This window comes from Nomascus leucogenys, chromosome 11, assembly GCF_006542625.1.
Source record: "Nomascus leucogenys isolate Asia chromosome 11, Asia_NLE_v1, whole genome shotgun sequence".
Classification (NCBI taxonomy): Eukaryota; Metazoa; Chordata; class Mammalia; order Primates; family Hylobatidae; genus Nomascus; species Nomascus leucogenys.
The window spans coordinates 62,148,450-62,436,807 of NC_044391.1; the positions used below are offsets into that span (position 1 = coordinate 62,148,450).

General features: G+C 37.2%; 1 protein-coding gene across 1 annotated transcript; it reads left to right on the top strand.

Annotated features, from left to right (window-relative positions):
* Positions 1–60,013: 60,013 nt before the first annotated feature.
* On the top strand, positions 60,014–198,553 carry PDZRN4 (PDZ domain containing ring finger 4). Its single transcript, XM_003252298.2, has 8 exons — positions 60,014–60,340; positions 129,340–129,596; positions 132,712–132,814; positions 175,525–175,623; positions 178,530–178,592; positions 187,207–187,308; positions 191,442–191,558; positions 196,328–198,553. The coding sequence occupies exons 1-8, from the start codon at positions 60,272–60,274 to the stop codon at positions 197,852–197,854; spliced, it is 2,337 nt and encodes a 778-aa protein (XP_003252346.1). The 5' UTR covers positions 60,014–60,271; the 3' UTR covers positions 197,855–198,553.
* The last annotated feature ends 89,805 nt before the right edge of the window (positions 198,554–288,358 follow it).

Here is a 288,358-nt window from a genome sequence, read left to right on the forward strand (position 1 = left end):
AGCCTGGTCAACAGAGTGAGACTCCATCTCAAAAAAAAAAAAAATTATAGTTTTCAGTATACAGATTGTTCACCTCTTTAATTAAATTTATTCCTAAGTATTATTGATTTGAGTCTATTGTAAATGGTATTTTCTTAATTTCTTTTTCAGAAAGTTCATTGTTAGTATACAGAACTCTATTAATTTTCTATGTTGTTTTGCATCTTGCAACTTTAATGAATTCATTTGTTCATCCTCTCTGTTTTTTTGGTGGAATCTTTAGGGTTTTCTACATATAAGATCATATTACATGCAAATAGAGATAATATAACTTCTTCCTTTTCAATTTGGATGCCATGTATTTCTTCTTCTTGCTTGATGCTATCACTAGAATTTCCAGTACTATATTGAATAGGAGTGATGAGAGTGGGAATGCTTGTCACTTTCCTGATCTTAAAAGAAAAGATTTCAGATTTTCATTGCTAAAGATGATGTTAGCTGTGGACTTATCATCTATGACCATCATTATGTTGATGTACATTCATTCTATACCAATTTGTTGAGGGTTTTTATCAAGAAAGAATGTGGAATTATGCTATATGCTTTTTGGGCATCTATTGAAATTATCATTATAGATTTTCATTCTTCTTCCTGTTAATATGATGGCTTGTATTTATTGACTTGTTTATGCTGAACCATCCTGCATTCCAGGGATAAATCAAAGCTGATCATGGTGTATGAGCCTTTTAATGTGCAATTAAACTAAATTTGCTATATTTTGAGAATTTTTGCATCTATGTTCATCAGAGATATTGGCTGGTAATTTTCTTTTCTTGTATTGTCTTTATCCAGTTTTCATATCAGGGTAATAATGGGCTCATAAAATGAGTTTGGAAGTCCTCCTTCCCTCTTCAATTTTTTTTCTTTTTTTTTTTTGAGACAGAGTTTTGCTCTTATCACCTAGACTGGAGTACAGTGGCATGATCTTGGCTCACTGCAACCTCTGCCTCCCAGGTTCAAGCAATTCTCTTGCCTCAGCCTCCCAAGTAGCTGGGATTACAGGTGCATGCCACCATGCCTGGCTAATTTTTCTATTTTTAGTAGAGATGGGGTCTCACCATGTTGGCCAAGCTGTTCTTGAACTCCTGACCTCAGGTGATCTTCCCGCCTCAGCCTCCCAAAGTGCTGGGATTACAGGAGTGAGCCACAGAGCCCAGCCTCCCTCTTCAATTTTTTGGAGAAGCTTAAGAAGAATTGGCATTAATTATTATTTAAATGTTTGGTAGAATTCATCAGTGAATACTGGGGATACGGGGACTCTCAAGGAATAAATTATTTGGCAAAGTTCACATGTGTAGTAATCTATAGTCTATCTGTTTTTCAAAGGTGCTATATGGTTTGGGCTTTTCTTTCTTGGGAGGCTTTTGATTACCAATTAAATTTCTTTATTCATCATTGTGTCTTTTTTATGATTCAGTTTTCATAGGTTATATGTTTCCAGGAATTTATTCATTTTTTAGATTGTCTAATTTGTTGATACATGTTCATGGTAGATTTTGATGATTCTTTGTATTTCTGTAATATCAGTTATAATATCTCCTCTTTCATTTACAATTGTATTTATTTGAGTCTTATCTCTCTCTTTCTTTTCTCTTTCTTTTTTTTTTTTTGGTTTGTCTAGGTAAAGTTTCATCGATTTTGTTTAGCTTTTCAGAAAGCCATCCCTTCATTTTGTTGACCTTTTCAATTGTTTTTCTATTCTCTATTTCATTTATTTAATAAATAATACTTCATTTTTTTATTTTAGATATTTCCGTTTTTCATGTGGGCATTTATAGCTTTAAACTTTTCTTTTAGAACATTTTTGCTGCATTCCATAAATGTCATTTTTTCCCCATTTTTGTTCATATCACAATTTTTTATTTCTTTTGATTTTTTATTTAAATATCTCCTGTTTAGGAGTGTGCTGTTTAATATCCATATAGTTGAGAATTTTTCAGTTGTCTTTTATTATTGATTTCCTATTTCATACCGTTTTGGCTCAAAAAGTACTTGATTTTTTTTAATCTTCTTGCAATTATTAAGAGATGTTTTGGGATCTAACATACGATCTTTCCTATGGAATATTTTTTGTGTATTTGAGAAGAACATGTATTTTGCTTCTGTTGCATGAAATGTTTTGTTTATATCTGTTAGGTTAGTTTGGTCTATAGGGTTGTTAAAAGCCACTGTTTCCTTATTGATTTTCATCTGATGATCTATTCCTTGTTTCCTACTATTAAAATTTCCTACCATTATAAAATTGCTATTTATGTCTCCTTTGAATTCTGTTAGTATTTGCTTGATATATTTACATGTTCCAATGTTGGATGCATATGTATTTCAATTGTTATATCTTCTTGATGAATTCACCTCTTTAATATTATATATTTACCTTCTTTGTCTCTTATGACCATTTTTCACTTCCAGTCTATCTTCTCTGATATAAGTTTAGCCACCCCTGCTCTCTTTTGATTTTCATTGCATGGAATATCTTTTTTTATTCCATCACTTTTGGACTATTTGTGTCCTTAAATCTAAAATGAGTCTTTTGTGGGCATCAAGGTTCCTGGATTTTGTTTTTTAATCCATTTAGCCACTCTGTCTTTTGATTTGAGAATTTAATTCATTTACATTGAGAGTAATAGATAAGGCCTTGATATTGCCATTTTGTTGATTGTTTTCTGACTGTTGTTAGTTTCCTTGTTCCTTTCTTCCTCTTTTGTTGTCTTCTATTGTGACTTGATAACTTTTTTGTGGCAGCATACTTTGATTCCTTTCTCTTAATCCTTTCTGTATTTACTACAGATTTCCTTTATGGTTAACATATGGTTTAAATAAAATATTTTATAGTTATAACATCCTACTTAAGCTGTAAAAACTTAACTTTGGTCATGTAGAGAACTCCATAGTTTTACTTATTTCCCCCTTGTCATTTTAAATTGTTGCTGTTACAGCTTACATTTGTTTTATTTTGTGTGTTCAATAACAAATTATTATAATTATCATTATTTTTAATACATTTGTTTTTTACCTTTTATACCAAAGTTGAAAGTGATTTATGCATCACCATTACAGTATTAAAGAATTCTAAATCTAACTCTATATTTACCTTATCTGGTGAGTGTTACATATTCATATGTTTTTACATTGTAATTAATGTTTTCATTTCAGCTTGAAGTAATCCATGTGGCATTTCTTGTAAGACAATTCTAGTAGTGATGAACTTCCTCAGCTTTTGTTCATTTAGAAAAAGGCTTTATATCTGTCTTCATTTCTATAGAATAGCTTTGCTATGTATAGTATGGTTGACTGGAAGATTTTTTTTCTTTCAATATTTTAAACATATCACCCCACTGTCTGCTGAGGTTTCTGCTGAGAAATACTCTAATAGTTTAATTGAGGCTCCATTCTATGTGATGTAACTTTTCTCTTGTGCTTTCAAAATTCTCTCTTTGTCTTTCACTTTTGGCAAATTTATTACAATGTGTTTCAGTATAAACCTTTTTGGATTAAACCTATGTAGGACTATTTAGGTCTCATGAATCTGGATGTCCATTTCTCACCCCAAATTTAGAGAATTTTCAGCTGTTATTTCTTTAAATAGACTTTCTGCACTTTCTGCAACTTTCTCTCTCTCTCTCTCTCTCTCTCTCTCTGTCTCTCTCTATTTCTCTCTCTCTTTCCCCTCTGATTTCCATAATATGTAGTTTTGCTTGATGGTGTGCCATAAATCTTGTAGATTTTCTTCACTCACTTCTTTTTGTTATTCTTTCTTTTTGCTCTTCTTCCTGGATAATTTCAAACAACCTGTCTTCAAGTTCACTGATTCTTTATTCCACTGGAGCGTGCTATCACGGGTCTCTATTCAAAATTTCAGTTTAGTCATTGTGTTCTTCAGCCCTTAATTTTTTTCTCTCTATAGTTTTAAAATATTTATCTTTCTTTGTTGAACTTACAGTTTTGTTCATTTATTGTTTTTCTAACATTGCTTAATTTCCATGTTTCCTTGTAGTTCACTGAACTTCATTTAAAGGGTTTTTCTTGATTCTTTTTTAGTTCATACATCTCCGTTTCTTTAGGGTCAGTTATTGGAGCTTTATTAATTTACTTAGTGGTATAATGTTTCCTTGATCCCTGCATTGGTATGTGTACATTTGAGGAAATGGCCACCTCTTCCAGCCCTTAGACATTTACTTTAACAGGGAAAGCCCTTCTCTAGTCAGTTCAACCTGGGCTTCTGGGTGGGCCAACTGGTAGCATTTATGGGCACGTAGGGTTAGCTGTCAAAGTCTCTTGTTTGGTAGGGCCACTGTCCATGCTCTCAGTTTAGGTTTGACCACTGGCTGACTCCATAGTCAGGCAGGGCTGCTGGATCAACTCTGCATTCAGGCTTGGCTCCACAATCACCTTTGGTCAGATGGGGTCACAGGCTATACTCCCTGCCCACGTGGTGCTGCTAGTTGGACTCAGCAATTGGATTGAGCTTCAGAATGGGCTCCATTATCATGCCTAGTTAGCTGGGGCCCCAGGATGTGCTCCCCAGCCAAGTAGTGCTGCTGGCTTCTTGCTACATTTTCAGGAATGGGCTGCAGTTCGGGCTCTATGATTGGTCAGAGCCTCAGACTGTGCTTTACAATTGGGTGAGACCACAGGCTCTGCCCTGTGTTTGGGTATGGTCACTGACTAGTTTCCCTGTCTGTGCATGTCCACTGGCTGACCAAGGTAAGTGATTGCAAATTTAGGAAATTGAAGTTCATCAAGCTTCTCTGGAGTATAAGTTCTTTCATTCATCCCCTCATTAGTTGATTTATCAATATTTATTAAAGGCAAGTTCATATTCTTGCCACAATCTTGACTCTTAGGAATTACCTTGCAAAGTAGGCTTAGCCCTTATACAGAAGAGGGCCCTAGGACTCTCAGGGAATAAGTTACTTGGAAAAGTTTACATATGTACTAATCAGCAATCTCTCTGCTTTTCCAAGGTGCACCTTTTCCATTACACTATTCAGCAGCTTTGTGGAAGGCTGGGTAAAGACATGGAAGGACTTAGGTGTAAATGCACTGATCTTTTTTCATTCATGTAATGTGTTTCTACAACTATTCTTTTTAATTTATATCTCCATTTATAGCTGTATAGCACAAGAAAGTGTTAAGAAAGGGCTAATACTAAAGAATACACAAAAGTACTTAGGTTATTTGCTAACAAATGCATTATACTGATATAGAATAAAGCTGGTCTTTTTTTGCCAGTTTTCATTTTGCAGACAAAAATAAAATGATTCATAACCTTTTCATATGTTTTTTTCTCATTGGGGTTTTCCCTAGAAAGGTAGTAAATGAACACAATGTATTTATTTAAGTGCAGCATAAGTGAATTCCATTTTTATGATATTATGATTTTGTAATGCATTGAGCCTCAGATATGACTGTTCAACACCTGATTATGCCTCTAGGTCCTCAGATGTGTGAGGTCAATGAAATAGGACCTTTTGTGCCTTTTTGCTCTTTAGAGCACTGAATGAGGACTTTGGCACCTAATTTGGAAATTTGGAGCACACCATTTCATTAGTTTTTGCCATGTAGATGCTCCAGAAATTTGCCTCCCTTCTGCCAGGGAAATGACGCCAGCAAAGCTGTTCTGTGGAGGCACTCTGAGAGAAAGAAGGCAGAAAATCTGAAAAGAAATATGAAAAGCAATGTAATGTGCTGAGCATTTTAAAGTTGTCGATAGAAATAAATACTTTCATATATTTATGGTAAAAGCACCAACTTAAATAAAAATGTATGTTTTAGAATACATTCATAAGCACCAAGTCATACTGAGTTTTCATGATTAGCAAAGATAAATGTTTCAAAGAACTTCAGAGCCCAGAAGGATCTGAGTAAACTCCTTCTCCTGCAGAATCAGTTCAAAAACCCCTCCTTTGTATGGCTTTCTCTTTTAACATGGATTCATAACTCTGTTATTAACATTTGCTATTACTTTGTATGTTTGTATTATAATACTTACTGTACCATATTATAGATGTTTCCCCATGTTTTAATTTTGCCAAAACATAATGAGATATTTGTAGCTGATTTACATTGGTGCAAGTTTTAGAAGACTAATGCAGACACCAAAATATTACTTTATTTATCAAAAAGTATTGGGGATATATGGGAAAACCTTTTCATGTAATGGAGTAGTCAATTTCTTGTCTTCACAGTACCTCCTTGGAGGCTCCTGTAATAATCAGTTCATCATGATAAAGGAGGAATGCGAATTTTAACGTGGTAATATCAGTTTCACTATGGAGGTTTGTTTTGTGCTTTTTTTTTTTTTTTTGAGACGGAGTCTGTCTGTCGCCCAGGCTGGAGTGCAATGGCGCGATCTCAGCTCACTGCAACCTTTGCCTCCCGAGTTCAAGCGATTCTATGGAGATTAATTTTTTATGATTTTTTTTGAGACAGGGCCTCACTCCCATCACCCAGGCTGCTAATTCATTTACTAAATAACAATGAAAAGTCATTTGAATAATGTTTTTGCAAAAAGTAATCAGTTTATAAATCTTTTTCCATTCACTCTGGAGACTTTTACAGGTTATTTCTTCCAGGCTACAGAAAAACGTGGTAGACATTTCTGTACCACTCACAGTATAAACAGTGCTAGTGATACCCTCCTTACTCAGTGTTTTTCTTCTCTTTAACAACACTAGATTTAACACAGACAGAAACTTTCTTTTAGGGGTTTCCTGTTTTTCGACTCAATATAGATGGAATTAATACTGTCTTCAAAGAGAATTCAATAGTGCTGGGTTATTTTAAGTTGTTACAGTCAGGTACTTTTCCAATAGTGTAGAATTTATCTTGGAGAGACCCAGATGTCCTCTGCTCTTGGAATGGGTTACTTCGTAGGACAGCACATCCTAGCTACTGTGAGTATACTATAATTGTTGACTCTCTCTTATTTCTTGGCTTGTGAGGCCCTTTGCTTAGCTCTCAAAAGGTTGTATGGTGTAAGGCAAAAAGGACGGGCTCTGCCAAAGTCATCATATGTGGACTGGAATCGTGCATCTCCTATTAACTCAACTCTGTGCCCTGGGCGAGACTTAATTTCACTCAGGAAAAGGGAAATAATAATACTAGAAGTAATAGCAATGCTCAACTCCAGGGGCTTTAAGATTAAAGGTGGTGTATGCTAAACACTTAGAATCCTGCCTGGTACTTGGCAGGAATTCAGTATGTGAAGGCTTTCCTCTTACTACCACTTACAGATAAGATACACCTGATTGCATTAGAAAGCACCATGATGAATCCTACATTCATCAATTTACTCATTCATTCAATAACCACTTAGCACCTACTTGATGCCAAGTATGATTTACAACACTGATCCCCTACAGCATTTAAAAAATGGGAAGTATTTCTAGTGGGGAGAGACAGACCATGAACAAAATGTGTAAGGAAATAATACTCTATAGTAGAATATGGTAAGTACCTTAAGGAAAAACAAAGCAAGCTTCAAGTGACAGGAAATTCTGGGAAGGAGTTGCACAATTAAAAAGGAAGATCTGATAACAAGGCAACACTTGAGCCAAAGAATGAAGGAGGCAATGGACATGGGCTTGCAAATGTCACAGGGGAAAGGTATTCCAGACAGAAGGAACAGCCAAAGCGAAGTAAAGTGGGTGTGCCATTAGCCTATTTGAAGGCCAATGTTCTAGAACAGAGTGAACAAGGAAAACACAGTAGAAAGTAAGGTTGAAGAAAAGGGAAGATTCAAATAAACATCATCAGAAACAACAAAGGGGATATTACCACTGGCCCCACAGAATATAAACAACCATCAGGGAATATTATAAACACCTCTATGCACATAAACTAGAAAATATAGAAGAAATTAGTAAATTCCTGGGCACATACACCCTTCCAAGACTGAACAAGGAAGAAACTGAATCGCTGAACAGAGCAATGATGAGCTCTGAAATTGAGTTAGTAATAAATAGCCCACCAACAAAAAAAAGCCCAGGACCAGATGGATTCATAGCTGATTCTACCAGAGTACAAAGGAGAGTTGGTACCATCCCTGCTATTCCAAAACATTGAGGAGGAAGAGCTCCTCCCTAACTCATTCTGTGAGGCTAGCATCATCCTGATACCAAAACCTGGCAGAGATGCAACAAAAAAAGAAAACTTCAGGCTAATAACCTTGATGAACATACATACAAAAATCCTCAACAAAATACTGGCCAACCAAATCAAGCTGCACACCAAAAAGCTCATCTACCACAATCAATTAGGCTTTATCCCAGGGATGCAAGGTTTGTTCAACATACACAAATCAGTAAATGTGACTCCTCACATAAACAGAACTAAAGACAAAACTGCATGATTGCCTCAATAGGTGCAGAAAAGTCTTCAATAAAATTCAATATCCATTCATATTAGAAATTCTCAATAAACTAGGTATTCAGGAAATATACCTCAAAATAATAAGAGCCATCCATGACAAACCCAAACCAACATCATACTGAATGGGCAAAAGCAAGAAGCATTCCCCTTGAAAACCAACACACGACAAAGATGTTCTCCCTCACTACTCCTACTCAACATAGTACTGGAAGTCCTCACTAGGGCAATCAGGCAAGAGAAAGAAATAAATTGCATTTAAATACGAAGAAGAGAAGTCAAACTTTGGCACAAATTGAATAAAATACCTAGGAATACAGATAACTAGGGAGGTGAAAGATCTCTACAGTGAGAACTACAAACCACTGCTCAAAGAAATAGAGATGACACAAACAAATTGAAAAACATTCCATGCTCATGGATAGGAAGAATCAATATTGTTATAATGGCCACACTTCCCAGAGCAATTTATAAGTTCAATGCTATGCCTATGAAACTACCATTTGCATTCTTTATAGAACTAGGAAAAACTATTTTAAAATTCATATGGAATCAAAAAAGAGCCTGAATAGCCAAGGGCAATCCTAAGCAAAAAGAACAAAGCTGGAGGCATCACAGTACCCAACTTGAAACTATACCACAGGGCTACAGTAACCAAAACAGTATGGTACTGGAACAAAAAGTGACACGTAGACCAATGGAACAAAATAGAGAACCCAGAATTAAGACTGCACACCTACAACTATCTGATCTTCAACAAACCTGACAAAAACAAGCAATGGGGAAAGGATTCCCTATTCAATAAGTGATGCTGGGATAACTGGCTAGCCATACGCAGAAGATTGAAACTGGACTCCTTCTGTACAACATTTACAAAAATTAACTCAAGACAGATTAAAGACTTAAATTTAAAACCCCAAACTATAAAAATCCTGGAAGACAACCTAGGTAATACCATTCAGACATAGGCATGAGCAATGATTTTATGACGAAGACACCAAAAACAATGGCAATAAAAGCAAAAATTCACAAATAGGATCTAATTAAACTGAAGAGCTTCTGCACAGCAAAATGAACTATCGACAGAGTAAATAACCTAAAGAATGGGAGAATATTTTTGCAAACAATTCCTCTAACAAAGGCTTACTGTCAAGCATCTATAAGGAACTTAAACAAATTTACAAGAAACAAACAACCCCATTAAAAAGAGTGCATAGGCCGGGTGCAGTGGCCTGTAATCCCAGCACTTTGGGAGACCGAGGCGGGTGGATTGCCTGAGCTCAGGAGTTTGCAACCAGCCTGGGCAACATGGTGAAACCTCATCTTTACTAACATACAAAAAATTAGCCAGGCGTGGCCACGTGTGCCTGTAGTCCCAGCTACTCAGGAGACTGAGGCAGGAGTATTGCTTGAACCCTGAACCCAGGAGGCGAAGGTTGCAGGAAGCTGAGATTGCACCACTGCACTCCAGCCTGGGTGACAGAGCAAGACTCCATCAAAAAAAAAAAAAAAAAAGTGGGCATAGGCCATGAATAGACACTTTTCAAAGGAAGACATACAGCAGCCAACAATCATATGAAAAAAAGCACATCACTGATGATTAGAGAAATACAAATCAAAACCACAATGAGCTACCATCTCACAACAGTCAGAATGGCTATCATTAAAAAGTCAAAAAATAACAGATGCTGGTGAGGTTGTGGAGAAAAAGGAACACTTATACACTGTTGGTGTTAGTGTAAATTAGTTAAATCATTGTGGAAGACAGTGTGATGGTTCCTCAAGACCTAAAGACAGAAATACCATTTGACCTGGCAATCCCATTACTGGATATATTCCCAAAGGAATATAATTAACTCTATTATAAAGACACATGCATATGTTCCTTGCAACACTATCCACAATAGCAAAAACATGGAACAAACTAAATTGCCTATCCATGTTAGACTGGATAAAGAAAATATGGCACATATACACCACGGAATATTATGCAGCCATAAAAAATGAGATAATGTCCTTTGCAGGGATATGGGTGGAGCTAGAGGACATTACCATTAGCAAACTAACACAAAAACAGAAAACCAAATACCACATGTAATGATGAGAACACGTGGATCAATAGAGGGAACAACACACACTGGGGCCTATCAGAGCGTGGAGGGTGGTTAGAATGAGAGGATCAGGAAATTAACTAATGGATACTAGGCTTAATACTTCGGTGATGAAATAATCTTACAGGTTTACTTATGTAACAAACTACACATGTAGCCCTGAGCTTAAAATAAAAGATTAAAAAAAAAAAAAAGGAAAGTTGGAGGAATCGCAAGAGCCTAATTTTGAAGCGTTTTGTAGGCCACTGTGACGACTTTGGCTTTTACTGTAATTGAAATGAAAGCTACTGGAGGATTTTGAGCAAACCTCTTGTGATATCTGCTTTACCTTTTTCTAATTTGATTGCTGTTTTGAGAATAGACTGTAAGGAACCAAAAGTGGAAGCAAGCATACGTTTCAGAAACTACTGGAGTAGTATAGGTGAGAAACTGTCAGGTGGTAAAGAATGGAGATGGTGAGAAATGTTCAGAAACGGCGTAATTTGGAAGACAGATTCAGAAGGATTGGATCTTGAGTAGGTGAGAGAAAAAAGTATCTATAAAGTTTTTGATTAAAGCAATTAAAAGGATGGAGCTTCCATTCACTGAGTTTATGGTATCTTTGGCAGTTACCTTCAAATATGAGGTATCTTTTTTGAGTATATGTCTTATTTTTAAAGCTATTGTAAGTTTTTAAGAGTAAGGACAGTGTACTATGTCTTCTTCATGTATACTCGTGGTACTTTTCTCTCTGGATGGTAATAAACAAATATCAATGACTAACTGGCTTGCCAGTGACACTGATGAAACTTGTCATAAAGTTGGCTGTGATGGCTGAGATAATTTCACATGTCATAGGCAGAGATGGTTATGGTTGGATTGTTAAATGTCTCTGGAGGTACTTAAGATTATAAGAAAAAGTAGGAGAAAATAAATGTTAGTTCAAACTAAGAATTTTGACTCTTTTTAAAATGCTTAGATCTAAAATGCAGTATACTCGAAAGGCCCAGGAGAAGATATAAAAAATACTGTAAATGAGAATATTAATATGTTCCTAAGCGAAGCAACATCTAATTATAGTTAGTAAATTTAAATTAATATTTAAAATACTAAAAACACATCCTGTTTTATCACCAAAATCTTTTAAAGGCATTCTCTAGGCTTTTAAATGAAGCCCTAATTTGGAACAAAAGATAATCTGCAAATATAAGCAAGTAGAGCATGCCAGTCCAGAATTTATAAATGAAAGGGAATTTAGAAAGTAGCTAGTTAATGGCTGAGGGAGATTTAAATCCATATTTACTTGTTCCTGGACCAGTCATCTACTATACCATGTTTATCTTGACTTTAATTAGTCTTTCTTAATTTTCACGAGATTTAGAGATTATCTAGTGCAGTCTACTCTGCAATCTGTCACTCCCTCAGCAATGTAGATATAATATTAGAAATGAAGTGATTGACTATCCCTATAGCATCATGTGGCCCCAGGTTTCCATACATTATTCCCTGTTTATGGACTATGACTTGTCAATTCTTAACCCTCCAGCTCTCCTTTGCTATTGCCCTTCGTGCTGGGCACAAAGAGGTCAAATGGAAGTTGGACTCACCTGGAAGCATGATCAGACATTTCCACTTGTGGGTTCTGCTAGATTTTACTACCTTCTGCAAAACACTGAGTGTCATCATGACATTCACCATTACACTCAGAGTACAAATAATCCAGTTTTAAGCACTTTGGGATTTCAGTAGCCTCTTACGTTAGATAATGTCGAAAATGACAGATTATCCTTAAAACAATAAATTAATGGCTAAAAGCCAATAATTCAACAATTGGTATGTCAGTTGCAAAGAAAGGATAGTAAATCTTGGCTAGGTGCCTGAGATTAAAACCCTTTTTATAGTTGAGGGCCGTGATAATTTCAATAACATTAATTTACAATTGACAAATTGTGTACTCTTAACACTGATAAGCTAGCCATTTATTAGACTTTAAGAGCAGGGGTAATTAAGTATTACTGCCCAGAAGAGTTGCTGGGGTGTTATTTATAACCACGATGAGTATAAAAAACAACTTTTTATGTTCAAATGAATATTAATTATTTCTTCATTAAGTGTAGCCTGAGATATTTGCATTAATGTTTTCCTTATACCATTTTATTTCCCAAGTTGATTGGGCTGCTCATTTGTCATTGTTGCTCTATTTTGTTTTGCTCCTCATCCCTAACCAACCCATATGACCTTCAAGGAGTGAGAACGAGCTGGAGGGTATTTTCTGAAAGAAAGAATTGTGCCCCATACTCTCTAAGTAAAATACTATTTTCACCTGGCAGTCTGGCGTTTGAGAACTCCTAAGAAAAAAAAAAAGTACAAGCTTTTTTTATATTTCTAAATTGATGATTTCTGGGGTTTAGATCATACATGTCCTTCTAATTGGGCTAAATAATGTATTATCCCATCGATATTCAACATAGTCTTAAATTCCAGTGTGTTGTTGGTAAGAATAATGTAACAGTGGTCTGCAGGAAGTAAGATTTTGCAAGCTCCTGTGGTGCAAGCAATTTCAAAAGCAAGTAGAACCAAATAACTAATGCAAACAACTTGGTAATAATATTTATTGTCATTTATTTTAAAACAAAGAAGGAATATACTACGAATAGTCTTATTTTTTCTAATGCTAAGCATAAGTCCCAGATGTAGGAAGAAAATACGATTCTATCATGAACAATAAAACAAACTGTGCAAATTCTAGACTACAACTAGAATAATGGTCTCTCCCCACTATTAGCCTATGGCTGGACATGCAACTTCAAATGTTCCCAGAGTATTACAACTTTGTTCCCCTCAGAAAGTCCCAAGACTTGGTTTCTTGTTAAAATTCCATACCTGCATGCTTTGTATTTCTTATGCTTCGTCTGTTATGTCACCCTCACTCTTGATAGAAACTTATTTGGATAATGTCTGGAAGCAAAGAGTGCCCCCCTGAAGAAGGTTAGGGATGGAGGCATTCTGTCAATACCTGACAGGTGTAAATTTTTTAATGTATGAGTAGTATATGAAAATACAAATCACCCCAGAGAGCCAGCCTAAAGCAGACTGAAAAGCTGTCATAAGCAATTTTCAAAAAGCATGAGTTATTTGGTTCCCTTCCAGGGAGGAACAACTCCATAGGCATAAATTTATGAATGGTACTTGACAATCCTAACAAATCCTGCACTCTCCACGCTCACCATATAACCCACACATGACAAGGTGGACTTTCTGGTCACCTGGAATCTGTGGCCAAGAGAGAATTGACATGATAACTGGGAAGAGCTTGAGCCACCTTACTTACTGAGGCTCGTGTCAAGGAACAGATTAAATAATCTCACAATCAGGAACATTTTGAAATGATTATTTTTGGACCCTCTTCCAACCCACCAATTTCTTGGATGTCATAATATGAGGGAAAATGGAGCCTTTGAGATGTACTCCTCCCCCAGTCATGAGTTTATATCCTTTAACACTGTAAATTTCTTTTTTCCTTTTTGGCCCCAGGTTCATTGAAAAATCTTTACTAACTGAATAGCCTTCTCTCTGGTGTGAGAAAGCTGACTTTAGTGAAGAAGTGCATGATTGGTGAGTCAGTTCTAATTGCATAAGTGTCACAGTCAAAAATCAACAAGTGATGAAGATGAGGAAGCCCTGGAGTGATGTTTGTTTCAAATCCTATTAAATCTTTCTTAGTAGCACAGGACTTTAAGGAGAATATGTAAAATTGAAAAAGACAAGAGGTTACAGGATAGCTTTATGCTATAGATGTTATATTCACTACAATGGAGAAACTTGTCTTTTGTAGTTCTTAACAAAATTAGGTCACATAAAAGGTACTGATATCAGAATTCTTGTGAATTCAACACTTAGAGGTGAATTAAAGTATGAATCTGTCCTAAAGGCTTTGCTGTGACAGAAGAATAAAATAAAGGCTTTGGTTCCTGCTATTCAAGATTCCCCAGTGGCTTCCACTGATGTTCCTCTAGGACAATGATTCTTACGTTTCTTTGATCATGACCCCAGAGAAAGAAGAACTTATTCACTGGGACTCAGTGTACATACAAACAGACACACACATCAGAAATAAATATTATTTTTAAAAGACCTACTCCTATCTCATCTGATTCACTTCAATACTTTCCATTCTAAAACATATATGTATATTATATTCTGTTTCAATATTTCATTTAAAAGGCTGGCTATATTTCACTAACTTGATGTCTTAGCTTGCCAATGGTTTATAACTGCTGATTGTAATACATTGCACTAGAAGGCTCCATATTACCAGAATATGATATGTGTATTCCTTCCAGTGGACTTGTGTTCACACCATTATTCCTTTCAGAATGTCCTCCCCTTACTTACATCCTAGTTATGTCAGAAGTTATTAATAAAGTGAGCTATCACTTATTGAATCCTATTGGAAATAGTTGGCATTATTTTATATTTGGAGTATGTAGGAGCGCTGCAAGCCTCTTCTTCACCAGCCATCTCTTTCATCAAGATTCCTAAGGAAACTACATGTACAGTAGAAAATGGCTGCCAAGAAACATTTTATTATTAGCTGTGTTTTGAACACCAAACCACAAGGCAAAGTAGCCCAGATAGTGAAGGAAAATATTCTAAGTTTACAGTTAGCCTTCAGACAAGAATCAAAGCAAAGCTCTTAGCCACTGCATTCTACTACCATATGCTATATTTATTTATTCAAATGTGCCATTCATTCAGGAAGATTTATTGGGTACCTGTTGTGCCCCAGGCATTATGGGTTAAGCATGATAACACTGTATAAGTGTTCTCACTATCACCAGTGCCTATGGAATGAAAAGATTTTCTATTCCACTGAATTCTTCAATTCCTTTCTTTGTTTCCTTCATTGAGTGCTGATTTCAATTTATAGGATTTACCATGCAGTAAGTATTTAGAAGTAGTACTTTTTCCTCTTTTTAAATCATGCAGTAGTTGTATATACACCTAGCACAAGAATTTGTTATATAACAATAATTTTCCTTTTCAACACTATAATTAGTCTGAGTCTAATAAATATTTGCTGGGTAAATGCACGAACATATTAGATTTATTTAAAAGGTTTGCATTGTTGTCATGGCTGTGTGTAGCTGCTGTGCAACCCAATTAGTTGTAGCAAGTACATTTAAAAAACTGAATGGTAGGCTGCTGACGCCTCACTCATTATATATATATGGCTTTATATGACTTCTTTTCAACCCAGGAAAGATCTAGAAACCCTTCTAAAATTAAAAAAAAAGTAGCTTTTCTTATTATGCATTGCTGTGTAAAGAATGCTTTTCCTAGAATTAAAATGGTAACTGTTCCAGATATCTATTATTGTATAACAGGTTCTTAACAACAATTTAAAACAACGGATATTTTATTATGTCTCATGGTTTTGTGGGCTAAGAATTTATGCAAGGCTTGCAGAGTGATTATTTTCTCTATGTAGGGCTGACTGAGATTACTTAATGATATTTGGCTGGAAGGTGAGCTAATCTGGAGGACCCAGGACCACTTCACTGCCATGCTTGGTGCCTTAGCAGGAGACACATGCCTGGGACCTTGTCAGGATGGTTGTTCAGCTGGGCTCAACTGGAACTGATAACTAGAACACCTGGTTGTTAGGTAGCCAGGTACAGGTAGCATCTCTGCAATGACAATTATAGGGTAGAGGAATATCTCACATTGCAGATCAGTACTTGTCTTAGTCAATTTGAGCCACTATATAGCAAAATATCTTAGATGGAATTCCTTATAAATGGAAATGTATTTCTCTTGTTCAGAGGCTAGACGTCTGAGATCTGAGCGTGAACATGATCAGATTAGGTGAGGGCCTTGTTCTGGGTTGCAGACAGCTGTCTTCTCATTGTATCCTCATACGGCGGAAATATGGTGAGAGGGCTCTCTGGGGTTCCTATTATAAGGGCCCTAATCCCATTCATCAGGGGTTCTCCGTCATGACCTAATTATCTACCAAAGCCCTGACTTCCCATCCAATCTCACTGGGGGTTAGGATTTCAGTATATGAATCTTGGGGGGATATATATATTCAGTCTGTTGCAGGACACTCCCAAAGATGCTGTTCCAAGAGTGACAACCTTCTAAGACATACAGGTGAAATCTGTAAGGCTTTGTATGATAGCAGAATCTACAAAATATACCTTCTAATTACAGTGTATTATGTTTCAATTATTGCATAACAAATTGCTCCAAAAGGTAGCAGCTTAAAACACAAACATTGTTATCTCATGTTTCTGTGGGTCAGGAATCCAGCAACATCTTAGCTGGCTCGGGGTAACTCGTGAGATTGACCAAGCTATTGGCCAAGGCTGCAATCTCATCTGAAGATTCTACTGGGGATATTTTGCTTCCACAGTCACTCATGTGGTTGTTAGAGGTCTTAGTTCCTCACTAACTGTTGACCAGAGACTTCAGTTCCTTGCCATGCAGGCATCACCATAGATTTTCTGAGTGTACTCATAACATGGAAGCTGGCTTCTCTTAGAGTAAATGAGAGAGAGAGAGAGTGAGTGAATGAGAAATAGAGAGAGAGAGAGAGAAAGAGAGGGCGAGAGAGAGAGAGTGCCAAACCAGAAGCCACAGTCTTTTTATAACCTAATTTGAGAGTGGCATACCATCACTTCTGCTATTTTTTTATTCATTAGAAGTGAATGTCCATACTACAAGCAAGGAAAGGTAAATTAAGCTCTACCTCTTGAAGGAAAAAGTATGAAATAATTTTTTAAACCACTGCAGTTCACTTTCTGATCACAAATTATTTATATTGCTCCCACTATGCTAAATACACCCACCCCTGTCCAGGCTCCCGAAAGTCTCATTTCATTATAGCACCAAGTCTAAATCCAGAACTTCATCATCCATATCAAGTCTAGGTGTGGATGAGTCTCTTCTGCTATAGATCCTTAAATACAACCTCTTGAGTATAGCCCCTCTTAATATGTAAACCTGTGAAACTAAAAAAGCAAAGTATCTGCTCCCCACACTCCCCAAATACAACAGTATGACAGGTATATTGTAATTGATATAGACATTCCTGTTTAAAAATGGGAGAAATGGGAGACATAAAGGAGTCACTGGTCCATAGCAATTCTGAAATTATTTGATTGGGTCTCAGAGTCTGGGAATGATTTTCCATGGACCTTGGCTTCATCTTCTGGGCTTGAAATCAACCTCTGTTTTCATGAAAGTTTGCACATGTTTACCGCTGAGTCATTTTCTTTGCTGCTTCCAGCGAGTGGAATTTTAGAAGTCCAAAAGTCATATTTCATTTTGTGTTATCTTTGCTTTTTTCAGTATAAGCTAATGATGTGTATACATTTATAATTCTTTTAAAATTTTGGTCTTTTGTGACTTATTGGTATCCACTCCATTTTACAAAAGTCACACTCAACTGTCTTCAAAGTATACCTATCTTTACTTTAGGCTTCAGCTGAGGAAAAACACTTTAAATTTTTCTAGAAGCTTTATTGTTTATTTGGAGGACTGGACACACATTGATTTCATTGGAGGCCTTTTGTTTAGCTGAATAGTATATTAGGACACTACCTTAGACTTTTCTGAGATCTTAATAAAAGGTTTTATAGGAATGCCCTTTACTTTATCTTTGAACCAAGTTTTCTTGGTAGTACCCTATGTTTAATATTTTCTCCGAAGGCATTTTTTAATTTTATCATCATGTACCCCACAAAAAGAGTGAGAATTTTCAAAACCATCAACTTTCACCTCCGTTTGTTAACCAGTCATTCCTCTAGTTCATCTTTATTCTGCTGCATTTTACTATAAATAGCAAAAAGAACCCAGAAAGCAACTTTGATGATTTGCTTGGAAATGACCTTAATTAGGTCATCACATTTTACTAGCCAATTTATTAATTTTCATGTTACTGCAGGTAAAGGGGCTGTGAATGTTTTCTGCCACTTCATAATAAGGATTCTTTTTCCTCTAGTTTCCAATGATATTTACCTTACTTTCCTGAAAATTCTCCTCCACAGTCCTATCAAAGACCATAAGACAGTTTTTTCAAGGCATGCTGGCCTCCTACTAACACTCTCCCAAACTCCCACTGCCTGATTCAAAAGCTACTCTTGCATTTTAGTGTTTGCTATTATTGTTGTTGTTGTTGTTATTGTTATGGCAGCACACAATTTCCAGATATCAAAATCTGTATTGGTCTTTCTATTATTGTGTAGCAAATTACGCAAAATTTTAGCAGCTAAAAACAACAAGCATTATTAGCTCACAATTTATGTGAGTCGAGAATTCAGGAGCAACATAGCTGGCTGTTTCAGGCTCAACATCTCTTGTGAGGTTTTGATCAAGGTGTTGGCTGGGGCTGCAGTGTCATCAGAAAGCCGAACTGAGGGGAGATCCACTTCCAAGATCCACTTCCAATCACATTTGTGATTAAACTACATAGTACTTTATATCCATGGCTGCTTTCATTGTCTATTTGTATTATATTCTTTAACTAGAAGATCTAATGTGAAGACTTTTTGATTTCTTCATATTGCTGAAGAATCATATTGAAAAGTATTTTTGAAGCAATGTGATTTCTTCATATTTTCAAGACATATTTGGAGAAAATGATAAAAGATGAAGTGTGTACACAGTGAGAATGTCGGGTATTCAAGAGTAAATTTTAAAGTCACTCTTATTAGCTGCTACTTTATGACGAACCATTAACTAAAAATCATTTTAGTGTAATGTAACAAAAAAATTCCCAAATACAGTTTTTATAATACTTAGTTTTTATTCTCTTGCCCATAAAATACATTTTTAAGTGGCATGTCTAGTTTGGTGGATCTATTCTACTTGTAAGCAATAAATGCTTAATTGTTTTAAAGATAACTCTATTTGTAAATTCTTTAAATTCTAAACTGATACTTGATTTGTTAAGTGAATGACACTGTGTTAAAATAAAACACTAATAAAATACTGGAATTACTTCATTGACCTCTCTCTCCCTTCATGCTACATGCAGTTGTGATTTCTAAGGATGTGTTTAGCTTTGTACTCTAGTAGATTTCTGTCTTATTTTCAATCCAAAAATAGGCACAACAAAGGATTCTTGCTTTGCCCCGTGCCTGTAAATGACTGGCAAAACTAGTATGTCTTTTGAAAGCAATTTCTACTATTATAACAAGCTGGAATAAAAATGGCCAATCAGTAATAATCCAACCCTTATTAACTTGCACTAAATTATTTTCATTTGGCAGATAAAATAACCACTTTTCCAGTCTTAATTAGAGTTTCGTCTAATAGGATTGACAAGGCAAGCTGGGCAAAAAAATGCTGTATTTAATTGCTTTTAGAATTCAGTCTTTTTTGGTACATTAAATTTTGGGAAAAATCCAGAGAAATTTTAAGAGCCCACATTTTGTTTTCTGGGTTACTCTTACCCTTACAAATCAAGAACAACTCTAGCCAATGGATGTTTTAAAGTTTTGCTGTTATGTATTGGTGTCTATGCCCTTGAAGAACTAATAATACTTTTATTAGAAAGTGATAGTTTACTTTTTAAGTCACTTATATTTTTTTCTCTATTACATGACTATATGTTGTCCTATCCCTTGAGGCTGTGTCTTATGGTAAAAGATACACAGAATTGCCACTTATAGAGAAGAGAGGTAACATGGTTTAAAAAAAATAGGCATTAGAGTCACAAGAACTCAAGTTCAAGTCTGAATTTTGCTGCCTACAGCCTGGGGGACCTTGGGAAGGTTATTAACCTGTTTGGGTCTCTGAGATGATGTGAAGAATTGAGGTATAAAATTCTTCCAGTAAAGAACCTGAGCCATATGATATGTCTGGAAATTGTGCCTGCTATTACTATTACTAACCTACTACTCTCAATATGACAATACATTTTAAAATGCACCCACATTTGCAGACCCCATGTCCTCTTACTTCATTTCCCCCAAATCACAAGACTGGCTGGCATTGGGAAAGAGTGGATTAAAAGCAGTCATGAAACTAGAGTTTTAAATTAAGTTCAATATAATTTTTAATAACTGAAGGTGACTGGGAAACTATGGGATTTGTTGAAGATGTCATTAAGGAATCGGAAAGTGGGATAAAGTGTAGATGAAGTCAGTGATTAGACAAAAAAAAAAAAAAAAGTAGTTCAAGTGAGAAAAGAAAGTGAAGGGAAAGAAGTAGGAAGGAAAAGACCTTGATCTGTTCTCCCTTTTCTAGGAAAATATTAGAACACTCCCCGACAGAATGAACAGATCAAATCATAACCAAAAGATTCATGATGATATATTTAGCTGTAATAATTTGAATCAAGAATTATAATGACTTACAAATGCTGCAAGCTGTAACTTGTGTGTAACTTCCATTTAGTAAATTTTTTATGCTTTTGTTAAAAATCAAATGTTACACTTCTTTAATTTATATCACAACTGAAGCCTATTCAGTCACCCAGGGGGTAGAAATTCAAAGATATAGCTTTCTCTTCTCATTTCTTTCATACCTGCTGTATGTAAATTATAAGAGTTTTTATTCCAGAAATTATAACAGTTGTCTAATGCACACTAGGTGCTCAGTATTTTTTTGGTTGCATGAATGATAACTTAATTAATCTGAAACTTTTCCCTTAGTGCTCTAATTCTAAGATTTTATTAGATTAAATTCAAATAAACTATTTTCATCTCATCTGTACAAATTCATCTGTAAAACATTCTCAGCTGTAAAACAAGCACTTGCAAAAATATCTTTCAATCCTTCCACTTATTTGAATTATTTTTTAAGGATTTGAGTTATTGGATCTTAGCTAAAAAATAGAAAACTAGAAAGGTCTAAAATAAAGTATTTATTATATGTAGTAAAAAGTATGCAATTCAAAAACACTAACTTGATTCATTAAAATTCATTAATTATTACTAATTATACAAATAATACATATTGATTGCCAAAAATAACAGTGACCAAGGTATATCAAAAAGAAGAAAAAATCAGTCAACAGGCATTATATGCATATATAAACACATATGCAAGCATAAGAGTATTAAAATTCAAATAGTGAATTGTGTCCCTATATTCTATTGCTTATTCTTTCTGCCTATTTTGCCAACTTGCTAAAGATTTTTTTTTCTTTTCTTTCTCAATGGTACACACTTAAAAACTTACAAATTAAGAGGGTTTTAAAAGTATATTGGCTGGGTGCAGTGGCTCATGCCTGTAATCCCAGTACTTTGGGAGGCCAAGGCAGGTGGATCACCTGAAGTCTGGAGTTCGAGACCAGCCTGGGCAACATGGTGAAACCCCATCTCTACTAAAAATACCAAAAATTAGCTAGGCATGGTGGTGGGTGCGTATAATGCCAGCTACCTGGGAGGCTGAGGCAGGAGAATTGCTTGAACCCAGGGGGCAGAGGTTGCAGTGAGCGAAGATTGTGCCATTGCACTCCAGCCTGGGCAACAAGAGTGAAACTTTGTCTCAAAAAAAAAAAAAAAAAGTATTTCAACCTATAGTGGTATGTAATATTGACATTATTATTATTTCTCTTGTTAATACACAAGAGAAAAAATCGATAATTTCCCCTTATATTCCTTCCTTAATTGTTCAATGGGTTTTTCGTTTTTAGGGTAGAATCCAATCACTTCTGTTTATGCAGAAGCTTATTCTCTCTTGGCCTGATAAAGAAGGCTCCATACATTCTGCAAAGGGCACAGTAAAAAGGGGGTGGGGGTTGGGGAAGAGAGAGAGAATGTTATGGCCCTCTGTACCGGCTTCATATGTAAAATGTTGATCTCTTTTAAACTTGGGCTATTGTGCAACTTTTCAAAAGGGAGCAGCCTTCAGTTATGAAGCAGTCGTCAGATAACTCAGGTGCTGGTTGCAAGAATATGAAAGCAATACACAAATAAATCTCTTTGTTTCTTTATCCATGGAATCTGCAGTTTTCTAGCAGCTTTTTCTCCCTGTTGCGCATTTAACTTAACTCTGACAGAAACCATGGACGAATTTTGTAATAGACACTATTGGTACTTAAATCCTGGAAAGGCATTTTGGATAGGCTAATATCAGCAAAACTGTAGTGGGTAGTCAGGGAATGATATAGAAATCATATAATTGGGCTCCATGTGAAATAGTACACTAATATTCTTCTGATGGGGCTTCAGATTCATCTAAATCTGAATAATTTGTGTTAAGTGTTTTGCAACACTTTCGAGGCACCATCAAGGGTGCATTTTGGGCAGAAGGCATACTTTAGAAATTAGGACCTCATGGGTTTGGGTTTTTTTTTTCTTCTCGTATGAAAATATACTACATATGTTCTGTTTTGTTCTGGAACTATCACAAAGCCCTAAAATGTTTACAGCTTTCAGCTAGAGGGAGAAATATGGAGTGAGTGGGGGGATGTAGTCAGGGGAAGACAACTCCATAAAACTGCCCTAGTGCATCATTCGGTTCTTTCTTACAGTAGAATCTAAACTAGCCCTCAATGAAAAATAATTTCATTAAGACTTATCCTATAAAAGTGGCTTTAGGAACAGATGTTGCTTTACAAGTAATGTAAAACATCTTTTTATAAAAATGTTCAAGAAGCTAAATTCATTCCTGGGAAATACAGCCAACTTGGCCAAAATTAGCCCTCCTTTGCTTTCCCTGCATTTATATCCTTTGCATTTTTGAGGTAGGCCTGAATCCTGACTGTTATTTGGCTTTGGATTGTATTGTTAAAATTCTGGATTTTATGATATAGTTGGCATTCTCATTCATTTCATGTTGAAGCATTTTAAAAATTCTTTCTCATTACTTAAATGTTTACCTTTCAAAGAGGTAGCTAATCATAATGAACTTGGTGTATAGCAAAAATCCACTTACAGACAATTGAAATTGTCTGTGTAAATGTTACAAGTTTTGCCTAATAATTTATTCCCTTAATCTGCTTGCTAAGTAAGTTAAAAATATCCATGAAGATACAAATTGTCACCAACTTAACATTTTGCATGCCCATAGCCAAATGAATAAATTGTACCATTTCTCTCATTCAGGAAACAATGAATGTCTACTGAGAACTAAGAAAAGCTATTTAAAACTGAGTTTCTCTCCAGTAGCTCATAAAGTAACATCAATTTCTCTAACATATCTAATAAGCATGTTTCAGTTTTCTTTTAAAGTTGCACTTACATTGTGCTGTATACTAAATTTAATAGTTTACTATGAATGTATAATTTATAAAATGCTCTCTTCACTTGCATTTGCTATCCATTAATTATCGAGCCAGCAACCTGAGAATCTCAACCTTTTTCACCGAGCCAGACTGCTACCTTCATAGGGCTTCTTGAATCCATCTCTTCTTTGCCATTCTAGTCTTCACTGTTGTGCAAATGCTTCCATACTTTATCTACCTTGTTATAATACGTTTCCTGTTGGTCGTTCAGTCTAGCCTCTCTGGTATTTGCAGAATCTTTCCTTTCCAACATAAACACAACAACATTATCTGCAAGATGAAGTCCAAAGGCCGTAGAATGTCACAAAAAGACTGTAATCTGTCCCCAGTCTCCATCTTTAATCTCCTAGAGTTCTTCCCAGACTACGCCAAAATAGCCAAAAATGATTCCCCCTCTTCGTTGTGTGAAGCACTAAATTCCTTAGGGCCTTGTACATTCTGTGCCCCTCACCTACAAGACCCCACCCTCATTTCTCTCTCTTCATGTAAAAGATTCTGTGTATCCCTTGAAGTCAGCATAAAAGCACCCTATGGATGTGGCGCTCCCTCACCACACTCGTAACTTCTTCCCACTCCTCCCACCCCTGGAGCAGGAAAAGAAAAAAAAAAAAATATATATATATATATATACACACACACACATATACACTGAGTGTATATATATATATATATATACACTGAGTATATATATATATATACACTGAGTATATATATATATATATACACACTGAGTGTATATATATATATATATACACTGAGTATATATATATACACTGAGTATATATATATATACACTGAGTATATATATATATATACACACTGAGTATATATATATATACACACACTGAGTATATATAGATATATACACACTGAGTATATATATATATATACACTGAGTATATATATATATATATATATACACTGAGTATATATATATATATATATACACTGAGTATATATAGATATATATATCTATATATACACTGAGTATATATATATACTCTCTCAAAAGTCAGAATCACCAGTGATTTTTACTTATGATTGATTAGAGGTAAAAAAAAAAAAAGTTATTTTCTGTTTTGTATAAGAAAACAATCCAAAACAAACAAATAAACAAAAAACTAAGCTGTTTGAGGGCAGAGTCAGCATCTTATGTCTTATTTGTCCACACAGCACCTGGCACAGTGTTTTGTGTGTAACATGAGCTAAATTGTAAAGAGAAGCTAATATCGTGGTATCAAATTTAGGGAACTGATATATTTCGTGATAACTTAGATCTCACTGTTGGGTGACTCATCACTTAATAATTCAAGCCAGATTTGTAATTGCTCCTGTTTCTAGAAGTCTAAAAAGGGAAGCCATAATAACTTTTAAAAATTCAGAATTGATGGATTGTCTTCCTCCTGCTCATTCATTTGAATTAAACCCAGCTTCATAGCAATAGGCAGCATATTACCATCCAGCCATGTGATAAGAACTTGTGATCTCCCCATACATTTAATACTGAGCCACAGTGGCTAGGAAACCTCAGGGTGAAAGTTTGGGAAAATATCTGCTCTTTTCTGTTTGGCTGTTTTTTTTTTGCCCTGATTTTCATGTCTACCCTCTCGTATCATAACTTCAATTGTAAAACATAGCTGTGAGCTGGAAAGACCATTTGTAACAGTAGAATTAGAAAAATGAATTTTGAAACCTCTTTTGCTCCCCCAAACACATGTTGAATATGAGCTATTTCCATCAGGAACGTGAGAGATGGGGAAGGAAATATTTTGGCTGTTTTGAAAAAGTGTTCCAGGTAAATCACATATGCCCCTCACTCCAAGGTTTTGGATCCTAAGAGTTACAGAATATTCTCTTTATATGATAAGCAAATAAATGTACTAGAAATACAGGGTTGGTTCTTGTGGGGATTGGGATGACAGGAAAGAGTAAGTATATTTCAGTCCTCACTGAAAAGTTTGGCTTTACATTTCAATTAGAACAATCATGAGATTGTTTTTCTGATAATGAGAGAGAATATTTACTGGAGTCTCCTGAAATGTTAGGTAAATTTTATTCAATACTAGCATACAATTTATTCATTCAAAATTTTTGTTAATTACTTTTTGGTACCAGGCATATGAAATGCACCTCTAAAAATCATAAAAATGCAATACCAAACAAAATATAAACCCAATAAATTGGTAAGGAGAAAGATAATTTGCAGTAAGCCATATGTGATAAGAAGGGAGTACAGTTGTCCCTTGGTATCTATTGGGGTGTTGGCTGCAGGTGCCCTCAGGGATACCAAAATGTGCTGATGCTGAAGTCCTTTATATAAAATGGCATAGTATTTGCATAAAACCAATGCACATCCTCCTACATAGTTTAAACCATCTCTAGAATACTTATAATACCTAATACAATGTAAATGATATATAAATAGTTGTTATGCTATATCATTTTTATTTATATTATTTTTAATTGTTGTATTGTTATTTTTTCAAATATTTTCGATCTGCGGTTGGTTGAATCCACAGATGCAAAACCCATGGATTCAGAAGACCAACTGTAATCATGGCCACAGAAATGTGAGTAGCATGGCATCTATGAGAGAGTGTGAAAGAAATTACAAAGCCATTGGAGCGCAGAGATAAAAGTTCCCAGAGAGTTATACACCAATAATGTCCAGGCTGAGAGTCAATTCAAAAACACAATCTCCTTTACAATAGCCACAAAGGAAATGAAATGCCTAGGAATACAGCTAACCAAGGAGGTGAAAGCCGTATACAAGGAAAACTACAAAACACTGCTGAACGAAATCAGAGATGACACAAGTAAATGGAAAAACATTCCATGCTCATGGATTAGAGGAATCACTATTATTAAAATGGCCATACTGCCCAGAGCAATTTACAGATCCAGTGTACTTCCTATCAAACTACCAATATCATTCTTCACAGAATTGGAAAAAAAAAAACTGTTCTAAAATTCATACCGAACTGAAAAGAGCATGAATGCAATTCTAAGCTGGAGGCATCACACTACCCAATTTCAAGCTATACTAAAAAAAAAAAAAAAAAAAAAGAGCATAGTACTGTTACAAAATCAGACACATAGATGAATGGAATAGAATAGAAAACTTAGAAATGAAGTCACATGCTTACATCTAATCTTCAACAAGGCCAAAAAAACAAGCAATGGGGAAAGGACTCCCTATTCGACAAATGATGCTGGGATAACTGGCTAGTCATTTGAAGAAGGATGAAACTGTACCCTTACTTTTTACCATATACAAAAAGTAATTAAAGATTTAAATGTAATACCTCAAACTATAAAAATCCTAGAAGAAAACCTAGGAAATACCCTTCTCAACATTGGCCTTGGCAAATAATTTTTGGCTAAGTCCCCAAAAGCAATTGCAAAAAAAATAAGAAATGACAAGTGGGACCTAGTAACTAAAGAGCTTCTGCACAACAAACTATCAGTAAACAGACAACCTACAGAATGGAAGAAAATATTCACAAACTATGCATCCAACAAAAGTCTAATAGCCAGAATCGATAAGGAACTTAATTCAACAAGCAAACAAAAACCATATTAAAAAATGGGCAAAGGACATGAACAGACACTTCTCAAAAGAAGACATACAAACAGCCAACAAACATATGAAAAAAATGCTTGTCATCACTATCAGAGAAATGCAAATCAAAACCACAATGAGATGCCATCTCACTCCAGTCAGAATGGTTATTATTAAAAAGTCGTAAAGCAACAGATGCTGGCAAGGCTGCAGAGAAAAGGGAATGCTTACACACTATTGGTATGAATGTAAATTAGTTCAGCCACTGGGGAAAGCAGTTAAGAGATTTCTCAAAGAACTTAAAACAGAGCTACCATTTGACCCAGAAATTTCATTACTGGGTATAAACCCAAAGGAAAATAGATCATTATGCCAAAAAGACACATGTGCTCATATATTTATTGCCATGCTATTCACAATAGCCAAGACATGTAATCAACCTAAGTGCCCATCAGTAGTGAATTGGATAAAGAAAATGTGGTACATATACACCATGGAATACTATACAGCCATAAAGAAGAATGAAATCATGTCCTTCACAGCAACATGGATAGAGCTGGAGGCCATAGTCCTTAGCAAATTAATGCAGAAACAGAAAACCAAATACCACATGTTCTCACTTATAAGTGGGAACTAAACATTGAACACATGTGAACATAAATGTTGGAACAATAGACACTGCAGAATACTACAGCAGGGTAGGGGGTGGGGGGGAACATGGGTTGAAAAACTACCTGTTGAGTACGAAGCTCACTACCTGGGTGGAATATACTCATGTAACAGACCAGCACATGTACCCTCTGTATCCAAAATAAATAAATAAATATTTAAAATGAAAAAAAACCAAAATATTTTAATAATAAAAAACATTAAATGTATCCAAAATTTAACCTAACTCCTGCTTTCTTTTTGAGTGATGATTCTGCCTAAAGACTAAAATACAAGTACTAGATAAGTCTAACAAGTAACAATATTAAAGTTCTTTAATTTCCACAATGTTTATTAAGAGCAATGTTATATTTAGCGAGAAGAAAAGAAAATGAGGAAATGACACATTTAGTTGAAAAATAAAACAATTTGGTTGAAAACTAAACAAAAAAATGTATAAAAGAAAAAATCAACGCCTACTGTTGTCAGGAGGATGGCTCCTTACGTCATTACCAAGCTACTGTGATGTCCTCAATTTGTTGTTCTGATATGAAATTACTGTTTTAGAGTCATTCGGGACAACTCATCTTGATCAATCCAACTTATAACTTCTCATTTTCAATCTGTCGAATGTGAACCCAAAATTGAGGAAGAGACCTATCAACTAGAAAAATTACCCTTAAAAATGCATTGCTTAAAAAGACAATTCAGACCCGGCACGGTGGCTCACGCCTGTAATCCCAGCACTTTGGGAGGCCGAGGCGGGCAGATCACCTGAGGTCAGCAATTCGAGACCAGCTGGACCAACATGGCAAAACCTCGACTCTGCTACTGTAATCCCAGCTACTCAGGAGGCTGAGGCAGGAGAATTGTTTGAACCTGGGAGGCGGAGATTGCAGTGAGCCAAAATCACACCATTGCCCTCCAGCCTGGGCAACAAGGGTGAAACTCCGTCTCGAAAAAAAAAAAAAAAGACAATTCGAATTTGAAAATGTTGTTTTATTTCCCTTGTGTGTGTGGCACCAATAAAAGAAAGAGAAAAATGCAATCCCAGCCCATGTTCATAGTTTGAATATTGCACTGACAAGAAATGCTACAACCTTTAGGTGTTCAAGAAATGCCTGATTGATGAGCATTGTTCCCCCTAATGAGCTGTGTGTTATGATGAAGAACTTATAGTCCCCATGGACCTTATGCTCTCAGAACTATTCATTTATTTTCTGTGAATTAACACTGCCTTTATTAATAGTACGAGGTTCAGCCCTTGGCAAAGTCCTCATCCATTTGGGGATAATACTGACCTAGAATATCTCACCATCATTTTAGGCTAGTATTTTGGATAATGGAGTGGACTTAGCTAGCAAAAAAACCTTTCTTTTCTTTATAAGAAGGCTTCTAAGTTCTGTGTTTTAACATGAGCCTGTAGTAAGCAGAGAGCTATTTGATGCTGAATTCTGAGCAAAGGGTTCTTTGTGGGAAGGTCTGTCAAACAGCATAGTTACCATGGCAACCCTGGCTGGATAACCCATTTGGGAAAATACTTGTAGGACCTAACACTCTATCATCTGTCATTCAATAATTTCATGTTCATAATAACTAGGAAATCAATGGCGATCCTCTGAGACAGTTTGTGGAAAGGGCAGGCATGCTATTGGCAGCTCACAGCTTACATTTGCGTCTATTTGTTGTGATTCTCGTGCCAGGTTAGGAGTGTGAGAAAAAACTTGTTTGTTTGGACTGGCACAAAGATTAAAGGCAGGTTCAGTTTTGCAATCTAATTACAACTGCAGTGTTTACATGTACAAAAGAGAAAAAGAAACAAATGGCATATTAATCAAGCATTTGCTAGACTTTAGGAAGTAAGGTTCACCTAATATGAACATTTCACATTTTAAAATTCTGCGAGAAAAGATGAGTCCAAGTTATCACGCGACTGGCATGAACAAATTTGGTAACGTAAAAGGCATTTTTCTTATCTAAGCTTTCTAATTAAACTTCTTATCATTGTAGAAGCTGTGTTACCTGGATGTTACGTACAGAATATAAAGTGATCATAGAAAAGTAATTAAAATTCTTAAACATGCAGCCCGTTGACTTAACATACAATTAGTTTTTAGAGTGTGATGTTTGATAATAAGGCGAGTTAGCTGAGTAGAGAAATATGCACTTAATAATTACCTTGACAGCGTTTATCAACTAGAAAAAATTGTCAGAAATAATTTCAGGAAATGGATACTATAAATAAGAAAGCATGACAAACTAAGACCAAGAAAGTGAGTAGGAGAGAAAAATTAAGCATTTTGTATTCTATAAAGAAAGGAATATTTCACCTTCGTGGAAACATTTAGAAGATACTGATTCATGCATTATGAAAAGCTTATTGTTTTTAATTTAGAAGTGTTCTGAAACAGAAAGATAAAGATGTTTGTAAATTGCTTTCCTTTTAGCACAACAGGTTTTTATTTTAAGCTGCTCTGGGTAAAGTACACATAGTGGAGCTCCCTTTCTGCAAGTTTCCAGAGTCCAAGTTTTCTCAAAGCAGAAGTGTGGGGGAGCTGATTAAAACATCATCTTTTTCAACATAAGAGATGAAGTCTTCTAAAGTGAAAATGGTATTTTATTCAAAGGAGGAATTGTTCCCTAAAGAGCTATGCTGAATATGAGCACATAAGATGGAAAGATTATATGGCTTCTCTTACAACCGGAGGTCTACTAAAGACTTTTGAAATCGGAATTTTATATATTTTTCCAAAAAAACAATATGATGTTCTTGTAAAATTTTCAAAGATCTGGTTGAATAAATGAAGAAACATCTGTTTTTCTATTTTTCTCCTTCCTAAACATTTCTCTCTCTCTCTCTGTCTTCTTTCTCTCTCTCTGTCTTCTTTCTCTCTCTGTCTCTCTCTCTCTTGCTCTCTCTGTCTCTCTGTCTCTCTCTCTCTTGCTCTCTCTGTCTCTCTCTCTGTCTCTCTCTGTCTCTCTCTTGCTCTCTCTCACTCCCTCTCACTCTCTCTCTCTTTCTCCCTCCCTCTTTTTCTTTCTCCTTATTACTCTTGGGATCAGAAGATGTTCATTTTTATTATTAACGCTTGCTTGAATGAAAAATGAAAACTTCTGTTCTTTTCCTTTAAATACATCTACACATTTTCCAACCTACTCAGATATGTAAGTAGAATCCAAGCGGTATCACAGGCAAAACTATTACTGTTACGGAATGCATTTTAAAAGAGGAGATTGATTATATTTCTAAATGTAACAATAGAGATAAAAACTATGATAAGAGTTGAAGATGATAAAATGTCTCTTTAAAGTCATATTAATATAACCTGTAAATAAAGGGAATTTATCATACTTTTAGAAAACAAAAATATCTCTTATTTTAAATACCTCTTATTTCTAGATTTTTTAAGGGTTAAAATCTATGCTATTTTATTATTCCTTCATTTATTCATTTGGGACATACAGTTATTGAGTCTTGACGAGACCCCCAGGCACTCTGGTAGGTGAAAAATTCCCCCAAAAAACCAAGATATCTATCCTCAAGTTCTTCCCAGTCCACTGGGGAAAAAGATAAGTAGAGACAGAGGGATTCATAGAGTGTTACAGGAGCATTTAGGGGAAATATTTCATGTGACATTCTTAGATGCATTTATTTCTTTACTATAGAAGTTACTGATATGAGGTAATGTCTGACCGATTTTTTCTTTGGGGCATAAGTTATTTTAACACTTTATAAATGAAGATTCAGAAATACCAACGTGTGAAAGTCTTCTTTGTATTCTCAGTAAGATCCAGATATTTAAATATATATTTTTCAATATTCTCAATGAAACTCAGAGAAAACTAGTATTAGTATGTGCATTAATTTCACAGGGCTGTCTCTGGGTGGCTTAAAACAATAGAAATTCACCTCATCACTTTGAAGGTCAGCCAACTGAAATCAATGTGTCAGATGTCATGTTCACTTTGAAGCCTCTGGGGAGGAACGTCCCCTGCTTCTTCAAGCTCCTGGTAGCCCCAGGTATTCCTTAGCTTGGAGGAGCATGACTACAGATTTTGCTTCCATCTCCATACTAGAATTCTCTCTGAGTCTGTGTCTTCACAGGGCTATCTTCTTATACGGACACCAGTCCTATTGGATCAGAAACCAGTATGGCCTCATCTTGACTAATTACAACTGTAATAACCCTATTTTCAAAGAAGATCACATTCTGAGGTACTGGAGGTTAGGACTTCAACATATTTTTTGGAGGGACATAATTCAACCCATACCAGCATACACACCTCTATTTCAACATTTTATCTTTTTGAGAAAATGAAACATTTAAAAAATGTGAACAATAGCATATATGATTTCTCCCAGAATAATTTCTAACATGATTTTTCATGTTCTGTTTGGCATGGTCATGTTCTTGCCTTCTTTAGTGTGTTTGCTTAGAAATCGTAAGCAATAAATATTTCCTAAAAGCTTTCATATTCTCATATGCTGGGAAATACACATACTCACAGATACATACATACATACATACATGTAAAATAATTACAACAATAAAGATGAATATTCTGAAACTTGTGCATAAGTCTGCCTTTAAATATAACCTGCTACTAAGACTTCCTTATCATAGGCAATGCTATAATTAACATATCTACTGTGCAACCATTTTACTATTGAGCCTTCTGATATTGTTTTGGGCCAGGCTGAAGTGAAATGCTAAAATATTATATTATATTCACAGTTTAGATGATGCAGTCTTTTCTTTAGCGTTTAGAATCAAAAGTATATTTTGTCGGGTACCCCATCCAGGAGGAAGAATGCTGCATTGAAATGAAAAGAATGATTTAATTGGCAATCCCACTCTGGCTTAATGGCTCTAACTCTTAAACCTGTCTCAGCCTTAATTTCCTCATCTTTAAAAGTGAAAGGGCTGTTGTCAGGATGAAATTACATAACATGACAAAATACCTTTTCTCACCATTGGGTGCAGAGATACCTGAGAAAGGGTTACTCAAATCTGCTTGGGAATTTGTAGCAAGTGAAGCGTAGGTTTTTGGGGATATTTTCTATTTTGAGACAAGGTTTTACTGTGTCACTCAGGCTGGATGGAGTACAGTGGTGTTGTCAAGGCTGACTGCAGCCCCTACCTCCAAGTTTCAACCAATCCTCCCATCTCAGGCTCCTGAATAGCTAGGACCACAGGCACATGCCACCACACTGAGCTTTAAAATTTCTTTTTTTTTTTTTGTAGAGACGGGGTCCCACTATGTTGTCCAGACTGGTCTCAAACTCCTGGGCTTAAGCAGTCCTCCCGCCTGAGCCTCCCAAAGTGCTAGGATTATAGGCATGAGCCACCGTGCCTAGCCTAAGTTTTACAACCTAATGCCTAGAAGGTTAGAACAAATAAAACCAGTGTTACCCCCAGATATAAATACAGCTCTCCTGTTTGCAGTACTAGTCTTCATTTCTAGCCGCACTTCCTTCATCTTTCCATTTAAGAAAGGAAAAGTGAAAAGGGAGGAGAAAGATGGCAGTCCCATGTGCCACCTTAGAGACACACCACCTCCCCTTAGGTTTCTCTGCTTTAGTCATGGGTTAGATTAGTACAACTTGCACCTGTGAGTGAGAAATGTCATTGATCAGACTGACTTCTCTCACCAGCTGAAAGACAAAAAAAATCAATTGATTCGGAGTTCCTTGTTTATTGGGCACTCATCAACAAAAGCACAGATATTGCATCTTGAGTTTGACTTTTTAGCATGCCAGAGAACTTCGAGGATAAGCAAATTCTGGCTTATTTGATCCTACTGGGTTATTGCTTTTCTGGGGACTGCTTAATTGAAGCAAGAATGCTATTTCAAGTAAAATACATCAAAAGGCATTTCATTTAAACCTAGTTAATTCTTTACAAGGCCCTATAGTAAACAAAATAGAGCAGCTATGTTCTTCACTCTTCACTGTCTTCCACTATTAATTTCAGTTCTCAGTGTGATCAGCAACTTTTTCTTCCAGGTAGTTATAGCTAAGAAGAACTCTTCTTGTTGACAGAGTGAGATAAAGAAGTTGAGAAGAAAGGTTAGAGAAGAGGGCCAAGTCTGGTCTAGTCAAGTCAAGTCAGGTCTACTCCAGTGTCTGCTATACATTTATATATGATCTTAGTTAAGGCAAGGTATATGTCTAGGGTAGTTTCCTTACTTGTAAAATAAACAGATTGCATTACATAAACTTCAACTGATATTTTTAGAGTAAGGGTCCACTCATTGAAACTCTGATAATTCCCATAGATTTTTCTCACCTATCTGGATATATGTAAGTACAATTTTATATGTAATGTAGCAGTCGTAGACCCCCTTGAACAATGTGCACAGACATACCTGGCTTCCTTTTCCAAGGTCACTTCGTGGTCCAAATAACTGTTTCACATCCAGTCATGTCTGTTTTACTTCTGTTGGAAAGATAGCACGAAGGAGAAAAGGGTGATGATGAAAAACTAGCAAAGGGCATGAGCGAGAAGTGATTTCAGGAAGGCTCCTGGGAATTGCCACATGACATTTTACTTACATCTCATTGGTCAGAAACTTGGCCATGCCTGATATATGGAGTCTTCATTTTGGGTAGTCATGTGCCAGGTTTAAAGTTGGGAGTTCTCTTTCTTTGGAAGGAGAGATGGGTGATAACAGGTGACATCTATCAGTCTCTGTTGCAAAGATGTATAGATACATACTCAGTAAACAAACAAAAAGGAGGGTCAAATATTAACTCCAGGAAAAACAAGACATTGTATAAGAAATGAAATATAATCAGAATGTTTCACATGATGTGGCTGTGAATCATATATACATAGTTAAGATGATATAATTACTAAATATTGATTTAAATAAAAACTGCGATAGAACAATTAACACCAAATGTTGAAGGGAAAGTAAAATATCTACATCCTCAATATCTATTTTATAATAGCCATAACTAGGCCAGGCATGGTGGCTCACGCCTGTAATCCCAGCACTTTGGGAGGCCGAAGTGGGCAGATCACTTGAGGTCAGGAGTTAGAGACCAGCCTTGACAACATGGTGAAACCCCATCTTTACTAAAAATACAAAAATTAGTCAGATGTGGTGGCACGTGCCTGTAATCCCAGCTACTCAGGAGGCTGAGGTACAAGAAGTACTTAAACCTGGGAGGTGGAGGCTGCAGTGAGCCAAGATCATGCCACTGCACTCCAGCCTGGGCTACAGAGTGAGACTCCATCTGAAAAAAAGAAAAAAAAAGAATAGTCATAACTAGGTGTCCAACAATAGGTGAATGGATAAGGAAAATGTGGTATACATACATAATGGGATGCTATTCAGCCATTAAAAAAGAACAAAATCCTGTCATTCACAGCAATATGGATAGAACTGGAAGACATGATATTGAGTGAAATAAGCCAGGAATAGAAAGTTAAAAATCATATGTTGTCACTCATATGTGGGAGCTAAAATAATATTTTAATGTAATTAAAAAGTAAAACAGAAGGTACTAGAGGCTGGCAAGGATAGGGAGAAACAGGGGATAAAGTTTCTAAGTTAAAGTATATAAGAGATATAGCTAGATAGAAGGAATAAATTCTAGTGTTCTATACCACTGTAAGATGACTATAGTTAACAATACTATACTATACAGTTTCAAATAGCTAGAAGGAGGATTGAATGTTCCCCATACACAGAAATGATGTTTCTTCATTATGTACTGAATCAATATGTACAATTATTATGTGTCGATTTAAATTTTTTAAATTAAAAATCAGTCTATGGGTGCCCTTATATGTGAGATGAGCCTTCGAAGACAGCAGATAGATATGTCTTGTTTTTTTAATCCAACTTGCCACTCTCTGACTTTTAAGTGGGGCGTTAAGACCGTTTACATTCAAGGTTAATATTGATACATGAGGTTTTGATTCTACCATGAAGTTGTTAGCTGGTTGTTTCATAGTCTCTATTGTGTGGTTACTTTAAAGAATCTGTGGGCTATGTACTTAGGTGTGGTTTTGTAGTAGCAGTTATCATTCTTTCATCTCCATCTTTGAACTCCCTTAAGATTCTCTTGTAAGACTAGTCTAGTGGTAATAATTTCCCTTAATCATTGCTTGTCTGAAAAAAAATTTATTTCTCCACTTACGCACTTAGTTTGGCAGGTATGAAATTCTTGGTTAGAATTTCTTTTCTTTGAGAATGCTGAAAATAGGCCCCCAGTCTCTTCTGGCTTGTAGGGTTTCTGCTGAGAAGTCTGTTGTTAACCTGACAGGGCTCCCTTTGTACGTGACCTGACCTTTTTCTCTGGCTGCCTTTAAGATTATTTTCTTTAGCATTAACCTTAGGCAATCTGATGACTATATGCCTTGGTGATGCTCATTTTGTATAGTACTTGGAATGTGTTCTCTGGATTTCTTGCATCTGGATGTCTACTTCTCTAGCAAGATTAGGGAAATTTTCCTGAATTGGTTCCACAAATACGTCTTCCAGGCTGTTTACTTTTTCCCTTTATTTCTCAAGAATGCCAATAATTTGTAAGTTTTGTTACTTTACATAATTACATAATCTCATATTTCTCAGCAATTTTGTTCATTTTTAAAAATTCTTTTCCCTTTATTTTTGTCTGAAAAAATAAAAAGTATAAAAAGGAAAAGAAAGAAGAAAGGGAAACAAAGACGGATGTCTTCCAATAAATAATGTACAACCATCTTCAAATTAAAAAAATATTAATATCTAAAAGCTAAAAAGAGCTTACCTAGTGAAGCACATAAGCATATATCAGATTTTTACAAAAATAATTAAAACTATGATAACTACCACGATGGAAAAATATAAAATGCTACAAAGATGTGTAGCAAACAAATAATATCATTTTGAGCCAGAGGAAAGGTGTCCCAGAAGTGTCATTGTACAATGAGTAGGCATTTACAAGACAAAGAGAAGCGTTCTTTATTCACAGGGACTAGCAGAGCCAAAGGCCCTGAGATAGCAGGGTCAAGGGAAGAGCACATTTGAAGAACTGAATGAAAGCTGGTGACTGAAAATGAGCAGTATGAGCTCAGGCTGGAAAGAGAGGTTCTAATCATGCTGGACCTTGCAAACAGTGTTACGGATTCAGGTATTTGACCTTAAGACAGCCAGGAATTCAAGGCAGATTTAAAGCAGGGATGTGTTATGATCCTGTTTGTATATTAAAATATACCTCCATCAAGATGAGCTGTAGAGAATTTGTGGAAAGTGTTGGAAGGGGGCAGGATATATGAGACCAGTTTTGTGCTGTTCGGTTAAGAGATGACACCAATTGCAGCCTAGTTGGATACAATAAAAAATGCAGACATGTGGGTGGAATTGAAATATATTTAGGAAGAAAAGTCAATGGAAATTTATTATATATATGAAATAATATATAACACAAATATATGTGTAATATATAATATATGTAATAAATGTTATATATATAACAAAGATATACATATCTTTGTAATATTCAGTTACTGGTTCAGAATTTACTTTTTCCTCCTAGAGTATAGCAGTATATACTACCCATATATAAATAAAAATTGAATGAACAAACATCTTGGCCTATGCCTAGGAAAATATTGACCCTGTCAAATTTCTAAAAGCTAACAATCTTTGTTGTAAAGCATCCAACATTTTGGTGAAATTCAGACTTTGGGGAAGTATTGTAGTTAAGTATAGAAATGTTTTTCTTCCGTATCTAAAGGAAGAAATTGGTTACCTTTTGGTAGATAAAACATAATTATTTGGAAATGAGAAACTGTGTCCAGAAGGCATGCTTTGCCATAGCAACCTTAACGTTGAGTTACAGTATGTCTTTCAGTTTTGCAAAGGGTAATTTATCATGGGAGGAATGTGCTGAATATGTCACATTTTACTATCTGCTTATTTAGTTAGATAATCAAGATCTTGACTCTTGAAATAGAATTATTCTAAGTTTTGTCTTATTTTCATGCTTGCGTGTATAATATGTGTATACTTTAAATTCATTTTAAATTTTAAATAGAATGAAACAGACTAAGTCTAGCTAGGACACACAGGACCTAGAAGCAAAACCATATTTCAGTTTTCTTCCATGACTTTACAACTGTGTGACTGATAGAGACCCAAATATTTTCTCTGAGATTGACAAATATTTTTTCCCAAATCATGCCATTAAAATTTGAGGACTTAAACATACTGTAAATTGAAAAAGAGGATTTGAATTAAAATGTGAGCAAGTGTACAAAATTTATGTTCATATTTGTTCCTACTTTCTCTGTAGACATACATCCACTGTAGTTTAAAGTCTGGTAAGTAAATTTTTATTTTAGAGGTAACATTTTTCTTCTGTTGTAAATAAGAGAATCTTTTTCCTCTTCCTGAAAACAAAAAAAATGGCAAAAGAGGGACTTTCTTTCTGATGAAAAACATTTGGTCTTGGCCAGGCGCAGTGGCTCACGCCTGTAATCCCAGTACTTTGGAAGGCTGAGGCGGGTGGATCACCTGAGGTCAGGAGTTTGAGACCAGCCTGGCCAACATGGTGAAACCCCATCTCTATTAAAAATACAAAAAAAAAAATAGCCAGGTGTGGTGGCAGTCACCTGTAATCCTATTCAGGAGGCTACTCAGGAGGCTGAGGCAGGAGAATAGCTTGAACCCAAGAGGCAGAGGTTGCAGTGAGCAGAGATCGCACCAATGCACTCCAGCCTGGGCAACAACAGCGAAACTCCATCTAAAGAAAAAAAGAAAATAGTCTTTTACTTTTCTCGACATTTATTTTTGTATACAGCTAGAAATTTGGACAGATTTAGCCACAGGTGATGGCTACAAGGAATGAATTCATTTTCTTCCCTGGGTAGATGTTCTAGTTTTGTTCAAGTTGGTTCTGAAGTATGTGTAGGATTTGGTCTATTCTTAGATACTGCAGCAGGGTACTCCAGCTGAGTCCAAATATGTGTAAACTTGCCCCAGAACACTACCTTAATATTCCTTACTTAAAATCATCATATGCCTTTATGTTTAAATTTAGTGATAAAAACATCTAAAGAATAGGTTCTTAAAGAAACTGGAATTTGACTTTCTGTATGACAGCCTTATTTTATGTTTGTAATACAAGTAAAGAGGTAACCTCTGTTTATGGCTTTTAGATTTGGAATGTTCAGAAGAATTCCATAGCTTGGTCAATTATGATTTCCTGTTATTCGTACTTGGAAAGGAAATTGCCATATTTCCTCAAATCTAAAGAAACACATCTTTAGATATTTTTAACATTTTTGGAAATGTTTTTTAAAAGGCTTGTAATTCATACATGTCTTTAATGTCATAGTATTTCCTTTCCTCTCTTTCACCAAGCTGATATTAAATTGCCAGATGTTTTATAGGCATTGCCATCTTTGGCCAGAGAAAATTCGGTAAGTGCCATCGCTAACACAAACTGAATAGCGTTACCTAATTCCAAGGAGGACGATTGTCAAAATCATTGACAATGCTAATAGTTTAGCAGATTTATATATGATGATATTCTTCCTTAATTTAGCCACTATTTTAGTTTCACATTTCTCATTCAATCATCCATCAGTACTTACTGAATTTCTGTTGTGTACCAGGCAGTATTCAAGAAGCCAGGAACACAAAGATGATGCTTGTACTCCAAGATGTCGAAATACAGCAGGCCACTAAGGATACAATGTCAGAACTCCTATTATAGCAATAATTACAAAGTAGTGGGAACGTATAGAGAGGAGGCACTTGATTCTGCCTCAGAAAGAAGAGAAAAGCTCACAGAACTGGTAAAGTTTGCATTCTCAGATAGGTGATGGTATTCAAGGTAGAGGAAATAATATGATCAGAAGTGCATGAGAATGTTGTAGAATGGCAGGACTATACAGTGTATGTTGGTTAAATAGAGAGAATTGAACTGTAAGGGAGAGACACATTGTGTGGGTCTCAAGATTTCACCACACTTTCATATATATATAAACAGTCTAACATGTTAACTCCCTTGATAGTCATATAACACAAACCTCAATTCATTGTCTGATTGTTTATCCTTGCAACAAATAATCGTCTTTGCCTTACATATGCAACATACCACTTGTGTAATTACAGGTTTGTATATTTTTATAAAAATACTGAACATTAAATGCAAAGTAGAATTTATGCAGTTCTAATAGGATTATTTTTCCTGCTTCTATGAGCATCTTTCTGCAGCAGATTATCATTTATTTGAATTTATAACTGACATTGACAAACAACAAAAGTATATTGATGTTGCATGTATTCACTTTTTAAAATTACTAACATGCTTTAAAATCTAAATTGAAAAACTTGGAAACATTGTTTTCATTCTACGGAACATTAATTGAAAGTAGAGTGTCATCCTAAATGAATCGTTGTTATCGATTCTGCTGGTGCGTTATCTGAAAAGCATAACTGGAAGAAATGTATTGTGATATACATTTTCAAACACTAACAAAGGCATTCCAGTTTACATCAAAACAAGGAAGTAACAGGAGGTAGTACCTACCGATACCAACCTTAAAAACGGCCCTAAAATAGTTTAATTCCTAGTTTAAAAAGAAAATCTGAACTTAAAAAAAAAATATGTGATCATGTTTTATGCAAATCTAAAAGCAAGCTTCATCTCTCTAAATAGCCATGACTTTGTCCTATTTTTTTTTTTTTTTTTTTGAGACGGAGTCTCGCTCTGTCACCCAGGCTGGAGTGCAGTGGCGCAATCTCGGCTCACTGCAAGCTCCGCCTCCCGGGTTCACGCCATTCTCCTGCCTCAGCCTCTCCGAGTAGCTGGGACTACAGGCGCCCGCCACCACGCCCGGCTAATTTTTTGTATTTTTAGTAGAGACGGGGTTTCACCGTGGTCTCGATCTCCTGACCTCGTGATCCGCCCTCCTCGGCCTCCCAAAGTGCTGGGATTACAAGCGTGAGCCACCGCGCCCGGCCGACTTTGTCCTATTTTAAATGGTTAAACGGGAGAATCTGTGAGGGTCACTACATTTTGCCTGTGGCTACTTTTCTACCCTGAAATTTCAGAGTTTGTTGTTATGTAAAACAAAGCAATTTTCCTGCAGTCCTCCTTGGAGGAGAGCTCTGATGTATGAAGGAAGTGTGGATCTATTGCCATTTCCCCGAGCACATTCAGCAGCAGCCAAGGGAAAAGGGTTTGGCTGGAGAAGAATCGTTGGGTGACCAGTGTAGGGGGTAGGTATCAGCTGGGGGGTAACTGCTGTCTCAGATCAGCATCTAGCTGACAACCCACAGCCTGAGAACTAGTCAAACGTGACAAATCTCCCCTTGCAATTTGATGGGATGCCCTGCTTGGCTTCTCGTAGCCAGAAGAAGAAAAGCAGATTTCAGATTAAGGCTATGTAACTCCATTCAGAGATAAAGTAAGATTTTCCTGTGCTAATTTGTATTATTTTCCATAGGAAATGAGAATGAAAGAGAAATCCTTTGTTAAATGGACTTTAGCAATAACCCTGTATTAGGAGCCTTTCTTTTCTCCTGGGCTTCTTGTCTTGAATATCTGTTTCCTATCTGGTGTTTTGGTTTTATGCCTGTTTAAAAAGTATGATGGCTTCTGTGAGAGTCACCATAAAGCTGGTTGGACAACAAAGTACTTGCTGCCAAATCATGTGCTGTAATCCTGTTAAGTACCTGTACAGTAGTGTAACAGCTGGTGCAGGCTGCAGTTGGTGTGTTAGTGTGCTATGTTGAGACTTGGGATCCATGCAGACAGTGAGCTGGGTCGGCTTAGAACAGACCCGAGTACCCCTCAGACAGCTGGTCTAGTAACTATACACTAGCCAATCTTGGGAAAGAGACTCATCAAATAACATTAATCTTCTTCTCTACCAGACGGTAAGGTAACCAAAGCCAGGTTGGTTGTGGTGCCTTGGGATTTTTACCTAATGATCTTCTGGAAAGCAGGTGCATTGGCAGGGATTGTAAGCTTCTGAAAACCCAACTAGTATTACCGAGTAAACCTTTCTCACCATGGGGGTTTTACAGGAATGGGGTACATTAGTGTTAGATCATTACAAAGCATTTTGCTGACTACTGCAGAATTAATGGAATTTTTATGGCTCTCGGTTAATGACTGTCAAGAAATAAGAGTCTATATCAGTTCAAATTGTAATTTTAAATCAAACTAGCCAGCTATCAGATGCATCCAGCACCTGCAGACTCCTTATTGGTAATATTTGGTGCTTCCCTTACATCCATTAGGTTATAAGATCATTGCTTGGAACTGCAATTGTTTTGCATATGCTTGATGTAAATTTTATCATGACAAAAGCAAAGCAACTTGTCACTTCTAAGGGGCAGTTTCCATGTCCTTGAAGGAAATATGATTTTCTTCAGCATTAGAGTAACTGAAATTTTTGCTATTTATTGAGTTCTTGATTTATTTATTTTTTGTTTTAAGCTTAAGAAAACTATAACCTCACTTCCTGCATTACTGAGTGCAAGGACATCTGAAGTGAGTTCATTCAAATCTCTGTTCTTCTCTAAGAAGTCTCTATGGACTGCTAAATTGTCCATATCTTTGCTCAGAATTGTCTTCTGCCTGAGAAAAGAAAATCTTCCTTCAATCAGTACCTAAATATTGCCTTTACTGTGCCTTTCCTCCTATCCACTCTCACCTTTTCTAGATTTGTACTCTGTCTCCCTTCAGCATCTTCAGCCTCTTCTTTCTTGAACTCATTCCTATTAGAAAACAAGCAAACCAATCCGTCCTTTGATCCTACTGTCTCCTAGAATTATCACGTTAGCTCTCTCTTCCTGACATTACAAACTTCTTGAAAGACTGGTTTTTGTCTGCTGCCTGCACCTCATTACTTGTCCCATTCTTCATTCAACTCGGTACAGCCCCCTCTGCCTTACTCTTAAGTGGCTCTCTCAAAAATGACTGATGCATTCCAATCAATAAACCCACCTCTCCCCACATAGCTCCCCTGCCTGGACTTCTCAGTCTCTCTTTACCCTACTGACAATTCCCTCTGTTTGAAATTATATTTCTGCAGATTTGCAGCTCCCTTAACTCTTGTCTTTATTCTTTTGATTTATTTTAAAATCTAGGGATATCCAAAAGCTCAGTTCTTGACCCTTTTTTTCTTCTATCTTTTTCTTTGAATGCCCAACTCACTGCCTCAGTTTTAAATATGTATTAGTGATCTTCACATCCATATTATTATCTTTGACATCTCCATTCAAAATTTCAACTCCATGAAGAACATCTTTGTTCTGAGAAGCACGTCAATCTCATCATACTCAACTCATATCTGTTTATATTCGCTATTCACAGTATGTCTTCCTCCTTACTTCATTATTTTTATTAATGATGTAGCCTTCAACCCAGACACTCAGTCTTGCAAATGCGCTCACCATTGATTTCTTCCTATCACTTGCCAATCATTTGGCAAAACCTCTTGTTCCTGCCTCTGTAGCATTTCTCTCATTTATTGCATATACCTCTTTTCAATTCTCTGTTCAAGACTGTTTACACACTATTGTAAAACATCATTACTTTTTATAATTCCTAATGTTATTAGACTACTATTTGTTTCTTTTTTTTTCTTTTGAGACAGAATCTTGCTTTGTCACCCAGGCTGGAGTGCAAGGGCATGATCTCGGCTCACTGCAACTTCTGTCTCCCAGGTTCAAGTGATTCTCCCGCCTCAGCCTCCTGAGTAGCCAGGATTACCCACCACCATGCCCAGCTAATTTTTGTATTTTAAGTAGAGATGGAGATTCACCATGTTGGATAGGCTGGTCTCAAACTCCTGACCTCAGATGATCCACCTGCCTTGGCCTCCCAAAATGCTGGGATTACAGGCGTGAGCCACCGTGCCCAGCCTATTTGTATCTTTTTGTTTAGGACTCTTGGAATGATAAAATAAATGTTGGCACTCTCCTACACGGAAACCTTTAGTAGCTCTTCATTACCTACTACAGAAAGAACAAATACGGACCCTCGAAACTGTACACCTCATAGTCAATTTCATCTCTCCTGAGGGATTCCACACTTTGCGCCAGACTAAATTAAGTGCCACCCCTTTAATGTTCCCATTATTTCTTAAGTATGTAACTTGTTTCGTCACTATTTCTTCTACTAGCAATTTTTCTTTCTCAGCCCCTCCATTTCTGTCTGCTAAATATATCCCACCTTATATTTTTCTGAAAAATGGTAAAGTATTACCAACAATAAAATACATTTACATGTATCATATGTTTATAAGTAAACAATATATAAAATAGATCTCTTGACCAGCTAATATCCCGCAGTGATTAGTATGCTGGAGCTCTACTGATAATTCTGTTTTGATGATTTATTTATTTTATTATTTAAGATGAGCAGAGTACCCACATGTATCAATAAATATTTGTTGAATAAGTAGATGAATTTAACGGATTGTTCTTAATTAGAGTCTCTTGGCTCATTATCTTGGTATTTCTTGAGCCTGACAGAGTTATCAATTTTGCTTTCATTTGTAATGTTATCCTCACTGATTTGTACACCATATCATATGCTACACCTAGGGAAATAGTTAAATGAATTTATGAATAAAGCAGAAAAAGAAGTCAATGCACACATAACCTTCCTTCATATTGCTAACTAATATTAGAATAGTGTATATCTGTTCATTATATGGCAGAAATTGTGGAATATATCCTCAGTCAAATGAGCTGTGTGTCACAGGTACTGATCAGATTATCTGGCACCCTTCAGTGAATTTGTGTTGGTTATCATTATTATAGTAAAACTCCACTAGAAACTGATATGTCTGTTTTCACACTCTATAAAGATACTCCCTGAGACTGGGTAATTTATGAAGGAACAAGGTTTAATTGACTCACGGTTCCATATGGCTGGGGAGGCCTCAGGAGACTTACAATCACGTTGGAAGGGGAAGGGGAAGAAAGGACCTTCTTCACATGGTGACAGGAGAGAGAGAGAGTGGTTGAGGGGGAATGTGCCACGCTTTAAAACCTTCAGCTCTCCTAAGAACTCACTTACTGTCAGAACAGCACGGGGGAAATGGCCCCCATGATCCAATCACCTGCCACCAGATCCCTCCCTGAACATGTGGGGCTTGTAATTCAAGATGAGATTTGGGTGGGAACACAGAGCCAAACCATATCAAAAGCCATTACTAATGTCCCAAATTTCATAAATATATACATACACATTAGTAATATGTGTGTCTGTGTACACACATATGTGCACACAATGGAAATTTCTTTTGTCAATATGACATTTATCCAAGACACTTGCAAGATGATTAGCCAAACTTCTATCCTCCAGTATCTTCCTTCCTTTTACATATGCTGATTCTGTTTTTACATGGCTCTTACCTTCTGATATGCTTTGTTCAACAACTCCTCTTTGTTAGTCAAAAATTGGCAACACAGACTCAACTATGGTTTTTGTTTCTTGAGTGTTGATTTTTTGTACTCCTCAGGAGTAATTTAAGTTAGATAATTCTTTTTTTATTTGCTGAAACTTATTTTTTATTATACTTTAAGTTCTGGGGCAGATGTGCAGAACATGCAGGTTTGTTACATGGGTATACACGTGCCATGGTGGTTTGCTGCACCCATCAACCCGTCATCTACATCAGTTATTTCTGCTAATGCTATCCCTCCTCTAGTCCCCCATCCCCTGACAGACCCCAGTGTGTGATGTTCCCCTCCCTGCGTCCATGTATTCTCATTGTTCAACTCCCAGTTATGAGTGAGAACATGAGGTGTTTGGTTTTCTGTTCTTGCATTAGTTTTCTGAGAATGATGGTTTCCAGCTCCATCCATGTCCCCACAAAGGGCATTAACTCATCCTTTTTTATGGCTGCATTTATCTTTAACCTTCATTCTACTCAGACAGTTTTCCCAAAATTTTGCTGCATCTCTGAAATCCCATCCTTTAACCTCTTATGCATCACATTGTCCTATAACAGGCATGCTGCCATAAAAATGTTGCCCAACTTCTGGTGTTAATTCCATATTCCTGAGTCTTTCCCCAAAACAGAAGTTTTCTGTTTATTTTTCCATTGGACCCCTACTCCCACTGGTTAAAAAGTTGATGTGAATTTGCCATCCTTTGCCATTACGATTTTGAACAGTTAGTGACTGTAACCTTTCCAAATCATTCAGAAAGTGGTAAGACTATGGGGAGCTGGGGTAAGAAAAGATAGTTAATATATGAGGATTAGTCATTTCAGGTAATCAATCCTATCAGCAGCACCGTGAGGAAGAAGCTATAACCTCCATCTCACAAATGGAGAAACAGACTCAGAGTTAAACATGATCTTGTAGTTCATATTGTAGAGTTGGAATTTAAGCCCATGACTGTTGTATTCCAAAGCTCATATGGCTCCATTACTCTTGCCGTGTTGGGAAGTTCCTCATGTTTTGGAAATGCCCGTTCTCTAAAAGTTAATAAATGCTGTCCATTCTATGTCTGGTTTCCTGCAAGCCCTACTCTGCTTTGTGAAAAAATATTTCTTGCTTGATAAGGAATTAGCTTAAACTACTTATGCAATATTTGTTTGCTATGCAGTTGCCATCTTAAGCCAGTTAAAATGCAAACTTCCTCTGAGAGTTCATATTTCTGAAACGGGCAGCGATTTTGCTTCAAGGGATCTTTAGCTCTATGTGACACACGATGCGTATACTTAGTTTGATTATATAAAGCTTTCCTTATGTTGGATTTATTCTCCCTTTGTTCCAAACAAATATTGCATATGTGTGGTTAAACACATGATCTGATGAAAATTCGGATGGTGTGTAGAGAAACTTAACAATTTTTATACTGACATTACTGAAAAATCATTCAATCATGCTAGATAACGTTGCTATATGTCTTTACACAAAATTGGTCTCTAGAAGCTATTATGACCTGTTACTTAGTTCAATGGGTTGAATTTTTTCATGCTAACTATAATTTAAATATGTTTGTTTAATACATGAACTCAGAAGTGTTTACTTTGAGTCTTAGTCATGCTAAGCTATGCTGGGGCAACAAACAGCCCTCAACTCCTTAGTAGTTTCATGAAGAAAAGATGAATTTTTCCTTCATAAAGGGTTATGTGCAAGTCAGGAAGCTCCTCTGAGTGACTTTCCTCCAGATAGTGAGTCAGGGATCTATTTCCACTATGTGACTTTGTTACATTGGTGGCTTATTCTTACAAGCCTGGAGTGAGTGGAGAGACAGACTGAGAGCTGCAGATGTAAGAGGCCAGGCCTGACGATGCTCTTGCACTTCTGCCCGTATCTGGTTGACCACAGCTTGTCATATCACCCCACTTAGATACAAAGACTTTGGCAAACATTGTCTTCTGGGGCTGGGAAAAGAAGACAGGTCAGTTAATATACCACAAAGACTCTGACACAATTAGGAAGATGGCATGGATCAAAACAACATTCACAATATATGATTAAAAAATAAAATACTTTCAGTAACAGGCTTTTTAATAGATTAAAAGAGAAAAATAAAACGATCAATTTTAAATAAATTATTATACCAGACAATGCAAATGATTCCATTGATTTGTTTTTAAAACTTAAAACATTATGTTGGTACACGAACACACACACTCAAACAAAATTAAAAATGAAAGGCCTAAAAATAAAGTTCACTTTCTAACACGAGTGAGGAAACAAGCTGGTAGGAAGGTAACCTAGAAGCTGGGCATTATCTGGTATGGAAGGTGGAAGTATAGCCAAGGAGTAGGAGGGAAGCTCAGCCCTTCCTACACAGTGGGGCAGAGAAAATTCAAATATAATTGGCCCAGGAAAGAATCCAATGTCCCAGGAACAACTGGACAATTTTTTCTTAGAAGTAATGTTCTGTTATATGCCAGATGGTGTTCCTGTACAGAATTTCCACACCAATGCATAAAGGAGAGGTCTTCAAATATAATTGTGTTTTTCTCCAAGCATCTATGAGAATAAGACACCAAATCTAAGGACTACTGTCTCCTGTGCTTTATTATTTTATAATAAAGCCAGAAAAAAAATATGTCCACACTCACACTTGAGTCAGAGGATTCACTTTCCATTCGACTTAAGCAAACAACTAGAAAGCATTTCATCAGGAGTTATGCAAATACTGTGTAGTTGATCTAATTCAGTCAATAGCAATTGCGAATATTTAATGGGTCTTCTTTAACCTACTAAAGCCTATCAAAATATAGTGGGTTCAGTATTAATGAGATGATTTCCCACAATGCACAACTTATCAAGCAAAAATATAAATCCATCCACTCTTCTAAAATATGTGATTTCTCTTTTAATTTCCAGTATCTCTAGATACCAAGTTCAACCTGTCTGGAGCTTAGTTGCTTACAGTTGAAATCTGTTTCATGAGGAGCAGAAAGTAGTGATGATAAAGCACTTAGGGCATTTGAGATGGAAATTGTAGTTTCGGGTTAGAATTCCTAAAATTGTTTTTGTTTTGAAATCCATCAATGTATAATCCTTCTTAGTTAAGCTGAGGTGGACCCTGAAATCTAATAACTAAATCCACTGGGAAAGGACCAGACATATCCAAGACAGATCCTGTTACCCAGTAAACAGCATTTAATTCTCTTTGCCTGTCACCAACAGCTGGGCCAATCGCTGTCCCTCCAGTAGATAGAGTGGGGGGCGCTTCTTTATGCCCAACCCACAGCTGCTCCTAGAAGCTAAATCCCAGCCTGTCCCACAGGTCTAGTAAGAATTTACTCACCTTTACATCCCACAGGTAGCACATGTCTGGTAAACTGCACAAGGAAACAATGACTGATTCAAGACCACCCCTACCACAGACTCTTCGTTCATGGCATGCAGGACCAAAGACGCTATGCTAAATGAAGTGGGTCCTCATGGGAAGAGTATATCTTATTGAAAAAGGCAGAATCTTAGAATCAAACCTATTTGGATTTGAATGCCATCTTCTCCATTCAATTAGCAGTGTGACTCTGATCAAATTGCACAATATTTTGAGCCTGAGTTTTTAAATGTGAAAATGACTGCACGTATCTTATAGAATTTTTTTGAGATGTAAAAAACTTTAGATAAAATAGGTGTTTCTTAAATGTTAGTTTCCTTTTCAAATTAGTAACAGATCCAGTAATCTTCATAATCACAAAAGTTAGCATATCAGAAATTATAATGATGTGAGGCGTTCAAGAATTTGTCTAGTTTAATACCTTACATGTAGACTTAGAAGGGAGAAATGGATGCACACAAATGAGTTTTCTGTGGGATGTGTAAATATGCATATTCCCGGGCCCACCTCAGATTTGCTACGAATAACTCAGAAGCCCTAGGAATCGAGCTTGTGCACTTGCAATTTGCAAAAGCGTCCCAGCTGATTCCTACACACACCCCTAGTTAAGTGCCATGGATCTAGAAGCCAGCATAAGGTATGGTGAATAGGAAGTTCTCAGCAAACATTTGCAGAACTTGGATGGCCCACGTCTTGGCCCAGTTTCTACCTCCCATAACCACATAGCTGTTTTCTGCTTCTCCCTGGCTGCCAGTCACTATGACATCAACCATTTTTATCTTAAAGGAATTTAACTGCTACTGGAGAAAAATTAATCCTCCGAAGTATCCAGCTAGACATTTGCCAAAACACAGACAAAGGAATAATATGGCTGCCTGTTTTTTGGAATATTTTCACAATACTAGAATTTAGACACTTTGGCAAGGCTATATTATAAGCTATAACATATTAACTAATATTTATTGAACATGTACATGCAGCAGGCACTGGGTAAAATTCATGTTCGTAAGACCCCTTTGTGGTAGGTACTATGAATATCCCTATTTCACAGTGAGGAACTGAGGCATTTCAGGACGCCTCAATGTGTAACTTGTTCAACTTCATGCAACAGATTTTTTAGAGTGAGGCTCAAATATACTTCTGGATTACTTCAAAGTCTAAAAAGCATCTGAATACATGCTCATAATGTGTCTTGGGCCAGAATGTGTATGCAATTAAACATTCTATATTATCAGTTTCACAGAAATTAATGGATATTAACATGTTGGTTTTTTAGTGCTAATGTTTTAGACAACCATATGAGGACCATTTCCATGATGGAAAAAGTGGGAATTGAATGATTTAGGTCTGAAAATGCAAGGAACACAACAGAGAAGGGATTTTCTAGGATCCTGAAGGTAGAGAAAACTTCAGGTCCTGACCACCTGGCGCGGGTCTGTAATCCCAGCAATTTGGAAGGCTGATGGGCAGATCACCTGAGGTCAGGAGTTCCAGACCCACCCGGCCAACATGGTGAAACCCTGTCTCTACTAAAAATACAAAAATTAGCTGGGCGTGGTGGCAGGTGCTTGTAATCCCAGCTACTTAGGAGGCTGAGGCAGGAGAATCAGTTGAACCCAGGAGTCAGAGGTTGTGGTGACCCGAGATTATGCCATTGCACTTCAGCCTGGGCAATAGAGCGAGACTCCATCTCAAAAAAACAACAACAAAAACAAAACAAAACTCATCTCTTTACTTCCTATCCCACTACCTGCCTACTTCTTTTGATTTATCTATACTTGGTTATATATATGCATGCATATAAGCAGGCCAGGAATAAAGCAGACAGGAAAGCACATTCCAGGCTCTAGAATATCTAAGAAGGATGATCTAGTTACTCCCTATTATACCACCCTGTGTTAATTTCCTGTGTTGACCCTGTTATTGTCTGGAAATGTTATATAATCATAGCTTGTGTTTACTTATGCTTTCTTCTCACAATAACGTTTGCTCCATGAGATCTGGGACCTTTATATATCTTGACTACCTTTATAATGACTGAATATTTGAGCAGAATCCAACGTTGAGAGAGGAATAAACATGTATTTACAGTACCAGACAGAATTGTCAACACTCTAAAAAAAGAGAGAAATATACCAAAAAGACAGAGTCACGTTAGCAGAGTTGTAACATTCGCTCTTAAAGCAGAAATTTCTGTTTTGTGTTCTCTTTTGTGTACATCCACGTGTGTGTGCACATGTATATGTATATATGTATGACAGCAAGAGTGAGCAAGACTGAGAGGAGTTGCGACCAGGGAATCAGGGGCAAGATGGGCTTACATATGTGTGTGTAGGCAGAGAAGAGCAAGAAATCAACAACTTGCTCCTCACACCATTAGAAACTCCAGATGCTCATGAGCGAATGCAGGACCTGGCTGAGAGAAGATGATATCCTGCATCTAGGAAAGTGGCATAGGAGAGCACGAAACGAAGGAAGGTGAGACTGCACAGTTCCGATTGACAGGGCCTTGTCACTAGATGTAGGGAGAGGGAAGAGCCAAGGCAATGCTCAAACCTCAAACTTGAGTGCCTGAGAATAGTCAGGGCATTCTGTGATATGGAGAACATGTGGAGAAGCAGTTATGGGGGAAGAGAACCATGAGTTAAGTTTTGCTAAGTAGAATTTAATATGTTTTGAATAGTCCCAATGGAAATGTCAGTGGTCAACGAATTGATGGGTCTGAAATTAAGAGGGAAATTAAGTCTGGAGATGTATATTTAGAGTCATCGGTAAATCTCTACCTTTACTTTTCTTAAAACCTCCAAATTTACCTGCCTTAAGTAGCTGTTGATTATTCCTTAGAACAGAGATGTAAAATGACTGCCGTAGTATCAGCCCATATATTGCCTACCGTAATAACTACCAAGAAGGAAAAATATTCTACAGTTATCAGTACATATTCAATGCAGCAGTATCCCATCACCAGTGGAGTGGAGTAAGGTTACGAAATTGCTTAGGTTTTATTCAATCTATTTTAAGTAGCCGTGCTTGAGGACACAACAGGGAACCTGGAAGTTAATTTTAGACTACGATTCCAGTCCTCAGGGAAATCCTTACATCTTAATGTGCTGTGAGCATCACCACCATTCCTTCTTCTGGCCCTCTAGGAATTTGTCATAATGATGACTGTCTCTGATAATGATGACTGTCTCTGAGTGACAGGCAATGGAAAGTACTGGTTAAGTAGTAGATTCAGATTGTTTGGGTTTGAATCCTGGCTCCCTCATTTACTACTCATGTGACCTATTTACTGCCCATGCAGAGAGGAGATATTAGGAGTGCACATCTCAGAGTGTTAATGTGGGAATTAAATACAATTAATATCATATAGTGCTGGAACAATGGCATACAAAATGTACTAAATAAGTGTTAGCTCTTATTTTTTAAAATGTCTACGTATTATCACTATGCTGTACTTATAGTACTATTCAATAAATACTGGTTGAATGAAGGTTTGTACTGAGCTTTACTAGACCACTTTTGCAGAACTAAAAATAGTGATAGTAGCATTCAGTGGAAACCCTACATAATACCTGTGATGTTGCTGAATGGTGTGACGTTATCCAACACGGTACCTTGGCCTCTACATGATCAAATAAAGAAAACCAACTTTATATTGGGCTACATTAGTAGTCGTAAATAGACCTAAAAGAAATGTCACTGGACTCCCTGTTTTATGATTGCAAGAAATCTTGCTTCAGATGCCTTTATTGGTTTCTAGTACACTTATGTCTGCCTTATTTACACATTGTGCATTAAAAGAAACAAATAGGTCAGGCGCGGTGGCTCACGCCTGTAATCCCAGCACTTTGGGAGGCCGAGGTGGGTGGATCACGAGGTCAAGAGATCGAGACCATCCTGGCCAACATGGTGAAATCTCTGTCTCTACTAAAAATATAAAAATTAGCTGGGTGTGGTGGCGTGCGCCGCCTAAACCTTGGGAGGCTTAGGCAGGAGAATCACTTGAACCCAGGAGGCAGAGGTTGCAGTGAGCTGAGATTGTGCCACTGCACTCCAGCCTGGTGACAGAGCGAGACTCCATCTAAAAAAAAAAAAAAAAGAAAGAAATAGAATATCGGAATTATTACTCTGTATGTATTACATTCTTTACATAGAAAAGAAATAGAGGTGTGTGTGTGTGTGTGTGTGTGTGTGCACGCATCACATTTACACAATGAGTACTTCTGTGCAACTATTTCTGTTATATAAAGAACTAGGAAATAAAAAGCCTTTTAGAAGTTGTTGCACAGTGTACAATGGCAAACAAGGTGGACAGAAGTATAAAATTTCAAACAATGTAATAGAGATTTAACATGACAAAAATTGTAAAGATAAATTATGTATTAGTCTGTTCTCACATTGCTATAAAGAAATACTTGAGACTGGGTAGTTTATGAAGAAAAGAGGTTTAATTGGCTCACGGTTGTGCAGGCTGTACAGGAAGCGTAGAGGCTTCTACTTCTGTGGAGGCTGCAGGGAACTTTCGATCATGACTGAAAGCAAAGAGGGAACGAAGCACCTCACATGGCAAGAGCAGCAGCAAGATGGGAGTGGTGGTACGGACTTTTAAACAACCAGATCTCGTGAGGACTCTTTCAGGAGAACAGTACCAAGGGGATGGTGGTAAACCATTCATGAAGGATCTGCCCCCATGATCTAATCACCTCACACTAGGCCCCACCTCCAACACTGGGAATTACAATTTGACATGAGATTTGGGTGGGGATGCAGATCCAAACCATATCAACTTGGAAATTGAAAATTAAAGTCATCATTATCATTATACTTAGTCCTGTGATTACTAATGGCCAACAAGTATTGGGCACACATGTACTCTGTGCCAGGTATACTTGACACATATTATCATCACAGCAACTTCATCTCTTGCAATAACTGTATAGTGGGTGCTATTATTATCCCTGTTTTAGAGATGAGAAACCAAGAAACAGAGAAGATTGAAAAAACAATAATGATTTGCCCCACATTACATCAATAGAGATCAGGGAAACTGAGACTTGACCCAGGGCACACTGACTCCAGAAACCATGCTTAACCAGCACACCAGTAGGACAGAATACTTCATAGTTCATGAATCCTCCTCAGGTCTGTTACCTTATTTCGTCTTCACAGTCAGCCTGTAGGGTAAGTGTTATCTCAGAGCATGTAAGTTGTACAAGCCCACACAGGTGACAGTGACAAGGCTCAGATGAGAAGCCTAGTCCTCTTCTTTGAAATCTCATGCTCTTTCTTTCCATTGGAGTCTAGTCTAATAATGTATGTGACAACTCTTAGGAGTTCATAAGTTGGTGAGGCACTCTTCATTCTACAAGCAATAACTGTAAATGCAAATTGAAGATGTTCAACTAGTGAACACAGTGTGGAAAGGATGCTTGCTTACACATTGATCTGCTGAGCTATAACCAAGGAGGGGATGACGCATGGGAACTATTAGCAGAAGCATCTTTCTAAATTCATGATGTTAGTTAATGTTGCATAGTGCTGTTAAAAATAAAACTAGATTAGAATCAAAAGGCAAAATTCTAGGTTTTCCAGCATTAGAAATCTCAACATCTAATGATTTCTGTATTAATAAATAAAGGACAATATCTGACATATTTACCTCAGAGATATGGTGAAAATTAGATTATATACAACTGCAAAAATCTGGCATTCATATACCACCAGACATATGATAAGCACACAGTAAATATTTGTGAAATAAATAAGTGAATAATTTGCTGATATGTAGAGCAGAATGTGAATTTAAACGTACAGATAGTATATATGCATAAATACACAACTGACAAAGCACATTTGAATCATACAGTACTCATTTATATACCTGTCACAGATGTTTTTCTTTCATAGACTTTCAAATTTATGTTTATGGATTTGAATCAAATTAAAAATGGTTTATGTTCATGGCCTTTCAGTCTTTTAACTTAATGTTCTTGAATATTAAGAATATTCTTTAATATTCTTGAAGCAATCCTACGGGAGAAAATGTCATATAGCAATTAGTCATTGCTAATGTGTGTTACAAACATAAATTTGTGTCACTTTGCCCAACTCAGGTATGCTGTCATCCCCCAATTACACTAATTAATTCAATATATGTTTATTAAAGGCACAGAATGTGAAAGGTACAATTCTACGAGTTTTGGGGGCTCAAAGGTCAATTAAATGTTCATGTTTCTCGTACATGTCTTATAGTCCAATAAGAGAGGTAAAGCATGCATCTAAAAATGATGTGAAGGAGAAGTAATTTGTGCCTTCAAATAGGTAGGGATAAAATGCACCAAGAATTCAGAAGTTGAAGAAGTTACTGCTAGCTGATGGGATCAAGGAAGAAGGAGCCTTTAAACTGGATGATTGTGTGGACAGTTTAATTTGTGGGGTTTCCAAAGAATAAGCAGAATGAGGTAACATCTGGAGCACAGGTAGGGAGATGTAGATGTGTATAGAGCAATTCAGCTTTGCTGGATCCTGAAAAAAGAAATCATGTATTCAAATGACCGCTTTGTGCAGAACTAAGGAATTCAGGATTTAAAACTTTCAGTGCCAAAACCAACAAAGTCCCAGACACATGAAGATAAGCTGGTCATCCTAGTGTGTGTTCAGGTACAGCTCCTAATTAGATTATTGTGGGACATTAGCTGATTAAAGATATTTAGCTGTGACATTCAAAAAATTTCAGCATTTTAATACATAAAGTTTACATTTTTAACCACAAGCCACTCCCCTTATTTTAAGCTACGTCTGCCTTTGAAAATTTATTCTCTTTTATTTTCTTTAATTTCAGCACTTTCAAGTGTTATCCTCCGTTTCCTCAATCATTAAATAAAGACATGTTGGTGTAGCTCTAGCTTCCTCTGCAAGAGAGACAGCTCAGGATATTAGAGATTGAATTCCACCACAGAATTTGTCACTGGAAAGCTGAGTTCAGGTTTCTTTACTCAGGTTGACCTTCCACAAGTCACGGTCTCTCTGGGCCTCAGGTTCTTTGTCTTTATGATTACATATAAGGTATTTAACTGCAGAAAATGTTAGGCAGCTACGTGTCTACTAATATTCAAAAGCACATAAGTATCTCCTGAAATGAATGCAGAATTGGGACTAGAAATTTGTAAGCCACATGTCAAGGTAGGTGGCAGGCAGAGTTGGAAGATCCGCATGTGATAGTGGCAAGGGTAATCAAGCGGAGTCACATATGGAACTTCCACACTGGCCCAGGAAAAGAACACTGGAGTCACTGCAAAAGGCATAAGCAAGCCATCATCTGAAATGTGTGACAGCTGTCACAGGCTCAATGGGATTGATGATTCAGAATAGGTTCACTTGGATTTTCTACTCCTCTCTTGATAAGGGGCACGATTATGTACTACATCGGCAGCCAGCGATGAGACATAGGCACAGCCTCTTTTGTAAATTAGTCCTTTTTAAGTCTTATTGTTAAATATAGCAAAAATATAGAAAACACCAATAACAAATGTCAGTTTAATGAATCTTAATGTGACCACCTAGGAAAACTACTGCCCCTGTCAGGAGTTAGAACTTTGCTGGCCATGATGAAACTTTCTGGTGTCCCTTCCTAAAGAGTAACCACCATCCCGACTTTTTTGGTAATAATTTTCCTACTTTTATTTAGAATTTTATCAACCAAATGATATGTATATGTGAAAATATAGAGTAATGACTTTTTATTGTTATTAAAATCTTTTTAAATCTATAGACTTCCTCTTCGTCTCCACTCTCTCTTTCTCTTTTTCTCTCTGAAACTGGAATATGCACCTGTCTATGTAGTGTTGCTCACAGTCTGAATTTAGCTGATTGCATCCCCATGGTTTAGCTTAATATGCTCCTCTGTTCTCTGCATTCGCTGACATTTGCTCACATTTGAAAAGGCTAATTTAAGGGCCGTGTAATTTTTCTGTCTCAGGTGGCACATAATGTACGCTTATCTCATGTGTGTGTGAGTGTGTCGTGCTAGACACCATTCATTCACAGTACTTAGATCCTTGAATGAATTAAGGACTACTGGCATGACAGTCTATCATTTAATCTTCAATTATTAGTCAGAATATTTCTAAAAAGAGAAACTCCCTCTCATCTACTCTTTCGCTACTCAGTAGTACAGTTTATATGGAAAAAGCAAGAAAAATGTTGGATTCCTTCCTTTCACTTGCCAGTTTAGCCTCTTATACGTCAGTCTAGATCTTGACAAATGTGTCCTATTTTGAATGCCAATGCATTTGTGTGGAGTAAACTCACACACAATCTTGAAATACACACACGACGTATGTTTTTACATTTTGATGAGTTTATTTTCTAAGGATACTTGGAAAGATAGTCCTTCATTCCCTACTTATTTTTTATCCCGTATTATTATTGCTCAAGACAGATGATATCTGCTCTATTTGCATTTTCAGGGCAGTGTTCAAATGAATGTGTTAGTCCCTGTCTACTTCAAACTTTATGCTCCAATGCAAGATTTAGTTATTGGAAAACTTAACCATCATATTCTAATGAAATTTAGAGAACTCTGGAATTATGAATCTCCCTTTTCCAAGTCACTCTTCAGTTCTATAGGATGCGTCCATTAGAAGCAGAAGGTGGAATCTCTCCAGGGTAAATGGGCCAAGGGCAGCATTTGATACATGATTGGAAAAGCTGCTCTTGCTTCCTGAGATAGAAACACAAGAATAGAGGGATTAGGAATGAATAACGGAAACAGCCAGGAGGAGCTGCTGAAGGATGAGCTTCTATTTGAACTTGCTCACTTCCTTAGAATGTTCATTATTTTTGATAAATAAGAAAATATTTTTAAAGCTATGATTGTTTCATTGTTCTGCAAATGCAAACTGCATTTACAGAGAAGAAAGCTCCAATAAGAAACAGCTTTGATAATTAAATTTCTTACTTGGCTTTCAAAACCTATCACACAAGAGAGTTTTATCAGTGGAAAAAGGAAACATTTTCATTGATAGAAAGGTGTGCCATCTTCGCCTTACTGCACTCTAATTCCTTGATCTGACCTTTTAAAAAATACAGAGTATAGGCTGGGTGCGGTGGCTCACGCCTGTAATCCCAGCACTTTGGGAGGCCGAAGCAGGCAGATCACGAGGTCAGGAGATTGAGACCATCCTGGCTAACATGGTGAAACCCCGTCTCTACTAAAAAGACAAAAAATCAGCCAGGCGTGGTGGCACCCACCTGTAATCCCAGCTACTCGGGAAGCTCAAGCAGGAGAATCACTTGAACCTGGGAGGCAGAGGTTCCAGTGAGCCAAAATGGTGCCACTGCACTCCACCGTGGGCAACAGAGCAAGACTCTGTCTCAAAAAAATAAAATAAAATACAGAGTATGAACATCTGAGAATCAATAATTCTTTCACAACTCAGCAATTTAGAATCCTTCAAAGAAATAGTCAACGTTTGCTTTGAGGATGTGAACTCTAGCATGAGAATACTTCATGGGAAGTGATATAGAGGCTCAGAGAAGTTAAAACTTTCAAAAGTATCAGACATTTATGTTTTACAGCTGCAACTGAGAAGAAGGAGATTGCTTATGTTTGTGGCCACCATTAATTTTTATAAAGGCCACTTCAAATATCTTTTTGAAAACATTCTTTCCATAGAGGAATCAAGTCCTAAAATTAATATCTCCTACAAGTGGTTTCTAATTTGCCAGAAGTCCTGGAGAACTTTTTTCACACACACTGTTCCCAGTTATGATGCCACTTTCATGTAGGTCTCTCAGCTTGGCTTTCATCCAGGCTGTTAGGTGAAATTAGGCCCAGAAAATCGGATTATTACATCCCAAGGGAAACAACTGATAAGCAGCAGATGATTGTTCATCTCCTTGCTACTTGCTGGTGTTGAGGTGTTGCTAGTTGCAAAGCCAATTTGTTAACAATTAGTGCTCGTTAGAATCATTCCCTGTTATCGATTCTAAACATGTGACAAAGCACTTTTAGGAAATTGGACCCCAAAAAGTAGCTATTCGTCAGTGATGAGCAATTAAAAATCTCCAGATCCAGTGTAATTCCTAACCAGAGTCATCAGTTTCCAAGTAATTATTTTTGCTTTGGAACCCACCTGCTATCCTGTCCAGTTTAAAGATGTGCTGGAACAAGTACATACTTCTTAATTAGCAGAGGGTGTGGATAAGTCAGTGTGGGAACAAAAGGAATTTTCTTTTATTATCTGCTTTAGCTGTTTGTAGTATATCTTTAAGGGACAAAAACTGCCAGCTTGCAATACAACACATGTATTTGCAAGAGTGTGAAATGAAATGCATTACTTCTGTTATCTAAACATCTAAGCTTAGTCTTTAAGTCTCTGTTCACCTTTGATCATTATGAACTCTAAATATAGAATCATAAATGGAGTCATTGTGCATTACATTCAAGTTTAACTATTGCCAGTATCAGCTTTGTAAAATATTATATATGACTTTAATAAAATTAGCATAAATACTATAAGCATTTGAAATTTTTCTTAGAAAAGGCATTGTATTGATCTACTTTTTGAATATAAATCTACATGCATTATATTCTACAAATATATACTCAATAGATGGGCCTTCGTTATCTAATTAAAGTATTAATTATCTGTACCAGTATCATCTCCTAATACTTGCTAAACGTTCTTTAGAATTAAGAGAATATCCCTTATTTCCTCCTTACTAAGTAATGGTCTTTACATATGAACTATTCAATTATTTTTGTAGTATCAGAATTAAAACTGAATGATGCCCCTGCCTTCTCTTCCTTTTCCATGTCACCCCCCAAAATTTCCTTTGCTTCTGTGTTTATTTTATCAATGTAAATAATTATCCCTACTCATTTTCCCCTAGGTTTACTAATGCTAAAAATATTTCTTCCTCTTGTTGCAGAGCATGGATATGTAAACTAAGTATATTTCTGTTTCTGAATTTCCTTATTCCCATATTAAAAGCTTGTATCAATGGAGAAATTAAGTGCATGTTTTTTTGTAAATGCCCTATATGCAACCCCTCTATCCTTAATAAACAGAGCTGGTATTGACACAAGTGAATTTTGTTTAACCACACTACATTTGCTTCTTAATTAGTGAATATTCATCTGTCATCAGCAGCAGCTATGACACCCCTCCCTGCTAACATGTTCTGTCATAAATAATCAATGAGGCACTATTAATATTCATGAGCTGGAATCTGTGTAGTCATGTGCACTGATGCAGAGACCAGGGAGTGTTGCCATGAACTGACTGGAAACTCTGTGTGTGTATCCGTGAGTGCAAGGTACTTAGGGAAAGCGAAGAAGAGCATGCTGCTACACACCACTCTGGCTTACGCTTCCAGCTAACAGCGGTTTGTCTGTGTTTCTGGACTGAAGTGACTGATGAAAAACAGTAGTCAAGTCTGGAGGGTGATTCCCTTTCAGTTCACTTGCCTTTCAGTTCTGGGGAAATTAGAAGATTTGCTCTGTCTCTCTGCTTCTTAGAATGGGCTGCAATTTGTGCACTTTTCAGAAAAGAGAGGAACACTACAAACTGCTGTATGAAGTTTCCCAGGTGAGTGCAGGGTCTGATACCAGCAACTAAGAGCCAGGCTTTGTGTTTGTCTGAAAGATGGTAAATGAATTCTGGCTAGCTTTATTTTTTCTTTCAGTACATTTCAGAATTGAGGGCAGACTTGCTGGTTTGGGGCTTTTAATTTTGGTTTTGGGTGGCAGTTTTCAGCTTCCTTGCCACTCCCCCTTCAGATGACTTCCTGTGGGATTCTTTTTAACATTTTGTGTATCTACTGCCAAGATGTCAGTCACATAACAGGAGTAGCACTGAGATCCATGTCTGTAATATTTTGAGATACCTCTTTCATTTTGGAATACTGTTGACATTTGAAAATCAATTGTATCATTGTCTGCATAAATATTGGGGTTTAATAGGTCTATGATCTCAGTTATTTTCAATAGACAGGAGAAGTTTCCTGCCAAATCTTGTTAGCCAGAGGAAATTATTGGATGAATTGAGAATTTGTGCTTTGGTTTAAGAGAAAGACCTAGTAATTTTGTATTACATGAGAAAAAAATATATGCTATGTCCTGGCTGAAACAGGAGATAAAGAAATTCTCTTACCACTTGTTCTTGGATCCTTTTTGTAAGGTTTTTGTTTGTTTAGCACTAGAAATTAATTTTGAGAGCTTGTTAAAACAACTGTAGGTGACCTAGAAAAAAAGTGTATGAATTTAGATGTCTCTTTCATGTGTATCTGAGGGCTTTTCGGAATACAAATAAGAAAACTAGGTCCTGAGCCTTTATAGTTTTAACAGAATTTTCTTAACTTACCATTTTATTGGGGAGGTTCCCCTGGGAGTGTATGCTCAAGTTCAAATTTCTTATCTAGCAAAATAAAGTTTATTTCTCCCTTCTTCCAGTTTGTCCCAAAGGTGACACAGTGCTACATTTGTTCTTAGAAAAGGTTGCTGATGAAAGACGATGCTTGGGATGTTGGTGGCCCGTGGCACAGCAGTAGCCAAGTGCCCACTGACTACTGGCTCCCTCAGATTTCCCCCTGACGTGATTCATTTCACAGTGGGCTAATTACAAAGTGGATTTGCTACACATGAAACAGCCTCCTCAGTTGCAGTGTTAATGCACATTTTCATGGTAATGTGATCAGAGGCTCATTAGCCAGTTTCCAAAATGATCGTCTGCATTAATTAAATATAAAAATGACTGCTTTATCACCATAGAGAGGAAAAAGAAGATTAACATTGTTAATTACACCAGGGGCAATACCTTTTGCTTCATTTTTTAGTACAAACTTGCAAGGATCGGCTAAAATAATATTCATTTCCTAGAGGAGCTCTCATCCACTTTGACTCATGGAAACAGTCTCTAGGTGGAAACACTTTCCTTTAGTTTGGCTGTTAGAGTTTGAGTTCTAGTATTGTTTCTCTCTGGGTGGTGGAGGAGCAGAGGAGTGGATTCATCAATCTTTTTTTTTTTTCTCTGAATTACTTAATTTATATAAAAGTATAATATGGAGAGAGTGGTAGGTGGCATCCTCCCTGATTATGCCTAGGTTAAGCTGTTTATATTCTACTAAGAAATCCAGCAGCATTACTGCAGCCAGAAAGGACCACTGTATTTGCTAAGAAGCAGGAGCCTTTGTTATGGATTTTTAAAATGCTTGTATGTGAGTTTTGCCTTCAAGTGCTTCCTAAATCTTCAGAAAATAGATAAGCCATGCCCTTTATTGCTTCTACCTGTACTCCTCCATATATTTATTTTATTTTCTCTACTCCTGAGTTGCAGTACTTATGATCTTTAATAAAAGGGGTGAAAACTGAAGTATTAGCTTCCATTTAACTGGCTTTTATTAGATAAGCTAAAGCCCCAGCTTAAAGGTCTTGCATGTGTTTTCCAAGGGGAGCCCTCCTACAGTTTGTCCCCAGCTTTGCCTTCTATTTTATTGAGTTAATGGAATAGATAAGATATCAAAGGAAACCAGTGATAGGCTCATATAATACGCTGGAGCCCCGTGTGGTGCTGCAAACTAGTTTCTATTTTTATTTGGAGGAAAGGCAGCTCAGAGCACACATGAAAGTGAACATGTTCTTAACCAGGTGTTCAGGAGGGCACATAGCTTCCCCATAAGAGAGGATACTATTACAAAAGTGACTTGCGATTGGAAGCCTATTTCTAGCTGTATATTAAAATAAACTTGATGGCACATACACTAACACCTGATTGCCCAAATCATATTGATTTAAAGAATTATAATTCTCAGATCATTTGCCTTTTTGTTTCTTTTGTTACTGTTCCTTATGAGCTAAGGCAAAATAAAGTTTACCAGGAGATGTGAAAATTTAAGATTAGCAGCGATTACGAAACATATGATCAACAGCAAAAATGTTTAATTCTTTATAATAGAATCATTATGATATTGAACTCATCCACGTTTTCTTTCTAGATTTAGTGACCTGATAATACAGGACACATAGAATGCAGTTTCTGGTTTATAACTGCAGTAAACAAACCAAATGTGCTCGCTGAGGAGTCTAGTAAAACAATCAGAATGGTGTGCTTAGGTGTGAAATGAGGTCAAGTTTATATTTTGTTGATTTTTTTTGCTCCTCTGGAGGAGCTAAGACTTTCAATTGGCACAAGAGATGGAATGTCACCTCAAGAAAATTATTTTCAACTGGAGTTGGGCCAATCAGGCTCCAGTATGCACACAGATGCCAGAATCCAGGGTTTGGGTGGATCCAGTAACCTTCACACCATGCGGTTTCCATGCATCTTTACGCACCTATTAACTTTTATGTGTGCCAGGAACACAGTTTTTATCTGCAGTGAATTATTTTATTCAAAGTAAGTTATTTATTAACCTCTTATGAGTTAATAAATGAGAAATGGGAACAATGTCCTTCTATTGACACAAACTGAACTGCCTATTTCTTATTAATTTGATTAAATACCCATCTGGACCAAGAGAGCTACAATAGCTTGTTAGGTATTTCTGACCTAATAACAGATGTATTTCTGAGTAAGATTATATAATAATACTTAAATCTAATGACGTTTAAGCTTGATTTTTTCACACATGAATCCAGTGTAACTTTTTGATTGATTACGTGATGGCAATTATTGATGGGATATTCATTGGTGTCCAATAATGTGTTAAAATTGGGAGCAAATATTTAGAAGACCATACTGTTAACAAGAAACTGATTATAGGATTTCATTTAAATCTTATATTGTGATATGCAAGATTCTATTCTTATTCACTTCCCACATCAGGGTAAAGAAATTAATTTGCCTTAAATCTCAGGAAAACCAGAAGTAGAATAGCACTAGTTCTCAGGCAATGTCACTGCTGTGACTGCTATTCTCTTCTAAGTGGATACTGTAGCACAACAGAGAGTTCATTTATTAATCTGAATGGTCTGGCACAGCTAAGAGGTCTCCCCACCACCTGCATTTGTGAGTTAGTAACATAAACTGAAACAGAACCTGCGTTGAAAGTAACAATATTGGCAGTAGCTGACAGTGAGAACTTAGAATATTCTAGACACCGTGCTAAGCACTTTTCCCTAAGCATCATCTTATTTAATCATCACAATATACCATGAAATAGTTACAGGATCCCTTCCCATAGCTTTTAAATATGCTAAAGTCTCCTCTATTCTAGAATGTTTCTTGGATCTCATATAATCTCCCTTCTCTGGGTGCTGTCCTAGATCTTTCAGAAATTTATTTTGTCTTATTCTATGTAATCCCTACTCATAATCTCTTAACCTTTTCCCCCAAACTTCATCCTTTTCCCACGTTCCTCAGCGCCAATGAAGGTCTCACCCTCCCTTTTGCTTTCAACAAAACTCAAAACCACTGAATGAAAAGGCCCACTTCTGCCTTCTCCACCCACACAGTGGCTCCCCTGGCTCTCTTATTTGTGCACATTCCCAGCATCAATTCCTGCCTTCCTGCAATCACAATTCCTTTTATTAACTCTCTCTGATAGCATGATAAGAACTTTCCCCCTTAGAATTTGTCATTGTGTCGGTCCACCCTGATGGCTGCTGTTGGAATAATTTTCTAGAAAATGTTTAATGGCTCCCAATTACTATAAAATGAAGTAAACATTTCTTATTCCAGTATTCAAGGCCCTCTTGAGCTGCTTCTAGGTTTCTTTCCAGTTGTCTCTCTTCCTATTCTTCCTCTGATGCAATTTGTAATTGCTCCAGACTCTATTTTTTGCTTTTCTCTTAAGGTCGGCCTCCCAATTTGGACCCTTGTAAGTTACTTCCATTTCTTCAGCCTCTGTGGAATATACCTTATATTAATCTCTACCACTACTTTCTTCTATCACTAGTTATTCAAATGTCTCCTTGTGCAGAGAGATTTCTGCAATTACTGTTTTGTTGTTTTTTTTTAAATTAATCTCTCCCACCTTGGGACTCCTTTTCATGTTTGCCTGCCTGGTATTATAGTCAATTCTGTATGAGTGAATTATAAGCATCTAGAGGGCAAGTCAGGTGCTTGTTTGCCCTTTCACCTTCACCCTCACAGCAGATCCTCATTAGGACTCACCAGGATGCCCTGCTCATCTGCAGCCTCTTTAGAATTAAACTAACTCATCCACAGCTGCTGGCAAAGGACCGTATCACTCTGTCTTCCTCTCTACTTTATATCTAACAGCTGATTAAACCAGGGACAAGCACCTTGTGCATAAAGTTGAGGGTTCAGTTAGTTTTTTTCAGTCTCAGAAATTTATATTGGGAAGTAGGACACTAGTAACAGGGCAAAGATACAAAGGAATGTTGGTGGGGGAGCTTGGGGGTTTGTATTCCACCATATCTATGAGGATCTGACCTACCAAGAGAATCAGAGACATCTAAGAAATGAAACAGATGGGTCATGAGAAAGGCTAAGAAATAAATAGCAAGTCCTCAGAATGGTTTTATTTCCCCAGTTCCAATACCTTCCTATGATAAACCTCCATTTCATTTGCTAGAATGAGGTGTCTGTTCCTTAAAATCAGAATAACAAGTGAAGATGTACTATAGTAATGGCTTGCTTTTATCAACCACCCAGCAGATATCTTAAACTCTAGACATGTGGTTCAGTTCAAAAACTTTGAGTAAGCTCTGATTGCTTAATATGTGCCAAGCCCTGGATTTTGCCATGTGATAGTCCTTGCTTTTGAGAAATGCACAGTCTGGTAGCATAAGAGAGGCATAAGCAGAGAATGTTCAACTTAACGTGGTAAATATTGAATCAACAGAGATATTGACAGACAGCTATGGAAATGCAAAGGTGCTGCTCAGCATGATGGGAGCTTGGGGAGTGGGGGAGAAGAAGGGAGGAGAAACTAAAATGATGAAAGGGTTTTTAAAAAGCCAGTAGAAGTGGTAAACAGGCAGTAGATGTCAATGGATTGGGAACTGGAAACTATAAGCAACAGGTATTGCTAAATGCTAAAGTAAGACGCAAACTCCCTGGGTGTGGCCTGAGAGTGCTCAAGACAGACCCTAAAGAATTTCCCATGTTCCAATTTTCTGTTCATTTTTTTAAGAGAAAGAGAATGGTGATAAGAGTTCAATTGTGGATTTGGTTATGGTGTGTGTTTGGGGCCAATTGGGCTTGATTTGGGGATGGTGCACTACAGCAAGACTACAACAAGCGAAACCAAGCAGGAGGCTGCTGAAAAGTCTAAGTCAGTGGTCAAAAGAATGTAAAAGGAGAACAAAAGTGAGGCCTACTAGGAGGTAATTTCGATAGGTATCTGGCTCTTGAGACTGGGTTGATGTCATGAAGTTTACAGAGAGAAGAAATAAAAGAAGGGAAGTGTGTTCTGAAAAGGAAGAGGAGATTGTTGATTTCATTTGCAGGATATCTAAGCAATGTCCAGGGACAGTGGAATAGTGAATATTCAAAACTAAAACTTGGCGTATATGTGTCTGTTGGATGAGATCACCCAGGCAGATGTGATAAGTAAAGAGAACCAAAAAGTGAGGAGAGATAAAAGCATTGAGAAACAGGCCAATAAGAAGAAAGAAAAGGAAAAGACTGATATTGTTACAGAGTGGGAAGGAAAATGAGCAGAAAGTTATGGAAGTCAAGAGGAGAGAGATTTAAAATTGGAGTGGCCTGTGTGGTCAATTGCATTAGAGTGTATAATAAGAACCGAGTGTCTTTGGATTTGAAAATATGCTGTGAGCTGCTCAGATGCCTCTTTAGAACAGACTTGCTCCAGCTGCTGGGCGTGCTGTCAGCAAAAGCCTTTAACTGTCGGCTCCACTTTAGCTGTCTTAGCTGCAGAAAGTCCTTCACCCAACGTCATTCCCCTTCCTGGGAGGCCCATATCCACGTATATATAGGTCTGGCCATCTTCTGCCCCAAGCCTGACTTGGTACACTCTAAAAGGCAATTTGAGCTCAAGAGCTCCCTGTAGCTGGTATTGGGCCTCACAGTTCACTCCTCCTGCCCAGTCCTGGTTCCTTCCTGTCCCTTCCACAAAAGGAACACTCCTTAGTAAATATCTTGCACACTACATTATAATCACTATACTCTCAGCATTGGCTTACTGGTGAGCCTAACCTGGTGATGATCACAGAGCATTTCAGTGCAGAAATGTGGAAAAATAATCCAAAAAGTGTTGGATTAATAGAAGAGATTGAACTTTCAAGAACTTTAGATATGACAGATTATCAAAAATGAAGTTACTGCTATCATTGGAGTAAAGCTTTTCTTGTCCCTTTTTGTTAAATGCAAAATTACTTTAAATTGTGAATATGAAAAATGAAAGTTATCACTACCTTTCCTTTAAAAAGATAAGTTGATTTTACATCTTGAGCTATGATGTTCAGAGAGTGATGATAATATAGTGATTAAAAAATAAAACATGTACATTTAGCTAGAATGTTCCTTATTCAAGACCTTTGAAGAAAATCTTAAATGTCAGAGTGGTTTTGATATGCAAAAGACCTTTATAAAAATAAATATTTTAATGATTATAATTAATTTAGGTAGGTTTAATAAGTGAAGTGCCCTTCCGTCATAGAAAGATCAAAATATCATATATTTTATTAAAAATATATAACTTCTTTATATTTTCACTGTTTTAATTGACATAGACCTAAGAGAAACGCAGCCATTTCTAATTGCATATCTATTTAAATGGAATACTGTAGGAAAACATTTTCACTGTTTCCAAATTATACACAAGGGAGGCACGTTACTAAAATCTTAGCTAGAAAATGTGCTTAGATATTTGACTCTTCAACTCACCTGAATTTGTTGGTGAAGTAAGATAATCTCATTAGAAAATTATTTAATTTCAATTTTGGTTACAAATATTTCCAAAACACATGATCTTATTTACATGATTATTTAACCTGCACATTTGTTATTCATTTCCAATCATGTTAGTAACAAATGAACTGCATATCTTTGGCAAACAGTGGTTTCTTTATAAGTGTTAAGTAATTAAGAATAAAGATTAATTGATAGTGAAAAATCCTCCCACAATAGTCAATCACTGTCCAGTACATTCATTTTATATAAGTAGATTTTCATATATTGAATTTTCACAAGTCATTTAGTAGGTATGCAATCAATCTGATTAAATGATTAAGAAAGACACAAGAATTAAATCACTAGGTAGTCAGTCAAAAGAGGTCCCCAGCTTGTGGTTTTATGAAGATTCTATACTCTTGACATGTTTATAATTCATGGGGAAAAAGTGAGCACATTGCCCAAAACAGGATCTGCCTCAATCATTCAATCTTTTCCAGGCACTGTTTTCTCTCATTATCCATCTTAGGGCATGCACCTTGAGAATTTTAGGTACTATTCTTAAAAAACGTCTTCTTCTTGTGACTCATGTGAATTTAGAGTAGCACTGGGTAGCAATCATGTATTCAGATTTAGAATTACAGATAATTCAAATGCAGCTGTGTTTTCTGTATCTAAATGCAATGTTTCCAAAGTCATCAGTATAACCTGTCCCATCTCCAGCTCCCTTCCAGCTGTATTCATTTCTTCTTTCTTAATTCTATCACTTTCAATGTGGAATACTAGCCTTAAAAGGGTTATTATGAATAGTTTATTGTTTCCCTCAACAAAGATCTTAAAAGGTAGCAGCCCCATATTCTCCTGTATTTCGACATGTAACATCTAATTGCTAATTTGTGCCATTCTGGAGCAAGCTGTAAATCTTGCTTTATGGTTGTTTAGGTCCTGTGAAGCTTTGCATTTTCCCCTCCGTTCTGTCTTATGTAGCTTTATAGAAACATTGTAGGGTTGTATGTATGTATTTATTTATTTATTTATTTATTTTGGAAACTTGCTCTCATCTCAGTGGAAATTAGATTTCTTTTTCTGAACTAACCTCCCACTCCTAGGCCTCTTAAGAGTCTGTTTCAGATATCTTTATTAACAACGAAAAAGACTCTCCCAAGAGTGTAGGAACAAAGAGAATTTCTAAACTACTTAGTATGGTTTTAAACATAATAAATCTGCAGATGAAAGACCACTATTGTAATCAGTGACAGTTAATGTTTTTATATAACTGAATCATGGTAGAATTTAGATTTTTTTTTTTTTTAGGTAAAGCAAAGTTTGGGAAAGAGCATTTCTCACTGAATACCAAAAATAATTATTCTGCACGTGCTTTGTGCTCAGGACTCTGCTAGATAGTAACACAGGACACAAAAGAAGTATAAGGAAAAAAAGAAGCCAATCTTCCAGGAGTGTATCATGAAGGAATTAGAAGAAAATGTGGAAAGGTATGACCTTAGTACAGTGGACATGACAGAGAAAACATAGTTCTCTATGAGCAAGGGGCATCTAAGAGACTTCATGGAACAGCCAGACAGTGGATATTATTCCGAATGGCCTAGTTTAGGAGCCAAGGGCAACTTTTTTTTTTTTTTCGCTTCGGCATAATCATTGCATACCATTTAGTCAAAGGTAATGTGTTTGATGTCCAGGATGTATTGTAAAAGCCAAGTCACAGAAAGATGACTTATAGGACATATTTTGGGGAAATGGGAACAGCTGGACTAAAGCAGGATATGGGACGACTATAGTTATTGAGGTTCTTGATCTCCACACAAAAGTGAATGGACTTAGTGCCGTCATCCCCATGGGACACAAAACACCCTGAGGATGCAATCAAATAGTCTTCAGTCAATTTTAATCATAGAATATGTATAAATATTGTTTGCTTGGTATTTTAGTTAAAAGAGCTCAGCCATGCTAACTTGACCTACAATAGGTAGACTTTGCCATTTGCTCAAGTGTGCTCTTTGTTTCCTTATTGAGTCATGTTTATAATGTTTGAAGTTGACTTTGCCTATGGACTCGTGAGCCTCAGTGTTAAGACAACATGGAAAGTAATAAAAATGTTTTACTAAGATGGCACATGGTAGTGTTAGTGTCTTTGGTGATTGCATACTAAATACCAAGCACAGCATGGGAGAAACACTGTACATAGAAGAAATAATAGAGACTTTTGAATCAAGCAGTCTTCTCTCTGACTGTGAGTTACTTAACTTCATTAAGCCTCTGTTTAATTGATTAGTCTCAACCTGTAAGTGCTTTTTGAGGATTAAATGACATAATATGTTTAAAGGGTATAACACATTACAGGTGTGACATAAATGGTAATTTTTATAGTTAGGATATCATTTCAGTCTAACAATGACCCTGTGAGATATGTAATACTGTCCCCATTTTACAGATAAGAAAACTGAAGCACAAAGTAGTCAAGTAACCAAATCATATTGTCAGCATGCAGGACACCTGGAGTCCAAACCAGGATCTGCCTAATGTTAGAGTTCATGTTCATTTTATTGTAAATACCAAATGTCCCATTTCATATTTATCCACTGAACTTATCCATAAATTTTGAATATCTGACATATAGTAGGCGCTCAGTAAGTATCTCATAAAGAAAAAAAATGGGAGAAGGAATGGAGGAGAGGAAGAGAAGAAAGAAGTAAGAGAACCAATAAAAGATGCTTTTTAAATTGTTTTCCCTTGAAAGGGTCTATGGAAGATGCTCTTTTTGGCATAGGAAGAGAAGTCCTCATGACTACTTCTTTCCCCATCATTTTAGTAACTTCAGTGAAATTATCTCACCTATGAGAGCCCATCAGTATGGGAAAGGGACTTGTCACTCCCCACTTTTGAGGGCTTGAAAGCCTTTCCCCACTTTTCCATAAATCCATGTCTGCCATGAAAGGTTCCTCGCAATCTGTTTTGTTTCCTCATTCTCTCCTAACAGCTAAAATTTTAACCAAAGAAAACTATAACTTTCTATTTAAGACAACGTGATTTTTCCCATCTCTGTCTTTCAACACAAAGTCCCTTATGCCTACAGTGCCTTTCCCACCTCTCCTTCCTCATCCCTGTTCTGGTAAAAGCCCTAATACGTTATGGCTCAATCCAAAGTTTGCCATTTGTGGAATTTTCACTGAGTCCAGGACAGAGTTAGTTCACTCTTCTCAATGATTCTCTTCCATCATGCTTCACTACTTAAAGTATAGTCAGATTCTTCTGTGAGTGTATTTAGTTCTGCTGCACCTATGCAGTTCTACCATCCCATGCAGTGGATGGCCCAGAGCAGCTATTTAATACAAATTGAGTCAAAGAATAGGAGTGGAGACATAGTGAAAACTGCATTCACCAAGGAAACATTTTGTTATTGTCTCCAGTATTCACTGAGTTCTGTTTGAAAATAAAATCATTAAAGAAACTACATATGCTATGTTTTCTTGACTTCGAAGATGCCACCTATTTTAAGACACATCTTAATTATAAGGTTCATCATCAAATTTAAGAACAGTTGGGGGAGCGGGATTGACAAACATATTTTAATATGCATATTGACTGCAAGCTATATCCCAATTTCAGAAACAATAAGATATTGGGAAGAACTTGCCCCTTAGAATTGAGGAAACGGTCATTGCTTTTCTCCAAAAACAAAATATTATTGGCCCTTCCTTCACCCCAACTGGGCTCCTCTTCCTGTCTCTCTTATCCCAGGCCAAGCATTTCATTACCTCACTTTATGCAGACCCAACACATTAGGACCTTATCTTAAGATCTCCAGTCATGACAAAAAATGATAGAATTTTTATTATTCAACTGTCAAACCAACCAACACACTAAGCTGTTCTTTCTTTCCAGAATCCTTCCATTTTTCTTCATCTGAATAAGTTGTAGTACTCCTCAAAGTGTGGTTCAAACACTGTTTTTTTCCAGGAAATCTTCCTAGAGTCCTTGGACTTGAGTAGGTCCTTTCTTTTCTCTTTCCAGTGTACCCAGTGCATATCTCTGTCATAATATGTGCCAAATGCTATTGTTTTCTCAGTTTACTTGCAGCTTCACTGATCTCCGAATCTCTGGAGGTCGAAAACCCTGTCTTCAATCTCTGCATCCTCAGCCTCTACCTCAGTACCTCTACAGATGTTTCTCAAGTAAAGGTGCATGACTAAATACTAAATGAATCCTGTCTCCAGAGTAAGATGATGAAGGTGACACAATAGCATAATAAGATGGGATCCCTGCCCTCAAGGGGGTTACTATCCAGCAGATATGAGTAATGGATGTGCACGCAAATAACTATGATGCAAAGAGCAATACTAGTTCTGTGTGTGAGAGAAAGAGAGGGAGGAACAAAGTGTCATGAGATGTCATAGTGATGATAATTGTCTGTAGCATAGACGAAAATTAAAATTAAAAGTAAAAATTAAAATAAGGCATCTAAAATAGGACATATCTGTGTAAAATTAAATGAATCAGTTATTGACTTAGTAATTGTGATGTGTCTCCTTTTGCTGCCTTCTATGCTGTAAAATTGAATTCACTATTTTGTGTAAAAATACTTTAATATATTTGTTTTTATTTTACGTGGTTTCTGTCCATCATTGAAATAGTCAAGTATAGCTAAATTGTCAAATTATTTGTTTTATATACACTCCTCTTTAGTATAAAAAGAATGTAAGATGATAGTTATATAATATACTGGAAATTGCCTAAATTTTATTTGATGATGATGCCTTTGGGCTTCATACTTATGATAGTACTAAAATGAGAATTTCTTCAACTGCAAATATCCAAATTAAAATTATATAAAACAAAGAGTAGCCTAAGAAAACCATGAGAATCATTTTTAAAACTTTAAGCTTTACATAAAACCTAACCCAATTTAATAATATACTAAACATATATTGTCGAATAACTCAAAACCATATTTCTTTTACTTGTATTATTTGTTATTACTTTTACATCTAGGATATTGTTTGAACCATGAAAAATATATGAAAGTAAAGATAATCTCCCCTCATATACCAAATATCAGTTAAGCTTTTCAAGAAACTAATTCAGTGGCCCACATATAACCTTAGACAACTCAGAGAGGGTGGAAGTTAAGTTACTGCTTTTAAAAATTCATTTTAACCAAGATTAATTTTCCATTCCACAAAAATTAGCTTTAAACTGTGACCAAAATGCTAACCATATTTCCCATGTGAAACTAGAGTCTTATTCGGATACTGGGGAGTCTGAAGAAGGAGGGAGGGAGGAAAGGTATCTTTACTGTCTTGCTTATGTTGGCCATTTTAAGAACTATATACAAAAGTGATGTTTCTACCTGTGGATAAATTTACTCAAACTTCAAGAATTCATTGAGACCAAGTGCGGTGGCTCATGCTGTAATCCCAGCACTTTTGGGAGGCTGAGGCAGGGGGATCACTTGAGGCCAGAAGTTTGAGACCAGCCTGGACAGCATAGTAAAACCATCTCTACTAAAAGTAAAAAATAAAAGAAATTAGCCGAGCTTGGTGGTTCATGCCTTTAGTTTCAGCTACATGGGAGGCTAAGACAGGAGGATTGCTTGAGGCTGGGATACCCAGGCTGCAGTGAGCTATAATTGTGCCACTGCACTCCTGCCTGGGTGACAGAGCAAGACCGTGTCTCAATAGAAACAAACTATATATAGATATATATATATATCTGTGTATATATTACTATATATATATAATGTAAAATTTTTTTAAGTTTTTTGGGGACAAAATTTCACATCCAAGGAGATAGTATTATACTGAATAGAAGACTGTTATAGTCTAACTTTCTCTTTAATACAGTTAATAGAATTGAGAGAAAGTCAGAACGTAACAGTCTTCCATTCAATATAATACTATCTCCTTGGATGTGCAATTTAGATTTTAAAAAAACTTAGAAAATATCTCCTCCCTAATTGGCATAGATTAAATGGCTTAATTTAATCTTTTTCATTTCTACCCTTTGAATAAAAATGTCACCAATAAATGCTAGTAACCTCAGCAAAGGTATAAATATTACCAATTTATTTGTATGATGTGGATATACATAGTTGGTTATTAACAGGTATTAAATAGAGTCCGTGACTGTACATTTTTGTTCAGGTTTATGGGCTCCATTTGGATACTAACTGTTACAAAAAGTTAGTGAAAGTAAGTTAAATATAAATTTACAAAGAAGTTGCCTTACAGATCTTTTATAGTGTCACTCCAGTCTCTTGAAAGCAAAGTAAGTAGGTCTTAAATTTCAGGAAGATGAAATTATGGTTTTGTAACTGATCAATGACAAAAATGAAACAAAAAATCCAACAAAAGAGTGACAAAAGCATTTAGAGCAAATGGTGTATATAATTGCCTTCTCGCAGTTTCTAAGATCATCTCATTGATGTAATGATCTTCTCTGATGGACTGCCGTTTTCTGGCTAATGGACACCTTGTCTGTGCTGATGAACATGATCACCAGGTCCCCTCTGGTGTCCTGGAGCACAACCAGTAACAATATTACCAATGTGCTAATGACTGCTCTGGGGTGCTTTCCTCTTCTTCCTCACACCAAAGATACCTCATTCTCATCTTCTACTACAACCGGAAAATCATTTTAAACCTGGCTTCTCTCTTTGAAGTTTGCTTTGGCAGCTTTGAAGTATTTGCAGCTTTCTGGCCAGTATTATCTGTGTTTCATAGATCACAGAAAATTCCGAAAGAGGGAAAAGCACTTATTAATTTGAGATGTAGAATCTTTTGTTGATATGTTTCATATAGGGTTGGTTTCATTTCTTTAATATCCTGTAATAAGTTATTGCCTTTAGAAGGTGAATAAGAGACAAAAAAAAAAAAAAAAAAGTGGCTAATAGGACCTTATGGAACTATCTACGGCTCACGCCTGTAATCCCAGCACTCTGGGAGGCTGAGGCGGGCGGATCACAAGGTCAGGAGATTGAGACCATTCTGGCTAACATGGTGAAACCTCGTCTCTACTAAAAAATACCAAAAAAAAAAAAAAAAAAATTAGCCGGACGTGGTGGCGGGTGCCTGTGGTCCCAGCTACATGGGAGGCTGAGGCAGGAGAATGGTGTGAACCTGGGAGGTGGAGCTTGCAGTGAGCCGAGATTGCACCACTGCACTCCAGCCTGGGTGACAAAGCAAGCCTCCGTCAGAAAGAAAAGAAAAGAAAAGAAGAAAAGAAAAGAAAAGAAAGAGGAAGGAAGGAAGGAAGGAAGGAAGGAAGGAAGGAAGGAAGGAAGGAAGGAAGGAAGGAAAGGAAAGGAAAGAAAGAAAAGAAAGAAAGGAAAGAAAGAAGAAAGAAAGAAAGAAAGAAAGAAAGAAAGAAAGAAAGAAAGAAAGAAAGAAAGAAAGAAAGAAAGAAAGAAAGAGTTATAGTAGTCAGAGGTGGGAACCAAGGAGCAGTCTTATGATGCCTAATATTACCTTCAGGGCTCCAAATAAGAAGCCATCATGCATAGCAAATGGTATCCCCGCTCCTGAATATGTTGCTACATTTTAATTAGTTACTGGATTACTTAGGGATATAGAGACCCATAGAATCAAACTCTTAAAGTGTTAAATGCAATACATTTAATTTTTTTAATTTAAATTTTTAAATAAGCTAAATAGAAAACACCTCGTCTGTGTAAGTCCAAATGAAGTAATAGTATGTAACTAATTGTGAACCTGAATGTCCATAGTTGTTAATATTTCATTTAGTCCAGCATTTCAGTTACCTTAATTTGCTGCAACGAAAAAGTGTTTTAATTATGTATACTGTCTTAGGTTAAGTGGCCCCAGAAACAGGCTCTGAGGCAGAGATTTGCATGTGAGAAGCCTGGAGAGTTGTCCCAGGAACAACACCTGGGAGGAAATGAAGGTAGTAGGGCTGGGCAGAGGAAAATGTAGAACTACGATGCAATCTTAACAGAGACCCCTGCTGATCTGATGGCAGAGAGAGCTCTGAAACGGGAATGGCCCGTCAGAGTTGTCTGGAGCCAGGCAAAAGAGCCATGCCGTTATCCCTGGAGGAGTGAGCATAGTTTTGAATAAGGCAACTCCCTTTGACTGAATGCAGTTTCCAGAGTAGGAAGAAGCTGCAGCAGCCCATGCCCGCCGCCCCGGGGGGAGTCAGTCCCTCGATCCCGAAGATGGGATCTCAGTCTTCAGCACCCACTGTGTACACCAATTCATCTTGTAATATGTGGACATAATTTCTAAGCCATAATAAAATTTTCCTTCCCAAGTAATTTTAATCACTTATGAGACAAGGTCAGGCTCCTTAAGATTACATTGTGCTTCTCCTCTTAACCCACTTTGTTGCTTGTTTAAATCATTTCTGGAATTAAGAGTGTGTCATTGGAGCATATTCTGAGAATGTGACTTTGAAAGTCTGACCTGCGGACATGTGATAAATTGTGTCTGGAGATTGATTTTGCCGAGTGCTAATACCAAATCATGCAGCAACATGGTTTCACCTACTAAATATTGCCCAGACCATATTGTTGAAGTCTGCGCTGCCACGGTCACCTCATCAGGATGTTTTCTGTCCTGTGACTAGTGGCTTCAAATGTACTCATCCATCTTCTTGTCCCATTACATTTGGTGTGACTGATGTTCTGTACCCATTAAAATTGATGGGAAAGAACAAAGAGAAGAAAAATGTGCCCTTCGATTGATTATTTCTCTGAAAGCGTAAATGAAAATTCTCCAGTACCAACAAGAGATTTAGAGTGGGGGCTTTCCCCCATTTATTAAGTGCTTTAATTAGCAGGTTTAGTAAACAGAGTTTCCTGTTTATAAGGGTGCGTTTTTCAGCCCATTTTAAAATTTAATCTCCTTCTGAAATGTTTGATCTTTATAAGATGAATTTAATAGCTGTAACATTGTTTATAGTCAGGGGTTGTTTTGGTGAATTCTCAGTACCAGAACCAATTAAATCAGATGCCTTCGTGTCAGGTTTTTTTCTTCTGATGAGCTATCATAATGGCTCATTTTATGCTCTGTGATAGCCAATAATTAAATTGACCATTATTGTAAGCTGAAGCCAAAACCAAAGTGATTTTGGAAGGCTCAATCTTCCTAGGTTTTTCTTGGATCTATTGAATGTTATCTTTGTGTTCAACAAATTGCAGAACAGCAAGATATCTCTGCAATACTCACAAAGCATTTGTTTAATTACATTATCGAATGTGTTAGGGGAAAAATAAAGCCTGCCCACTGGCAGAGATCAGGCTTCGGTCTCAACACCTCTTTCTTCCTGAGGTTCCTGCATTTGAGTTAGAGGAAACAGTGTGAACTTGTTTCTTAAGAGACATGATAGAGTCACATTTTTAAAAGATGTATTTTTTTCTTTTCTTACAATATTCAAAATGAAATAAATGTGGCCAAATAATAAATAAATAATATGAGACTAGTTACTTTGGTCTGAATTCCCTTGGGGGAGATTGAATACCCAGGGATCTGTGGGGTAATTTGAGTGGTATGGATAGCATGGTCCCTTGAGGGAGACAGGAAAGTAAGAAACATTCTTCCGGTGTGACCCTGGTCACAAGGATGGCAGGAGCTATTCTAGGACTTTGACCATAGGAATATATCTGTGAACAGCTGTCAAGTTGGCTGTGGCCAAGCTGGTCCACATTTTCAGCAATATCAATGGTCATGTGCTATACAAATACTTGACCAACTGTGGGGCAAATGGAACTAAGGAGACTACAGTCAGATCCTTTCCCTTATGTAAAAAATGGCCTGTACCAGCACTCTCCAATAGAAATATCTGTGATAATGGAAATATTCTGTATCTGTTCCATCAAGTACAATAGCCACTAGCCACATAGGACTGTTAAACAGTTGAAATATGGTTGGTGTAATTGAGGAATTGAACTTTTGCATTTGGTCATTTTAGCTAATTTAAATTTCAGTTGCCACATGTGGCTAGACTATTGTATTGGACAGTGCAGGCTCTAGAACTTGTTAAGGAATCATATGCAGTTCTATAGAAATGATGTCTTAAAACCTTGAAGTCTACAGTTCAATTTATATTCTATCCTAGCATTTAAAAATTCTCTCTATGGATTTTTTAGGGGGATGAATTTTGTTTAAATGTGTAGTGCTTTTTTAAGAACTGAAATGAAATATAAATTACAAAAGCAAGTATAAAATATGAATCCCATGGAATAGCCTACAAAGAGGAGGCTTAGAAATTAGAATACTAAAATAACTCCCTTAGATAGCAGCATTTAGTAAATAATCTTGACACTAAAATCTCATGCAAAAGATAGTCTTATCATTTTACATTTACAAATCTTGACAGCCTGAAATCTAGGTCATTGTATTAGCAACGGGAATAAAGAATAAATTAATTTAATTCAAATACAAAGAGTTGCACTTCCAGAACTCAAAAAAATTATCATCAACTGGGGTGTTCTAAGAAAATCAGTTCCCCTTTCAACTATCGCAGCAAAAATAAATAATAAAATAACAATATTAATAACAATTTAATTGGAGTAGCATCTTGTACTGAACCTTCTTTCAAACTGTTCTCCGATCTTAAGATTTTGTACCATAAATCTTGTACATTGATCTGAGAAGTCCTTATGAAACGCTGTTTCTTCTAACCCCTTACTGCATTTTGGCTCCAATAATACTTCCTGTTACGTCAGTATTTCATAAATATTCAGTACTGACCATAAGATGTGTGTACTTCAGTCTCACCATTCAAAATTAAACCCATCTTGGTTGAATAGAAATTTGTTCTTTCCCAGTAGGGATATTACAGGCCATTCTCTCATTGTAAATCCTAATTAGGGAACCATTGTCTACATTGTCTACTCATGTGTGTCCTTCACCCTGTCCCCTCAGCCACCACATATCCAAGTTGCCAAATTCTAATGTTCTTCCTCTTCAACATTTCTTTCATCTGTATTTCTTTCAGCATTCTCTCTCCTTTCCTTTACCACCAACCTGCTGGATTTATCAAGCCCACATTTTCTCTCAACTTCTGATCTGTCTCTTTGCTTCCAGTCTCTAAGCTTCAAGCCATCATCCACCCTGCTGCCAGTACATTGTTCTTCTAGCTTCTTTGACAGATGCCCCAGTGGTTGCAGGACAAAGTCCAGTTATCCCAGTTATACCTCGCTCAGAGAACACTGCATCCTGATAGCCTTCCACAGACGCCTCAGGTGGAAAAAATTTCCCTCCTGCTTAAGTTACTTGAATGTATTTCTCCCCAGGATAACTCAAAAATTTATAAAGGAATGAATGGTTGTTTATTCTTTTAGAGATCGTAAACATTTTTCACTGCCCTACCTCATGTTTAAGTTTTCCAGAAATCCAGTGACCTAAATAGGGCAGGCAAGATGTTTTCCCATTTTGTAAAGCAGAAAACCAGCTGAATTAGGCAAGGGAATAACCTAAGAAGACACAGCCAGGAAGTACCTGGCTGGTCCTTTCTATATGAATAAAATTAGTGTTTCAATAAAAATGATATCCCCAGTGCCTAGAATAGTGGTTGGTATAAAACAAGTGTTAGATAATAAATGTTGATTTAATGAATGAGTAAACGAATGAATGAAGACATACTGCAGTGGGCCTTATAAATATCATGACTGGTGTTTGAACTGGCTTAACCACATAATGAGTGGCCACTGGATCACCTGAGCAGGCCAAATGGTGTGCTCACACGCGGGTGCAGATAAATCTGAAGTAAAGAATGAGGAAGTTAGTGGAGAAACGAGGAGATTCTGCAATTGACTATGACAATGGAACCCAAGGTTAAAATAGGAGACTGAGGGAAATTTTAAAGAAAGGGCTTAGAATTATTACTTCTTGACACTAACTGAATGGAAGGGCCAATGGAGAAGGCAGAACCAAACATCATGCCTAAGTTGGTAGCCATAGTGTGTGGGCAAATGGTGATGGCCATACCGGGAAGATAGGATTGTTACCCTTGAATACAGATGAGCCTTTATCTGTGCTAAATCCTTTAGCATCTAATTATACTATAGATTTTCTCATACTCCTTACTGGATCTCTGACTAATTATTCACACATGAAAATACTGTATTTCTCAATCTTTTAATTGTTTATTGTTCCCAGGGCACCAAGCCCACTTCTCAGCAAATGGTAGACCTTCCAAGAAATATGGAAATTGATTAATTTTAATATGATATAAACACTATGCTATTGAAGTATATCATATCCTCCATGAAAGTTTAACTTAGGTGCAATTTGTATAAACAAAAATATTATTTTTCAGAAAAACAGCTGTTTGCAAAAGTATTAGCTGCATTTTTCTGAAATGCATTTTGCTATCAGGTGCTTTGTAAAGTGGGATGGGAATGCAATGAATAATCCGAACAAATTTTTCACAGAGGAAAAGTTGCTGGAATTTTAAATACTATTTTCTTTTAGATTTTCTAGCAAATACTAAAATAAGCTTTTAAATTTTCTTCAAGCTTCATAACAAACTTCACAGCCATGAAGCAATGCGTTATCTTTCTCTTCCTTTTTTTAGCTATAGCAGAATAAAATGAGGGATTATTGTGTCCATTTGAGTCGTGTGGTTATACCTACATTTTCTAGGGGACCAAGATCTTTTCCATCAATGCTTATTTTCCTTGCGTCAATGTCAGAAACATGACATTTATTTTAAAATAAAGTAATTTAATTTGCAAGTTTAAAATGTAGCTATTATAAATAATTGAAAGCATTAGTAACTTTTTGGTGATAGGAGTAGTAAATTAACCCAGGGGTTGATAGTGACCATCCAATTAAATCCAACGAATATTTACTGAGTGTGAATGATTCTAGGTGCAAGTCATTGCAGTAGCAAAGTGAGGTTCCAGAGGTGTGTAAAACAGCACTTGACCCTGTAGAGGCTTTATATCTTTCAGGCAAATCATTATATAGTGAGACAAAATACAATTGATGAGAAGAGCGGGGAAAAGGGAGGGGGAATTGGACTAAGGGGACCACCAGAAAACTTCATGAAGAACATGCAATTCAAACTATTCGTTGACAGATAAGGGTGTAGCATTCTGGCTATAAAGATGTTAAAAGCAGAGAATCTGAATCTGGGAAATCCAGAAGGAGTTAGTCTGAGGAGAGTGACTTTGTGTGTGTGTGTGTGTGTGTGTGTGTGTGTGTGTGTGTGTGTGTGATGGAGTTTCGCTCTTGTTGCCCAAGTTGGAGTGCAATGGCACAATCTCTACTCACGGCAATCTCCACTTCCCAGGTTCAAGTGATTCTCCTGTCTCAGCCTCCTGAGTAGCTGGGATTATAGGCATGCACCACCATGCCCAGCTAATTTTGTATTTTTGGTAGAGACAGGGTTTCACCACATAGGCCAGGCTGGTCTTGAACTACTGACCTCAGGTGATCTGCCCGCCTTGGCCTGCCAAAGTGCTGGGATTACAGGCATGAGCCACCATGCCCAGCCAAGAGTGACTTTTATAGGTAGTTAGAAATCTTCAAATCCTTTCAGAAAAAGAAGTGGCAAGATCAGATCTATGCTCAGCTATAATAAGGGAGGGTTACTATTAGCAAAGTAGGGCAGGAAATTTTCACACTGGTTTTTAGGAGTATAGCCATTTTTTTGCCAGATGAAGTAAGGAGCTTTGCGTGGCTAAATTCTGGGAGTTGAGGAGGATGGACTGAGTACTGTGTACCCCACAGTGGCCCTGGAGGCTCCTATAGGTGGGACTGAGAAGGGTGGTATGTAAGAGAGCTAGAGGTCAATATAAAATCCCAATCTCTGGGCAAGAGTAGTGAGAATAGGGGCAGAGAGCTGGCTTGGAAGACATAGCTGTGAAGGGAAGCCAGGCTAGAGCAGCACAGTTTGGTGACTGACTTCCATGAGGGGGTTAGGGAGAGAAAGAAGTCACAGAAGTTTCCGATGTTTCAGATTGCAGCAACTGGGAAGAGGACGGACATTGACACTGAGATAGGAAACATAGAAGGGCAGTTCTTTGGGAGTAGATGAGGAATTAGGTTTGAGATCAGAGTTCAAAGGATTTGTAGAATAGTAGAAGAACGGGTGCCAAAATTCAGACAAATACTGGCAGCTTTATCTTATGGTTTAGATGTGAGAAACACCTGTCCAAAATTATGTCAGCACATTCCAGGTTGACGGGAAGGTGACTTGTCTATATTTATTACTTTTTCTCTTTAATATATCCCGTAGATTTGTTAATCTGACCTTTTATACCAACATTTCAAAACAACTTAAGGAAGTGCTAGAAGAGAGTTTTGAGACCTGGCATATGATCCAAGGTGATGTAACAAATTTTAAAATGTGTTTTCATGTGGAAGTTAAAAATGTGCAGCTTAAAGAGTAGTTGAAACTCCATATGCCTCTTTTGGCCAACCCAGTAATGCAGCTTGCAGAAATATAAATGAACATTCAGAAATTGGAAGCATGCCTTTGTCTAAAATCTGGGCCGTATTTAAGCCTTCTTACCCACTGCAGCCTTTCAATTAGCCATTACCAGACTTAGCCATTGCAGCATTCGCTGGTGCTTGATTCTTCATCCTGTCTGTAGCTGAATTAGATTCCACAGCTAAATAAATGCAATGTTTTTAATAGCCTTCATAAACAGACTTATATACCCCAAGATTCTGTTATTTGAGGAAGCTGTTATGAACAACAGGCTCTAAATTGTGAATGCTTCTTAGACACTATAAATCATTTTGCCTTGCAATAAACATCAATTAAATGTAGTTCACATGTCACAATGCATGGAACAGATTGATTTTTGAAGACAGCATAGCCCTGCATCATGTACATTCAGGGGTATTGGGAAAAAATACCCATTAAATTAACATTAGTTTAAAAAAAATGAAAACTTCTAGAACAATTACAGCTTTACTGTTTTTACTGAAGGAGAAATAATGACCTTTGTTTCAGGAGCTGTGACTTGAACAATGCTATTCTGCATGAAATTGAGAAATTGCCAATGTTCCCAACCTGATGGATAGTATGTGTGGGATCTTAGTTCTGCTTCATTAAGCTCTTGTGAATGAGTGGTAAATTTTCCCTATTTATGTATTTTCTGTCAGGGGATCATAAACATAGCCTGCCTACCACATGTTTTTACTGTTACCTTTTAATGTATATATTGGTTGCACCTTTAACAAGAGTTTATTCCTATATTGAATATCCTAGTTAGGTAGGTTTTAGGAATAGGCAAAACTATACACTTGCTACTTTCTTATAATATTGCATATTAAATGTAGAGTGATTAAAACTTCTAATTTTTCAATGAATAAAAATAAGCTTATATTTAATTAGTTCAAACTTTCTAGTGCATAATTTTTAACATGCTGGAAATGATGCTTCATAGAGAAGCATTTCCTGAACGAAACTTTCTTTTCGTGTTCAACTTATAAACTGAGTCTGGAAAGAAAGAAATTGTTTCCAGATGAATTCACTTGGATTTTATTTTGAGAAAATCTTAGGAGCAGATTCCTGTACCAATCTTCTAAGAGCCTTCTTGAAGGCAGGAGGATGGAGAAATAACTGGCTTAGTCTCCTTCCAATTGTGTCAATATATTTTTGAAATATTCAAATGTGTCTTAGAAGTTGTGAAGTGTTTTGCAAACAATATGTTACTAATAATTGTATAAAAGTACTCAATGTTCACAAACCATATATATGTAGATGTAAATATAGGAGGAGGAGGAGAGAGGTCCTCTGATCCCTAGTGTTACTCAATTCTACTATACTTTCTTGAGTGGGAAAGAAAAGGGTAGAGTTATGTCTTACTGTAAAATGCACACATAACTCTAGATGAATAAGTTCATGGGGAATGTGTCCGTCATGAGTAGAACACTTTCATGTTGCTAGTCTAAGGGACAGCAAAGTCGATAGCAAAAGTTCATTGGAGTTTCAAATTGTTCCATCTGATCCCTGCATATACAAGGGGTCTTTTCTACTGCTGTGGCTGTCCTCAGACAAAGCTTTAGCTTTTCCTCTGCACTGAGTGATGTTCCCTAGAGTTTCCCTGTGTAAAAAGTGCAGCCGTTTCCCTGGGCCGTGGCCTTTAGAGAGACCTGAGTCATTTGACGAGTACTGCAGGGACTCCACGTGATTCTACCAACCAAACAAATGACAAGCACAAAAGCAACAGCATGAAACAACAATTGTGCTGCATGAGTATTACTTTCCTTTTTTTGTTCAACTTTCATTTTAAATTTCATATGTACAAGTGCAGATTTGTTACACAGGTAAATGTGCATCATGGGGATTTGTTGTACAGATTATTTCATCACCCGGGTATTAAGCCTAGTACCCATTAGTTAATTTTCCTGATCTTTTCCATCCTCAAATTTTCCACTCTGGGACCAAAAGTCCACAGGCTGTGTTGTTCTCCTCTATGTGTCCATGTGTTCTCATCATTACATGTGGTATTTGGTTTTCTATTCCTGTGTTAGTTCGCTAAGGATAATAGCCTACGGTGTTGCTTTCCTAGAGAGAGTAACAGACAAGGCTCCCAACGACCACACCTCCACGTGTTATTCCCTAGGGATAGCTTACTCCTCCAATGTGTCTTTGATATTCATACATATTAACCAGATTTACCCAAATACAAATATTAAAATTTTGGGATCAAGATTGATATGATTCTTCCCTTATTTCTTTATGTTTAGAAATCCCATCTCACCTTTAGACCCAATTGAAATGGTATCTACTTTATGATGACCTCTCAGAGCCCTAAATAAAATAAATGGATTCACCTCCAAAAATCCATAATATTGTTTGAACCTCTCTTATTGAACTTTCAGTAGATGCTTTATATTTTAATTGAGTGCATGCCTGTCTTTCTCCTCTAGAACAAAACCCACTTCTCATATTTGCTTCACTCTCTCACCCAAACCCCCACGCTCCTAGAATAATGCTTGCACATAGTAGGCGTTCAGGAAAATGTGCCTCATGTTCACATTTATGATTAACCTCACATTGTGCTCCCAAGGGTTAGACTTTGATAATAGCACTGATTATATTCGCTCTGATATGACTATGCGATATGTATCTCCTCTGCCAACCAGTAGTTCAGCTTGCTTTCTAAACTTGATTTTCAGATCTTTTCAAGATTAAACACAAGAAAATTAACTTACATTTTAAAGAGTCCTTGAGGAAAATATCCACTTCATATACGATTTTTGTATTTCGCAGAGTTGCTTAATATAGTGCTTTTACAAAAAAGATATGCAGTGTTTGTGTAACGAAATTGTTAAGTCAGGAATACCTATAAAACTCAGATGGAGTCACTCAAGTGCTGAGCATGCATTTCTTATGTATATTTCTCATAGAAAGTTAATGTACCAGGAAGCTTTCATTAAGTTTTCATTATGCTTTAACTCTAAAAAGGTATTGACATGGTTTAAAAGTCATTGATCATTAGTCACAAGATGCTGCTAATCTCTCTACCTGAGTAAAACAAATGAAGCTATCCAGGTAAAAAATTGCTCACCAGTGAGTCATTCCTTCAGAAATCTTCCTAGACCATGTTTAAGGATATACAGGCATATCTTTAGGAAGACCTAGGAAGTGTCTCCTGCCTGGATTCTGAAATCTTTTCTAGCCAACCTCTGAGAAAAAGGCAGAGAACATTGATTAATGTCATATTTTGGCAAACCAAGTTTAAAAAATGTGAATTCTAGATGACGGGGAGACTCCTTTGCCATAGAGAGAATATATTATAAAAAATTGATGAACACAATTATATATCAGTAGTTCTGTGATTTTTTTTCAGAACACGGTCTTATAAAAACACAAGAATTATGATAATTCAACAGTGATATTAGCAAGAACAATTGGCCAGATGTAAAAGGATTTGAGATGTGTAAAAGGAATTGTGGTCTGTCCACTGTCAAACTCTGGGTGCATCTTGGCTTCCTCAAGGATTAGAAGGAGGGATGGAATATCTGACCCCTGAGATTGCTTCCGTCCATGATAGGCACAGCCTTGCCACCCTGCTGCCAGATATGTATTTTTTTTTTTTTTTTTTTTTTTTAAGACGGAGTCTTGGTGTTTCGCCCAGGCTGGAGTGCAGTGGCGCAATCTCGGCTCACTGCAAGCTCCGCCTCCCAGGTTCACGCCATTCTCCTGCCTCAGCCTCTCCGAGTAGCTGGGACTACAGGCGCCCGCCACCACGCCCGGCTAATTTTTTGTATTTTTAGTAGAGACGGGGTTTCACCGTGGTCTCGATCTCCTGACCTCGTGATCCGCCCGCCTCGGCCTCCCAAAGTGCTGGGATTGCAAGAGTGAGCCACCGTGCCCAGCCAAGATATGTATTCTTAAAGAGTATCAAACTATAGCATTCCCTTTCTCAGAAATCTTCAGTAGATTCCAACTATCTACAAAATCACCAAATCAGTTGTGATTAGCAAGTATTTTAAGACTGTGAAGCTGTGATCAAACCCACCTTTCTCTCAAGCCATATTTTCCTGCGCTCTGAAATGTACAAATGCCAAACTGGACAAATGGCTGATTTGTAACTTTCTTTTGAAGTTGGCCCATTCCAAGGTTTCTGCTGGAAACATTTTCTCCACTTCAGGGATGCCTACCCAGCCCCAAAGCTTTTCCTGACTTCCTCAACTATACTTTCTTTAAATCTGTAGTACTCCTAATTTATATGTCTTGGAATTAGTTCTTCATACTCTGGATTAGAATTATTCAGATTTTGAGGATTTCATCCTTAGGTTATAATCTTCTTGGAACAAGAGAAGGAACCCTAAGATTCTTTTTTCCCTCTACAGTATCTAGTAGAATGTCTTATTCATTGGGGATATAAAATAATATAATCTTTAAATAAACAAATGAGAACTCACACCATCCTCATAGGACACAGTGTACAGTGCTTTACAGATGTAAAGCACCATAAAATAGAATACTTCAGGGTTACCACCACATCTATATTTAGCATGTAACTCTTGCTAATTCACATAGAAGGGTGCCCTGTGATACATTTAAGTCTAAACGGAAATTGTAGGTTACTCACACCCACTTTGTTTGTAAGTACATTTTTGTTTTCCATTCCTGTTGGATTTATTATCAGAAAACAACTGGAACTTAGATACAGCCTCTGATAAAAGGGAGGACAATACACATGCCCTTCAGTAGTTAAAGATCTAATCTCAATGAGATACAGATTAGCCATTTCCATCTAACAGAAGGCTCTAATCTGGCCAAACATATGGATGATTCTGGGAGCCAGCTTACCCCCACAGGAGGTACAACAGCTCTGGGGCACACAGGATGACCAGAACTCTCATGGCTTCCACCGTGAGGCTACTGCGAAGTTTGGATTTGCGTTTCCAAGCACGCCAGGAGAATAGAATTCAGTTACCTCCAGAAGGGGCTGCTTTGTCCTCCACACTCTATAACACCGGTCATGTTCAACCAGAATAGTCAAGCAATCACGTGCCAGCCTAGTCCTGAACGCACACAGGGGCAAAACACATTCCACAGATGATACAACTGGCTCTCTTCAGAAATCCAGCTGAATGCCAAGAGAATTAGCCCAGTTCTAGCCTCCCACTGTACTAGCTTCCAGGAAAAAAAAAAATAGAATACAGCTCTTATATATTGATCAATTCTGTAAAACAGAGGAGTTCAAGTTCAAGTGAACAGAATAGCCATCTGTCCTGCTCATCATTTCCATTCTGATGCCATTCACTAGAGTCAGTCATTCATTCAACAGTGTCTAGGGAAGAGCCAGTCTAGACATGAGATCTGGATATTTAGAAAATTACAAGCACAATTAATATGCATTCTGAAATTGTAGTTGATGTATTTTTTTCTTATTCTTTTTGGCATAAAATTTTAGTTTTCTAAATTGGAGACATGTTTTGCAACAGGGTTTACATATGAGAATTTGTAAATAAAAACAGCCAAATACTAACTTACACCTTTTTCTCTTTAATTCATTCATCTGGGTAATTTAGTCATCACTCTTAGAAAAAGCAAAGACATCATGTGACAATGAAGACATTATGTGATAACTAGAGCCTGTTTAGAACCATTGGGTTAAATTTCATTGTTAAATGAGTGAATAAATGTTATAGTGCCTGTTGTACTTTTTTTTTTTTTTTTTTGAGACAGTCTTGCTCTTGTCGCTCAGGCTGGAGTGTAGTGGCATGATCTCAGCTCACTGCAAGCCCCTTCTCCCAGGTTCAAGCGATTCTCCTGCCCCAGCCTCCCTAGTAGATGGGATTACAAGTGCCTGCCACCAAGCCTGGCTAATTTTTGCATTTTTAGTAGAGATGGGGTTTCGCTATGTTGGCCAGGCTGGTCTCAAACTCCTGACCTCCAGTGATCTGCCCACCTTGACCTCCCAAAGTACTGGGATTACAGGCATGAGTCACTGCGCCCGGCCGCCTTTTGTACTTTTTATCCCCTAAGACAGTGAACATGAAGAGACAACTGTCATGCCCCTAACTCTACTCCTTTCTCTAAGGGCGTAAGAATCACCTACCAATGCCCTTCTACTTGCGTGGTTTACCCTTTGTGTTGCAGGGAGAGGAGGAACTTTATATTGGACCAATATGGACAGACAAGTATGTTTACGTTTTGATATCTAAACCCATCAGTGAACAACCACAGAGATTTCACTTGTAATTGCTTCACACATGTAACAATGGAAGTTGTTTTTTTTCTAAACTCTTTTTTTCTAAATCAAGAAACTTAAGAAAATATGCATGTTTCTGAAAAATTGGTTGGCCAAAGAAAAGCTAAGCGAAATACTATGTTAAAACATTATAAATGGAAAGATTATGTATTGAAACAATAGTAAATGCCCTTCTTTGCTTATAGATAGGTTAATATAATAACATCATTTATAGTCTCTTTGGTGTTCTAGCAGTTGCTAGTCTTTACCACAGCTTTTGTTCTTCCCCTTTCTTTATCCCCACTGCCATAGTCTTGTGTTATATCTGGACAGTTGGGAACTAACTAGTCTCTCTCCCTTCCTCCAGTTCACTGTGGTGGTGGAGATGAAGAGGAGCTGGATGTGACAAATTTCTACTTAAGACAGTTTTAGTTTCCTGCCAACTGTTTATTGATAGAGTTTCACCCAGTGATACTTACATAACTTAAGTTATAATGCCGCAGTACTTTCACAAAATATACGCATTACTGTTTCAGTTGTTTTTTTATTAATAGCCTTGCTTTCAATGCCATTATCAGTTCATTATCAGTGTATTGTTTGCTTCCTTGTCCAGTACCACTGTCTGATAAAATCCTTAATTATTAAGTATCTGATAATACTATCCAAACTGCTTTAATTACAGAACATTTTGTGCCTTGTTTTTATTACATTTCATGCCAGAATGAACCTAGCCAGGATTTTTAATAAGGCCATATGAAATCCAGGCTAGAGGTTAAAACTCATGAGGCTGCCTTGATTCTCTGCCTATTGTGTAGGGAATCTCGTCAGAAAAACCCCAAACTTCATTAAAGACGGCTGGATGTGGGCCCGCCTATATTGCCATTTACTTTAAGGGCTATCACTCAGGGGCAATTATTGGTGTGTTCCTCATGATCCCTGTTATATTAAGGCAATTTCTACACCTAGGTTAGGCATTAATACCGACATTATCTCCAACACAAATCCCCTGACAGTTAGAAAAGCAGGAGAAATTACAGGAGGATTAATCTCTAGTGCCCATCCAAAAAGAAAACCTTTCCCCAGAGGAGGGAGGAGGGTATGTTGAACTCAGTTAAGCCGTGTTAGTTGTAATGAAAAAGAGCCCCCTGTGCCTGCCTCTGTTGGAGACGTTAGATGACCCTTTCTCAACTTGTCAGTATCCCCTTGGGCTTTCCTTCTCTCCACTCTTACTAGGCTTCTCGGAGTTTTATGACATCTTTAAATAATTATGTTTGCATTAAAAACGTGGAGGGGGGGACACCAAAGCTTTCCATGTAGAAGGGTTGGACAAAGTAATTCATTTTGCACGAAAAGAAGAAAAAAAGAGCCTGACGTTTTCACAAATCCTTTATATTGACAGTGGGGTTTTTTTTTTTTTTTTTTTGGTTTTGTTTGGTTTTGTTTTGTTTCCAGATGTGTTTATGGGTCTTGCATCATGAACCATGCTGAGAAAAGCAGATCATAGAATAAGGACAAAGAATCCCACTATGCACAAAAGAGTAGGAAGACAAGAGCCTGCAGTGACTTGGCAGGTCATTCCCAGTGCACGCTGCTTCGCCTGATAAGGATACCTTTGACAGTGGCTGCTGCTGCTGCTGACGCACCTCTGTGCTTGCTGCAGAATGGCTGGGGTTTGGGAATGGAATGATAAGGAACACAATGAATAACTAACGAAGCTCCTTTGATGAATGCAGTCATTTGCATTACAGCGCAAAATAGTTTCGCTCCTGACGGGAGCATGGCATACCTAACCACAAATATTGTTCATGTCTTTCAATGATATATAAGGGCTACAGTAGACACAGTGAGAGTTTGGTGGGTGGAGAGTTTCAACTCATTACATGGTAATAGCTTAGAAAACATTGGCCCAGAAAAAAACTTGTTTAATAGTATTGGTCTCAAAAACTAATGAGAATTTTGGTTTTGACTGAAAATACGTGTAATAATAGTACATTCTTTCACAATCCATTGTCATTGAAATTAATAACCCAGGTGTCTTTTATAGGTGTTAAGGAATGATTCACAATTGAACTGTTTGTCTCGGTGCTACAGAAATGCTATTTCACCTCACTTTATTCCTATCCTACTCAATAGAACAAAAACGAAAGGAGGTTTTGAGTGTGTCAGGTTGAATGTGAGGGACTTTCTGAGTTCTATACTCGTTCAGAGGAAGCAATTGGATGTATTTGTCACTATGATAGGGCTTAACCATTTGCCCAGAACACAGCAGTGATGTGCAGGTTGAACATATCCACTCTTACCTTACCACAAACCAGAAATACAAAACTGTGACCCAGAGTCAGCCATGGGCTCTAGCTTCCCTGCTAATTTTGATCTACTGCCTGGTGATACTGGTGACTCCCAACTCATAATGCAGAACGCCCCAGGGGACTCTGTACTTTCTGGCCAAGTAAAAGCTAATATAAAGTGAGAAATCACTTATTCCACGAATCATTCATAATTCATGGTGTATTCCCCTTTTTGTTGGTAAACTAGTTGCTATTCTTACTGAAAGACTCTTTTTCCCCTTAAATTACTTCTTGCATTCCTGCTGTAACTTTTGATAGTCTTACATTCACTCAACAAACAAGTATTGAACACCTATTTAGTGCCAGGCATTGCATTTCGTTGGTAGAAAATAAAGATGACAAAAAGAAACCCCATGGTCTTACATTTCTCCTCAAATGAAACAGGAAACAGCATACAAATATTTACATTCCAATGTGAGGGATGTTGTAATAGGAGTGTGGGCAAAGCACTGGCTGCGCATAGGGAAGAAAGGGATGATTTGAGAGAATATGCATCTGACCCTCAGAATATGGAAACTGAACATGAGCCAGTGAATACTTAGAATGACCACCCAATTTAATTCTCTATCCCTTAGATTGAGCTATTGGATTATCGAAAATATTTAGAAAATTCTCCCATAGACTTATATGGTCTTAAGAAAACTCTTTCTCACCCAAACATAGGAGGGAATGTTTTCCCTTTAAAAAACTACAGAGTTATGTTTTCCCTCTGTATACCAAAGCCCAGAACTAAGTGGACAATGAAATAACATAATATCAAAGACAGATATTCCTGACTGTAGTTTAACCAAAAGGGAAACCACCAGAAAGACTGAAATGTCAATTTCCTTTTCTAAAAATGTGCTTTTTTTGCTTACTCGCATTCATCCACTAAAAATATACGTTGTTAGCTAATAGCCACACTTTCCCAAGTAAATTCCCTGCCTGCTTCTTTCTTTTGAGTTGTAGAAACTATGATTAATTTTTTTAACTTTATGGGTCTTCCTCTATACAAAAGTAACTTACACTTGTTAGAATAACCTTTGCATACATTCATAATTTACAAAATTAAATGTTCTTTGTAATCTCTTCCCCTCATCTAGAGTGACCAAAAATAATCAGAATTGATTCTAATAAGCCTTTCTTACTCTTTTGTTTTTTGTCTTTAATTTTTAATTGTTACTCAAATCAGTCGGGCATGGTGGCTCACGCCTGTAATCCCAGCTCCTCAGGAGGCTGAGGCACAAGAATCGCTTGAACCCAGTAGGTGGAGGTTGCAGTCAGCTGAGATTGTGCCACTGCACTCCAGCCTGGGTGACAGAGCAAGATTCTGTCTCAAAAAAAAAAAAAAAATTGTTACTCAAATCATCTGACCTTGCACCTCTTAGCCCTCCTTTTCTCAGGAGGTTACTGTGTGGTACTAGGTTTCCTGAATGCTACAGTGAGATACTAGGCAAAGAAATATTTCCTATTCAGAATTGGGGAAAGTGTTCAGAACACTGACTTTTTTCCAAGTATGTAAGTGACATCATTTTGCTTGAATACTCGGCTGAAGATTTATGTGTGAAAAAAGGTATACTAAAAATGATTGAGAAGTTGTAAGAGGAATACTGTAATTAGTGAAATAATTGGATAATTTGATATTAACCAAATGTGTGGAATAAAAGAATTTCAACTGACCTTGTTGCCAGTAGCTTACCCTATGTGAATCTTACCTTGTATGTATATAATTATTTTCTAAATTCAGACTTTGCTGTAAATGAAAATGAACACCGAGTTAAGTTAAACACAGTGACTTGTACTGCTGTGTTCCTTCTACTACGTAGATTCTGTCATAGTTTTTGAGGTTTTCTTCTAATTTTTTGAGGTTTTTTCTTTTTTCTGCACACTAATCAATGTAGTTCTGTTTCTTGCTAGTATTAGTGTGTCTGCTAATTCTGCATGCCATAGACTGGAAACCCCAATGAAATGCTTCTCGCCGGGCGCGGTGGCTCACGCCTGTAATCCTAGCACTTTGGGAGGCCAAGGGGGGCCGATCACGAGGTCAGGAGATCGAGACCATCCTGGCTAACACGGTGAAACCCCGTCTCTACTAAAAATACAGAAATTAGCCGGGCGTGGTGGTGGGCGCCTGTAGTCCCAGCTACTCTACTCGGGAGGCTGAGGCAGGAGAATGGCGTGAACCTGGGAGGCAGAGCTTGCAGTGAGCAGAGATCACGCCACTGCACTCCAGCCTGGGTGACAGAGCAAGACTCTGTCTCAAAAATAAAAAATAAAAAATAAAATAAAAATGCTTCATAAAATTGTCTGTAAAATAAGTATAAAGAGCTCACAGTGAGGTCTTATGGAGTCTCCCTGTGGAAAGTCCTGTCATTTGGCACTAGGAGTGTATGGCATTCATTTATTTTAACTACTTGAAGGCCTTTAAAATCTTATTTCTGGGTCTCTACTGTGTTTATCGAGATGGGTTTGTCAGAAAATTTACAAATCCTTTTAGATTTGTGGCTACAATTGAGATCTCTACTTGTAACCTTTCATCCAGTGACACAATTAAACAAATCACCCTCATACTTAATAAGTTTGTGATGGTAGTGACAAGGAAGCTCAGACTTATTTTGGCAAAAATCTCCTCCAGGAGAGAAAAAAAAAAAATTAACTTGCCATTGGATACTCTTTTGTTTTGTTTTGTTTGGGTTTTTTTGTGTGTGTTCTTGTGTTGTTTGTTTGTTTTTGTTTGTTGGTGGGAGACAAACCTCTGTCATTCCCTGTGGCTTCAGAATCCTCTGCTTCCAGCCAGCAGAAGGGGAAAACAGGAGAGTAGAAATTCCCACCCACTTCTTTTCTTTTTTTAAATTTTATTATTATTATACTTTAAGTTTTAGGGTACATGTGCACAACGTGCAGGTTTGTTACATTTGTATACATGTGCCATGTTGGTGTGCTGCACCCATTAACTCGTCATGTAGCATTAGGTGTATCTCCTAATGCTATCCCTCCCCCCTCCCCCCACCCCACAACAGTCCCCGGAGTGTGATGTTCCCCTTCCTGTGTCCATGTGTTCTCATTGTTCAATTCCCACCCACTTCTTAAAAGTCCTGACCAGAAATGATACAGATCGCTTCTGCTCTTACTCTATTGGCAAGAACGAGCCTCATGGCCAAAATCCACACGATGGGGGAGCCAGGAGGTACAGTCCCTGGCTCAGAAGCACCCTCCACCATAGCCCCACACCAGCACAGCATGCACTTCTGGTAGAGAGCTAGCCATAGCAGCCATAGGCAATAAACAGCCTCGAAGTTCTGGAAAATAAGGGACAACGTACAATACAAATATGTAATCACACACATGAACACATAGAATCATCTAGCTCCACCAATATGCAAATCCTCTACTTAGCAACACTCCTGACTGAGTTAATCATACACTATGAACACAGTGGTGGTTGGAAATGACCCCTTTAAGAAACCTGTGGGTGCAGAGCTACAGTGACAAACTTTCTTATGACAAAGTGCACCCCTATGGCAGCCTCCCTTAAGCAACTTAAATATTATGGAAGTATGCAAATGGAGAAAGAGTAATTTCTGTTAACCAACATCATGTTCTTTATGTTTATTGGTTTATTTTATTTGCTATTTATTGTCACATATAACAGGTGAAGTCAAGGAGAAATGTGAAATGCAGTCAATTCCAGAGTAAATTGTTTCTGTTGCCACATTTGAAAATATATCAGGATAGCTGAATTTAGCTTTAAAAAGGATTTATTCTTTACTTTGGCAGAGAGGATGATTCTATCTATTGGTTTGCCTTTAAAATATTGCCTTCTACAAGGTAGAAATTATTTATATAGTATTTATAATTTATTTATATAATTTCTATAATAAATAGTAATTATTTATTCTATAAATTTGAATAGACCATTTGATGATGTTAATGATGATGATTGTGATGATTTTTTACAGAAACTCAGAGATAGTTGTATGAATAAATGAATGCATGTTGAAATTACTTTAGCTCTTATGATGAACTATGTAATAATAATAATCGTTATAATAATTATTAGGGTGATGATTGTAAACATAAATCGGTGAAAAATATGCTGAGAATAATGCTCCATTTAAAATAAAATGTGCTACTTTTATAAAAATTTCTTTATAGAAGTCAATTTGCTTTTTTAAAAATACATTTTCATACACTAAGTTTTCTGTTAGCCTAAGTAATTATATTTCTAATTAACTTCAAAGTAATTGATAGGTGGCAAATGATATCAATCAAAACCAGTCCAAGTAAAAAGTACATGAATTTAATAACAATATTATTCTTTTTTTTTTTTTTTTTTGAGACAGGAGTTTCACTCTTATTGCCCAGGCTGGAGTGCAGTGGCACGATCTCGGCTCACCGCAACCTCCACACCTCCCAGGTTCAAGCGATTCTCCTGCCTCAGCCTCCCGAGTAGCTGGGATTACAGGCATGTGCCACCACGCCCAGCTAATTTTGTATTTTTATTAGAGATGAGCTTTCTTCATGTTGGTCAAGCTGGCCTCGAACTCCTGACCTCAGGTGATCCACCCACCTTGGCCTCCCAAAGTGCTGGGATTACAGGCATGAGCCACTGCGCCTGGCCCTGTATTACTTATTAGAAAGACCAATTCCATTTGAAATATTTCATATCACACAGTACTGTTTATTAATCAGCTGTGACAAAACAACTAGATACAGTTTTATAGATATATATTTTTGTTAGGACACATTTTACCGCTTCAGATATTTTAAAAAGTAATTAATTTTCTCTGACAGTGTTTTTAATTTTTTTGGTGCTCAAATGATTTTTCATTAATTTAATTTTAACTGACAATAATTGTGTATACTAATGGAGTACGGTCTGATGTTTCATCTAGGTATATAATGTAGAAAAGTTGGATGTTTTTAATAAGAGGTATCCTAGGCTCATCACATCCCTTTTTACCATGATTGCATGTTAAAATCATAATAGTACCAGGTGTCACTCTAAGAGGTTTATGTATGTTAACTCATGTGGTTTTCTCGATAAACATATGAGATGGTAGTAATACCATTTCCACTTTAACAGAAAACTGAGGCATAGAATAGTTAAATAACTTTCCCATAGGCATTGCACTGCTAACTAGTGGAATCATACGTGAAACTAAGAAATTGAACATCACATCCCTTGCTCTGGACCTTACTAAAGTTCTTTTTACTAGGAACAACCAAAATGTTAAAGTATTAAGTTTTTACATAATAGTCGTTGCAATGTAGCTAAGTAAGCATGCCATTATCGAGTAGCCAATAAGTGGATAGAATGCAAATACACTTTATTTCAGAACAGAAAAGACAAAAGAAGTTGGGAGTTACTTTAGCCTCTTAAGCTGGGTAAGATATTACAGTTTTGGTTTTTTTTTAAGTAAAGCCTTATGGAATAGACAAAATATATTTAACTGACCCTGTGAAATCACCATTTTTAGAGGTCAAAAGGTGATCACAAATTGGCAATTCCATATGATTCAGCCTATTACCAACATAATACCACAATTATTTCTTATTAAGGGTAGGTCATAAATTATAAAGGCAGAGATGCAAGGGTTCAAAAAGAGTGGTCCTTGTCAGAAGAGAGTTTACAATATGATTATAGGAACAAACCATACATACCTGTAAATTTAAATGATACCACTTAGGAAATCTTAGAATGGGATTGTGCTCAGATGCTGGGGCTCCAAGAGCCTTTCCTACAAAACCAATAGAAGTTCAAGGGCAGGAATAAGCTCTCAGGATTTCAGGAAGAGCCATGGCATCCCCACTGTACCTCCCAAGAACACTTCTGAGTGTTCCTGCCAGATTTCTCTAACTTCTGGCCATGGGCGCCATGGAAACTGCACACTCATGCTGATTCAAGCTTGCACTCCTGTTGATTATCTCTTGTTATGTATTTCTCTCTCCAGCTGTGGCCCTGGTGACCTGCTTACTAAGCACCTGTCTCTATCCCCACCCACTGCCCACTATCTCCAACATCTGATCTTTGTCTCTACCTCTTATATCCAGTGGAGCTGTCCCTGGTGCCCCTCCTGATATCCGATAAAACCCAACCTACTAAGTGACCGAGTTATAAATATTGTGTAATAAAGTCTTTGAAAGCAACCAAAATACTTAGTTTTGTAATTTTTAGGAAAGTCTTTGAGAATCAGAGTTTTTAGGAAAAACCTTCACTGAAAATGGGTAAGCCTTGAATGGAGATTTGAACACCTGGTAGAATTTGGATGAATGGCAAAATAAAAGTTAAGATACTCAGGCTGTAGAAACAGTGGAACTAAAAGAACCGCACAGAGGTGCCCATGGCCTGTGAAGAGGATAAGAAATTGTCCAGCCAATGTGAAGATTAAATGAAGTGGGGTATAAATGAGAAAGATTAATTAAAGTAGTTTCTGTCCAGTCCTCAATGTTAGGCTGAGGGCTTTGCATCACAACCAATAACAGCTACCACATACTGAGTACCTACTACATGTCAGACACTGACATATGGCTTCTCAATTTTACCCAACTGAAGAAATTAAGTATCAATTGCACAGATGAGAAACTGAGATCCAGAGAGGTTAAGTGTCTTATCAAAGCCTATATTTTAAAATTATTTTTAATCTCTTATAAAGCATTTATTATACAACAGGCTCAGATCTAAGTACTTGGCAAAAATGAATGCATTTAAACTACACAACAACCCATTGAGTGTGCTATTATTATTCTCACTTTCTGTTAGAGCTAAATGAGGTACCCAGGGGTTTCCTAACTTGCTCAAAGTCTTACAGTTTGTAAATGATAGAGTTGATATTCAAACACAGGAGGCTTTGCCCTAGGGTCTGTGTTCTTATGCACTCTTCTAATAGCTGTGAAACTGGGGATCTCAGGGACACTAAAGGTTTTGAGCAGGATAATTATCTATGCAAAGTGGCTTGCAAGTATTATTAAATACTTCAATGGGAAGTCAGGTGGAGGATTATGGCTATCATTTTAATCTGAGATGACTGAGGCCTGGATTAGGGCAGAATTGGTGAGGACACAGAGAAAAAAACTGTGGGAAATCCTACAAAGGAAGAATAAAGCAGATGTGAGAACTAATTAAATATGAAATGTAGGTGTGGAAGAAAAATATTTGATTCTGATGATGCAGAATTGATTCTGACTAGCTAGAATTAAAATAAAACTATCTGATATAAAAGAAATTTGCACGGAGTATTTTGAGGCAGATTTTGTGCCCAGGCTGGAAAATGCAAGTAGAACTATCTAGAGAATTACTGGATATAGATACCTGAATTTCCCATTGTACATTGGATGTACTTATATTCAATAGTGTGGTTATAGTATATCATAATAATGTGTCCGTGTTTCTGTTTCTCCTACCTAGAAGTGATTTCTAGGTTCTCTCATCCCTTTGAATCCTCATTGCCTAACACAACACCCAGTAACATAATAGATGCTCAATAAATATGATTGAATGAATAAGAATTATTTAGATAGTAATAATAGCTATGCTCTTGGGCCTATAAGGAAAATTGTAGAAAAATGAGGACCAGGTATCATATTTCTCTTTTTTCTGGAGATTATGGTCTCAGCTCTATCTTTTCCTAATAAAATCTGAAATTTGCAGCCTATAAAATTGTAGGGTAAAATAAATCACCAGATGTTTAACAAAATCTTACCTTAGAATTGTCTTAATGGTTTAGTAGTTAAAATCAATATATGACTATTGCTTTCATGGCATTAATTATGTTTATCTAGATCACTTGATTGCTAGGCTATAAGTGATGTGGAGAAACACATTCTTTGCAGCTTTAAATGGTATTGTAGAAAATTCTCATAAGAACATTCATGTACTGAAAGTGACTTTTATTTCTTGATTATAAATAGCAAACTATTTTGGCCCTGTGTTCTCCTGGGTCTAAACCACTCCGAAAGAGCAAGACAATGGCATAATCTTAGCGTTCACATTTTATTTATTTCTTTTATACGTAATTTCATGAAAATCATAATTCCTTTTGTATGCATGTAGTGTTTGAGATGCGTTAGAGATGTTCAATGCCTGGACGATATCTTGAACACAATATTTACAGATCCCTTTCTACTTATCTCCTTTGCTGTCCTCCCCTTTGTTTTCTTCTTTTGACCTCCAGGAGTAAATGTTGTCTGTACCATTTTTTGGCACTTGCTACTTGGTACTCTAAGCTATAGTTCCACACGTAAAGAATTTCACCTCCTTGAGGATATTGTGTCTCCGACATCCAAAAATCCTCCTTAGCACCCAGCAAACCTCCATTCATACCACACTTGTGCACACACACACACACACACACACACAGGGAGCATATCCCAATGCCATTTGTTGACTGACAGGCTTTTGAGATCCCAAAGTACCTTGAAGTTAGTCTTTTAGTATCACTGTAAGTACATGATTATGATTTTGAAAACTTTGTATATAAAGAAAGAAACAAGGTGTTGAAATGAAAATTACCTGCCTGATTTGTTTCCCTTTGTTAGGTTGACTTTACATGTGTAATAATAGTTGTTCCTGCAAGATTGACTGACACCACTCATTTCCATGCTATGTATGCATTGCTAAAGAAACAGCATAACAAACTAGCGGTAGAATCACAATTAGAGATTAAAATTGGGAGGTTTGTATCTCATTTTTATTGTAAATTTTTAAATGAGACCTAAAAAGAACTAGTGTTTAAATGCCATTCTTTACAAAAGCTGAATTAAGTGACCACTCAAAACTGAAACAGATGGCCTTTTTGTTTGACGCGGCTTCACCCACTTAGCCCTCTTCTAATGTTTGTTTTTGCCAGGCAGAAAGGCCTGTAGAGCCTCCCCTTCCCAATGCTCCCTACCCAAGGAACACCTGAAACCTTTGGTCTACTCTAAGAGCTTTGTTCGTTGTATTTATGAAAGGCTCCTCTTATCCAGGTGTTTCACTCTTTCGGGAAGGTGACACATTGTTGACAGCTCTGATAGTGAAAGGAAATTGACAAGCCTGAGCACCTAAGGTCCTCAAACCACCTGATAATGATGGTGGTTCCCATGCCTGCCTGGCGGCCTCCATCTCCAATTAAGCATCTGTGGAAGCTGGAAAGCAGGCCTCTTAATTGGGAAGCTGCAGATGCAAGGCAGGTTACAATTTCTGCCAAGACATTTATCAGTCAAGCCAAGCTTCCTCCCCTCTTCCTTACGCTTGCATTTGTGTTTTGTTATTCTGCAGTCCCCCACACTGTAAGACAAGGAGGCTATTTAGTGAAGATCTGAATATACAAAAGTCATTTTGAATGAGCAACTTTCAGCTCCATAAATAACCTCCCACTGAAGCAGGATCCATGACGAATTTAGTCCTAATTACACCTTACTCTCACCCTTCCTCTACACCTCCCATTAGGATATATTGTCTAGGACACATGCAGGGGATCTGTTTGCAGCTATCTTTTACATAGAACTGATTGTTTAATTGCAGATTAAAGATTAATGCAAGTATAATGATTCCATAAGGACACTTCAGACAAAAGCATCCTACATCAGGCTGCCTGCCTCCATTTTTCAATTTGACCATAAATTTGGCTGGGAATTAAATAGTAAGTAGCCGTGATTGCAACTCTGGTCTCTGAAGGCACTCACGGGAATGAAAATAAATGAACAGGCTCTCACACAAAGCATGTTTCATTATGGTCATTAGTGGGCAGATTCTCAGCAGTATTGAAGGTGAAATTGTCTAGAAAAGAGGTTGGCACATGTCTGTTAAGGACAGCCGGAAAGGATGGTGAAAAGGATGGATGTGGTTTGGGTTGGGGACAATTGTGGCATAGTTTGCGCATTTTAATTCCTTTTATTTCCATTGTTTAGAAGGTGCAGCCATCAGCAAAAGGTTCTTTTTACTACAGAACCACAAAAACATAAGCTTTTTTTAGTATAGGTTCAAAACTGGCATGAGGTACAATATGAATATAAATATAAATAAATGATGGTTATTTGGTGAATAGAGCAACTCCGCACAAAACAGCCAAATAAAAATATCCTAGAATAAACATGACATTATGAAAAGCCCACAGGTGCCTTTACCATGTATGCGGTAATGATTTTGATTATGAAATGCTTATCTTTGGATTTCTCTTGCATTTTTCAGGTAAGAGACAATTTTTCCTTAAACCTTTGGTATTGTTGACATGTTGGCCATCCACTGTAAGTATGGCGTTAAATTTATCTCGTCATATTATTCTCTTGCTTATCAGGGAGCAAATTAATCCACATGATATAGATAAGAGGACAAATGTGGCTGCTTTGGTCTTTTCTTTGTGACCACTGGTTCTGTGTCCCCCAATAATATATTTTATCTCATAGGTACCTTAAATGTTATTACACTAATAATACATTAAATTTTTTGTTTGTTTTTTGTTTTTTTGGAGATGAAGACTCACTCTGTCACCCAGGCTGGAGTGCAGTGGTGCAATCTCGGCTCACTGCAACCTCCGCCTCCCAGGTTCAAGTGATTCTCGTGCCTCAGCCTCCCGAGTAGCTGGGATTACAGGCATGCACCACCATATCCAGCTAATTTTTGTATTTTTAGTAGAGACGATGTTTCAGCATGTTGGCCAGGCTGGTCTCCAGCTCCTGACCTCAGGTGATCCACCTATCTCAGCCTCCCAAAGGGCTAGGATTACAAGCGTGAACCACGGCGCCCAGCCTGTTAATTTAAATATACTTACATATATACATTAGTTTGAGTTATGCTGGTATTTGAGAAGCCGGTTTTCATTTGTTACAAAAAAATAAAAGACCAGAGACTATTCCTATTACAGTATGTAAATATGTTCAAAAACATTTTCACCTGTTGTCAATTTAAATGAAGCCAAGACACAAACTAAAATCTGACAAGACACAAACTTTTCCTCACATTCTCTACAGTTTTATAAAAGTCCTTTTATATGGAGGAACAAATACAACTGTGATGACAACATGACCTAATAATGATATTTAGAAAGAAAATCCTAAGATGTTTTATAATCACAGCGAGTTTGGGCCCTTCACATACACACACCACAACACATGCGTTATTCCTTACTGTTCCTGATATCCAGGGAGGAAAAATTGATGAAGTTATGCTAATGCTTGATAAACTCTGTTAAAACCATATTACCTCAGAAACACACATAAAATGACAAAGCTTCAGCATTTGTAGAGATGTTCCAAATCAAAATTCTAAGGGAAAATAATAGTGTTTTTAGTTTTTCATGAGTTAAGAAAATAAAGACCAAAGCAATCTTTTCCTCCCTTCCCAAAATAAATTCAAGTAGTTGTGAAAAAAGTAAGTTTTTATTCTTGTTAATGAATTCCATCCAAATACTCAATATCACAATTGACAAGAAGAGTCCAGGATGAGGAATAATGACTTTTACCAATGACATATTAATGAGATGCAGTAGTGGACAGGTAAAAGAATGTAATCATATCCTGACTTGGATGTGGGTATCTGTTTTTGATTGATAGACAGAAAGAAAAGCTGACTTCCTCTTGAGATTGGAATAGTATTGATTCGTCAGGAAAACGAAAGTAGATGACACAGTATTTTTTCTTTCTTTTACAGTCCAATAGATCAGTGAATATAGTTATGATAGTATTATGATACTACGTATCCATTCACTTTTACTTGGTTCCATTATTACTTCAAAATTCTTCTATGGCTGAGAGAATGATTGAATAACTCCTCATATGCATGGGATTATTTTATGAAAGAGGTTAACCAGCTGCTCACTATTTTCACTGAAGAGTGAGCAAGAAGAAATAGTTTAAATTGAAGTAGCAGTTCTCTAAGTTGCATGGGAATCATGATCACTGCCATCATCATCAGTTCAAAGCCTCCCTACACATGAGCTCCTGCTGTGCACAGAGAAAAGAGCTTCCTCTCTGGAAAGATGGTTAGATGCAAGAAAGGCTTCACAAGAGAAATTTCAGAATACCCATGTGTATAGGTCTCTTTATAGAAACATGTGGACACGTCTCTTTGTTCAAGATATCAATAACAAATTTGCACTAAAGAATATGAGAGTCCAGAAAACGTAAGAAATGTGGGATTTAATTAATGTATGCACATATTAAAATACTTTTTATCCTTAAAACCACTCGTTTGATCCACCTAACTGTTTCATCTACTCTGAATAGCTATTATATTAAATGTGAGTGAACATCATTGGTCCATAACTTTATAAAACTAAATCAAATGAATTAATGTAATTTTCGTGAAACAAGATGGTTCATCTCTTGTAAGGAGATGTAATTCTTTGCGTATTTTAAGTCTGTATAATGCTCATGAAACGTTGGTGTAGAATTCTTCCTCTGTAAATTAGCTATTATAATTAAAAGTTTATGGGCATGATTTGGGAATATTAGCGATTTCTTCTCTCATGCACAATAGGCATGCACGATAGCCATCTTCTTTTACCCGCCACCTGTTGAGACAGCAGCTGGCCTGTTTATTGTCTCTGTGGCCTGGAGTCCTTTCGAAGTGAAGCTAGCTTGTCACCTCATTCTGGTTTTGATCCTATTCACAATACATGCAAATCTAACATTAGTTCATTGCTCAGTCACCAAGAGGCTGGAATATTATGCATAGTCAAGTTGATATTTGAAATAAAATGTATTCCCACCTCTTTGTTCTATATCTATTTATTATATTAAGAATATGGATGTTCAATGGAGTAAGAGATCTTTCTGAGGTTTTGATCTTTTAGAGACTGATTCTGGACTGGACATCAAAACATAACATGCTATGAGGATATAAAGCTAATAGTAATGGGTTTTATTTCATATCTCAAATGCCTGGTGGGATGGTTTCTACAATGTATTTACTTCTACGTGAATGAAGCTTGAAGGAATATAATAAACAAAAACATATAAACAAATCAACATTGCTATTAATTTTTTCCCAATTTCAGGCTCAGTTACCAAATACAGATTTTTATATAAATATTTTATAATTTCTTACCTTCTCTTCTCCTGGGAGACTTTTTTTTCAGATTGTCAACAGAAAGCAAGATAGGGGAGTAGGAATAGAAAGAGACATTCTATTCAACTCAAATGTGAGTGTAGGTGAATATGCTGATACTCTGTAGAATTAAGAATAAATAAGATTTCAGCAGGTGATATGGAAGATAATTTCAAAATATGACTAAATCAAAATTATTTTGTTTGATAAACTAAAACACTACATGTCAGATAAATTAAGTATAAAAGCCAAAACAAAGCCTTAAATTACAGGGTTTTTTTTTTCTAATAGGCTGTATTTTAGACATCTTCATTCCCCCCCCCCGTATAAATGAATTAAGCTGTACATGAGGAAAGCATGGTGTAAGGATTTCTCCAAATGCACGAACCCCAAAATGTATCTATCGCACCGTTTCCCATAATGCCTCATATTTCTCCCATAGCAGTTGCTGCCTGTGAGCTACGTCATGATCTATCCATTTGTACCAACCTATCAGTGATAGGAACCTATCACCCATCATAACAGGAGCAGCTCATAGTCATCTGTGTTTTTTCTCTTCCCAGTCTGACCACCCATATTTAGACACTCACCTCATTTGTTCTCCAATCCTCAGTTTCTCTTCCTTCCAACCTAGACTGAAGAATATTACCAAATTACTCTTTCTCAAGAATGAATCTACATATACTTCTTTGCTCAAAACCCTCCTGCCTGTACAACCAAGTCCAGCTTATTAACTTGGCATTTAAACCCCCACAATCTGCCCCTTACTCCCTCTCCCTGTTCTCACACATGAAAATTTGAATCTGGTAAATTAGTCTTATCTCATCATACCAAAAGTCTTCCTTCTTGGATGTGATTGATCCAGCTATCTTTCTCTGGCTTTCTCTTTATTTTCCATTTGAAAACATGTTCTTTAAACCTCCCTTCAAAACAAGCTCAAATCCAAGTCATCTGTAAAGTTTTCCCTGATCCTCAGTAATCTTGAGAGTTTTTCCAGCCCACACTGATTGTTTGCACTAGTAATTTCTCACTTAGTATATGCTATATTACATTATTGTTTATCATTTTTACGCACATGCCCAATCTCTACAACTAAATCGAGAGCCTCTCCAGACAGAAACTAAATCTTATATTTATTTGCCAATGTAGTATATATTGCATTTCTCTATTTAGAGTAAGCATTTACTAGATGTTTATAAATAATCATGATCAATTTACCAGATTAAGAAGAATAATTTAATTATAACAATACTTTTTAAAGACTTTCTTTAGTTTTGGCATTTTTAATGCTTTTTGGCAACAACTAACATACCCCACCAAAAATGGATTAAATAGAGGACTTCAAATTCATTTTGATCATATCAAAACATTCCAGAAATAACTGTTCCCAGCTTGGATCAGTGACTCACTGATGTCTGAGCATTGGGTTACCTTCTGTGTCTTTCTTTTAGATTTTTCCTCATTGTCACAAAGGGGCTGCCACAGCTATAAGCATCACATCTTCACACAGCCAAACAAAAGTTGGAAAGAAAGAGAAGGTGTTTTCCTTGTCACCTCTTTCTGATATCAAGATGAAAAATCCTATATATGCCTCAGCAGATTCCCACAGAAATACTTTGGACCAGTGTAGGATTGTTTATGCTTGTAGCTATCAAGGAAGTTGGAAAAGAAAAATCTGAAATATTTAGTTTAGGATGAGAACTTGGATTCTACAACAAGGAAAAAAAGGAAGAGGGAAATAACTGTTGGATGGCCAACCAATAGTATTTGTCACCAGGTAAGATTCACATTCAATTAACAATCATTAAGTACTTAAAGTGGCAGGATCCATATCAGCTTCTGTCATATATGTTGAGTTATTTATTTCTCATAACAGTCCTGTAAGATTAATATTATTCTCCCATTTTACAGATGAAGAAACTGAGGCTCAGAGAGATTAGGGCATTATCAAATTTAAGTAAATAAGAGAGCTGAGATTTAAGTCATTTTATAAGGCTAAGATCAGTATATTTTCTACTGTACCTTGGCTGAGTCTCAGAGCAGAACATTTTAATGATACAAGTAGAAGAAGAAAACCAACTAGGATGGGATAGGAGAGTATACCTAGTGTATAGTGAGAAAGGTAGCAAGGATGGCACAAGTGCATTGGCCTTCTGATGAGTGTGGCTGCATATGAGGGAATGGGGGAAGCAGGGCATCCATCAGAGGTTAGCCCAGGATCCACCCTTAGAGTCTCAAAAACATTTTTAATATTATGCAATTATTTGTATTTATATAAACAAAAATACTTAACTTTTTGAGAAAATTCATATGGACATTAAAAATTATATATATAATATATATGGCATTTGAGAAGCAGTTATGAAGTGGAATTTTTCAGGAGACATAATTTACATGAGATCTAAAGCACAGCCTGTATTCCAGCTCAGCCTTTAAATATTCTTACCCTTTTATATTTTTCCCTCTTTATCAAAGAATAGATAGTAGGTGACCTCCACAACCAAAGTTGATGATTTCTTCTTCATTTTTCAATTTCCTTTTTTAAGGCTATTAAAAAGTAGCAATTCATTTTCATTCTCTCCGTGAACTTACACAAGATCCTACACAGTAAGCTTACTAAAAGAGAAGGATATCAAGAAGAGTGAAAAATAATATATGTCTCTTTTGAACTTTCTTAGGATTCTTATGGTGCCACAGAGCTTGAACAGGATCCTAAATCTCTCTTTTTGCAGGGTGGGAGAGGAAGCAGTCAGGAAGCAGAAAAGAGACAGTGACTGAGATTCCCAACCCTTCCCCACCCCATGTAGGGAGCTTCAGAGCAATGTGTAGAATTGATGTAAGACACTCTATTCCTTTGTAAAAGCATCAAAAATATTAAAATACTCCTATTATCTGTGCTTAGCCTCCAGCTTCTTTTAATGATCTCCCCAGATCTCACAAGAACATAGACCAAATCGACTGTGTGAGTTCAAATGATAGCAACACAGTGACAATTAATGGTTCTTGTCAGGATCCCTAAATTATGGCATCTTACTGCTAGTCTTTTTTTAAAGATTTTGGGCAGCTTATTAAAGCATCTAGCCTTCGATCCGATGTAGCCTTGAAAAGGAAAGAAATAAACAACCAATCAAGTAGAAATTCTCTTTGGCTTAATACATAGTCTAGTAGTACACACACTGCATTTATGAGAAAAGAGCCCTCTTCATCTGACATGTGAACTTACATTCTTTTAATCTAAATTTGTTGTGCTCATCTTTTATCTTTGTTAAATTTAACCTGGATTCCACTCTGAAAAAAATTGTACATTTTTCAAATAGCTAAATAGATGAAAAATCTCGAGTTTGTGTGTAAGATTCTACTCCTTCTTTTTGTTAGATACCCTAATAAAGTTTATCGACTTGTTTTTAAATGAAAGAGAATAATGATCTCTATTACACAGAGAACTTATTAGTGTCCTATAGCACAATTGAGGGAGGATTCTTCCTCACAAGTTGAGGGACAAGGTGAAATTGAGAAAAGATATTTGTAAATACTCAAATAATCAAAAGAAGTCAAAGTAAATCTATGTGAATTTTTGAACTTGAAACCTACATTTCTCAAAATTGCAGGATTGAAAAAATTATTTATGTGTTGTCTTCTTCTTACTGCAACCAACCAACTAGCTTGATATTGTTAACCTTAGTGCCTTTTGGCATGTTAGTAAAGTAATTAAAAGTTTTTGTTCAAATCCTGACTGTTCCTGTAACTGTACCTAGCTATGTGAGTTTAGGTAAGTCACTTAAAATCACTGCACCTGTTTCTCACCTGCCCCAAAAATGTAATAGGAGCATCCCACCACAATGAGGTTTTTCACTTACTAAATGCTGAATGCATACAGGATATTTAACACTTGTGAATAGTAAGTGCTTTATTAATGTTAGTTATTAGAAACGTTGTTTTCTATATTTCCATCTCACCTCATATAACCCTGACCAAACCAAGGAGTCCAAAGACCAGATAGATCTCTGTTGCCCAGATTTGCTGTAAACTTAACAGTGTATCCTTGGGCTATTTACATAACCCTTATGATTCTGTCTCCTTAACCCACAGATGAAGCTTCTTGTCCTAATAGTCTTTGTGGGCATGTTGATGTTTTCCCTCATTACAAGACATCAGACACCAAAGAATATCAGGTAGTAGGTCAGGGTTGCCTATAATCCTGACCACAAAGTGACTTGTGTCTTTTAGATTGTAACCTCCCTCTGGCTGTCCAAGGCTGGTCCTTACCATGCTTCCCAGGTCTGACTCCCTAATCATCCATCCCGTGCCTCACAATCTGCCCCTTTTCTCCAACCTCAGCCTCCTCAGGGAAAAACATACTTGCTCTGGACCCAGGTTTCTATGCTTGTTTGTTTTCTAATTGAGGGATAAAGTAGAGGGAAAGGGAGGACGTTCAGGCACTGCGGCAGAGGAGTTCATTGAGGGAACAAGAAGAAGGCTATACCTGGGCAGGCAAAATGCATTATTCTGTATTTGGTGCAAGGCAAGTCAGACAGTGTGTACCCCTATACCTATCCTGAGATGACTAGAATTTAGAGACTAGCTATTCCTGTGGTTCAATTCCGGTACGGAAATGACAAGTCAGGAAATTCCCAGCATGCCAGGACTCACCGGAGGTGTTGCTATTCTTACTGTCACATATCTGAGACCACTATTAACCACTGAAATCTAGAATTGCTCATAATCTTTCTCTCTCTCTCTCTTTCTCTCTTTTTCTTTCTTTCTCTCTCTCTCTCTTCAGAATCCTGCTCTGTTTTATTTCTATATGAGGTTATATGGAAAAAAGAAAACAAAAATAGCTTATTACCTGGAATATAATTGAATCAGCATTTTGGATTTAAAAATCTGTGATAATTATAGCGAACTATTTTAAATAAATAAACTATGAGTCATTCTTGTTTTCTGACATGATTAAAATCTGGAAATCATTTCTTGGTCCTTAATTTACTATTTGTGTTTGTTTTGAAATAGCAATAAAGGCAAGACAGTTTACCATTTCCTGTATGTGTCTTTGCTACAGCTTAGTCTCAAAAAACAATTTAACCACAAATACACCTAAAGGTATGCTGTTAAATTAGTTAAAAATTTTAACACTTACTGAGATAGACTAAGACAACATACTGTTTAGAAAAGAAGAAAAAATGGAAAGGTGACAGTAGCTTTTCAATATTGTTGTGTGAAAAATCACAATCAATAGTTTCCAGTTTTATGTAAGGCAGAACAATGGAATATCATGGACTTATGTTATATCATAGTTCTACGTATTTTTAAAAAACATTATTTCAGCCCTTTGTTGCTAGGAGTTTTTGTGTACAGGCTGGATGACCACTTGACAGAGAAATTGTAAAAGACATTAAAATATTGAGGGCAGGTTAAATCTAACACTGAAAAAATAAATATGGGAGTCCCATTTTGTTAAATCCAGTGTTTGAGATACTTTTTGAATTGAGTTGGGGATACAAAAACACAGGAAATAGTGTAACTTGGTGTTATCTTGTGTATGGAGCCAGCCTAACTGGGGTTCAAACCTCATTGCTTTTATACAACATAAGCCGAGATATTTAAACTTCATCTCTGTCATGCAAAAAATAGGTGAAGTAATAATGCCCAAAATAAGGGAGTTATTGCAAAAATGGAATCAAACAAGATTCTATAAAATGCATCATGCTGGGCATAGAGTAAGAACTCAGTGAATGAGGGTTTTTGATTTCTGTGGACTGTCTACCTGAAGACTGCAAGAGAAATAGCAATAATATGAGAAGGTAGCAGCTGGGAAAATGCAGGCAACGGCAGAGAGGGAAGGAGGCAGATTGACCAAATGGGAATGTGAATGATGAAAATAGAGAAAAAAACATCAGAGTAAGAAAAGTGGGGAAAGCTTTCTTGGAAAGTTGTGTGTCATGGGAAAACAACTCAAGGTAAAAGTCCCTGTCCACAGAGTGGCCTGGGTGTCCGATTCCTGTGAGCTCATCTCTTGCTCCGCTCCCCTGCTCACTCTCCTCTGCTCTCTCTTCCTCCCTGGGGTACACAAATGTGTCCGGAATGCTTCCACCCTTGGGCCTTTGCATGGCTGCTTCTCTCCTTAGGTTCCAGCTAGAGGCAGGAGCATTCCTTACCTCTTAATTAAATCTTCATTCCAATGTCTAACGCCGTCTCAGTGAGACCTACACCGACCACAAAAGAAACACCACAACTCCCCTCCTCCCACCCCAATTCTTCTCATTGTTTTATATTTTTTTCATAGCAGTTTTTCATAATCAACTTTCCATATGCTTAAAATTAATTGAAGTATTTTTACATTGATTGTCTGCCTTACTAAAATGTAAACACGCTGAGGTCAGAGATTTTGTCTGACTTGTTCATTGACATTATCTCAGTGCCTAGAACAAGATCTGGCACATGGCTGGTGCCCAGTAATTTTTTTTTTTAATTCATGATGAAAACGGAAGGGAAAAAAAGGAGGAAGAAACTAATCCTAGACTGAGGAAAAATATTTTCTAATTTTCGATTTTAATTAGCATTCCCAGTGCTTTGACAGGAGCATAATGTTGCACACTAGAAAGGTCTCAACATCTAATTATATTTAAATTATAACTGTTAGCTTTGAGTTTTAATAACATCATTTGCCTTTGATTCTACTGTAACCAGCTCCAAATAGAATAGAAGTTGAAACACTATAAACAGAGAACCTCAACTATGTGTATTAAAAAGTGTTCAATATTGAGAACTCTAAAAATATGTTGGTTTCTAAAAATTAGCTAATTATGCAAAGTGTCTATTTACATGTTTGGCTATATACTAACAATATTCTTTAATTCATAAGGCTTGCCTCTTGATATCTAGTTGAAGTATCTGAAGCTCTGATATCTAGCAATTAAAATTATAGTGGAAGCAACTGGTATAGACAAAGCAGATTCTGTCACACTTGATCACCTCTTTCCATATCATGCTCAGTCACCCTTAATGAGGAAAGATGGAAAATGTCTACTGCTTCTTAAAGTGAGAATTTTCCCAAATTGGAGTTCTAAACTTAAGAAAGTAGTTCTTCATTGGGTAAACATAGTAATTGACTTTTATAGCCTTTTTGAAAATACATATGTATGTATCCTTTTTAAATCTAGAAAGAAATGCATTACATATGAATGAATGAATAAGCAATGAGTCTGCTGTGTTTCTTTCCATAGGCATCCAAAATAACAGTATGCAATCATGTCAGGAGCACCAAATAGTCAAGTACTATTTTCAGAACAAATGTTACAAAGTATTATTTTAATCTGGCAATGTCTCACTGCCTTTTAGCTGTGCAAAACTATACTCTGCCATCTCCTCCACATTCCATTATCCAGCATCCTAAATCCTGACCCAAGTCATTGAAATGTATGGATAATCAACATGAAGCAGAGCATTTTTAGAAGAGCATATGGAATCTCGAACAGTTTTCAGTGCATATTAACGGTGTTTACGTTATTATTTATTAGGGTGTGCATTAGAGTCAAATGTTATACTTGAGGTTATCACTACTTCAGAAGGATTTGGAAAGCAAGTTTAGAGGAAATTACAATATTAAATAAGAGATAGAAAATAAGATCTAGAAGGAAAATTTATTGAAACACACTATTTGTTGAAATAACTAAGTGAAAATCCTCTGGAATCCAGGGATCCTTGTCTTCTCAATCCTTGTCATATGGCCACTGCCATCAAAGAATAATTTTATCTCATTAATGGCAACTCAAGAAACCTGGCATGCAGTCACTGATAGACAGTGACAGCTTCTGAGGCTGTACACCAGGACAATGCCGTAGTGGAAGAACCACAACCATCACAGTTAACTTTTCCTGGCTGGAGGGAAAAAAAAATGAAGCTCTGTTAAATAATATTCCTTGCTATTTTATTCAGATATAATCCAAGTCAAGTTTTTCCTCTAAAATATAAACTGCAAACAATAATCCATGAAACAGAGGTGAAGCTCTATCCTTCAACTTCTGTGTTATAGTGTTTTATCTCTCTTATAGGAAACCCAGGTCCCGATTAGATCCAGCATTCTTCAATCTTAATGGAGTAATTTGTGACTCAAAGGAAGCCTAAAGTAAATGTTCTCAAGTGGATGTGATCTCACCCTCTAGGGCACCGTTTGTCTAACCCATGGTCCATGGGCTGCATATGGCCCAGGACAGCTTTGAAAGTGGCCCATCACAAATGCATAAACTTTCTTAAAACAAATTTGTAAACTTTCTTAAATTATGAGGTTATTTTTTGAGATTTTTTTTTAGCTCATCAGCTATTGTTAGTGTTAGTGTATTTTATGTGTGGCCCAAGACAATTCTTCTCCCAGTGTAGCCCAGGGAAGCCAAAAGGTTGGACACCTCTGCTAGCCTAGGGGATATTTGGCACTCTCTGTAGACATTTTTGGAGATGTTCTGGGTGGGGGCAGAGGTGTGCTTCTGACATCTAGTGGGTACAGGCCAGGGATGCTGCTAAACATCCTTACTGCAGAAGATAGCCTCCTACAACAAAGAATTATCCAGCCCAAAATGCCAACAGTACCGCAGTTAAGAAATCCCAGACTAAAGGTTCTAGCAATATTCAACAAGCAGTTCAGTCACTTAGGAAATAATTCCCACAGCTGCTCCTCTCTGTGCACCTTGTATTAGAGTAATCATGAGGGTAATGGAGCAGTAGATGAACTTACCTCTATGTTTGGAATCTCAGCGCTTTACATGCAGTGTTTAGTATAAGCAATGAGGGGCAGTCAACTCGCCCTTCTCTAAACTAAATTTATTATTTTATTTTGAAAGATTTAGACTTCATAAAGCTTAAATATTTTACTGAGATTTCCAGGTTTTTTTTTCCAAAAGAGAACTCTTACCTTGTGAAGCTGTCATTTGATAAGACTAGGACATCAGTAAAACTTTAATGTTGACACCAATTAGCCATAACCTGAAAATTGGGTATTTCACAAGGGCCAAATTCAGCCATAGTTCTGGGCTCTGGTTTCTATTAATACTCAAATCAAATATAGTCATTAGAACTTGAGAATCAATAATAGATTCTAGCTTCTTATCATTGACTTCTTTGATAAGTAATTTTGCTGAGAATATATTTGAGTTTAAATTAACAACCATTTCCTATATCCTGTATAGTGATTAATTAACTAATCTGGGCATTAAAAGTCAAGACTTTTAATCTCAGCTTTACTGCTTGTTGTGTGACCTTGGTAAAAAAAAAATCAATTAAACCAATATTCGCCTCTTATTTAAGATGTGGATAATACTTAAAATCCCTGTGAGCAGTGAGATAAATATTGGTGTGATAATTAACGTATAAATTGCCAAATAGATTGCAGATATCAAGACTAACTCCCGTCATCTGTGATGAGTTCACATGTGCTTGAAACTTACCATGGATTGAAGTTTCCAGAGCTTGAGAGACTTTTCTCCAGGTATCCATTGGTAGCAAGTGGTGAAACTAGAATGACTATTTAAGTCTTCTGACAATGAATCCAAGGCTTTTTGTGTATAGTATTCTGCTCCTTCAAATCTATACCATCCAAAAATTTGCAAGCATGCTTTCTCAGCATGTCTAAATGTGCCATGATTATTTGCAGACAAACATTGAAAGAAAATTATTTGGAATGCCATGTCGATTACAAAGTATTTAGAAATAATTTGTGTATTTTGTTGACTTCCTACTCTCACATATTAATTACTCTTTATATATGTGCATATATTATATATTATAATATGTTTTATATTTATTATTGCATTTATTATATGTTATCTCCCCCACAGGAGCACCTCCTCATGAGTTCCTCAGTGTTCCAAGACTCTCTTGTCTTGAGGCTGGTTGCTCTTCAACATCCTTTGTTTTATTGATTTATTAATTTATTGGCTTAATGATTTTAGAGAGGGGATCTCACTTTGTCATCCAGGCTGGAACAAGGTCCTCTACTTTGAACTTCTACTATGCAATTCTCCCCACGCATTTCAAGAAATTCCCATTTTCTAACTATTGGTGCACTCTCACCCTTCAAAGTCTATCTTCTCAGCCCTAGGAGTACATAACTCAGATTCACATCTGAGTCATTAGAATAATCTTTTGTGGGTTCCAACAAGACAGAGCAGAGGAGGCTTCCGTACTCTAAGTAGCACAGAACATTTCAAGGTAAGCATGAGCACTGCCAGGGTCTCTGAGGGTTCCCTACAGTGTAGTAGCACATCTGCCACAGTGCTGAGTGTCCAGTGGGGTAGCTGTTAAATTACACACACATCCTGCATGCCCATTTTATCCCAATGTATGAGTCCTCAGAGAAAGTGGTCTAAACTGTCAATCGAGTCTAATTAGTAAGTGAAAAATTCTGTGAAAATTGGGACAAATAAGGTAACCATGAATCCTGGCCGGGCGCGGTGGCTCATGCCTGTAATTCCAGCACTTTGGGAGGCCGAGGTGGGTGGATCACGAGGTCAGGAGATTGAGACCATCCTGGCTAACACAGTGAAACCCTGTCTCTACTAAAAATACAAAAAATTATCCTGGTGTGGTGGCGCACGCCTGTAGACCCAGCTGCTTAGGAGGCTGAGGCAGGAGAATCGCTTGAACCTGTGAGGTGGAGGTTGCAGTGAGCCAAGATCGTGCCACTGCACTCCAGCCTGGGCCACAGAGTGAGACTCCATCTCAAAAACAAACAAACAAACAAATAAAAACAAAAACCATGAATACTGGCTTTCCCTGTCAGGGTGAATGTTTTTTGCCTGTGCCTTCATAGATAACTTTAGTGGATCACTGGGAGAGCCTGTGTCAAGAGTAGCCAACTAAGGCACAATTCTAAAAAAGGCAAGACTATCTTCTGTAGTTTTTAGGATCATTGTCTTTAATACTTTTGTTGTCATTGGAAATTACACATTATGTTATAAACTGATTAAGCATTGAATACATTATCATGTACTTAATAAGAGCTACTTCTGATCATATGTTATTACTGGTGGCCTTTGTGAAACCTGCAAATTTTTGCCTCTGTGTTTTATTCTATTCTGTATCTGGTTCCTAGACCTTTATTAACACCCAGTATAGACTGAATAAAAACATTTTCACTTGATATAATTTTAATAACCTAATTTATACTTGTTTCTTTCATACATATTCATATGAAGACCACATAACCCCCAGAAAAATGGAATTTATGCTATGAATTGATTAGCGTATCAAGCACTTGCATCAGATGCATACAAAATGCATGTTCTTCAATATGTACAGCTTCTAAATCCCACCTGTTACTTTAACAGTCTCAAAAAATAAAACAGCAATGGCAATATGATAGTTAATTTTTAAGTTTTACACATTAAAACATCTGTAAAAAGTAAGGAAAACTTATCATCTAAGATTAACTTATTATCTTATTTCTTTTATATGTAAAACCCTTGAATTTAAATCTTGCTTTCAAGAAGACAAGGAGAAGAAAGAACTATTAGATAATATGAAAAGCACGTGACTACCTCCCATTAGAGAGTTTCTTTCACAAAAATTAAGAAAAGGGTCAGAAGAGCAAAATTATGCTATTCTTATCATGGATAGCATACCTTAAGAGTAGAGAAGATTGGGAGGGGACGAGTGTTTACTATTCAAAGTAAAAGCCATCATGTTGCTGCAGAGCGTGTTTTAACTTTGCTTTGTGATTTGAGCATTTTACCAGGTTGTAAGAGTTGAAAAGCTCTGAGTCTCATTCAGTCATTTAAAAGGAAGTGAAGGGAAGGAACTGTTTAATGCCAAGTCTAACTGTCCTAGCGTTTGTATTAAGATGGAGCTACCCAAAGTTCTCTAAAGTATGAGATCTTAGCGGTGCAAGAAAAAAAATCAGACTTCATTTTGCATTCTACTAGTCTCTCCTTTTGGATTATTCTTTACACCTTTGAAACGTCCAAGTCACTCAGGGATAGCTATTTGTAAGCTGCCACTATGAGATGACATTTAAAATGAATGAAAAAGATATAGACAACATCCTCTCTAAATCAACGAAATCAACCTTGGCTTGAAAGCTGGTGTGGAAATGCTTATTTTCTGTCCCATTCTTCTGTGCATATGACATTCTGGAAATTATACATTCTGTTTTACAGAACTAAATATTTATTACCAGAGGAAAATAGATTATTAATTACAGCCAAAGGCTGCTTTGATTAAATATACAATTAATTAGCTATGCTAAGCTCATCTATCCCAGAGCTCCTAATATTTTCAGCCCGATGATTCTTCTAGTACTTTTAATTAAAATTGTTCTAAAAAGCCACAAGTTAGCTGCATGTGCACTTAAACTGAAGTTATCTCTGCAGTGTTTCACTGCTTTCCGTATGCCATGTAATTAATCTTTAGTGATTAAATGTACATAAAATCATCGGAGATGCAAAGTAATTTGTGCAGACATGGAACAATGGAGAGCTTTTACTGGGCCTTGGCAGGATTGTTTTATCTGCTGAAAATTATTTCAAAAGCATACAGATGTTAATTGTTTGAAGGAAGTAAATGTACAAAACTGTGCCCTTCTCCCCCACTCTTCCAAATGAAGCTAAATAAAATCAACAGTATTAGTATAGAAAAATGTTGTGGCAATTTAAATTTAAGGATGTGATGACTCTATTTGGTGGAGATGCATCCACTTTGTTGCCCTGTCGTGTTTGCTTGCTGAGGCAACCATAGTGTCATGTAAAACATGGTTTTCAGAAAGTGCCGCCCCAACTATTACTGCCTCGTTGTACACGCATGCTCTCAGATAGACCTGAAACCTTCAGTTGGTTACAACTCTCCACACACTCCAGCTGCTGTCTTGGGGAAATCCTGTTTGAATCACTCATAGTGATTGTGTCCATGAAGGTAAAAGCAGGTAAGAACCCAGGTGGTCTTTTTCACTTGGAACTTTGTCCTATCTTATCTCAGGGGGCTGCCGAATTTTTGTAAGGCAGCAACAGCTTTACCACAAAGGTGGCCTAGGCTGGAAAATTGGCAGGCACTAAGTCACCTCCTTTCTGAGCTTTTCCTGATTCACTTATATTAAAAAAATAATGGGGGGGATTCTCTTTACCGAAGTTTTAAGCTGTGTCAAGAATAGCGCTTATTCATGCATATGCATACATTATTATACATTTTTGGAACTGAGATAATCCTTGGAGAGCATTTTGTCTAACCTGTTCTTTTCATAGAAACATTTTTTTTTTCACTTTGCAGCTGGAGTTTTCTTGTCCTGGGAACATAAGTTAGTACAATTTTCCACATAGTTATGAATGGGGATCAGGCAGTTGATTCACCACTTAATTGTAATCTTATGAACTACTTATTGTATTTACTAAAAGGAAATAGGAGAATAAACTTCCAACCAATCATCTTGTTCAAGTTTTAGAGCTTCTATGCTAAATATTTTATTGATGTTTAAAAATAATTAATATGAATGTATAGAAAAATCCTGGGTATTTTTTCACATGGTGTCATCTTCAGCAAGTTGCTTAACTTATTTAGTTTTTTAATCTATAGGATGAATATAATAATTTCTGCACCTCTAGTGGCAGATAGTACAAAGCAGCATGTGTGACACAAATAGTAAGCACTCGACAAATTTTTGTTACTGTTGTGGTTATTATTATCTATTTTAAGGTGCACTTAGAGACGACCATGTCAATGAAATTACCGGGGCAAATTCCAACTATTCTACAGAAAATAGCATCAGTTGCTATTTTAAGTGCACTTACTTTATTTATTTTTTTTTTTTGCCTTAGGCAGCAATCTACGTTTCATTAGTATAGAACAAAATATTTCTTTTCTAAATCCATGAATTTGAGAAAGTTAAGGGCATGGTGTTGGGAAGGTTATGGGCACCAAGTTCAGGTGGTTTTACTTGCGGATGTAGAAGCTTGTGAATTTCCCTTAGGGCTGGGCCTTTCTACTGTGATTTCATGTCATCGACTGAACTCAACAAATGTCAAACTGCATTCAAATGGCAGAATTGATTGTTGAAAGTGATTTAAGCCTCCTCCTTCTCCTAGGAAACTGGTTGCTTGTTCAAATTTTGTCCTGTCCTTTCAAACTGATGTGAAATACCATTCATTGCATAGGCACTAAGTTAAAAATGCTGGTATTGAAAGGGACAGTTGTATGTCATACAAGTTCTACTTTCTTATGTTAATGTCCATGTTGCACAACTTCTATATATTCTCTTTGGTAACATACCTTTCTAAGTTTATATCCTACACAAAGGTATAATGATGCAGGTGGAGGACCTTAGAAAGCATAAGTGTGTATGTTTGTTTGTGCGTGTGTGTGTGTGTGCGAAAAAGAAAGAGAAACAGAGAGAGAGAGACTGAATGTGTTTATGGTGAAACAGTTACCCAATTGGCTAGGTGGGTAATAACTAGAAAAGTTGAGTTTCAGAATATTGGAAGAAGTGAATTTTGATATCTAAAATAACCTCTGAAAATGTAAGTCTTCAAGGGATGGGTAGCATCTACTTGGAATGCCTTTATATACTTAAAATTCAACCTCTACAGCTTGTATTTCTGCACAGTGTGGATTAATTGATGGGAATAGATACCGAGGCTAGGCTGTTATAGAAAATCTGCCGGTCTGAATCCATAGGTCCCAATGAAATCCATGTGAATGGCAGCATCAGGATACCATTTTATAGCTCTCTTCATCCTCCTCCTATTGGACTATCCACACTGTCCCTGTCTTGACCCAAGTACCCATCATTTTTCCCACTAATTTCCTAAATGGTTTCCCTGCCTCCATTCAGTTATGTCTCACCACAGCCTTCCAAGTTTTATACCCCTAAACCTAAATGAGGCCACACTACTTTTCAGATGAAAGGCATTTTTTAAAAATCCTTTACCATGACCCATGGAAGACATTAGGATCTACGTTAAAGCTGTCTTTCTCTACAACCTCTTCCCCAAGACTCAGTCACCCCAGACCTCTCATGGTCCCCAGAGGACTTACTCTTTCATGCTTCAACCCTGGGGTTCCTCTCCTTTCTCCCATCTGTGCAGTTTATAAAGTTCTTCATCTCATCAGACCCACCTCAAACGTCAAAGTCCTGGAGTCATATCCCAATAGCCAAGGCATAGTTAGCCGTCTGTGCTCTTGCAGAGCTGTTAATACCTTCCTTTCAGCTTTTATGATTTGGTTACAATTATAGATGTATATGTTGTTTTCCCAGATTGTGACAGCAGGTGTCTTTCCTTGCTCAGCCTGTTACACTCATTTACACTCAGCTTCCACAACTTTCAATTGGGGATAAAATACTTACCTCCCATGACTGTTCTTGGATGTGATTGAGATAATATAGGCCAAGGGCTTGGCTCAGCTCCTGGTACTCTGTGAGTGCTCACTCAGTGAGAACTACTATTAATGTCACTGTCACTGCCAGGAATGTAATGCATATCCCCAGAGAGTAGCCTCATCTCTGTCACTCAAGAGTTACCCAGGAAGGAAGGAGGGAGGGAAGGAAATGTTATGGATCACCATCGTAGCACTGTGCCGGCTGCCCTAGCTTTGTTTTTATTTGATCCTATCTGCAACTCTGAGTGGATGTTATTATCCCCTTTTCCACATGAAGAAGTAGAGGCTCAGAGAGTTTCAGTAACTTACTCAAAGTCACACAGCTAGTCCCCAAAACTGTGTTTAGGCCCAGTTCTGAGTGATTCCCACATTGATGCTCTTTTCTGCTACAACAATGAATGGCAGGGCATTGAGGGGTTTAAGAGCAGAGCAGCCCTGACCTTTGCTTGCCACTCAGAAATCATTTGTATAATACATTTAAGTCAAAGGAATAATGTGGACAACTGGGCTACAGAATGGAGCTGGGAAGTGAATGTAATGCAGTTTGCATTGTGAACACTGGTGATCTTAGTGACAAGTGCAATCATATTTGTTTAAACATGGTTCTTGATAAAGAAATATATGAAAGAGTATTTAACACATAATTATTTTCAAGTATGTGCCAAGCACATTTTTAGGCCCTGAAACTACAGCACTAAACACAATTGCCAGTTTCTTATGATTCAGTGCGTTTTGTACAGAAGCGTTTAAATAGTGAAGTGTTATGTTGCTCTCAGATAGGGTACAATGAACCTCTGGTGAAGATACTTTACCATCTTCTTTCTTGTTATGACAGACGCCCTGTTGTAAATAATTCACTGTCTCCTATTCCTTTATGTGGTACAATTTACTTCTTTTATTTAACAAATAGGTATTTTCTAGCTCGTGCTAGTATGGCTAAGCTGCAAGGTTGATTTCTACATCCTTTTATGCTCTCATCACAAAGATGAGACAAAAAAGATCTTGTCCAAGGGCTAAGAGCACATTTCCTCTTGTTCAATGGATATGAAAGATGAATAGCTCTGTCCAAATCCTCAGTTGTTGATGTTGTTTGCAGGATTTTTTTTTTAAGAAACCTGAGTTGTTTAATGATAATGACATTTTTTTCCCAATGAAATAATTTGAGTTTATTTCAAGTGTTTACTGTATATATGCCTTATGCCTTTATATCCTTAGACCTGTTACAGAAAATTTTGTCTACATCTGAATTCCTTGTTATGTTTTAAATACTTGGATCTGATATGTCAGAACTCAGTGAATAGGTTTGTTAATAATCACCTACATCAGTTTAGTATTATGTTAGGAAGTAAAAGGTCAGTAAGTAGTTGTTATCCAACCATTTCATCAGTGGGATCTTCTCCAAAGATTTGAGTCATTTTTCACTGTGTATAGAGTCACTCGAGATATAAAAAGTCTTTTTGTGGTAATGAAAGAACTCCCACAATTAGCCAGGAGGCAGCCATCTATCTTTTTAAATAACTCAGCTTGGAGAGCAGGATGTCAGGTGATATTCAGCAGATGAATTGTTATGACAAAGATAAAGTTGGTGACACAGATCTGTGTTTTTTGCTTGTAGGGATATGTGTGTGTGTGTGTGCATGTGCACACAGAGAAAAAAAGACATTCATAGCAGAGTAGGAATTTGTTTTTCTAGAGATATGCAACAGAAACAAACTCTACAGGAAGCTGTTCATCTATCAATTCCTTATAATTATTTGTGAACTCTAAATGATTACAGCATGAATCTATTTTTAACTAATAATAAATATAACAATATGTTGAAACATTTTATTTTTTTCAGTTTCAGACATCAAAAAATTATAAGAATAAAAATAATAATTTTAAGTTCCAAGAATAGTGTAAAAATTCTCAAATATCGTCCACCTAGGCTCCCCAAATTTTAACATTAATTAACACTTTACATTTGCTTTAGATTCTCAATCTCTTTCTCTCTCTCTCTCTCTCTCTCTCTGTCTCTTTCTCTCTCTCTCTTATCAAGTCATAAATGTTAACATCACCAATAACAGACAAATAAACATTACATGCCTCCTGATAAGATAGGCTGAAAAGGACACACCACCACTTCTGGACATTCCTGCTCAAAATACATAAATATATAACCTGAGTCTAATCAAGACAAACATTAGACAAACCCAAATGGAGGGATTGTCATAGTTTGCTTTCTGCTGCTATAACAGAATACCACAGGCTGGGCAATTTATAATTTTTAAAAATGTCTTTCTCACAGTTCTCGAGGGTGTTAAGTTCAATATCAAGGTGCCAGCATCTGGCAAAGGCCTTCTTTCTGTGTCATAACATGGTGGAAGGCACCACATGGCAAGAGAGAATGCCAGAGAGGAAAAGGGATGGGAAGGAGAGCAAACACATTGTTTTATCAGGAACCCACTCATGTGATAATAGCATTAATCCATCCATGAGTGCAGAGCTCTTATAAACTAATCACCTCTTAACGTTTTCATGTCTCAACACTGTTGCATTGGGGATTAAGTTTCTAACATGTGAACTTTGAGGGACACATTCAAATCATAGCAGGGATATTGTACAAAATAACTGTACACATCAAACAACTATATAAATACTTTAAACTTATTCTATGATCTCAATAAAAGTTATATTTTAAATCTCCCTTAAAAATGTGTAAATTTGCTAAATCTGACAAACTCATAATCGCATTTTAGATGCAACTACTTTTGATAGTAAAGTTAATTTGCAAAGATAATGAATTTTAGCTCTTGCCACATTTTTGTTAAAATCAGAAGAGTTTCATGCTTAATTATATCAGTCAGGGTCCCAGAAGAAAACCAATAGCATAATCAAAGCATTAAATTGAAGAAAGTTTAATGATGGAACAACTTACAAATGCATGAGCAGAGTTAAGATAAAGAACCTAGGGAATAGCAAGAGAGAGAGACGTTCTTACTACCTATAGACCTGGAGAGGGAAAGTGAGTCAGGATTGTGAGCAGAGCCAAGCAAGAGCTAGAGTCTTGGGGACTGGCTAAAGACCTGTAATACTCTCTAACCATTGACTTAACCAAACAAAAAAACAGTAGAGATCCTGGGTGAGGCAGGGTTGCCAAGACACAGAGCTGGGTACAAACAGCAGATTGTGGATCTGAAAGACAAACCAAAGACAACCAACTCATGTGCCAAAAAGCAGAGACTTCCATTTCTTTCATTAAGGTGAGGGGAAATAAACTTATTTATAAAGAGGTTAATAAAACTATGTTGTGTGCATTTTAGTTTGTTTTCCTCAGTAAGAACCAGAACATATCATAACACATTTCTTAATTATAGGAAAAATTCATATAAATATACACTCTTCAAAGGTGTTAAATGCTTTGATGGGAAAGCTTAAAAGAGAAGTGTGACAGTGGGAACAAGGAAAGGAAGAGAAAATACAAAACAAGGAAAAGATAATGAAAGGAAAAAGCAATTGTGACAGATACATCCTCAAGATTACCTATAACCAAAATTATTCATTGGTTCAGGAACAGTTTGGATAAGCTCACAAATAATGGATCCATAACCTCTTCATATGAAAAATTAAAAATGAGTCTTGCTTGCATTTGAGAATGTCTTACCATCAAAGTGCTCTGTAGAAGGGATCAGAAACAACATACTGGACTATTGTCGTGACCTCAGTGTCACAATCTATTAACTAAATGTAATAATAGGCTTTTAAAATAGCTCATTGGGGTGCTGGGAGTCCTCAATTCAACACTGTTACATATGTAAGCATTTTTCAATGCGTTCAATTATCTTAGGTTGCAAATGGGTGTTGTGTTAAATCAGATTGGTAGAGGCAAATCCCAAAATGTCACAAGTTATAGGTTAGGCAACAGTCTTTATTAAGGAAACACACAAGTCAGGAATCAGCAAGACACAGTCAAGCACGGGACCAGAAAGTGTGGGCATGCGGTGGATCTGTATTTCAAACAGAAACGCAGAAATCACCCGTCTTCTGTATCGCACAGGCTGGGAGCTGGAGACCGGAGCTGTTTCTATTCGGCCATCTTGGCTCCACCCCCGCGTTGGATCTGTATTTCAACAGAGGGATCCCACCCTATTGTTGTTCTCTCTTCTAGGGAACATTGTCAGTAAGGGAACAGACTACTGGAGGTTCAGGCTGCCTGGGTTAGGGATCACTTATTTTCATTTGTCTGAGAAAGCCAGCTGCCTGGCAAAGTCCCTGGGGATTTTGGAGCTAAGGGAAGCTGCAACACCCCATACCCAGGGAAATGAAGCTCCCAGTCTCTCACTGTCCAGATAGACAAGCAGAAGAAGCCCCAGGATCACTTTAGGATAAGTCTGCTCATTGTGTCACATGGAATAATCACCATATTCTCTTCCAAAAATCCAATTATAGGACTGTCCAAAGCAGAACACTGGACTAAATGGACTTCGGGGTTGATACGATCTAACATTTCCTATGTACTTAGGTTCTGAAATTATACGAAGAACACAAACCTACATATCGCTGTTTGTTTCGTTCGTTGATAACCTTTTTTTAAAGGTCGAAGTTAATGTTAGTCAGGTTTCCTTCATACAATTTTGCAGATTCCTATTATGTGACTTCTTTTTATTATAAATGTTTTACACTTTGCTATATTCCATTAATATAACAATGTTCAAATAGAGTCAATCATACCAAAGTTTTGGAAAAAAAAAAACAGTGAGCTGAAATTTCTTAAAATCAATTTGAAGATTGTATATGACAAGTGTTTTGGTGAATATAGGGTTCAGATTATCTGAAATTCCTTCTCTACCAAACATTTTAGCAGCAATTTAAATATTGTTTCTTCCTTCTGTAAAATGTTACTAGATTGTGCTTTGGCAACACCTCCCTAACTATCGAATAGAGAATTTACTCTGCTTCACTTAGGGACTTCAGTCAAAATTAATTCCACAGTCACTAGTGAGGGTGGGAGATCTTGTAGACTAACTAGGTACACGATCGTGTCCAACCAGAATCATAATACGCAAGTATTTTATACTTATCCTCAATTTCAAATTCGGTTATATCAATTGTCCATAATCCTTGGAATTCTATGCTTCTTTTATGGCGCATTCTTAAATTTATTCTCCCTTGAAAGCCACAGATGCTTAGAAGCCCTTATTTCTCATAAGAGGCCTGGAGGTTTGGAAACCCTCATCATTCTCAAACAGCTGACTCTAGAAATGTTTTCTCACCAGAGCGACTGAGTTATTCATGCACTTGTTAGCACTTCAAAAGAAAATCCAAAAAGGCTGTTTGTTTTCTGATATCCAAGAAAATTTTGCATGTGGTTGGATTTGGAGGAATAATCAAAGGGAAACAGCTCAAATCCAAGCTGAGGCCACTAGGCACTCTCGGGAAGTTATTGAAGAGTGGCCCAGATTTTGCAGTATATCCAAAAGGGTAGATTATTCATTAAACAGAAGCTTCATCAAACATTACTATGATATGGTTTACATATGAAAAGCCCTCTTCTTTACTTAACATTCACAAGTTGCTTATGGATTAATTAGCCCATCTGCCACAAGAAATGTATTCGCACATCTTTTACATTGATCACTGAAAAGTGATTGCGTTTTCTTTATCCACTTAAGATTATGCTATCAATATAATGGGAAATAATAACTTTTTAGAAACAGGATAATTATTTTTGTATCTAAAAATTTACATGTGTTTATTACAAGCCATCACTTGAATATATAATCTTTAAGGATATTTGTCTGTGCTGATCTGAATTGATAAGTGCAGGGATGAGGCGAAGACCTTCTCAGAAAATGGTTTCCTATGATCAATTTTTCTTGTAGTTTCCTATCATCTGTTTACCTGTTAATTCATTTGAATATATATCTTATAACTGCTTCGAGTTTCATATGATTAAGAATGATTGAGACTACTCTCTCCACTTTTTTTCTAATCCTACATTTAGTTTGTCTCGGGACAACCACATGTCACTGTTTATCCTAGAATTTCTCTCATTGGCATCATCCTTTCCTCTTTTTTTGCTGTTGCCAATTCTGATAACCTCTTCTTGCATAATGTGTCTGCTTTTTCACTTGACGTCAAGTCCGGTGGCTTAATCATCATTTCAGAATCCAATCTTCCCACCCTGGGACTACTAGCCTCTTATCAAATATCAATCGCAGGAATCTTTTCAGTTGTACGCTAGTTGCCCGGTTACAATGGAACCAAATCAGTCTGGGCCACAGCTATCAAAATGCCAGAAGTTATGGCAATAGAGGAAATTATTGCATATACTACTCCCGTTTGTTATGACACCCTATCCTCTCAATCATTCGATTTAACAACCCTTTTGGAAAAAGGCTCTTTTCCTATGGTATGCTTAAATCAAATTGCTCTTTCTTAAAATCCTTCTGCATGCAAACTCAAACCCCATAACACATGGGTATTTTTTTCAGTAAGCAAGTTACCTTGCACCCTCTTCCCTCGGTTTTGCTCCTAACCATATTCATATTTTCTCCTGAAAATCAACTCATCTGTATTCCTCTAGCAAAAGATCTTCCCACCTTTTACTGGACACCAAGAAATATTGGGTATCTACCCTTAACTGCCTATTTTAAATGGGACTCCTTTAATGGATGGTTTCTTCATCTTTAGTCTCATCTCACAAAACAATGAAAAACTATATGTCATCCGTACAAGACTAAATTTAAGATTGAGACAAAGGAGTAAGAGAGAAGAGGAGAAAAGGGAAGGCGGGATGGAGAGAGAGAATATAGTGGTAAAGAAATAGAATAATAAGTAAGGATATGGCAATATGAAACACCAAATATCTGTTATTGGTTTAAAAACTAATCACTTGAAAAAAAAAGGAAGTTTTGCTATTGTTAACAAACTTCTCCTAGAGGATTAACTGTAGATATTCTTCCCATGTAATTCTTCTCTCTAGCTGCAACTGATGATAACTGAGCAGAGCAATTGCCAGAAAATCCCAATTAAGCTATTCTTTTCTTGTGAAAGGCATAATATATAAAATGGTGACCTTTTGATGGGCTAACGGTATGTTGATGAACTTCAAGTGAAGTGAAAAAAATGTGTTTAGTATCATCAATGCTTGCATTTTCTAAGGGATCATGTGTAGCAGTAGAGCATTTAAAGGTCATAGACTTCTTTACTTTGAGAGATATTAAATAGCTTATGAAAATAGAGGTCAGCTGCATGATAACTGGAAGAAAAGAGCATTCCCCAATAGGGAAGTAAGATCTTGAGATTACATTGACTGTCCTTTTTTTAAGATTGTATTTGATTGTTCTTAGAGAAAATAATGAAATTTGCATATAAATTTCATGATAAATAAATGAATATATAGGTCATATAATAAATAGCCATTGATCTTGACATATGAACACTAATATTGTTTGCATATACTAAGCACTACAATAATGATTTCACAGCCTAAAATACTTTTCAATAATTTTTATATTTCCTCAAAAAAAGTATCCTCTTCTGGATTTTGCGAAAACAATCCTACTTAGCTTATAGTAACACAGATAAATAATCATTATCAGTAGGAATCTCACTTTTTAAAAATCTTTGTTGCTTCAAAGATCACTAAAGCAAACAAACATTCTGAACACCAGGACTAGATTAATATGTAAGGCTGAGGAAAAATGAGCCTTGTCTTGTCTTGGGGACAAAATAGATGAATGGCATTTATCTGTCTACTACCTATTGACACACTTTGTGCATTAGTAGAATTTAATGTATGACTGGAAGAAACCCTGGTCACGAATTTTTCGCTTTACGTTCAGATATTGCATAAAGTTGTCTCAAAAAAGTGGTCTTATTTCACTCTACCACTATCAGGGATTCCTCTTGATGCAAGGCTTATAGGAAAAGATAACATGTTGACCCAGTTCCAGTAGATATATTAAATAGTTGATAAGGCCAGGAGTGGTGGCTCATGCCTGCAATCCCAGCACTTTGGGAGGCTGAGGAGGGTAGATCATGAGGTCAGGAGTTAGAGACCATCCTGGCCAACATAGTGGAACGCTGTCTCTACTGAATATACAAAAATTAGCCTGGCATGGTGGCATGCGCCTGTAATCCCAGCTAGTTGGGAGGCTGAGGCAGGAGAATCATTGAACCTGGGAGGCGGAGGTTATGGTGAGCTGAGATCAAGCCACAGTACTCCAGCCTGGGCAACAGAGTGAGACTCCATCTCAAAAAATAAAAAATAAAAATAAATAAATAAATAGTTGATAACAGACTGTGTGACTGAGATTTCTTTTCAGAGAGGGAAGGGTGTGGGATCCTGCAGGAACAGATCTTCACTAAACTGAGGGTACATCGTGAAGCAGGAAGGCTGAGGAAAAAAGAGCAATTTTTACCTACTGCATCAATTCTCACAGAGCAGTCTTACCTACCACTTGATTATCTTCCACAATCTGGAATGTATAAATACTGACCACAATATGAAACATAGGGGATGATATTATTCAATGAAAGGGGCTAGATTTTATGTTGTGCTTTTTCATTCTGGGATTTCTTATATCATCTGCTGTCTACATATCCTCAGGGGAGACAGTAGTGGCCCCGGCCTGAGCACCTGTCATACAGCAGAAGCTAAAGGAATGAGTGTAATCATGTCCATAGGTGTCTCATGTCTACATACCCTCATGCGCCCCAAGTCAGATATTCCAAGGTGTATCAGTGAAAACTCAGGGATAATTTTTCAAGTTTAGTTCATGGAAAAAAGAATCACACAGAGAATGCATAGATTAGTGAATGCGTTCACACTGGTAAACACCCAGTCAAATCTCCACCTTGGGTTTCTTACTAGTGATTCAAGAGCAAGAACTGAATTGGGACATATTTTGCTGGTGAAGAAGCTTAATTGCTCATTTTTTGAAGGCACATTAACTCTTTTAGGGCCCATTGAGTAAATTAGCTCCTCCAGGTCATTAAGCCTGACTGTACATGACGTGATGATTTCTACCTGGCATTGTATCGTTTACCCCAAAACGCCCCACACTTGCTCTGAGCACACACATATTCCTTGTCTACTCAGGGAGAGAGAATGTGCTCATTTGAATGTCAGCAGTTTCTCTACAGCTGCAACTCAGTGACTTCTTTTGCTTCTTTTTTAGGCACCCAGGGATCTCTAAGGGTTTGCTGGTGCGTAACAGTTAATCAGTGCCTCACCAACAGGCGGGTGGCTTAGTTAGCTGTCTAGAAATGGTATAATTTCAGGGATATTGGGCACAGTATTGTGCCACCAGATAGCTCTTCATATCTGCAAAAACCAGCATTATTGATTCATCTGGGGCAAGAGTCATAAAGCTGTTTCAGGATTCTAGAGTCCTTTATTAAAACACAACTTCCGCTAAAAGGCTGTGTTATCAGGACTCATTTTAGGGGAATAAATTGACAACTATTTGAAAGCGTTCTGTTTTGCTTCCCACAAGGTTGTTAGGGAAAGTGTGTAGGTGTTTTGGGAGCCACAGAGGTTGGGAAACATTTCTGGCCCTTGGGTAGCTGGCATAGGAGAGTCCCACAAAAAGAATAATTTTTCTCTCCCAAATGCCAATGGTTTCTGCCCCTGTTGAGAAGCAATGACTGAGGACAAAAGGAGACTTCACCTCTTTCTCTGTAATGTCCGGGGCTACCTTGGAGAGTCATGAATTGGTATAAATTAAAACAAGTGAGTATCCACAGGGACATAACATACCCATTCAGAGGAATTTTAGAGCATTGCTTCTTTCCGTGAATATAAATATAAAGCCGGAATCTTGTGAGTATGCCAATTCTGATTCAGTAGGTCCAGGGTAGTGCCAGGAATTCTGTATTTCTAATCATATTTCATGTGATGCTGATGCTGCTGGTTCACAGACCACACTTCAAACAGTGAGGATTTAGGATAAAATGCACATGGGCAATAACATGGTCTTGGATTAAAACATTATGAATATGGAGGAAATTTGACAATATCTTAAAAAATTAGATTTTAGGCAAGTAAGACCTTGATTAAATATTGAAAATCTCACCGAGAGATTGATAGATCATGAAAAAGTAGGATATACTTAACATTTCTATCTATCTGAAGACTTTGGTGACCCTTTTCTGAAGCAGATGTGTTACTTAAATTTTTAAATCTTTACTAATAGTTCTGCTGTTTTACTAGTTAACCAACTCCAGATACTTTATAAAGATACAGAAGTAATTGTTGTAATCTCAGGTACTTCATCATGTTGGTAAAGACTTCACTAAATATTAATATCTGATTAAATATTCCATTACAAAATTCATATCAGGGCTGGTTGAAACCTTTCTTTTATTAATCTATCACGACAGCCTCTCTGATCTTTCCTCTGAGGTGAACAATGTCCTTATATGTCTGTAGGTCAATGGGAAGGATCTTTCAAAGGCCACCCATGAAGAGGCAGTGGAAGCTTTTCGCAATGCCAAGGAGCCCATTGTGGTGCAGGTGTTAAGGCGAACACCTCTTAGTAGACCAGCCTATGGGATGGCTCCAGAAGTGCAGCTCATGAATGTCAGCACTCAGACGGACATCACCTTCGAACACATCATGGCTCTGGCCAAGCTTCGGCCACCTACCCCTCCAGTGCCAGACATCTGTCCATTCCTGCTCTCAGACAGGTATTTTTCTGTCATTTCTTCCAAAGCCCTGTTTGTTTCCATTTGTCATGTAAAGCAGATGTTGGAAAGAAGCAGTTCCACTAGCAGGTTGACAGTTATGGAGACAGGCTTCCCAGCTCTGTTTGGAAAATGTCTCGCCTGTTTTGATATGTGCAATTAGTTCTCAGTGTTCCCTGCTAGCTACTCTCCCTGACCCACATGGTTGCTCCACCTGGGTAATCATACTTGCTAACTGCTATGAAAAATTCTGGCTCTGATTATTTCATCTTCATATTACTAGCTGTCAAAAGTCTCATGCTACTCATGAACACTGGTCAGAGAAATCACTTTTCTCACCAAAGCTGCCAAAAACCTTATTAAGACTCATGTGGAAGTGGCATCTTGGCACCACATTCTCCTCTGTGGGCCACCTCTCTCTCTTCCTTGCATTTCTCTTCTTTAAAGAGAAGCTAGGAAATTGATTTAATTAAAGTGCAATTCTCTGAAGAAAGCAATTACCCAATATATTGAAATATAAACAAAGGATCTTGGCTGTCAGAGAGTAAGTATAGTGCTATCAAATAAAGATCTATTCAAGGAATACTTCCTCCTGATTTTTGCCTAATTTAAAGGAAGTCAGAGAGATTTTATTCAAATAATCCTACTTGAACAGTTTTAGAAGTATGCTTGCCCAATTCATTGTGTTCTGTGAGCTTTCTAGCAAATATTCAAACATTGAGAGTTTGTAAGAGCAATAGTCTCCTTAGCCTGCATTTTCATCACCTACTCCAGTCTGCTCTCTGCTTTGTAAAACATAGATCTGAGTCATGCCACTTTCCTGCCCTTTGATGGCTGGCTCCCATAAGCCTGTTTCAGTGGGTCACAGATGTACAATAGAATCACCTGGGAACTTTTAGAGGCTGTGTAAGTACTTGAATCACCCCTTAGGCCAATTAAATGAGAATACTTAGAGTAAGGCTTAGGCGTCGGAAATTTTCAAAAGTCTCCCTAGGCAATCCGAATGTGCAGCCAAGTTTTGAAAACACTCCTTGAGACTTCAAGTTCCAGGAAGGCAGGGGATCTGTTTGTCTTGGGTATCTCTTTATTCATTCATCCATTACATTTTAAATAGCCCTTTGTATCAGACACAAATTGGATGTGTCAGGCATTGGAACTAGATGCTGGGCATAAAACTACCAACAAAAATAAAGTCACTGCCTTCCAGAGTTTATATTCTACAGGGGGAGTTGAACAAAAAGCAAGGAAACAAATATATAATATTGATTAATACAGCCTAAAACATAGTAGCCATCCAATAAATACTTCCTTGAATGAATAATAATAGCTAGCTTGTATTAGCTAACTTAACATGCTTTCAGTATTATTCCAAATGTTTTGCATTTATTGACTCATTTAGTTCTCACAATAATCTTAGGAGGGAGTATATTATATTATCAACATTCTATGTCTAAGATGAGGAAACAGATATTAAGTGACATGGCCAAGATCACATAGCAAAAAAGTGACAGGGCCAGGCTTCTAGGCCTAAGAGGTCTGACCCCAATGCCTACCCGCTTAGCCAGTGCTTCTTGCTGCTCTTCCTAGGTCCTGCAGACCTTAGCTTAGAGACAACCTCCTCTAGAAAACTTCCTAGGGCTGCAGTGGGTCCACCCCTACCATGTGCTCCCAAGGCTCCTGTATTTTTCCCTTAATTATTGCACTGTATTAAAATTCCCACTTTGCTGCTTTCCCCAATTAATAGGGCAGAATTGGATTTTGTACACCAACATATTTCCAGCACTTGGCCTGGCATCTGGTAGCCACTGAATAAATGTTGAATGAATAAAGTGTTCCTCACAGCAGGGCTCCCTTCTTACTATCTGAAAGACATGGCAAACACATCAGATGTCCAAAGCAGCAGGCTTCGATGTTCCAACAGCCCAAAAGGGCCATGCAGACCCAGTCCAGCTATAAGCAAGGAGATTTATCTGGTAGACACAAGGCAAGGTGCTGCCTGTATTACTTTTACCATTTTGGCCTACACTAGTTAGACCTGTGTGGAGCTGAGAGCCATAGATAGCAGTGAGGAGAGGCTGGTAGAATATTTAGGCTGACCATAGTATGAGGGCATGACGATGGGTCTCTTGCCTTTCAGCAAGGGAGAAGGGAACTAATTGATACTGCTATCTCTAATTTTTCAAAAAGGTCCACACTGGCAGGAGTTAGAAGTCTCATCTGCAACCAACTTGTCAATTGTATTTAGGCTTTTTCCGTGTCTTTTAGAAATAGAAAAGGTCTTATGCTCTTTGCTGTTAAACTATGCTTAGTCTTCATATAGTATGATGTGTAGTCTTTATACCAGAACATACTAAATTGAATAATGTGTTTACAAACTATTTAAAAATTTCCTAAAAGTTGAAATACATAAAAGCCATATCCTCTCATATCCTTAATGTAATCTGCTCTCTCTGTCACTGAGAATTTTCTAAAGGTATTTTGAAACCTTGCGGCTTATAGGAGTTTCCACTGATTGATCGCCATGAATGTTCTTTAATATTTGTGTATATGTCCTTGATCAAAGAGGGGAAATTGTGCATTATGAGGGAGAGTGAGAAAGGGGGATCTTAAGAAAGAGAGGAGGGGACAATGTAAGCACATTTTAGAGTCTGAAAAAATATGTGCTTTTGAAAATGGTTTTCAAAAAATAGTTTGCAGCTGTGGATTATGAAATTGATAGTGCTTTATGACAAAATGCCCCTCTTTGAATAGACTGCAATCTCAAATGCCACACACCCACATGTGGAGCTTGTCATATTCAGTGGAATGGAAGCAGGCCAGAAAGTATCAATAAAGCACCATGGACTGTCAGAGATTTCACATCAGTCTTTCCACAGAATACAACTCTGACCACAGGCCCTTATTCCTAGCATTCTCTCAGAAATTGCAAATTGGTGGACTTCACGTAGAGGGAGAAAGAAAAGCGATTGCTTTTCCTGAGCTGTAGTTTGTTTAAAGACTAGATCACTACAGGTCTCATTCCAAAGCAGAGCAAACTCAAGTGAAATTCTAAAATCAGTTTTAATCTTGAAAACAACCCTTTTAATCTATTCCTATCATATTGCTACATTCCCCATAGCTGCCATTCTCTGCATCCAATGGAGCATGAATTTTATGAGGGCAACGAGTATATTTCCAGTTTGCCTGCTGATGCAGACAGAACAGAAGACTTTGAATATGAGGTAAGATCATTTTCACACCACTTCACATTTCTCCATGAAGTTATGGTTGAGGGGTTTTGTATAACAAAGAAATTAATTTATTACAGTGAGAAATGTCTTGTCTATTACATATCTAATGTAAGATCTTTCAAATGCTATTCGTTTTAGCTATGTGGCTCTAGTGTTTTAAGAATATTGGAAAATATTTTTATAGTATAAGCTTAAATATAATTTGCTCTCATTTTGTTACTTTTGAATAAATAATATTGCAACAGCTACATTTTTAAAATCTGTTCTATAATATATGTGGATTTCCAAGTAGAGTTTGAAAAATATATTTAAAACAAAGATTGTGTTTACTATTTTCATTTGTTGTATAATATTCTAATTTTCATTGATAAACTAAATTTTATTATATTGTATTCTTTGGAAATGCAATATTCTCTTTGTGCCTCTGGTATGTACTCTAAAGAGCCCTTTCACAGACGTCCTAGAAATAGAGATGGCCTCATGCCCTTTGTTGTTAAACTATATTTATTCTTCACACGGTTTGATGTTAGAATATCTGTACTGTGATATATAACAATTCAAAAAGTCCATCCATTAATTGTTTAAAAGCTCTCACAAAAGTTAAAGAATGTATCCTAATATTTCCTCTGCTTCTGCAGCCTGAATATCTTTGAAAGGTTTCAGACTACTCTGACATTTAAAAATAAAATAGATTGAGGAAGTAAAGAAGCTTTGGTAAACAGGCAGAAAACCCATGATCACCTGCCCTTTTAATGCTTCAGGTGATGTCATACAAGTTCAGCCAAGTGTTCTCTTCCACTTTACAACCAGGAAATCCTGAAATCTCTTCCCTTAGGAGGATCTGAAATCAAATAAGGAAGTTCATCTAAAGCAAATGGATGTTTGTTTGAAATCTTCTCCCCACAAAAGTCATTCCTGGGGATTACAGAAATCATTATTTCTTTGCAGCCAACATTTAGAAGGATGTGAAATGAGAACTGGTAACTGAGTAGATGGTTTTGTCATTCTTGTGTTGTTCATGTTAAATTTTTATCTCCTCTTTATTAAGTTGATTGAAAAGTTTTATTTTCTAAATCTACTCAAGCACTGACACGCATTACAATATCCATTGCTTTGTCTATTCATGTAAAATAAATTATAAAATTGAATGACTTATCCAAATAATTCAAGATTCTTATGTTTTCCTTTTAGCTAAGGAATACTTTGGGTTTGGGGACTGGAATTATGTAGAGCACTACAACTTTTTATTTGGATGCCTTAAAGCTTTATTAAAATAAGTCAGTGTGCTGGGGGAGGGTATAGGGGAAGATTGTTTAGGCTAAGCAAGTTAACAGTAAAAGCCCTTTAAATGAATCAGCATGTCATTGAAATATTACAATACAGACAGATTTCCTTACATTTCTATGGAGCTTACTGTAACTGAACCGCATCCTCTTTTTTGACCAATATTAATCCCCAGCAGGAGCCAGCATCAGGATGATGTCAGTGGTGAATTCTCAGACAAGTTCTCTGTAGCCTGTAATCTCAACTAATCACAGCATCATAGTCATTAATCTGCTGTCAGCTGTGATTCCGTTGCCCAAGGCTCCTTTCTGAGTGATTGAAATAAAGAATGTTCCTGTGAAATTCAAATAAGGAAGGAGTTGCTATGACAGTTTTCAATCATTAGAAAGGATGCATTTGAGAACAACACGCATGGTTAAAAGTGGGAGTGGAGGCGTGGGAGAATACCTCCAGAGAAGTTTACCAGATTCAAGAGAGAATAATGGTTCTGCCCAGTACTCCTCATCTGTTACCGTTATGTGACACACACATAGAGTGGCACACGCCATCCCTTGTGGCTGCATCAAACTGCAAAATCTAGTCAGTCCACTGCCATCACTGGAGCCTATGGTGGACACCATTAGGCTCATTCAGTGAAGAGATTTAGAAATGCTAATTCTATCTATGTGTTGCACTTTTACTGTTGCACCTAGCAGCAGACTGATCTGACATTTCTATGACCAGCTGAGATGACTCTAGCTCCTCTAGGAACTTCATTATAACCCTATAGCTCTAGGAACAAGATGGATGAGCACCTTAAGGAAGTACCAGTTTTGTGCCACTGAGAGAATATTACAGTAAAGTGAGGTTTAATGGCCAAGAAGGCTTCAGCTCAGAAAGAGATATGCATTCCTCTTCAACCTAAACATGAGCACAACCAGGCAATCAAGGAAGCAGAAGGAAGACTCCTTTTTCATCTGCTTTCATTCATTTGTACTATAAACATTTAATGAAGACTTAAAATGTACCAAGCAGTTATCTAAGCATGGGAATAGGAAGCTCCTGCCCCAGTGGAAGGAGCTTCTAGGAGAGGGATGTCAACAATAAACAAACAAGTAAAGACATATTCTTTTCAATGGTGAGAAGTACTGATGGAAAATAATAAGAGTGGTATTGGACAGGATGTTGCTGTCTTATACAGAGTGGTCATGGAAGACTTCTCTCATAAGAGAACTAAAGAATATAAGAGATCTAGCCATGTGAAAGGAGATTTTCAGAAAGAAGGGAGGGCAGGTGCAAAGGACCTGAAGCAGAAGCATGCTGGGGTGTACAAGGAGTAGCAAAGAGACCAATGAGAGAGTGGAAGGGGTGAATTCAGAGAAAGGAGGGAATATTTTGTGGAGCGTTTGGCTTTGACTGTGATACAGGAAGTTGCTTTGACTCTGAGATGGGAAGTTGCTGGAACATAGGAAGGCCATAACAGGATTACTCCAGCTGCTGGGCTGAGACTGACAGGAAGGAAGCAAAGTCAGCTGAGAGGGAGTGGGGGATTGGACCTGGACGGTGATAGCGGATGGAGTACATATGACATAATTTGGACAGCATCCACCCCAGCCTGGAGGGCTGTGCCTCAGAGCTTCAATATAGTTTGTGCTATGGCAATTTCCTTCTGACATTTTAAGGGCAAAATATTACAGGTTAGAGTGAAGCACACCTTTTGGCATCCCCCGGAACAAGAACAATACATCCATACTTTAAAAGAAATAGCTTATAATATATAGACTGCATTTCTGAACTTGCTAAAATACAAACTATGCGGCTATTTAGGTGCCTTTTTAAAGACCTACTTACTATTAACTCAGTGAACCAAAGCTAATCTGTATATCTTGTGAGTACACATATACAGACTTAGTGCATGGATTATTAACCCAATAGACCAAAACAGATCTGACTATCTTGTAAATACATACTTAGGGACTTTTAACATGCAGATTATTTCATCGATGGACTGTAACAGGTCCCTTAAGAGACACAGCGGACAAGCAAATGCTTCCTTGGAGATATTATAGTCAGTGTCCATGTTATGGTGACTCTGGTGTGTTAGGAACCTCTATGAAAATTTAATGACACCCATATCTCACCATGACCTATCACCAATTTCCTAAGAAAAATATTTGATTGGGTTTAAAATTTCCCCATTGTGCTTCAGAGAAGTCTCAGAGGACCAGTCTACATTAAAAGACACAGCTTGAAACTTGTTCTCTTTAAAAAATGATGGCACTTGTTCTCTAATTAAAAATGATAAATGAGTTTAATTTTATTTTTGAGAAAAAATAAACGTATAAAAATTTAACAATGCACCCATCGTAAGAGTCAGGGTGTTCCATGCCACTGGAATTTCACTAAGGATTAAGCTTCTCCTCCTTTTCACTTCAACTTTGTTCATTTTTCCTCCTAGAGCCAGCTAAAGGTTGAAATAAATCATAAATAGCCCTTAGCAAGTCAGAGGCAGATCGCAAATCCAAACTCTACTAGAAATAATTTAAAGGGAAAGGTTTTAAGAAACATAGAGATCTTTTTGCCCAACTCCTAATAAAGATATGTTTGCAACTGCCTGAGTGCAAGGAAGATGTTGAATTGTCTACAGCATTTGCCGTTAACTCTCAAAAGTCAATGCTAATGCTCATAGAGGGGTCAGAAACCAATACATGCAAAATTTAGATAGTATAAAACATCATGTTAGCCAAGACAAGCATCAGTTCTGTGCCTGCGGATTTTTATCAGTTAGAAATATCACTTGAAATCGTTTTTACTTCTCCCTCAATGATCAGGCAAAGAAACATATACAAAAGGCTGAAATAAGTACCCTTTATGCGTCCAATATCATGAAAATGTAAAGCCAAAAAAATTTAGAACTTTGCTTGAAGTGGTATTATAAGTGGAAAAGAGAGGATAAATATATGTCAGAGTTCTATGTACATGTTAACCGAAAACCAAACTTGGACCAGTGTCTATAAATAGGAGTGAGCACTTAGCATATTAATTAGCTTCCTCTTGGCAGTCCTTATGCAAAGCATAAGTAAACCCTTGTGCTGTGCTGAGAAGTGTCATTTTGCAAAATGAATTTCCTGGAGCTGGATCCCTGCAAATATGTGCTGAATATTTGTGAGACTTTAAGTATATAATCTCTCTCTTACATAAAGAAAAGAGAATCATGAATCAGAGAGATTTTCATTCAAAAAATAACAAGAGGATAATTATTAACTAGATTCCATCATATTTTTTGAGCAACTTCATGATTTGTGAAGCCAGTATTGAAAAAAAAAAAAACAAGTCCCTAGCATGATGCATGTATAGAGCTATATGGATCTTAAGGCTCTGAGGGCAGCAGCTTTATCTGCCTTGCTTATCATTGCATCACATGATCTGTTTCACAGTGGGTGCTCAATGCATATTTCATGAAGGAATAAATGAGGGTTCCCATTGCTGTCTGCGTGGACCAGCTTCTGAGCCACTCAGTCCCTTTCCTCTTTTCCATGCAAAGGGAAGTGGAAAAGAACTTGGGACCACTGTCCAGTTGTAACAAATGCCTTCTTGCTTTCCAGCAGGTATTTGTTCTTGGAGTCAGGAGTTTTAATCCTAATGCCATTTTTGTCTCAAACACTTGTAAGGCAAGGGCAAAAAGGGTGAAAGATAGGGAGACATAAGTAATGTAGTAGAATGCTAATGGTCTCCATGAAAATTTATCTTTACTGGCCACCTTATAAAATCATAGAATCTCATATTTGGTATAAATTTGGCATGTTCTCTAATAAACACTTGTATTCCCTGTATTACTTGTTGAACAAGGGCTCAATCAGCAGATGTGAGAAACACTGCAACAGACAGGGAAATAAGTGCCTCCCCCACTAGCCAGCTGGGGCTGTCTCTGTCCATCCAGAGATGGCTCTGTCCATCTCTGATCTTGAGAGAGGCAAACCTATCAAAGAGTTTGAAAGCCAATGATGGAAGAAACATGATGGGTATGAGACATAATTGATAAAGAGACCATATGTTATCTGTATGTTGAAGTAGGTAAACGAGAAAATAGTGTATAGACTGTAAAAGAGCAGCATATTTAGATTTGTTTAACTCACTGAATATCTTCCACTTAGTCCCTTTTCTTGTGCTTGTTAGTCACATTTTAGAATTATTAATGAAATTGCTAAAATAATTTTATACCACTTACTACTGGGGCAGTAAAATCATCCATTAAAAAAAATCACCTTCAAAAGTGCCGTTCCTTTGGGAAATTTACCGAATTGAAAACTGATCTGGATGGAGTGTGAAAATATTTTTATTACCTGAGCATTAAAGATAAGATGGTATTCTGTCAGTCTGGAGTTGGTTCACTGAGGTCCCTATTAAAGTCACCACCACTTTCTCAAATATGTCAGATGAGAATCTTAATCATGGAGGCCAAACCAATGTTATCATATATCAGAGTATTTCCAGATGCTCTGTGGCATGTTTCTCCTTATCACTGCTGCCTTCCCTTTGGTTCCAACATTGTTCTACCTTTAGGCTAGTTTTTGGTGTCTTGTAGCCTGTCCCTAGTCTTTGCAGGCTATCCTATTCACCACTGCCAGATCAAACCTTCTCAAGTGTGACTCTCATTTGTTTACTCCTTTGTTTATCATCTTGTATGACTCTGTTCCTTGAATTAACTCTAAAATCCTCTGCCTGGCATTGAGGGTCCTTGGAACTCTCTCACCACCTCACCTTTCCAGCACCTTGGGGTCAAACTCCACAGCACAACAATACTCAGAGGAAGCTGTGTGCTTTCCTTTCTTTGTGCCTTTGCTCATGGGCTGCTGTGCCTCTGGAATGCTTTTCTGACAATCTCTGCTATCATTCAAAGACAGAGTCAAGCACCACTCCATCAGAAGCATTCCATGATGTCCTCCTGCCATGTACCGCAATCTTTCCCACCGCTGAACTCCCACACCGCATTCTGTAAATATTTTTTGTCATTTAGATTATGCCCCAGGCTATAGTCATTTATGCACTTGTCTATTCTTCTAAATGGATAGTCTTTCATAATAGAAGTGACCACTTGTAATTATCTGCACATCACCAGGAGGGCCCAGCACCTGTCCTGGCACACAGTGAGTCCTCAGTAGCATTTGTGTGATGAGTGAATAAACATTGCTGCTACTATTCTTATTTTATAAGTCCCCAAAACAAGTACAAGGTGCTAAATTGGGGGAGAGGAGAAGAAGGCTGATGGAGAATAACAATTTGAAATCAAGCGAGAAAGTCTTTTTTCATAGGATATCAGTTTGTCTAGTAATTAGAGGAAGTGGATTTAAGTGTATACCTGAGCCAGTTTGTAAAGGAAGAAAAGTGGGATTTTTATTGTTTCTGTTTTACCAAGGAACATATGCGTGTTTTACCACAAATGCGTAAGCTGGTGAACCCTGGTAAATAGACATGCTAATTTATGTAGTTAAAGAATGACAGGGGTTCTGGTCTGTTACAGTACCTATGCATCCTGGTTTGCCCTAAACAGTCTTGATGTATGGCTCATTATGAATAGCAGCTTTTTTTTTTTTACTTTCGAAAGTATCCTAGTTAGACAATACATTGCGTAGTTGTCCTGTTTTTATACTTGTTGAACCTTAGTTGAGACTGATACTTCATAATCACATGTTGTATAATCCTAACATTCCAAGAAGAATTTCTTAAATTGAATGCCTAAGTTTACTAAATTGCATGATTTCCCTAAATTGAGATTATTTTTTATTTTCTTGTAAGTCTTGCATAGTGACTAGAAAGAAAAATACTACAAAGTTGGCAACAGTTACCAAAGTATTATAATTCTTTCAGATTTCTTACTGAATGAAACAGGACTAGTATTGCTATTAATTTGTTCATGTAATTTCATAAAACAAATAAGAAGCAAATCTGTCTTTCGCCTCACTGGTTGTGACAACACTAAACCTTATTTCCTAAGAAAACAATGAAAAGCAAATTGAACCTTCCAAGTTATTTATTAAACCAGGTAACCATGGGCACATTTATTTTACCAGGGATCTGGATATAAAATGAAGATTCCTTATACTACATATATGACTTTTATCAAAATGCTGACATTCAATTTTTGTTTGAAGATACTTATGATACACATTCAGAGGATTTCCTTGCATTACTTAAAGGTGTTTGTGAAAGGTTGTGTTTAAGGTGCATATTTGCATATCAAATCATATTTTCCAGCGACTTCTATTCTGCTTTCAAAAACTGTTCTCATAGTGGCAGAAAAAGGAAAGCTGTCTTTTACAATATAAAGCAAAATTCATGTTAAGGATTCTAATATTCTTTTCAGAGGCAATAAAATAGAGTGGAAGAAAACAGACTAGGAGTCTGGCCCCAGCTCTAGATCTGTCTCTTGAATGAATCATATTCCACCTGTGTCCTCCACAGAAACAACCATTGTTCGCTGTGGAGTGATTGGTCTGCATCTATTTCTAGAATGTAACTCACATAAGCAAAGTGAGACAAATTCATGGTCAAATCCTTAAAAATTTTTACGAGTATTCTAACAGTTTAAACATATCAACCCACATTTTCTTTTCAGTTGTTACAGAGAAAGCCCACACACTCACATGGCCTCACACTGGTCTGTGTGTAGTACCATATATCTCAATTGGTATCAAGTAGCACACCTCTCCGTATTATCTCTGACTTTAGCTTTAGCATTCAGATCAAGTTAGCTCATATACATTTACCAATTTGAAATGCAAGATGCAGTCTGTAAAAACCAGAAAATAAATTACTTTATTTACATATAATACATATTTGTTAATTTAAAAATACAGAAAATAATCCTAGTTTGAATTTTTTCTTCACTATATCACATTGTCTCTGAAATGAATGAACGGAATCCTAAAGATGATGTGTTTTATATTAGGATTACCGTTCTCCTTCTCCTTCAAGGGCATAAGCTATTGATAATATTCTGGTTTCTAGTTACATGCTGCATTTACCAATATTCACTGTCTATTAAATAATCCAGTTCAATGTAATTGAATATAAATAAAAGAGAACCAGTAAATCCAATCTATGCATTTCAGATCCAAAATACAATTTTTAAATATAATGGAAATTGTACCGCCTAAGATAACCACAGTTTATATTTTGTGTGTGTTTTCCTCTTCTATGTACACTGTATGAGTGCAATTTTGCCATTTTTGGGGGTTTTAGCATTTTTTCCAGGTTTTATTTAAATCATTAAGAGCTATAATTAACTGCTTTGTGCATAAGTCTTTGTCTGCATTTCAGAGTTATCTCCCTGAGAAAATTTTCCCAAAGTAAAATTATTTTATCAATGGACAAGAATAGTTTATAATACTTCAGATAAATATTTGTTGAAAAATTGCTTTCCAATAAAAGATGTAATAAATTATTCTTACGAGCAATATAATGATCATTACAAGTATCATTAGTATTAAGTGGGCTTATTTCCTTTATTATTATATAACCTTTATTTAAAGCACATTTTAAAAGGAGCATGGCTTGAGGCCAGGAGTTTGAGACAAGTCTGGCCTGTGTAGCGAGACCCCGTATCTACAAAAAAAATAAATAATTAACTGGGCATGGTGACATGCATCTGTGGTCCCAGCTAGTCAAGAGACTGAGGTGGGAGGATTATTGATCCCGGGAGTTAGAGGCTGCAGTGAGCTCTGATCACACCACTGTGCTCTAGCCTGGGTGACAAAGCAAGACCCCCAAATCTATATAAATAAATAAAAGGTGCTTGGAATAAATATCCAGTTTATGGAAATAATATAGTTTCATCAACATAGTAAATGGGCTTAACATTATAGCTAGTATGTAATGTATACCTACTTCCATGTCAACTGTACATTCAAATAGAGGTCCATAAGCATAAGGTTGAAAAAAAACAGATAAGTTTTAAGAGATTTGAATTTTCAAAGTCGAAGGACATTTTAAATGAAATCAGGAAATGCCTCCTAAATTAAGCATGTTCTGCCCCAAATCTGCTTGTTCTTCTATCCTGTCTTGTTTAACCAGCCTCATCAGCTGCACAATTCTAAGAATTACTGTGTTCTGAGCATTTACTGTGTTGCCGGTCTCTCAACTATGTGCTTTAGAGATCACCTCTAATCCTTAAAACAAACTTGCTTTCTAGGTAAAGTGGCACAGACCAGAAAGCTGAGAGCAGCCCTGATTCCTTCCTACTTCTCACCTCCAACATCCAAAAAATGTTCTCAGTTGAGCCTGGTGCATCTTCATAGCCAGGCCCTATCCCCAATTCTTCTGAAGCAGTAGCCTCCTCACGTCTTCCTGATCTTAGTTTCTGCCACCTCCATCTCTTTCTTACTATGAATGATTGTGTCACTTCTCTGCTGAAAATTCTCAGTGATTTTTTTTTTATTGCTTCTACCAATGCTCTTCAGTGCTTTTTCATAGAGGAAAAATGAGGAATGTGAGGGGTCTTAGCCCACCAAGTCTGGGTGTGGGGCCTAAAGAACAATTTCGTGCTGGTTTTGTGCTTCATTTTCTTTTGAAATTTGCGTTTTACCTCTTAGTAGATATATGGTGGTTTCCCCACACCCACTTTCACAAATTGATACTCCAGGAAGGTACAAAATGCTTAAATTGTGGTTTTCTGGCTCCCCTGACATTCCAGTTTGGAAAACTCAGGCCTATATACTGAAATGTAAACTCCATAGCACACGAGGCACTTCCCATCTGCCTCTCTGTGCTCACCTCCCTCTAATCCAAGTGTGATGTGGGAATGCTGTGCTTCTGCTCACACAAACTGCCTGCAGTTCCCCAAGGATGACATTTTCTTGCGTTTTTTTATTTTGTTCTTGCTTTCCTCTGCCTGGAATATCCCCTCTTCTCTTCCTCCACACTATTCTATACCATTGGTTTCATGACGGAGGTAGAAACAAGAACACAAAAGCAAAAATGTTTTTTGAACTATTAAATATTTGACAGAATTCTTCTTAAAAAATGCTTAGATTCTGGCCTCTGCCCTCTCTTCCATTTGCCTTATGTGCGATTATTGTTTTTTCTTACTTTGGGTTCCGCCAAAAGTCTCTAACCTTCTTCAGTATGGTTGACCTTGTTTTATGCATCCCTCTCTTCCAAGTGCTCTGCACATGGTAGAATGACTGAAGCAATGACTAAATCTTAAAGACACTTGCAGGCTAGCAAAGCTAAAGCATAAATCTCAAAAAGGGTTTAAAACTGAGACTCTTTGGATATACGTCTCACTTTTTCAGAAAGTTGTTTTGTTCTTCAAATTAAATATGATAGAAAATATGATCATATTTTTGTAGTTTAAATTTGAAATTATTATTTACTCTTCCAGTAAACATGCCTAAATACAGACACACACACACACACAGCCTCTAACTCGACCTCATTATTGGCTGGTAGCATGTTTAAAATGTGTCGATAGAGCAAATAAATCTTTTGGCTCATTTCAAACCCAGAGAAAGATGTCAGCAGTAATAATGATGTTTACAGATGAAGCACTGGACGGTAATATTTTTAAATACAACAACAAATAATCTACGCCTGTAGTCATCATAAATGAAACAGATTAGGAGAATGTGAAGATGAAGGCACAAAGCTGATAACCACTTGGCTTGAACTGAGATACAGCACTTCTAGACATCATTGGATTTTAAATGTCCAGATTTCATTACTTAAAATAAGACATTTAAGGCAACATATGTTTGCATTTGGTGTTGATGCAAGCTATTATAGAAGCCACAGTTTTGGAACCGAAATCTAAGTGTAAGTTGGAGCTCTGCAGTAGAAGTTATTCACCAGCCAAAGTTAAAATTGACCAGTCTCTCAAATACTCTTTTGCCTGTGCTTTCATTTCATTGTTCTTGCCCTCTTACAGATAATCTCTTTTCATATTTCTATTTGTTAACAAAACATTTCAATAGTAGCAAAATGTTAGAAGTTAAATCTGAGACTTTTTCTTCATTCTGTAAAACACATTGACACCATTTGCTCTTTTTGCTCTCTTGAGAATACCACGTTTTTAAGGTCCCAGATTCTTCTCAGTAGGAATGAAGTATTCTATAAGAAGCAGTTACCAAACAGGAATTTGCTGTAGAAAGCTTGTTAGGGAAAAAAAAAGTTATATCTTGTATAAGATGAATAGAGTTCTTTAGTAATCAAGGCACAATAAGAGATATTAGAGATAGAAATTTGAAATAATGGAAAAACACATATGGATTAAAAACGATTACACCATATTTGGACAAAAGAGAGTTAAAATGAAGAGAACTTTGACATGGTGCATATGAACCATAAGGAGGCTATAGAAGCACATCGCATGTACTTGACAGAGGAAACTGGAGCCTGTGAAGGTTAAATATTCACCTGTCAGAGCTAGTTAATGGCAAGTGCTGGGCAAGAATTTCTTCTTTCTCTTAAGAAATGATTTTTTATTATTTTAATAGCACTGTATGCTTGTTATTGGTATTTCATTATTCAGTTTCCCCTTTGGCATATAATTGAGTATGTGTTCTTTCCTAGATTGTGTAATTGTCAAGAGGATATAGTATTTCACTTTGTTTTTATAAACAAATTAAAACTAATACATCCTACATATTATGTGATTACCTGTGGTTTATCTTATGAGAGAGGTCTAAGACTCCTAAATAGCCGTTGGAAGGATAGTGTTTTTCCAAGGGAATGTTTATGAGTAACTAGAGGATCCACTGACAGCTGTTGAGCCTTTTTTGCAGCCAGGAAGTTCATAATCCTTAAAGAATGTTTTCTTCCTTTGACTTGTACATGGCTATCTGCCAAGTAAAGACAGTTACAAATCCTTTTAAGCAAAGGTTGTAAATATGCTTTAAGAGCATGTGAGCAATGCAGTTGGGAAATTCGAAAGAAAACTGATTCCCTGTGTGGAGACATCACTAAGTGTTTTTAGTTAATAATGATTTAATCACTTCCTGTCTGATAGACAAAGAAATTAACAAAATCTCTCCCTCCAAAATGAAAGTGAAAGGGACTCCAAACTTCTCTTCGTCTCTCTCAGATAATCTGCATGACCAGCAGACTTTCCATGACTTACTTTTTTCTGGGTTAACTTGAAGGTCTAAGTCTCCCAAATGATGTGCTTTTAGATTTATTCACCTTAAAATATTTTTTTGGAATGCATTCTCATGCAATATAACCGAGTGTAGGATGGGTAAACTAATTCACAGACATAGATTAATTCATATAGGTGGCAGCACGTGTGAATATTCAATTAGTTTTACTATCTGATTCTCACAGAAGGAAATGAATTAACATTATCACCACTTCAAAACTGGACTGGCCATTTTATATGCAGGTTCTATTTTTTATGTCTGCCAAAAGAAAAGAAAGCCATATGTTCTCTCAGGTGTTGGGAAATTAGCTTTAGGGTCGTTTCCTGTCACTTTCCTTAATGGTCTTAAACATGTGCATAGCTGTATGGTAATAAAGTATAGATGTTCATAATATTATAATTCAAAATGATCAATAGCAGATTAGTGTCAGATCAATCATGTGAAAAGGATTCTAGAAGACTTTCTGTTCCCCAAATTATTTTGCTCATATTCCAACTATATGAAATAAATTCCCCTCATTAAGTCCTCATTCACTCTTCCCTGTAAATAACCTGCCCATTAATTTACAAGTCATTCCTTCAAAAACTTTTATTCCCAAGACACTAAACATCTAATTGTATCACTCTTATTGGAGGAGAAGTTGTATTTAGGTATATTTGGAATCAGCCTGAAGTGCACTCAAATCAGACTCCAGTGTGTGTGTGACCTCTCTGAGCCTCGGGTTCCTTATCTGTAAAAAGAAGATAGTATTAATAATACATATTTGTTAATATTAAATGTGATAATATATGAGAACATCTAGTCCTGGCTGGCACATACATGGTAGATATGTATATATTCAGATATATGCCATCATTTCATGGCCCTGAGAGAAAAATGACTGCCAGGTTTCCTAATTAGCTGAAAGTTCCCTCTCATGCAGATGCTGTTGACTGAGGAAGAAAATGCTGGAGAAGGAGCGTAGCTATGGGTTTGCTTGTGGACAATTTGAGACATAGGAACATTCATGTGGAAATGTCTAGAAAGTAGATAGACACATGGAGTTGCAGCCAAACATAGCTCAGTGGAGTTCAGAGCTAAGAATGTCAGCCTTTAAGTGTTAGTTGGAGCCTGTGACTTCACACATTGCTCAGCAAATATTTATTAAGTACCTAGTTCATATTAGAGACTGTCTTAGGTACTGGGAACACAGGGGGCAACAACACAGTGCCACTGTTCTCCTGGAGTTTGTATTCAAAATGGGAAGAAGCAATAAAAATTAAAAGGGAAGTAAGAAAATCTCAGATGAAGATAGTGTTAGGAAGAAAATAGTGTGAAATTCCAGTATGGGACAAGTACAGACAGAATAGCCAAAGAAAGCCTCTCCGAAAGCTGAAAACTGAAAGGAAGAACCACCCACACAAAGATCAAAAGGAATAACAATCTTCACCAAAAACAACAACAACTATCCGTTGCTGGAAAGTACTAGTGTATATTGACTCATGTACTCATTTTTAAGCCACTTTATAGAGGCAAGAACATATAAAATCTGTGCGTGTTTAATGTATACGGCTTGATGAACTTGGAGATAAGTATACACTTCTGAAATCATCACCACAACCTATGCCATAAACATATTTAGTAAAGTTGTAGGATACAAAATCAACCTACAAAAATTAGTTGCACTTCTATACACTAACAAGGAACTATCTGAAAAGGAAATTAAGAAAACAATTTCATTCACAACAGCATTAAAGATAAAATACTTAGGAATAAGTATAGCCAAGGAGGCAAATAACTTGTACCCTGAAATGTATAAAACAATATTGAAATAAATTAAAGCAGACACAGACAAATGGAAAGACATCTCGTGTTCCTGGACTGGAACATTCTATTGTTAGAAAGTCTGTACTACCCAAAAGTGATCTACAGATTCAATCCAATTCCTATCAAAATCCCAGTGGCATATTAACTCATTTAAACTTTACTACAACAGTATGAGATAGGGATTATAACTATTCCCATTTTACATATGAAGGAACTGAGGCAGAAAAAAGGTCAAGAACTGTTCATAGTGGGTTAGTGGAGGAGCTGGTATTCACATTGTGGCAGCCTGGCTCCAGAGCAGATGCTCATCTACACGAAGGGAAAGTATAGAGTTCAGAGTCCCTTAGGAAAGAAGGAGCTCAATGTACTAAGCAAAGGAAAAGGCCAGAGTTGTTGGAATGGTGTTTATAGAAGACAGGGGAGAATTATAGGCCCGATAATTCAGGACCTTGCAAATCATAAGGCTTATGGATGTTATTATAAGTGAAATAAAAGGATATTAGAGGGATTTAAGAAAGAAACAGCATGATTTCTATTTTTGTATTTTATTTTATTTTATTTTAATTTCTATTTTAAAAATATAACTTCGGCTGCCTTTTGGTGAATACACTGTCAAGTTTGGTAAGGACACAGAGAAGGGTGGTAGGTAGGAGGTGATTGTGCTAATTCAGGTGAGAGCAGATGGCGATTTGGTCAGTTAGTAGAAGGGAAGAGAAGCCAGTGAATATTTTTGAAACATGACAGACATTATTGCTGATTGACTAATTATGGGAATAAGGAAAACAAAGGAGTTGAAAGCGGCTTCTTCATTTTTGAAGTTGAGCTATTAGATAGCTATTTCCTAAAAGGAGGAAAACTGAGGGAGGGAAAGTGTGGTGTGGGGAATTAGGAGGCAAAAATCAGGAGTTTTAGGGCACATTAGGTTTCAGAGGCCTCTTAGACATGCATATAAAGATGCTGAGTGGGCCGCTATTGCAATACAGCATCCAGAGAGATATCAGGCCTGGATGAGAGAGTCCCGGGGGAGAGAAAAAGGCCAAAGACAGACTTTCAAAATTGTATTACCAACAAACTAGAGGTCTAATTGTATCGCTGATTTGAGGAGAAATCATATTTCACTATTTTTGGAATCAGCCTGAAGTGAACTCGAATCAAGCTTCGCTGCTTAGTACTTGTGAGATGTCTCTGACACTCAGGTTCTTCACCTGTGAAAAGATAATATTAATAATACATGCTTCATAGGATTATATGAGATAATATATAAGAACATGTAATATCATGGCTGACACATACATGAAATATATGTAAATATATATGTATGTATATGATGTATATGTAAACTCAGTGTAAGTATATGCCACATATACACATATGAAACCATATAAATGATGGATTACAGATATGTAAGACAGATATAGGCATAGATAGATCTACATAGATTTGATATATATCTCTATTCCATCATTAGACCATTGTAAGTCTCAATTTCATCACCTATAGTAGAGAATATTTATGAAGAAAGGAAAAAACGGAAAGGAAACTCCATACCTTGTGCATGATAGGGTCCGAGTACAAGCACTTGAAACCTGATTCAGAGCCGTGCACAAGAAAGAATTCTCTGAGAAGCATAGTAGGTCTGAATATATTCAAGTGTCCTTCATTAAAAAAAAAAAAACTTCAAATTAAGCCCATTTGTATATTTGACTTTCATATTCTCTATTGTTCCTTTTCCCAAACATAGTAAAATAGTACTTTGATTCTCTGCCATTTTTAAAAAATCTCATTTATTTCTCAACCCATTGAAATCTGATTTGAGGATAATAAGTAATAGTTGAAAGACCAAATCCAGTTCTACCTTCCACTACCTTATAATCTCAACAACACCTGGTGCACTTGGCCATCTGCATGTTCCTGAGAAGCTCCTCCTCCTTTGCCTCCATACCACACTGCCCTTCCTTCCAATTCTAGAACAGCTCTACCTGGACTAAAGCTAGTTTCCTGTATCTAAATGTGGGGCTACTAAAACCATATGTCTTAGGGCTATGCGGAGGCTTAAGAGAGCTGACCTGTGGCTCTTGGCATTCTGAGCCGGGAGGGAGGACAGGGCTGGAGGAATCCTCAGTGTGCATGGCACCCCTTCATCCCATTTGTCTGGAATCTCCAAGCTCAGAGACTCTCTGGTTCACTAGTGCTGGAGAATAGACCTCTTGGTTCTCATTTGATCTTGCCTTAGCTTAAGGCTTCAACATAATCCCTCCTGCTTTTCATTTTCCGAGGATTTCTCATAATTTCCAATGCACGAAGAGTTGCCTTGCTTATTTTAAGACATGATGGTAATTGTTGGAATGTGGAGCATAAGGAAAGTCCTGACAAAATAAATGAATGCTCTTATTAAACGTAAACACAAATTAATGTTTGCAAAATATTTATAAAATATTTGTTTTTCACTGCTTTTTAAGTTTCACACACCCTACTATCAGACATTTGTCTCAGTTCTTAGTTTTACAACTTTATGCACATAAGTAGTCAAAGATATAAAATTGTGCTACTTCACAGTCTAATTCTTATGCATACAAACACAAGATCATGGTATTCCCATAATATGTAATTAAATACACAGTGTTAATTTTTTTATATATTTTACTAAATTTTGCTTTTACATCCAAAGATTTTGAAATGACTTCCACTTTTACTGTAATATACTGATGCTTTCCTTTCAGCTATCTGAAAGACATAGTGACCCAATTAAGTTCAGAAATAAATATTTTTGAGCAATACAGTGTTTCAGGTTCAATGCTGAACATTCGTAAGCCAAAATAAATAAGACACTGTCTTCTGTTAGATGTAGATGTGGAAACGGGAAGACATATATAATTACACTACTGTGAGACATTCACAATAATAAAATACAGATGTGGTACAGAGAAACCAGTGGCTGACTCTTTGGGAAATGGGCAGTGAGGAAATGATACCTGAGCAGAATTTTGAACAGGCAGACATTTAAGGCAAGAGCAAGCGGAAAGGTGAAGGCACTGACAAGCACAGGAGATTCCAGGAAATGCAAATAGGTCAGTCTAACAGGAGAATTGTGTTACAAGAAGTGAAGAAAGACATGACTGGACCATGGGCAGGACCATGTAAGGAAAAGCCTTTTCATAATGAGAAACTTGGACCTTACGCTACAGATAATGGGACAACAATTCCATATTAGAAGAAGTGTGATGGAGGTCAGATTAGCATTCCAGATAGACCCTTTTGTAGGAATTTGGAGGAACAAAACCCAAAGAAACGCAATAAATGAGGGGCCAATTTTTATAGACCAGGTGGGATATGAAAATAACTAGAACTAAGGTGTTGAGAACAGAAGAGGATCAAGTCAAATAAGTAAATAGGGGCTTTTTAAAATAAGCACACATTATTTAGGTCAACTGTTGTCTTTCCCATGCATAACAAGTGGTTATGAGCCAAATTTTCTTTATAGCCAACCACTGACCAAAGTCATTTGGGCAAGCTTGACATTCAGCACAATGTGTGCTCCTTGATAAATGTTCTAAGGAGCCAAGACAGTCACCTGTCAAAATTGATAAGTGAGACGACAGTGGGGAATGCAGGCTTATTTGTTACGGCACAGCTGCCAGCATTTGCAGCCTGTTTACCTCTAGACTGGTTCTGTCTCACTCTGAGATTTTTCTATTTCCACTCAAATAGCCCCCAAACACATTGAGGCTATGCCTACCTATGTGAGATATTCATTCCAGACCAGTCTGCAAGTGCAGGAGGAGGATAAAGAGGCAACTTTCATTAGGCTATTCTCACAACTGAAGAGTTTCAATAGCTTTAAAAGAGAAGGCATGAACTTCATCAATTCTCTGTAGCCATTTAGCAAAAAGGGTAGTAAATTCTATGAAATAGAAAGGCCCACGAGATTACGGTAGCGCCTACTTCTAAAATCCTATTCATCACCTCATGCATGGATGGTGTCTGAGGAATAAGGAGCCGTTTTTTGGGGGTTTTTTTGTTTGTTTGTTTTTGTTTCTGTCTTTGTTTTAGGACTTAGTTCTGAAGAATAGAGTGGCTGGTATCTTTAAATTAAATACACAGGAAGGCACTTAAACTTCATCTTCTGCTTTTGTGAAAGAAAGAAATGAAAGTCTCAGAGGACCCCCCAGGGCTTATGTGAAGTCCACAGTGCACTGCACATAAACTTTTTCTTTATTTTCTCTTTACAAATGAGATTGTGGTTATTTATGTACATGAACACATTGCTTGTAAAACCTAGAAAGGAAAGAGCCAAATTCTTAACAGAGCAACAGCAGGACTTGGGTCTGTCCACTGTGTGGTCATCAGCAAAACTTCCATTCATGGTGGAAACTCAAAAATTCTTGAATTGTTTTTAAAACATGAGATATTAGGCAAACTCTAATTATAGCAGACTCACATCCACTGCTTTTTAGCTCCAGACCATCCTGCCTCGCATTGTTTATGTAGAGAAAACATATTTTTGAAGATTAAACTGATTTTTTTTATAGAAAGAAACAGTTCTTTGACACTACAATTTCCTTTACTTTCCAGCACACAGCAGTGAATTGTAAGGTTTTTTTTCTTTAACACATAAGTTTTCAAAAAGTGTTATAACCCTGGTAATGTTCTGAAGGTCCTGCCTTTCGTCTGCTGCAGACATTTGTCCTATTGACAGTTTAAATCAAAATTTTTATTGCAGTTTTTTAAGTCCTTTTTTTTTGATACAGCCTTCACATTCTCCTGCTGAGATTATTTCAAGACCTAATAGACTCCATCATTAGAAAACATTTTATAGAACTCAAATTGGCTTTTCCTATGTTGAATTTCATCCACTTTTTCCTCTCCATTGCCCATTATAGAAGTAATTTGCAGAATCTCTGCATTTTAACCATGAGCATTCAGAGACAGTGACTTCCCGGGGTGCTGGATACCAGTGGCATTGCCAAGCTGAAAAGGACTGAGCTTTCTAGGGCTGGTATATATTCAAGAGGAGTGTGCATGCATGTGTGTGTGTGTGTGTGTGTGTGTGTGTGTGTGTGTGTGTGAATTTCTGGATTTCCAAGTGTACCTAAATTACTGTCTCTATTACACTCATTTCTCATTCCCTTTATAAGCTGAAGGAAACGTGTTTGCACAGGCCTCTTTCCACGCCATATTTGTCCTAGATTAGATATTGAGTTAAATTTGGTTACACCAAATAGTATTAGGAGACTAATTCAAGAGCACTTTAGTGCTACCATAATCATGCAACTTCCTTTGTTTAAAAGATGATATCCCTAATATCTAGCATTAGACACACACATTTATGTATTTATGCAAAAAGTGTTTATTCTTTTACATTTTGTAAGGTACTACTAGGATAAAAGATATAAGCACTTTCTGGCCACAGTAAATTAATATCTATTATTCATTATAAGTACACAAATAACAGTTGCCCAGTTATCTTAGAAAATGCCAACCTTAGGCAGTTATAAAACTATTTTCCTGACTCTACTCTTTCCATGTTTTTGTGGGAGTTCCTCAAGTCACTCCTCAAAATCCTTCCAGAAGATTCTGAGAGTCCTCAGGGTATGTGTCATATGTGATTGCAAACTCTTTTGTTGCTATTCCATGAAATCTGACATTTTCCTTCTCTCTGGCTTCAACTGTGCTGATCACACCCTCTTCTGGACCTAATGTTCTGATGCCCACTGTCTTTCCTTCTCTCCACTTCTGCCTGGTTCCAGCAGGTTGCCCAGATCACGGCGTAATGCCATGCCATGTTCCAACAATTACCTCAAGGAGAAGAAGCAACCTGCGCCTGTCTTTATGCTTTTGGTGTTATCGAGAGCTGAAATGGGTCTTTCATTTTCACTATTTCTCTATTATACTTTTAGAACAACGGCATTTCAATGGCAGATCTACAATACTCTGAGTGATAAATACTATGCTACAATATCAACTTGCCTTTGAATAAAGATTCAGTGAATGCCGTCTACCCAACACTCACGTTTAGAAAAAGAACATGATCGTGACATTGCAGTTCTGTGCATGCCTGAATCACTATTTTGAATTTTATGTTTATTATTATCTTTGTTATCTTTATAATTGTGCCACATAAGTTTGTAGCTCTAAATAATGTGTTATTTAACTTTGCATGTTTATATACATGGAAAAATACTGAATACAGTATGGTTCTTCTGAAACCTGTATTTTTTTCCAAAAATTCTGAACCAAGTTCCTAGTTCATCCAAGTTGTAATGTGTAGCTGGAAATCACTCGTGTTCACTGCTATATAGGATTCACATCTTTTAAAATGGTGCAGTTTATGTATTCACTTGGCGGGCGTTTGGGTGTTTTAGTTTTGTAATATTACAATGTGCTGTGAACATTCTTTTATGCATAGACTGGTGCATATTAATAGAGTTCTCTGGGGGAACTCCTGGGCATAGGACATGCAGATCTTTATAATATATTTACTAAGAAGTTAGTGCTTGAGCAATTCTGACTCATACTAATTATGTGGAGGTGCTCCCAGAGCACCACATTCTCACAAACACGGGGTGGGCATGATTGGACTAACAATTTCCCTGACTTTTAATTTTCTCCAGTTGGTTTAAAATCTTCCTTCCGGTGATATCGAATGATGCTGAGTATCCTTTTGAAATGGGGCAAGTTCCCTTGTCCTTCTGGCAGAGAGTGCGATGGCTGTGTGGCTCGCTTCTTCAGTGCCCTGCTGCTCAAACCCCTAGGGTGGCATACAGACCGGCAGGCTGCGGGGCTTCGACCCCACAGCAGTGTCTAGGGGTAGATATTTACAGCTCCTGAAGCCCCAGTGGGCATGTGTTACAGGGTGCTCTGTTTTAATTTTGCCATCTATAGGCTGCTTGTGTTAACTAGCTCAATTAGACCCTCTACTTTGTTGCAAGGCTTTCCGTATCCCGGGTTCTTGCCTTGGTGTACCTGAAGAATCGGATCACACCTGGGCTTGGAGAATGAGTGCAAGGTTTTATTGAGTGGAAGTAGCTCTCAGCAGATGAGGGAGCCAGAAGGGAGATGATTTTCCCTCGGAGTAGGGCCACTCAGCTGCCTGGGCTCTCCTCCAACCGCCCCAGCCAAACTCCATGTCATTCCGCCAGTGGATGGCCTGCCGGAGTTCCAGTGCCTGTCGGTGCTTACAATGTCCTCTCCACGTCCAGCTGTTTGTGTGTTCCTCCTCCGATGTGTTTCTGTCAACATGCAGGTGCTTGTTATCTTCTTCCGCCAATCTGCACCTCTTGAGGTCCAGCCTCTTGTGTGTCTGCCTTCTAGGGTCTTGGGTTTTTATAGGCCCAAGATGGGGCCATGGCAGGTCAGGGTGGTCTTGGGAAATGCAACATTCGGGCAGGAAAAGAAAAATGTCTGTTCTCACCTAGGTCCGTGGGGGTGGAGCCTAGCTAGGGACCACCTTCCCTCCCCAGCACTTCCCTTCCCCACTTCCTTATCATTTAAGGGGACCATGCTGTTTTCTACGCAGCACTTCCGCATCACTTCAATATGTTTATTGGCCTGTTCTGTTTTCTTCTTTCTTATAATGCTAATTTCTATAAGGACTGTTTTTTGTTTATTTACTTTTTAGCTCTTTATATATTTTAACATCAATCCTTCATGTGCTGCAAATACAAACACTATTTCCCAGTGTGTGACTTGCTTTTTGCTTTTTTATGCGATTTATGATAAACAAAAGTTCCTAATTTTAATGCAGTAAAATATATTAATTTTTTATGGTTCATGATTCTTCTATCTAGTCTAAAAAATCCTTCTTTCGCAAAGAAAAAGTAGTTTCTATTTGTATTCTAAATTTTTAAAAACAATTTAGCCTTTTACTTTAATTTTTAACCCACAGAGATTATTTTTTATTGTGGTTAGAATTTGGAGCCAAATTTATTTTTCTGATATGTACAACATATTCTCTCAGTACTACTAATTGAAAGTCCGTTTTTTACCTGATATATAGTTAGAACTCCATCATAAATCAAGTTTCTGTACATGTGTGAGTCCGTTTCTGGTCTCTCCAATCTGTCCCATTAGTCATTTTGTCAAACTCTGTGTCATACTACACTGTCTTAAATTGTTTTATATCTTTATAAGAAGTCTTGGTAGCTGGCTGACTAATCCTGTTACTTTATTCTGACAAATGTCTTCACTATTCTTTGTCGTTTGGTAGTTCATATACATTTTTGAATTAACTTTGCATGTCTACAACAATGTTATAGATTTTGAATCTATACATCCATTTAGGAAGAACTGACTCTTTTTGCCATTGATTCTTCCAAATCGTGAACATGAGCTCTTCTTTTCTCTCGGTCCTCGTTAATATTTGTCAACAGATTTTATAATTTTCTCCATAAGATTATACATATTTTTATTAGCTTAATTCCCAAGTAGTGCATATTTTTCTGCAATATTACATAGTAGGTAAGAGTACAGACTTTGGAAATCCCAGCTCTTCCATTTTTGGATTGTATGACCTTGGAAAAATCACTTAACCTCTTTGTGCCTCAGGGTTCTTATATATAAAAAGGGAATATTTATATACCAAACCCTTAGAATTGTTGTGAGGACTAAATGTATTCTAAATTGCTTGTAACACTGCCTAGTAACAAATTAAATGTAATGTGTTTGCTATTATTATGTTGAGGAGAACATTTTTCATGAAAGATTAATTCATGCTTGAAAAAAATATATATTTTTTGCATTTATTGGGGTAATGGTCTATAACTATACGTTAGATCAACCTGTTAATCATATTGTTCAAATCATCTACACGCTAAAGTGTATTGCCTGATTGATCTATCAATTACCATTATGTTAATAGATTTGTCAAAGTCTACTTCTAATTCTGTCGTTTTTGTTTTCTACAATTCGAGACCATGAGTTGAGGTGCATCCAAGCTCAGAAATGTTTAGTTCTTCCTGGTCAGCTTAACTTTTTTTTTTTGAGACAGTCTCACTCTGTCCCCCAGGCTGGAGTGCAGTGGTGCAATCTTGGCTCACTGCAACCTCCCCCTACCGGGTTCAAGTGATTCTCCCGCCTCAGCCTCCTGAGTAGCTGGGATTACAGGCGCGTGCCACCACACCTCGCTAATTTTTGTATTTTTAGTAGAAACGGGGTTTCACCATGTTGGTCAAGCTGGTCTTGAACTCCTGACTCATGATCCGCTTGTCTCAGCCTCCCAAAGTGCTGGGATTACAGGCATGAGCCACGGAGCCCAGCCTCAGTTTAACTTTTAAAAAAAAATTTAGTAACCCTCATTATTTACTGTGATGCTGTTTGTCCGAAAGTATTTTTTATTTGGAAATATAGCTATACCAGCTTTCTCTAAGTATTCTGTGACATATCTTTTACCAATCTTTTACTTTCAACTTTTCTGAATTATGTTTTAGATGTTTTTCTTCTAACTTCCTGAAGCTTCTAATTACAGGTGTTTCCTATACATTTTTTGTATAGCTGGATTATTATTGCTTTGCAAGTGGTGGTTATTCTTGTTCACACTTCCATTTTGTCATTTTCTATCTTTTGTTCTATTTACACTTATAATTATTTACTTACAATTACTTATAAATTTGTATTTAATTATATCACATCATACTATGCCTCTCTTGTTGTGCCTTTTCTGTTTCTTCTTCTCTTTTTAAAAATCTTTTATGTGAATTGATTATTTTTCTCATCCAATTTTTTTCCTTTCTGTTGAATTAGAAGTAATATATACTATTTCTATTCTTTTAGTTCTTATCTTAAAAATTTGAGTTTAACCATTTCAAAATTAGTTCATTCTTTTACTTTCCTTAAACAATAAAAGGACTCAGGAACACTTAAATTGTATCCACCCTCTGGCTGATTCATATGTTACCTTCATGAGCATTTAAATTCCTTCTGGCATTATTTTAACTTTTTAAGCCATTGTACTCATTGTAAGTTGCTATATGCATTCCAGATTTGGTTAGATTTTCTTTGCTTTTCGTTCCTTTTTAAACCACAGACCTTCCATCTGAGTTTACCTTCTGAATTTGCACATCTCTTTTTAACTTTTTTTTTTATTTTAAGTTCCAGGATACATGTGCAGGATGTGCAGGTCTGTTACATAGGTAAACGTGTGTCATGGTGGTTTGCTGCACTTATCGACCCAATACCTAGCTATTAAGCCCAGGATGGATTAGCTACTTTTCCTGATGCTTTCCCTTCCCCCTTCCCCTCACTCCTCAGAGGCTCTAGTGTGTGTTGTACCCCTCCCTGTGTCCGTGTGTTTTCACTGTTCAGCTCCCACTTATAAGTGAGAGCATGCATTGCTTGGTTTTCTGTTCCTGCATTAGTTTGCTGAAGCCAATGGCTTCCAACTCCATCCATGTACATCTTTTAAAGTTTCCTTTAGTAACAGTCTGCTATTGGCAAAATACTTAGGTTTTTTGTTTGTCTGAAAATACCTTTACTTTACCCTTGTTCCAAAAATATCTTTTCCCTAGATATAGAACTCTACATTTGCAGATGTTCTGTCTCAGCACAATAAAGATATCTTTCCACCATGTATTTACTGATCCATAATATAAATACAATACATAGTGAAGAAGGTTATTTCTGCATCTGTGGATTAGCACTTTTCATCAGTTCCATAATATTCTGTCTTTATCTCCATATTTCATAACTACTATCTCCTAGTTTTTATTTCTTTGTGTCTTTGTGTGCATTCTAGATAATTCTCTCTAATCTATCTTCTAGTTCACTAATTTCCAGTTGAGCAATTTCCCTCCTTAGGTATGTCCAATCTATGGTTAAATGCATCCATTAAATTTTCATTTCAATTATTACAGTTCTCATGTTTATAAGTTCTTCTTTCTTCACGTTGGCAATCCCTTCTCATATTTCTTCTATTATGTTAAATCTCTGTATATTTCTAATGGCTTTGCAATTATGCAACTACTTTTTTCTGTTGCTGGATCTCACTCATGATGCATTGTTTCTTTGTGTGTTTTCTGAAATTTGACTGTAAGCTCATTTTAACTTTATCTCGGGGACCCTTTGAGACCTGGGTTTCTGCAGTTAGAAAGTGTGTTTGTTTCTGCCAGACTTCTGAGGATATTACCCTCTTAGGAGTCTTTTAAGCTTAATTATCAGCTTGAACTATTTTAGACACAGTTCACAGTTAGTGTGAATTTGAACTGCAAACTTCTATGAGGTTTGCATAAAGGGCCAGTTTATTATTGGTACATTCTCAAGTAAGACTTTTTTCCTTTTCACTCATGCCCAAATGTATAATAGGTAACTGTTACTGTTTGAATGTGTCCCCCAGAAAGCATGTGTTGGAAACTTAATCTCCCATACAGCAGTATTGGGAGGTGGACCTAATGAGAGGCTATTGGACCATGAGCGCTGTGTTCTCACAAATCCATTAATACTCTTACCGTGGGAGTGGGTTTGTTATTACAGCAGTGGGTTCATTATAAAATGGTGAGTTTGGTCCCTTTTTCTCTGTCTCTCTTTTGCCCTCTCTTTGCCCTTCCACCATGGGATGACGCAGCAAGAGGTTCTTCACCAGATGCTGGCCCCTCCATCCTAGACTACCCAGCCTCCAGAACCATGAGGCAAATAAACTTCTTTTAAGTTGTATTACAAATTACCCAGTCTTGATATTCTGTCCTAGCTGTGTAAATGGACTAAGGCAACATTTTTTTTTACAATCCTTTGGGAGGGGTCTGGTGTGTTTCTTGTTCACTAAGAGTATAGCCGTCGGGTTCCCAGCTTCATTCTCGTGGTCGTCTATTAGACTCTACATCTTGCGCTTTGTTTCCTGTCCTTCATGCCCTGTGAAACTGTCAACATTGAGGCTTAGGTTCACTTAAATCAGTAAATACGCTCAAGGTTAAAATCTACTTCCTTAATTGCTAAAACAGGAAAGCAACCAAGATGTCTTTCAGTAGGTGAATAGATAAATGCACTAGGTTTACCTCTAGACAATGGAATATCATTCAGTGCTGAAAGAAATAAGCTGTCAAGCCATGAAAAAACATGGAGCAAACATAAATACACATTACTAAGTGAAAGAAGCCAGTCTAAAAAGACTACATACTGTATGATTCCAACTACATGGAAAGGCAAGACTACAGAGAAAATAAAAAGATCAGTGGTTTTCAGAGGTTATTGTGGTAGAAGGGATGAAAAAGTGGAGCACAGAGGGTTTTTAGGGCAGTGAAACTATTCCACATGATACTATAATGGTAGATACATGCCATTAAACATTTGTCCAAACCCACAGAATGTGCAATACCAAGAGTGAACCCTAATGTCAGCTATGGACTTTGAGAGATAATGATGTGTTAATGTAGTTTTATCAACTATTACAAATACACTAATCTGGTGGGGGACGTTGATAATAGAAAAGGCTATGTATGTGTGAAAGAAGGATGGAAAATCTCTATACTTTCTGCTAAATTTTTCTGTGAACTTAAAACTGCCTGGAAAAAAATAACATCTACTGAAAAGTAAAAAACAAAACAAACAAACAAAAAAAACCTTCTTGATTTTTCTTCTGCTTCAAATTTTTACCTTCACTCATTTGTTTTGTCCTCTTAGTATTTACTGGTATTTTGTCATCTTGTTAGTAAGTTTAACAAAAAGAAGCATCATTAGCTGTTTTTAGCAGGCATATTTTTCATAGTACCTAGCAATACCTACTGGCAAATATGAAACTTCTATGTTTTTGAGTCATACTCCTTGAATCTTTGTTTCCTGAGTATCATATTATTTTCCACAAAAAGACTCTTAAGCCCTCTTTCATATGGGTTCTAGCGGGCCCTTATACTAGTCTTCTAGGCGAGTCCTGATGTAACTGAATACTGGTCTGAGCATAGTATAGGGCCTTAAGCTGGGATTGTCCCTGTCTTCCATTAAAACACTATAAACTCAAGTGTGATATGTGTTGAGATAGAGATGCAGAGATCTCTGTGTACTCAGAGGGTGGAAGAGCACTTCTGGGTGATAAAAGAAGGCTGTGGTAAACACGTGGTTTGAAATGTGTGCATTTATGTGGCAAATGGGCAGTGAGCACTTCTTACTTGCAAAGTTCTGTAATCAACAATGAGATACAAAGCTGAATACATTTGCTCTACCCTTTGGAAGTTCATAGTTCACTAAATCTTGAATCATAGGTAGAATTTTAATTAGGATAGTGAACGAAGTGGCATACATTTTTTTGTGAGGAGGAAGAGGAATCTCTACAACAGAGTGGGTGGGAGGTTCCTACTTCAGTTTGGCTAGGTCATCAGATGCATGAGTGGAATAGTAGGAGATCTGGGGGAAATGTTGTTTGAGATCAGATTACAGAGGGCCTATAGTGTCAATCGGAGGAGTTTGGACTTCAGTAGTGCTGTAAGGATGTAATGATGTGTTTAAGGACTTATATTAAGGAGATTCATCAGGCAGTGATGTACCAGACGAATTCAAGGAGACAGAACAGTTAGGAAAGAGATCACATCGTCCTGAACTGTAGCAGCAACAGAGGGAGCAGAAAGTAAGGGGGAAAAGATAACCCTGAAGAGAAGACCTAAACCTGGATGACGGGCAAAATGATAAGGTCATTAACCAGCTCAGGCAGAAGATCAGATCTGTGAAGAGTCACTAAGACCAACCCACTCATGTGGAGATCTGGTTCTGGTGCCAGCAGAAAGAACTTCAGGCACTAAACTTGACAGCTGAAAAGCTTGGCTGTGCTCCACTGAATCAATCAAATTCCACTTTTTTCTTGATTCTTAATTAATATTTTCCAGTAAACAAGTTGATCAGGTAGGAGAGAAAGAAAAGAGATGAGCAGATTTTATGATGTATCCATTATTTATTTTATTAAGGATAAATATTTGTATTTTAAAATAATGCTTATTTTTCTAATCTTAAGTAACTATATGGTCACAGCAAAAATGTTTGGAAATACAAAGGTATATTAAAAAGAAAGTAACCATCTTCATAATAACAGCAACTAGAGCTAACTGCTATTTCCATCTAGAAATTTTTCTTTGAATACAAGACTTTGAAGAATGAGGTTATGTTACACAAATTTGTGATCATGTCACTTTTTATAAAAGTTCTTCAGAGTCATAAAGTTCATTGTTTAGATATTTCCTTACTTATTTAAGAAATGTCATATTGTGGACATGGAGGATATTCATGATACTTTGCTATTATAAATTATGCACTAGTGAACAGATGCTGATATACTCAGGTTCATTTCGATGATCCATGTTTTTGCATGTAGCTACTAAACCAGAACGAAGAATAGATAATGCAATGACTGAAATTAATTTCAAATGGGCAAATGATCAGATTAATCCGTTAACAACAAATGGAGAAACATGTCTACTCTTTAAAGGCCCAAGGAAAAAGCAATTGATATAATTGTTGGGCAAAAAAAAAATTAAACATTTTTAATAAATAAATGTTAAATAAATTAAACATTAAAACTAAGTTGATGAGTAATTTAATCATATATTCAAATGTTATAAAATACTACTCAAATTTCTTTAAAATGACACAAATTGTCATCATCATTATACAAACATACAATTATACAGCTATGCACCAGTCACTGGAAGAATTATACTATCTAGAATAAATCATCGATACATATGTGCAACAGTATATACATTCTTATGAAAATTTAACAGTGCACAAAAGTCTATACCATCATTTATTTTGCATTTTGTGAAATAGATAATAACACAAAGTCAGTGTTAAACATTACAGTCCACTGTTAGTTATAAATCCAGGAGGTACAGGCAACTAGTTATAATCAAACTTAGAAGGTATGTGCACATGCAATTATGCCAATAAGTGACATATGTGCATATATATATTATGTGTAAATATATATATTTTGTGGGAGCTTCTCTAATTCTCCTCCTCCAGAATGGACATATCTCCTCAAAATGACTTTTTCTCTTCTAAGAGTATATATATTTAAAATGCATATCTTCCTGCTTGTTTAAAAAATTCAAATATCCTGAGTTTTTTGGAAAAAAAAGGTTTAAAATGTGAATAAAACACTGAAGTGTAACATCAATAGTTTATGATCTTTTGTTTTTTTTTAGTAAATCTATTTTACAGTTTAATTTATTTGGTTAGATCAGAAATGTCTGAACATATTTAATTATATTAAAATATTACCTTACCTAACAAGAAAAAGAACAGAGAAAAGCAATTTGGGAATAATTATTATTACATTCATAGGATCTTGACAGCTTTAAGTCTTGTACCTTTTCCTGTTATGATGACCACAGGAAAAACTCCCTCTCCCCAGTATAAAATAGCTTAGAAACACTGCAAGAATAGCCCACTGCCTCATTAGAAAAGCCTCTATTTCCTGCTTCAGTAACCAGCTGATAGAAATGAAGTTCATCCTATCAACAGGGTTATTTATTTTCTATTCTTCTTCTTTGTTAATCTTCCTTTTATGTTTTCTTAATAACACATGCTGGAAAAGTTCCTGAATGCTTTTCAAATAAAGAGAAGTTCTGAGGAGGATTGACGAATCTCTGTTGTGTCAACATAGACACGGGCATCCCCCAGTCTGGAATTCAATGTATAATATCTGAAATAGATAAATGTAGACCCTCCTTTTCTCATTCATCAGATCAGGAGATATTCAGGTCTACTAATTTGTTTTAATGCATGTTACTAGAATTTTATTGCCTGTACAGTAAAGATGTAATGCATTTCATGTATCATAATATTAAAAAATAACTAGGAAAGCTGGCTCTAAAAAGAAGGAATAGAAAAGGAAAAATCTAGAATTTGTGCTATTAAATGAGTTTTTTACATGTTTTGGAATTATGACCAGTGACAAAATGTAGAACCTACCAAATTGGAAATCATACATCAATTCAGGATCAGCCCATTACTTATGATTAATCATTATGTACTTACAACTACATTTTTTGTTATTATACACTGTGGTACTAATTTGAAGATGAGAAACTCCAAGCATTTTTTAATAATTAATCTTGTAGATCAAATTTCTCACTGACCATCAGACCCTAGGAGAAAATACTGTATTTTACGGGTGTTATAGTAGGGCATGGAAGAGATTTAATTCATTATTATGTCATATTCTCAACGAATGTCTGAGCATTGGGTACAAAATTATAATAATATAAAAAGATTTATTTCTTTGATCTACCTTTAGGAACATATTCATTCTATGTAATGTTTTCTATGTAAGACCTTTGTCATTTCTATGTAACACAAACAATCTGATCCACCTATGAAGAAAACAGTAGGTTTGCACTATTATTTTGCAAATAATTGTCATTGTTCGTCAGCATATAAGTCCATCATAAAGCATGATAAATGGAATATCATTTGATAAATTTAAATTAACATCTCTATGCAAGTTCAAAAATTAGTTTTTGTTAACATGCCCAAGATTCTTTTCTTTCATTAACTTCTAGCTCAATTTTACAGTAAATCTAGCCTCTCTATTAACTCTGTCTGCTTTGGAGCAGTCTTTCAGCCTTAGCAAACCTAAATAGACTCTTCTACTTGCCTTCTTCTTGGACTGCAGCCCTACAACTCTTTTTCTTTTCTTTCTTTTTTTTTTTTTTTTTTTGAGATGGAGTCTCACCCTGTCACCCAGCCTGGAGTGCAGTGGTGTGATCTTGGCTCACTGCAAGCTCCGCCTCCTGGGTTCATGCCATTCTCCTGCCTCAGCCTCTGGAGTAGCTGGGACTACAGGCACCCACCACCACGCCCAGCTAATTTTTTCTTTTTGTATTTTTAGTAGCAACAGGGTTTCACCATGCTAGCCAGGATGGTCTCGATCTCCTGACCTCGTGATCCACCCACCTCAGCCTCCCAACGTGCTGGGATTACAGGTGTGAGCCACCGTTCCCAGCCAGCCCTACAACTCTTAATTCTGCCTCCTTTGTCCTTACCCATCTATCCTACCTCTCAAGGGCTAGGCAGTGTCTCAACTCTTGTGCCAAATATTTAACAGGGTTTCCAATATTCCAAAATGTTGGCTGCCAATGACATTGATTCCCACTAGATAAAGCAATGATAACACTTACCACCATAGTATGTCACCCAAAGTTGATATTTATTTCTTCTTCTAGTCCAATTTTTTTTTTTTTTTTTTTTTTTTGAGACGGAGTCTTGCTCTGCCGCCCAGGCTGGAGTGGAGTGCAGTGGCTCAATCTCGGCTCACTGAAAGCTCCACCTCCTGGGTTCACTCCATTCTCCAGCCTCAGCCTCCCAAGTAGCTGGGACTACAGGTGCCCACCACCACGCCCGGCTAATTTTTTGTATTTTTAGTAGAGATGGGGTTTCACCATGTTAGCCAGGATGGTCTCAACCTCCTGACCTCATGATCCGCCTGCCTCGGCCTCCCAAAGTGCTGGGATTACAGGCGTGAGCCACCACACCCGGCCCTTCTAGTCCTATTTTTAAAAATTCCCCTGAAGGCACTCATGTGGATCATTTTGTGAATGTTTAGACTTTGCTTTTATCCCTGACAATCCTCTTTCTGGCACCCAAAGTAGCTATCTATTGTCTGTATCTGCTCTTATATTTAGGCAAAAGGTATTTTGCCTTTCTGAAGTGACTACCTCTTCAAAGTGACTTTTTAAACTATAGAACGGTATCCCAAATGGTAGATGGTAGCTCTTTAGCTGACTTCCTTTGCTGAAAACATAGCCAACTCAAGAGCATGATAGCAGATGTAACCAAGAAGTGCAGTCATCGGATCAGAGACAACCACAGCACAAAGGGTCACCCTGTCCTTATGGATTGCTTCCTTTGCAGAGTGCACATAGTTAATGTCAAAAGAAGGTTGTTAACACTCCCTTTTGAAAAGCTATTTTCAGTAATTCAAAGGAAAGACAGCTTACAAATGCTGAGAGTGGAGATGCAATAAAGACCGCAGGGCCGGGTGAAAGCAGCACTATAGACGTTACAATAGGGATTTGAGCCTCTCCGAGAATGGACAGTACTTTTCTATAAAAGTGAAGTCTGCTCTTTCTTCTTTTTAAATTTGCTATAGACACTAAGGGTTGAAAGAATAGTAAAGATCTTTTCAACTCAAGCCTTGCTTTCCTAAGAATTCTGTGCTCTCCATCCTCATTCAGTTGACATCACAACAAAAGAAGCTCTCCACCTTGTTCCTGCCTCCACACATTTCATCTGGATAATACACTTCATTCAGCATCTCTCTCTCCCATTCAGTGATTCTGCCACCCACAACACACACCTTTCCATGAACCCCCAGACCTCAGTCCCAGGTCAGAATGACTTGATTGAGGAATAGTGTCAGCATGGTAACAATAAAAAAGAGCAATTGAATGAAAGTCAGGAGGCCTGGTTTCTACTCTTAGCTCTGCCACTAAATTGTCAGATGAATGCGGGTAAGTCATTTCAATTTAGAAAAGATAGAAGGCAAGTTAGATTATGTCTAAAATTCCCTCCCAAATAATCCTAGGAAGTAAATTATAATTATGTTTTTTTTCTAAAAAATCTAATCAATACTAAAGATAAAATAGAAAAAATTTGTGCTTCTGCTTGGGTTAAATACCAGAAAATCAAGTTCTTGCTTTCTCTCAATAGCCCTAATTTTATAATTGCTTATGTTTTATACAAGATGGAAGCCACAGATTATGCATATTGGCCTCCCTCTCCCTTTTCTGCCCAGGACTTTGGTTATCAGACCTGTTAGAAATCAGTCCTAATCCACCTCTGTAGTGTTGTCTCTTAATACATCCCTAAACCCTCTTCATGGTAGCCAACACTGAACTTCTCACCCTCCATGTAAACAGTAGCTTCTCTCTGGAGCATCCCCTCTTGTGGCTCATCTTGCCTCTTGATTCATCCCATCTATCTTTTACCACATATCCCATTGCACTATAGTGAATTCTTTATGTGCTTAAGCCTCCGTCTATAGACAATGACCTCTTAAATGACCATTGGACTATAAGAATGCATATCATGAAAAAGCAGTCTTCAGAGTTAAAAAGTGTGTGTGTGTGTGTGTGAGAGAGAGAGAGAGAGAGAGAGAGATCTGTGTTCAATTTCTGATTCTGATGAGAAGTTGCTGAGTGACCTTAAATAAGTTACTTAATGCTGGCTCTGAATTTCCTCATTTAAAACATAAAATTTGTAGATAATATCTACCAAAAGCAATTGGGACTACAGTCAAAGAAACAGAAGACCTAAAACAAATGCTTAAGGGAAAAAGGAGTTTTATTGGCTCTCCTTGCTAAAAATTCCAAAGGTTTATTGTTTTAGATATAACTTGTTGCAAGGCCTCAAATAGTGGCACTAAATTTCAATCTTTCTCCATCTTTGGCTTTTATTTGCTTTTTTGAATCCATCCTCAGGGTCTATATATTGTGGCATGATAAAGCTCTGAGCTACTCCTGATCTACATTTTTGTGGTTCAAATACAATAGAAAAGACAAGTGTTCTTTTCCTAATAGTTTTAACAAAAGTTATGAACCTGATTTTGATGGGCTCGAACTAAATCCTCATTTTTGAAATGGTCACTATACCTAGTGAACTAAATAAAATGCACTCATTAGCTAATCCCTAGATCACAAGCCCAGCCCTGGAGCTGGAATCGGCCCTGAACAAACACATGGACTAGAAAGAAAAAGGTGTAATTCTTCAAAATAAATTTAGGGTCATATTTCCAAAAAAAAGTGAATAAATGCTAGATGGACCAGAAATAACTACTGTGCACTGTATTGTCCTATCAGATTCTTAATAATTAAATGAGACATTATTCACAAATCATTTAGAGCTATGTTTGGCACATAAGAAGTTTCCAAGTGTAATCCATAGCGTGTAGCAGGTGCCAAGAAAATGTCCAGTGAGTAAAGTGAATAAGTAAAAACTGAACATGCTAGAGGAATTCTTAGAATGAGTAACTTCATAGATAATTTTGTTTTAATTTTACAGTGCATTTTTTGATTACTTTTCTTGTTGGCAGAGATAAGAGACTAGGTCACATCTATTGTTTGTACAGCTTTCGGAACATATTCTACTTAATCTAATACAATTATGCTGCTGTACAAATACAGCGAAAGCAATTATACCCTACACCCACCTTCGCTTTAGCAGTTAACTAATTCAACAAACGCATGTGGGGCTTCTCATAAGCTCTCAGTCCTCTGCTGGTACTAGAAATGCAAAGAAAAAGAAGGCAAGGTGCCATCCTCAAAGAAACAAATTTCTTTTTGTTTCATATCTAACGCTGTGGGATATAATAACAGAGCTAACAGATAAGGACCTTCTTAGAGAATAATAAACAGGTAAGTTTAAAACTAAACATCTTAATGAAATACAAATTTTCCAATTAAAAAAAAGAAAGAAAAATAAATGCTCATAATTGCCAAGAAGCTACTAAGCATCAGTGAAATTTTGACAGAGGACTTCAGGACCCCTATTTCAGAAAGAGTGATGGGCAAGGGTACCATCTGGCAATTAAGCTGGGAGCTGAAAAATGAGAAAGAGCAATATACTATGAAATCAGAGGAAGGTGCTGTTTAGAATTCAGACCAGGTCCCTTAGCTAGAATGTGAATCCCAGCTCCACTTTTGACTTGCTGTGTGACTTGGGGCCCAAGTTCTCTCTTTGGCTTCTTTTCTTCATGTATGAAATGGAAATAATGATAACTGTGTTTAAGAATCGATAGGACAATGACACTGCTTGCATTCAAGCCCTTAGCTTCTCTTGCATGAACTGGTAACATTCACTTAATCCCTCCAGCTCACCCACTATGCTAGTGCTGAAGTCATCTTTCTAAACTGCAAATATGATAGTTTTATTTCTTTTATAATAGCCCCCTTTACTTTTTGCAAAGATCCCAAATTATTTAATAGGGTGTGGTCATCCTTCCATGATCTGGCCCTTTCTTACCTCTGCAGTTTTAGTGTTCACCATGACCCCTCACCCAGCCCAATCTTAAACTCTTAGCTTCGTACGCATTAACTATGTAAAGTTTCTCTGACATGAAATGCTGTTTCCTACCTCTGTGCCTTTGCATGGTCAATGTTTCTCTGTTTGGAAATTTGGTCTCCTTGGTAAACACCAAGACTAATTTTATGATCTCTTCAAAGTTTGCTGGATTCTTCCAGTAGCCCCCAACCTAGAGCTGACTGCCACGTCCACAAGATTTCCCTCTGCCCCAGCCCATATTGATGATATTAATGTGTGTGTGTGTGTGTGTGTGTGTGTGTGTGTGTGTGTGTGTGTGAGACAATGAGAGCGATCTAATGAGGATACTGAAATAAGTAATACAGGATAAGAAGGAATAATTCCATGAGATAAATTCTTCAAAAATAATAAAGGAATGGTTTACAGAGCATGAATGGAGGCACTCATCTTTGGTAGGACTGGGGATTTTTCTTTCAAGCTGTATAGAAAGGCAGCCCAGAGAGTCTTTCTACTTACAAATGCATGTGGATTGACAAGCGGAGGGAAGACACAGAGGTTTCCATTCCATGGTTTCTTTTTCCTCCATGAAGTCTAGAACAAGATGACCAGCCAAGCATGAAGAGAGAGAAGGGCACGGTAGCAGAACTGCAGACAGAAGAGGTATGAGATACCAGACTGGGAGAGCAGAAAGTTGAGGTCATAATAATCCACTAGGATCCAGTGAACTACGAGATAAGGTCATCAACTAAGAGTGGGCGGTTTTTGTTGGAAATTTGAAAAAAGAGGAGGAATTATGGCACTAGTTCCTTTAGCATGTGAAACGGCAACTTGGCAAGGAAAGTAGAGTGTAATTGTCAGGCAGCATGGATTGCCCATTTGCAAATTGTGGTAATGAACGTACAGGGAAAGCAGTCGCTAGGTCATCATGGTGTGCATCCCCTCTGGGACCATGTCGCCGCTCAGCTGGGGAAGCAGGGAGGTGAATACTTGGTCTTAACCACAGTTGACCTTCTTCTGGATGATACAGTGGGCAAAGAGAACAGGGGAGTTGAGGATTTCGGAACTCTGCCAATGCTTTTTATCTAGCGTCGTGTTGCCATTTTTGTCCCAAGAAAGGCAGGATTACATTTTTTTTAACAGATCGAGTTGGTGTAGTGTATTCTTGGTTATCAAAATACTCGTATAGCTTTGGGATTTTGAATTGGTAAATATTCATGATGTGTGAAAAATCATGATACGTACTGTACGATCTCAGTCCCATAAAATTGGATGTTGTGCCTACACATGCACAGGGCCTAGAAGAACATGTCAAACTATAAACTGCTTGTGATTGTGAATGACTTTGTTCTTTGCTTCTTGTGTTTTTCAGTTTCCTATAATGCACATATTAGCTTTTTAAAAATAAAGATTATTTTAAAAGCCAAAAAAAAAAAAAAAGATACTACGTCTAACTGTGAATTTCAAGCTGCACCAGGAGACAGGAGTGAGCCTGAGGGAATTATTGACAGTGAGAAGGGGAAGGGTCAACAGGTTCAAGCTCTAGCGAGAGAACAAAAGTGCTGGAGTGGGAATGCAAAAGCATTTGAGCTGACCAGGAAGTGAAATGCTTAACATTGCTATTTTTAAAATAAGGCAACTATGAAAATGACATTTTATGAATGGTCTCTTCTACACATTGCTTATAGCATGTTAAACTATTTTGATGGAGATCTCCCAAAAACTGACATACGAGTCAGGAAATCAAATCACAAATGGCCGTGGATAGTTAGCAATACCTTTAGGAAGCTAATAAATGATCATTTTAATATCTGCTAAAAACTCAACATTCAACTATGAAAAACCTTGGATTCTGGATTCTTCCAAAGGTAAACCACATGACACTAACAAATAACAAAGTAATTGCAATTTCCTCAAAAGATACAACAAGCAAAATAGAGAAGGGAGAAAAAAAAACCTTCCTGATGTACACAGAAGTGTCTTCCTGGTTTCCTTCTATACCTTTGTTCTTTGTTTCAGACAGATTGCTTTTGGGTGGGTGGAAGCCCATTCTAGGAAAGATTTCCATGCAGTCTGCCTGGTTCCCTAGTTGTCACGGCAGAAGTAATGACACAAAATTTATGGATCATGGCCAGGCACGGTGGCTCATGCCTCTAATCCCAGCACTTTGGGAGGCCAAGGCTGGCAGATCACTTGAGGTCAGGAGTTCAAGACCAACCTGGCCAACATGGTGAAACCCCATCTCTACTAACAATACACAAATTAGCCAGGCGTGGTGGCAGGCACCTGTAATCCTAGCTACTAAGGAGGCTGAGACAGGAGACTCGCTTGAACCTGGGAGTGGAGGTTGCAGTCAGCCGAGATCATACCACTGCATTCCAGCCTGGGCGACAGAGTGAGACTCTGTCTCAAAAAAAGAATTAAAAAATAAAATAAAAACAAAATGTATGAATCACTTCTCACTTACTTCAATTTTATGTTTCTCTTTTCTATTCCTGGTGCAGATTTCCTGACATCGACTGTTGTTTGCCAGCATCATGAATTCATTTCCTCCCCCATTAACAGTAGAGGCAAAAATAATGTTTCTTTCTTTGTTAAGGTATAAAATCTACTCCAAATAGGTCATTGATGACTTTTTAAGTGGATTCACAGCCCACAGTGAGAAGCAGTCAAACTGGGCCTAGAGAAATGTGACTGCTTTCTTTCCCAAAGAATCCAGAATGTCTCTGATTCTAAGAATGGGAAATTGGAAGTTAAAAGCTGCCCATATTTCAGAAGACCATTGAAAAAGAAGTAGTCAAATAAAGAGGCGGGGTTAGGATGTTAGAGAAATGACATGACCATAAGCTTTAGATTTTACCCTTATGTCTCTACAGAAATGTGATTTAATTATTAGTTGCAGCAACTTGTTATGAATAATTTGGAGTTGGAGGGTGCAAACCTGAAATGTTTTGTCAGAGGGATTTGATATTCCAGGAGTTTTGTGATTTATTTTTCACTAAGTATTATCCCCAGATTCCATTATGCAGGAGATAATGATACTGAAGCAATATTTTTATAATAGACTATCTAGCTTTCTCTTAGCTGTGGGGATTAAAGTTTTCATATTTCTCATTTGATTCATTTTTTGAAACAAGTGTTTTATTGGAACAAGGAAGCATGATATTTCACTAGTTACTAATCAACATTAAAAAATGTAAGATGATATATGATTAACACTGAGATTGAGTAAAAATGCATGTATTGTCTAATAAATGAAAACCAGGAAATTAAATAAAGATACGGACATGAAAGACACTGCATTCCCCTGTTGTCAACTGATATAAATGGCTAGCCTGTCTAGCCCTAGCTCTTCTTCAAACTTGAATAGTGCTGACTGCATTTGAATCTTCTTACGAAGAGGAAAATCTTTATGGCATGCATGGGCCTAAGTGTTCTTTAAAGTTTGAGAACAATGCTGCTTAAAAAGACAATGCTTTTTGGACATTTGGGTTGGTTCCAAGTCTTTGCTATTGCACATTGTGCACATGTACCCTAAAACCTAAAGTATAATAATAATTTTTAAAAAAGACAATGCTTTTTAAGCAGTGTCAACCCTTGTTTCTTTCCCCAGTAAGAGAGAGTTCTATCTAGAAAGCATTTTTTTTCTTTTTAAGTTTCTCATCTCTCCCTAGACTCAGTCATGAAAACATATAAAAATTTCACACCACTGGAGCACAACCAATTTATGTAAAAATCCTATTTGTGTCATTCTATGATTAGAAAGATGTTTCACAGCAAGCTTTAATAACAAACTCTAATCTTCTACTCCGCCTTCAACCTATATATAATCAATTTCTCACAATATTAAATGCTGAAGTTTGATTTTTTTTAAAGAGACTTTAGATGCGTCCCCAGAATAGCACGTCTTGAAGTACATTTAAGTCAAAATAAATGTAGTTTCACCAGGTGTGTGAAGTGATTCTTTCACTCTAGTGACAAATGACTTATGGATGGTTAGTGCTGCCATCCATGCAGGCTTGGCTTTGATTTGTATACACTCATGAATTGTCTCCATGGAGAAAATGTACAGAGGTAGCATTTCACTTTTATGTGTTTCATCAAATAGCTTCCAAGTGACAGAGGGAAAGGTATGAAAGTTGTTAGGGAAAACATTCTCTATTACCAGGAGGTTGTTTCTTCAGAAGTCAGAGGCTTGTGTGTCCTGTGAAGGGAATACTTAATTAAACCTGTGCTGCAGAATTCCTTTCAGATAATCAGAGTCTTTATAAAGCCACCTTTGCCTCCTACAAACAAAATTGTCTACAGGTAGCTGCTTATAAGTTATTTTGACATAGAATTAAGGGAACTTTGATCCTAAAATGTATGTTTCTGTGTTTCAATATAAACTATGTAGTATCTGAGACATTCTCAACCAAAAAATACAACTTCACACTTGGGACTTGTGTGAGGTGGTTTGCGGGATCCAAAAAAATCTCACTTGGGTCTCTTATGGTGCCTGAAGGCTTTCTGCCATGGGTTTAGTCTCTTGCATTAAGGCTTTATATTTTCAGCCTTTATTAATATGCACTAAACCCTATGGGGTCACATGTTAAGTAATTGTTAATGATGATTCCTTTGAGAGATATTTATGTATCAATTATTTTTGTGTCTCAAGAGTTATCTGTGAGAGAATGGAAAATCACACTGAATGCCAGGTTTTGTTAGGGGACAAGCAAAGTGGCACATCTATAATATTCATACCTCAGGGACTCCAAGCAGCTGAAAGGAAATAGGAGGGTGTTGAGTGTCTTACAAAGGGGAATATTGGAAACAGAGACCACGGAGATAACTCTGAGACCTGTTTCACAGTCCTGGTTTGGTCCAAGGCAAGGAAAACATTGAAAAGTTACTTTGACCTGGGGACCTTAGTCTCCTTTCCTCTGAGATTCTTGGGTAAGTGCTTTGATTTGTGGTGTTGAAGAATTATAGGCAGATTGTGCCCTTTTTGTTTTAATACATTCACTCAATTTTATTGCCAAACAGTTGTTCTAAGCAAACACCAAAGTCAAGGTACACCATTGAGAATGTGGAGAAAACATTCAAAAAAGAATGGTCCCCCCTGAAAACGTCTTCTCACAATACTGAGAGTTGCTTCCATGCTTTGTTAGGGCATTGAAAGTCGGTGGATTTCAGCTTTGGCTGCAGTTCCTCATTTGTGGTGATTTAAAGGTCCCAATATCAGCTCGTTATGGAGTGTGTAGGTTTCCTTATTGGCCTCTTAGGAGTCACTAAGAGATACTCCTCGACTGTATACCTTGTTGCTGTAATTGAAGCTGTTTTGTTGCTATAATTCCTTCCTAATGTTGCAGTTTTAGTCAAGTATTCTTTCCCTCTGGAGGCATTAATTATTACCAGTTTTGAAAAGGCCTTTGCTTGGTGTGTACATTTTTGCTTCTGGTGCTAAATCATTTCACTGTTTCCTAATCTACATCTAGGAAAAAGGATGTTTCACCTTTTCTCTTTACTGTTCAGTGTACACTATAACCTCTTTAAGCACTATAATATAGAGTATCTTTGTCCACCAGTCAGAAAGTCAGCATTCTTCTTAGTTTCATGCATTTCACTAATTTGCAGTAACTGTCTCAGAATAGAGGATTTAAATTTAGTTTTATTTGCTATTATCTGTGAAATTATTGGTCACTGGAGTTTATGAGAGCAAATCCCCTTGCTAAGGATTTACCCATGGTGTACAGCACATCATTTTTAAACAGGTTATTATCCACTGACAAGGACTTCATTCAAATACAAAATTGAAAAGTAAGATATATACTCAAATGTAACAGAGTGCTCTGGGAAGTATTCTCTTGTTTGAAGTTAAGTAAGTTTTCCTTCATTTTGTACTGGTAACTATTTCAGATTTTAGACAATTAAATGAATACTTTTTGTCTTTGTACATTTGGGCTGCTATAACAAAATACTATGAACAGGGTGGCTTCTGAACAACAGAAACAAATTTATCACAGTTCTAGAGGTTAGGAAGTTGAAGATCAAGTCACCAGCAGTTTTAGTGTCTGGTGAGGGCCTGTTCCTCATAGAGGGCAACTTCTCACTATGTCTGTCCTTACATGGTGGAAGAGGCAAGATAGCTCTCTGGGGCCTCTTTATAAGGGCACTAACGCTTTTCATGAGGGCTCAGAAACCCTTACGACCTACCAAAGTTGATTACCTTTGGTAATCACCTACCAAAGGCCCCACCTCCTTGGTAGATAAAATACGTTGAAACCCTAACACAAATTGTAGGGAACACAAACATTTAGCCCTTAGCACTCTATTCTTATCAACTTTCATAATCTTTACACACACACACACACACACACACCTCTATTTCCAATCAAAGAGGAAAGACTACCTACTTATGGTTTTACAAAAATCTGTGTGCACCTGGGAAGATTTTTGAAATAAAATTAGTCACCCTTCAGCTAGTTGTCACTGAGTGCCCACACTGAAATATCCTGTTCTAGGCACTGGAGAAAGAGCATTAAGCAAGACAGACAAATTCAGAGTTCCCACAGAGCCTGAGTGCTAGAAATTGATCCAGACTTCACTTCTAATTTAAATAGACATTGTTCTTCTTCATCCAATTATTTACTAATGGGTCTTATATTCTACATCCAATAGGAATAAATTCTCCATAATTAGTGTGCTAATTTGTGTTTTAATCCTTGGAAACATATAATTTATCCTGAAGTCATCTGCTTCTGAAAGTAGTACAAGTCCATTTCATTATATAAAACTGAAATACACTGAAATTTTTATTATTTTACTGAACATAAATCAGGAAATAAATTCAATATACATTACCCGAGGACTGACATTTCAAGCCCTTAGCCATGTGTTTCAGTAAATGTATTTTCTTGTTCATTTACTGCTTCATTTTGAATCATTGCCTCTGCCCCAAATGGCTTTTGATATCTCTCCCTTCAGCCTGGATGAACCCATTTCTTTCCAAGAATGAGAGTTTCTACAAAATAATAGAAAACCTTGGCCTGACCTATACAAAACACTTGCTTATTATCATATTGTATAGAAATTCAGAGCAGAATTGATGGAAACAGCTTGGTATAGTCTTATTTTTATTATTTGAACTTATTTTGTTTTCTTACAATACAAATAAAAACATGTAATAGGAACTCCTCGTGTTTTTATGAACATTTTGCCACAAACTTTGACATTCTCAAATATTTTATTGATTCCAGTGTATTCATGTATACATGTATTTGATTTATACATTACTGTGTAATTTTTAAGGAGTTTTACATTGACAGCTTGATGCAAACAACTGTGTATCTCCAACCTTACAATAAAAATATAAAACAATGGCTTAACTACATAGAAATCCATGCTGAAAAGTCGTTTGGATAATATTGGTTAAAAAAAAAGTTAATTTCCAATGTTGGGTAATAATTATTAATACTTGCCAGAGTGACCCAAAGAATATCAGTGAGTTCTCCATTCTGCTGCAGATTTTCTCTCTGACATAAATGTCATCTGTGTGTGTTGTTCTCTCAGGAGGTCGAGTTGTGTCGTGTTAGCAGTCAAGAGAAGCTGGGCCTGACAGTCTGTTACCGAACAGATGATGAAGAAGACACCGGCATTTATGTCAGCGAGGTAAGAAACGCCATGGAGGGGAAATTCGAGGAGGGAGACTAGGAGGAACAGAGCTAAATAACTCACAGTGAGAAAACCCTTCCTTCAGAGGCTTGAATGTGAAGAATTGGAATTGGCCATGTTCCAAAACTTGTCACTTTCAATTAGGAAAGTAAATTATGCTGCCCAAGTAATGTAATTATTATCAGTTTGTTTAATGTGAATACTTTCACCCCAGAATCCCAGCAAGGAAAAGTGCAAAAGTGGTAACATTGTCCAAATTTGAATAAATTCCCATAAGAATGCAGCAAGTCCAGCAAAGTTTTTGATCCTCAAACATCTGTCCTTCCATTCTACTCTGTCTTTTATGAGTTCTATTAACAGTAGCACTAGCTAATTGTTTTAAATTACTACTCACAATAATCACATCTTTTACTCTGCTGATGGCATTGATACATTTGAATACCCAATGAGTGCATCTATTAGTTTGTTTTATTCAACCCCACAAGTGAGATTCTACACTTGATCTTAGCCAAAGGCCAAGAAGCAATGCACAAGTGAGAGTCTAACATGTGAGATACTGTTAGTGTTCATTCCTTTTAAAGACTGTGAAGCAAATTTTATTACAATAGATGATTTTTAAAAACTCACAAACAGCATTATTTTATGTGAAGTGGGAAGGAATGTTTTTAAAAATTAAGGCTGGACACAGTGGCTTATGCCTATAAACCCTGCACTTTGAGAAGCCGAGACAGGAAGATTGCTTGTGGCCAGGAGTTTGACCCTGTCTCTACAAAAAAAAAAAAAAATTAATTAGTCAGTCATGGTGGCATACGCCTGTAGTCCTAACTACTCAGGAGGCTTTGGCAATAGGATTGCTTGAGCACAGTAGTTCGATGTTACGGTGAGCTATGATTGTGCCACTGCACTCCAGTGCAGTGACACATGAGTGACAGAATGAGACCCTGTCTCTAAATATAAATAAATTACAATTAAATATGCTTATGATAAAAAATTACATACTTATATGTGCAAAAGTATGTGTGTATATGTTTATATATAAATGCAGAAGTTAGACAAACTAGATACTAATTGCTGCTCTAGGCTGTTCTGAGTTTTCTTGGCCATAATCATGAAGACATTACCTAATATACTGAGCTTCAGCTTTCTCAACTAGAAAATGAATACAACAGTGCTTATCTTATTGTTTTGATAGACCTGCTTAGAATGTGGAAGATATAATATAATTAATGCATTTAGTAAACAACACAACTCTATAAGTGTAAAATATTACTCTTTATCCCTCTGCCAAAAAATTTACTGACTGGCTTCTGCCATGGAAAAATCTCCAGGTAATATTCAACTTATGTACTTCTTTTAAATATGCAATTAGGATAATTCCTCTGGTTAGGGTGAGGAGGTATAAGGAAACACCTGTGGCATTATCTTTTGTAATACGTACAGAGGTAGGAAGGTAGAAGTTTAATATTAGTTTGATTACAGTTCTAAAGATGAGGCTTTAGATTATGAGTGGCTTTTAAATGGGATACAGTTTATGAATCACCCTTCACTTCCTTCTAGTAAGTCTCTATTTACTATTTAAATATGTCAGAATTGGAGCTGCACTTTTCAGGGAAGGGAAGGAAGCCACAGGATCTGAACATATGTACTTGGAAGGAATGTTTTCCTTTTACCTCTTACATGTAATTATAGTGTCACTTATTCTTGACTGATGATTTAAGGCTCAATTATTAGGTGGCACCCCTAATAAGAAAGTAATATCTAACATATGGATAGGATGGATCAACCTTATGCTACAATTGAAACAGTTTGCTTAAAAAAAAGCTTTGATGCAACAAGCCTAAATAAAGTTTGAAGCCATCACATGAAATCTGATAGATGAAATCACCCCCAGTGAACTGTAAGTCATCACTCAAGTTTAGCCCATTAAAATGCTGATAAGCTCCTAATACAGCCTTAAATATCTATACATTCTAAAATAGTTTATAGTTAATATACTTTACCCCACATGTAAAGTAGTACTGAGTAATTAAATACATTGATCAGATTTGTGTGTGTTTCTTGAGCAATATAGGTTGTAAATGTCTTTATATATAAATTAATGTGCCCATGAGACATAATTCTCTTTAATAAGTATGGACTTGGGCTGGGCGCGGAGGCTCAGGCCTGTAATCCCAGCACTTTGGGAGGCCGAGGCGGGCGGATCACAAGTTCAGGAGATTGAGACCATCCTGGCTACCACAGTGAAACCCCGTCTCTACTAAAAATACAAAAAAAAAAAAAAAAAAAAAAATAGCCAGGCGTGGTGGCGGGTGTCTGTAGTCACAGCTACTCGGAGAGGCTGAGGCAGGAGAATGGCGTGAACCCGGGAGGCGGAGCTTGCAGTGAGCCGAGATCGCGCCACTGCACTCCAGCCTGGGGGACAGAGCGGGACTCTGTCTCAGAAAAAAAAGAAAAAAAACGATGGACTTACACTATAGCTATCAGCTTTGCTAAGACAAAAAGTAAATTTCCTGGGTCCGGAGAGTCCTAGTATTACCATCATCTCATGTCAACTGGAGATCATGTGTGACAGTTGGGATACAGAAATGAGTGAATGAATGTGGAAAAAAAAAAGAATGAAGGGAAAAAGGAAAGAAGAAATAGAGGAAGAGGAAGGGTGGAAAACTGGTCTTCAGATTAAGTCCTCTAATTTTAGTCCTCACAATTTTATTCGTGTTCATTCTAAAATAGCTCATTTACATTTTTAGAATCAATGAGTTTTGATGGAGAGAAATATATGTACTATCATAAATCAACAGAGAATTTTGAAACAGCTTTTTCAAAATATATTTTAAAACCATATTTTTAAGTTCTTGAGGGGATCTTTCATACCCAGTTGAAGATGCATGTCCTCTTTGTTACAGGTTGACCCAAATAGCATTGCAGCCAAAGACGGCCGGATTCGAGAAGGGGATCGGATTTTGCAGGTGGTGTAGTAATTTCCTTTAGTTTCCCATGGTCTGTCCAAAGTTACTATTTTATGTTGTTTCTTGTAAACTGTTGAGAAGAGAATTTGTCTTTGCTTTTGGATATTAACATCTACAAAACCAAAAAAAAGTGCTATCATTTAAAACTAATTAAGGATGGTTCGATTTATTAAGAGTGATTAGCTAATAACTAGTGGTTTGGATACCATCCCTGGAGTCAAATTTGACTTCTCTTCCAGCTTCACCATTTGCTTAGCACATTGCATAACCTCCTCTCATCCTAAGCTTTATTTCCTCATCTTAAAAAAATGGTAATAATAACCTATTACTGTTGTGAAGGTGAAATGAGATTATGCATGCAATACGCTTAACACAGTGCATAAGTACTTAATAAATATTAATAGCTATTATTACTAGCAGCGGCAGTTATTGCTGCCTTTTCCAGAATAAATTAAGTGAACGTGGATCTAGATGTTCCTTTGCTATATGAAAGTCTAGAAGTTTGAAGAAGTGTCAACTACAGTCATGCGTCACTTAATATGTTTTGTGAAATGTCATTAGATGATTTCCCGGTTGTGCAAACATTGGAGAGCGTACATACACAGAACTAGATGGTACAGCCTACTACATACACACCTAGGCTAGCTGGCATAGCCTATTGCTCCTAGGTTACAAACCTGTACAGCATTTTACTGCATTAAATACTGTAGGTAATTGTGGCACAATGGTAAGTCTTTATGTATCTAAACAGAAAAGGTACAATAAAACACAGTATTATAATCTTATATGCCCACTGATGTATCTGCAGTCCACTGTTGACTGACAAGCTGTTGTGTAGTGCACTACTGTATTTACTAATGAGTTGCTGGGAGATGAAGGAGAATGTGTTTCATTCCCCACATGGAAATGTGAAAACATAGAAACTGATTACATTTCAGCTTTATGCGAGAGATAGTAAGCAGACTGTAAGAGGGATGTGAGGCTGGAAAGAGAGTTTTAGGCCAAATCAGGAAGAGCTGAAAGCCAGTTTCTATCCTACACCTGCTTTCACCTGTTCGCTCTCTCTTTTCTGAGTCCTCTCCCATAAAGAATGGCTGCAGGGGCCAGGCCCGGTGGCTCACGCCTGTAATCCCAGCACTTTGGAAGGCCGAGGCAGGCAGATCACCTGAGGTCAAGAGTTTGAGATCAGCCTGGCCAACATGGTGAAACCCCATCTCTACTAAAAAATACAAAAATTAGCCAGGTGTGGTGGCAGGCACCTGTAATCCCATCTATTTGGGAAGCTGAGGCAGGAGAATAGCTTGAACTCGGGAGATGGAGGTTGCAGTGAGCCGAGATGGCATCACTGTACTCCAGCCTGGATGACAGAGTGAGACACTCTCAAAAAAAAAAAAAAAAAAAAAATGTCTGCAGGGAGACACACAAACTCCCCAGCTCTTGTGAACAGATCAACCGCGAGATAAGACCAGAGGTCCTTTGGGATGGAATTTCACTGCTGATCACAACTGCGAAACAGAGAGGAGGACTTGAATGATAAATCCAGGGAGCGCTAAGCTGTTAAAACGTCACTGCCACTGTTCCAGAGCTCCGTTTCTCCTTGATGGATACAGACCCCTGGAGAGTGTTTTTTTGGATTCCAACCTTTTGGAATCTGAAAACCAGGGCCTCAAAAATAGATAAGATGTTGTCCCAGCATTTGGAGCACGCCGTCTCTGTTTAGGAAGACAGGAGCATACACAGATGATTACAGTACAGCGTGACACTGTCATGGTAACACTCTGCCTGCATTGCCTGGTCATATGTCCTGCCCAACTTTCTGCAGTTCTCTCCCTTGTTCAGGACAACACTCATGGAATCACACCACCTCCTCACCGCCTGTTCTTCCTCTAGCTAGATAGTGCAGAGCTCCTTTTTTTACCATGGACCTTCTGTTAAGGCTCCAAACAGGAAAGAACACAAAGTGTGAATTAAAGATCGTTTGGGGTCCCACTAGTTTTCAGAAAACCACAAGTATATAATTTCTCCTTCAGTGAGCTCCCTAAATAGTGATCTATAGTAAACAAAATGGAACTACATCTGTCATACATAGGGGAATGAAAAGTGGACCAGGAAGCCAAGACATAGTCTTGTTGACCACCACATTTCTGTCATCTTTAACACATGCACATGAATAAATCAATGAATGAAACCAGGGTATTCAGTGGAGAGAATGATAGGATAGATGAGTAACATCTGTTGAAAGGCTTTGCTTGTATAGCTTCATTAAGAAATTAAAGGGACCAGAAGACATTTATGCAGCCAAAAAACACATGAAAAAATGCTCATCATCACTGGCCATCAGAGAAATGCAAATCAAAACCACAGTGAGATACCATCTCACACCAGTTAGAATGGCCATCATTAAAAAGTCAGGAAACAACAGGTGCTGGAGAGGATGTGGAGAAATAGGAACACTTTTACACTGTTGGTGGGAACTGTAAACTAGTTCAACCATTGTGGAAGTCAGTGTGGCAATTCCTCAGGGATCTAGAACTAGAAATACCATTTGACCCAGCCATCCCATTACTGGGTATATACCCAAAGGACTATAAATCATGCTGCTATAAAGACACATGCACACGTATGTTTATTGCGGCACTATTCACAATAGCAAAGAGTTGGAACCAACCCAAATGTCCAACAACGATAGACTGGATTAAGAAAATGTGGCACATATGCACCATGGAATACTATGCAGCCATAAAAAATGATTAGTTCATGTCCTTTGTAGGGACATGGATGAAACTGGAAAACATCATTCTCAGTAAACTATGGCAAGGACAAAAAAACCAAACACCGCATGTTCTCACTCACAGGTGGGAATTGAACAATGAGAACTCATGGACACAGGAAGGGGAACATCACACTCCGGGGACTGTTGTGGGGTGGGGGGAGGGGGGAGGGACAGCATTAGGAGATATACCTAATGCTAAATGACGAGTTAATGGGCGCAGCAAAACAGCATGGCACATGGATACATATGTAACAAACCTGCACATTGTGCACATGTACCCTAAAACCTAAAGTATAATAATAAAAAATAAAAATAAATAAATTAATTTAAAAAAAAGAAATTAAAGGGACCATTTTCATGTATCATCCAGATAACGAAAGCTTCAAAAGTGTTTTACTATTTTTTAAATTTTGAAATAATTTTAAATGTATTGTTCACTTTGTTAACATCTCCGTAAAATATACTGAAAATAATGTAATCTTTTGATGCTCAGAGTCACGTTACACCCAGCATTCATTCCACAATGCTATAATAGAGTAAAATGCTCAGTGATTGGAAAGTCTGGAAGATCTGTGCCCCAACGTGAAATGACCTTATTTGGATACATTTGCAGATGCATTAGGTCTATATTGTGTCATTTTTCTTACTCCTCCCTTGCTGTTGCCAGCTGGCACTTCTTCCTCTTGCCATCTACTTCACATCCCATACCTCCTACTGTACCTGGCACCATTCCTAGTTCCCAGCTAACCACTCTTCCGTGGGCTAGATACACAAATACAGTTATTAAAATTTCATTCATTTGTTCTGTGGGTGTAGTTGTATAGAAATAAAGTGCATGTGTTTCCATACATGCATACTGTATGTTATGACACTTCCAAATCCTTAGGGATATTGTGGGCAGATAAGTGTTTAGAGAAAATATCTGCTAGATAATAAAGCATTTCTTAATGGTCTAGATTCACTAAGGAAACAATAACAGGATGTTAAAGTGCTGTTTTCTGCCTGATTACTTTATATTCTGTGACAAATATGTCACACTTAATACATGTCCCAGTAAAAAACCTGGAGTACAATTCTGTTTGCACACATAGGAAACGAAGAGTCTTAAGGGTGATTATGAAATTATATTAAGTAAAACTCTGACAAAATTGTACCCAGAGACAAATAGCTCCCTTATGGTTGATGAGGAGATTATGGGATACCCTGTAATGAGCAGTTAATGACTCCTTCGCCAGAGAGATGAGAATGGGAAAAACAGAGGATTTACTTCTTATCCTTAAAGTTTCTTGGATGCTTTTATTTAAATGAATCCCTTTAGAGCAATTGTGATTTTAATTTTCTGTTCATTTGACCTAAGTAAAGTATGTCAATGGCCCTGCCCTCATTGTGTAGCCAAACTTTTCTTAATGTAGCACATCATGGGCCTGCATGTGACCTCACTCAATGACATCTCACTCACACACACATACACACACACACACACGTGCTCTCACACAAAGGGGATTGTTATAGAGTAGAGATTGTGCAGAAGAGAAACCAGGAACCAACTTCTCGAGAATAGTTGTGGTTCTCCTGTGTTTTTAGTCTGCAAGGAAAGTTCTTCCTTTTCATTCCTGCACAGTTCTGTCTGCTGTGTCATTGCCAGGAACTTATATCAAATGTCTCCAGGAATTAATCTGGGGACATTCTCTCACAAAATTGCAGTGCTGAATATGGCATTTCTGAATCAGATAACAAGAGTAAAAGACCACATATGTGACCAGCTTTCCAAGGAGTTTCCAAGGAGAGAATGCTATATTCTCCTTTTCTCCTTGGGATGGTAAACCTGCAATATTCCATGTAAGCCTCCTAATCTCATGTTGGCCAAAAGCTCAATAACATTCCTAAGGATGACTTCCTGACAAAACTTTACAAGAACTCAAACAGTGAAACAACAGGACTTCTAATGCGCTCTCTCTTCATTTCTCTGTCCTACACATAAACTGGTTGATATGGTTTGGCTCTGTCCCCACCCAAATCTCATCTTGAATTGTAGTCCCCATAATCCCTATGTGTGGTGGGAGGGACACAGTGGTAGGTAATTGAATCATGGGGGCGGTTACTCCCATGCTGTTCTCGTGGTAGTGAATGAGTTCTTGCAAGATCTGACGGTTTTATGAGGGGCTTTTTTCCCTTTGCTCAGCACGCATTCTCTCTCCTGCCACCCTGTGAAGAGGTGCCTTCTTCCATGATTGTAAATTTCCTGAGGCCTCCCCAGCCATGCAGAACTGTGAACCAATTAATCCTCTTTTCTTTGTAAATTACTCAGTCTCAAGTATTTCTTTATAGCAGCATGAGAACAAACTAATATCCCGGTTCTCATATTCTTTTATTTTCTTCCCTTTGGATATTTCCTCCCTATTTCTATTTTTTCCACATCTATGTCTCTATACTTTGATCTCCTCCTTTGTCTCCATACTAAAATATAAACACGTTTGAAATAAATCTTTTCTTATTGCCTAAGATTCTTGAGTTTTCCTAAGAAATTCCACTGATGGTTGGATGTCAAGAATTTGAGTTGCCCACCTACCTCTGGTATGATAATAGAAAAAACCTAGATATTGGTATACGGAAGAGAAAAGCTATATTACATCTCATTTCTAAGCTTTTAGGGCTTTACACTCACACATACAAAACACACTCATACACATATACAGGAGGTTGGGTCTAAAGTGAGATTTTGACAGATCTATATCCATATAAGTACCACAGATCTCTTCTTAGCCAAGGCAATATCCATTTTGAAACTAACATTTACATATGGCCATGTACAGAAAATGAGACGGTTATGTTAACAAAACTTACCTGCTGTCTTTCTCTTGGTTCTCTTTCCCTCTGTTTTCCTAAAGTGGAAGTCCTCCATTAAGCTATGTGACGTGACTACTCATCTGTCTCCCTCCCTTATTGCTGGGTCCTCCACTTTCGTGTCTGCCTGGTATTTTCCTGGCACAGCAGCCTGCATTCCCACAAACAATCCTGTAACTGTAAACCATTATTTCAGGACCAAGAGCAACCGAAGGTTGAAAGCTCTATCTGATTCCGTTCCTCAATTCCTTTCATTCCTTGAGAGGTATCTTTGCTGAAACTCATGGCTACATTTCTTTCCCCAGTATCAGTTTGGGTGTCAAACTAATGTCCTGAGTACAATAGCATCTACCAACTGGTTGGCTAAAGTGTGGCACTTATTTTCTAAAAGAAACAATAAATTACATTTTAATGACAGATTTCTGTGTCAGCGATTTCATCCCAGGTACGATCCTGAAGGTAGAAGTGTTTCTGCAGGAAATGATCTGTTGCCCCAAAATAAGAACTAATTGTTGCCAGGACCAGAGACCATAGCTCTGGTCATAATGAGTTCTCAGGGGAGAGAGATGAATACCAACTGTAAAGAAACTAAAAGGCAAAAAGCCACACTGGTTCCTGATGGTCCTCTAAGAGTTAGAAATACATATGAGGTGTATATCTTTTAAAATAAAACCATGTTTACTACTACGCATTTAATTACTTTCCATAAATTTCACTCTATTTGGTTTATTTAGCACGAAAGAATCTTGTCTTTACTAAGGATTAAAATATAAATAATGATAGTAATAACAACAATAACAATAGCATCAACAGTAATATGTGCCAGCATTGAAGACATTCGATGTACCAGACACTATTTAAGATTTTTACCTGTATCGACTCATGTAATCCTTATAAAGACCCTCTGAGAAAGGCACTATTATTATACGCATTTTAAGATAGCAAACTTAATAGCAGCATTAGACTAACATGAATAAGTATTTAGATTAATGGTAAGTGCAATTTAGATGAACAATGCGGAAATTATATATATTTTATATATACATTATATATATTAAGTTCTATATATATTAAGACTATATATATATATAGTCAAGTGGAGATCAGGAAAAAAAGAAGTGAGAAGTACATTTCAAACAGAAAAGATGAAGATAAGCCGTGTAAGATCACCCAATTCAATTCTCTTAGGATCAGATGTGCCTGTAGTGGAGAGGAGATGAATAAACAGGTCCATGTTTGACAGACAAATAGATGCATTGCAAATATATTGCTAAGAATTACCATGAAACAGACATAAGCCCTCAAAGTACAAATAGAGTAAATACTGCAAAGTCATTATTTTAAAACTACACTTAATAGAGGGTAGGGGAGGTATAGTGGAATCCACCACTGCCAATTTATCTTTATTTGAGAAAAAAAGGCCTTGCAGTCAGTACACACTTACTTTTCCAGAGGTATTTATGACAAACCACAACATATCCTTCCCGGTCATTATTTCCCGTTGTGGAATCATAGCTTCTGTTTCCTATTTTTATTTGTGAATTGCAAAAACAAATAGGGAATGCATATGAAACTTATAACCACTGAATTTCCTTTCTGTGTATACAAGTGAGAAATGACAGTGATTGGAGTAAGAAAATACAACTTGTGCCCATATATATATTTTTTTACTATTATTGCCTGCTTTCCTTGCACTAAATACATATAAGAGTGTAGGAATAAGGATTATTTATTGTGGTTCAAAGTTGAAATTCCTGGGCTTGTTTTCAGATAATTACGTCTGTCCTCATGCATCAGCCAGAAACCCAGAGACCTACCAGGAGAAAAACCTCAATAGTCTACTCCATGCTTTTAAGCAGAAGTCCTTAGTGAAAGACATTAGATTAATTATTGAAAAAAGAATGGTCAGTGCTGACACATTTTCCATCTGCTTCGTTTATTCGAGTAATTAATACTATTTTAGACAGAATTACTTGATCTCTTTAATTGGAATTTCTTTCCCATTATTTGATTATGTATAATTATAAATCAAAAATCTTATTGTCTCTATGGAGTTGAGTAATCAGTAAAAGAAAATAATTATTAAATATCCAAAGGAAAAAGTTTTATTAATTAAGAGCTAAATATATTTGCACATGAAAATGTAGTTTAAAAAAGAAACTTTACAAATCTTATTTACTCTTTCTTTAGAACTTAGAGAAAATAAAAAGATATATTTCTAATGCCACTGGAATCTTTTCCGTGAAATCTAAAGTTTAGTCAAGCTTGGTTTCTTTCATTCATCATTATTTTAAAAATTCAATTTTACTCTGTGTTAATTTTTTTTAATTTTTAAGTTTAAGAGATGAGTCTGAAGATATTTCATTACTTTTATTGCTTTAGGAAATGGATAGATATGAGAAGGGAAATGGAGTATTGATGAGAATGTTGTTTTACTTTGATCAAACACTGAGATTTATCCTGACGATGATGTTTGGGCAACTGAGTCAGACCCACACACAAATATGAAATGATTAAATAAAAATGCAATCAGCAGTGGCCTGGGAGCGTTGCCTGGTGAGATATAATACTGCAGCTCTCTAATTGGCTCACAGCAAGCGTGCAGGATGACGGATTTCAGTTGTGGTATTGCCAGTCCTTCTTCCCCCAGCACTATTATCTCAGAGTGACACTTCCATTACTCTGAGCGAAGAAAGATGAACGTCACCTGTCAGGAGCTGGTTAATTGTGTTGCTAGATGTATGTTGCCAGGGCGCAGGTTGGACATTTATGAACATAACTGCTTCCTCTGGTGTCCGCCATCCTTCAGGGATCGATATGGCTCTTACAGTAAGCGCGTAATTGAGTGAAGGCACTTTGTGCTGAGGGGCTGAAGATGAGCCCATTGTGTGAGCTTCATTGTCCATACATTTACCATAAATGAGCTGATATTTGCCATTTATTGTGTGCAGCATTGTGGAAATGGAAACTAATGTGCCACTCTCATTTGTTTTCTAGATAAATGGGGAAGATGTCCAGAATCGAGAAGAAGCAGTGGCCTTGCTGTCTAATGATGAGTGTAAGAGAATCGTGCTGCTTGTTGCAAGGCCGGAGATTCAGGTCAGAACAGAGATCAAAAGTCTTGAGACTGAACTTTATATTCATTGAATTCACTGAATGTAAATTCGTGAATGAATTTATATTCATTATCTGCTATTCTCTATCAAATCATTATCATGGTTATCTCTCCCCACATAACCCACCAGATGGCCTGTGTGGGAGTGAATTTTAAAAATACATATGAAAGCAATTAAGGTATATAAAATACAATAAAGACTGATCTTTCCAAACTTATCGAAAATATTACACATTAAAGACTTCCTTATATTGCTCCATAGAATGGCAGCTAAATATCCCTTTTAAGGGGGGAAAAGCATACCAGACTGAATTGTGATTCTCTCCTTCAATTTGCCAGTTACTTAAATAAATACTCAAATGAAAAATGGCTGTGTGGATCCTTTTAATTCTGTGTGGATCCTTGCTTTAAGTTTCCATCTGAAAATACTTAAATGGCATACGAAGGTATCTGGGAAGAAGCTCCACGAGAGAAACACTAGCCTATCTAGTCATCAGCTTAAATCTTTTTAAAATAACTTTATCAATTAGAATGTCTTGTATAGCATGATCTGGTTCCATGTATAGTAAATGAATTGTTTCCAAGTTTAGTGTGACCAAAACAATTGTCCAGCCAAAAACAAACTGATAGCTTCTAAATGAATTTTTTAGATCTTTGTGGAAGAAGATGTCATGAAAGTAGAGTAAAAGCAATGGAAAAAAAGTACTACTGGGGCTTCCTTTTATATCCTTTTTATTTCCCACCACAAGGCAGAAGGGACAATACATTGTCACCAGTCTATCCATCTGTCAGTAGTTTGAGTAAAGTTAGTTATATTGCCACTTGTCTCCTCGGTTATTGATCTGATATTTTTCAGACTCAGTAACTACATACTATCTATAAATTACATTGAGTAAGTGTATTTCAGTGTCAGACTGAATCCTGACTTGAATATAGTGGTGATAAAAGATCACCCTTTCCGCATATATTTCCTTTATGCCCTTGCCCATTCTAAATGGTTCTCATAAAGTCTGCCATAGCCTGGGGCAGAGTAATGTTACACACCTGAGGTCTTAGGAGTGGGGAAACAAGCTCACAAAACCCCCATACCGCCCATGTGGGAGTGAATTTTTAAATACATATGCAATTATACCAATTATCTGGAAATTTCTCAACCCAGTTATATTGCTGCTCCCATTTTCTTCAAAAAAGAACATAATAAAGGGGCTAAATGCATATTAGTGAAATTTATGATACATTGAAGTTGCCATCTCTATTGTAGAGAAGATATTTTTATGTTATAATGTGGTTTCCCTGCCCTTTCCATGTAACTGCTAGAGAACCTCATTAATTTAGAACTAAAGCATTTCCTTAAACTATGCCACATAGTGGCCATAATGGGCTGCAGAAATAATAGAAATTAATAACATAGACCAGATCCTGTTAATCTTTGATTTAATACATATGCTGGGTAGAACCAGTGGAAAATTTGAATATCTGGCTACACTTCTGACCTTTTCCTCCGAAAGAGTCAATGCTGAAGGATGAATTTTCAAATGAGACTTCCCTTTCCACCTTTGATGAAAGATGGTTGTCTGACCCCATAGGATGCTGTCCTGCCTGTCAAAATTACGATCTGCATTAGCCCCTTGATCCTGAAGAAACCTTCATGCCACTGGAAGGAAGCTAATTGCCTATAGAAAAAAAGAAAAAAAAAACAGATTTCCAGAGAAATCAGGAAAAGGAATACACTTTAATACCATACTTTAAAAATGTAATTTAATCAGTACATGCTATAAAGTGGCAAAAAAACACTAAAAAATATCTTGTCTTTATATCACCCATATTTTTCCATTGAACTCAATTTATCTCATTATTGTATTTTTTTTTTGCATGTATATTTTATTCAGGGAGAATGTGGAAGCTTTTGTGTACTTTTTCTAGCTTTTTCTTTTAATGTTTAATGTTTCAAATACTCCCTAGATTCTTGGAAATGATCTACAGAGTTGCTGGGGGCAGTATTGTACATCTGTGCAATATTTTTAAATAACTCATTTTCCTCATTTCCTGTCAACTCTCTTTCATTTTCTGCCCATTTTCTTCCTGAGACCATTAAAGATATTGCTTTTCTGTCCTATTTCCCTCAGGACACTGGGGCAGAGAGGATTCTCATAAGAACTTGTAGCCACTACCTTTGAGACAGTGTAGGTTGTGCCTTTCTCTGAGATGCCACATGTGGCCCCCTTTGGTGCAGATAGATCCCCACTCTTAGTAGTGACAATCCCTCTTTTCCTGCAGCTCAGCTCGAGGGAGATGTCTGTCTCTGCCTTTACATTAGACTCAGACCGTAGTGAATGCACATCTAGGTAGAAAGGGGGAAATAGGAGAGAAGAAGGAAGTGAGCAAGAAGAATCTCCCTTTGCTAACTGTGCTGTGTGCACCTCCAGCCTAAAAGAAAGCCTTATCAAAATAGACATATAATGACTATGGCTGGCAACTCAGGAATCTACTGGATTACTCCATAAGAAAAGAGTTATGGGGAATCGTTAATTTTGACCATTTTCCCTTTATTTTCCCCGCTACTTCATTTAATCCTCAAAGGACTCTGTTGCGTCATTCACTGTATCAGTGTTAGAAAATACTTTATTTTGACCTGATTAAAGAAAAATTCCTTGATGTGTTTGTGAATGGTAAGCACTCCCCATTTTAAGTAATTTTTTATGAGTTCTGACATTTGTAGCTTTATGATACTTGAAAAAGATTAAAGAATGTAAAATTTGAACAATTATAAATCGGGCTGAATTTACATTTTTACTTGGCATAATTATCATAGCTCATCTGCATATCAAAGTCACAGGAATTTGATCAACTTATTCAGGCCACATTAAGATAAATGAGGATGAACAAATGTGCCAGCACTTTGGGCCCCAGTTAAGTTTGAGGTCATTTAAGTTCTACATGGCCTTTAATAGATATCATGAAATCTGTGATTTGCCTGCATATTAATAAAGATGATACATATAGGCTAATGCCTCTTTTGGTGCAGCTTAATGTCCTTTCCAGTTTGTTTTTAAGTTATAGAAGTTCAGTTATGTTTAAAAGCTTATTTTGCCAGTTCATTGGTGGTGAAAATATCTCAAACTATTATCCACGTTTGCTCCCTAGAATGCTATTTCTTTGTACAGGGTGATGCAGAGTTTTGACAATAATCCAGTTAATTTAATCAGCATAGACAGCTAATTTTTGTAATCCAGCTCCAAAAATCCACTTTGAGGCAAATTATCTGTACTAACTGTCAACATTGATCATATTAGATCATATTAGCCAGGTAACCACCGATTTTCCACTTCACTTTGTATTGAAAAGCCGAAGGGATTTGTTCAGTTTAATTTGCATTAAGAGTCCTACAAGAATACTTGTTTTCAACACCCATAAACAAAACCCTGTATGCCCCACACCACTCCACCACCCTTAAATGTCACTTCCACTGAGGTGTTTTTCCTATAAAATTGGGCCTGAAAATGAATTAAAATAGACATAGAGTAATACGGCTTTTCTTTCCTTTCCTTGAGAAGAATAACTTAGAATTTTCCTTTCTTCACAGACAGAATAAATGTTGTCTGTAGATTCTTTTGTGGCAAGCAGCCATCTTGTTAACATGGGAGCCCCCCTAAAAAGAAAAAAGCAGGATGAGGATAGCATGAGCGTATGGGGGGCACTTTGTGTGCAGTCTCGTTGGGGGCTGCTGTTAAAGAAAACAGCCCAATTGTCTCATAGCCCAATTAGTAGCATGGCAGTCCTTTTAACACGGGACTGTTGGAGGTAATGAGCATGACAGCTGTGGATTATGCAGGATGCTTTTCATACATTTTGAAAGAAGGTAATATTCTGTGCTGTGAGATTTACTTGGTTATGAGAGAAAATCTGTAGCCCTGTTTCAGGAAAGGATAAAAGGCATGAGTCCAATTTTTTTTTATCACCTTTTCTTCTTTCTGAGAGGCGAACTGTGGGAGGGTGGCATTCCGAAGAGAATCATTATGATAAAAGGAACTCGTCGGGCACCGGCCATTTAAGTTTACTCTATTTTAGCATGAGTTCTCACTAACATAATATAATGTACTAATGTATTCTTTTGCAGCTGGATGAAGGCTGGCTGGAAGATGAAAGGAATGAATTCTTAGAGGAGTTAAACTTGGAGATGTTGGAAGAAGAGCATAATGAAGCAATGCAGCCCACTGCCAATGAGGTGGAGCAGGTAGGGCCAACAATTTGAACTACATCATTTGAGATATTGCTTGTTCTTTTTTTAATGTGTAACCATAAATGGAGATGAAAACAAAATCAAAGGGTTTAATCAAACATCTCTATCATGGTAATTTTTTAGAGAAAATGATCATCTCAAATGAAGCAGAGGTAATAAATAAAATGTTTTTCCATTAAGAATATTTCCAGTTTGGGAAGCTTGGGGACCATTGTTAATACAGTACAGTAGTATTCAAATGTTGACCCAGACACTACTTCAAACTAATTGCAGAAATTTAAGAGTAAAAAATGTGTGGTGTTTATCAATATGCCAGCTGAAAACAAACTGAGGTAGCCTCCCCAACAAGTAATTTTTTTTTACTCTAAAATATTAATGTTATCTATTTGAATACTTAGGCTATCACTATAGGATAAAGATGACATGATGTAAGCCATCAGTTTTATTTGCGTACTGGATGGCGTGATTACACCTGTATATTCTGAATAATCGTAGAGATTATCCTTGGTCTTATGGCTGCCGTTGACACATTTCCCATAGCATAACTTGTGCAACATTTCTCATAGCATAGTTTGAGATTATTAACATCATTTTGCCTTGAAGTCACATATTCTTTCAACTAAAAACTTTGAACTCCTAATATGCTCCAAGCACCCCACTTGAAACTGAGAATAAAAAGAAAAATGAGCAGAACTGCTGTCCTTATGGATTCATAACTAGTTAAAGATCACAGTGTGATTAGTATATTATTTTTATTGTCATTTTCCCATTTTACAAAAGTTCAGTGTATTCTAGATTTTCTATGTTACACTCATGCCATTTATCTGCCTGATATAATTTTGTTTTCAATTTACTGATTTGTTTAATTGTCTTCCTATTCTCAACATTATTATATGGGCCGGGCGCAGTGGCTCACGCTTGTAATCCCAGCACTTTGGGAGGCCGAGGGGGGTGGATCACGAGGTCAGGAGATCGAGACCACGGTGAAACCCCATCTCTACTAAAAATACAAAAAAATTAGCCGGGCGTGGTGGCAGGCGCCTGTAGTCCCAGCTACTCGGAGAGGCTGAGGCAGGAGAATGGCGTGAACCCGGGAGGCAGAGCTTGCAGTGAGCTGAGATCGCACCACTGCACTCCAGGCTGGGTGACAGAGTGAGACTCCATTTCAAAAAAAAAAAAAAAAAAAATTATTATATGTACTTTATTATTTTATATATATATATATATATATATATATAGACGGAATCTTGCTCTGTCGCTCAGGCTGGAGTGCAGTGGCACAATCTCTGCTCACTGCAAGCTCCGCCTCCCGAGTTCAATTGATTCTCCTGCCTCAGCCTCCTGAGTAGCTGGGATTACAGATGCCCACCACCACGCCCAGCTAATTTTTGTATTTTTAATAGAGACAGGGTTTCACCATGTTGGTCAGACTGGTCTCAAACTCTGACCTCGTGATCCACCTGCCTCGGCCTCCCAAAGTGCTGGGATTACAGGCATGAGCCACCGTGCTCAGTCTATTATTATTATTATTATTTTAAGATAGAGTCTCACTCTGTCGCCCAGGCTGGAGTGCAGTGACACAATCTCAGCTCACTGCAACCTCTGCCTCCTGGGCTCAAGCGATTCTCTTGCCTCAGCCTCCTGAGTAGCTGGGACTACAAGTGCACGCCATCATGCTCAGCTAATTTTTGTATTTTTAGTACAGATGAGGTTTCACCATATTCATCAGGCTGGTCTCAAACTCCTGACCTCAAGTGCTCCACCAGCCTCAGCTTCTTAAAGTGCTGGGATTACAGGGGCCCACCACCACACCCAGCTAATTTTTGTATTTTTAGTAGAGATGGGGTTTCACCATGTTGACCAGGCTGGTCTTGAACTCCTGACCTCAAGTGCTCCGCCAGCCTCGCCCTCCTAAAGTGTTGGGATTACAGCCATGAGCCACTGCACCTGGCCTCAAGGTTAATTCTTAAGACATCTTAAAAGATGATAATTTTTTTGAAAATCTTGACAGGCTTAGAAACATGCAGCACAAACATTCTATCACTTTACCATGTTGAATAATGAAATATTCAGCTTGCTAACCTCCCCTAACAGAAATGTGTATGTGTGTGCACATGTCCACATATTAAATAAATAATTAGATTGCACACTATAGCATCAACATAGTCATATGTGATATACTCATGTGCCCATTATGTGGAGTTTGACCACGCCACAAACAGAATTTCATGCTCACAAGTAATATTGCTACTGTGGTGACTGTCTTTCCATATAGGTAGGGCAGATTAAAATTTTCATGTATAACTTCAACACTGGCCAAAAATAAAGATATTTTTGGTGGCAGCTGCTGGTTACAAGCAAGAAAGTCCTTGCTCCAGGCTTTTTTTTTCTAGATACAAAATGTGACCTGATACTGAATTGACAGGAGGATGTTGGAATAAAGAAAGCAGGGAGAAATCCTGTCCAGGTAAAGTGATACGGTGTCAAACGCTGCCTACTTATCAGAGGTAATACAAATGTTAGGCCTTGTGAGGTAACACTAGATGTCCCTGAGGTTAGATCCTCATTGTGTGGAAATTTTTCTTCACCATGAGACTAAAAAATGATGAGAAGTACAGAAACCTTTAAAAGTCCTTTGCCCTTACAAACAATAATACTATATTAGAAATGTCTAGGTAGAAACATTGCCTGTCACTATAATAATTCCATAGGGAAATGATAAATGATAGAGTAGCATTGCATTAGAAACTGGGAATTCTAGGTTTGAGACTAGAAAACTCTTTTATTTGCACAGTTGTTCATAGACCAATAACAAGAGAAAGGGGATATTCAATTGAAAAAATAAAATACATACCCATATGTGAACCTACTTTATGGAAAGTTTCATTTTACATCGTATGCTTGGTCTTATGAATGCTGTTACATTGTGCAACATCTCCCATAGCATAATTTGTCATTATTATTTCATCTGCATGTAAGATAAGAAAAAAATTACTAGTCTTCTTGTACTTTTCAGCTCATGACAAGATATTAGAAAAATATAATTATAAATAACACGATATATAAATTCAAATGCCCAGTATCGATAACATCCTTTGAGAGTTATATGGTGTAGTATACAGACATTGCCATATTAAATACTATTGTCACCTTATAAGTCACAGCCTAGGGATGCAGCAAGCTTTCCATTGTTAGTTACAGTTACTTATTACAATTTTTTTAATCAATAAGACATTTAAGATAAATCTCAGTATGTTTTCAACAAATGAAGGAACATGTTCCAGGGAAAGATTGAGAGTCATAGAATAAGCTGATACATGGTTATGTTCTCTCCTCTTCATATTATGTTACTTTTTTTTCTGCCATTACTTTTGTGGAACAAAATAACAATTATCTAGAGAGACCTTTTTAGACTTCTTTTAGAATACCTTTTATCACCCGTTCCATCCTTCTTTAGCACTAGCTGTTGGCTTGATTATATTTAATTATGTAATTACATCTGCTAGAGGGATGGAGCTATATCTATATCTATCTATCTATCTATCTATATATATATATATATAGTGAATAAACTTAGACGTGAGGCAGATTTAACCTAGAAACTGCCTTATAGATTATCATATGATGACTGATAGAGGTGAAAGTAACTTTACCATATTCACAGAGAAAGAACTACACATGCATCTTATTAGGACAGTTACAGTTAATTGTTTTACAGGAAAGCCAAAAATTACCAGAGTCTATCTCTCTCTCTCTCTCTCTCTCTCACACACACACACACACACATGCACTACATAAACATACATGCATACCTATATACATATATGTGACATAAGTGTCAAAAATTTTTTGATGTTATGCCCATGTCTGGCAGTCAGTGCTGTTCAAATTTTCACGGGACTGAATTTTTATTCTCAATAGACTAAAATTTACCTTTGAAAAAAATCCCTGGTTAAGAGTAGAAAAATCTTATACAACCCAAATGAGTCCTAAAACATTGTTGTTGCTTTTGAGAAACATGATTTGGAGTGCACTGAGGTCAGAGCACACGTGTTCAGGAATATGGCATCCTGGACATATAAGAAATTCTGGTACTGGAAGATGAAGCTTTGCCTCATCTGTCATTAATAACCTGAATCTGCCACTAATAACCTGAATCCTTTTGGAATTGAGCATCCTCACCTATAGATAGCAATGTCCTAGGCTCCAGTACATAATGTTAACTTAGTCCTAAAACTCTGTGATGTTTGGCTTACCCATTGTCAGCATATTACTAAGCCAGTGAAGTTTCCTCTGTACTTACGGGGAAAAACATAAGGTGACTGTGGCTTCTGAACGTCAGGTCTCCATATTGCTGAAGACCGTTTAGACATTCTGTCTTATTCTTTTGCGTATGTCTCATGTCTCATTCCTTTGCACCTCAGAAATTCATACAGTCACTTTGTTTATACACCTTCACCCCTGAGCTTCCCAAGTAAGATAAAACCTGAAGAATCACTTATTTGAATGCATCTTGTCTTACTCATATCCAAGTGAATATCATAGCCATACTCAAGCAGCTTTTGTTTTCTTCATTTCATTGTATGAAAAGCTGCCATGAGCTAATTTCCTTTATTTCTAAAATTGTGATGGACCCTAAATTAGAGCAACTGTCTAGGAGATGCAACTTTGCCAGGAAACATTGGTTTTCAAACAAGATTTTTAATAACCAATGTCTTCCAAAATGATTAATTTTCTTTGTTCTTTCAACAACATTTTCTTAGCCAAAAAAGCAAGAAGAAGAAGAAGGCACAACAGATACTGCAACATCCTCATCCAACAACCATGAGAAGGACAGTGGAGTAGGACGTACAGATGAAAGCTTGCGAAATGATGAGAGCTCAGAGCAGGAGAATGCAGCCGAGGACCCCAATGGCACATCTTTGAAAAGCAAGAGAGACCTGGGGCAGAGCCAAGACACTCTAGGAAGTGTTGAACTTCAGTACAATGAGAGCCTCGTGTCTGGTGAATACATTGACTCAGACTGCATTGGCAACCAAGATGAGGACTGTGAAAGATTCAGGCAGCTCTTGGAGCTCAAATGCAAGATTCGAAATCATGGAGAGTATGACCTGTATTACTCAAGCAGCACAATTGAATGCAATCAAGGGGAGCAAGAGGGAGTGGAGCATGAGCTACAGTTGCTTAATGAAGAGCTGAGAAACATTGAGCTTGAGTGTCAGAATATCATGCAGGCTCACAGGCTCCAGAAAGTGACAGACCAGTATGGAGACATCTGGACATTGCATGATGGAGGATTCCGGAATTATAACACCAGCATAGATATGCAAAGGGGAAAGCTCGAAGACATCATGGAGCATCCAGAAAAGTCTGACAAGGACAGTTCTAGTGCTTACAACACAGCTGAGAGCTGCAGAAGTACTCCGCTCACTGTAGACCGTTCCCCTGACAGTTCCCTTCCAAGGATGATCAACCTCACCAACAAGAAAAACCTGAGAAGCACAATGGCAGCCACCCAGTCCTCTTCCAGTCAGAGCAGTAAAGAGTCGACCTCCACCAAAGCCAAAACCACTGAGCAAGGTTGTAGCGCTGAAAGCAAGGAGAAGACTTTAGAAGGCAGCAAGCTTCCTGATCAAGAGAAGGCAGTCAGCGAACACATCCCTTACCTCTCTCCTTACCACAGCTCCTCATATAGATATGCCAACATCCCAGCACACGCCCGGCATTATCAAAGCTACATGCAGTTAATTCAACAGAAATCTGCAGTCGAGTATGCTCAGAGTCAGCTCAGCTTGGTGAGCATGTGCAAGGAGTCTCAGAAGTGTTCAGAGCCCAAGATGGAATGGAAGGTGAAAATTAGGAGCGACGGGACACGGTACATCACAAAGAGACCCGTGCGAGACCGCATCCTGAAGGAACGTGCCTTAAAGATCAAGGAAGAGCGGAGTGGCATGACCACAGACGATGACACCATGAGCGAGATGAAAATGGGGCGCTACTGGAGCAAAGAGGAGAGAAAGCAGCACCTGGTTAGGGCCAAAGAGCAGCGCCGTCGCCGTGAGTTCATGATGCGAAGCAGGTTAGAGTGTCTCAAGGAGAGCCCTCAGAGCGGCGGTGAGGGCAAGAAGGAGATCAATATCATTGAACTGAGTCACAAAAAGATGATGAAAAAGAGAAACAAGAAAATTTTGGACAACTGGATGACAATCCAAGAATTGATGACCCATGGGGCCAAGTCTCCAGATGGCACGAGAGTCCATAATGCCTTCTTGTCGGTGACCACTGTATGACCGAATGAATGGAATGCATGCGACTGATTTTAAGAGGATGCTACCAGTTTCGGTAGAGTATGATTGCCTCGTTCAATGTGGCGTTTTTTATATATATTTTGTGACTCTTTATAGTTTAAATTTTTTGTAAGCAAAAAATACCTGGTAATTTTTCGTTTGTTTTTCATATACTGGTACCTTCTTTTTGGCTGAGATCTTTCTTTTACTTGTGATATATTCATATTACTCGTTTATAAAAAAAAATCAAAAACAAAAGGAAAGAAAACAAAGAAACTTGCACAAAAATACTGAGGAGCCAATTAATTTCCTACTTCAATGTATCAAATGTAAGTGAAAATCTGGATTTATTTCTCTAGTTTACTTATTTTCTACTTTAATAATAACTCAATGCCAAAACATTTCTATGTTTGTTTCTTGGCATAATACATTTGAAATCAAACCTGTTCATAGTAAATCATGTGCCACATCTTGTCTTACACATAAAAGCCACTGCTTTTAACATCCCATTGTACATTTAACACATAAATGGTGTTAACATCCCATTGTACATTTAACACATAAATGACCATTGTCTTTGTCTCAGTAAAGTGTAGGTGGACAATCTTCCTGTGATATGTAGTGACATTGGTCATGTAGCTAGATAATTATGGTAATTGTGACAATTAAAGAGAAATAAATTATTGATTATCCTTCAGAAAAGTTATCAAGGAGTGTTTTATTTTCCTTGTCCACTGTGGTTGACAGTTATAAAGTAGTTATATGTGTATACTATTTAGAAGACGCCTAATTGTGGATTATAAAATGTGCACATTTTCTATCACTTGTTTCCAATAAAGTTGTATTGAAACATTCCCTATAGATCACTGTGTCACATATGCCTACCAGGATTAAATTCGATAATATATGCACAGCATCTAACAGATGCTAACTCAACATTCAATAGCCATTAGTTCATGTTCCACTTGCCTGCCACCCACTTTTAAGGTAAAACCAAGAAAAATTTAGAGAATGCCATGGAGAGAGAATATCAGTGAAGTGTCTGAGATTGTTTATAATGCTGCAATGTATGTTAGTCTGCTCTGGCTATCATAACATAATGCCATACTTAAACAACAGGAATTTATTTCTCATAGGTTTTTTTTTTTTTTTTTTTTTTGAGATACGGGTCTCACTTTGTTGCCAGGCTAGTCTTGAACTCCTGGTTTCAAGCGATCCTCCCACTGAGGCCTTCCAAAGTGCTGAGACTACAGGTGTGAACCACTGTGCTGGGCATCAATTTCTCATAGTTCTGAAGACTGAAGGAGTCAAGGTCAAACACACTAGGGGTGAGGGTTTCAACATATGAATTTTGGAGGAACACAATTCAGTCCATAGTGCTATGTGTATTTAGTTGATAAATAAATTTGAATAATTTATAAATAATTTTAGGGAACCATATTTGCAAAAACCTCAGCGTAGTCAAATATAAATGCTTCATATATCAGTTTATTAAAAGGTAAGATTATTAGATGACTAGATACATTTTTTAAATCTAACTTTTCACCATATAAACATATGAACTATTTGCGTATCCATCATCATACCTCCAAAGTGAAAGGCCAGATCAAACTATGTACATGCAAACACGAGTTTGATCAAATTTTCATTCAACTCAGCAGATTGTTTTAACATAATGGATACACAACATCTGCTTATTTCTGAAGCTACTTTCCCATTTAAAAACCTACAGTGGCTTCCTCGGAGCTCTAGAATCAGACTCCTATGGCCCTCCATTAACTTGTGGGCCTTGCCTATTGCTCTTTCTCTTTAGATCTTCTCTGAGTTACTCCTGACTTCTTAGCAGCCTAATCATTTCCACTCAGGTTATCCTGTGCTATCATCCTGTCTGGGGTTTCTGTGACAAATCCTACACCTCCCTTGGCATGGGATCACATACATTTCCTTTTTGGAGCCTCTTTTAATGACATCAGACTTTCTCAGCTATTTGGCATATACTATCATGCCTACTGCTTCACCTTGGAAATTGTATTCTTTTGTTATTGAATCACATACATGCACAGAACTTATTGTCTCCCTGCATAGATTTGAAGTTCCTAGAGGAAAGCCCTCATGACCCCCCTCTGTCTTTGTAAGCTGGTGGGATGCCATTTGAATAATAATGAATTTTAGTTGAACTAAATTATTTTATGCATTTATCTCTCTCCTCCACATATTGGTCCTTTTGTTACTGTTTTCCTTGCTCTTCTACCCTTTCAAGTTCTTGTCTTTTGAAGGGCTATCACACAGACGAAAAGAAACTAATCTTATTTATATATAATGAAAAGCTGGACTCAAAAACTTTAAGATAGTGATAGTAATAGCAACCTAAGGCAACTGATAATTTCATCACTTCTAATATGAGCTATTGTCAATCCAGTGAATAAGACTGCTCCCAGAGCACCTAGAGAGTTAACTTTGCGCACCTAGAGTTAACTTTGGAATCAGATAAGAATGCCTGTCTATCTTAAGTGCTCAGTTCTTTCCAGATCTAATGCCTGTCGTTATTGTTTCTCCTCTTGACACAACTAGGTCGAAATATTCATTGCCTTTGAATTACTCCAATAGATAATCTTCATTTGGAACCAACATGTAGATTTTTCCAGAAGAAACATGTACACATCTCACAGTATGCAGTTTCCAAAATTACCAGTTTAATTTTATTTTTATTAAGGCCCAATGTGCTTGCCAATTGTTTAAAAATGTGATGTTTGTGTCTTTCATGTCTGTGTTTATATAGTTCTACAAGTTGAGAAATGTCTCTTTTTCAAAAATCAGTTAAAATATAAAAAGTGTCATGCTTTATCTTTTTACATCACATATCTTTGTGCTAAACTTTTTTCAAGTAAATGAATAATAAATCTGTTGCTCAGCAAAGAAAAATAATTGGTTATATGCGGGATATTTTATTTCAGTTCAGAAGAAATACGTGAATGTAAAGAGGAGAAATATTTTAGTTGGGCTTATGAAATTTCATATTTATTATTGCTTTTTATACTCAAGATGTGACAGAAATTGGTGTTAGGATCTGATGAAGGAAAATGACAACGGATTAATCAAAGAATCTAAAATGGAGCCAGGAGGCCATTTTAGCTTGGACCTCAGGCAGGCCTTAGATGGAGGTCACAACTTCCTGGCTGAACAATGGCCAAAGCATCTGCTGACTGCTTCCTGCTGAGCTCTGGAAGGTCCCTTACCACAGGCAGCCTTTTTAACTGTTAAAACCAGTCCCTTTAGATACCATCACACCAATTGTAGCAGTTGAAAAACAACTTTTGTAATCTCCCCTTCTCCTGATTCATCCTTTTTTCTTTAAAAGCTCCAGCATCTCTTTTGTTCTCCAGGGCACTTTGCAAAGTGACTTGGAAGCATTTCCTGTGCTGCAGTGGCTCAAATTTGGCTCAAATAAATGCTTTGTTGTTTAAGACATACCTCAGTTTTTTCTAGGTCCACAGATCCATATGTGAAGGACATAAGGGGACAGAAAGCAATGTATGTTCAATGGGTATTTCTTCATTGTGTGCCATGAAGAAGCCTATCGTTGGCATCATATTTTGTGCAGACCGTCCCTTTATGAACACATACTGTGGGTGAGGGAAAGCCTCCTCTCACATAGCCTTTCCACCTACATATTGAATTAATCCGTGTCTTGTTGCTGTGTCTCAATCTGCCACCTAAACTCATCTGTCTATCCCTCCAGTGAGCATCTCCTCTAAGCTTCAAATTCCTTATTTTGTCATGGCATCACGGTTCCCCTAGTCCCTCATGCTTGTCACCTGAGCCTTGTTGGATTTCTCATTTAGCTGGTCAGTTATAATGAAAAGAGCATTGTTAATTTCTCTTCAAAGTGTGTCAGATTGTTTCTAATAGGCTTCAATCACCCATAGGCTAGACTGTCACTGTCTTATGCCTAATTACTTCAGCAGGTCCTTAACTGTTCTCCCTGTACCCCTTTCCAGTCTACCTATATATAGCCACAACACTTGCCCTCCTAAACATCACCTTCCTCATTGTGCTCAGGTAACCTTCAGAGGTCTTTTCCTAAATATCAGACAAAAGCTGAGAACCTGAGATGGTCATTTTAGGATTTCCATCATTTAAACTCAATCTGTTTTTCCATCTGACCTCACACTTCTCTTCAAGAGGACTTCCAACTCAGACCTTGAGAAACCTGCCTTGAGTAGATGAGTAATTTGGTGCTCCTTCAAACTAACATTTTTGTATTCATTTTTTAGAGACAGGGTCTTGCTCTGTTGCAGTGGTGCAATCATAGCTCACTGCAACCTCAGACTCAGGCTTACATGATCTTCCTGACTCAACACCCTGAGTAGTTGGGAATACAGGCATGTGCCACCATACCTGACTAAATTATTTTTATTTTTTGTAGAAATATTGCTCTCACTGTGTTGCCCAGGCTGGTCTTGAACCAATTTGATTGGCCTCAAACAGTCCTCCCATCTGGGCCTCCCAAAGTGCTGATATTACAGGCATGAGCCACCATGCCCAGCCAGTATTCTTTAAATTTTCATTCAAAGTTAATTAAATTTTCTATTCTATTAATTTATTTTCTGTCATTAATTTCGGCTACATTCTTATTTCTATTAACATATTGTTAATGTTATATACATATTATCAAATAATTTCTATTAATTTTCTAAGTTGAACACTGCAACAGGCTCATTAATTAATTCACTTTTTCTGGAAAAAAAAGTAAAAAAAAAAAATTTTCGCAGCAAATTATTTGCCTCTTATCTGAAGTTTTCATCTTCTCTTTAATATTATTTTATTATTTTCTGAAATGTATGTCTTTGGAAGTAGTCCAAAGTCTTTGAATATCCTCTAAAGGACATAAAATTTAGATAGAACAAATCATTCATTCTTGTAACTATGCAAGCCATGGTTTCAAAATTTCAGTGAACAGTAACTACAGAAAGTTGCTGAAAAAGTAACTGACCAAGATAGGTCACCTATTGAGGAGTGTTTCAGGGTTTTTTAGTAAAATCCAAAGAGAAACCAGAGTGTTGCTTCGAGGGGTTTTTGTTGATGTTTTTTGTCTTTGGTATTTTGTTTATTGTTTTGCTGTTTCCACTCAAGTTGTGCTGCTCTTTTTAGCCAGAAGAGGACCAGTTTACACTTTAAGTTTTGCAAAGTCTTGTTATAGAATTGAGTAAATGATACCATAATGCTGATTATTTGGGGGACATTTTTGTGCTACTTCTAGGTCCCAGTGTGCCTCTGCTCTGGACCCCCTGCAGTTTTTCGAACATGACATTCTCATTTCTGGCGCCACTCTTTGCTCTTGGTGTTTTGCATGCTAAAGAAACCCTTCTGTCTCTGTGTCCATCCTTCCCTTGATGTTCATTTCTTGCCTTCTCATCCCTCCAGGAGATTTTCCCTAAGTCTTGCTACCAGCCACTCCTTTCTGAACACTTATACATGGTATTTTCTTTTCACTCACTTGGCTTTCCACCCAGTAGTGCCTAATATATTTTTTCTATAGTGTCTAGCACGAGTAGAGCATGTTGCACAGTAGTACCACTGCTACATTTGTCCTTCTGGCATTTCTTCCATTTTACCAAACAAGCAGCTGCTCAGGATTTGGGGAGTCATGCATTTTTCACATACCCCAGCCAACAGTGTTGTCTTCCAACAAACATTGCTCCTGGGTTCAGGGGATATCTATAAACTAGGGTCCTGCTTGTTATTCAGTATCATACTACATGCTTTTAACTTATTAATATCCACTACTTAATTATCCCTTTCCAGCTCTGTCACTAAGCTTGCACTCTTAGGCATGTGACTTAAGTGATGCTCAGTACAGTGGAGATAATCATAGCCTTTTTCATAGGTTGAGAATTAAATGGGTTAATATATGTAAAGAAGCTAGATAAGTATTGGCACAGAGTGGGCACTCAATATGTGTTAGCTATTGTTTTTATGTACAGATGAGCAAAATATGTCTAATATAATTTTTGTAATCTGCCACGAATTCCGCAGCTACTAAGCGATGGATTCTGGATTCAGGTTCACGATGGTGTGCCTCAAAATTTTTCTTCTTTCCACAACTCGCTGCCTGCACATGAATTAAGAATGAACATCAGCAGCTTGTCTGCTTGTCATCAGCTCTGCTTCAAACAGAAGTCCAGGCACACAGAAATCCAGGCACTAATCCCATTTTCCTTGTGTCATCAAACATGTGCTGACCATCTTCATTTGCTCCTACTTTATCAGTCATCCTATTTTTTGAATTGTATGTTGCTTATGGTGGGGAATGATGATGCTAGATTTTGTTATTGATCAGTCATTGAGCCTATGATAGTTTTTCTAGACCTAACCAGTTCATAATGGCATTCTGCTTCCATTTATTATGGCTCCATTCTATTGTACTGCCTGTCATGCCCATGTGCAGAAATGTGACATTGTAAAGAACCTCTGGGATGTACATTTTCAGGATTCTCTGGGATCCTCAAAGCCTCCCCCCATCAAATGGGGGGGAAGGGAGAGTCAATGCTGGATATTCAATCCTCAATCATATCTAAACAAGAAGTTTAATAAAATGAGACATTTACTCAACTTCACCTTTCTGATGATGATGAGAATAGATTGAATAGGATGCAACTTCTCAACATATCCTGGAATATTTGCGAGGTGCTCTGGGAAGCGAGGTCTACTCAAATGTGTCAAGAAACTATCCCTAGCCTGGTGTTCTCATTATGGTAGGGTCAGTGAGTAGAGCAGCTCTGTGTCCACTTAACTTAGTCTGACTTCGTTTTTGAAACAGAACACTAATCAGGAAATCAATAAGTATTGAAATGTGCTGTGTGAAATACACAAAGAAATAGAAACAGTAGAAAATAGTTAAGACAAGGAAATGTGAAAGTCTGTGATGTTTAAAGTGTTAGATGCTTTACATGGGTCATTAATAAACTTGTTATCTTGGGGAGATGAATGATGGGCACATGAAAAGAAATCTAACTGTATAAAGCAGAATGTATAAAGTGCAGCGTGACAGAGCCCCTGAGGAGCTCAGGAGGGTTGAGAGGAGTGAAGGCTTGGCATGGGCTCTCATCTCTGGGAAGCCTTCCTTGGCCTCACAGCCTTCAGTAATGACCCACTGAACTGACAAGTTCCTATCAATTCTACAATCTATATAATCAGTTCTACAATTTGTTGCACAAAGTCTGACTGAAATTTAAGTTAGGAGGAGACTGGGAGAGGTAGGCAGAAGCCAGGTCATGAAGGATGTCATACGCAAAAAAACAGGGGAATGAATGTGATCAAATTTATGTTGGACACAGATCAGTCTATCAGCAATTTAGACCTTGTTTTGGGTGGGAAAACATTTAGAAGGACAACAACCTGTTAGGAGGAGGCAGTTTTGGTGATCCAGAAGGGAACAGTGAAGGGCTTGAACAAGGGACTGATGGGTGCAGAAGGGGAACAGATTTGACAGGTATTAAGGACTAAGGTTGAAAATTGAGTACATAAAATTACAAGATGACCAGTTAAATTTGAATCTCAGAACAACTGAATGTTTCTAATGTAAATGTATATTGGGGACATATTTAATATTAGTTAATTTTTATTTGGAGTTGGCATTATGTATTTTATCTAGCAACTTTATTAAGGAAGTAGAATAGTCAGGTCCTGGGGACTGACTGGATATAGAATGGGAGATAGCAGATGGAGGAAGGTATTGAGGATGATTTCAAGGCTATTGGTTGGGGATCTGAGTGAATGACGGTATCACAAGCAGAATGGGCTTAGCAAGAGAAGGTGAACTATTCAGTCTTAGGCATGTTGTTTTAAAGGTGCCAATAGGACAATCCAGGTAGAGATGTCTAATGAGCAATTAAAAGATACAGAGATCAGAATAGGAGACAGGGCTTGGAGGAATACTTGTAGAGGGCACCAATAGTACCATCCACTTGTGTTCTCTTTCAACTAGGCTCCTCCATGGCTATAAAGGCCAGGCCACCAGGAGAGAAGCAGTGAATAGGAAGCTGCTGAGTGTCAAGGAGGTAAAGCGTGCATCAAACTGTCATAGTCCTTCATCGTCCTGGGCCCCACCCTGCTTCTATGAGGCATCTGGTTTTCAAAGTCAGCTCTCTGCTTTGTTAAGAGGAGAAGGCAAGAGCATCGCTGTCAAATGTCCTCCCAGTTCTTCTGAAGCCATTGTCAAGTCTAGAGGATGAGTTTTAGAAACATTCTCAGTAGCATCTGGGGACTCACTCAATAATCAAATACACAAATATTTCCTCTGTAAAACATATGAATATTTAAAGTATAAATAGCCCCATGTAAGTTTGGGCCATGTTTTGCAATCCAATTATTTATGGAAAAAAATTGCTTTCAGAGATTTATGAATTTTAGAATCTCAGCTGAGTGATTATGATCCTTATTTATATCAATGGTAGAAAAACCAAACAACCTTTTTTTACTCAATATCATCCCACATTTTTCCATAAATAATCTCCTCTTTCATTTTTCCTTCTTTTTAAAGGAAATAGTATTCCATTGTATTGATGTACCATAAAGGTATTAATCTATCACCAATTTAGGTATATTCTGATTGTCTCTACCATTTAGCTATTGCTTTTACAGTGTCTATCATCCAAATAATGTACATTGTACCCATTAATTTCTCATCCCTCCCTATCCGCACCCTACCGAGTTTTCATCATCTGTCATTCTACACCCCATGTCCATGGGTACACATTGTTTAGCGCCCACTTATAAGTGAGGACATGTGGTATTTGTCTTTCTGTGTCTGAGTTGTTTCACTTAAGATAATGGCCTCCAGATTCAAGGCTTCAATGAATAACTTTACAGGTATGTCCTTTCACCTATGAGTACATCTCAGATAAGTTTCCAGAGGTAGAATTGCAGGGTCCAAGCACATGCACATTTGTGATTGTGATGATTGCTATCATAAATATGACTCTCCACAGAGGTGGCATGATTTCAACTCCCACCAACAGAGAATGGAAAGACCTTTTTCTCCTACTTTCTTCCTGGGCCATTTTCAGCTCGTTTGCTCTCTGCTGCATCTTTCTTCCTCTGCTAGGCTTATTCCTCTGATCTGTGTCCCAATCTCTCATAACAGCTGAACTCACTCAATAGGTGTCAATGAAAAGAGAATGGGGAACAGGAGGAAGGGAAAGCCATGGCATTTGTACCTGTAGCTAGGTTTCATCAGATCTGTGGCTTAAACACTTGGGAGTCCTAACAGAGAAAAATTCATTTGAAAATTATGAATTCAAAATTAGGAACAAAAGTAAATAGTTATTTAGCCAACACCCACCTGTACATTTTGACCAGCTTACAAATATCTACTGAGAAAACTTTTAAATTACTATTTTTATTAATTATCTACCAAGCATACATTTTTAATATCTATTCCTCCTGGGTTTTTGACTGCCTACTCTTTGATCATCTCTTTATATGACAATTATTTTGTGATCTTTGTATAAAGAGAATGTGAAAATATAATTCAGTCCTTCCTTTATCATTGTTCGTAAAAACATATTTGATTACTGACAGTTTAAAATATTTCATCTTCTCAACTCATTATTCATAATGTCAAGTAAATTTGTAGGATTGTATAAATTTGGGGAGAGCCTCTTTCGAGTTTCTTCTTTACATGAGCTGAAAAACTGAAAAAAACCTACCCCAGATTAGTTTCTAACTTTGTACATTTTAAACCTTGTTTCTCCTCCACCACTTATAACTATCATTGCCAGCTCTAACTCTTCTCTTCTGTATAATGTCTTCAGATAAGTTAAAGAGGGGGATTCCTAAAAACTATTTATATGAATATTCCAGGAAAGCTAGAAATAAACTAATTCTACACATAAGTAACTATAAAAGACATAATATTACCCAATAAATCAAAAATAAATCTATACTCAACTCATCTTCTGTTTAATTTGTGCCTCAAAATGTCCACGGCCACCCCCATCAACAGCTGGCATGGGGAAAAATGAAAAAGGAAGCCAACTAGAAACAGGCAGCCGTCTTAACTGATTATAGTTGCAATGTCTTAATTTAACACATTTTATAAAATCATATGAACACGTGAACACACTGACTGGCCCCTCCCAGGACCTTAATGAATGACAGGCAGTGAGCTCGACCTTCACTGGATCCACTGTCAGTCTGCCTCCTGCTCCCCTCTCCTTGTCTGGGCAGCATCTCCTGCAGAAGCTGCATCTCCCTCAGGCTGCAGCTCCCACCAGACAGGTAGACCATCCTCCCAGATTCCACCAGGTAATTGTGGCCCCCGAATGCCTGTAACACTGCCTAAGGATGGAAATGGCTTCCCACTATTTCTAACTTCTGTGTTATCTCATTCTCAGATTCTTCATTATTCTTGATGGATTTCCTGCATTACACTTTCTATTTTATTTAAATCATTTTTTTGTTCTTCTGCTAAGACTCTAACCAATACTTTTGTTGGTACTAGAAGTGGTCCCAGTAAACAGACTCCCAAATAAGATTCTAGAATGAAATTATTGTCTTGTTGGTGTGTGAACACATCATGACCTCCTTGAAGATAGAAAATGAGACCTTAGTAATGCGGGCATGTAGTGCATCACCTGTGGTTGCTTGGGGCTAAATATCTGTTAAAATAAAAATTTTAGGCAACCAAATAGTTTCTAACTTGCTACACTTGTCCAGTAAGGAAGTAATGATGATTACCAAGAATATGGAGTGTAACACCTATTTTTGATGGCACTGTAAAGTTTATAAGGGAAAATATTTTAGGAAAAAGTCTTGTGTTTTTAGAGACCCATCTATGAGCATCAGAAATAAACACTGGCAATCTGAGAGTGTGTCTATGCTGGACAAGCTAAGCTTCAAAATGCCTAAAGTATGCTTACTTCTCTTCTAAGCACAGTAGTTTTTTTCATAGGTCACCACACGCTATCATCAACCGTAGTTGATTGGACCAAAGGGTGAGCATCTAACTCAAGGTTATCTGAACTTCAGGCCAGCCATCTTCTTAAGAAGTGGCTTAGAATTAAAGCATTGCCCAAACAAATAATGACATGCAGAAGCAATCAAATTTACTAGATATTGCACAACATGGTAACTATAGTTAAGAACAATGTGCTGTATTTGGGAAAATTGCTAAAAGTAGATTTTAAGTGTTCTTACCACACACGAAAGGTAAGTATGTGCAGTAATGCATATGTTAATCAGCTTAATTTAGTAATTCCACAGTGTATACATACTTCAAAATAACCTATTGTATATAATAAACATGTAATTTTTTTTTAATTTTATTATTATTATACTTTAGGTTTTAGGGTACATGTGCACAATGTGCAGGTTTGTTACATATGTATCCATGTGCCATGTTGGTGTGCTGCACTCATTAACTTGTCATTTAGCGTTAGGTATATCTCCTAATGCTATCCCTCCCCGCTCCCCCCACCCCAAAACAGTCCCCGGAGTGTGATGTTCCCCTTCCTGTGTCCATGTGTTCTCATTGTTCAATTCCCACCTATGAGCGAGAACATGCGGTGTTTGGTTTTGTGTCCTTGCGATAGTTTGCTAAGAATGATGGTTTCCAGTTTCATCCATGTCCCTACAAAGGACATGAACTCATCATTTTTTATGGCTGCATAGTATTCCATAATAAACATATATAATTTTTATTTGTCAATTTAACATTAAAAATGCTAAAAACATAATAAAAAAAATCTGCTAGCAATTTTTTTTTGTAGCTTTTGATGTACAAGTGGCTTTTGGTTACTTGGATGAATTATATAGTGGTGAATTTTGAGATTTGCGTGCAACGATCACCCAAGCAGTATACACTGTACCCAATATGTAGTCTTTTATCCCTCACCTCCACCCACTCCCCCACTGCCCAAGTCCCCAAAGATATTACTCTGTGTATCTCTGCATCCTTATTCTGCTAGGAATTTGAACTGGAGCTTTGGGGAGATCACCCGTTAGTTATTAGCTGAGGCTTAAACCAAAGATACTCAGAAAAAGAGAGTCTCCATAATAATGAAGAATTAGAGTTGGGATTCATACATTCTCAAAACAGTAAAACTAGTCACTAGTTCATGAGTGACTGTCTACTTTCTCTTTCCATAAAACTTGATCATTGCAAGTTCTTGCTTTTTTGGTAATGACTCATAATGAAATTTCTTCTGATTTCACATGTGGAGTAGCTGAGTGTTGGATACCTCATCTTCATTTGCATGGGCCACCATTCTTGGGTAACTCGGGGAAGTCTCCATTCACTACAACCAGAAGAATCCACCTAAACAATGTCCTATTAAATCTTTTTCTATGTACTTTTATTATTTTTACTACAAAATCAAATCATATGACACAAATGATAACCCAATTGTTTGATTTAACAACACATTTTAAATATCTTTCTATAACAATAAATGTGTATATGCAGCAACATTTTCAGTGTTTAGAATATCCACTATATGAATCCATGCCTTATTTAACAACTTCCTTTTTTCCCTTTTCTCTTGTTGTTTGCTGTTGGTATAATAAATAATGATGAAATAAAGTCACTTGTGTACGTATCTATGTATATTAATCTGGGTACTCCCTTTGGATAAATAACCAGGAGTAAGCCAGCTGGATCGATGAATATGATCATTTATAAAACTTTTGAATTTTATTGCTAAAATATCCTCCAGAAAGTTACTAACAATTGCATTCCCAATAGCATCATACAAGAATGGCCATTTCTATGAAAACAACAAATATGTGCCTTTTTAAAGCCTAAAACCTCACTGTCCTTGAGGAGTGTCCTCAGTTGCAGTATAAACATCAAGGGTGCCCTATTATTGAGAGAGCAATTTGGAAGCAAATGGAACTGTTGACCATGAACAGTTGACAAATTTTGCAATAATTTGGTGGATGAAACTTGCTGGAGACCCTGCTTTCTAGTCACTTTCTAGGAAAAAAAAAAAAGACAGTAGACACTTCCGAGAGTAACCAGAATTTTGTGGGTTTTGCTTTCCTACACAGTTTGAAAGTTCTAGCAAATATTTACTTTCTTTCCAAGGTATATTTCTAAGCGGACTAAGAAAACAAAATGAGAAACTGTTAATATATGGATATTTCAATAGTGTGAGGATGCATACACCATATATATGAAAACATACGTATATATTTGTATAAATAGGATATGTGTGTATGTATAGTATATATGGTAAATTTAAGAGGCAGTATGATAAGGGAAGAATGCTGAACTTGTAATAAAAAAACTACACCCAGCTATTTACTAACTCTGTAAACTTTCAAATATTACTTTATCTTTAGGGATTAGTAAAATAAAGTAGTCAAGCAACAGGACACTTTCTAGCTTTTAATAAGAAATGAATCAGACAATGCATTTTAGAAGGTGATTAGAGCTGGGAATTTCTCAAGAGGACACAAAAAGTTTCAATTATTTAATCTGTGATATTTGAAAATTATGTCTTAAGAAATTGTCACTTCTCGGTGAGCTGACACAAGCCATATGTGATGGCTGACAAGGAGCAAGAACACTGGGTTCAACTCTGTGGTCCCACAGTATTGGCCTTACCCAGTCATGGCCGAAAACTCTTCCTAGTGAGAATCTTGCTGGGAAGACTGCATGAATTCTCAAATCTCCTGTTTGAATTTAGTCCTGAAAATGTTAAAAAGTATGTAAAGAAAGACCCATTCATTTTCCTAAATGAGGAGTCATATGATGGGAATTAAATTTTTATGCTAAAAGACGAAAAGGTTGACACCATATTTATGACGACTGGACCTTCTTTGGCAGAAACTGTGGAAAAAAATGAAGTAGGAAGTTGAGCAGTCAACAAGCTCATGAAATTCACTAGAGATCAAAACAGTCCTTTTTGGCACTTTAAAGGCTTTCCGCTTATTTTCTGAGGTTATTTAACCCTGCTGCCAATCTCAACTGTGCATAAATATTTTTGTGCCTTTGAAATCACCAGCTTAATGGCATATATATGCTATACCGCGAGAAATATGAAGTGTATAAATATTCATATCAGTCAAGATGCTGTCACACCTTAGACAGGATGGGATCTCCAAAATTAAAATATAAAAAGGATATTCAGTTTTCCCTCCCCTTTTGCTTTGGCTTCGTGTTTCAATGAATGGTGAAGATAAAGAAGTGGACCCTGAAATTTATATCAAGGTTCAGGTGTAAGAAATTAAAACTAAAGACCAGTTCAACCCTGGCAGTTTAATTTACTTCTCTTAAGATCTTTAATACCAAACTTATCAGTTCTCTCTGTTAGGCATTAACTTGTTAAATGAGTCTTAATTATACATAAGCAGATGGAGATTTGAATTAAAATTACCTTACACTCGAGTGGCTTTAGTTCATTATAACATATCTTCCTCTTAATCATTTAGGCAGTCTCATCATCTTTCATATAGAAAGTTATTAAAATATTCCAATTTCCATATTTCTTCAGATACAGCCACTATTAAGTGGCAAGTAATGCACATTAGTAGGTGACTTATACCATCCAAGAGCTGGTGAATTATTCAAGTCAGGAATAATTTTTGCACTTTTCTGTCATCTGTAGCATTTTCTTTTAAATACTTTATATTTACTTGATAAGTGGAACATCACCTCATTTAAATTTAAGTACCAATTTTAATTCCATTTCATTTCCAAAGGGATAGAAACAGAGTATCATCAACTTTATTCTGTACTTCGGTTGATCAGAGTCCAGAAAGTAGAGGTGTAGACTCCTATTCCTTGAAGGCATTCAGTAATGAAAGCTAAGTACTTCTTAATCACATCAGCCTTCAAAAAGACTGCCGCAACACTTAAAATGAACTATAATTTTGCTAAATATTGAGACATAGTAGCAATTTTACTTTTGGCAACTAATATTTCTTGACCTAACAACTCAATCCAGGGTTTATTCTTCTCCAAAGTTGCTAAGAAAACCCAGCAAGGGTACACCTGGATATTGTTCTAAGGCCAATAACTCCAGGGGACAACAAGGTTAACTTAGGCCAAGTAGTAGCATTTTAGTATTCCTGAAAGTGAGAAATTTACAGCTATCCCTATAAGAACCCTCCTGAGAAAATTTCAAAGCCTGACACTGCCATGCCTTCCTTTAGAAGCAGAAGCCCCCTTGGGCTGTTATTTTACCCAAATAGTCAATCAGTATCCAATAATGTTCTGTTCCAGAGGTGTCACTGGATTTACAGGCAGCAATGAGAGTGGCAGCAGAATCAAACTAGACAGCTGACAAGAGCGGAGAGTCCTGAGTCTTGGCTGAGTCATCAAGACAAAAGTTCAGTCAGTCTTGCCAAGCATTGTCATATTTTATTTATAAAATGAAGCAGAATATCATCCTTTATGTTTGACAAAACCCAATATTCAGCACAACTCTTTCTGCACTGTTTAGCCTGTGTGAGTGAAGACATGAGTCCCAAACCCACATGTAATTTGAAAAGTGCAGTAAATTGGGCCTGAGTTAACTCAGTGAGTTGTAGTAGCTGCAAATGGGATCTTGGAAATAGTGCATGAAAGAAGAATGGTTCTAAGAAATTACTTCTTTTAATGCAAGGAAACTTTTCTCCTACCAGTAGGTGAAAGTTATGTTAATTTTTAATTACACAGTATATTAGCATTTTGATATTGTAGCCTGCTAATGCATGTTTTTATAGAAATGTAAAGTAAAAAGTATAATCACATCCACACCTTGAAAGCAAACATTGAGAATGTAAGATGTGACAGAAACATTACGACCATTCTGCTTTGTTGTTTTCTTGAATTTATAAATGCGTTTGTGTGTATATACCTTCTGCCAATCCTTGTGGAAATAGAGATACGCATTTATTTCCTTTTTTTATTTGTTTATTTCACCTACTGCCACATCCTAGTGAGTTACTTGAGAAAAGAATATATAAATATAATGTGCCCTCAAAAGCAATTTAAATTGATTAATAATATTTGGAGGCTTTGAAAATTGTCCAACCAGCCTCCCGGTCATGGCTGGTAGAATTAAACATGGTCTCTTCTCTGCTGAAAGCACATACACTGTTTAAAATCCTCCAGCCAGCACATGCTCTGGACTCCAACTAATTAAGTTTTCTGCTTGCTGCCATTGAAAGCGTCAGTCAGGTGCAATTAAAACTGAGCCAATGACAGCAGTGGCATTTGTCAGAATCATCCAGTGGTTCAAATACCAGTTCTGACAGAAATGTCAAACTGATAGCACTCCCATCTTCCCAGTGCATGTTAGGGAAAAGCAGGGAGGACTTTTATTGTAAATGCTTGGCTGATAACCTTTTTGAATCCCAGAACACCAAATGCCTCACATGAAATTTCATTATTCTAGAAAAGAATTCGGCTCATAGATGCTTCCTTCCCATGAAGTAAAGCTCAACCTAGCTCAATGGTTTTTACTTCTGTTAGGTCTTTCAGGGAATTTTGAAATAAACAAAGAAAATAACAGATAATCAGGTGGAAAGAAATATTCTAGTTATAGAGGCATGAAACTCTTAAATAAAAATGTTCTCAGAGTTAAAACTGTTGTTATCAATCAAATTTCTGGATACATTGGTAGATTTGAGCTTTGTCTTCTGTTTTAGTGACAAATACAGTCAAAAACAAGTAAAGACAACATTGCGAAGGAAGAGACGCCACAAACTCTGGACTCAGATTCTAACCCTCTCTAATTTGATGATTTATTACCTAGCATAGCTCCTGACTGGACTAAGTATATTACTCAGCATATGTTTGATAAGTTAAAGAGCAAATGAATGAGTGAATATCACATTACTTTCATTTCTAATTCATGAAATGAAAGTAGTCATAGAATTTTAGAGTGAAAGATAACTTTGTAATTACGTATTTTAGGGATGAGAAAGATGAAAAATGGAAAGAAGTTATTTGTACCCCTTCTCTTTCTATAAGCATGCACGATAGTGAAGATTGGATAAAGTAACAAATACAGAACACTTTCATCAATCTTATGGCCTAGAAAATAAATTAACATGTTCATGGGCCAAATGATAGCAGATATGAAGTGGTTAGGGTCAAATATGCTTGAGCTATTGCATCTTAAAGATTTAATGTCTACACAAGAAATGTTGTGACTGTATCATTCTGTCTACCTTTTAACATATTTTCCATTTATATCCCCAAATACAATGTTGTATCCCATGGAAAACATTTTTAAATGCGTACCTTTGCACGTGCACGTAAAATATTCCCTACAGAGGTGGGAAACAGAGAACAGAGCAAGCTGGAAGGGCACAGAGCTATGACTCAGATAAAAAGTCAAACTGATACCAACAAACCTGGCACTTGGGAGATGCTCAGTAAATACTTGTTGACTAATGAGGAAGAAAAATAAAAACAGTAAACAGGAATTGATTTATAACAAGGCTCAGTAAACCCTTTAGTGTAGAAAGTGAGATCCTAGGTTATAAATGGAAAGAGACAAGTGATGACTAAACTACTCTTCATAGTATAAAAACAGAAAATGTGGAACAGAGAGAGGTTCTGAGTAAAAGGGAGTAGGAAGGGAGAAAACGGTCAGAATTATGTGGTAGAAAACAGGGGCCTCTGGCAGAAGGGAGCCAGTGAGAAGATTCTTAGTGACAAACAGGTTGGATTACTTTTGAGAACAAGGATTTCTAATAAATAATTTTTCGGACTTTTTGCATTTCTATGCCTGAAACTCCTCAGTCAACCCAAATATCAGTATGTTCTACTGTACACACCAATAGGAGACATAAAACAAGGGGCCGCATCTGGTTTTGAATAGAACAGAGGAATACTCTCAGGAGGTGAAACATGAATAAGATCGAGAGTTCAGTAGAGGAAGAAGCCCAGACCCAGACCCAGAAATGTGCACGAAAACATAAACCTCTGGGAACTTATGGAAACACTAGGGCAAGAATGGATTTCTTAAAAATACAGAAGAGTATTGAGTCAATTGTGCATAAAAAAGAGCCGGGTGATTTCATCTAATACTTGATTTTTTTGTTCTCCACAGTTTAATTAATGAATTGAGCAATCATGTAATTCTTTTATGTATTTTTCACATGGTCTTTCATTTAATAGCCCCACACCCAGAATTATTGTATATCCATGCTTTTCAAAATATTTTGCAAAAAAAAGTCTTTTGGGATATTGAATATGTTTTTACAAAAACAGTTGAGGAAAGGAAATTCTAATTTCTTTTTCAAATTAGTTTGCAGATACTAAGACAACCAAAATAACATAGGCTGACTTTCCCCAATCCAAAAATCAAAAAATCAAAATGCTCCAAAATATAAAACTTTTTGAGTGCTAATATGATGCTCAAAGGAAATACTCATTGGAGACTTTTGAATTTTCAGATGTGAGATGCTCAACTGGTATAATGCAAATACCCAACATCTGAAAAAACCCAAAATCTGAAAAAAATCCAAAATCTGAAACACTTTTGGTCGCAAGCGTTTTGGATAAGAAATACTCAACCTGTATGTACCAGAGTCTTCACAGCAGTGTCCCTATAAAAGCCTTAAGTATACTAATTACCAAAAGAAGAGTTATGTCTAACAGTGTTTCCTAAACATATTGGAGCCTGGAACATCTTTAAAAAACTCAACAGTCTTCTTTGAAAAACACTGGTTAGTGTTAACTGGATCAGCCCATGAGAAAGTAGTTAGCCCACTTGGGGTCATGAATGCCTCTGAGAACACCTTGAAATCTTTAGATCCCCGAAAGGCACTCCATTCATACACAAAGAAATACATATACAACTTTGAAGTAGGAGTAGGGAGTAGGAAACCTTGAAATTCAAAAGATTTTTAATAGTCAGGATATTCATTATATGTGTATGAGTATCCAATCTGCCACGGATTAACATTTGGATTGTTCTTAGGTTTTATTTATTAAGAATAATACTATTAAAAACATACTTGTACACATCTTTTGGTGCAGAAATGTATACATTTCTGTTGCAAAAACTAGGAGAGAATTACTGGTTTATAGAGTGTGCATATGTTCAACTTTACTAGATACTGCCAAATACTTTTTCAAAGTTGTTGAACACATTCATATTCCCACCAACAGTGACCAGTGTTTCATTATATTCTCCTTGTCAATATCCTGACAACACTTCAATCTCATTTGGTAATGCTAATTTTTGTGATTTTAGCCATTCTGGTAGGTGTACAGAAGTGTATCATGATGGATTTAAGTTTTTATTTTCTTAATGAATGGTAAAATTGAGTACTTTTCATATGGTAGATCTTCTTTAATGAGGAGCTTGTTCATTAGTTTTTCCTATGTTTCTGTTGAGCTGCCTGTAATTGTTTTATTAATCTGTAGAAGTTTTTATATACAGTGATAGGAAACTTTGTTGATATATGTGATTGCACATAGCTTTTAGTTATGGATTACCTTTATTCTCTTTCAACAGTGTCTTCTGATGAATAGGCCACATTTATATAGGCTCTATAAGTAAAATAGGTTCTGTTTATATGTAATCTAATTTATCAATATTTTTCTTCATGGTTTGTATTTATCAGTACTGTTTAAGAAATTTTTTCATTTCCTATGGTCATGAAGATATTAATCTATGTCATATTCCAGAACTTTATATTTTTACTTTTCACATTGAGATCTACAATCTGGCATTAATTGTTCTGTATAGTGTGAGCTAGGGACCAACTTTAATATTTTTCTATAACGATATTAAACTGAATGATAATATTTATTGAAAAGTATAAACTTTCTCACTTTGAAATCTCACACTTTTTTTTTTTTTTATTATACTTTAGGGTTTTAGGGTACATGTGCACAATGTGCAGGTTTGTTACATATGTATCCATGTGCCATGTTGATTTCCTGCACCCATTAACTCGTCATTTAGCATTAGGTGTATCTCCTAATGCTGTCCCTCCCCCCTCCCCCCACCCCACAACAGTCCCCGGAGTGTGATGTTCCCCTTCCTGTGTCCATGAGTTCTCATTGTTCAATTCCCACCTATGAGTGAGAACATGCGGTGTTTGGTTTTTTGTCCTTGCGATAGTTTACTGAGAATGATGTTTTCCAGTTTCATCCATGTCCCTACAAAGGACACGAACTCATCATTTTTTATGGCTGCATAGTATTCCATGGTGTATATGTGCCACATTTTCTTAATCCAGTCTATTGTTGTTGGACATTTGGGTTGGTTCCAACTCTTTGCTATTGTGAATAGTGCCGCAATAAACATACGTGTGCATGTGTCTTTATAGCAGCATGGTTTATAGTCCTTTGGGTATATACCCAGTAATGGGATGGCTGGGTCAAATGGTATTTCTAGTTCGAGATCCCTGAGGAATCGCCACACTGACTTCCACAATGGTTGAACTAGTTTACAGTCCCACCAACAGTGTAAAAGTGTTCCTATTTCTCCACATCCTCTCCAGCACCTCTTGTTTCCTGATTTTTTAATGATGGCCATTCTAACTGGTGTGAGATGGTATCTCACTGTGGTTTTGATTTGCATTTCTCTGATGGCCAGTGATGATGAGCATTTCTTCATGTGTTTTCTGGCTGCATAAATGTCTTCTTTTGAGAAGTGTCTGTTCATGTCCTCTGCCCACTTTTTGATGGGGTTGTTTGTTTTTTTCTTGTAAATTTGTTTGAGTTCATTATAGATTCTGGATATTAGCCCTTTGTCAGATATGGGTCAGTTTCAGGACTTTTGTTTCATTGGTCTACTTGTTCATTCTTGTGCCAAGATCATATTATCTTGATAATGTAGCTTTGTGGGTTTTGATATCTAATATATCTAGTAATGTAACATTGCTTTCATTCTTCAGGGTACCTATGGCTTAATTTGCCCATTTTCATTTTCATAACGATGTTATAATCAGCTGAACTTCCACCGAAAGAAAAAAATCAACCAGGATTTAATTAGTGTAATGTAATGTAATAATCCTTATATAATGTAATAATTATATCATTATATAATCATTTACTATAATAATCCTTAATATAATAGGACCTCTTTATAATATCAAGCTTTCCAATTCATAAACATGATATATGTAGGTATTTTCAAAAGCTTTTACTGGATTTATTCTGAAATATTTCTTATTTTCAGTGCCTTTTTATAAGGTATCATTCTTTAAATTTTGCTTTTGAATGGCATTTTGGTGGTAATGGCAAAACTAACGTATTTTTGTATATTGACCTTATATCCAGTGACCTTGCTAAATTTATTTATTAAGTATAATAGTTTAATCACAGATTCTTGTGGATTTTTTTATGTACATAATCATGATGCTTGCAAATAATGCTAGTTTAATTTCTTACTTTCTATTTCCTACCTCTTTTATTATTTTCCTGCTTTTTGCACCAGATAAAACCACTGGTACAATGTTGAACAGAAATAAAAGTCATCTCATTTTGTTCCCAGCCTAAAGGAAAAGCTTTTAATTACTCGCTAAGCAATATGTCTGTTATTGGTTTGTTTTTGTAGGTAACGTTTATCAGATTAGAAGACTTCATTTCCTTTTGTATTTTACTAAGATTTTGAAATTATAAATCAGCATTTTATTTCATCAAATGTTTTTCTGCATATATGGAAATGATCACATCATCTTTCTCATTTTTCTGTTAGCATATTACATTAAGTGACTTTCAAATGTCAAATGAACCTTGCATTCCTGAAATAATATCAGCTTGGTCTTGGGTATTATCACATTTATGTATTTCTGGTTTTGGTTTTGTAATATCTCACTAGAAATTTTACATCTATATTTATTTTAAAAGATTGCTCTGTAATTGTCACTTCTTATAATGTTCTTGACAGGATTTGGTATGAAAGTTAACTGCTTTCATAAAATGAGTTGAGAAATGTCACCACTTTTTTTATTCTCTGGAATATTTTTGTCTAAAACTAACACTATTTAGTTCTCAAATGTCTCATAGAATTCAATCGTGAATACATTTGGCTTTGGAGTTTTCCTTGTAGGAAGACTTTTATTTATGAATTTAATTACTTTGATGAATTTAATGTTACTTTTTCTCGAGTATGTGTTAACTGATTTTCTAGGAATTTGTCTACTTCATTTAAATTTTCAAGTGCATTGGTTAAAATGACTTCATTACATCTTATTATCTTTTTAATGTTCATGAGATCTATAGCAATATCCCCTTTCGTGTTTCTGATATTGACAATTGGGCTTTCTTTAATTTTTTTTCTTTATCAGTCTTGACATAGATTTATCAATTTTATCATTCTTTTCAAGAAACCAAGCATTTATTCTGTGCTGCTATAACAGAATACCACAGACTGGATAATTAATAATAAACAGAAATTTATTGATTCACAGTTCTGGAGGCTGAGAAGTCCAATATCAAGGTGCAGGCATTTGGCAATGGCCTTCTTGCTGTGTCATCACATAGCAGAGAAGAGGAGAAAAAGTCTATGCCTGAAAGCCCCTGTGTGAAGACTTCATGGCCTAACCATCTCCTAAAGTTTCCACTTTTTAATACTGTTACAGTGACAATTAAATTTCAACATGAGCTTTGCAGGAGGCAAACATTCAAATCATGGCATTCCACCCTTGGCCCAAAAACTCATGTCCTTCTCACATACAAAAATACAGTCATTCCATCCCAAGGTCCAAAAATCTTAAGTCGTTCAAGCACCAACTCTTAAGTCCAAAGTCCAGAGTGTCATCTAAATCAGATATGCATGAGACTCAGGCTACAACTCATCTTGAGGCAAATTCCTCTGCAGCTGTCAGCCTGTAAAATCAAATAAGTTACCTACTTCCAAAGCACAATAGTGGAACAAGCCTACGATGGACATTCACATTCCAAAACAGACAGGTAGGCAAAGAAAAGGTTGGGGGAGAGTAACTGATCCCAAGCAAGTTTCAAACCCAACAGGGTACACAATATTAAATCTTAAGGCTCCAGAATTATCTTCCTTAACTCCATGTCCCAACTTGTGGACACACTAAAGCAGGGGTAGAGCCCCAAAGGCCTCGAATAGCTTCCCCCACCCATGGATCTGCCAAACTCAGCCCACAGAGCAGCCCTCACGGGTTGTAGTCTAATGCCTCATCATCTTTTAAAGGCCCCACCTCTTACTACTGTTACAATGGCAATTAAACATCAACATGAGTTTTGAAGATGGCAAACATTTACACCATAGCACTAAGTTTGACATTATTGATAACCTCTAATATACATTGATTCCCTTTTTCCCTTTTCCCTCTTCTTCTTTTGTTATATAACAACCATTTTATTATGATCACAGATTATCTGGGTCAGGAATTCAGAGAGGGCACAATGGGGATGGCATCTCTTTGCTGCACAACGTATGGAGTTCCACTGGGAAGACTCAAAAGATGGAAGGATGAAATAATTTGAAGGCTGCTGCACTCAGAAGTATAGAAATTAATGCATGCTGTCATTGCGACCCCTACTACAGCTGTCAGTTGTAACACCTACACATGGCCTCTTTAAATAGCTAGTTTGGACTTCCTTACAATGAGGCAGATGGATATCAAGAGCAAGTGTCTCATAAGAACTACATAGAAACTGTATTACCTTAAAAAAACAGCTTTGTGGAGACATAATTCACATACCAAACAGTGATCCATTTAAAGTATACAATTTAATGACTTGCAGTGTAGTCACAGAGTTGTGCAACAATCACCACGATTAATTTTTGAACATTTTTATCTCTGCAGATAAAATAATTCCCAATTTTCCCCTAATGCTTCCAGCCCTAGGCAACAACTTATCTTTCTGTATGAATTTGCCTATTCTAGACCTTTCATAAAAACAAAATCATATGCTATCTGGTCTTTTAAGTGTGATTTCTTTCACTTAGAATAACTTCCTTTAAGCTCTGCTCATGTGATATGTATCAGTACTTAATTTCCTTTTATGGCCATGATATTAATGATATTCCATTGCGATTTTATTTGTTCATTGATTAGTTGATGGACATTTGAGTTGTTTCCAATTTGGGGCTATTTTGAATCATGTTAGTATGCATATGGCAACTTTGTGTGTAACCTTTTGAGGAACTGCATATCATTTTCTAAAGTGCTTACACCATTTTATTTCTGAACTCTCAATTTTACTCCATTGGTTGCTTTATTTATCTTTATGTCAATATCACGCTCTTGATTATTATAGCTTTGTTTCCGTTTGGAAATCAGTAAATGTGAGTATTCCAACTTTGCTCCCAGTGTACTGTTTAATTTCCACATATTTGTGAGTTTCCCAAATTTCTTTCTGTTACTGATTTCTAATTACACTCCATTATGACTGGAGGACATATACTGTATGATTTAAATTCTTTTAAGTTTATTGACATTTGCTTTACATCCTAGCATGTGCTCTATCCTGGAGAATAGTCTGTGTGCACTTGAGAAGAATGTGTATTCGGTTGTTGGGTGGAGTGTCCTATAGATGTCTGTATAGATCTAGTTGGTTTATACTGCTTTTCAAGCCCTTTATTTTCCTCTTGTTTTCTATTTTACTAATTTTTGCTACTTTCTATGACTATTTCTGTCCTACTTTTCTTTGTGTTTAATTTGCTTTTCTTCTTGAAATTTCCTAACATGCATGTTTTAAAAAGTGTTTCTCAAGTTATTTTTATTATTGCCCCCTAAGAAACTCTTTAGACATGCTTTTCTTAATTGGCTTCCTTTTCAAATTTAAATACTAAGGATATATTTCATATATATGTACTGTACATCTGCCTGTGCTTCATGTGTGAAAAGAATAAGATTTTTTTCACTAATTTTTGTCCCCCGGATGAAATTACACCAGTTGAAAATCCATGTCTTAGGTTTTACCCATCTTCTTTTACAATATATGTATTTAAGACAATAAACTTTCTTCTTTTTTTTTTTTTTTTTTTTTTTCTGAAACAGAGTCTCGCTCTGTTGCCCAGGCCAGAGGTCAGTGGTGTGATCTCAGCTCACTGCCACCTCTGCCTCCCGGGTTCAAGTGACTCTCCTGCCTCAGCCTCCTGAGTAGTTGGGGCTACAGGCTCCCACCACCACGCCCAGCTAATCTTTGTATTTTTTAGTAAAGACAGGGTTTCACCATGTTGGCCAAACTGGCCTCGAACTCCTGTCCTCAGGTGATCTACCCACTTCAGCCTCCCAAAGTGCTGGAATTACAGGCATAATCAACTTTCTTCTAAAACACAGCTTTAGCTAGCTGCATTTCACTATTCTTAAAACACCTATTTTCACCATTATTTAGTCAAAATATTTTCTAATTTCTACTGTAATTTCTTCTTTATCAAATATAAAGGGATTTTCTATCTTTGTTCTTCTTGTTGATTTTTAATCTAATTCCACTGTTTCCAAAAAACATACTCTTTATTATTTTCATCCTTTAAATTTTTTTGAAACTTACTTTGTGGCCCAGCATGTGGTTTTTAATATTTGCCCCTGTTCATTGAACACATGTTGTTGGGTATAATTTATAATTTTTCTATGTACATCAATTAGCTCAAATTTGTTAAATATGTGTTCAAATTTATTATATACTCATCAACCATTTGTGGTCTTGTCCTATCAATTATTGAAAGAAGTGTGTTAAATTTTCCCTCTATGATTGTTATTTTCTTATGACACACACTAGGTTAATATCTTTAATATATACCAAGCTCATACAAATTTATCAGACTCCAGAAGATAGAGCAAAGGATGTGGACAATCCACAAAAGAGGAAATACAGTCGCTTCACATGAAAGACGCTCAACCGTGCTAGAAATCAGTTAAATGCCAATGCTATTTTTTCATTATCAAATTAGCAAATATTTAGCCAGATGATAATTCCAAATACTGGCAAGATGGCCATGTTTATCCTTGCTGGTGGCGGTGTAAGTGGATACAAATGCTTCTGGAAACCATTTTGTGAATATGTAGTAAAAGCCTCAAAGGTTTTAATCTTCTTTAATTCAAGAATCCCACCTCTGGGAGTCTATCCTAAGAAAATAACTTGACATTGGGAAACAGCCTTGTGCACAAAGATATTCATCAATTTATAACTAAAAACTTAGTAGCAGCATTAGTGATCAGCAACTGGCGCAACAGTCCATCTAGTCAATGGAAGAGTACACAGTCACTCCAAAATAAAATTAGTAATAACGTGGGGAGAGGCCCACGATATGCTCAGTGAAAACAGCTGCACAAAACCGTATCATTACAGAAGACAGCAGCATAACTATTTTAAAACATAATGCAAAGAAACTATAGTTGGGGGAAAAAGCCTGAAAGACATCAAAATGTGATATTTTACTTCCTTCTTTCCTCTACTTTCAAAAATGTATCTAACATGTGGTTTACATGGATAATGAGAAGACCTGGTAGGTCTGGTGCTTGTGTATGGAAGATTATTATTTTTTCTACTTTTACTTCCATCAATTTTGGTTTCACATATCTTGAAGCTAAATTATCGGATCCATACTAACATAGAATTGTTCTGTGTTTTGGGTGGAATGACACCTTTATGTTCTTCTTATCTACAGTATTTCTAACTTAAATGTTTACTTTGCTATATATTATTATAATAATACAAGCCTTTTTTAGTTACTGGATAAAAGGTATATCTTTTTCCATCCCTTTACTTTCAGTGTTTACATAAACTGAATGTAGCTAGATTTTGTTGCTCTGTATAGCCTGTTTTATTCAGTTTTAGCTTTGATTTTTAATTGAAGTATTACTGATCTATGTGGTTTTAAGTATACAATTTTAATACTTGTTTTATGTTTGTTGCATTTGTTCTATGTCCCATTTTCACTCCTTCTTGCTTTCATTGGAATAATTTATTATTGTTGTTGTTTTCTTCTCATGTCGTATGATTATATTTACTATTTTATTCCATATTGTCTTAAAAAGTACAATATATACCACTAACTTATTAACTCTACTATAATTTACCACTTGCCAAACAATGAAAGGAACTTAGTACTTTTTAACTTCATTTACTCTCTCCCATCTTTGACGTATTGTTACAGATATCTTAAATGGCCTAAGATATTATTTTATTGTTTTAATCATTACTCATTTAGATTTATCCACGTATTTACCCTCTTCATTATTCTTCATTCTTTCTTACATCTCTCTGTTCCATTCTAAGTTAATTTTCCATCTCCTTTTGTGTTTTCTTTAGTTCAGGTATGCTGATAAAGAATTCTCTCATTATTATTATTTTAATACATCTTTATTTTGGCTTCATTTTGTAACAGCTTAAAATATACTGGATAAAAAAAGCTGAACATGTTCAGTTTATAGGGTGCAATTTGATAAGTTTTGACTTACGTAATACATGTGTGAAACTATACTGTAATCAAGAGAGTGACGCTGGGCGCGGTGGCTCACGCTTGTAATCCCAGCACTTTGGGAGGCCGAGGCGGGTGGATCACGAGGTCAGGAGATCGAGACCACGATGAAACCCTGTCTCTACTAAAAATACAAAAAAAAATTAGCCGGGCGTGGTGGCGGGCGCCTGTAGTCCCAGCTACTCGGAGAGGCTGAGGCAGGAGAATGGCGTGAACCCGGGAGGAGGAGCTTGCAGTGAGCCAAGATTGCGCCACTGCACTTCAGCCTGGGCGACAGAGCAAGACTCCGTCTCAAAAAAAAAAAAAAAAAAAAAAAAAGAGAGTGACTATATCCACCAACCTCAAAAGTTTTCTTGAGCCTCATGGTAATCTCTCCCTCCTGAACCTCCCAAGCAATAATTAATCTATTAATCTATTCTCTGTCATAATAGTTTACATTTTCTAAAATTTTATGTGCATGGAATTATATAGTATGCAATATTGTTTTTGTTTTGGTCTGGCCTCTCAATCAATATAATTACTTTAAGACCACCCATTTTGTCATAGTTTACTGTATGGATATATTACAAAGTGCCCACTTACCTTTTGACAGACACTTGAGTTGTTTACAGTTTAGAGCTAATACAAATAAAACTGCTTTGAACATTTGTGTTTACATCTTTATATGGGCACATGCTTTCACTTTTCTTATGTAAATAGCTGGAAATAGAATGGTTGATTCCTATGGGAGGTATACTTTAACTATTTAAAAAACTGTCCAACATTTCCACAGTGGTTACATAATTTTACCTTTCCACCAGCAGTGTATGAGAGTTCCAATCCCTCCATGTCTTTGCCAACACGGTATGGTCAGCTGGTTTAGTTTTAGCCATTCTAGTAGGTTTGTAGAAATATATAATTGTGGTTTTAATGATTACTTCCCCAATAATTAATTGTATTGAGTACATTTTTATGCAGTGATCCCCAACCTTCTGGCAGCAGGAATCAATTTCGTGGAAGGCAGTTTTTCCGTGGATTCATGGGGGGGGTTGCAGGGAGTGCAGAGTAGGAAGGAGATGGTTTCAGGATGATTTAAGCCCATTATGTTTATTGTGCACTTATTTCTATTATTATTATATTGTAATATATAATGAAACAATTATTCAACTCACCAAAATGTAGATTCAGTGGGAGCCCTGAGCTTGTTTTCCTGCAACTAGACAGTCCCGTCTGGGAGTGATGGGAGACACTGACAGATCATCAGGCATTAGATTCTCATAAGAAGTGCACAACCCACATCTCTCACATGTGCAGTTCACAATAGGATTCACTCCTGTGAGAATCTAATGCTGCTGCTGATCTGACAGGAGGCGGAGCTCAGGTGGTAATGCAGTGATGGAGAGTGGCTGTAAATACAGATGAGGCTTCACTCACTTGCCCACCACTCACCTCCTGTTGTGTGGCCTGAGTCCTAACAGGCCATGGACCAGCCTTGCTGGGGAACTCTGTTTTTATGTTCTTATTTGTAGTTCATTTATGTCCTTTGGTGAAGAATCTGTTCAAATATTTTGCCCATTCTTTACTGGATAGTTTGTTTTCTTCTCATTAAGTTTTGAGGATCTCCTCTCTCTGCACTGTGGGCTGGAAAGTCTCTCAAGGCATTAAGCTGGGGTAATTGCAATGCTTACCATATCTGCTTCAAATCTCTCAGACATCATTTTGATTGCCTTCATGGCCAATGCCTTCAAAACTTTTGATTACTTTATTTTTTCCTATTTTGTGTTTGCTTTAGGTAGGAGGGTAAATCCGGTTCCTATTACTCCATATTGTCTGGAAGCAGAAGTTCATATCTGCTCTGCCCTTTTTTAATGCTGCTTTTGCTGAACATAGAAATCTTTGGCACCTTGAAGATAATACGCAATGTGGTCTGTCTTGCATCATTTCTTTTGATGAGTCATCTCTCAGCCTTATTGTTGCTCCTTTAAAGGTAGTATAATATTTTCTGACTTCCTTAAACATTTTTAACATTTTTCTCTTAGTGTTTGGTATTCAGCAGTATTATTATCATGTATCTCTATGTGGTCTCTCTGTATTTATTCTGTGTTGGGATCACATCACCTCTTGAACCTGTTGCTTCATGTCTTTCACTCATTTGGAAATTTTTCTGACATTATTCCTTCAAATACTAAATATTTCTTCTCTCTCTCTCTCTCTCTCTGCCTCATTCTCTCTCCCCTCCCTCCCTTTCTTCTGTAATTCCAATTACACATATGTCAAGACTTCTTGGCATTCCATATGCCTCTAATGCTCTTCCCTGACCTTTCTAATCTATTGTCTTTCTGTGCTTTAGTCAGGATATTTTCTTTTGATCTGTATTTCAGTTCAACAGTACTTTCTCCAACTAAATCTAGTCTGTAGTTAAATATACCCACAAATCTCTTAATTTTAGGTATTTGTCAGTTCTAGAATTTCCATTTGAGTCTGAGGAGTGTATTTCTGCTCTCTTCTGAAATTCTATATCTTACCATGTAATTTCAGGGATGTATATTAATCACACTCATTTTAGGTCTAACTATACAGGGATATGTTTTCAGAAATGTGCCATTAGGTGATTTCGTCACATAAACCTCATGGAGTGTACTTATACAAACCTAGATGGTATAACCTACTACACACCCAGACTACACAGCATAGCTTATTTCTCCTAAGCTACAAACCTATATAGCATGTGACTGCACTGATTATTATAGGCAATTATAACACAGTGGTAAGTATTTTTGTATCTAAACATAGAAAAGGTACAGTAAAAATGCAACATAAAATATGTAAAAAATAGTATACCTGTATAAGGCATTTACCATGAATGGAGCTTGCAGGACTGAAAATTACTCTAGATGAGTCAAGGAGTCAGTGGTCAGTGAAGGTGAAGGCCCAGAACACTACTGTATACTACCGTAGATTTTATAAACACTGTCTACTTAGGATACACTAAATTTATTTTAAAAATTGCACTATGATGCTACATTATGATGGCTACAACATCACTAGGTAATAGAAATTTTTCAGCTCCATTTTAATCCTATGGGATCAACATCATATATGCTGTCCATTGTTGACTGAAACATTGTTAGGTGGTGCATGAATGTACTCCAATAGTTGCATTAACTGTGGACTGGTTTCCATTTTATTCCTCTTGGTTCTGGGTCAATTTTTATCTTCTCTACTTGTTATTTTTTATTCTGAGTACTAGACTTTTTTATGAGAAAATATTGAAAGAACTTGAGGCTCTGGATGATGTTATAATCCTCCAGAGAACATTTACTTTTGCGTCTTGAAGAAAGTTTGGGGGAAGATCACAATTCAATCATGAATTGAGTTGATTCAAAGCTGGGTAGCTTATCCCTATTTTCCTCCCATTCTATACATTCTCATCAGAAATATTTATTAATTTTTTGAATTGATTCCATGAATTCTAAAAATCTCATAAAGTGGTTCAGATGCTGGGCAGTTAAAAAGAATGACAAGTGTCCACCTAGTTTGCGACCTAAAAAATGTAAAGTCCAGGACAGTATCAGTTCTATCAAATTTCATGCACATGTCTATTTAAATTTCTAGAAAACTAATTTGATCTGTTCAGAAATAGCTGAACAATGACAGTCTTAATAACCTGGCACATTTATCAAATGCATGATTCTAGATTTTATGCCATAGGTGTGATGAATGAGCTCCTTGTCATTTTCTTCTAATTGTGGCCTTCAGGTGATACAGTTGAAACAAATAAAACATACATTTTTTTCTGAACAAAACGTGAAAGACTATCAATAAAACCTGGAGCATGAACTCACTTTTGGAGCCAATGAAAGCTACAGACTCCCTCCAAAATGGAATTGTAGAGAACCCATTTATATGCAAAATTTTGTGTACAGTTTTAGCTTGCTTGGATCCCAACTGAAGCTCATGAGTAAATCCATTGCTAAGAATTACTTCTCTAGAACAAAAAACATTTTTTTGTTTTTTAAGCAAAAAGCAAACTGTATAACATTGACGTTTCAAAAAATGCTTTCTCATTCAACACTTTTCAATCATGTAGGTCATAGAAACCATATTGCATATGTTTGCCTTTTTTTTTCTTTATCAGAGAAGTGAGTCACTAATAAGAAAGGGAAAAACTTATTTAACCTTTAAATCACAAAATATACTAAGAGCAAACACTAAATCTGTGAACACACAGAAGAAGAGGTGCCTCTCTCCAGCAAGTAGATTTCAGAGAAGAACTGGAGACCAGCAGCCCATGCCATAAGCCACAGTGACAAACAATGAACATATATATGGCTGTGTCACGCTCATAGTCAGATTTGTTAGGTCCACACAGTAATTAAAACATTTATATTAGTTGTCAACACTTAGAAATTACTTTTTTTCCTTTTTTTTTTTTTTTTTTTTTTTGAGACAGAGTCTCTCTCTGTCACCCTGGCTAGAGTGCAGTGGCACAATCTTTGCTCACTACGACCTCCACCTCCTGGGTTCAAACGATTCTCGTGCCTCAGCTTCCCAAGTAGCTGGGATTACAAGCATGTGCCAACATGCTCGGCTAATTTTCTTTTTTCTTTTTTTTGTGGGGGGAGGGTATTTTTAGTAGAGACTGGGTTTCATCATGTTGGCTAGGCTGGTCTCAAACTCCTGGCCTCAAGCGATCCACCTGCCTTGGCCTCCCAAAGTGCTGGGATTAGAGGCGTAAGCCACTGCCTGGCCAGGAGATTTCATATTATTTTTTTCTGTCCCCTCTTTAAAAGTCAAGAGATACAGACACAGTTGGCCCATATCTCTATGTTGCAATAATCAACCTGGGATGAGTAGCCACTACCTGTTTTCCCAGTTCATTACAATCCTCAGAAGCACCTACTTCTCTGTTTCACTGATTTCTAGTGCATGGTTGACTTTTGTAGGCATTAGAGCTTGTGATTCATGGTGGTCAGCCTTCAAATAAATGAATGTTGACCCAGTGTCATGGAACGCTCCCTGCTGAGTGAGCCTGTTTTCCCCATTTCCTTCTATCTTAGAAAATTACACCTGGCTTCTCAAGGGGAGATTCCAAACTCATCATCCCATTCTCTCTGAATGCATCTCCACTCAATTTTTTCCAGATAACTTCCAGCTGACCTCTTCCCACACTCTTCTAAGGAACAAAGTTTCTTGAAAGGATGAAGGAGAAAGGACTGTGCCTGGAATGCTAACCTCACAGTTAACAACCTTTGTGGCATTCCCATTTCCCCACACCACTTTTTATTCTCTGGTTTTCTTTTTGGGTTTTTTGTTTTGTTTTGCCTTTTAAATTTTGACCTTCATTAGAAAGGTCATTGAGATACTTAGTGCTGCAAGCTATATCTGAAAAGACTATATTTCTTAGTGAAAATGTCTTAGAGATCATGGTTAGTATTTGTGGCAGAGCTAGGTCAAAATTAACATATTACAACAGCTTGTGTCAGTCTGGGTTACGAACTTTCCATAAGAAAGGGTAGGCCGAAAGGTCACACTCATTAGCTCATACCTCAGAGAAATGCAGAATCCTAAAAGACAATTTCTTCTCTTTATAAATAAACGAGACTGATTTCCTCTTGCTCCAGCCACCACCCCTTCTTACCCATACGCATGACTTGCAAGCACACCTACTCACCCACACTTCACAGCTCTAATTTCTCTGTCATCCGTTTCTGTAAATTTGGTTTCCTTGAGTCAGTTCCCAGGTTGCTTATATACGTATTACATCATCCTACTTTTTCAGTTGTCTAATTACTCTTGTGAAAATGCATATTTAAATCCTTAATGAGCCACTAGCCCAGACCCCAACAATGACTGCAATTAATAACACAGTTCTTGCTCGCAATTCATCTTGTGTGACCTGTGCCAGTGGTATGATTTGTTAGTCATGAAACTTCTTTAACCTACCTCCATTACGCAAATACAACAGGAAACACGCTCTTCTGTTTCAGTTGCTGAAGTGCAGGCTGTGATCCTGTGTTGTACACTCCAGCTCACAGCCCACGGGAGGGACGCCAGAGTGTGGTAGGCACCAGTTGCTGCAGAGAGAGATGTTCAATGGACTCTGCACTCAGTTGGAATGACAAGCCTGACGTGGCCATGTATTCAGCATGACGTCAAAATGACAGGTTATGTTCTGTTACGTGTCCTCTGGTATTGGCTGTATTGATCCTGAGGTTGGTGAATGAAAGATGCCCTCACTTTACCGCGAATGCCGATTGCACTAACCTTGCACTAATCCTTCTAAGTGAGAGTTCAGATTCTCTGAGAGCCAAGCTGTATCCTCAGAGAAAAAAAGATAAGGAGAATTTAACGCACTTGGCCAAGGGCCTGGGATTTTCCTCTTCTCTGCTGATCCCAACATCACCAACATAGAACATGTCAGCACCTTCAGTTATAAGACAGACAGCTCTGAAAGGTGCAGAAACTAAAGAGCATTTCTAACTATAGGAGGCTCAGAGTATTTCAGAGCTTCATGTCACCAGAAACACTATTTGCTCAGGCTACCCCAAGGAGAGCGACTTGATTTTGCAAGAGGCTATCTTTTTCAGTGGGTCCTGTCCTTTCTATACCCTTTGTCACAAACCACCATCAATTCCTATATTACAATTCCTGTGTCTCTAAATCAGTTTCTCTCTCTCTTTCTCCCTCCCTCCTTCTCCTTCTGCCTCCTTCTTTACAAAGCATGCTGTCTTTCAATTAACATAGTGATGACCTATTGTCACCCGTGACCATGCTAATCCTGAGCTGGTGTGAAATTACTTTATAATAAACACTATGGAGTTGTGACTTTCAATTAATTTTTCACATGCTGTGCTAAATCAGATTAACGCTCCCCACCACCACCACCCTTTGACCACAGACGTAATTCCTTCTTTATAATGAAATGGAGGATTAATTTATATGAAGCATATCTGTACACATTTGCAAATCAATGTAAGGATAGACTTTGTGCCATATTTGCATTGTGCACTGTCTCAGGTTTAATACAGACTCTCTGAGATGATTAGTTTTTTGTGTTCACTGGGGTGGGGAAAGATATTTCCAGTTGCTGTTGTTTCTCTGTTAAATTCTAACTAAATGCCTCCACAAAGAATAAGCAAAGAAACGCTCGCATATGCCACAATGCTGAGAGAGTGGTGACTTCTTTCGTAAATCTCACAATGCCGCATTAGGAGAAGCTGAAGGAAAATGTAAACACTCTGAAATGGAAACAGTGAGCATTAACTGCTAAATTGATTGTTGCTCTCCCTGGATGTGCACACTCACATTCATCCTGAATGAATGGAGGCGAGGGGGTAGAATAGTTTGTTAAATGACCATTAAATGGAAGGAATTTGATGACAATTTCAAGTGAATGATGGCTCATGCCTTTTTAAAACTCATGTAGGCCCTGCACTAAATTATCTTTTTGGTGAAATAATTATTTTCATCTTTGAAACTCATTATTAGAATGGAGTGATGGAAGATGGATGTAGGTACACACTAAATGAATAAATTTGTGTTTAAAAAAGTTAATCATATGACTCAGATGCTAGGCTGTGTATTTTTTCTGTCAGTCTCCAGTGTATTTCATTCAGCTTCTTTTATTACTACAAAATATTGATAGAAAAATTTCTCCAACACATAATTCCTTTATGACACGAAATAAGAGAAAGTGGCCAGGAGAACTAAAGGTATGGCACATATAAAAGATAAATATGTACTCATCAAGTCCTTAAAAGCAATCTTTTAATAACAATAGAAGAAATAAAATCTTGCTCAGTGTTGCAATAATGAAAACGTTGTACCATGAGTTATTTTAAGGCACAGTAAGCAAATTACGCATGGTGAACACTGGAAATTTATTGATTCATTCATTTCACAGATATTTATTTAATGCCTGGTGTATTCTAACCACTACTCTAAGTACAACTGGTAAAACAGCCCAGACAGGTAGACTCTTCCTCCCACATGGAGATTCCCATCTAGGGAGATTCCCATCTAGGGGTAAAGGGAGTTCATCACCATCCTCATTTAAGAATTTCTTACTAGAGACCACCACTGTACCAAATGCCTTCTATGTATAATCATATATTTCAATCCTCCTGTTTAATACCTTCCTGCTAGGTTATTATCACACACATTTAAACATGAATAACCAAAGCTTAGAATAAGCTAAGTAATTTGTCCAAGGTCCCACTGATATAAAGTGGCAGAGCTAGAATTCAAAATTTAGCTTTCAGGACAAAAAATCCTGTGCTCTTATTCAGTATGCTGTACTGCTGATGTTGTTCATTCTCTCAAAAGCATGCACATCAAAGGGAAATAAGTCAGAAACAAGGTCAAATAACATAGTCTCACTTTAAGTGGGAGCTAAATAATGCTTACTCAGGGATATAGACAGTGGAATAATAGACATTGGAGACTCCAAAAGGTGGGAGGATGGTGGGGGTGAGGGATGAAAAATTACCTATTGGGTGCAATGTACACTATTCAGGTGATGGTAAGACTAAAAACATAAACTTTATCACCACGCAATATATCCATGTAAAAAAACTGCACTTTACACCCACTAAAAAGCATACATCATCATCTTCTATGTGGGAAAATTTTATTTTTTACACAATGGTGGGCAAAATAGAAGCAGAAGGCACAATCCATGACCTAAGGAGATTTCTGGTCTATTGGGAGAAATTAATGCATTTGTAAAACAACTATTATTTAAATTCCTTTTGTGCAAATAAGTTTATAGGCCATAGACATGCCATGTGCATGTCATGGGGGAAGGGGACAGAATTATTTTCTGACATTAATCTCTGTTGAATAATATATTCCACATCTATGACTTTATGTATTATAAAGTGCATTATTAATTTAACAGAAGATTTTAAAGAAATATTGAAATAATAACACATTAAATGTGTCCGTTATATGCTATACAATGTGTCCTAATGTCAGTTTCATGGAATTGTGAAAAGGTTAAATTTTTACAGTCTTACATACAATAGTGCAAGAACAATTTGTTCCTTAAAGTTTTAAAAGACTTCACTTTGAAACTATATGGACACTAAGGCACAATTTAAAAGAGAATCTTCTGGATCACTGATAATTTCTGTCATGGTATTATTAATTTTTGTTATTTATATTTTCCTAGATATTCATCCAATTCATCTAAGTTTTGAAATATTATCATAAATGCAATAAAAAACTTTATAAATTTATTTAATCCTGATATCTGCAGTTATTTCTAATTTAAAATGCCTATTTTTTCCATTTTTATTTTCTCTCTTTTCACTTGATTGGACTCCCTTTATCTCCCTGCTTATTTTTTCTATTTTTCTTCTTTATGGTTTCCTAAAGAATCATTTTATTCAAATAGCCAATACTTATATTTGTTTCTCGATGCTATTTATTAATTCATTTATTTTTGCTTTTATGCTCATTAATTCTTCTAACTGCTTTGCATAGGTATATTTTTCTTTCTTTTATAATTTCTTTTGTAATTTCTTTATAATTTCTTGAGTTGAATAATAATGTGTAATTTGTCCTTTCTAAAACACTGTGAATTTTCCTTCAATACAGCTTGCTTGAGGTCATCATTATTTTCCCAAATATTCCATATTTAAGAAATTTTGAGTTTTTCCTATACCTAAGAATTTTTTAGAATGTTTTCCAAATAATTCAGCATTTCTCTCTTTATACTTTCAGTGTCAATTTCCAATTTTAATATAATGCACTTCAGAATGTTGTCTAATAACTGGTCAAGGAGATACTTGCAATAAAACGCATTTGCTGTTTGTGTAGTATAAAATTTGATTATCTATTAAAACAAGATTAGTTATTTTGTCAGGCTACTTCCATTGCCATAAAGGAATACCTGAGAGTGGGCAATTTATAAAGAGAAGAGGTTTAATTGGCTCACAGTCCGCAGGCTGTACAAGCATCCGCTCAGCTTCTAGAGAGGACCTTAGGAAGCTTACAATCATAGCAGAAAGCAATGAGGGGCCAGCATGTCACAGGGCAAGAGTGGGAGCGAGAGAGAGTGGGGAGACACCACACTCCTTTAAACAACTAGATTTCACATGAACTCACTGAATGTGAACTCACTCATCACCAAGACGATGGCACTAAGCCATTCATAAGGGATCTGCCCCCATAATCCCACAGGCCCCACTTCCAACACTGGAGGTCACATTTCAACATGAGATTTGGAGGGGACTCACATCCAAACCATATCAGTTGTCATGCAGATTATCCATGCCCTAGTTATTCCTTGAACGTTTTATCTGAAAGTAACTGAGAAAATTGTGTAAGATCTTCTAATGTCATTATAGTTCTGTTAATTATTTTTGTTGTAGTAGTTTCTGCTTTTTTTTTTTTATTAGACTTTAGGTTTTAGGGTACATGTGCACAATGTGCAGGTTTGTTACATATGTATCCATGTGCCATGTTGATTTCCTGCACCTATCAACTCGTCATTTAGCATTAGGTATATCTCCTCATGCTGTCCCTCCCCCCTCCCCCCACCCCACAACAGTCCCTGGAATGTGATGTTCCCCTTCCTGTGTCCATGAGTTCTCATTGTTCAATTCCCACCTATGAGTGAGAACATGCGGTGTTTGGTTTTTTGTCCTTGCGATAGTTTACTGAGAATGATGTTTTCCAGTTTCATCCATGTCCCTACAAAGGACACGAACTCATCATTTTTTATGGCTGCATAGTATTCCATGGTGTATATGTGCCACATTTTCTTAATCCAGTCTATCGTTGTTGGACAGTTGGGTTGGTTCCAACTCTTTGCTATTGTGAATAGTGCTGCAATAAACATACAATTTCAATGATATTATTCAGGTTTTAAATGTTTGTGATAGTATGTCTTCGGCAGTAAAACTGACTCTTTGGTCTTATTTACTGTTAACATAATGGAATATTGAATGTGACACTGTTTGTAACAGAAATAAATTTGAGACAACCTGAAGGTCCATCAATAACGGACTAGTTAAATTATATATGTTTGTATATGTATATATATATATATATATATATATATCCATTAATTCAACCATGTATTTATATTCATTGAAAATAATGAAAAAACCCTATATGTACTTACACATAATAATCTCAAAAAACTTTTTCTACACGAATAAGCAAGGTGCAGAATAATGTGTAGATTCTGTTATCATACATTATCAGGTCCACAGAAGGCAGCTTGCCACAGTACTAAGAACCCAGGTTCTGAAGTGAGTGTGATTGAACCAAATTTGGTTCCAATTTCCAGTAACTGTGCCCTAGGACAAGTTATTTAATGTCTCTATATCCTCGCTTGTGAAATGGGAGTAAGAATTAAGTATCCATCTGGAGTTTGGGGAAGTATTAAATTAACTAGTACAAGAAAAGTATCTAAAACACTGCTTTGCACCAGTGGTCAATATATGTTAGTTGATTAACATTTAAAGCAAAAAAAAAGACGAAGAAAAGGAAAAAATTCATATGCAAATGAGTAGATAGATAGATATGGTTTGGCTCTGTGTCCCCACCCAAATCTCTTGTCAAATTGTAATTCCCAGTGTTGGAGGAGGTGACTGGTGGCAGGGTGCTTAGATCATGGGGGTGGATTTTCCCCTTACTGTTCTCATGATGGTGAGTGAGTTCTCACAAGCTCTGGTTGTTTAAAAGTGTGTAGCACTTCCCCCTTCACTCTGTCTCTTCCTCCTGCTCTGCCATGGGAAGAAGATACGCTTGCTTGCTTCCCCTTCACCCTCCACCATGATTGTAAGTTTCCTGAGGCCTCCCCAACTATGCTTCCTGTACAGTCTGTGGAACTGTGAGTCAAATAAACCTCTTTTCTTCATAAATTACCCAGTTTCAAATAGATCTTTATAGCAGTGTGATAATGGACTAACACAAAGAATTGGTACTAGGAAAGTGGGGCATTGCGATAAAGATACCTGAAAATATTGGGAGCAGCCTTGGAACTGGGCAATGAGCAGAGGTTGGAACAGTTTGGAGGGCTCAGAAGCAGACAGGAAGATGAGGGACGGTTTGGAACTTCCTAGAGACTTGTTGAACAGTTTTGACCAAGGTGCTGATAGTGATATGTACAGAAAAGTCCAGGCTGAGATAGTCTCAAATGGAAATGAGTAAATCAAAGGCTTCAGGTGGCAACACATGTGTGTGTGCATGTTACTTAAATGCACACATGTATGTGTCTATCCCTAATACTTAAATGCATACATGCATATAAATATATTGATATGTGCTTCCATTTAAGGATAAGTCATTTAACTCACCCAACAGTCCACTAGACTCAATTTTTTGATATCTGAAACCCCATACTTTTCAGCAACTGGCATGATGGCCAGTACACAGTAGGTACTCAAGAAATATTTCTTGAATGAATGAATGGACACTGTAGAATAGGTGTTAAAACCCTGATGCTCAAGATGTGGCTCTCCCAGTATCAAGGAGTTAGTAAAATATATTTCTGACTGGATTTTCTTCTTCATTTCCTTTTTATTCAAAGTCCTCCTTGGACCAGAAGTATCAATATCACTTGGAAGTCTATTAGAGATGCAGAATCTCTGGCCCTACCCCACATAGACTGATTCTGAATCTTCATTTTAACCAGCTCACCAGATGAATTGTGTGTAGCTGAAAGTTGGAGAAGCACTGTGCTATTGTGCCTTATGTCTTAGAAAAATAAGAAGGTGAGCTAGAGCGTTCTGGAGGTTTGTGAAGGAGAAATGAAGAATTAATGTGGAGACATGAGTGGGAAGCACTTTGGGAAAGGCTGTGAATACAAGGCTGAGGAATTCATCTTAAAAACCAGGGTTTCCAAAGGAGGAATCTTTGGACTCCAAGGCGGACAATGGGCAAGCAATCCACTGGGCTATGAGGAAAAAATTTTCGAACTCATTAATATGTCATTTTTATCAAAAAACAAGAAAGAGAATTGACTTTACTAATAGTTGTTCTATTTAATGTTCAGCCACACCCATTCCTGCACCACTCATTAGGTTACAATTCAGAGAGGCAGCATGTGAAACACAATTCCAGCAGCCCACAGTGGCATCCCTCCCTCTCCCCAACTCCTCCCCACACCTTGTGCACACTCCTGGGTATCAAACTATAGGGAGACTTACTTAAGAAAACCCTTGTCTTAATCATGTTGTTTTAATTAAAATAGCCTTCACAAAATGAACAAGTGGCCTTAAATTATTCCTGAGCAAGAGCATGCTCATGTACATATACGTGTGTACACATGCGCTCTCACACACATTGGATATAGGGTTAAAAACGCAAGCACATGTGAACAAGAAAATGGCAGAGATAACTCTTCTCTTACATCTGATAAAAGATGTTAGCCGCATTACAAGGGAGAAACAATGACAGTCTCACCAAATCTGACAAGAAGGCAGCCAACAAGTGAAAAATGTAATGCTTTTCAAAAGAGGCTTATGTTATGAAGTCGGCATGTCAAAAATGGATGTCTGGAAATATTTCCATGGATTGTGTTTTTGTTGACAATAATAATGTAAGTATATATTCTATAAAAAATGCTTGCATATCTGCATATTTAAAACTGTTGGAGAAAAATGTATAACCTAAAAAAATCTTCTAAATAGAATTACATTGAGTTTACACAAATGTAAAAATGCAACACCTTCTGTTTAGTTTGCAAAAACAACTGACTGACATAAGGGAAGATGCAAATGTATGAGCTGGCTTTCAGCAAAAACCTTGGCTTCACTGTCGGTTGGGATTGAATAATGAGTATTGTGATTTAGTAAGTGTAACCCATCTTGAACTTCGTCAGTTTAGATGTCAATATCTTTGTGAGGTATCTTTCTCAAATGTGACACTAAGTACTCAAATAAGCTGAATTTAGAAATCACCATGACTCATAAATAAACCAAAAATTTTAAAAATAAAATCTATCCAACCATGTTGTTCTCACCAAATATATTGCAAGGGCTAATAAGTTTTATACCATTAATAAATGTTAACTTAATGTATTTAAATATTTACTTTCTCTACATCAGTGTGTCCTCATATTTGTTTTTGTGTATAATTTATAATGCTTGGTGTTATAACTTACAATATGTCACCTTATTTTATCAAATATAAGTTGTAATCAATTGAAATAGGTAATATAATTGTATGTTCCACAAAGAAAGATAAGAATACTATAATTATAATGCCACTAATTGTTTAAAGGCATCAGGTTTCACAGATGTTAAAAACTGGTGGAGGGGTAGTACAACTAGAATAATTAAGTTTGGCTGCTAATAAAACAAAAATAGCAGTGGCCTTAGCAACATCAGAGTCTTTCTCTTTCCTATAAAACTCTGGAGATATGCAGTTCGGGCCTGGTAGGGGGATTCTACTTTGCAAAGATGTCAGTGAACCAAGTTTTTCCATCTCTCTGCTCTGCCATCTCTACAGTGTGGTACAAAGTGAAATCTAAAAACATGAGAAGTGAAAGATAAATGCCAGTTCTTTCTTAAGGAAGGAAGGAAGGTTGCAGAATTTCCCTTACACTTCCATTTATATCCCATTGGCCAGAATCTTACTGTACAACCAGGCACAAGTGCAAAGGAGGCAGAGGAGTGTAGTATTTCTCTAGGTGGTCATGGTGCCAACCACACTAGCTTAGGATAGGAAAATATCAGGTATTGGAAGATGTCCATATGTCTACCTGTGATACATAATAACTAGCACAGGAATGCATGTTATGGTTTGGCTGTGTCCTCACCCAAATCTTATCTAGAATTGTAACTCCCACAATTCCCATGTCTTGTGGGAGGAACCTGGTGGGAGTTGAATCATGGGGGTGGGTCTTCCCATGCTGTTCCTGTGATAGTGAATAAGTCTCACGAGATCTGATGGTTTTAAAAATGGGAGTTTCCCTGCACAAGCGCTCTTTGTCTGCTGCCATCCATGTAAGATGTGACTTGTTTGTCCTTGCCTTCCACCATGACTATGAGGCTTCCCCAGCCACTTGGAACTGTAAGTCTATTAAACCTCTTTCTTTTGTAAATTGTCCACTCTTGGGTAGGTCTTGATCGCAGCATGAAAATGGACTAATACAGTAAATTGGTACCAGTAAAGGGGGGGCGTTGCTGAAAATACACCCAAAAATGCGGAAGGGACTTTGGAACTGGGTAACAGGCAGAGACTGGAACAATTTAGAGGACTCAGAAGAAGACAGGAAAATGTGGGAAAGTTTGGAACTTCCTAGAGACTTGTTGAATTAAAGCCTGATAGTGATATGGACAATAAGGTCCAGGCTAAGGTGGTCTCAAATGGGGATGAGGAACTTGTTGGGAGCTGGAGCAAAGGTAACTCTTGTTATGTTTTAGCAAAGAAACATTTTGACCCTGCCCCAGAGATGTATGGAGCTTTGAACTTTAGAGAGATGATTTAGGGTATCTAGCAGAAGAAATTTCTAAGTGACAAAGCACTCAGGATGTGACTTGAGTGCTGTTAAAGGCATTCAGTTTTAAAAGAGAAACAGTACATAAAACTTTGGAAAATTTGCAGCCTGACAATGTGATAGAAAACAAAATCCCATTTTCTGAGGAGAAATTCAAGCCAGCTGCAGAAATTTGCATAAGTAATGAGGAGCTGAATGTTAATCACCAAGACAATGGGGAAAATGTCTCCAGGGCTTGTTAGAGACCTTTGTGGCAGCCCCTCGCACCACAGGCCCTGAGGTTTAGGAAGAAAATATGGTTTTATGGGCCGGGCCCAGGGTCCCTCTGCTGCGTGCAGAGGGACCTGGTGCCCTGCATCCCATCTGCTCCAGTCATGATTAAAGGGGGCCAACTGTATGCTCAAGCTGTTGCTTCAGAGGGTGGAAGCCCCAAGCCTGGGCAGCTTTCACGTGGTGTTGAGCCTGAGGGTGCACAGAAGTCAAGAATTGAGGTTTGGGAACCTCCGCCTAGATTTCAGAGGATGTATGGAAATGCCCGGATGCCCAGGCAGAATTTTGCTACATGGGCAGGGCCCTCATGGAGAACCTCTGCTAGGGCAGTGCATAAGGGAAATGTGCATTTGAGCCCCCACCCAGAGTCCCTACGGGGGCACCACCTAGTGGAGCTGCGAGAAGAGGGCCACTGTCCTCCAGACCCCAAAATTGCAGATGTGCCAACAGCATGCACCGTGCACCTGGAAAAGCTGCAGACACTCAACACCAGCCTGTGAAAGCAGCCAGGAGAGGGGCTATACCCTGCAAAGCCAAAGGGGCAGAGCTGCCAAGGCCATGGGAGCCCACCTCTTGCATCAGCGTGACCTGGATGTGAGACATGGAGATCATTTTGGAGCTTTAAGATTTGACTGCCCTGCTGGATTTCAGACTTGCATGGAGCCTGTAACCCCTTTGTTTTGGCCAATGTCTCCCATTTGAAATGGCTGTATTTACCCAATGCGTGTACCCCCATTGTATCTAGTAATTAACTTGCTTTTGATTTTACAGGCTTATAGGCAGAAGGGACTTGCCTTGTCTCAGATGAGACTTTGGACTGTGGCCTTTTGGGTTAATGCTGAAATGAGTTAAGAATCTGGGGGACTGTTGGGAAGGCATGATCAGTTTTGAAATGCAAAAATGACATGAGATTTTGAAGGGGCCAGGAATAAAACGATATGGTTTTGTTGTATCCCCACCCAAATAATATCTTGAATTGTAACTCCCACAATTCCCATGTGACATGGGAGGAAGCTGGTGGGGAGTAATTGAATCATGGGAGTGGGTCTTTCTCGTGCTGTTCTCATGATAGTGAATAAGTGTCACAAGATCTGATGGTTTTAAAAATGGGAGTTTCCCTGCACATGCTCTCTTTGCCTGCCACCAACCATGTAAGACGTGACTTGCTTCTCCTTGCCTTCCATGACGACTGTGAGACCTCCCCAGCCATGTTGAACTGTAAGTCCACTAAACCTCTTTTTCTTCCCAGTCTCGGGTATGTCTTTATTAGTAGCATGAAAACAGGCTAATATGGCACGTATATAGTTTACACATAAATATATACAGAGAAGGTGCATGCATATAATTTATTTTGTGGATGCAGGTTTGGAGATAGCTACTGTAGAAAATCATTCTTAAGACCAATGGGTATCTTACTTTGGGTTCCCTGGAAGCAGGGCCTGAGATGGGAATTTTTGTTCAAGTGACTTACTGAGAGAGATTGCTCTCAGAAGAAGGGATGTGAGAAGCAGGATGGAGCATGGAGAAAAAGCCAAGCAAAAATATGGGGTCAAATGGAGTCTAGCAAGAGTCTGATCCCTCAGAAACCACTGGAAACAGATTCCACCAGAATTGTCCCCATCTTGAGAAAAGGGGAAGGTGTTTTGTGTACCTGATGGATCTGTTATTGGGCAAAGAATAAGGGGCAGTAATCTCTGAGGCCTGCCAGCTCCTATTTGGCCCAAAGGGCTTCTCCAGAGAGAGACAGTATGAACTGTTTGCAGCAGACATTCACAACAGCTGGGGGATGCCCACTGGTTTCACTGACCCCCATCAACTGATGATCTTCCTTTAATCAAATACACAATACTGTGTATTGCCTTCCTCCTTCATTTGCTTTGTTTATTAATTTCATCATTCACTCATTAAATCATTAAGAATCTGCTATGAGCTAGGTGCTAAAAATATAAGAATTGTCTAAGCTGGCTAAGCATTATGCACAGCCTCCTCCTACACAGGGACAAATCTGCAGGTGCTCTATCAAATGGTCCTGTTGTTGAGTGTCAGTCCTCTGGGGAACCTTTTGCACCTCTGTTACCTGCTCACTTTATCTCACTTGAAATTCTTGGTCCCAAACTACGGTTTTCCCCTCTCTACCAACAATCAAGGAAAGGTGAGCAGTACCACATGCTGGCTGGATGTTGTGCCTGTGCCTCAAAGCCTAACGAATCTGTGTTTGAATCATGGATTTGTGATTCAGATTCATCTGCAAAGTGGGATTAATAAAATATTAGGTTATTTGTTTGTGTGGAGAATTAAATTAAATTATATATATATATCATTTATAAAATATATTATATATGTATGTTATATATGTATAGTATATATTTTTGAGACTGGCTTTCACTCTTGCTGCCCAGGCTGAAGTGCAGTGGCATGATTATGGCTCACTGCAGCCTCAAACTCTTGGGCTCAAGTGATCCTCTGGCCTCAGCCTCCTGAGTAGCTGGGATTACAAGTGCATGTAACCACACTCTGCCTTTTTTTTTTCTTGAGCTCTTAGCCTCAAATGATCCTCTTCCTTTGGCCTCCCAAAGTGCTGGGATTAGAGGCATGAGCTGCTACACCCAGCTGATATTAAAAGATTGTTCAAATCCATCTACTTTTCCATCACCAGTGCCACTGCAGGAGTCAAACTACAAATCCTTGCCTTAACTACTACAGTAGTTCTTAATTCCTTCCTTTAATGCATTTTTTTGCACATAACATGAGTTAAGGCACTGCCTGCTTACAGGCTTTTAATGGCCTCCCATTGCACTGAAGACAAAAGCACACACTGTTGCTTGGTCTGCAGGCTCCACGTGATCTGTCCTGTGTCTCCATCTGTCTCTTTCCTACCCTCATTATGCTTCTGCTACACTGGCTCCTTCCTCATTCTCTTTGAATACACCAATATCTTTTCTGCTTTGGGGTTTCCACACATTCACCCCTCTTCCTTTTCTCTATGGAACCTCCCATGCCTCACCTACTGTGGATTAATTTCTTCCCAACCTTCGGGTACCAGTTTAAATATTACTCTTCAACAATGCCTTCCTTGACTCAAAATCCAAGTCAGGTCCTGCTCGTTATTACCTCTCATGTGCTTTCTCTTCCTGGCCCTCATCACAATTCATCATTATCCTTATGCATGTGTGTTAGCTTAACATCTGTAACCCTCGCTCCCCCTAGAAGGCAAAGACTGTAAATGTTTCTTTGCTTCATTCTCATATTCAGTGTCCACCACTATGCCTGGCAGGAAGTGCCTGCACAATAGACAGTTGCTGGATAGCTACACAGCTGACAATTAATTTTTGGACTCTTGCTCTTAGCCAGACATCATTCTAAGGTTTACATTCTCATTTAATGCTCAAATTCCACTAGGTAATTATTAGTGTTAGCCTTATTTTATGGATGAGGAAACCAAGGAAAAAACATTAAGTTTCAACCCAAGCTGACAGCTCATTCATTACATGTTCATCCAGGCCAGGCATGATGGCTCACACCTGTAATCCCAGCACTTTGGGAGGCCGAGGCAGGTGGATCACCAGAGGTCAGTTCGTGACCAGCCTGGCCAATATGGTGAAAACCGTCCTACTAAAAATACGACAAGTAGCCAGGAATGGTGGTGGGCACCTGTAATCGCAGCTACTCGGGAAGCTGAGGCAGGAGAATCACTTGAACCTGGGAGGCGGAGGTTGCGGTGAGCCAAGATCATGCCATTGCACTCCAACCTGGGCAACAAGAGCAAAACTCCATCTCAAAAAAAAAAAAAAGTTCATCCATATTTTTGTAACACCTACTCTTTCAGGCACTTAGGTTGTATCAATGAACAAAACAGATGAAAACCCCTATCCTCACGAATCTTACTCTCTTGCACATAGTAAAGGATCAAGCTTGAATTTGGACCCAGCAGTGTGACTCTGGAGCATAAGGCTTTATTTCTACTCCACACCCTGACCCTCAAACAGAATGAACGTTGTGGAGAGACTATAACAGACATTTCATTTTGAAAACTACACCTACCTAACTTCAGGTTATTCATTCATACCACTTTTGATTTGTTTGGTATTAAGTTTCTCCTGAGTTCTCAAGGAAAAATGAAATGCAAAACAAATCATAATCTCCCTTAGAACTTTATTCCTCTTTATATACCCAGCACCTGGCATCTGCTAAGCACACAATGACAACAAAATACACATTTATTTTGAACGAATGAATGAGGTCCAATTAATTGTTCTCTCCTATGTGCATTACCACTTGGCTGTTAGTGTGCAAAGCTTCTCTTATTATTTGCTTTGATTTTTTTTAGGCAATAGACTCAGGACTTAACTTCCTAAGACTACGTCTTATCAAGCACATGAATATTTAGGGTGAAAATTGGTGAAGTTTGCACCCCTGCAGGGAAGGCAAGAGCCTTGTAGAGGGGCTCAGGGGGGAGACAGAGGCATTAATCTGCAGCTGTATTTGACAACAGGAAGGAGGCACTGGCAGTGGGGAGTGGAAAGAATTGGAAAACAAGAAAGAAAGACAGAAAGAAAAGAGGGAGATGGATACAGAAAATAAAGGCACTAGTGAGACTGAACACTTTTAATACTATGCAGTAATTTTTTATAAAAGAAAAAATTGATTTAGAATATATTCTTCCTTTCCTTTCTCTTGATCACTAATAGACATAATTATTTACATGTAATTTCTTGCTGGTTCAATGTTTAATTTCTACACCTAATGAAGTATTACCATTTGAATAAATATTTAATACTTACAAATACTCAAAAAGCATAAGCCATTCACTTGCTTAATACAATATTTTTTCATCATATGAAGAAAGCTATCATTTAAAAGGACTTCACATCTTGACCATATTCTCATCATATGCAATATGCCTGGTTATTGCTGTATTGTAGAAAAATGTCCTGGAAAAGCTCTCAAGTAGTTTAAAAGGTAGAAAAGAAAGAAGGTGAAAGGAAGTGATCTTACATCCTCGGAATTCCTTCTAGCCACATAATTTCATCACCCTCACACCCAGAGGTTTAACCTGAATGATAGAGTTATATAAAATATAAAAAGTAATAAGAAACCAGCACTTTCACTCTTTCCTGATATTTCGTTCATTGTGCTACATGTGAAATGAGCTAATCTGTTATCAACTCCTAGAAAAATGGAAGCGAACTGTGCACTGATAAAACATAATTCCTTCTATTATGAATTTTGCCACCTGATCTTGAACATTAATTTAATTGGCATATAGCATGCATGCTGTAAATACATATTGGTGACTGTTGATTGAAAGCAAGGTTCTGGAATGCTGTTGTTATCTGCAAAATTCTAAAGCAGAGTTTTGGAGCACTGTCCTAGTGAATCCTTCACCCTTGGTCACACATTCAGGTAATACCCACTTCTGCCCTTAGACACTAAAAACAATTATAGCACCAAGATGTATGATTAAGGCTGCAAATCTCAGAAAACAAAAATGGGTTCACTTTTTCCTGCACACACTTCCCCATTCGTCAGTGAACATCAGAGAACCAGGGAGATAATCAAATATAGGAGAATCTCACATCACAATAATTGCAAATATTTAGCAGCCACCAGAACCCACAAAGGCCATTCTTCTTAAATACAACCTTGAATTCAACCCTTTCTTGAAAACAAAAAACGTACCCAATAAAAAGAAGCAGGGTAGTTCTGGCTTTTCCATATTACCATACTTCCTAAGAAGCCACAACAGAATTACCTAGCTTTGATAAGATGGCAATAAATGCATGTAACAACCTTCCACAAGGGGAGGTCAAGCCCTTTTTCCTGAACAAGAGGCCTTCAAAACTAGGAATAAAGCTGTAGCCTTAAATATTTCAAAATAAAACCTGTAACCTTCACAGGGATTTCTATTCCAGCTGTGTTCACATTCATTATAATGACTCTGGAGAACAGAACTGACTCATTTTAGATGATGACTACATAACTATTCATTTATACTTAATGAGTTTATTCCACCAGGTATATGATGATCTCTAAACAGGGTCATCGAATCACACATGTCAATGGACTTGAGTACTAAACTGATTCCACCTAGCAAAGGTAATGATAAACTAGGAGGAAAAAGAGCTATGTCTAATTAATGAAAATGCCCTTTGTATTTTCTAATGGTTGAAACATGAACTTGAGAAAGGCTTTCCCTGCAATAATTTACAGACAAGCAGTCTTTAATGAGAAAACAATTCAAATTTATGTGCAATTGAACTACAATTATTTGATTAAGATTATTAAATTCTTGTTGATTCTACAGTCTGGATGAAGTGTGTCATTTTTTATAAGTTTCGTATGTTGCAGTTTTACGGTTTTCAACCTCAGGATTCAATTGATCCTGAAAATGTCCTTAGGAACCTCCTTTTGAGCCTGATGAATAAAACCTAGGTGGCTGGGATTCATTTCACTTGTCTCTTTTCATAATGATAATTTTATTTTTATGTTCAAGAAGCACTTGAATAAATCTAGTAGAAGAATTCATGGGATTCTCTGCTGATTTGTGTGTAATTGAAATGATGGGAATCACTTGACTGAAGAAAGCTCCCTTCAATGAAATGAAATCCATATCTATATATTTAGGTTTAACTAGGTAGTACTGACAACTCAAAGTATTCTCACAAAACACGAAAGACTTATATTAAAAAGAGCTGGGCTCAGTGGCTCACACCTGTAATCCCAGAACTTTGGGAGGCCGAGGAGGGTGGATCACCTGAGGTCAGGAGTTTGAGACCAACCTGGCCAACATGGCGAAACCCTGTCTCTACTAAAAATACAAAAATTAGCCAGGTGTGGTAGTACTTGCCTGTAATTCCAGCTACTAGGGAAGCTGAGGCAGGAGAATTGTTTGACCCAGGGAGCAGAGGTTGCAGTGAGCTGAGATTGCATCACTGCCCTCTGCCCTGGGTGACAGAGCAAAACTGTCTAAAACAAAACCAACAACAACAACAACAACAAAACATACTTACATTAAAAAGGAAAACGAGAGAGAGAGATAGAAAGAAATATCCTAAATCAATAATCTAAACTTACACATCAAGAAACGAGGGGAAAAAAGGAGCAAATTAAACCCAAAGCCAGCAGAAGAAAGGAAATAATAAAGGGAGAAGCTAAAAGTAATAAAAACTAAATACAGAAAAACAATAGAGAAATAAAACTAAAAGGTAGTTCTTTGTAAAGGTCAATAAAATTTATAAATTTCTATCTGGAGCGGCAAAGACAAAAAGAGAAAATACAAAAGTTACCAGTATTGGGAATTAAAGAGAATATATATTTATAGATATAATTACTACAATATTAAAAGGATAATTTAAAAATATGAATAATTTTATGCCCATAAGTTCAACAATCTAGATAAAATCGACAAACTCTTTGAAAGACACAAGCCATTAAAACTCACTCAAGAAGAATTAGACAAGTTGAATAGTCCTAAATCTATTAAATAAATTGTGTTTGTAGTTAAAAAACCCTCCAACAAAGAAAACTCCAGGCCCAGATGATTTCACTGGAAAACTCTATCAAATATGTAAAGAGAAATTAATACAAACTTGACACAATCTTTCCCAGAAAATAGAAGAAAATACTTCTCACTCATCTTGTGAGGCCAGGATTACCTTGATAATAAAACCACACAAAGATATACAAGAAAAGAAAACTACAGACTAATATCCCTCAGAAAAATAGGTGTAAAAATCTTTTTAAAGAATGTCTAAAAACTGAGTTCACAACATGTAAAAATACAACATTTTATGACAATGTGGGTTTATTTTTAGAATGCAAGGCTGGTTCAACATTCAAAAGTCAATGTAATTTAGGATATTAACATTAAAGAAGAAAAGCTAAATGATTATCTCAATATATGCAATAAAAACATTTGACAAAAAATGCAGCATTCATTTATGATTTTTGAAAAAAGAAAAGAACTCTTAGCAAACTCAAAATAGCAGAAAGCTTCCTCATCCTGATAAACAGTAGCTACATAAAATCTACATCTGACATTATACTAAATGGTGAAAACCAAAATGCCTTCTCTCTAAGATTGGGACAAAGTAAGGATGTTTATTCTTATAATTTCTATTCAATACCATACTAGAAGTTCTAGCCAGTACAATAAGACAAGAAAAATAAATTAAAATATGTAATGAAAAGAAAAAAAAACTCTCTCAATTGCAAATGGCATGATTGTCTATGTATAAAATTAGAAAAAATCTATAGTCTCCTAGAATTAATAAGTGAGTTTAGCAAGGTTATAGAACACATGCCCAATATAAAAAAAGTCAAGTGTATTTCTATATGCTACTGTATAGCAATAAACAGTTGGAAATCAAAATTATGAAAGAGTACCCTTTAACATAGAACCAAAAAATGAAATTCATAGATATAAATCTAACAAAAATATATTCAGATTGTCTGGTGAAAACTATAAAACATCCATGAAATAAATAAATGGAAACATGTACTGTGTTCATTTATGAATTGGAAGAGTCAGTATTGTTAAAATGGCAATTCTCTCATAATTGTCCTATAAATTCAATGTAATCTCATTCAAACCCCCAGAAGATTTTGTTGTAGTTATATTGACAAGTTATTTCTAAAATTTTTCTTAAAATGCAAAGAACCCAAAATGGGCAAAACAACTTTGAAAGTAGGAGGACTCACAATACCTAATTTCAAACTGGAAACCATCATTCTCAGTAAACTATTGCAAGGACAAAAAAACCAAACACCGCATGTTCTCACTCATAGGTGGGAATTGAACAATAAGAACACATGGACACAGGAAGGGGAACATCACACTCCGGGGACTGTTGTGGGGTAGGGGGATGGGGGAGGGACAACATTAGGAGATATACCTAATGCTAAATGATGAGTTAATGGGTGCAGCACACCAACATGGCACATGGATACATATGTAACAGACCTGCACATTGTGCACATGTACCCTAAAACAAAGTATAATAATAATAAAAAAAAGAAATTATTCACCTAAAAAAAAAGACTTATTATAAAGCTATAGTAATCACAACAGCATGGTATTGATGAAAAGATATAGACATAGATCAACAGAAAATAAGAGTTCAGAAATATATCCACACAGATATGGTCGTTGATTTTTGACAAATATGCAAAAGCATATTCTCTTATCAATGGATAAGAGAATAATCTTGTAAACAAGTGATGCTAGAACATATGCAAAAAAGAAATCTCAACCTACACTTCACATCTCATAAAAAAATTAATTTCAAACGGATCATAGACCTAAATGTGAAATGCAAAACTTCGGACCTTTTAAAAAGAAAATTTAGGTACAAATCTTTACTATCATGAGTTGAGCTAAGAGTTTTTAAATATAACTTGAAATCATGATCCATAAAATACAAAAATTGATAAATCAGTCATCATAAAACTTAAAACTTGGCTTCTCTCAGTTCACTTGGACAGCTATAACAAAATACTGTAAACTGGGCAGATTTTAAACAATAGAAATTTATTTCTCACAGTTCCGGGGTCTGTGTTCACATGGCAAAAGGGTTAAGGAAGCTCTCTGGGGCCTCTTTTACAAGATTACTAATCCCATTCATGAGGAATTAGTGACTCAATCACCTCCCAAAGGAGCCACGTCTTAACACCATGACATTGGTGACTAGGTTTCAACATGAATTTAGTGGGTCCATAGCAGGCTCTGAGTAAGATACTATTATGGGAATAAAAAGACAAGCTTTGGACTGAGAGAAAATTTTGCAATTCGCAAATCTGACAAAGGATTTATTAGCCAAATGTGTAAAGAACTCTCAAAACTCAACAATAAGAAAGTAAACAATCCAATTTTTAAAGATGGAAATTTTTGAGCAGGTTGGTCACCAAACAAGATAGAGGGATGACAATTAAGCACATGAAAAGATGATCAACATAACACGAAAAGATGATCAACATAATTGATCATTAGAAAAAAGCAAATTAAAATCACAATAAAATAGATACTACTACACAACTATTTGAATGTTTAACAGAAACAGAACAGACAATTCCAAATACTGACAAGAATGCAAAGCAATTGGAACACTCATAGATTGCTGGTGGAAATGTAAGATGGTATGGTCACTATGCAATTTGATGGTATCTTGTAAAATTAAACATTCACTACCATACGGCCCAGAAATTCCACTCCTAGGTATTTATACCAGAGAGAAGACAACTATGTTCACACAAAAACCTGTATGCAAATGTTTATAACAGCTTTATTTACAATCATTTAAAACTGAAAACAACTCAGAAATCTTTCAACTGGTGAATGGATAAACAAACCATTCAGCAATAATAAGGAATGAAATAATGTTACACACAATAATGTGGATAAATCTCAAACGCCATATGCACAATGGAAGAAGCCAAACTCCCAAGGCAACCTATTGCAGGTTTCCATTTTGAAAACGCAAAACAATATGGACTGGCAACCACTCAGTTTTCGCCAGAGGTTAGGAGTGAGGACAGATGTTGACTGCAGAGGGGCAGCATGAGAAAATGTTGGGCGGTGAGATTGTGATAATGACTACATGACTATGCAATGTCAAAACACATAGAACAGTACACCAAAAAGAGTAAACTTTACTGTGTGTAAATTACAAATAAAATAAATCCACGGAGATTTAGATTGGCTGAATTTCACCTTTACCTTATACTTCCGTTTGCATTATTAATCAGTCCATCGCCGTCAGTGGTACTGTGTTGCCTCCAATCTTTATCATTATCTCCCTACCTTTGACTTTTTTTTTTTTATATTCTCCTCAACACCACGTTATTTCCACTGGGTCACCACTTTCTGCTAGTTCTTACTACAGCATTTCTTTCATCTTTGCCCTCTTTTTCTCATTAGTTTAACCACTCTCTTCCCTTTCCGCCAATCTATAACTGCATCTCACTAATTTGCTTGCCTAAAGGAATTGTTTTTTGTCTTTTTGTAACATCGTCTTTAAAAATTTTCTTTTCTCAGCCGGGAGTGGTGGCTCAGGCCTGAAATCCCAGTACTTTGGGAGACTGAGGCGGGCGGATCACGAGGTCAGGAGATTGAGACCATCCTGGCTAACACGGTGAAACCCCATCTCTACTAAAAAAAAAAAAAATACAAAAAAATTGGCCGGGCGTGATGGTGGGCGCCTGTAGTCCCAGCTACTCAGGAGGCTGAGGCAGGAGAATGGCGTGAACCAGAAGGCGGAGCTTGCAGAGCTTGCGGTGAGCCGAGACCGTGCCACTGCACTCCAGCCTGGGTGACAGAGCAAGACGCCCTCTCAGAAAAAAAAAAAAAATTCTCTAATGGGAAATCTTCAGTGGTTTTTCATTTTCTAACATATATCTTCAATCCTACAAAATTAAAAGACCATTCTACCCACCCTTTTCTGTATTCATGCCTTAAAAATATTTCTTCATTCCAGATAAACCAATAATACTAATTTTAAAATACCTGTTTATTGAGTGTTTGTTATATTCTAGGCATAGTGCTAAGTTATCTCTTATTATGTCTATCTAATCCTGACAGCAATCCTCTGAGGTAGACTTATCCCCACTTTACAAATGAGAAAACTGAGGTCCAAAGAAGTAACGAAGTTTCATAACATAAAACATCAAGTAAAGGACTAAACTGGAATCCAATTCCAGTCTCTCTGACTCCAGATCCTGTACTCTTAACCTCTAAATCCTTTAAAGTCCTTCAAATTTACTTCATTTGATCCTCAACAACATCCCTTCACAAATCATTTATTCTCCTTAAAGATTATCATCTTCCCAGCAAATCCTTGCCAAATTCTTCAAGAAGCCTTCCCTGACTACCTCGCCCCACCATTTAATTATCCTCAGCAGATGTTTTCTTGTCACAAATCATATATTGCTCCACAATTATTCTCCAAGATGTTTTAGATGAATATTCTTTATCTTCCCCCACCCCACAGTCTTATTCATTCATTCACAAGCTAAGAGAACACATTTAATGAGCACCTATTATATGCCCAGCAATTAGCAAGATGGGTCACTACTTTAAGGAGCTCACAGCAAATTCCCTGAGAGCAGAAATTATGTCTTTTCTCTTTTCTTGCTTTTACCCCTTTCCCAGTCATCCCAAGCATCTATTATGCTGCATTCTATAAGCTTTCAGGATGGACGAGTGAACGCGCTGGTTTGCCATAGTCACAAATACACAACATCTGAGAGTCAGGAAGCACTACCACAGCCCTGTGAAATTTTATATTGAAAAACTGCTAATGATGCCATCAGGCCCAGTGTCCTTCAGGAAAGAAAATAGTGCTTGAGGCAAACATGTGGAAGCTGCAAACCATTTGTAATCAGAAAGTGAAGTATGCAACAAGGGAAACGTGCCAAGCTCAAAGACTCGGTGGCTTTAATGAAGGGCTGGTATTACCGGTGGAAATCTAACTTGCCTACCAGCTGGGTGATCTCATCTTCACAATGAGCTTCGCTGGCTGATAACCACAGGGTCCTGAGAAATTAAGCAGACCCACAAATTACCTACATAACATTCTGGCTAGATATTCGAAAGTTGAATTAATTGCCTGAAAATAAATGAACGGGTAGGGCCAAGAATTGCCTCATTAGTATTCAGCAACAGTGCTGTCTTTTGAAGAAAAGGAGAAAAGGTGGGGGAGGAAGGCAAAACAATGGGAAATAGGGAAGGGAGGGAAATGGAGAATAATGAGAGAAATCGTTATTTTACAAGTGTGTCATGGGTTCCCTGTTTATCTGACTAGTTACAAATTTCCTGGTCTGGCCCAATTCACCATGCCTAGGTGGACTACACCTGTGCTTTCTGATATAGCTGACACACTCAGGAGCCCAGCAATTGATACATGTACAAAATACAAACTGATTAACTATGTGGACACTTTCCCTTTATTTCCCAAATGAGAGTCAGCAGCATTCACGTGTTTTTCTTTGGCAAGAAAGGGGAAACTGGAGAGAACCAGTGCCCAACAGGTGCACCACTCAGACACATTCATCAATGGCTTTATTCCAGCAAGCACTACAGCTAAAGCCTGCATCCTCCAGGCATGATTACACTTTTTCACACAGCACATTTAATTTCTTCGGTTAATAATTCTGTTCAATCTTAAAAACCACCATTGCAAAGCCATGCCATGTGATGCTTATGTGCAGAGACAGTTTCTCCAAAGCTTGCAACTAGAGGATGCTACTTCTCAGCAGCCCCTTGAAAAAATCCATGCAAGGATCATGACATGAAGGGGATGTTGAGGACACATGGCCAGACAGTGTGTTATGGGCTGAATGCTTATATTCCTCCCCAAATTCATGTGCTGAAATCCTAACCTTGAATAAGCTGGTATTAGGAGGTGGAGGCTTTCGGAGGTGATTAGGTCATGAGGGTGGGGCCCTCATGATTAGTGCCCCTATAAGAAGATACAGGGCAAGAACTTGTTCCTTCACTCTGCTCTCTACCACATGAGAATACAATGAGAGGAGCCATCTGCAAACCACGGGTGGGCCCTCACCAAAAGCAGATCTGCCAACACCTTGATTCTGGACTTCCAGCCTCCAGACTGTGAGAAACAAACGTTTGTTACTTAAGCCACCTAATCTACATTATTCTGTTACAGTAGCCCAAACTGACTAAGACACAGTGCCAGATACTGAGAATGGCAAGCAGCTCCCAGAAAGAGTCACCAATAATTTATCATTTATCTCTTTCTGAAAACCTGTGGAACCTTCTGTTTGATCTTTTATTCCAATTGCTTCCTAAAGTCAGTTTTTGTTCTTCTCAAGGTTGCTGACATCCTTTCAACTTTCCAAAGCCTTTCTGCACTGATTTCATCTAAAACCTCTAAGATGTACCCCAAAGCCTAAAGGTAAACTGGGTACAAATTAGCTTAATTCATTTGTGGCCTGCTTACTTTTGTTGTGCTCTGACAGGGGTGGTCAGGGACAGTATCTCTTTTAGTGCTTTGAGTAACTTCCAACTAAAAGGTTTTTCTTCATTCTGAGTACTGAGAATATGCCTGTCCAGGAGACTTAGACCTGCACAATTGAATTCTTTGCATTTCAAGAAAGAGTTCATCTAATTATTCTCACTGCAGCTTTTTGTTACAGAATTAGACCTTATAACACCATAAGATTATGAAAACAATTCCCATTATTTTAATGTTTCCTTTAGGTTCCTTTGTCTTTCAAATATCAAGCTGGCTCTTATTTCACTCATACTATTTTTATATCCCCAAAATATAGCCATATGCTGGTAGTAATCTTAAAAAGCAAAATGTTCTCTGTGACCCATGATTTATCTTGGGTAAGAATATCTGCTTTACTTACTTGATAACCAGTAACATAAAAGCGAATATGTGTTTTTAATCATACACAGAGAAAACATTTTCAACCTCACTTCAAGAAACAAAAATTTTAAAGTAAGAAATAAATTATGACCAAATATACATTGAGAATCTATTTTGGGCACTGGTCTTTGCACTCTGGAGTATGTAATTACATAAAAGAACTGGAAAGCCAACTTGTGTCATAGATGTTTTCCTCTTTTGCATATCCAAAGAAGTTGGGCACAAATGATTATGCCAGTGATTCAGAAGCTGCCATGTGTTGTATTTTTTTCCCAAGTAGCAATCTGTTCTGACTCTATGTATATTTCACTTGTCTTAGGTTCAACTTAAAAATTCTCATTTTAGGAAAAGTGTGTCAGCCCCAGGAGATGTACTTATGCTTTCATGCTTGCCCTTGTTTTATTTTATTTATTTTTTTTACTTTTTATTTTGGACTTGCTGAACTCCTGTATAAGTTAGAATGCTTTGGGCTGTAAATATAAGAAAATCCATCCCACATCAGCTTACACAGGTGTTTTGTGTTGACCTGTGTCCCCTCCCAAATTCACATGTGGAAGTCCTAATCTAGTACCTCAAAATGTGGCTGTATTTAAAGATAGGGCTCTCACAGGGGCGAGAAAGTGAGGCCATTAGGATGGGCCCTAATTCAATATGACTGGTGTCCTTAATAAAAGGGAAAGTTGGAGACAGACTCACCCACAGACAGAATACCCTGTGAGGATGAAGGCAAAGATCAGAGTGATGCTCCTATAAGCCAAGGAATGCCAGAGATCACCAGCAAACCACCAGAAGCTAGAAGAGAGGCATTGAAGAGATTCTTTTTCACGGGCCTCAGGAGGAACCAACTCTGTTGACCCCTCTGTCTCAGACTTTCAGCCTCTAGAACTGTGAGATAATACATTTGTGTTGTGTAAGCCGCTCAGTTTTTGGTACTTTGTTACAGGAGTCCTAGCAAATGAATATACATGGGAAGATAATAATGTCCACTACCATGCTATAAATTTCCCTATCTGATAAGTGGTCTCAAAGGCCACCAGAAACACTTCTCTTGAACCCATTAATATATGTGAATGACTTCATGGTTACCATAGCCTAGCGAAACCATGATAGCAAAGAATGCATGTCAGCCAGAAAGGATGCAGCATAGGAAAGAGCAACACATAGGCAGATGAAGAACATACCTTCAGAATAAAATAAAGAGGTCTGAGAAGACTCCCTGCCCAGTGGATGCCTCCAGTTGCCTTCTCGATAACCCCTGGGCTCTGTCAGCTTTCTTCACTGTCTTTATCCACACCTTCTAGAACCACCAATCAGAGATTCTTGTAGATATAAAACACTCTTTTATCACAAAAATCCTAGGAGGGTTTCTATCCATTACTACTCACACTGTTGGCATGGAAAAAGAAGAATTTGAGGTTTAAGAGTGAGAAAGAGTTAAAGTCAATAAAAAAACAAAATATTATTTCTATATTGCAGACTCGAGTTAAGGAAAAAAAAAAACTACCAAGCCCTTAATGCTGTAGTCCTTGAGATTTATTTATTCCATCACTCATTCAACATGTTATGGCATTCCTCTAGCCAAAAACATAACAGTAAACAAAACAAATATGGTGTCTGTCCTCACTGAGCTTAGATTTTGGTGGAGGAGAAGAGTACAGAAAATAAATAGAAAATTTTAATGTAGCAAGTGCTAGAATAGAGGACATTTAGGATTCTACGGGTACAAATAAGATGTGTATCATCTACAGTCTGGTTTAGAGTGAGTCAGGGGAAGTTTCCTAGAAAAAGATTTGTCTAAGCTCAAACTTAACAAATAAGCAGGAAATATTTATGTCAAAAGAAGTGTATGGAGGAGGACAGAGGAGGTCATGGCTACTGGTATAAGCCATCTTAATGGAAGTCCTAGCTAGAGCAATCAGTCAAGAAAAAGAAATAAAAGGCATCTAAATAGGAAAAGAAGAAGTCATACATTTCTTCATGGACAGCATGATTCTATACCTAGAAAACCCTAATGCCTTCATCAAAAGGCTCCCAGAAATTATAAATGACTTCAGTAAAGTATCAGCATACAAAATCGATGAACAAAAACCGGTAGCATTTCTATACAGCAGAATATTTGGGTTGACACAGATTAACCCAAAACACCTGTGTAAGCTGATGTGGGATGGATTATCTTATATTTACAGCCCAAAGCATTTTAACAAATAAAGGAGTTCAGCAAGTCCAAAATAAAAATTAAACAAAAAAAAAGGGCAAGCATGAAAGCATATTCAAGGCAAATCAAGAATGCAATTCCATTTGCAATTGCCACACAGAAAATCAAATACCTAGGAATACATTTAACAGAAGAGGTGAATAATTATTACAAGGAAAACTAAAAATACTGCCAAAAGAAATCATAGATGACACAAACAAATGGAAAAATATTCCATGCTTGCAGATTGCAAGAATCAATATTGTTAAAATGGTCATGCTGCCCAAAGCAATCTACAGATTCAACACTATTCCTATCTAACTACTAATATCATTTTTCATAGAATTAGAAAAAACTATTATAAAATTCTAAATGGAATTTAAAAAGAGCCTCAATAGTCAAAGCAATCCTAAGCAAAAATAACAAAGCTGGAGGTATCATATTACTTGACTTCAAACTATACTATAAGGCTACAGTAACCAAAACAGCATGGTGCTGGTACAAAAACAGACACATAGACCAATGGAACAGAATAGAGAACCCAGAAATAAAGCCACCCACACACAGCTATCTGATCTTCAGCAAAGTCGACAAAAATAAGCAACGGAAAGGGGACTACCTGTTCAATAAACGGTGCTGAGATAGCTGGCTAGTCATATACAAAAGAATAAAACTGGACCCCTACCTTTCACCACACACAAAAATTAACTCAAGCTGGATTAAAGGTTTAAATGTAAGACCTCAAACAATAAAAATTCTAGAAGAAACCCTAGGAAACACCATTCTGGACATCAGCCTTGGAAAATAATTTATGCCTAAGTCCTCAAAAGCAATTGCAACAAAAACAAAACTTGACAAGTAGGACTTAATTCAACAAAAGAGCTTCTGCACAGAAAGGAAACTATCAGCAGAGTAAACTGACAAACTACAGAATGGGAGAAAATATTCACAAACTATGCATCTGACAAAGGGCTACTATCCAGGATCTATAAGAAACTTAAATAATTCAACATATAAAAAACAAATAACTCCTTTAAAAAGTGGGCAAAGGACATGAACAGACACTTCTCAAAAAAAATGACATACTCACAGCCAACAGGCATACAAAAAAATGCTCAACATCACAGATCATCTAAGAAATGCAAATCAAAACCACAATGAGATACTGTCTCACATCAGTAACAATGGCTATTATTAAAAAGTCAAAAAAAACAACAGATGCTAAGTGAGGCTGTGGAGAAAATGAAATATTTATGCACTATTGGTGGGAATGTAAATTAGTTCAGCCACTTTGAAAAGTAGTTTGGAGATTTCTCAAAGAATGTAAAACAGAACCACCATTTGACCCATCGATTCCATTACTGGGTAGAGTATATATCCAAAAGAAAATAAATTGTTCTGCCAAAAGACACATGCACTTGCACGTTCATTGCAGCACTAATCACAATAGCAAAAACACGCAATCAACCTAGGTTCCTATTAGCATGGATTAGATAAAGAAAATATGGTACATATATACTATGGAATACTATGCAGCCATTAAAAATAACCTGAAATTATCTCCTTTGCAGCAACATGGATGAAGCTGGAGGCCATTATCCTGAACAAACTAACGCAGGAACAGAAAACCAAATACCGCATGTGCTCACTTATAAGTGGGAGCCAAACACTGGGTCCTCATGGATACAAACATGTGAACAATAGACACTGGAGCCTACTAGAGAGGGGAGGAAGGAAGGAGGACAAGAGTTGAAAAAATTAACTATTGGTACTATGCTTGCTACCTGGGTGATGGGAACATTCGTACCCCAAACCGCAGCATCACTCAATATGCTCATGTGACAAACCCTCACATGTACTCCATAAATCCAAAATAAAAGTTGGGGAAAAAAGAGAAAGGCATCTGAATAATTACATGTTTGATCCTGGAGAAAATGGGGAAGCATAAGAAATAAAACCATAAGATATGTAGTTGAAAAAGTTTACTCTAAATTACCCAAAACTTCACCCATCTAAAATAATCAAGTTACCAGTCATTTTTAGACAAACCAACAAGACCATAGTAATGTGAGAAAGTATTGAAAAGACATTTTCATGAATGAAAATACTGTGACACAACCTCTGGGCAAAATAATATAACCTTGTCAGTGATCATCATTTAAAAAAATATAACTGTTTAAAATACGATTTTAGAAGTAGAGAGCACCACATGTAGAAGGTCTAGGTACTAAACTAGCAGATGTTTTCTAAGTTTACCAAGGTAGTCAGTTACATTGGTGGCCCACAATTAACCACACTTTCCAAGTTCACAGCCTTGAATAGCTTCCTCCCCTTGAATCTGGGAGGAACTGAGGCTTGCTTTAACCAAAAGAACACAGCAGACATGAGGCTCAAATTCTGAGCCTAAGCCTTAAGAGGGCCTGACACAGGTAGCCTCTGCTTTTGCAGTCTTAGGAGTCTTGAGCCACTTCAAAAGATGTCCAGCTGCTCCGCTTAAGAGATCGTGTGCATGGACCACGTGGAGGGGCCATGTGGAGCAGAGGCCCTGAAATTACAGGAAGACAGAGTCCCAGCTGCTCTCCTGTCCTAGCTAAGCCTCACCCCAGATGGCTCACAACTGAATGCAGCCACAGGAATTAACACTGAAGGACTAGCTGAAGAACTACTCACCTGTATCACCCAGTATGGATTGCAGAATTGCCACAAACGGTAGTTATTTGTGACAATTCTGCACAGTTCTGTGAAGACACAAGGTAATAATAAAAATTTATTATTATGTTTGACTCCTTTATGTCATAGAAGGAACCTGAGAAACAGAGAGGTTAGATGACTTGTTCAGAGTTCCATAGCATCTTCCCGTTCAACATACAACCTAGCCTCAGTTTTCTAGTGTAAAAGGGGAGAAAGGAATGGAATAGAATGTAGGAGGAAAATAGAAAACATCTGGACTACAAAAGGCAATAATAAATCTTCTAACAAACTGAGAACACTCATCAGAAAGTTGATCATTCGGCCTTGGGGTAAATAGAGAGCTCTTGCTTTTTTAATATATTGCCTTGTATAGATATTGTGTGTGTACTCATAGGACCAAGAAATCTGGGAAGTCTGAGGACCAAGAAATCTGGGAACTTTGAGTACAATGCATGACTGGTGAGGACTAAAAATCATTTCTACTATTCACAAGTCCCTCTTATTACCTCATTTCATACACTGTGTTTCTGAGATATTCTTTAAGTCTTAAAGGAGCTGATGAGCTTACAGTCATTTGACAGCAGCAGGCACCCAATTGACTCCCAACCTGCTTGCACAAAAAGATAACACTTCGGGATTCTGAAGTGGATTCGTTTTCCCACGTGAGGCTTTACTCAAGATGTCGAATAAAAAGATCTCTCAGGTCCTTTCCCACTGGCCCAGGAGCTAGTGCCTTCTGAGGCATTTTATAAATAAGTAAGTTACCCTATTCTCAAAAGACTCTAGATGGAAACACTTTAATAAGGCAGACCTAATTTTTCAATCTCACCTTTTGTAAGTGGGTATGAATGAGCTATTCTTCATGTTCTCGTAGCTTGACAGGAACAAGAAAGTGTACCAAATCATTAATTCTCTAATTTGCCCACATAACATAAAACCAGCTGGCTTTTAATATTTAATTAAATTAGCGTGCTCCCCAACTGAGTTCTAATATTCCAATTTCAGTTTTCAGCACACAGCTAATATAAAACCCAAAAGCACTGAGTGATGTGGAAAGGGAAAATGTGACCTTGGTAGGATAACATGAAGGTGTCCACCGATGAAAAGGGTCCTTTTTTTTTTTTTCTTGAGCATTATAAGATGTCCAAAGTTAACAATCTGACTAAATATATCGCATTCTCTTTTAAGAAGTAGCATCATGTGGTAAAAGTACATTTGGGAGCAGGCCTTTTTTTCATTACTTAACTCACACTTTTTTACTCATTCATTTCTCCTGCCTGTTGTGTGCCAGCTATTATACTAGGTGCTCAGGCATGAGAATGAAATACATTGTCCCCACCCTTGTAGGAGCACAAGGGTACGCTTACTATGGACCTTGTAGCCAAGTGTGTATGTGAGATCTTGGACAAGCTTAACCTTTGAGCTTTAGTCCACTGTCTAGAAAATGATTATGTTAACAACTCTTAGCTCTCAGATCTTTGTGATGATTAAATGAGACCTGGTTTTGCAAAAGAGCTTTGCACATTGCAGAGTGGTAATTGAATGATGAAAAGAAATTATGAAGTATTTTGCGCAGGCTTTTTGCTGTTGCTGTTTGTGTGCATTTGTGATTACGGGAGGCAGTAGGGAAACGATCCTGTCATGACTGCCTATTTTCTAATTGTTCCCTTCTCAGTCACAGGCAGTAAAATGTGCTTAAGTCTGGCCTCAAGAAATTCAATCTTGGGCCTTTTATCTGCAATTCTTATAAAGCGTCTGCTGTCCTGAATATCAGATTCAGCATTCAGGGCCAGTTTGTTTCTTGTTTGTTTTCATTGGATTGGATTACGGCAAATTTAGGCAAAGGGTTTTTCTTATTTTTTTATGGTAATTTTAGACCTGGATGTGAATGTTTATTACAGCTGTTGATTTTTTGTTTCTCTCTATAACACTGGGCTTATTTTCTTTCTTTTTATGAGAGTTATAGAGCACCATGGTACAAAGCTGGCTGGTGCAAGTCATTGGTGAAGATATCTGAAAAATGCCCAGTGAGGAAGTAGAAAGGCAGGCTGTGAGTGTCGCTCTATGGTGTGTCTGAATCCATGCGGCACTCACAGGACAGGCCTAGACTAACATTCAGGGTCAAGGTCAATAAATATATATCGAATGTGTACCATGGGCCAGAATTGGGGCTTTTAGAGCTGTAAGCAGATAGATTCATACAGTAGCCAACCCTCTACTTCTTTCCTGCGCTTTCATTTTGGATTATGATAGGACTATTCACACAGTTTTCCCAACAAGGACTTAAGAGGAATCCTTGATTCATTCGTGCTCTTACTCCCTCATCCCATGGATAAACCTCTAGTTTTATCTCAGAAACCACTTGACTTCTGTTCCCTCCTTTTTATTCTACTGCCGCTATCTCAGGCTTAGCCTTCATTATGTCAACAATATTCTACAAACCAGCCTACTTATGATGTAATGCCAATAGGATAATGCACAATGCCTTAGAATGGAATTCAGCAGTCCTTATTGAATCCCCAATCTGTCTTTCTCATTTATCTCCTCCAACCACAACCCCCGACTCCAGGTACCAAACTGTGAAGCTGCTTCAAAGCTGTGTGTTTGCTGGTGGGGTTGTCTCTGCTTGTAATGTCACTTCCACTGCCACTCATTCAACCCAGCAAACCCCCACTTATCCTCCAAAGATAAGTAAGATAAGTTCAAGTGCTGCCACTTCTCTGTAGTTTTTCATGACCCTCCAAGGCAGAATTAATTGTTCCTGTCTCTTTGTCCCCGTGTCCACATACACACAAAAGAAATTTTAAATTTATGCGTCAATCGTTTCAACTAAATAGTGAGATACGGAAGAATAGGAATGCTTTCTTGAAAAATAGCTTTATCTCCAATGTGTAGAAATATGGCCTATTGCCTACCCGTGAAGATCCTCAACACATTCTTCAATTGAATTGTTAAATTGTTTATCTTTTAAAAGTATTGTTGGGTAGCCACAGTCATGCCTTGCATGTGCCATTTCTAAACCATTCAGTATTATGATTTATTTTTAAAGTAACATTTGTTATTTTTCTGATTATAATAATAAAGTTAACTCATTGTAAAGTTTGGAAAATATAGAAAAAATGTAAAGAAAACAAAAATGCACACATTAGACCCACCATCAAAGATAGCTGTCACTAATAAGTTGATGAATTCCCTTTCAGTCTACTTATGATGCATACAAATTTTATGCTAATTTTATAACACTTTTTTCATTTTTTAGGATAGCAAATTTGCTCCCCTCAAAATGACAATACCTGTGTCACTATCCATTGCCAATTGATTTCAGCTCCACAGGTCAAATAATTCGTGTAAATCCTCAATGTCCGAATATTGACAGAGACTAAGTCACAGATGTTATCCTAAACAGAAGCTTATTTCACTATACATTATTTTCTATAAGTTTAATATTGTACTATATAAATGATTTTTAACTTAACTTTTTCCCACTTCATATGATACCATCACCCTTTCCCTACGCTAGAGTCTTCCCAACATGATCTTTAGTACCATGTGTTTTAGGCTAAATCGTGTCCTCTCAAAACTTGTATGTTGATGCCCTAACCTCCCAATACTTCAGAATATGACTGGGTTTGGAGATAAGGCATACAAAGAGGTGACTAAGTTACAATGAGGCCATCAGGTTGAGCCCTAGCCAAATCTGATTGGTATCCTTATAACAGGAAATTTAGACACACAATGAGAGACCCCAGGGGTGAGTGTGCATAGAGGAAAGACCATGTGGAGAGACAGCAAGAAGGCGGCCCTCTGCAAGCCAAGGAAACAGGCATCAGCAGAAATCGGACATGCCTTCATTCTGATCTTGCACTTCTAGCTTCCAGAACTGGGAGAAAATAAATTTCTATTCCTAAGCCACTCAGTCTATAGTATTTGTTACCGCAGCCTAGCAAACTAATACTCTGCTCTATACAATTTATGTAGTCACTACTATTAAATGCCAATTTCTGTTTTTTAAAAACAATGTTAGGATGTACATCTCTGTAAAGAAATTCTTATTGGATTATTGACTATTTTCTCAGAAGAATCTTTAAAATATTTCCCATTACAAAAATAACACACATTTATTTACGAAAGTCAGAAAATAGAGCAAAAAAAGTAGCATAATGTCATTATTCGAACACTAAGATGGTTATATTTATTGTATCTGTTTCTAATGTTGCTTTTTCTTATTTAGACACTGCGATGGTTAATTTTATGTGTCAACTTGACTGGGCCATGGGATGCTGAGTTATTTGATTCAACATCCTTTCTGGGTGCATCTCTGAGGGTGGTTTCTGAAGGGGACCAGCATTAGAACCGGTGGCCTGAGTAAAGCAGATGGGCCTCCCCAGTGTGGGTGGGCATCCTCGAAGCCTCTGAGGGCCTGAATGCAACAGAAATGCGGAGGAAGGTTGAATTCACACTCTTGTCTGACTGCCTGAGCTGGGACAGCAGACTTCTGTCCTGCACACTCCTGGTTCTCAGGACTTCAGATTTGAACTGGAATCTATACCATCAGCCCTCCAGCTCTTAGGTCTTCAAACTAAACCACCAGCTTTCTTGAGTCTCCAGCTTGCAGATGGCAGATTATGGGACTTCTCAGCCTCCATAATTACATGAATAATAAATATTATATATATATTATATATATACACACATATATATCTAAGTTTAAATATATAAATTTAAATATATAAATAATAAACATTATATATATATATATATCAAGATTTATATATACTTTTTGTTTCTCTGAGAAACCCTGCCTAATACAGGTACTTAAAACAATGTTTGTAATCATGTTTATGATTTATCACTTTGCTTTATAAATTTGACATAACATCATCAGCATTACTTCATATTATTGCTATCATTGCATACTCTTAATAAGTATTTTAATGGCTCCATGGTAAGTTCATTAAGAAAGTAAAACTAAGCCTTCCCTCACCATTATTTTCTTTCTATGTGGTGTTTAGACTTTTACTAGAGTATAGCTCAAGCTACAGATGTGAAAGAAATAATAGAATAAAGAAAAGAGAGAAAGAATGGAGGAAAGAGAAAGAGAAAGAAAGAAAGAAAGAAAGAGAAAGGAAAAGAAAGAGAGAAAGAAAGAAAAGAAAGAAAGAAATGGAGGGAAGGGAGGAAGGAAGGGAGGGAGGGAGGGAAAGGGAGAGAGAGAGAAAGAGAGAGAGAGAGAAGGGAGGGAGGAAGGAAGGAAAGAAGGAAGGGAGGGAGGGAGGGAAAGGGAGAGAGAGAGAAGAAAGAAAGAAAGAAAGAAAGAGAGAGAGAGAAGGGAGGGAGGGAGGAAGGGAGGGAAGGAGGGAAAGGGAGAGAGAGAGAGAGAGAGAAAGAGAAAGAAAGGGAGAGAGGGAGGGAGGGAGAGAGAAGAAAGGGAAGGGAAGGGAAAGGAAAGGAAAGAGAGAGAGAAAGAAAAAGAAAGAAAAAGAAAGAAAGAAAAGAAAGAAAGAAAGGAAAGAAAGAGAAAAAGAAAGAAAGAGAAAAAGAAAGAGAAAGAAAGAAAGAAAAAGAAAGAAAAAGAAAGAAAGAAGAAAGAAAGAAAGAAAGAAAGAAAGAGAGAGAAAGAAAGAAGAAAGAAAGAAAGAAAGAAAGAAAGAAAGAAAGAAAGAAAGAAAGAAAGAAAGAGAAAGAAAGAAAGAAAGGAAGGAAGGAAGGAAGGAAGGGGAGGGAGTGAGAAGAAAGAAAGGAAGGAAGGAAGAGAGGGATGGAAGGAGAGAGGGAGGAAAGGGAAAGGAAAAGGAAAGGGAGAAGAAGGAAAGGGGAAAAAAAAGACAGGGAAAGACAGCAGCTTAAAGTGATGGCAGTTCATTTCTCTGTCACACAACAGCCCATGGCAGGCAAGGGTTCAGGCCTTCCTCACCCTAGCCCCCCGTTGTGTGCCCCAGTTGGCTACCCTACGTCTTATTATCTCCCAGCCAGCAGGATGTGGAGAAAGGACCAGGTGAGTGCCCTCACAATCCTTTTAATGGCAAGACCCAGGAGTGGCACACATCACTTCTACCATGTATCATTGACCTTAACCTTATGGCCACGTCAGCAATAATGGAGGGCTGGATCCTATACTTCCCACAAAAATAAAAAATATATTGAATCAATTGACATTTATTGCACAAACGTTGTGTGATTGAGACTTTCAGCAGTTACTTCGTTTAATATTCTGTGACTAGATATCATCAGCTTGGTAGCTGGGGGTCACCAAGCCACTGGAGAGGTTAAATAACCTTACCAAGGTCTCAGCATCTCCTTTATTCAGACAGAACTAATTCCAAGTCTGTTTGATTCCAAAACTACTGTTCTCCCTGGTACATTATTATTTTGTTTCTTTATTAAATTCCTAAAGATTAAACTTTAAAACTGTAAAGCATTTACTTCCAAGACTTCTGAATTTTTAAAAATAATTCTTAGTTAAATAAATAATCTCTGTTATGCCTCTAAATACAGGTTTAATAGAAAATATTGTCAGGTAGTTTTAGAATAAGTTCTGTCTCTGGACTTCTGGGACTAGTTAAGTAAATAACCAGTATTTATAATGCTTCCATTTGTTCCCACATAAATTATGACAGCAATAGTTATTGTTTTTCAAACGTTTCTAGATCTTAGAGAATAGGCCTTTTTGTGACAGGAAACTGGAAAAAATATCCCCCAGACTATTCACACAATAAATGGTGACATTGTTTTGCTAGGGGCAAGGTCAAAAGGAAGAATTCTACCCTTTTTTCATATGATGAGAAAATAAATGGAAACATGACAAGATGGCTTACTTTTTAGGAAAACTGATGAGGCAATCGACTGCATGGCTTTCTGCTGGGAAGATTGAACTAGAATTGGAGCACCCAGGTTCACTGTCACATACAGGATTGAAGCCTTCACATCTGACACTCAACTTTGCAGGACACAAGGGACCAAACGGGAGGAATTTCTCCCTGTGGGGCATCAAGGAGTTTTGTAAAAGGGGTATGGGGTCTTTCAACTGAGAGACATGAAAGAGGGCCGCAGAGAGGGGACATTTGTAATGGTCTCTTTTTGGAAAACCGAAGCCATAAATAAACCCTTCCCTTCTTTGGTTAAGAGTATGAGCAGATTGGATTCAGTAACAGCCTTTGTTCTCTCTCATACTATATTGCTTTTTTGAGAGTTACTGCAGCTTAAGAAAATAACTTTGTATATTTCCATTACAGAGGGTTTGGTCTAGGGAAGACAGTTAGGACAGTAGGTACACAAGGAAAGGATGGCGGCTGCTCTCCAAACATCTTTCCCGGGCTACAGAGAAGGAGGAGGGTGGAGGTGGAGCTGGAGGTCAATCCTTTGGATGAAATCCTCCAGCCCCACTTTGCCCTCCACCCTCCCACCATCACCCATGATAATCGTGGAGCATCGTTCAGGACAGAAAAGAAGAAACTCCTTCACGCCAGGCTATATGCATGTGGTAAGCCCAGCTAAAAGTAATGGACACATGAGCAAAATGTTGAGGATTTAGAATTCCAGGTGCCTCTCAGTGAAAGTGGCAATGGTTAATTGAATAGAATACACAATCGAATAGTACAAGTAGGCCCTGTGCGGTGGCTCAAGCCTGTAGTCCCAGCACTTTGGGAGGCCAAGGTGGGCGATCACAAGGTCAAGAGATCGAGACCATCCTGGCCAACATGGTGAAACCCTGTCTCTACTAAAAATACAAAAATTACCTGGGCATGGTGGCATGTGCCTGTAGTCTCAGCTACTCAGGAGTCTGAGGCAGGAGAATCGCCTGAACCTGGGAGGCGGAGGTTGCAGTGAGCTGAGATTGCGCCACTGCATTTCAGCCTGGCAACAGAGTGAGACTCCGTGTCAAAAAAAAAAAAAAAAAAAAAAAGTACAAGTAGTTTTTTTTCTTTAGAATTCAACATCAGCTAAAAGGCTTCTACTGATTATGTTTTATTACCTGGTTTGTTACGCATCTATTGTAAAGTGCTATTAAATTATAATGAATTAGTTTTTCCTCCACAGAAGTGTCACCTGAACATACTTAGCTGGCTCATCAGTGCCACAAATATGTAATTATTTATCTTATTAAGCAGTTTTGTTACCTTTTACACATTACATAGTGCTTTTTCATTAGCTTTACCTGAAAAAAAAAGGAAGTAAACTATTGTAAAGTGAGAAGTTCTTAGCCATGGTTATATACTCACAAAATTCTAAAGTTTCTTGAGCCTCTGGATCCTGCTAAGAATTTTGCCTTTGATCTACAGATCAAAGACCACAGCAAGAATCTCATTAAAGCTATGAAACTCCTCTCTAGAAAATGAATGTAAACAGAGAATGCTATATAAAATTTCAGGGGTTTTATGGATCCCCAGAAAGCCAGTCTGTGGAACCCCAGATTGAGAAACTCTGGTTTTTAAAAGGATTTTGAAAATTCTTGATAAATTATGTACGACAATAAATTTTCTGATACTCTACACTTGACTTTTTCAGGTATTTATGCATAAGGCAAATATCTATCACTGTAATGGCAAACATGACAGGGGTAATTTCAATCTGGATTTTGTTGGTTAAAAAAATAAAAAATGTCCTATCTCTTCAATCTTTCTACATCAACCAAAGATACATTGTTCAGTCCCTTCCCCCAGCTAAATTTTACATGAAAAAAGAAATTACTTTGGCCATTGCAGCAATGTCAACTCCTAAAGAATTGAGAAAGTATGTCGTGTTCTGAGATATATTAGGTGCTTATTCCTTGCTAGACATTGTGCTAAGCACTTTACATGCATTTTTGCATTTAATTCTCAGAATAAGCATATGAGAAAGTTACTAGTGTATTTTTTAAATCTCCATCTTACATATAAGGAAATTGAGAGGAACTCAGTAATTTGGCTGAGGTCACACTGTTGGTAAGTGATGATGCCAGAACTCAATTTTTCTTTTGCAATTTGGCAACCAGGCAAAAGTTATCAGAAACAGGTGTCTTTTATCTAAAGTTCTATGAAAGAGGAGCGGTTTTATTTTATTTCAAAGAAACAAATGACATAAATAAATTTGCACCTGCCCTTGATGTTGTGCAAATTTATTTATAATGAATTGCGAAGAAAGGGGAAGTAGCCCTAAATCCAGAAAATTTTAAATAATCTTAAATCAGGTATGTAACATGCAATCCCATTTGTCCAGAAAAGAGGCCAAAGGCAGAACAGTAAATATTTTCCACAGCAAAATTATCACAAGGGTGCATGGAGTCTTCCAATCTCGAGGACTCTTCCCATTTAAATGGAAACTGCAAATCACCAGGTTATCATGTGGTATAAGTCATGAGTCTACCAATCTCTTTCACTCTTCATTTGCCTTAGATTGATTTGACTTCGTGATAATGCATCGTTCTGATCACACTGTGCCATTGTTGATATGGAATCTCCAGAGAAAACTACACACAGATAAAGAAGGCTGGCAGCTCAATTTTAGTAGAGTCTTAGGATGAAGAACAGTAATATTTGGGAGCATCACCAACATAATAGTGGTGCCCAAGAGAACTTTCTAGATATGAGCCAGCAGTAAAATATGTGTAGAAGTGAATGGTAAGGCAGAAACTGAAAACGAATTATTATAACCACTCCAATTCAGCGCAAAGTTTTGCTCCTAAGGATATACTCAGATATACTCAGCATTTAAATATGCAGCTAAATATGCACCACAGTGGTTAACCAAGTTGAAATACAGGGTTGGGGTTTGTATACGTGAGAAGCTGAAATCCAGAACAGTTTAATTACTTGAGGTCTCACTGAAAATTGGTGATGGTAAGGCTTATTCCAATGTCTGTTCACTATACCTCATTCCTATTCCAGTCTATTCTAGACCAAGTGTCAGCAGGCATTCATTTTCTTTAAAAGTCAGACCGCCAATATTTTAAGATTTCAGTTCACTTTGTCTCTGTAGCTACTACTGGGGTCTGCCATTGTATCACAGAGCCAGCCATAGACAATAATAATGAATGGACATGTGTTCCAATAAAACTTTATTTATAAAACAGACAGCTGGCTGGATTTTGCTGGCAGATAGTAATTTGCAACCCCTGCTCTAGACTACAAATTTCAGCTCTGCCATTCATTAATTATAGGTTTTGAGTTAGTCAGTAGTCTCTTTCAACTTCAGTTTTATCCCCCAGTGAAGTATACTATTTTCCCAATAGTGGAAGTAATTTTTCTCAGGTAAATTGTTGAAAATGGCTTTCGATAGAATATAGTTTGGGGAATATCAGTCTTTAGATTTATAAAATCATATACAAATATTTGGGTGTATGTGTGTAAATGTACACATATAATTTATTGAATACCTATAATGTGCTACATGCCCTAGCAAACACTTTACAAATAACAAATTTGATCCTAAAAACTATCTTTCAGTGTAGATGCCAGGTGGTTGAAAGACATTAGTGAACTTGCCAAAGCTGCATAGCATCCAAGTTATGGAACTGAGATCAGTTGCTCCCTAAAAGCTTCACTCAGGCCCCTACACTATGTTGTCTTTCCACTGTCTTGATGAGGACAAACTACTGATTTTCTTGGGAGTTTCATGTATGTGGAGTAGAAGTTATTTTTTGTGGCAGACAACCTTCTGCACATACCCGAACATGCACTGGGCCATGTTTTACCAGTGAGTGAAGCAACAGCACTAAAATGTAGTGTTCATGGCTAGTGCGTGCTCCCATTCTAGTCCAGCTTCCTTTTATACTTTTAGTTGCAATGACTGTTAAGAGGACCCCGGTCTTAGAAATTTTCCCTCTACCTAAAAGATTTGGGGATCTCTGAAGAACAGAAACACCTGGGGGCTCCGACTGAGGAACAGGAATGCAAGAGGCAAAAATACATATCATCAAGACACCACACAAGAGAAATAGCCAGGGAGGGACACCACTGGGGCTGGGTTGGGAGAGGGCTCCTGGGGAGATGGTACCCAAGAATGCACCGAAGACCATCTGGAGTCCAGTGTTGCAAGGGAAGCCCTCATTGTTTACCTCATGGCTATTATATCCCGGGAAGAGGAGGGTAATACTAAAAAGCAACACTTCATTCCCCAATAAAGTAAATGCAGCAGAGACTAGGAATTTATTTTGCCTACAGTTTGATTTCCTGGCCTGTTAATTTCTCAGAAAGAAGAAAAGGAATTTGAAAGTGAGAATTATTTACTTATGTGGGAATAAATATGCATGAAAATGCTAAACGAAAGTGCAAAACCAGTATTTATGCCCGTTTGCATGAATTTTAAAGCAATATGAATCAAGAAAGCTCTAACATTATCATTCTGACTATAATGGGACGGAGAATACAGTAATATGTATATACATATATACTTAAATTTTATTCTATGTATGAATAGATGCATATCATGTCAATGAATTTCTTGATGAAATAACTATTTTTTCTTGTAAATCTAATAAAAACAGTCTGAGATTATCAAAATTAAAAGATCAAGCTAGTGCATAACAAAGTAAAACATTCTAATCTGTATATGTAAATGAGGTAACAGCAACACATTCAACATCTGTTAAATTCACAAAATATAATATTCATTTCATAAGGTTTAAAATACAGGTACGAGTATTATGAAGAGGAATATAACTGCACAGAGAGAACTCTGTGTGACATTTTATCATTTCATATTTACACTCAGCTATATGTGTAAATAAACAGGTATTTTAATATCTGTACCAAATGAAAAAATATATATTGCTTTAGCCTGAGCTTTCATGCACATGGTGTAGTATACATGTGGTTTAATTTTAAAAAGAAAATGATGGAGAGGCTGGAGATTATCAAAGTTATACCTACAGAAATGAGAAATTATCACCTTAGCCACTTTCCCTGTTGAATAGAAGTCTGGAAATGCATTCATTTTATGTCAGCAGAAAACACACCCTTGCCTTGTAAATTGTTACATATTGTAAAATATAGATTGTCTCTAATTAACAAAAAGAAAGACATTGCCTTTCCAAGTCTGGGAATGTTATCTTACAATTTTGTCACAACTGATCTTTATTTAATTGTTCCATTTTAAAGATTATTTATCTTGTTTTTGCCTCTTTGATTGCCTCCTTCTACTGTATTATAAATTGAAACCACTATTAGCAACATCACTAATTTCCCCTAAAGATCATCTGAGCTTTCAAGCTGAAACATTGCACTCAATTTTATTTTTCATAAAATTGAAATGGTTTTAGATGGCTAATTTTTATCATCTTTAATGCAAGCCTCAAAGGTAGCCTGTTTTTTTAACAAATAAGTAATTGCTTGCACTGAAATTTTTAACTGCCATATTTCAAAGGGAAGATAATGTTAAAAGGGTGTTGGTTATAATAATTAAGCCCTTTATTCAATCAAAAATAGACTCTAGCTAAAGGCCACTAAACTTCACAAGGTATATAACAAATCATATTTCAATTTGATGAACACAAATTTTTTTCTTCTGTGTTTAGTATTTGTCATTTAGATGCATAAATAGAGAACTAGATTAGGAATAAATTAAGCATAGAGATAATTTGTGGCAGCTCTGATCAATCATATCTATATGCACTGTGATTACATGACATGAAAGGGCCATTTGCATATAAGGCTGATAAATGGCTCTAAGTCCAGAAAGAGTTTGATCTACAGACCAGCTGTCTTTCTTTTTTCACCCAGGCAAAAAAAAAAAAAAAGAAAGAAAGAAAGAAAAAGAAAAATCAACTGTTTAACTAGAAAACCTTTACCTAATATTTCAAATGAAATTTAAAATATCAAAATACTAGGTGATGTTCAATCATTAGGATTAAACACAACAGGATAACAAATATTATTCAAAACACAGAACTAAAAACTAAAGGCATGTGACACAGTTCATTGATAGGGAGGAGACTTTCCTGGCTGATATAGAGAAGAAATGATATGGTGCAGAGGATGATAAAATTGAAACTGAAAGCTACAACTACTCGACGAAAGGGTGAGAATGGAGTATTTACTCTGCTGGCAGTGGGGAGCCATTGCGGATCTTGACAGGGATTTACGTGAAGCAGGCAACATTTCTGAAGAGTGATCTGGCAGCTATTGGCAGGAGAGACTGAACAGAGAAGGGTTTGAACATAGGGTTGCAAGGGGAGAATAATCGTAGTGGCTAAAGAGCACTAATGAGAAGTTGCTGAACATTGGCGGCAGTTACGACCAGGTGTATTAGTCCATATTCAGACTGCTATAAAGATAATACCTGAGACTGGATAATTTATAAACAAAAGAGGTTTAATTGACTCACAGTTCCACATGGCTGAAAAGCCCTCAGGAAACCTATGATCATGGCAGAAGGTGAAGGGGAAGCAAGACATATCTTACAGTGGCGGCAGGAGAGAGAGAGAGAGAGAGAGAGAAAGGGGGAAGCGCCAGACATTTATCAAACAACCAGATCTCATGAGAACTCAGTCACTATCACGAGAACAGCATGGGGGAAACTGTCTCCATGATCCACTCACCTTCTACCAGGTCCCTCTCTCAATACGTGGGGATTACAATTCGGATTACAATTCGGGATTAGATTTGGGTGGGGACACAGCCAAACCATGTCACTAGAAAATGATGTTGTGAGAGATATTATGAAGGAAAAGTTGATAGGTCATCTTTCAGTTGAAAAAACAAATTGAGAAGTTTCTAGAATTAACAACTGGGGAAGTGATTTGGGGACACGAAGGGCTACTTCTGCAAATCAGTTGAGATGGTATAAATTGTGCAATAGTAACAGAGTCCCCAGATCTCCTATGCATAAAACACCAAAGTGTTTGTTGTTGTTTCTGTTGCCCACATGCACTCCCTGTCCACGGTGGTCAGCTTGTCTCCGCTCCTCCTTAACAGCCTCACTCAGGGTCACTGCTGATAGCTGCTGCAGAAGGAAGAGAGAAGGGGAAACACACACTGTGTCTACAGCTTCTGCATAGAAGGGACACGAGACTTCCTGTTATGTTCCACTAAGAAAAGCAAGCCACATGGCTCTGCCTGGCATCAAGGGGATGATGCTGGTGATTAGTAATATATCACTTTCTCCTTTTGCGATGGGCCTAGGTATTTTATATGTAAGAACATTTTTTAGACTAGGTTCTACAAAATACGAAAAGCAATTTATTGCCTTTGTCTCTTAGAGACAAATAAATAAGTGCACCTGAGTCAATGTGAAAAGAAATAGAAATGTGTGCAAGTGATAAAGAACATCCCTAGCTAGGTAGTCAATTTCATAAATATCCAATCTCCTAAATACTTGGTTTGCCATTTAATAGGACTTTTTACAAATTAGTTTCATATGGCTACTACAACAGATAACCACAAACTTGATGTCTTAGCATACTGTACATTTATTCTTACAGTTCTGGATGTTAGAAGTTCAAAATCTGTTTTACTGGACCAAAACCAAGGTGTCAGGAGGGCTGCACTCCTTTTGTAGACTGTAGGGGAGAATCTGTTCCTTGCCTTTTCCAGTTTTTGGTGGCTGCCAGCATTTCTTGGCTTGTGATTGCATCACTCCAGTCTTTGGCAGTGGGGAGCCACTGTGGATTTCAACAGGGACTTGTGTGATGCAGGCAACATTTTCTGAAGAGTTGGCAGGAGAGACTGAACAGAGAAGGGTCTGATCATAGGGTCACAAGGGAAAAATAATCATAGTGACTCAAGAGCACTAATTAGAAGCTGCTGAACATAAGAGTTGGCAGTGGTCATGGCTAGGAAAGGATGTTTTGAGAGATATTGCCATTGCCTCCATGGTCACATTGTCTTCTCATCTTCAGTGTAAATTCTCTCTCTGCCTCTTTCTCATAAGGACTCCTGTTATTATATTTGGGCCCTTACTGATAACCTGACATAACTGGCCCATCTCAAAATCCTTTATCTTTCCACATATGCAAAATCATTTTTGCCATTCACAGGTTCCCAGGATTAGGACCTCCTTATCCTTGGGGGCCGTTATCCAGCCTATGGCACTCATCATGGAATTACTTCTGTGGCCTCCACTGTGTTTAGATAAGCACAGGATATAAAATCAACCAATGCCTCATTAACATAGACCTATGTTCAAAAATATCAGCCATAAAAAGGCTCTAAAAGAATGTTCTAATATAAGGAAAGAAGGCATCATTTTGTTTAAGGTTAGGAGGAAAGGTCAACTAAATTTCATCTAGCTTTAAAAATAGTTGGTCAAGGATGATTCTTGTTGTTGTTGTCAACTTTCTCAAAATCATTGAATTTATTTGTTCAGAAATTTTTTAAGTTTTTAAAAAATTTTTTTAATAATGTCAACTTTTATTTTAGATTCAGGGAGTACATGTTTATGTCTGTTGCATGAGTAAGTTGCATGATGCTGGGTTTTGGGGTATAATCGAGCCTAGTGAGCACAGTACCCAACAGTCAGTTTTTCAACCCTTATTCCCCTCCCTCCCTCCTCCGTCTAGTAGTCCCCAGTGTCTGTTGCTGCCAAGAGATGATTCTTGAAAGAAGGGGTGTTGCTCCTGCCGGTTGGCAGCCATCGTTCACACAGTATAGATATTTATCCAGATGAATGAACAACAGTTTGAGGCTAAGATTATGTGCAAGGTCAGTTTGCAGGTAAAGAACAAGCGCAGGTAAAGAGGACAGTTATGAGGATCCAATGCAAAATTCTCAGGTTTTCAGCATCTCTTTTAAAAAATCTGTTTCTATTCATAGACTTCCAATTGTAGAAGAGCCATTATCTAAGGAATGGAGTAACGTCTGCTATCCTTGAAGTTTCTGTGTAAGTTTGACTCTGCTCTTGAACCTGTTCTTCTAAGGAGAATAGAAAGAAACTGAGAGAAGTCTGACATGTATACATTAGAAAAGGAAAAAAGCTTTCTGCACAAAAAAGTTAGATCTAGAAAGGCAGAAAATGAAGGAAGGGGATAAAAGTTATGCCAGACTAAAGAACAAATGGGGAAAATGGGGAAAAATAATTTAAATCATTTTTCTTGCTGTTAAGAATATAATTTTTATTTGCCCCTCTTCTAAAGACTTCAGAAAATATATATATATGTATTTTCTGCAATAAACAAAAATGACACCAGTTTTCTGAGCACTTTTTTTTTTGCAGAAAATACATATATATATATCTCCATGGCTAGACACAAATTCCCTACAAAGAAACTTCCCACTAATTATCTAAATTTTACACTAAAATCGGTGACATAATGTAAGTTCCAAATTTCAGCAACTCTTCTCTTGAATATTTTTATGTAACATATTGGAGGTTGTAGTTTCTCATTGGGTAGGTGTCTCCCAATTATAATTTTACTTTAAATTGTCTTTAAATGTAAAAATGATTTTAATTGATAGTGTCTCTGCATAAAACAATTTTGGGTAATTAAACATACCTGAATGACAGTAGATCATATTGATTGGTCAGCAATTAACCATAATTAGAAATGAAATAAAATGAAGCCAAAGATGAAATGATCAACTTGTTAATATAAATAGACACACCTTAAGATTTCATTTGTTCTTGAAAATCCTATCTGTGCTAAATTCAAAGGATGTTGTCAAATATTATAATCATATCCTAAACAATCTCTAGCATTCTCCCTAAATTATCACATAAATTATTGTGTATGGAATAAAGACAACCAGGCTCTGTCTCGGTTTAGTGGAAAAGTCCATTCTGAGAGGTAGCTGGATCAATGGGATCTTCAACTATAAATAACATATATTATCCTTATGAATTTTTCTACCAATTGGTTTATAACCCTTCATATTCATTATCTTGTTTCAAGCTCACAAAATCCCCAGCATTAGTCAGAATAGCCATTGCATCCTGTTTTGTTTTAAAAAAAAAGAAAAGGTGCTCAGAAAACTGGTGTCATTTTTGTTTATTGCAGAGGAAAGTCTAGAACCCAGGTGTTCTGCTGCTCCCACATTGCCTTGTACCTTAATTCTCCAAAAAATACACATTGCCTTTTTTGGCTAGCAAATAGCTCATACTTCAAAAGTTCCAAGGGCATACTTTTCTTTCAAAATCCTTAACAATTGAAAAATCCATCCGTTCTCTGAAAATTGGTCTCTGAACATAAGGACAGTGCTGGTCAGAAGTAGATTCTGGGCTGGTGGGCTGCAAAAATCTAGTCTCGTGTCCTATACAGAAGACACTTGTGCTATCTAGTCTGATTTTCCATGCAACCCAAGTGCACAGTTTCCAGTCAGCTTGGAACCGAAATAAAACCCAAGAAAAATGTTCAAGCAAGCCTTTCCCAACGGTTACTTCTAAGCAGCCTGCTCATATGCCACTGCCATCCTTTAGCACATTGCTCTAACTTCATTAAACACTTTTAAGAATATGTATGTATGTTATATATATAATATATATATGAAAAGTCTTTATTTAATAAAACCTTATACTTTAGGCGTTATGTTATTTTTCCAAGAACTTTAGTCATTTTTCACATTAAAGTCTTGAACTTTCCTAATTAAACTGTGAATATTAAAATAACTCTGTGTAAATAGCAAATAACTGGGAGTGAGTGACATTCAGTGGACATTCATAATCAGTTATTGACCACCCCCTTAAATACACACACCACAAATATAATCTCCATAATGTTCCCTACTCTATCGTTCAATACATTTTATGCATCGATTATTACATACTAATGGGCTGTGTAATATCCTTTCCAGATTTCATTGTAGGTATTTTATTAAAATGAATAGATTCAATTATAGAAAAAAAATTAAGTCCTTGCCTACTGCTGTTCATTTTAATTGTAAGTAGTTAAACATTTATATTTTGCACTCTTTGGTTTGCTACATGTGTGATCTGATTCCCATTGGTAACTCTTTGCATATTATCTTTATATTATAGGTAGTCCAGGTTGTGAATTTCTGAGGTTATGTTGTACACATTCCATTCTTAGCACATAAATAAACATTTGCCATCTTCAGAGTTTGCAACAGGAGAAAATAATTCCATTCATTCATTCATTTATGCCACAAATATTTATTGTTTGCCTACTATGTGTCCGGCACTGTCTTAGTCACTGATGATAGATTAGTGGAGGAAAAAAGAGAGAGAGAAATATCCTTGCAGTGATGAAGTTCTAATTCGGGAGGACAGACTAAATTAAAAAGTAAAATGTATAATATGACAGATGGCGATACATACTAAGAGAAAACTAAAGCACAAAAAAAGGTTGGAGAATTCCAAGGGTAGGCAGATTTTAAATAGATTGTTTGCCATTCCAGGATGGTATCTTTTCTGAAAAGACCTAAGGAAGATGAGAAAGCAAGCCATACAGATATCTTGAAAACACCACATGCAAAGCAAACAGTAAGTGCAAAGGCCCTGAGGCAGAAATGTGCACAGTGTCCTAAGATTAACCCAGAGGCAGATATGCCAGGAGCAAAGTAAACTAAGGGGAGAGTAAAAGGAGATAAGAGCAGTGTTGATGGCCATATCACCCTAAGCATGCCTGATCTTGTCTGATCTCAGAAGCTAAGGAGGATCTGGCCTGGTTAGTACTTCAGTAGGAGATTTTAAGATCAACACACAAAAGTTAATTATATTTCTATATACTAACAATAAACATCCAGAAACTTAAACACATAATACCATTTATAATCACTCCTAAGAAAATAAAATACTTAGGATAAAAGGGCAGGGAGGTCATGGTAAAAACTGGATAGGGCCTGAATGCTACTCTAAGGACCTTGATTTTTACTCTAAGTCAGATAGGAAGCCATGACTTGATATACTTTCTTTCTAAATAAATGTTAAGTCCAGTGACGCTCTAGACAGAGCATCCCTGCATGGTGAGTAGCCCTTCAGAGTTCTCTGCATGGCGACTCAGTGACCCAGGTGGCCTCTAGTTGTGGCTCTACTATTTCAGCAGTCAGTTGGCATATTCACTGAGAAGGGAAAAGTGAACTGGAAGGTCCACAGAGGACTTTTTCTTCTTCTTCTTTTTTTTTTTTTTTTTTTTTGATACAGAGTCTTGCTCTTTGTCACCCAGGCTGGAGTGCAGAGGCTTGATCTCGGCTCACTGCAACCTCCGTCTCCCAGGTTCAAGCGATTCTCCTGCCTCAGCCTCCCAAGTAGCTGGGATTACAGGCGCCTGCCACCACGCCCGGCTAATTTTTGTATTTTTAATAGAGACGGGGTTTCATCATGTTGGTCAAGCTAGTCTCGAACTCCTGATCTTGTGATCTGCCCACCTAGGCCTCCCAAAGTGCTGGGATTATAGGCATGAGCCACCTCGCCTGGCCGGGACTTTTTCTTCTACTCACAATCCATTGCCAACAACTAATCAGAAGCCCCAGAAAATATAGTTCTCCCAGGAGAAATGGAAAACTAAATTTCATTGAGCACCAGTAATGTTTACTATTTGGGGCAAAGGTAGAAGCAGTGAGGCCAGGTAAGAGAAAATTGCAGTTAGCCAGAAAAGATGATGACAACTGCTTGAATCATGTTGGTAGCTGAAGACATATTCTGAATATATTTTGAAGGTAGGAGCAACAGGATTTACTGATCAATTTTGAATGGGGGATTTTAGCGAGGAAGTAAGTTGGAAGGATGGAGTTTCCCATTTACTGAGCAGAGAAGACTTCAGAAGTAGTGCATTTAATGGAAATATCAAGAGTTTGGTTTTGAAACACTGAATCTAAAATTTCCATGGAACGCCCAACTTGAGATGTTGAGTAGATAGTTGGGTATATGAGGGTGGAGTTCAAAAGATAGATAAATGTAGGTATCATCCACATAGTGATAGTATTTACAGCCATGTAACACAGAGAGATACCCAAAAAGCATGTGTAGATTTAAAAAAAAAAAAAAAAGAAAGAAAAAGTTCAAGGACTGAGGGCTGAGATCTGGGGCATTTAAATGTTTTACAATTTTGGTAAATGAATAGGACAAGCAAAGGATCTTAAGATAAAGCAACTACGAATCAGGAGAAAAAAAAAACAGCAATGTGCAGTGTTGCATAAATGAAGTGTAAATAATGTATAAAGGAGAGAGTAATCAACATGGCCCAATCCTCCTAATAAACCAAGTTAGATGAGGACTGATAATTGGCCATTGAATTTAGCAACATGGAGGTCATTGCTAACCTCAACAGAAGCTGTTTTGTGGAATGGCAGAGAGGAAAACCAGTTAGAGTTCTTCAGGAGCAGAAAAATGGGTGGTAATTGGAGCAGGATGTGGGAGAAATTTAGTATGTCTGTATGCTGATGAGACCAATCCAACAGAGAGAGAATCGAAGAATACACAGGCAAGGCAGGGGATATTTCTGGGGTGATATGTTTAGTAAAGGGAAAGAAATGGGTTCTGACACTTTGGTGGGGGGTTTCTGAGAAGAGCATCATAGTCTCATCCATTGAAATGGAGAGAAGTCAAAATATCTGGACACAAATGCGAGTAGGTGGGAAACCGTGATGATAGGAACCAGGGGGACATCCTTTTGATAGCTTCTGTTTTCTCAGTGAAATAGAATCAAAGTCACCATCTAGAATTAGAACGAAAGGGGTTTGAGAAGAGAGAGGCAAGCTTGTTGTCTAGCGTGTTGTAGGAGAGTGAATGAACTAGGGGATGGAACATGATTTCCAGACTGCTCTGGGGGACACTTGTTAGGGATCATGAACTTGAAGTTAGGCCAATCGGCATTGTTGGATGTTTTTCTCCAGCCATGGTCGACAGCATAGGTACAGGGGCAGGTGTGAAATGGCCAAAAAGTTGGGTTTTAAAAAGTCTCATTTACATTGATGATGATCTTGCCACTAAAATTCTTGATCATGTTAATTGTCTCCTTTCCCACAGATGCCCCGAGACTGGGAATCACTGTAGAGTCTGCCTTCCGCACTCCAGTCTAAATCTACTCGCTCTTTGGTTCCAAACCCATTATCTATACCTAGTTTCCTCTTCGTGCCCACTGCCTCTGCCAGGACTGTTTATCTTATTCCTACTTGACTGAGAAGGATATGGCTCCAATTTTTCTCAAGTGCTCAGCAGCCTCTGGGCCAGTTTCTCACATCTCCACCTCTCCCTTCATGTTAAGGCCTGTCTGCAGCTCCCAGCCTGGATCAGCACCCTGAGTCAGGGTGTTCAGAATGTGGATTGAAGAGTCCTATCACAGAGACCTGTTCTCTGATAAAATAAGAATGAACTGAACACCAGTGAGAGAAGAAGGAAGAGATCTTGGGCCCCGTCTTACCACTCTGAGCCCCATCTGCTTTTCTGCTTCATCCAGGAGCCAATCCAGAGACGGTTTGGATTGCGAGTGACATGGGGTGACAGATTGCGTCATAGAGCCTTTGCTCTTTACCTCAAATTAGACCAATTCTTTCACAGTCCAGATGGTTAATGCTGCTGCGAAGACCTCGGCAACATGTTGAGCTTACCACCCGAATAACTTGCTCCTGGGGAAATTTTAGAAACTGTTATCTAAACAAATGGGAGGTCAGCTTATTTAGTTGGAAAAAAAGAGTCTCTACAGAAACATTTGGGCAGGTTTCAGTTTGGGCAAAAAGCATTTCATTCATTTCATTTTAACAGTCTCTGTTGAATAAGCATGAAAAATGTTTTTCATTAGTCCTTCTTCCATATTATACCTGACATGCAGAGGAAAATATGAATTTTTCCTGTGCTTAACAAATATTCTGTAGTGATATGGAGCAGCAGGAGAGATGCAAAAGGAATGGTAATTTCACAAAATGAAAAGGCTTGGGCTAAAACAGCTCATTTATTCCCAGGAAGGAGCAAGACCATGCTAGCTCATGATAAAAATAAACTGATGAAATTTATAATACTGGAGATTATGATTAAAGACAATTTATAATCGGTCTGAAAATGAAATGGGGAGGAATGCTTCATTTTTGTTATTTGCTTCAACCTAATTTATTTTCTCATACCCCATTCATTCAACAGGGGACCCCCAACAGTCTCTCCATAGGTAGAACTTTTTGCCTCATGCCCTGACTAATGCTTATAACCACACAAATAGCTTATTTTGCCAGCTTCTTTTATTGCTATGTCTAGGATTTTAACACTAATGTGATTTTCCTTTATTTTTAATGTTCTGAAATTAATCGTACATGTGTAATATCTAGTTTTGAAATGTAAATGCCTTTGGCATTTTGCTTTAATTCCAATGTGAATGGTAATTTAAGGGTTTTATAATAAAGATGAACCAACCTATACAATGAATACATAAACAGGGAACAGGAATATACAAAAGTAAAAGGAAGTTTTTGTAATGTGTTCTCTGTAGATTCCACTGGAGTGGGAGAATAGTGTGTGTTCATTTATAATACTTCATCACAAAATTAAAGATAGAAAGACCTAGTTCAGAATGTTACCTGTTTAAATAACTTATTTTAGGCTAGTTAGTGGTTGTGAATACCAGTAATAGTTAAGTAGAAAAAAAGAAAATGGTGGCTACTTTGACGAAAGAATGAGAAAAGCAAACAAGTAATTGACATCGAAAAGTAATACTTCCCGGACGGGCGCGGTGGCTCTCACCCGTAATCCCAGCACTTTGGGAGGCCGAGGCGGGCAGATCACGAGGTCAGGAGATGGAGACCATCTTGGCTAACACGGTAAAACCCCGTTTCTACTAAAAATACAAAAAAGTAGCTGGGTTTGGTGGCAGGCGCCTGTAGTCCCAGCTACTCGGGAGGCTGAGGCAGGAGAATGGTGTGAACACTGAAGGCAGAGGTTGCAGTGAGCCGAGATTGCGCCACTGCACTCCAGCCTGGGCGACAGAGCGAGACTCCATCTCAAAAATAAATAAATAAATACAATTTTTAAAAAAGGAATGCTTCCCTTAAGCTGACATAAGCAAAAACTTGCTAAAGTGTAACATGGAATTTGCATTGAGCACTAATTATGAGCCCGGGAATGTGCTACATACTTTACCTGAATTGTCTGATTTATCCTCATACAGCTGTATGAGCGCTCCTATTATTTTTTCTTTATTTGCAGATGAAGAGACTAAAGTTCAGAGAAGTGAAATAACTTGCACAAGGTCACACAACTAGTAAATGGCAGGGGCATGATTTAAACTCAAGTCAATCTGACTCCAGACTTATTTTATACAAAGATAATTTCTTAAAATATATATTTTTCATAAAAATCTTCTTAAAATGTATAAATAGCAAACAACTTTTAAAATGTATAGAATATCTTCTTAAAATGTACAGAAGAAAAAGAATCTTAAAATATATAGAATAGCAAAGTCTGATAATAAAAGTGCACACCCATTAAAAGTTAAATGACATCTGATGTTAAAATTTTTTTAGTACAGAATGTGACACAAAATAGCACGTATTTTTCTCCATGAGCTTTGCAGTATGTCCTGATCAACCTTCAAAGGAATCCTCCTGAATTTACATGAGTTGGAAAATGTGTTTTCCCGGCTCGTTAAAGTGGAACCAATCTCCTCCGTGTGGTAGGGAGAGGCAGTACATGATTCCCTAAGTATTTACCCTGAGGTTGAAATAGCATTCCTACAATTTACTTCGTTCCTCTTAACTTACACGTCTCAGAAGCTCACTGGAAGCACTGGAAAAGGTTACTACCTTACTTCTAAGTCTGCAATTTTGTTCCAAGAACTGGAAGATCCACTCTGGACTGAATCCTATGAGGTGCACAAAGGAAAATGGTCTCATCTTCTCACTGTAGAGACATCCATTCTCCAACTCTTTGGGGATAATCTGCTGGAATGCATTCCTTAGGTTGTTCTGGTGAGGGAGAATTAGAGTAATAGTTTCAGCTAACACAGTCAAATTGCATTTTTCTTCACATGAACTGATGTATCAGCAAAAGACTGACAGTCTCTTTTTTTTTTTAGCAAAACAGGAAATATAAAGTTATTTTTAAAAGAAACTTGGAACATAAATAGGGAAAATAAGTACATAATAGGTTATAAAGTATTAATAAGCTTTTGACAGTTTATACAATTCTTTCAGATAAAATTTCATTTATTTTGATAATGATCCCTTGAGTTGAGTAGGGCAGATATTATTATATTCATTTAACAGAAAAGACAATGGAAGCTCAAAAAGGTCAAGCCACTCATCCAGGGTTACATGGATTGAAATTAACACTTCTGAGCTCCAGCACAGGTCTTCTGACTCTGTCAAGATTTAATATTGATAAAATGTTTATTATAATATCTGGAAGCTTTTTTGGACAATTATTTCATTAAACAGAAAGCTCTCCTGGGGTTTTTCCTACAGATTAATACTTCTCACTCCAGGTCTACCCACGCCACAATATTTCACAGTATAAAATTCCAATGATAAGACATCATCACCCCTCTTGTCCCTAGGATCACAACAAACATCAGTCAGTGCCTATGATGTGTTACTCTGTATCTGATATTTTCAAATATTAACTGTTTCAATAATCAGGAAAATGCTAATGAAGTATATATCATTGTTCCTTTTTGTACAGAAGAATCTAGGAGAGGAAGCAATTACCCTAACAATGCTGTTAAGTAACTACATCAATCAGGCAGATAGCCTAGCACCTATGCTGTGGTTAGTAACAAAAACAAAGACCTTAGTGAGTTACAATCTCAAAGGTATAAGTACTAATGTACTAAGGAGATTCTGCACAGCAAAAGAAACTATCATCAGAGTGAACAGACAACCTACGGAATGGGAGAAAACTTTTTCAATCTGTCCATATGACAAAGGCCTAATATCCAGAATTTACAAGGAACTTGAACAAATTACAACAAAAAACCAAACAACCCCATCAAAAGTGGGCAAAGGATATGAATAGACCACTTCTCAAAAGAAGACATTTACGTGGCCAACAAACATATGAAAAAAACGCTCAACATCACTGTTCGTTAAGAAATGCAAATCAAAACTACAATGAGATACCATCTCACGCAAGTCAGAATAGTGATTATTAAAAAGTCAAGAAACAATAGATGCTGGTGAAGCTGTGGAGAAATAGGACTGCTTTTACACTGTTGATGGGAATGTAAATTAGTTCAACCATTGTGGAAGATGGTGTGGCCATTCCTCAAGGATCTAGAACCAGAAATACCATTTGACCCAGCAATCCTATTACTGGGTATATACCCAAATGAATATAAATCATTCTACTATAAAGACATATGCACACGTATGTTTATCGCAGCACTATTTACAATAGCAAAGACATGGAACCAACCTGAATGCCTGTCAATGATAGACTGCATAAAGAAAATGTGGTACATATACAACATGGAATACTATGCAGCCATAAAAAGGAATGAGATCATGTCCTTTGCAGGGACATGGATGGAGCTGGAAGCCATTATCCTCAGCAAACTAATTCAGGAACAGAAAACCGAATACTGCATATTCTCACTTATAAGTGGGCATTGAACAATGAGAACACATGGACACCAGAAGGGGAATAACACACACCAGGGCCTGTGGGATGGTGGGGGCCATGGGGAGGGAACTTAGAGGACAGGTCAATACGTGCAGCAGACCACCATAGCACACTTACACCTACGTAACAAACCTGCATGTTCTGCACATGTATTCCAGAACTTAAAGTAAAATATAAAATAATAAAATAAAATAATGGAATCATTCTTATCTACAACAATGTATAAATTATAATTAACTAATTACTGATATATTTTATACAAATGGGCAATAAATATTTTGAACTTGATATCTCAATAAGTTAAGTCCTAAGTTTTGTACATTTAGATCACAGATTATAGTAGTTTATTAGCCCGGAAACAAGATATATGAGGGAACAATTAGAAGTTCTGAAGGTTATTCTCTGGAAAAGATATTCTCCCTTAAAAGTCGTCTCTTAGTAACATTTTAATTAGTCTAAGCTTGAGTATTTTAACTGAATTCAGGGGACCATGTTTTATATTTTTCCTAGATGAGCAATTAACAATGAATTAACGCTTCTGCTTTTTTGGCTTATACATAAGTTTATTATGAAGTAAAGTCGAGATCTGAGGTAATTATCAAGAAATTTAGAGACTTAGCTTTCTTCGACATATTCTAATAACAAAATTTTCTGGTATGAAAATCACTAGCATAAAAAGAAACTGAAAAATGTAATCAGTTATATGTTCATCATGTGGAAACATTAAACATGCTGGCCTCACAAATCCTTGACCTCTTGATTTTCCGATAAGTTCCAACTGTGTTTTTAAATATTGTTTCCATCATCCTTCCCACTGGCATCATCATCACTTGATTTTATTGATTTTGCTATCTCAAAAGGGGAAATACTCTTTTCTGACCACAGCCTCTTATCTTTCCATTGCTTCCTTTCATTACCAAACACTTGGGCCTTCCCTTTCCTCGTTATAGTTTCCCAATGTCCAGTTTGAATCGGATGGTCACATCTTTCTAGTTTAATTTCAATGGCACCTCAAATTGCCCTCCCTTCTTTCACCGAAACTGCAGCATAAAATGTGTCAGGCTGAGATAACTTGTTGGCCAAGTTGTTTGGGTGGTGGCAGAATGAATGGCATAATGCATTCTATACAAGATCCAAAGCTCTCACCAGGGGAGAAAGCATACAGTAGGGGAGATTTCAAAGCTACAGCTTGAAGTATGTATGTTCTGAAGACTTTGATAGGGAGGGGAAGAGAGAGACTACTTGGGATCCTACTCGTTGGCCTGAATAAGGAATAAATAAAACCAGGAGGAACAGACTGGGACACCATCAGGCAGACGTGGACAAATATGGATCTGTAGCAGTAGATCACCATACCCGATAGTGACTTTACTGAAACCAAAATGCCTTGGCTCTTCACTCTTCAGTTCACAAATAAAAGGATTCCCAAGGGTGACATGGAGGATCTAATACACCACTCCATAGGTTGTTGATCTAGTATTTTGAGGAGCATACTAGGTGGCATTACAATACCTCATCTTAAATGTATAGAATGGAATAGCATCTCTTGATGGGATCTTCTCCAGCTGATTGTCTCCAGCACCTCTGAGTCAGATCTGGTGAGATGTGCAGCTATTATAGAGTACGTATGTGTACAGGTGCACCACAGAGCAGGACACAAGAGACTCATACACGAGGGGAATGTCCTTGTTCACAATGAGGGATTACCAGATCCTCTTCCCCAGTTTATAGCCAGGAATGTCGCCTTCCACTGGATCTTCCACACACTTCTGTTTCCACAGATCAATTTGTTCTTAAACTAATCATGACAGTTTAGTTGTATTAAAGCTTCATCATTTAAGTAAAGAGTATGTATACTAATAAAACGTGAATGTGGAAAGAAATAAAATTGTTTTTATGAGTAGTTAAATGCTTTGAAAAGATAGTTTGGTAAAAAATAATTCCTGATAAATTAGACATTTGTATTAGAGTTCTCCAGAGAAACAGAACTAATAGAATGTATTATAAAGAATTGTCTCATGCTGTTATGAAGAATAAGGCCCAAAATCTTCACTCAACAAGCTAAAGACCCAGGAGAGCTGATCTAGTTTGGATATTTGTCCCTGCCCAAATCTCATGTTGAAATGCAATCCCCAGTGTTGGAGGTGGGGCCTGGTGGGAGGTGTTTGAATCATGGGGGTGGTTCCCTCAGGGATGGCTTGGGCAATACTCTTGGTGATAAGTGAGCTCACGCTCTGAGTTCACATAAATTCTGGTCATTTAGAAGCGTGTATGTTTAACAGCTCCTCTCTTTCTCTTTCCCTCTCTCTCTCTCTCACTCTTGCTCTTGCTTTTACCATGTGATGTGCCTGTGCCCACTTCACCTTCTGCTGGGATTGTAAGCCTCCTGAGGCCTCCCCAGAAGCAGATGCTGCTATGCTTCCTGCACAGCCTGCAAAACTGCAAACCAATTAAATCTGTTTTCATAAATCATCCAGTCTCAGGTATTTCTTTATAGCGATGATGCAAAAATGGATGGATACAAGATCCAATGGTGGCATTTCACTCTGAAAGCCAGCAGGCTAAAGGTCCAAGGTAATCCAGTGTTTCAGCCTGAATCAAAAGGCCAGAAAAGATCAATGCCCCAGCACAGTCAGGCAGACTGAGTTCCCTCTTACTCAGCCTTTTTGTTCTATTCAGATCTCTATCTGGAAGATTGAATCAGGCCCCCTTACATTACCGGGTTTGGGGGAAGTGCTGGTGGGGGTGGGGCAA

Bases quoted from the DNA above. Each gene is read 5' to 3' on its own strand.
- PDZRN4 (XM_003252298.2), top strand. From the start codon at position 60,272: ATGGGCTGCAATTTGTGCACTTTTCAGAAAAGAGAGGAACACTACAAA. The intron at 60,341-129,339 runs GTGAGTGCAGGG...ATATGTCTGTAG, and splicing joins TGCTGTATGAAGTTTCCCAG to GTCAATGGGAAGGATCTTTC. The intron at 132,815-175,524 runs GTAAGATCATTT...TTGTTCTCTCAG, and splicing joins CAGAAGACTTTGAATATGAG to GAGGTCGAGTTGTGTCGTGT.